The sequence below is a fragment of the Panthera tigris genome, chromosome C1, assembly GCF_018350195.1.
Source record: "Panthera tigris isolate Pti1 chromosome C1, P.tigris_Pti1_mat1.1, whole genome shotgun sequence".
NCBI lineage: Eukaryota > Metazoa > Chordata > Mammalia > Carnivora > Felidae > Panthera > Panthera tigris.
The window spans coordinates 30,830,291-31,060,897 of NC_056667.1; the positions used below are offsets into that span (position 1 = coordinate 30,830,291).

The following is a 230,607-nucleotide window of genomic DNA, read 5'->3' on the forward strand; positions in this document are numbered from 1 at the left end:
GCTCGAACCCACAAACCGCGGGATCATGACCTGAGCCGAAGTCGGACGCTTAACCGACTGAGCCACCCAGGCGCCCCCAGAATTTTCATCTATACCTAATCTAACAAGTTTTTAGCAATTTGCTTTCAACCAGCCTTTCCAAAGTATTCAACTTAGTTTCCATAGAAACATCTCTTTTTACACCCATATATCATAACGGTTTCAACATGTTAATTAAATCACTGTAGCAAATTTTCCTGATATAAGTAAGTGGAATAAACCCAACAGACATTCGGTAGTCAGGTAGCTCAACTGGCAGGAACAGAACTACCCAAAAACTCTCAAATGTAGCTTCCTGGCCATGTTTACCGCACTGTAGGCATCGGTAAGTACATTCTAGAATTGGGAGAATAAGTTAAGTAGGAATGAAGAAAGTAACTACGTCGTTTTGCAAAAAGTATATATGTTGTGGTGATGGTTCCACCAGTCTGTATTTACTAAAAATCACTGTATCCTACACATGAAATGGGTGAATTTTATAGGATGTAAAACGTAACCATAATCAAGCTGTTTTTTAAAAAAAAAAAATCTATGTATTCACGTATTCGTGTATTTCTAGATTTTCATGAATTTTTGATTTTCATTGAACAGCTAAAGTACTGAAAAGAAAACAGTTTTCACCATTCACTTTTTACTTTTTTTTAAACGCTTCATGAATTTGCTTGTCCTTCTTTCGCAGGGGCCATGCTAATCTTCTCTGGATTGTGCCAATTTCAGTATCTGAGCTGCTAAAGCAAGCCCCACTTTCTACTTTTTATACTTCTGTATGGTTTGAATTCGTAAGGCAAAGATACATAAGTGGTTTTTTAAATTTTTTTTTTTAACGTTTATTTATTTTCTTGAGACAGAGAGAGAGACAGAGCATGAGCAGGGGAGGTCAGAGAGACAGGGAGACACAGAATCTGAAACAGGCTCCAGGCTCTGAGGTGTCAGCACAGAGCCCGACGCAGGGCTCGAACTCATGGACCGCGAGATCATGACCTGAGCTGAAGTTGGACGCTTAACCAACTGAGCCACCCAGGCGCTCCTTTTTTAAAATTTTTTAATGTTTATTTATTTTTGAGAGAAAACAGAGTGTGAGCCAGGCAGGGGGCAGAGAGAGAGGTAGACACAGAATTTATTTATTTTTTAAAATTCATTTATTTATTTTTAAACTTACATCCAAGTTAGTTAGCATATAGTACAACAACGATTTCAGGAGTAGATTCCCTAATGCCCCTTACCCATTTAGCCTATCCCCGCTCCCACAACCCTTCCAGAAACCCTCAGTTTGTTCTCTGTATTTAAGAGTCTCTTATGTTTTGTCCCCCTCCCTGTTGTTATATTATTTTTGCTTCCCTTCCCTTATGTTCATCTGCTTTATATCTTAAAGTCCTCATATGAGTGAAGTCGTATGATATTTCTCTTTCTCTGACTAATTTTCACTTGGCATAATACCCTCCAGTTCCATCCACATAGTTGCAAATGGCAAGATTTCATTCATTTTGCTTGCTGAGTAATACTCCATTGTATATATACCACATCTTTATCCATTCATCCATCGATGGACATTTGGGCTCTTTCCATACTTTGGCTATTGTCAATAGTGCTGCTATAAACATGGGGGTGCACGTGTCCCTTCGAAACAGCACACCTGTACCCCATGGATAAATGCCTAGTAGTGCAATTGCCAGGTCATAGGATAGTTCTATTTTTAGTTTTTTGAGGAACCTCCATACTGTTTTCCAGAGTGGCTGCACCGGCTTGCATTCCCACCAACGATGCAAAAGAGATCCTGTTTCTCCGCATCCTCGTCAACATCTGTTGTTGCCTGAGTTGTTAATGTTAGCCATTCTGACAGGTGTGAGGTGGTATCTCATTGTGGGTTTGATTTGTATTTCCCGGGTGATGAGTGATGTTGAGCATTTTTTCATATGTCTGTTCGCCATCTGGATGTCTTCTTTGGAGAAGTGTCTATTCATGTCTTTTCCCCATTTCTTCACCGGATTATTTGTTTTTTGGGTGTTGAGCTAGGTAAGTTATAGATTTTGGATAGTAACCCTTTATCTGATAGGTCATTTGCAAATATCTTCTCCGATTCCCCATCAGGTGCCTTTTAGTTTTGCCGAGGGAGACACAGAATTTAAAGCAGACTCCAGGCTCTGAGCTGTCAGCACAGAGCCCGACGGAGGGCTCGAACTCTTGAACCGCGAGATCATGAGCTGAGCCGAAGTCAGACGTTTAACCAACTGAGCCACCAGGCGCCCCAATAACTTTTATTTTATTTTTCCCAGGCTTTTTCCTCTAGTTTTATTAATATAATTGACATACAACATTGTATTAGCTTAAGGTGTACAACATAATGATTTGATATATGTATAAATACATAACTTTTATAATCAGAAAAAATTAAGATATAATATACATATATCAAATGTATAATTAAAATGTATAATGTATATATACATTAAAAATTATTATACTTTAAATAAAACAAATAAAATTATTGTATCTTTTGGTTAGATAATGGAGTAAAGCTTTCTCATAGACTCTGTTTCTGCCAATACCTAAGAAAGTTAAAATTTCATCCACAGCAAAGGGCCACAACTCAGTATCTTAAATGCCAACAAGTGGCAGTCAAGGAAAGAAATAGAAAATTATGGTCTGGAGTATGCCAAGGCTTCCAACCCTGCCTCCATTCCATCAAAATTCATACTGTTAAGTTCTCAAAATCCTGAGAATTAATACATCCGTATGCACATATATTCCAAGAGAAAAGAGAACTACCTGGTTTCCTTATCTTTTATCTCTTCTCTCTGGAAAAGTGAAAATGGCCACTGGGGAGAAGGCGAAGTGAGGAGTGGAGAATGGGCTAGGCCTTTTAGGTGGCTGTGAAGAGTTTAAGAAAGCATAGTAAATTGGGGGAAGTTCCAAACATTGAGGCTCTTTCGTATAGGAATGGGATACAACAACCCCTGTTAGAGTGAAGTCTGAAATAGACTCTTAAAACTTCAGAAGACCCTGAGGAATGCAGTATTCTAACAAAGGCTGCATACCTCCTCCCCTGAGTTCTGCCCTCCTCTCTTTCAGATAAGCTTATAAATCATAGAAAATGTGCATACAGCACAAAATAACAGCCTTCAAGCTGCAGTTCATTAGGAAAAACAAATCAGTTTCAGATAAAGTGGGAAGGAATTTGGGAGGCAAGTAGAGAAATAGAAAAAATTCACCCCAAGTGATTCGAGCTCTAGAATAACCTAACAAGGAAATGAGCTCAGGGGCACCTGAGTTGCTCAGTCAGTTAAGCATCTCTTGATTTGGGGTCAGGTCATGATCTTATGGTTCATGGGTTTGAACCCTGCATCGGGTTCTGTGCTGATGGCTTTGAGCCTGCTTTGAATTCTGTGTCTCCCTTTCTCCCTGCCCCTCTCCTGCTGTCTCTGTCTCTGTCTCTTTCTCTCAAAAATAAACGTTAAAAAAAAAAAAAAAGGAGGGGGGTTGGTGCCTGGGTGGCTCAGTCGGTTAAGCGTCTGAGTTTGGCTCAGGTCATGATTTTGCAGTTCATGGTTTCGAGCCCCACATCAGGCTCTGTGCTGACAGCTTGGAGCCTGGAGCCTACTTTAGATTCTGTCTCCCTCTCTCTCTGCCTCTCTCCCACTGTGCTCTGTCTCTGTTTCTCTCACTCAAAAATAAATAAAAACATTAAAAAAAATTAAAAATAAAGAAAGAAAATGAGCTCAATAGTGTAAGAACTCAAAAATGAGACAATAAAACGACTGAAAGAGATGAATAGGGAAATTGCACATCTGATAACACAAAAACCAAAACAATATCATTATAGAGCTAATAAACACATCAAAATAGCATGGAGTAGAATAGACAAGGCTGGGAATGGAATTATTCATGTGGAAAGAAGACTTGAAATAATCACAATAAAGGCAAATGAAAACCACAAAGAGATAAAAACCATCATCACCCCCCCCCAAAGCATTTTTTAATCAAATAGTTCAAACTATCCATGTGGAGAAGTACCAACAGAGTTCTCACTTCCTCTGGATTGGTTTTAAGAGGAACCATGTAGTAAAAGACAAGTAAAGTTCTTTCCATTTAAGTCAATTCCTGTGGGACCCAAGGAATTTAACAAAAATCCCCTACCCCTGGACAAGCAGAGCAAGACTAACTCCATTTTGTGCTACACCCACCATCTCATGTATAACCCCCACCCTAGTCAAGCCGGTGAGCACCCCCTTACTGGAAACCGACTCACAAAGGAATGCGGAACCCCTAACCGCCAAAGGATGTAAACCCCACCTTTTGCCCGCCAAACTCGCGCGCCAATTCTGACCAGAGTGATAGGCTATTTCAAACAGTTACTATAGGGTAAATTGTAACTCAATTGGCCACCTGTGTGTGGCCTGACACGACTATGCAACTTTCTGTGTGTGTTACAATCTCACTGGCCACTGGCCCCTATAAAACTGCTACGCCTCTTAACCTAGGGGTCCAAGTCCCTGCTCCGCTGTGTCGGGTATACTTGGGCCCAAGCTCGAGCTTGCAAATAAACCCTCGTGCGTTTGCATCGGTATCTGCTCCTTGGTGGTCTCTCAGATTCGAAATCAGGGGCATTACAATTCCAGGTTGTTATTTTAATAATCAGCCTCTGAGACTTATTAATATTGTAACAAGAAGTAAGAACTTGTAAAGCTTCAATTTCAGTGGACTTAAAAGAGTACTGAAAGTTGGTACGATACATATCTATTCCCCAGAATAGACAAGGAACAGTGGGAACATAGAGTAGTATCTGAATGCTCATAGGTTTCAGTTGTGTGTGTGTGTGTGTGTGTGTGTGTGTGTGTGTTTATTTCACAAGAAACTGCTTTATATAAATTAAAATTTCTTAATTAAGTTGCTTGCTATTAAAAACACAGCATGCATATTAATAATCAAGATCCAGATACCTACTGGCTTTTCAATAAAATGAACAGGGATTTTGACCACATATAGCAAATACTCTCAGAATGAGAAACAATCTATTTCCGTTATCTGAGCCATGAAAAGACCATGATACCATTAGCTGGTGGCAGCAGTAGATAAAGGTAATACCAAGATTTCTTGGTTTGGGGACACTTGGTGGCTCAGTCAATACAGCATGTGACTCTTGATCTTGGGGTTGTGAGTTCGAGCCCCACGTTTGCAGTAGATATTACTTAAAAATAAAATTTCAAAACAAATTTCTTGGTTTGTTAACTGTGGGAGCTACAAAAATTATTCACAAAAATGATAAAGTTGTATTAGACATGCCATCTACATTAAAAAACTTTTTGAGAAAATGCTTTATTCTTGCCCAACGGAAAAGATAATCTCTTTTTTTTTTTGTAACATTGAGACAACTTCAAAATTTATTTATTTTTGAGAGGCAGGGGGAGGAGCAGAGAGAGAGAGAGAGAGAGAGAGAGAGAGAGAGAATCCTAAGCAGGCTCCATGCTTTCAGCTCAGAGCCCGATGTGGGACTGATACCACAAACTGTGAAATCATGACCTGAACCAAAATCGAGAGTTGGAACGCTTAACTGACTGAGCCACCCAGGCGCCCCAAGCTTTTGACATTTTTAACCATATATAGACACGTACATACACACAATGTTTAAATTCTAAGGACATGAAAAAGAAATAAGGTCTCTCTTCTCATTTCTCACTAAGTCTCACTTCCTAGAGGCAATTCTGTTAACATTTTCCACTTTTCGTTTTCCTGATATTTATCATGATTTCTTCAATCAGTATAATTATTTATTAGTTTATTGATTTTAAACTGTATCTTTCCACAGCAAAAGATAAAGAAATTAACAAAATTTCCCTTCTTTCCAGCTTTATCCACCTCTAAATTAAAAAAAATTTTTTTTAACGTTTATTTATTTTTGAGACAGAGAGAGACAGAGCATGAACGGGGGAGGGTCAGAGAGAGAGGGAGACACAGAATCTGAAACAGGCTCCAGGCTCTGAGCTGTCAGCACAGAGCCCGATGCAGGGCCCGAACTCCTCGACCACGAGATCATGACCTGAGCCGAAGTCGGACGCTCAACCGACTGAGCCACCCAGGCGCCCCCCACCTCTAAATTTTTAATTTTAAAAATTAATTTGTATACAGATTGACTAAAAATTAAAAACCAAAACCTAATACCTACCATATTATAATTCTACAAATATTAACTGTAGAATCAAGTAGTATGATTAGACCTTTAGCAATGAAAATATATTCCTATGTCAGGACACCTGGGTGGTTCAGTCTGTTAAGTGTCTGACTCTTAATTCCAGCTCAGATCTGCATCTCAGGGTCATGAGTTCAAGGCCTGTGTTGGGCTCCTGCCTACTTAAAAAGAAAAAGAAAAAGAAAGGGTGCCTGGGTGACTCAGTCAGTTAAGCATCGGACTTCAGCTCAGGTCATGATCTTGCGGTTCATGGGATCGAGCCCCATGTTGGGCTCTGTGCTGACAACTCAGAGCCTGGAGCCTACTTTGGATTCTGTGTCTCCCTTGCTTTCTGCCCCTCCCCCACTCATGCTCTGTCTTTGTCTCTCTCTCAAAAATAAACATTAAAAAAAAACTAAAAAAAAAGAAAGACAGAAAATATAGTTCTATGTCATTAATATAGCAGGATTCTCCCACAAAGAGTAGTGATACTGAAGCATTTTTTTCCAGGAAGCAACTTTATTCATGCTGGCACTGCTCAGTTGGGTTTGCATGTGAAGAACTGAGCCCCGAACATCATGTGGCATACTTTTTTATACATTTTCTATTTCTCCGTCTCCCATATATGGTAACACACAAACATGGAGTCTGATTAAGTGGTCTCATGTTACAAGGTCGTGAGGGATTTTATCACATACTTATGTACTTACGCACATAGCCATGTTGCCTTGAGTTTTTTTGTTTTCTCTTTTTTCTCTCCTTAGAGAGGGGACCCTACCACATTAAAACTTTACAACTCAAAAGGGAGCCTTCCACATATCAGGGGCTCATAGATCTTTTAATTTTTCCCAAGCTTTTTTAACTTTGTCCGGTCTTATACCTCTGTTATTTAAATCCCATATGGTCCTCTTTGTTAGATTCTATTTTCATTTCATTTCACTCTATTTCATTTCATTCATATCTATGAGTAATTTTTTCACATAGGATATGTGATATTAAACATTCTGAGTTCCCACACGTTTCTTGTTTTCTCTCATACTCAATTGGCAGTTTGGCTAGGTATAGAATTCGGTTTCTTTGTAGCAGGATTCTTGCACAGAGTTGTGACACTGAGGCCTTTCTTCTTCTTCTTTTTTTTTTTTTCACGTTTATTTATTTTTGAGACAGAGAGAGACAGAGCATGAATGGGGTAGGGGCAGAGAGAGAGGGAGACACAGAATCGAAGCAGGCTCCAGGCTCTGAGCCATCAGCCCAGAGCCCGACGCGGGGCTCGAACTCACGGACCACGAGATCGTGACCTGAGCCAATGTCGGACGCTTAACCGACTGAGCCACCCAGGTGCCCCATTCTTACCACATTCTTTAGGGAGAGGACTCTACCACACTGTCCTTGACCAGACTTTAGGCAGACTCCTTTGAGCCCTGTTTTTGATTATGCCTCATTCTTGGTCTCTGTCCTCAGCCTGCCTAGTCCAATTTCACCAAGAATCCTGCTAAGTTAGGGGCACCTGGGTGGCTCAGTTGGTTAAGTGTCCAACTCTCTCTCTGCCCCTCCCCAACTTCCACTCTGTCTCTCTCAAAAATAAATAAACATTAAAAAAATAAAAATAAATAAAGAGAATCCTGCTAAGTTAGTTTAGCAAGTATTCCATTGATACCTGATTACCATTGATATCTAATTAAGTTCCTCATTCCATACACTTGATGTCTAAATCCTTGGCCTAATTTTAGCAAGAATCTCATTAGACAAGTTCATCAAGAATCCCCCTACCCTTGAGGTCTCCTCTTAGTAATTTTCCATCCTCCAACCCCCTCACTCTGCTCCTTGCATATAAATGCCCAGCCATCTTTGCTGTATGTGGAGTTGAGCTCAGTTTTACCGAAGCCTCTCTGCCCTATTGCAATAGTACTGAATAAAATCTGTCTTTGATGTCTTTGACTAGTGTCTGGCTCTATTTCTGCTTAACAATTCTGGGTTCCAATAATTTTTCCCTCACAACTTTGAAGACATTCAGTGCTAATGATGACAAGTCTCATTCCTTTATAGAGAACTTGCTTTGTTTGCTTTTTTTTTTCTTTTTGGGTGCCCCGTTGCCTATTCATATTCCTACAGAGTTAGCCCAAGTTTCCTCTGCATGTGTGTTTTTTCAATAGACCTATCCCTTAACTTGAATTCTATGTGAACAGAAGGTGTGTATCATATCAACAGGCAGGCTTATCTGTAGGGTGCGTGTAGGCAGGCAGTCCAGTGACCTCTATGACTGACTCCATTAAGAGGGTGGAATACAGTCCATGAATCATCCCTGAATAAAGCAATCGTTCCCCCACTCACTCTACCTTTTAGGCAGATCTGATCTGTTTTTTGTCAGACTAAGTATTTTCCCCAGGAGCCTGCTCCAGGCAAATCCTCACTGTCTTCAGAAAGCATCTATGCTGTGATTAGCAGACAAACCCTTAAAAGAAAGCAATTGGAAAGAAATCCCTTCTTTCGTGGCTTGTCTTCCTTTGCTAGATGGTCTGTTGGAAATTCATCCCCTTCTATACTCCCCCATATCATAAGGACTGGAAATTTGGGAGCTACATTTTCCAAAACCCCTTACCGGTGGTGTTCAGGTTAGTGCCAGCTGATGAAAGGCATTCAGAAGAGATAGGGAGAGAAAATGAGAAGCAGAAGCCATGCATTATTATTCCTCAGGCAGCTGCAGGAAGATAAGAGGCTTTGCAGTGGCCTCTCGGTATTTTCCCACAGATTGCCCACATAAAAATTTTGATTCTGAAATTTAGTGGCAAGGCTGAGAGCAAAGGATAACTTTCCCTTAATTTCGATCCTCCAGCTATTCTGATGGTTTGGTAAAACAGCTACTTTCCTGAAATAAATTCCTCTCTGCTTGAAATATCTAGAGTAGTTTCTGTTTCCTTGACTGATCCCCAACTGACACAGTGACAAAGACAAGGAGAGCTGGGGAGAGAAACATGGGATGAAAAATGCCTGGAAAAAGTCTCATGTGAAGACAGGAGCTGGTAGCTCTGAGAAGAGAGAAGAGCTGAATCACTGGAGCTCACAAAAGAACAAAGGGCCAACAGCCCTTCAAGGAAGAGGTGACCGGGAGGGTGGGGGCTATTGGACTGTGAGGACACAATCTTCTTTGTTTGCTACTGTGTCCTTAGCACATGGCACATGCTTGACGCAAAACTGGTGTATGATAAACATGTTTAATAAGTGAATAACCCAGAAGAGCACCGTGCCTTTCTTTGTGCTTCAGTTGGGATGCTTTCCGGTTGCAAGTAATGGAAAATCCAACTTGAGCTAGCTTAAGCTAAAAGGGAATTTATTATTCCACGTATCTGAAAAATTTTTAGAGCTATGCTGAAACTTGATATTTGAACTTCAGGCGAGGTTATCTCCAACAGCTCAACAAGGATCTGATTTCATTTCACCCACTAGTCTCTGCCTTCTAAAATGTTGGCTTCATCAAAACTGACTGCTTTTGGAGGTGCCTGGCTGGCTAAGTCAGTAGAGCGTGCGACCCTTGATCTCATGAGTTCGAGCCCCTCATTGGGTATAGAGAATATTTAAAAAATAAAAAGTAAATATCTTAAAAAAAAAAAAAAAAAAAAAACCTGGGGAGCCTGGCTGGCTCAGTTGGTGGAACGTGTGACTCTTGATCTCAAGGTTATGGGTTCAAGGTCTGTGCTGCGTGTACAGATTACTTAAAAATAAAATCTTTAAAAAAAAAAAAACTTAAAAAAAAAAAACAACCAACCCTCACTTCTTTTGTTATCCCAAAAGCGATGCCCATACTTCCAGGGTTACACCCTTTCTCTTTCACATCGTATAGAAAACAGGGAGTCCTTGGTCTAGCATTCCCAAAAAGGATCTGACTGGATTATATTAGATCACATGTCCACCCCTGGACCTATCCGTGTGGCCAAATACGTACTGATAATGCTCCACCCCTGAGTCAGTCAGCTTCCTTGGGCAAAATAAATGCTATGAGGGGGGACAAAAAAAGTTTTCTATTCTTAGTATCTCTTCTACTGTATTGACAACTCTTTGGGAGACCCTCATCTCTGTATCGCTGGGACTGGGCACAGTAACTACTCTGCACTGGATTCACTGGATAAACGTAGACTCCACAACAAATGACTCCACTTAGTGAGAGAAAATCCTATCTGTCTCAACAACAAGCCCCAGCCATTTTCCAGGCAAAGATGTTCATTCTCTGGAACCAGTGTCAATAAGGAAGAGAGTATGCCTGTATCTAGGACCCGACCCACAAGAGGCAAGGCCTGCGGTCTTAAGAACTTACTATAGCTACTGAAATGAATGATCTAACACCCTAGATCCTACTTCTCCTATCTACTCCATGACTTAGCTCGTTAATTTATTCCTTCCCACTAGTCCATCATCAGAATGTCCCTCCCTACTTGATTGTTGCCCTGAGGTGTACAAATATGCTGTAATTTCTCCTATTTAAAAAATATACCTCGTTTGGGGAGCCTGGATGGCTTAGTTGGTTAAGCTTCCAAATCTTGATTTCGTCTCAGGTCATCGTCTCATTATCTGAACCATGATCTCATGGTTCAAGAGTTCAAGCCCTGTGTCCAACTCAAGGCTGACGGTGTGGAGCCTGCTTGGATTCTCTCTACCTCTTGCCCCTCCCCCCCTCTCATAAATAAATAAATAAATAAATAAATAAACATTTTAAAAATGTACCTCCTTTAAACTTTGCACCTTCCTCTGGTTATTATCTTGTTTTCCAGCTCCTCTTTACAGAAAAAAAAAAAAAAAAAACTCTTGTAAAGTTGTATCTACTTGAAGTCTCTATTGCCTCTCCTCTCATTTTCTCCTGAATAGATTTTAATCAAGCTCCTATGCTTATAACTCCACTAAACTGTTCTCATAAAGGTCACTGATAATCATCACTTCACTAAATCCAAGGGTTATTTTTCAGTCCTCATCTCTCTCGGCTTCTCAATAGCATTTGACACAATTGATCACACCCTCCTTCTTGAGACCCATTTTTCACTTGGCTTCCAAGACACCATGCTCCCCACGTTTCCTGCATCTTGCCTGCGGCTCCTTCTCAGTCCCCTTGGCTCATTCCTCCTAACCTCTAAATTTTTTTCAAAAAATTTTAATGTTTACTCATTTTTGAGAGAGAGAGAGAGTGCAAACAGGGGAGGGGCAGAGAGAGAGGGAGACACAGAAACCAAAGCAGGCTCCAGGCTCTGAGCTGTCAGCACAGAGCCCAGCGTGGGACTTGAACTCATGAACTGGGAGACATAACCTGAGCTGAGTCAGGCTCTTAACCAACTGAACCACCCCAGACGCCCCTCGAAAATTTTTTTTAATGTTTATTTCTGAGAGAGAGAGAGAGAGAGAGAGAGAGACAGAGTGCAAGTGGGAGAGGGGCAGAGAGAGAGGGAGACACAGAATCTGAAGCAGGCTCCAGGCTCTGAGCTGTCAGCACAGAGCCTAACATGGAGCTCAAACTCACAAACTGACCTGAACTGAAGTTCATGACCTGAGCTGAAGTTGGACGCTCAACCGACTGAGCCACCCAGGCGCCCCTCATTCCTCCTAACCTCTAAAGGTGGAGGGTCATGAATCAGTCCTGAGACATTTTCTCTATTTATATACATTCCCTGGGTAATATCATTTGGCCCCATGACTCTATTTATTTTTTATTTCTATTTTTTAATTAATTATTTATTTTTTCACACAGTGAGGCATTTTTTTAAAAAAATATATTTATTTTGAGAAACACAGCATGAGACAGGGACGGGTAGAGAGGGAATGAGAGAGAGAATCCCAAGCAGGCTCCGCAATGCCAGTGCAGAACCGGATGCCGGGCTCAAACCCATGAACCATGAGATCATGACCTAAGCCAAAGCCAGAAGCTCAACCTACTGAGCCACCTAGGCACCCTGGCTCCATGACTTTAAGAACAGTCTATTGCATCCTGAAGTATTTACAGGGAGAACTTTAAATATCCAGAAGTTGCTTCAAAATACTTCAGCCCAGAAAGGAATGAGGAGGAGACTAACAGAATATTCATCATTGAAAAAGCTAGGTGATAGGTACACAGATATTCATCATATTATTCTCTCTACTTTTGTATATGCTTAAAAATTTTTCCATAATAAAAATGAATGAATAAACACAATCTGTATACTGAACACTTCTATATTCATGCTTCCAGGCCTTTTCTCCTAAACTCCAAAGATATATTTTCTACCACCCACTCAACATTTCTACTTGACTGCTCAACAATCATCACAGGGGCATCTGGGTGGCTCAGTTGGTTAAGCATCAGACTTTGGCTCGAGTCGTGATCTCGCGGTTCATGGGTTAGAGCCCTGTGTCGGGCTCTGTGCTGACAGCTCAGAGCCTGGAACCTGCTTCGGATTCTGTGTCTCCCTCTCTCTCTGTCCCTCCCCTACTTGCACTCTGTCCCTCTCTGTCTCAAAAATAAATAAACATAGAAAAAAAAATGTGCATCAGAACATGTTTCGCCTTCTCCTCAATTTCCCGGCAAGGTCCCATCATACTTGGCATACCTTTTGGTGGCCTGCAACACTTTGTTATCTGTTCCCCAGCCTCCAGCCTCACATCCGGGGCTGCAGCTCTCCCAGCTCTCTCTATCTTCACTGGGATCCAGCACACTGGCCTCCTGCTATTCCATGAGTCCATGAAAAAGACTTCCACCTCCAGAGATCTGCCATTCCTTCTACCCAGAATGCTGCCCACCCCCCCCACCCCCCCCGCCAAGCATTTGCCTGGCTTAAACTCTCACTTCATTCCAAACACCATTCAATCATTACCTAGGTAGAGCTTTCCCCAAATGACATGTGTAGAACAAAGGCTGCTTTCACTCTGTCCCCTCTCCTGCTTAATTTTCCACCTATTATTTTATATATCCATTTGTTTGTTACCTGCTTTGTCAGCAACATGAGAACAAGCACTTTGTCTTGTTTGCTGCTATATCCCTAACACCCCAAACAATCCATAGCATAAATAGTATAGGTAGAGAGTATTTGGAGGGGAAATGAATGATTGGATGAATGGGTCTCAGAGAAGGGTAGAAGACAGCTCTTCATTTGAATGTTCCAGGATGAGGGGACGTGACTCTTTCCTTCCCCACTTCAAGCTTCTCTGGGGTTCACCTGAACTCTGTGCCTCTAGCATCCAAAAGATTTTTTTCCTAGGGTAGAACCAACTAAGTGGGTAGAACCTTCGATCTACTGTCCTTTTAGGCAGCAGGCAAGGAGGACCACTCTGCAGCCCTTGTGAAAGCACCAACTTGCCCAAGTGCCTCAATCACCTGATCCAGTAATGGGATTGTGAATGCTGCTAAGGAGTTCCTCATCTCCTCCTATTTTTCCCAGCAAGCCCAACTTTTCTGACACCACCTTCTGCTCATCTCTAAAACGGTTGTCAGCCTCTACAACTCTGCTCTGCTCCAAGATCTCAGGTGCCTGGATACACAGCTCATAGCCTCAAAAACCTAGCAAAATGTCTAGGCTTCTCTGGAGACCTCAAGACCGGCCACCCTCTAAAGATGGGCAGAGGGTAAATGCAAGCGCTTCATCGTGACCTCGAAAGCCCTACAGATTCTGCGCCCACCTATCTCTTCAAACTCATCCTGAACCATTTTTCTTCTTGCTCATAAAGTTCTAGCCAAAATGATTTTTCTGTTTCTCAAATACTCCAAGCTCGTTCTTGCTTCATGGCATTTGCTCTTGCCTCTCCCTTCTCCCGGAACATTCTATCCCCAGATCTTTGCATGACTGGCTCCTTACTTTTATTAGTTTTCAGCTCAAATGTCAGCTCTTCAGAGATGCTTTCCCGAAGAACATCCATCTGTACGGCATCATTTTCTTTTATTTCCTTCAGAGTAATTTTTACTCTTGTCCATTTTTGTTTACTTGCTTATTGTCAGACTCCTCTCTCTAAAATAGTGCTGACCAATAGAACTTTCTGCAGTGAAGGAAATGGTCTTTTTAAATGTTTATTTATTTATTTTTGAGAGAGTGCAAGCAGGGGAGGGGCAGAGAGAGAGGGGAGACACAGAATCCCAAGCAGGCTCTGCACTGTCAGCACAGAGCCTAATGCAGGGCTCACACTCACAAACTGCAAGATCATGACCTGAGCCAAAATCAAGGGTTGGAAACTTAACTGACTGAGTCACCCAGGTGCCCCAGTGTAGGAAATGTTTTTATATCTGTGCTGTCTACTATAGTGGCCACTAGTTGCCATAAGAGTCTTCAGCCGTTGAAATGTGGCTGGTGCAACCAAGAAAATAAATTTTAAATTTTATTGTGTTTTAACTAATTTAAATTTAAATAGCCTCATGTAGCCAGAGGCAATGAAGTTCTAGAATATAAACTCTTAGAGAATAGGGACTTTTGTTCATCTTATGTTTTGCCCTACCCCCCAGAAATGAGAACAATTAAGTAGTCCTAACCAAGATATTCTCTAGAGGATGAATTCTTGCCAAGGCCTAAGGTTTGGGTTGGATACAGATAGCACTAAACCCTCAACTGATTTGACTTTCGTCTTAGGAACATTAAGGTGAAGGTCAGGATCCCCTTTCTTAATAACGAAATGTTGTTGAAAAGTCAGCACAACAACATTGAAAAAAAATCTTAACCAAGTAATTTTATAATTCTCCCAGCAAACATTGCAACTATTTTCATTTTTGCATACCACCTTCCAGAGTCTGTCCACGGGCAGATGTCTTTTCAACCTCTCGCAAACATGGAAGACACCATCATAATTCTGTCCGTGGGGAACGACTCCAAGGCCAACGTCTGCAGCTCAGATGGAGGAGCCTGATTCTAGAGCCATTTGCCTATGGCTCCCCCCAGGCAGGAGGCTTGACTTCCCACAGGCACTGGGAAAGCCCTGTGAGTGGAGACATAGGGCTTGGCCCTGGGTATGCAGCAACTGATGATCGTTTGGGGCCAGAAATTGACTATGGCAGGGGTTCTGCTGGCTTATCCATTCATCCAGTAACCACCATACTCTGATATAGAATCTCGTAAATATTTTCTTTGATTCTACAGGCTCTACGTTTTTTCCTTTTTGTGGCTGGGTGGTAGACATACCACAATTTATTAAACCTATTATGTATTCATTTTTGGACCTCACAGAATTCTGCAATTGACTTTTCCTACATGGAGCTTTTTACTTTCATTGTGTCATTACCTTATAGTGTAGTAGTTAAGAGTGCAGGTTCTGGAAAGATTACCTTATAGTGTAGTAGTTAAGAGTGCAGGTTCTGGAAAGATTACCTTATAGTGCAGTAGTTAAGAGTGCAGGTTCTGGAAAGAGAATGTCTCTTTTTAAAAAAAAAATTTTTTTAATGTTTATTCATTTTTGAGACAGAGAGAGACAGAGCATGAGCAGGGGAGGGGCAGAGAGAGAGGGAGACACAGAATCTGAAGCAGGCTCCAGGCTCTGAGCTGTCAGCACAGAGCCCGACGCGGGGCTCGAACTCACGGACCGCGAGATCATGACCTGAGCCGAAGTCGGACGCTAAATCTACTGAGCCACCCAGGAGCCCCTAAATACAGTTTCCTTTATTTGAGAAGGGTCAGATGGACTCCTAAATATGCTTTCTTTGGAATTTTTTTTTCCTGATTACTAGCAAGGAAGAATATTATTACATGTATTATTTACCACTTGTTCCTCTTCTTCAAACTCTTTGCCCACTTAATTACTGCAGTGGAATCCCTTTTTAACAATCTATCCCTTAAGACATCTAATTCAGTTGCAGGAGTGGGTTGGTCTCTAACAGGGTGAGCTTCGAAAAGGCCCATTGCCTCTCTGCAGAGGACTCGTCAGTGTTCCACTAGACCCACTTTCCTCATTAACTAAGGATCTTCCCATTAACTAGAACTTTTCCCAGCATGGTCTTTCTGTCATGAAGTACCTGCGGCATTTTATCTGGGGCATGGACTCCAAAGACAGAACAAGAAAATTATTTGAATACAGGCTCCTTTCTTCTTGATCTTGGCAACTGCTGATTGGGGCTGGGAATTCTGCCAAGGCAAACATGTCCTGTATTTCAGACAAGTGCAAGGTTCTCAACGATCTTGGAGGGGCCTACTCAGATGACAATTCCACAGGATGGCTTTGGGTTGAGAAGACCCTCAGTTTAGAGACAATAAAACTCCAACTGGAGAAAAACCATCACTATCTTTTCCTAGAAGGGTACTGTTTATTAAAACGTATGGAATGTTGGGGGTGCCTGGATGGTTCAGTCGGTTAAGTGTCCGACTTCGGCTCAGGTCATGATCTCTTGGTTCATGAGTTGGAGCCCCGCGTCGGGCTCTGTGCTGACAGCTCAGAGCCTGGAGCCTGCTTCAGATTCTGCGTCTCCCTCTCTCTCTGTCCCTCCCCCACTCACACTTTGTCTCACTCTCTCCGAAATAAATAAACATTAAAAAAAATAAAATATGTGGAATATTGTAATTGTTAATGGTTGCATCTAAATAAACTGAGGACAACGTGCAGAGAAGTTGGTAACATGCCCAAATAGAGGCCTCCTGGTCCAGAGTCTGAACTCTGTCAGTGTACCAAAGACCATCAGGATCAGAGAGTTGACTCACAATAACCAAGTTCACAAGAGTCTGAGTCTTCATCAAGGAATTCTGAAAGTTCGGTTTGTGATAGTCATGCCCTGAGAGGTGAGAAAGGGAGTACAGGTGTTTGTTTATGTGGGAAAGGGGGATGGTTCAGTGGCAGAGAAGACTGGAAACCCTCTGAGGGGACTGGGTGCTTTGGGGGTGGACTCTTGCTGGTGCGTCCTGCTTGTTCAGAGGATATCCAGAGACCATAGAGGACTCAGTGACTTTATTCTTCCTAAAAATTGCCCAGGAGGGGTGCCTGGGTGGCTTAGTCAGTTGAGCGTCCAACTCTTGATTTAGGACTCTTGATTTAGGCTCAGGTCATGATCTCACTCTCAGGTTTGTGAATTTCAGCCCCACATCGGTCTCCATGCTGACAGCGCACGGAGCCTGCTTGGGATTCTCTCTTCCCTCTCTCTCTCTCTGTGCCCCTCCCATGCCTGCACACTCTCTCTCTCTCTCTCTCTCTCTCTCTCTCAAAAATAAATAAATAAATAAATAAATAAATAAATAAATAAAGCAAGCCCAGGAATACCAGGAATAGTCTGTAGTTCAGGGGGGGCCACTGGCAATAGTCCTGGTCACCCCCATCTTGAGGGAGAACAAAGTTGGAAGAAGCATGAGCAATCAGGCAGAATGAAGTTATTGCCTTTGTCTACTGGTACCCAATACATAAGGGCCCTTCCCCTCTTATTAATAGCTTCATGTTAGATCCATTCAATTGTCTCTTGTGGGTGAATTAGAAAGAACTGGAAGTTCTTCTATCCTTTATTCTCCCGGCTCAGTCGGGAGTAATTTAGCACAATACAAATGCCAATTTATTAATAAATATTCTCTTTGATGAGACGCTCTTGTCGGCTGAGAAGCAAAATAAAAGGCTGGCCATTTAGCCCTGAAAAGCATTGGGATGCTTAAGGCTCTGTTTTATTGGAGATCAGCCAGAAACACGAGGTCATCAGAGTAAACAGAGCTTACTGAAGTGGATACAGTTCTTTTCTTAGAACAAATAAAAATCCTTAGTTCTAAGTGAAATAGAAAACGCACGCAAGATTAACACCTCAGGCAACAACTGATGTTGGTGAGGATGTGGAGAAAGAGGAACGCTTTTGCACTGCTGGTGGGAACGCAAACTGGTGCAGCCACTCTGGAAAACGATATGGAGGTTCCTCAAAAAAATCAAAAATAGAACCACCCTGCGACCCAGCAATTGCACTTAGGCATTTATCCAAGGGATACAGGTGTGCTGTTTCGAAGGGGCACATGCACCCCCACATTTGTAGCAGCACTATCAACAATAGCAAAAGTATGGAAACAGCCCAGATGTCCATCGATGGATGAATGGATAAAGAAGATGTGGTATATATCTACAACGGAGTATTACTCGGCAATCAAAAAGAATGAAATCTTGCCATTTGCAACTAAGTGGATGGAACCGGAGGGTATCATGCTAAGTGAAATTAGCCAGTCAGAGAAAGACAAATATCATATGACTTCACTCATAGGAGGAATTTAAGATACAAAACGGAAGGGAAGCAAAAATAATATAAAAACAGGGAGGGGAACAAAACATAAGAGACTCTTAAATACAAAGGACAAACTGAGGGTTGCTGGAGGGGTAGGGAGTGAGGGGATGGGCCAGAAGGACAAGGGGCAGTAAGGAAAACACTTGTTGGCACGAGCACTGGGTGTTATACCTAGGGGATGAATCACAGGAATCTCCTCCTGAGATCCTTATTGCACTCCATGCTAACCAACTAGGACGTAAATTAAAAATAAATAAATAAATTAAATAAATAAATAAATAAGAAAATGCACACCAGATGATTTCACCATAAGAGAAGTTAATCCAAATCTGCAGACTACACAAGGTAATTAAACTCTGCAGAGGTCAGCAGCCCCCAATGGCTTGCTAGTTGCCCTCAGAGGCATCACAGTAGGAAACTTGGAGAATGTAGCTTGTCTCAAGTACACCTTTTATTTGGGACTCACTCTTTTTGAGATCACCTTTGCCAGCCGATCGGAAGGTCAGCCTGCTAGGATTTTACCAGAGAACACAAGCTTCAACTCTGTGCTGCCAACACCCGTTACAAGTCTGCTATAATCAATCAGCGTAAAGCATAATTTTCAACCACAAAACTATGTTTGAAAATATTAAAGGCTAACGAAAAGGAGTTATACCTATGGATGATTCCATGAGGGGTATTCCGCTTCAAAACTTGGTTTTTGGATTCCTACCATATGCCAGGCACTATGCTGGGTCCTGGGGATACAGAGGTGAGCAAAAAGGTGTAGTAGGCCTTGTCCTCCTGGGACCCGCAATTTAGCAGGGAAGTAGATACAAATGGAGTAACTATGTAAAAAAAATTAGAAAATTACACTTCTGGGGGCGCCTGGGTAGCTCAGTCAGTTAAGCATCCGACTCTTGATCGGCTCAGGTCATGATCTCACTGTTTGTGATTTCGAGCCCCTCATCAGGTTCTGTGCTGACAATGTGAAGCCTGCTTGGGATGCTCTCTCTCTCCCTCGCTCTCTGCCCTTCCCCTGCCCATGCTCGCTCTCAAAAATAAATAAATAAACATTAAAAAAAAAAAAATCACACCTCTGGTCAGTTCTATAAAGAAAAGGCGTAAGGGGCGCCTGGGTGGCCCAGTCGGTTGAGCGTCCGACTTCAGCTCAGGTCATGATCTCGAGGTTTGTGAGTTTAAGCCCCGCGTCGGGCTCTGTGCTGACAGGTCAGGACCTGCAGCCTGCTTCGGATTCTGTGTCTCCCTCTCTCTCTGCTCCTCCCCTATTCATGTCTTGTCTGTCTGTCTCTCTCTCAAAAACAAATAAACATAAAAAAAGAAGAAAGAAAGAGAGAAAGAAGAAAGAAAAGAAAAGAAAAGAAAAGAAAAGAAAAGAAAAAAAAAAAAAAGAAAAGAAAAGAAAAGAAAAGAAAAAAGAAAAGAAAAGGTGTAGGAAGGGGATTTGACCTAGACTGGGAGGTCAGTGAACATTGTTTTACGGGAGACACCTTTGGGCTGTGATCTGAAAGGTATATTTACTTTGCAAAACTTGAGCTGGAGATGAACAGGGGAGCATTTTAGGCAGAAGGAGGTCCTGTGGAAGGAGGAAGTATAGAATCTGCCCCTCATGCTGGTATTTTTTTTTAATTTTTTTTTGTAATGTTTATTTATTTTTGAGACAGAGAGAGACAGAGCATGAACGGGGGAGGGTCAGAGAGAGGGAGACACAGAGTCCGAAACAGGCTCCAGGCTCTAAGACGTCAGCACAGAGCCCGATGCGGGGCTCGAACTCACGGACCGCGAGATCATGACCTGAGCCGAAGTCGGCCGCTTAACCGACTGAGCCACCCAGGCGCCCCATCATGCTGGTATTCTTAACACCATCTATAGATCACGTCAAAGCCACCAGAAGGCTATATATATTTTTTTAAGTTTATTTATTTATTTTAGAGAGACACATAGAGAGGGCACAAGTTGGGGAGAGGCAGAGAGAGAAAGGTAGACACAGGATCCAGGCTCTGAGCTGTCAGCACAGAGCCCTGCATGGGGCTTGAACCCAAGAACTATGAGATCATGACCTGAGTCAAAGTTGGACACTTAATTGAACCACCCAGGTGCCCCAGTTATATATTATTTATTCACAACCATACCCTTCCTGGAGACCCAGGGGGAAGACAGAGCCCAGCGATTATCATTAACATTTATTGAGCATTTACTGTAAGCCAGGAACTTTGTTAGACGTTGTAAACGAAAATCTACTTTTCTCTGTGTCTTTCTCCTTTACTCTCACACGACAACTACCACACTTCACTTCACTTCTGACAGCAGATGTGTGGGTTTTCCACATATCAAGCAACTGTCTGACACCAGCTGGGTGACCTACGATTTAACTCAATTCTGACCCGGTAGCATTAGATCCCACAAGTTAAGGGCTCAGTCCCACAAGACTGCCCCCCACTTTCAGATACTAATCACAAATTTCAGGTTGTCGCCTGTATGTCTGACCAACCGACTATAAATCTAGGTCCTTGCGACCCCCTCCTCGGGTTCAATAATTTGTTACAATGACTCACAGAACTCAGGGAAACACTTATGTTTAATGGTTGATTATAAAGGTTTATTATAAAGGTTATATAATAAAGAATGACCAGCCAGATAAAGAGACATAGGGTGAGGTCCATGGTTTTGGGGTGCACCACTGTCCTGGCTTACAAACACGTTCACTAACCCAGAATCTCCCTGAACCCCGTACGTTTAGGATTTATACGTATGGAGGCTTCATTGCATAGACATGATTGATCATTAACTCAATCTCCAGCCCCTTTCCTCTTCCCAATGGAGAAGGGTGGGGCTGAAAGTTCCAAGTACCTAATCATGGCTTGGTTTTTCTGGTGACCAGCCCCATCCTGAAGCTATCCAGGAGTCCACCAAAAGTTACTCAAAAAGACATTCCTATTGCCCGGGGAAATTCTAAGAGATTTAGGAGCTCTGTGTTAGGAATCAGAATTGGAGATTATCTAATTTAAGCCAACAACAACCTTATGAAGTGAGCTCAATCGTCCCCGATTTGCAGATGAAGAAACTGAGGCATGAAGTTAAGGCCAAGGTGGGACAGCAAGCAAGAAATAGAATTTGAAGCCACCAGTTCTGACTCCAGAGTCCAAGTAACCAACCTCACTGCCACCTACGACTTGCAAGTTCTCATGAGACTTAAGGACTCACGGGGCACAGTGACATCCTGGAGTTACAGTTCTGAGGAATCAACTTTTACGAAGACTTTTGTATGATCTAGGTCTGCACGTGCTAAACCATTTCCTGCAGTCCAGCGCTCATCCTCCCTCACCATCAAGCCCTGTAAACCAGTAACATATAAACAGTGGTGGGTGGAGTTTTTTGACCAGAAGACATAGAAAGGAGAAGCTATATGACCCAGATAAAGAGATGTTTTCCTGGGGAGGTATTGGGTTCTTGGCTGCCTTGATCTTCTTGCGGCATCTTGGAATGTTGCAACATATAACACCTTCCCATAAGCGTTGGTAAATGTCTCACACGTAACCCCTGAGAATGCCTGATACCTTCCAAACAAGGCTATTCCTTCCCCAGTGTCTAGCAATACATCAAGAGAAGATAAACTCTGAGAACATTCCCTAACTTTTCTCCATAAGCCAAAGGAGATTGCAAAATGCACTATTGAAAGAGAAACAAAGAAACAAAAGAGAAACAGAAAAACAAAGAAAACAAAGGAGAAATCAGGTCAGGGAATCCAAGAGCTGCAGGTCCCTGCAGCCAAAGCTCTGGGTGCTTGGTCTTCTCAGGGAATATGGTCTCCCTCTCACTTTCTAGTTTATTGCCTGTGTTCTTGCTGTAAGTTGCTTCAAACATTTTTATTTTTAAAATTTTTTTTAACGTTTATTTTTGAGACAGAGAGAGACAGAGCATGAACGGGGGAGGGTCAGAGAGAGGGAGACACAGAATCTGAAACAGGCTCCAGGCTCTGAGCTGTCAGCACAGAGCCTGACGCGGGGCTCGAACTCACGGACCACGAGATCATGACCTGAGCCAAAGTCGGATGCTTAACCGACTGAGCCACCCAGGCGCCCCCAAACATTTTTATTTTTTATGAGTTTGGACACAAATAATCTGTTCAATAAGCCGTACGTTGTTGACACAGAAAGTTCTTTTTCACCAAAAGAGCAAGAGCAGGAGCCAGGTCATTCTAGAACATCTCTTACCAGAATGTTTCACTTATAAAACTGGAGTGGGGAATGATGGACTAATCTCTCTTTTAATTGTTTCAACTGCAAGACTCTGTGCTTCGATGGTATCAGATTTATCAGGAAAACTTAATTTAATAGTTTCCTGTTTATTTTTTTAAGGCGTACCAATAAAGAGGAGAGCAAAAAAACCTAAAACATGGGGTGCTTGGGTGGCTCAGTCAGTTAAGTGTCTGACTTCTGCTCAGGTCAAGTCTCATGGTTTGTGAGTTCGAGCCCTGCATAAGGCTTTGTGCTGACAGCATGGAGCCTGCTTCAGATTCTCTGTCTCCCTCTCTCTCAGCCCTTCCCTGCTCTCTCTCTCTAAATAAATTAATTAACATTAAAAAAAATAAAAACGTCTCTAAGGATTCAAATCGAATTCTGTTTTAGGCAACATCTCCGTATTTAGAAACTGAAAGTAAGATACTCTTAAATATCCGTTCAAAACAATACAGACCTATGAAGCTAGGTTATTAACTATGAGCCATGTACTAAGCAAAACAGTAGAATAAAATAATCTTAAATATTTTAAAATACCCATGCTAGAGACCAATATTTAACACAGTTTTTACATTTTTTAACCCCTTTCAATGTAACCTATACACTTGTTAATTACCTGAGTAATCAACTCATCAACTTTGCACATATGATAACAAAGAGGTTTTAGTAATATGTTTAGTAAAACATATTTTATTTTAGGTAACCATATTTCTAAATATGTTATTACAAAGTTCATTTTTTTTATGTTTATTTATTTTTGAGAGAGAGAGAGAGAGCACACAAGCAGGGGAGGGGCAGAGAGAGAGGGAAACAGATGATCCGAAGGAAGCTCCTGTGCTGTCAGCAGAGGGCCCGATGTGGGGCTCGAACCCACGAACCGCGGGATCGTGACCTGGGCTGAAGTCAGACATTTAACTGCAGAGTTCTTTGTTTTTTTAAGTTTATTTATTTTGAGAGAAAGAAAGAGAGAGAGCAGTACTCACTCATATCATCCAGGAAAAAGGCACGTGCTCAGTCATTTTTGTGCTTTAGATAACATTGTTGGTTTTTGTCTACTCAGACGTGATTGTGGACCGGTCTTGTTTTGTCTGCCTCTGTCATAGTCAGATAAACATATCTGATGTTTCTGTTCTGCGAAATGTTGTTTCGCTCCCAGCTGTGCTAAGGCCCAGGCGTGAGTACCAGGCCAGCTCCAGATGAAAACGGCTGCTTTTCTCTTTCCCATGATATTAAGAATGTGTATGAGGGGCGACTGGGTGGCTCAGTCGGTTAAGCGTCCGACTTCAGCTCAGGTCATGATCTCGCGGTCCGTGAGTTCGAGCCCCGCATCGGGCTCTGGGCTGATGGCTCAGAGCCTGGAGCCTGCTTCCGATTCTGTGTCTCCCTCTCTCTCTGCCCCTCTCCCGTTCATGGTCTGTCTCTCTCTGTCTCAAAAATAAATAAACGTTAACAAAAATTAAAAAAAAAAAAAAAAGAATGCGTATGATATGGGGGCGCCAGTCTGGCTCAGTCAGAAAAGCACACCACTCTTGATCTGGGGGTCATGAGTTGAAGCCCCACATTGGATGTAGAGATTGCTTTAAAAAAAAGTTGGGGCACCTACATGGCTGTCGGTTAAGCATCCAACTCTTGATCTTGGCTCAGGTCATGATCTCGCGGTTTGCGAATTGAGACCTGACTCACACTGACAGCACAGAGCCTGCTTGGGATTCTCTCTCCCTTTCTCTGCTCCTCCCCCTGCTCACTCTCTCCCTGTCTCTCTCAAAATAAATAAATACATTAAAAAAAAATTTTTTTTAACGTTTATTTATTTTTGAGACAGAGAGAGACAGAGCATGAACAGGGGAGGGGCAGAGAGAGAGGGAGACACAGAATCTGAAACAGGCTCCAGGCTCTGAGCTGTTAGCACAGAGCCCGATGCGGGGCTCGAACTCACGGACCGTGAGATCATGACCTGAGCCGAAGTTGGACGCTTAACCGACCAAGACACCCAGGCGCTCCTAAATACATTTTTTAAAAAAAGGGACATAAAATTTTTAAAAAGAATGTATATGGTATGAATATATCATGTATAAAAGTTAAAAAGCTGATAATTCGGGGCGGGGGGCTGTGTGGCTCAGTTGGTTGAGCGTCTGATTCTTGATTTGGGCTCAGGTCATGATCTCACAGTGAGTGAGATCCAGCCGCTCATCGGGCTCAGCCCTGATGGCATGGAACCTGCTTGGGATTCTCTGTCTCTCTCTCTCTCTCTCTCTCTCTGCCCCTCTCCTGCACTTTCTCCCTCTCAAAAATAATAATAAATATAACTTCCAAAAAGAAAAAGAAAAGAAGAAAAAGCTGACAATTCAGTTAAGTAATTCAATGAAAATTGAGAGAGGTATATTGAAAATTTTAAGTACCATGGTAAAAATAGAGCAGGATAAGAGACAATGTTATAGAGGGAGAATTGTACTGTTAAATGATCCAAATTGTGTAGAATTTTAAGTTTTATTTAAATTATAATGTGTATTAGACTAAGATAACAATAATGAGGTGAGGGTGAAATTAAACTTGTCACTCTGAAAGGCTTCCATTCAGTCTGCAAAATGGTTAATGTTTCCTTTGTTTTGAGCTATTTGACACCCAATAGTCATGGAGCATAATAATACAAATGCAGCCTCAGGTCCTAAATCCTTCAAATTATCCTTCAAGAAAAGAAACCAGGGTTCTTGGAGGGCAGCCAGTGCCAAATCTCCAGGCAGAGAAACTCCCGGTACATCTTGTTACTGACAGGAAATAGCAATTCTTTGGGGATTTCATGTATGGCGTTGGAGGAGGCAAACAGGCCAATTTGAGAAGAAAATGTTCACATTCAGGGACAGTTGTGCCACCACAAGCTGAATATTGAAATCAATGACTGTAATCAACTGGAATAAGTTTTTGTTGTTTTTTTTTTTCTTTTAAGTGGGTTCTACACCCAATGTGGGGCTTGAACTCACGCCACTGAAATCAAGAGTCACTTGCTCCACTGACTGAGCCAGCCAGGCGCCCCCATGAAACAAGTTAAATCTATAAAAAATGCCTCGAATCCAGGATAATACGAAGAAAAGAGGTATTAACATGAAGTACGTTTAAAATATAATTTCAGTGTAGAGGTAAATGATCAATGTATATTTATAACATTCAGAAATATTATTTACTGATTAAGCCAAATCATGAGAAGTTCATCTTAAAGCTGTGGTCATGACTTGAGTAAATGATCACAAATCATTACCCAACAAGGCAGCACTGCCCAATAGAAATAAATTGTAAGCCCCATATGTAACTTTAAATTTTCTAGAAGCCACATTTATTTTTTTTTATTTTTTTTAACATTTATTTTTGAGACAGGGAGAGACAGAGCATGAACAGGGGAGGGTCAGAGAGAGGGAGACACAGAATCTGAAACAGGCTCCAGGCTCTGAGCTGTCAGCACAGAGCCTGACGCGGGGCTCGAACTCACGGACCGCGAGATCATGACCTGAGCCGAAGTCAGACGCTTAACCGACTGAGCCACCCAGGCACCCCAAGAAGCCACATTTAAAAAGTAAAAAGAAACAGGTGAAATTAATTGAAATAATATATTTATTTAATCCAATTATTCAAAATATTATAATTTACACATGTGATCGATGTAAAATTATTAACGAGACTTTTCTCATCCTTTTTTTCATACTAAGACTTTGAAATGTGGTGTGTATTTTATTTTTTAGATTTTTTAAAAGCTTTTTTTTCATGTTTATTTTTGAGAGAGAGAGAGAGAGAGAGTGGGGTAGGAGCAGAGAGAGAAGGGGACGAGGATCTGAAGCAGGCTCTGCACTGACAGCACAGAGCCCAATGTAGGGCTCAAACTCACGAACCATGAAATCAGGACCTGAGCCGAAGTCCTATGCTTAAACAACTGAGCGACCCAGGCACCCCAGATTTTTCTTTTTAAGTAGGCTCCACATCCAATGTGAGGCTTAAACTCACAACCCTAAGATCAAGAATCACACGCTCTACCCACTGAGCCAGCCAGGCACTCCTGGTGTGTATTTTATAATGAGAGTTTATCACAATCTGGACCAGCCACAGTTCAAGTGTTCAATAGCCATATATGTCCACAGGCTCCCATGTTAGACAACATAGCCAAAGGCCTCAGAAATGAATTGCTTGGCTGAAGGATAACTGTGAAAAAAACCCAATGCTTTTACAGTAACAAATTCCTCATAGGTCCAAGTTGCAAAGAGAGGCAAGATGTACCTAATAAAGAGGTGGGCATCGTAGGAAATCACAAAAACATCTGTTTATAATGATAATCAACATTTATTTAGCATTTTCCATGTACCAGACTCCGTACTAAGAGCTTCACAAGGGTTATTTCATTTACCTTAATCCTCACAATGCCTAATAAGGTAATAATAATGGCTGACATTGATGTAACATATTTCTAAATATTTGCATCTATTAATGCATTTGACCTTATCTAACCCCACGATGTGGTTTCTGTTAATATTCCATTTTAAAGATCTAAGACAAGGAGATTAAGAGCCTTACCTAGTAAGTGCAGAACTAGAAGCTGGGCAAGCCTATTTGTAAAATATACATTATTTATTATTTTCTTCGCAGAAAGAGAAGGGTCATGGTGAATGGTTTTGTTTCAAATGCATTGCTGGCAGAAATTAAGCTGAGATCATTTATTTTAAAGTTTATTTATTTTGAGAGAGAGAGAGAGAGAGAGAGAGAGGGAGAGAGAGAATGTGCTTGCTTGAGCAGGAGAGGGGAAGAGAGAGAGTGGGAGAGAAAGCATCCCAAACCGGCTCCATGCTGTCAGGGAGAGCCCACCCAACGTGGGGCTCCATCTCATGAACCCAGAGATCACGACTTGAGCCAAAGTCAAGAGTCAGATGCTTAACCGACTGAGCCACCCAGGTGTCCCAAATCTGAGATCCTTTTATTTTATTTATTTTTATTTTTTAAAGTTTATGTATTTATTTGAGAGAGAGAGAGAGCATGGGCAGGGAGGGGAAGAGAGAGAGGGAGAATCTCAAGAAGGCTCCACACTGTCAGCACTGAGCCTGATTTGGGGCTCAAACTCATGAACTGTGAGATCATGTCCTGAGCCAAAATCAAGAATTGGATGCTAAACTGACTGAGCCACCCAGGCGCCCCTCTGAGACCCTTTTATACTGCTAAGTGATACCAGGCCATAAAAGATGTGATTTTGTAGTATTTGTAAATTTTTTTCTTCAGAGGTAAGATTAAGCAATCCTATCAAGAACCACTAAATTCCTCATACCTCTGAAAAGGCCTTTGAGACAAACAAACCAATGAGAGGTAAACTTTCTTTTCTGTTGTAATAACCTTGGGGAAACGTGCACCCAGGGTGTTACTGAGCCTACTTTCTTACTGGTAGAAACCAAGGAAAGGAGATCTCATAAAATGCTGTCCCAGGCTTTTCGACTATCTCCGTACAGGGATCCAGTACCATTAAGACAGGTCTCAAAAGGGTCCCTAATTTCACTACCATTTTTTTTTAAGATTTTATTTTTAAGTAATCTCTATACCCAACGTGGGGCTCAAACCCTGAGATCAAGAGTCACATGCTCTACTGACTGAGACAGCCAGGCACCCCAGTTCATGACCATTTTAGGGAGGACTTCGAAGTATAAGAATGTGTACCATTTCCTTCTATTGAAAAATATTTTTTTAACTTATTTGGTTTTATAGAAAAATCCATCCTAAAACTCATATCAAATCTCAAGGGACCCCAAGTAGCCCAAACCATCTTAAAAAGAACTATATTGTTCTTGATTTCAAAACCTAATCCAAAACTACGGTAGTCAAAACAGTTTGGTACTAGCATAAATGCGGACATAGACCAAAGGAAAAGAATAGAGCGTCTGGGAAAAAACCCTCATATATACAATCCAATTACTTTTTTAACCTTTGTTTTAATTAAAGTATAATTGACACACAATTTTATATTGGCTTCAGGTATACAACATGATGAGTCCACATTTATATACATTACCAATAATAAGTATAGTTACCACTTGTCACCACACAAAGTTGTTACAATATTATTGACTATAGTCTCTGTGCTATACTCTCATCCCCATGACATACTTATTTTGTAACTGGAAGCTTGTACTTCTTAACCCCTTCACCTATTTTGCCCATCTCCCCAACCCCTTCCCCGCTGGCAACCACCCATCTGTCCTCTGTATTTCTGAGTCTATTTCTGTTTCTTTAATTTGTTCATTCGTTGTGTTTTTCAGATGCCCCATATATTTTTTAAATGTTTATTTATTTATTTTTATTTATTTATTTATTTATTTAAAAAAATTTTTTTTAACGTTTATTTATTTTTGAGACAGAGAGAGACAAAGCATGAACAGGGGAGGGTCAGAGAGAGGGAGACACAGAATCCGAAACAGGCTCCAGGCTCTGAGCCGTCAGCACAGAGCCCGACGCGGGGCTCGAACTCACGGACTGCGAGATCATGACCTGAGCCGAAGTCGGCCGCTTAACCGACTGAGCCACCCAGGCACCCCAATGTTTATTTATTTTTGAGAGAGAGAGAGAGAGAGAGAGAGAGAGCAGGGGAGGGGCAGAGAGAAAGGGAGAATCCGAAGCAGGCTCCAGGCTCTGAGCTGTCAGCACAGAACCTGATGTGGGGCTTGAACTCACAAACTGCGATATCATGACCTGAGCTGAAGTCAGATGCTTAAATGACTGAGCTACCCGGGTGCCCCTAGATGCCCCATATTCTTGCAGGCCCTTTCAGTAGGACTAGAAAATAGTATATCAGCTAGGAAATATACTTATGGATACACATCCACACACAAAAATAGATATCATGCACCTTCTAAGATGTTGGGCTGGAGTCAGTTCATATGGGCTTGAAAAAGCTCAATGTTGAAAATTCAGGAATTCTTTGAGCAGCTGTTAAACTGATGGTAGTTTGAAATCAACCATAGTGGGGCGCCTGGGTGGCTCAGTCGGTTAAGCATCCGACTTCAGCTCAGGTCACGATCTCGCGGTCCGTGAGTTCAAGCCCCGCGTCGGGCTCTGGGCTGATGGCTCAGAGCCTGGAGCCTGCTTCCGATTCTGTGTCTCCCTCTCTCTCTGCCCCTCCCCCATTCATGCTCTGTCTCTCTCTGTCTCAAAAATAAATAAATGTTAAAAAAAAAAAAAGAAATCAACCATAGTAGGAGTATTTATACCACAGAAGTCAGTAAATGCTACATATCAGTGTGGGCTTTTTAAATGTTTACCTATTATTTTTGAGAGAGAGAGCATGGGGGAGGGGCAGAGAGAAAGGGAGACAGAGGACCTGAAGTGGGCTCTCGGCTGAGAGCAGAGAGCCTGATGCAGAGCTCGAACTCATGTGAAATCATGACCTGAGCCGAAGTCAGATGCTCAACCAACTGAGCCACCCAGGTGCCCTATCAGTGTGTTTTGGTTTTATTTTAATTTTTTTTTTAACGTTTATTTATTTTTGAGACAGAGAGAGACAGAGCATGAACAGGGGAGGGTCAGAGAGAGGGAGACACAGAATCCGAAACAGGGTCCAGGCTCCAGGCTCCGAGCTGTCAGCACAGAGCCCGACGCGGGGCTCGAACTCACGGACCGCGAGATCATGACCTGAGCCGAAGTCAGCCGCTCAACCGACTGAGCCACCCAGGCGCCCCTCAGTGTGTTTTTTTAATCAGAAAGCCATTTACCAGTACAACCACATATATATCACACACATATATCTACTCTTCTCTATATATACGATAGTTAATACTATCTCTATCTCTTATACATACAGACATGCACATATATGCATCTATATACACCATGGGCTCACGCTTCTACCTTTAATTCTATTTCAACATGTTTGGTCTACTCTTTTCCATTTCCATATTTGTAGCTGTCTTCTCCAACAGTAACTCGGCTCCCATTATTCTCCATATATTCACTTATTTACTCAATCTCCTGACCACAGGAGCCATCTGCTTGGCCCCATCCCCATAGACTCTGCCGGAGAGCACAGCCTCCTCTGCCCTGAGGGCCTACCAATCCTGACCTTTCAAACCACACTTCAGCCCTAGCCCTGGCCGCCCAGACCACCGGAGTTGCCTTCTTGGCCTGGGCCCCATCAGCTCTAAACTCATCAGCCAAATCTTAACTTTAGTCTTCACATTTCCCATGAAACAAGCCTGTTTCCCTATTGTTTATGAGCTCATGGTTTTGAGTGGCTAATTTAATTCATTCATATGGATTGCCAGATAAAATACAGGAAGCCGGTTCAGTTTGAACCCGGGAAAATACTTAGGCCAAAAAAGTATTTGTTATTTATCTGAATTAGAAATTGAACTAGATGTGCTGCATTTTAATTTGCCGAATCTGGCAATCCTAGTTAGAACTACAAACAAGCTTCCTTTAATCCTCAACAATCCCTGGGTCATTTGAAACGTGGGCTGTGACTCCAGACTTCTGGCACACATTGGGCTCCTAGCTCTTCCTGCACTGAGTCCTATCCACCTCCTACCTCTGCTTGGAAGGCACAGGTAAGTGCCCCGCCCCAGTCTCACTTTCTATACATCTTTTCTCCGTCCTTGTTCTGCACACACGGCTTTTGCTCTCCACCAAACAACTATCAGAGTTATAGACAGTAGTACACAGTCTAGTATACAGCTAGAGATTTTGGTTTACTAATTAGTTTGTGTGTTTTTATCCTTGAATACTCATAAAGGAGAGGAGGCAGCCTCATCAATCCTCTGGGGAGCTTTACCTAGTTAGCCAGTCGTCCGTAGTATTTGCACAGAACCCACTGTATTCTTTTCATTCCTCCACCATGATTTTTACCTCCTTACATTGACAATGATCTGCGGCCCTCCCTGTCTGTCAGCCCGTGGACTTGTCAGGGAGCTGACGGCCAAACATCAGGGTCACATGGGGGCCAGACTGCGATGCACTCTGAGGGGAGGGGCCTCCTACTTGCACTTAACCTGATAGTTCTAGGTCCCCGGGGGCTGACATTTGTCTCCTGTTTGTGAAGCTCAGGGGTCTCGAGTCTGGGCTGCACCAGGCTAGGAGAAAAATTAAAGATTTGTTGTTTTTTTTTTATTAAAAAAAATGTTTTTTTTGGTTTACATTTATTTTTGAGAAACAGAGTGAGACAAAGCGTGAGCAGGGGAGAGGCAGAGAGAGAAGGAGACACAGAATCTGAAGCAGGCTCCAGGCTCTAAGCAAGCAGTAAGCACAGAGCCTGATGCGGGGCTCGAACCCACAAACTGTGAGATCATGACCTGAGCTGAAGTCGGATGCTTAACTGACTGACCCACCCAGGTGCCCCAAGGATTGGATTTTTCTAAAGAATTAGCTCTATTGGGGCGCCTGGGTGGCTCAGTCGGTTGAGCGTCCGACTTCGGCTCAGGTCATGATCTCGCAGTCTGTGGGTTCGAGCCCCGCGTTGGGCTCTGTGCTGACAGCTCAGAGCCCGGAGCCTGTTTCGGATTCTGTGTCTCCCTCTCTCTCTGACCCTCCCCCGTTCATGCTCGGTCTCTCTGTGTCTCAAAAATAAATAAATGTTAAAAAAAAAAAAAGAATTAGCTCTATTGAGATGGAATTAGCATACAATAAAATACCCACATAAATGTACAATTCAGTGAACTTTGACAAATGTATATACACATGTAACAGGAACCACAATCAAGATATAGAACATTTCTCACCCTGAAAGTTTCTGTTTGCCCCTTCTCAATCAATTTCTATTCCCAACTCCTGGCCACTGACAATCACTTAATAATTATATTACACTTATTAATGGATCTTAATATATATTTAACTACACACACTTAAATAACAGAACGTCTGCGTTTTCTTATTAAACCAAAAAGCAAAAGACTGCCTACAAAAAAGTACATGGTTTGACCATGTTCTTGTTTTACCCATTTTTTTCCAATTCTCCCCTTTTTTAGAGAATAAATTTGTCATTTGGCAAAAGAAAGAAAAGTGGAAAGCCTGCCTAATTTTCAAGAACAATAGTGGCAGTTGCCATTTATTGAGTAGCTACTGTGTACCAGGCACCATATTCACACTTTACATGAATCCATTTTCTCATTTGATCCTCACAACATCCCTGAAAGGTGGGTATTTATTATTATCTTCATTTAATGTGTGACTCAGAAACACCCTGACCCCACCTAAGCATGGTTAACACAAATGTACCGAACAGTATCATTAACCCAAACTTCTGGAGTGCCTGGATGGCTCAGTCGGTTAAGCGTCCACTACTGATTTTGGCTCAGGTCAGGATCTCAGTGTGTGGGAGTGAGACCTGTGTTGGGCTCTCCCCTGACAGTGCAGAGCCTGCTTGGGATTCTCTCTCCCTCCCTCTCTCTCTGCCCCTCTCCTGCTCACGCTCTCTCTCAAAATAAAATAAACATTAAAAAAATAAACCAAATTTCTAAACTTTAAGCAACCCACCAAGAGCTTAAGTGATAGCAAATCCAGTCTTTCAATCAGGTCCCCTCCCCAGTTCTCAAAAATAACTAGACTTACCATTGTTACTCTGCAGCTCAAGGATTGCTGCCCTCTTCCAGGCCACTGGACTTTCCATCTGTGGCACACCATCTATGCTGGGCCCAACTCCGGCAAAGCTGTGCTGGGGCCCCTCCTCTCTTTCCAGGGCGTCAGAGTAGCTGGCAAAGATCTTCAGACATTCCTGGGATTCTGAAAACACTATCCCAGAAACAAAGGCCCTCTAGGGGGCAGTGTAGATTAACACGTTGGCCCAACCTAACAACCTACCTCTGCCCACGTTAAAATTCTGTTAACACATGAAAGTGAAAGCTTGAGGCTCAGAGAAGTTAAATAATGTGGTCACGATTGCCCGCTAGTCAATTGCAAGAATGGGATTCAATTTCAGTCTGTCTGACTTCAGAACAGTAACCACTTTTCACTCTGTTGGGCTATCTTTCTTGACCATTCATTAGACTGAAGGGAAAAGGTCATAACAAAAAGCAAATAAATAAATATATGTGGAGCAATTACTCTGTGCCAGGCCCCAATTATGATGTGAACAAAAGAGGAAAGATAGCACTTGAGGGAAGAAGTGTTCTTTGGGGAGATTCATGTGTAAGTTAAAGCAGAGAAGAGTTTGAGAAGAGAGGTGGTTTTGCTAATAACAGAGCATGCATTATAACCCAGACGGTCACTCAGGCGTCCAACAAATATTCATGCTTATGATAGCCTCTGTGTGAGGTACTGAAATAGAGTGGGGAACTTATGATCTAGTGAGGTGTTAGTAGGAGATATCAAATGAATAAATGCATACTTAAATGTGTCATTACAGGTTGTGGTAAGTGCTATGAAAGAAACAAAGAACAGGCTGGGAGAAGAGAGAAAAGCAAGGGACCCACTTCAAGAGAAGAACTCTGAAGATTGAGAAGGAGCTGGAGATGTAAAGAACATTCCAGACAGAGAGCACAACAAGTACAAAAAGCCCTTGAGGTAAGAAAAAGATTAGGGTTTGCGGGGCTGAAGGAAGGGACAGTCTACCATGACAGGATGATACTGTATTTTCATACCGTTTAATATCAATGGCAAGGAGTTCCAAGAAAAGGTGACGAATTGAGCAAAGACACAAAAGTAGGAAAACTGTGTATAAGGGGGGTGGTGACATGTTTGGAGAGCTAGCAAACAACTCTGTGCTCTTAGGAATAGCAAGTAGTTAAGTGGTTGGATTTAAAACCCAGGCTGAGGATTTTGATTCTATTTGAAGCAAGATGGGGCTGAACATTTTTAAGCAGTGGAGGTGAATTTAGGAAGATGAATTTCAGAGAGCAAGTGGGATGGTCTAGAAGCAGGGATAACTGTTGGGACACTTTTGCAATAGTCCAAGCAAGAGAGAAGTAGGACATGTCTAATGGTGGTGGTACAGGGAAGGAATCAGTCCTTCCATAAATCCAACAAATGTAAAATCCCTGAAAAGGAAGAGCAAAGAATAGTTCTCCAGGGGGAATCTCTGGCAGGGAGGAAGACTGCAACAGCATCTGTGGGGGTTTTTGAGTTTCCATCTCCTTTGAGGGTTCTCTGCCTTGGGACCACCGACCCTTCATCAAAACACAGTAGCAAAGTCTCCCAGGAAGGAACACTAGACTCCTGGGATCCCAAGGACATGATGAGTCCAAGGGAGAGAGACTGGGAGGTTGTGGTGACAGTCATGGGGGCTAAGCATTCAAAGGAAGTTCTGGAATATAGACATTGGTCCCTCACCTTGCAGCTACTCTCACCCTCCCTGCTCTTCTGTGACCTTTAGAGGACATCATGCTGTGTTCTGTATATGTTCCCATTTGCTGGGCGGGGGTAAATGGAAATGGGTCAGAGGAAAGACAGACGGAAGAAGGTTTCCTGAGGACAAATGGATTGGATTTGGAATCTAACCTGATTAGATCTTGAGGAAAGGAAAGAGAAAAACAGAAAGTCATTATAAATAAGGCTGGGTATGGAAGGGGGTGATTTAAAATCTTCTATCTCCCTTTACACAGATCCTACCCTCCCTAAGCAACCTTCCGATGCTAATTTTGTTTCCAAAGTTGACTTTTCTATAGGGATGCCATTATATTTCTTAGGGTGAATTAGTAAGTTGGGCTCTTGTGACTTAATCACCACCTAGATGAAATGATAGAGTGAGTCAGTCCACAATGTTTTTTGAATCTGAATAGATGAATCTGCACAATGAAACTACCCTAAATCATCACTTATAAATGTGTCGCTGATGGTGTATTGAGAAATATCCAGCTTCATCAAGGAGAACCAGGAGTATCTGTAGAACTAGAGTATGACTAAGGAAAGTTGCAAATAAGTTAACTATATTATAATCTGGGAAAAAATACAAAAGTAGGGACATCTTTTATTTATGAGATATATATATATTTATTAAAACATTTTTTCAGTTTATTTATTTTGAGAGAGAGAGTGCACAAGCAGGGGAGAGGCAGAAAAAGAGAGAGAGAGAGAGTCCCAGACAGGCTCCGAGCTGTCAGTGCAAAGCCTGATACACGGCTTCATCTCAAGAACCATGAGATCATGACCTGAGCTGAAATCAAGAGTTGGACGCTTAATTGACTGAGCCATTCCACGCCTGTATTTGTGACATATTTCTGGCCTTAGGACAGTACCTGAAACATAGCAGACCATCAATGAATATTTGTTAAACAAATGAAGAATGCCACTCAACACTGCCCTTCAATTTTCCTGCACACATTTAGTAAGTATTCTTTCCTGTCTCACTCTGAAACAATTCTTTTTTTTTTAATTTTTTAATTTTTTAAAATTTACATCCAAATTAGTTAGCATACAGTGCAACAATGATTTCAGGAATAGATTCCTTAGTGCCCCTTACCCATTTAGCCCATCCCCCCTCCCACAACCCCTCCTGTAACCCTCAGTTCGTTCTCCATATTTATGAGTCTCTTCTGTTTTGTCTCCCTCCTTGTTTTTATTTTTGTTTCCCTTCCCTTATGTTCATCTGTTTTGTCTCTTAAAGTCCTCGTATGAGTGAAGTCATATGATTTTTGTCTTTCTCTGACTGGCTAATTTCACTTAGCATAATACCCTCCAGTTCCATCCACATAGTTGCAAATGGCAAGATTTCATTCGTTTTGATTGCCGAGTAATACTCCATTGTAGATATATACCACGTCTTCTGTATCCATTCATCCATCGATGGACATTTGGGCTCTTTCCGTACTTTGGCTATTGTTGATAGTGCTGCTATAAACATTGGGATGCATGTGTCCCTTCAAAACAGCATACCTGTATCCCTTGGATAAAAACCTAAGTGCAGTTGCTGGGTCGTAGGGTAGTTCTATTTTTAGTTTTTTGAGGAACCTCCGTACTGTTTTCCAGAGTGGCTGTACCAGCTTGCATTCCCAGAGAGCACATTTTCAATCAAGAGCTTAGAATAGATATGGAATGTGAGAGAGAGAGAATGGGGATGAGCACGACTCCAAATCTTTGGCTTAAGCAGCCAAATGAACCCACTGTCATTTACTGACAAAGGAAAGGCTTTGGATAAGTTTTGTGTGAGCTGCCTGCTAGATATGTAGAGGAGACAGTTAGGAGGCAGAGTCTGGACATCAGTACAGTGTAATGGTTAGCAGGTTCACTCTTAGTATTTGCAGGGTCAGGACCAAGAGCACAAATGGTGGTCCATATACCACATGTCTAACTATATAAAGTTATAACTAACTTAACATCACACTGTTAGATAAAACATGTTCTGTCCTTCTGTCTTGATAAATATACCTTTACAACAATAAAACCTAAAAGGACACATAATGAAATTGTGATTTTTGTGGCCAAATTTTGGCTAAATATCACAAAAAAACCTGAATTTAATTACTATCATGCCTGACTGTTCCATTGATGGATCAGGGATGTTTAGACAAATTATAAAATACGTGATAGGGGCGCCTGGGTGGCGCAGTCGGTTAAGCGTCCGACTTCAGCCAGGTCACGATCTCGCGGTCCGTGAGTTCGAGCCCCGCGTCGGGCTCTGGGCTGATGGCTCAGAGCCTGGAGCCTGTTTCCGATTCTGTGTCTCCCTTTCTCTGCCCCTCCCCCGTTCATGCTCTGTCTGTCTCTCTCTGTCCCAAAAATAAATAAAAAACGTTGAAAAAAAAATTTAAAAAAAATAAAAAATAAAAAAAAAATACGTGATAAATGATTACATATTTATTCCATACAATTAACTTTTCTTGCCTTAGCAAAATCACTAATCATATTGTTATAATAAAATTTTTCAAATAGTTTGTATCTGTGGGAATAATGAGCTAAAAAAGGATTGAGAATAAAAGATAATTGTATTCAAAATGTACAAAGTGTAAATATATTTTGATAAGTTTAAAATGAAACTGTTGGGGCGCCTCACTGGCACAGTCAGTAGAGCATCTGACTCTTTTTTTTTTCTTAATTAAAAAAAATTTTTTTAAATGTTTACTTATTTTTGAGACAGAGACAGAATGCGAATGGGTTGGGGCAGAGAGAGAGGGCGGCACAGAATCCGAAGCAGGTTCCAGGCTCCGAGCTGTCAGCACAGAGCCTGATGTGGGGCTCGAACCCACAAGCTGTGAGATCATGACCCGAGCTGAAGTCGGACGCTCAACCGACTAAGCCACCCAGGCGCCCCTTCTTAATTTTTTTAAATGTTTATTTATTTTTGAGAGAGAGAGTGACAGAGCACCAGCAGGGGAGGGACAGAGAAAGAGGGAGACACAGAATCCAAAGGAGGCTCCAGGCTCTGAGCTGTCAGCACAGATAGCTGGGATCAAACCCAGGAACCATGAGTTCGTGACCTGATTTGAAATCAGATGCTTAACTGACTGAACCACCCAGGCGCCCCTAGAGCATCTGACTCTTGATCTCAGGGTCGTGACTTCAAGCCCCACGTTGGGTGTGGAGCTTATTTTTAAAAATAAATAAATAAATGAAAAATAAAATCTTTAAAAAAAGGAAAAGAAGAAAATAGAAACTGTCAAAAATTGCTTTTTGTGTTTTAAATGTTATTTTTGCTTTAAAACATTCAGAAAATAATTCAGATTATTAAAATTCAAAATAACAAAGTACAAAAACATCAGAATTTTATTATATTAAAAAAAGGTTTTTTTAAACATTTATTTATTATTGAGAGACACAGAGAGACAGAGCATGAGCATGGGAGGGGCAGAGAGAGGAGTAGACACAGAATCTGAAGCAGGCTCCAGGCTCTGAGCTGTTAGCACAGAGCCCAACGCAGGTCTCGAACTCAGAAACCATGAGATCATGGCCTCAGCCAAAGTCAGACGGTTAACCGACTGAGCCACCCAGGCACTCCCCAAAATATCAGAATTTTAAATCAAAACTGTAGAAACAATGCAGGAAATACAAAGTTAGCCTTTAAAAACCAAATTGTCTTATTAAATATTTTTATACAAATAAAGTTATTCCCAATGCATTCCCAATTCATTGAGTATTGACAATGTAAAGAACCAGTTTTTCCATTCATTACACCTAGACAAATACACACATGATATAAAATTTCACGGTCAAAAGAATTGTTTAGCATTGCGGAATTTTTTTTCGGCCACTATGGGAAATTGTACTAAATCACCAATTGTTTCCACACCTTGAATCAGAACAGGTAAAGAGGCAATTAAAAAAAAAACACCAAAAACATTCCTGCATGGTGCACCTGGGTGGCTCAGTTGGTTAAGTGTTTGACTCTTGATTTTGGCTCAGGTCAGGATCTCAGGGTTCATGCAGTTGGGCTCTGTGCGGACAGCACGGACCCTGCTTGGGATTCTCTCTCCCCTTCCCTCTGCCACTCCCTCTCCTTTTCTCTCCCGCTCAAAGTAAGTAAATAAACTTTAACAACAACAACAACAACAGTAAAAAGGAACATTCACTACTACTGGGAAATAATACTTGGTTATGCAAGAATATGTTGCACCTGTGCTAAAGAACTGAGCCACCCAGGTACCCCAAAACTCAGTAAGTATGTAATACTAACTCCCCGTTCTCCTTTGCCCCAACCCCTTGCAACAGCTCTTCTACTTTTTGTCTCTGATTTTAAATCCTTTAGGTACCTCAGATAGGTGGTATCACACAGTATTTATCTCTGTGATTTATGTATTTCAGTTAGTATAATGTCTTTGAGGCTTATCTATTGTGTAGCATGTGTCAGATTTTCCTTCCTTTTTAAGACTGAGCAATATTCCATTGTATGTATATGCCACATTTTGTTTGTCCATCCATCCTTCAATGAATGCTTGGGTTTTTCCCATCTCTTGGTGATTATGAATAATATTGCTGTGACTATGCATATGCAAATATCTGCTCAAATCCTTGCTTTCAATTCTTTTGGTGCCTTTCCGTTTGAGGACACAGAGCAAAAGATATGGAGTTTGAATAATGCTAGTTATAAAAGTAAATAGAGTTGTACTTAAAATTTTTTTTTAATGTTTTATTTTATTTTTGAGACAGAGAGAGACAGAGCATGAGCGGGGGAGGGTTAGAGAGAGAGGGAGACACAGAATCCGAAGCAGGCTCCAGGCTCTGAGCTGTCAGCACGGAGCCCGACGTGGGGCTCGAACTCACAGACGGTAAGATCATGACCTGAGCCGAAGTCGGAAGCTCAACCGACTGAACCACCCAAGCGCCTCAGGGTTGTACTTTTTTAAAGTTTATTTATTTATTCTATTTAGAGAGAGAGAGCGAGCAAGCAGGGAAGGAGCAGAGAGAGAGGGAGAATCCCAAGCAGACTCCTCACCATCAGCACAGAGCATGACAAGACACGAACCCACAAACTGCAAGATCATGACCTGAGCTGAAATCAAGAGTTGAATGCTCAATCAACTGAGCCACACAGGCACCCCTAGGGTTGTACTCTGTGATGAGGGCTGGATCTTGAAAGATAGAGAAATCTATGTGTTCTTTAATATATAGTGTGTGTGTGTGTGTGTGTGTGTGTGTGTGTGTGTGTGTGTGTGGAGAGAGAGAGAGAGAGAGAGAGAGAGAGAGAGAGAGAGAGAGATTTTCGCCAGGGCAGGACCCTTCTTGGATGGTTTTAATGGGCCTAAATATGTAAATGGTATTAGAACTGGGTGGGTACAGGGGCGCCTGGGTGGTTCAGTCCGTTGAACGTCTGACTTTGGCTCAGGTCATGATCTCACCGTCTGTGAGTTCGAGCCCTGTGTTGGGCTCTGTGCTGATAGCTCAGAGCCTGGAGCCTGCTTCTGATTCTGTGTCTCCCTCTTTCTCTGTCCCTCCCCTGCTCATGCTCTGTCTCTGTCTGTCAAAGATAAATAAACGTTAAAAAAAAAAAAAAGAACTGGATGGGTACAGCAATGAGTGTAGATAGAAAAGAGGTTGAAGGGCTGTGCCTGGGACAGCTAGAAATCGGAAAGAGAAGGGAGAGCAAGAAAAGAAACCACGAAGAAACACCAGGAAAGTATGGAGACTTGGAAGCCAAGTGAAATCCAATACCGGGGAATGATCAACAAGGCCAAATACTGCCAAGGGACTAAATAAAGGACTGAGAATTTGCCACTTGAGACAACAAAAGTAGAAATTACTGGTAACATTAAAAAAAAAAAAGGCAGTTTCAGCGAGGACTGGGGATGAAAGCCTGGCTGTAAAGGGTTCAAGAGAGAATGAGAAGAAAGGGCAAATAGAGGATTTGGCCAGCTCTTTACAAGAGTTTTTCTACAAAAGAGAGCAGAGATGTGGGACGGAAACTAGGGGAGGATGTGGTGGAGTGAAAGAAGTCTTGTGGTTTTTGTCTGTTGTTGTCTTGTAACAGTGGCATGACCACTGATGGTTCTGCATCTCCAACCCTGCCCACAGACATATATCCAAGCGCATCCATTTGGATGTCTCATAGGGAAATTAAAATTAACCCGTCCCAAACAGAACTTTCGGTTCTCTCTCCCTCTTTTCCCAATCTGTTTCTTTCCTTAGTCTCCATCTTTCTCAGTAAGCATCTTTGCCAACCATTCAAACTGAAGGCCATTCCAGATTCCTCTCTTTCCCTCACTCCTCATAAACAAAGCATCGCCCTGTTGGTTCTGCTTCCAAAATGTATCCTTAATCTGTTCACCTTTACTACTGGGACTGCTGCAATAGCTTCTCTGTCTTCCTTCTTGCCTCCCACCACCTTTTCTCTACGTGGTGGCAGCAGGAGTGTAAATCAGATGATATCATATGACCACTTAACGCTTTTCGGTGGTTACCTGTCACACTTTAAATCCCCACTGCTTGCCTTGAGCTATAAAGTCCTATATTATCTGGCCCTTTTCTCCTTCTCCAACCTCATCTCCACCACCTGCCCTGCCTTGCACCACATTACAGAAACACTGACCTTCTTCCCACCCCACCGCATCCTGCCTTTTTTTTTAGGCCTAATTATTTTGTATGCCAAAGATACAAAAAAGTACAGAGAATTTTATAGAAAACCATGTGCCTATTACCTACATCTAACACATTAATGTTTAGCCACATCTGTCCATTAAAATATGTTGTTCTCTGAATCTCTGTTTGCTGGGAAAGTGCCCAGCACATAATAGGTGCTAATCAATCAATGTTGATGTATGCAGCTTACTATGCTGATGTATGAAGTTTTAATTCATTCATTTACTGGCTGTATATTTTTTGTGTGTGACTATACCGTAATTTGTTTATCCATCTTTCTACTGTTGAACATTTAGGCTGTTTCTGATATTTTATCATTATAATAGTGTTGCAATGAACATTGGCAACATAGTGTTTAAGAGGTCAGATTTGGTGGCTAGGGTGGGTTAAGCGTCTGACTTCAGCTCAGGTCTTGATCTCACGGTTTGTGAGTTCGAGCCTTGCGTCGGGCTCTGTGCTGACAGCTCAGAGCCTGGAGCCTGTTTCGGATTCTGTATCTCCCTCTCTCTCTCTGTTGCTCCCCTGCTTGTGCTCTGTCACTCAAAAATAAATAAACATTAACAAATTTTTTTAAGAGGTCAGATTCTATGGTAGTTTTAAAGTTTATTTATTTATTTTGAGAGAGAGCACTTAAGCTTGGGCGGGAGAGGGGCAGAGACAGAATCCCAAGCAGTCTCTATGCTGTCAGTGCAGAGCCCAATGCAGAGTCCAACGCCTGGCAATCTCATGAACCATGAGATCATGACCTGAGCCAAAATCAAGAGCCAGTTGCTTAACCAGCTGAGCCACCCAGGCACCTCTAAGAGATCCGTTTCTGGAGCAGACTACTTGGGATTGAATTCCGGGCACCATAATTTCCAAGTTGTGTCACTTTGGTCAAGTTACTTAAAGTCTCCATGTCTGTTTCCTGAATTATAAAATGAGGGTAAAAATAGTAACTTTTCATGGTATTGTTAGTAGGATTAAATGGGTTAAAATATACAAAAAACCTTATCTCAATGAATATCAACTATTATTATTGTGAGGAATTGCTGAGTCACAGGACATGTGTATATTCAATTTTATTAAGTGATTACCAATTAATGCCTCCACCAGCAATATATAAGTTCCATATTTCTAAATCCTAAAACATGGTACTAATGGGTATAAAATTATGTGTGTGTATATATATATTATATTATATTATATATATTATATGTGTGTATATATATATTATATGCATGTATGCACGTATATTATATATGCATATATAATATATATGCATATATAATATATATGTTATATGTAATATGTATATAATATATATATAAGTTTATTTAATCTCTACACCCAATATGGGGCTGGAACTCATGCCCCTGAGATCAAAAGTCAAATGCTCTTCTGACTCATCCAGCCAGGTGCCCCATATATTGTTTTAACTTGTACCTTGCACAGTGAAGTTAAACATCTTTTCACGGGTTTATTGGCCATTCTTATTGATGTTTTGGTGAACTAGCTCTGTATATCCTTTATTTACTTTCCTACTGGATTGTTTGCTTTTTTTCCTTTTGATTTGGGGAACTTTTCGGATATTAATCTTTTGGCGGTTTTATATATTTGAATACCATCTAGTTTTTGGCTTGTCTTTGTGTTGCATCTTCTTAAACTTCTGTTGTTAAAGAATTAACTAATTTTAATGCAGTCAAATCTAACAATATTTTCTCACACGGTTTGTGCTTTCTGGGTCTTATTTAAGAAATTCGTCCCTATTTTGATATCCTAAAGAAACATTTCCTGAAAAATATTTCGGGGCCTGTAATCCACCTGGGATTTATTTTTGGATATGGTTTAAAGTAGAAATCTAAATCTTTTTCCCTATTGAAAAAGTTGCCTCAGCCCCATTTCCTGTAGAGGTCATCCTTTCCCTACTGACTTGTAGTGCCCATTCTTATAAACCACCTTCCCACGGACCTGGTCTTCATAACCTTTGCTTATTTTCTTTCCACCGGGGGATCTTTATTCTCTCTTCCTTCCGATCGCAGCTTAAGCGTCAGGCCGCTCCTATCTAGGTTATGTCTACATGTATGTCCGGCTCGGTGACCCCGTGACTCCAGAGAGTCTGGAAAGGCTGAGAGAAGTAGGTGTTTGGCCAGCTGCCGCCAGGCTGTTGCCAGGGCGGCTGTCGGTGAGGCCGCGGAGAGGAGGAGCACCCAGAAACCCAGTGACGGAATCCGGCCCGCGCCCGCGTCGCCAAGGAGTGCGTCACCACGTGTGGTCGAACGGGGGCGGGGCCAGGGCTGAATCACGTGGCTTGGTTGCCTACGCGCTGCTGGGCCGTGGGAAGATGGCGGACGGAAAGGGAGAAGCCGCCGCCGCCGCCGGGGCCGGGGCTGAGGCTCCGGCAGGAGACGGAGCCGGGGACGGAACCGAGACTGAGTCCATGGCTCGGGGTCATCGCCCTGCATCTCCGGCTCTGGGAGCCCCGGGACTGCGACCGTGTCTGTGGCAGCTGGAGACAGAGCTGAGGGAGCAGGAGGTGTCGGAGGTCTCATCTTTGAACTACTGCCGGAGCTTCTGCCAGGTGAGGGGCTGACTGGCTGGCTGAAGGCGGCGGGGTGGGGAGGCCAGGGGAAGAGGCCTCGGATCGGTTGCCGCAGCCGGGGCTGGACTGAGAGGCGCCACCTCCGTGTCTCGCCGCGCCCCCAGGCCGGGAAGGCCCAGCTCGGGAAGCTCGACCGCTGGCCCCCCTTCACCACTGCCCGACTTTGGTCACCGCCAGGGCGGGTTGCGCTGGGCCAGACTGAGAGCCCGGAGGGCGCCGGCGGCTCCCTGGAAGGGCCGTGCCCTGTCGCCGTTGCCTGTCCCCCTGCCGGGTGGTTGGTTGGAGCGCCATTGCCTCCAGAGAGATTGATTGCTCGTTCCTGCTGGGAGATCCTTTTTTGAGTGCAGATCTCCAAACTGGAAAACCTGAGTTTTCCTGAATAATCCGGAGATATGTGTTGGGGCCAGAGACTTCTCTTTGGAGTCAACGTCATCTGGGCCCCTAAAAGGTCTGACAGTTGGCTTTGAAAGGCGTCTTGGGCTTTCTCATTAGTGATTGCGGAGCCCATTGGTTGGTTGTGTTTTTTTTTTTTTTTTTTTCTTATTTTATTTATTTATTTTTGAGAGGCGGGGTGGGGAGACTTTTAAGCTGTTCTTTCTCTTCTTCTGGATTCCTTTGAGGATTGTGCTATCAGCAGTGAGGCTAGTGAGCTAGTGGTGGCTATTTAGGGTCTTTGAGTGGAAGAGGATTGAGAAAGATGTGGAGTGTGGTGTCTTGGCAGTGGTATGACCATTTCTGTGCTATAGTGGGTCCTAACCTGTGGTTACGTACATATTTATTGGTATGTTTATAGTCTCCATGGTCACTTCCAGATTTTTGTCTATAAATTTAAAGATATGCCATTATTATTTCTACTTCTGCTATTCTATCGGGTTTCAGGACCAACCCTCTGCTCCTCACCTGGTGTATCTGAGAGAAGGCAAAATAATGGTAGTATGTTGGTACTTGGACTCTTGATGAGTAGTTGAGTGTGCCGAATACATTGCGCTGTTGCAAAGTTGTAATTGGGGGGAACAATTTGCTCTCTTAGTCCAGTGGAAAATAAAAAATTGGCTTGCTTTCTTGCTTTTCTCCTTCCTCTTTGCTGAGCAAGAGACACCTCATCTCTTTGAATGGAATTTTGTCCATGCTCATCTTTTCTATACATTGTATCATTAGCAGTTTTTATGTCTACAACCTGCAGCATTTGTCTGCACTAGGAAGTGTCCTGGTGTAATTCTTCTTTGCTTCTATGCTAGTAATGAGCATTGGTGCTTAATACATTTATTCTGCGAACTTTTACTGACTGCATTGGATGATGCCAGGCACTTCCTCGAGTGCTGAGGAAACGTAAGACAGCACTTACCCTTGATGAGCTTACAGTTGGAAGGAGGTGGTAGACGTAACAGTATTTCCAGAACAGTTTTGGTAATGATGGAAAAGGAGGTGTTGTAGAGACAGTGGTAAGGGGATAGCCATCATGGCACATCCTAATGGAATGGAATGACAATTAACTAGTAAAAACAAATTGAAAGTTTAACTGTGGACCGTACTGTGTACTTAGAAGTAACTGGGAGAGGCCTCTTTAGATAGGGTGGTCCAGGAAGGCCCTAAGGCTGAAAGGTAAAAAATGAGTCTTGGGACTGTTGGGGGAGGGGAAGGGAGCATTTGAATGCCAAAGGTAGAGATGAGAAGGAAAATTGAAGCTTTGGGAGAATGGGAAGCTGATTGGACAGGAGTAGTGGGGAGGACGACAGGAGAAGAAATCTGGGTTTGGGGAAGTCTTCTAAGCTTGTGGTATTATCTTAGAAAGATAACAAGAATGGATGTAACTACTTAAGTTGAAGCTTGTCAGAGGATACCATGTATATATCTACATATCTATATATTTTGCTTTATGCCTAGTGCTTGCAGCCCTCATCTCATTTTAACTGAATGTTTTAATGTCTTGAGTCTTGGTGACACCTAGAAATGTAAGGGCACAGAGGAATTTAAAAAGCAAAGTACTTCTGCAATTTGTCTTTTCTGTGAAGATTTCCTTTGGCCTGAGGTTTTTCCCCAAACACTTTTTTGGACGAATAAATGTAATAAGATGTTCCTGTAATCATGATGTGTTATAATAGGAAGCACATTGGATTGGGAGCTAGTTGGGTCCCATTTGTGACTCTACCGCTTATTAGTTAATAACCTTGGACACACTGTGCCTATGGAATTTATTTTGTTTCCTGGCCTTTATCTCCTTATAATGCTTTATACAAACAGTAGAAGAGAAAGTTTATATACAACTCTTCACGATATTTGTCAGAATATTTTGGTCACATTTTTTCCCAGTAGTCCAGATAAAATCAACTCATGGTGCCCTTGTTCACCAAATACAGGAAAAAAATTCAACATTTTATGATGAGGGAGGAACAATTTCACCATTCAGATTTGGTTGGATAGCTCTTGGTTTCACATTTGAAAGGCAGAATAAGATTTATTCATCCACTCTTTGTGGTGTGCCTGACATTGCACTGAGTGCTGGATATAGGAACATGCCCTCTAGGAGCACTTAATGTGTAAAGATAGGTAGTAGCATCATAAAGGCCTGATTTGTGCTCTCCGGGATACTTAACTGCCACAAAAGTATTGTCATCAGGTATTTAGTTTAGAAATCTAGAGATTTAGATGTACCAAGCACATCCCTCCTGCAACAGGCTGGGACCATATTCTCTCCAGCTCTTGCAGTACTTAAAAGAAATGGGTCTATCTTTGGAATTGCACCAAATCAAGAAATAAACCAACATATGAAAGGATAGAGTAGCTTGTCTCATTCTGGGCATGTTTTCAATTTTCAGAAGTTTGTGAAGATGATAAAAATGAAACTTGAAAAGTAATAGTTACTAAGAAAATGATACTTAGATCAACTTGTGTTCAGTGAGCATTTGTATTCAATGACAATGGGATGTGGCTTTTCCCTCTTTTCCCTCAATTTCTTTTCTGAAAACACTGTCTGCCAAACAGTGTGGATGAGATTAACTCCAGAAAATAGTCTTTCTTTGTTTTGTTGAAAAATTGATGGCTATCCTCTCAAGTTTTTGCTATATTTGGGGAATCAAGATTCCTAAAGTTTTACAACTGGTAGTTCTATTTGTAATACAAATTTTGAAAGCTTTTTAAGTAACATTAACAGACTTGAAATTATTGGGTGAATGATTATACTTTGAGAATACCAGGCAAAGTAGTTTTATGAATAAATCTTGTTGATATGAAACTTTTAGGTTCTAGACTAATAGTGACTTTATAGATTTTTAAGTGTTAAAGTAAGTAAGTACTGCATATATTTCAGTTTCTCCTGGATTTGTGATTGAATGCAAAGGGTCTGCTGGCTTCACCATTTAAACTAGCTATGTGACCTTGGGTACGTTATTTTCTTTAACCCTTAGTTTTCTCATTGGTAAATGGAACAATAATAGTACTTACTATTATCTATGTAAACATATTGTTTATGGACTAAATAAGACCATCTAAAAAACAGTGTTCCCGGAATTGTCCTAGTTTTCCAGATTTCTTAGCCTTCGAATAGAAAGTCTTCACCCCCTTACCTCCAGTTTACTTTTCAGCTCTTACCTAGCCAATCCCATCACCATAATCCTACTCTTATTCAGAGGTATTTTACTTGGAGTCCTTGGACCAAAATTTCTCCAAGTGCATTATTTTGGGAAAGCTGACTTTAATTTTCATTTGATGCCTCAAGATCCAAGGTACATATTAGGCTTCGGTAAATATTTACCAATTGATTGATCTCCAAAAGGATACTTTAGCAAGATCTCAGGTCAGGTAGTCTGCCTTTGCCTTTCATTGTGCTGTTCTCTCCTTTTTTCTCTCATTTTCTTTATGGCGAATTTTCCTTGTTTAGGGCCCAGTGCAAACACCGTCTCCTCTGTGAAGCTTTCTCTAATTTCTCTAGACTTCCTCTTAGATGTTTGTCTTCTTTTGATGCTTTGTACATACTTTTAACTCTTGCTTTTCTTGCTGTCACTGGCTTAGTCCAGGTTTCATAAATAATGTCCTGTTGCAACAATCTCTTCACCAAGCTCCCTTGCTTTCTGACTGACTTTGTCTACACTCCATTCTGGTATTCTTTCTAAATTGTAAATATAATCTCATTAGTCACTTTGTTCCCTGAAATTCTTCAATGGTTTCTTACCCCAAAGACAAGATAGAATTCAGACTTACCAGCCTCACCTGGCAGACAAAGCCTTTTAGAATTTGGACACTGCCCCCACTCCCCTTCCCCAGCTCCCACCTTTCCAACCTTTTTTCTTTTTTTTTTTTTTTAAATACCTTTACTACAGTATCCATCTCTAAGTCTGCCTGATTAACCTAGGGTCCTCCCTTCTCCATCTGCTTATTTATCCTTTAAGACCAGCTCAAACATTAAGTCTTTGAGAAGTGTTTTATGATTGCAGCAGACAGAATGAGGTGATTCTTCGTGTACTCCGGTAGCATCTTGTACATAATTGTGGTACCTGAATAGTTGTTTCCATGTTTGTCTCTTGTATTGGCTAGCAAACCAACAAGAGTAGAGGTCTTAGTCTTTTTTTGTATACTTGGCACCTAGCAGTTAATACAATGCCTGGCACACAAAGCTAATTTGTTGAATGAGTTATATTGTAGAACTTCATGATATACTGAAGAGGTTAGTACTTCAAAAGAAACACTTGATGTAAAATCTGATGTAAAAAGCAACTTTATCATAAGAAACAGGATAAAGGAACAGGATAGACACTCTTTGCTCATTTCTTGGAGGCGTACTTGTGAACTTAGCCTACATTCATACAATGTACACATTTACATGTGTGGAATGAGGAGTAGTGTTGTTGGAGGGAGAAAATTAGAGGCATTATAGCATTGAAGAAGAGTTAGCAGCCTAATAAGGCAACAGTTTGGAAATGTTGAGATGGGGAGGATCAGTTAATTCCTTGAGATTGGTGACCATGAAAACTCTTGAGATTTACTTCTTATTTTAAAGGATTTTTAATACATTACCTTTCTTTTTGTGCATTTTAAATAGAAACTAGATGACAGGTGGTTATAATGGCATAAACTAGCTTTGTACTGCATATGACCAAAACATAATTATAAATGTGACTATGAAGCAGTGGGAATTTTGGATGCTGTCATTTACTTGGTACCACCCAGTCTCTTTCATACTAGTGATTTTTGTGTCTACCTGTGCTTCATGCTCTTCTGAACAATTTTAATAAAAAATCTAAGTAGAAAGCACCACTTATTTCAAGCCTGCAAAGGCATTGGTCAACTAAAGTGTGCTTTGTTTTCACTTAGTTCTAGACACCTGTCACCTCTCCCAGAGGCCTTCCTTGACTGACTTGTCTAAAACAACACCTCCCCATCATCTTCAACTCCTGAACACTGCTTTATATTTCTCTAAATCACCGACTGCTATCTGATGTCTATGACAAATATGTCTATTTATCTGTCTCTGCACCTGGAATGTAAGCATCAAGAGGGTGTTGACTGTTTTGTTTACCCAGTGCCTAGAATTGTCCCTGGCGCTTAATGGGTACTCAGTCAATATTTGTTGATCTTTTATCTCCTTCCTTCCTTAAATCTCTGACTAGACTTCTTAAGAGTAACAAGTCTTACCTTTCTTTATTAAGAAATAGGGACGTGTTTTGGTCAGCCAGTTTATGCTGCTTCCGAACAGGGATCAGGTCTTACTGTTCTTTGTATCCTAATTACTAAAGAGTAGAACTAACTTTTACTTATGGTTTCTTTTTTTTTTTTTTTTTAATGTTTATTTTTGAGAGGGGGAGGGGCAGAGAGAGAAGGAGACAGAGAATCTGAAACAGGCTCCAGGCTCTGAGCTGTCAGCACAGAGCCTGACATGGGGCGCGAATTATGGACAGGACATTATGCCCTGAGCTGAAGTCGGAGCTTAACCGACTGAGCCACCCAGGTGCCCCTTATTTATGTTTTCTAAGAATTTCCCATGGTTGCTTGTATTCCACAAATATTTAAAGAGATTTTCAACAGGGTTTGCTTAGCCAGGTTGAAACATTTATTTTGGATATGGTTGATATCATACTGGAAAATTTGAACATAGATAAGGGATTGAGCAAGATTGTATACAAAAAAATAGATTCCTAAAACTTTTGTTGATCCCTAAAGCCAACATATAAACCATTACATGAAAAATTAGAGGGGTTATTTATTTATCTGTCAATCTTTCTATCTATCTATCAACTAATCAATCATCTTTTATGTGCCAGGCACTCAGGTAGATGGTGTTGTTTTTTATTTTCATTTTACAGATAGAAAACTGAGGCTCAGGGAAATAAACTTTCCCGGGGTCACACAGCGAGTAAGCTGTGACAGAGTCTTCAGATTCCAAAGTCCATGCTCTTTTTCCTATATCAGCATTTCCTAAACTGTTTTGTTCCATGAGTTATATGTATTAGTAAGTACTTACTGAATTAAGGATTCTGTGTTCATGTAAGTTAGGATAATGTTGGGATAAATATTTTTTTATGTGTCATATATGTTAAGATGCATTGTGAACCTCCTAGAGAGACATAGTTATGCAGCATTTGCCAAACTTAGCAGGTCTGGGACATTTAATATTTTGCTGTGTTCTAAACCTGATATCATCCCCAAATTACATGTTTTTCTTTCATTATAGTAAAGCAAAACACTATGTGGAAGAGTGGATTGCTTTATGTTTCTATATACCACTGAATTTTGATTCCCTACTTTCAGCCTAAAACATGACTGTGAGCTTTTTATGAAAGAAATTTCCCTCCAAGTTTTTGCAGGTTTTGAATTATACTTATTGTCACATATGAAAAGTATTTCAATGTATTATAACTTTTGTAAATTGGAAATGAATACTATTTAGACATATCTTGAGGTCAAGGTTATTCATCTGGGTTTACCTTTATCTCTGCAGCATAGCTAGCTTGGGAACTAATGTATTTGTCTATTTCTTCTCGCTTTTGTGCTATGTCTGAATTCTTTAATTTTTTTTTTTTTAAATGCCTTTCTTGTCCTTTTTGGGAGGGATCTATTAGTTCAGCATGCTGACATTTGATTTCATAGTATTTTTACTCCCAAGGAAATAGTCGGAGTGTGTCACATTAGCCAGCACAATAATGCTTTATTAATATGGACACGTGTTAAGAATTATTACTGGGTATATTGAAATGAATGGCCTAGCTTGGGAATTGCATTTTTGTGATACATGGTTATATAAAATAGGTGTATTTTTATTCATAATTTCATTTACTTTAATTTGCTTTTTTAACATATATGCTTAGAATACATAAAGTATCTTAAAATAATAAAACTGAATATATATGTATATATAGATAGATATGTATTTAAAGTTTTGTGACTCCTGCCTAGTATGTGCTCATTCTAAAAGCTTAAGACAAGATGTCTAAGTGCAGAAAGTGAAACCGCCATGTAATCTCACTGTGAATAGCTTGGTGTATTGTTCTGATTTTTGGGAAAATATGTATATAGTATACGTGTATATATAAGGATTAAACCTAAAAAAACTATTTGACTATAGTTGACACACAGTGTTACATTAGTTTCAGATGTACAACATAGTAATTCAGCTTCTCTATATGTTATGCTATGCTTACTCCAAGTGTAGCTACCATCTGTCACCATACAATGCTATTATAGTGTCACTGAGTATATTCCCTTTACTGTGCCTTTTATTCTCATGACTTATTCATTCTGTAACTGGAAGTCTGTATCTCCCATCCCCTCACCCTTTTTTTCCTTTGCCCTACCTCCCTTCCCCCTGGCAACCATCTATTTGTTCTTTGTATTTATAGGTCCAGTTCTGCTTTTTGTTTGTTCATTTGTTTTGTTTTTTAGAATCCACATATGAGTGAAATCATAAGTTAGTTTTCTTTCTCAATCTGCCCTATTTTAATTAACATAATACCCTCTAGGTCTGTCCATGTTGCACATGGCAAGGTCTTATCCTTTTTTATGGCTGTGTAGTATTCCATTGTGTGTATGTGTATGCATTTGTCTGTTAATGGCCACTTAAGTTGCTTCTATATCTTTTTTTTTAAATATTTATTTTTGAGAGAGAGACAGAGCATGAACAGGGGAGGGGCAGAGAGAGAGGGAGACACAAAATGTGAAGCAAGCTCTAGGCTCTGAGCTGTCAGCACAGGGCCTGATGTGGGGCTCAGACCCACGAACTGTGAGATCAAGACCTGAGCCCAAGTCGGTTGCTAAATCGACTGAGCTACCCAGGCGTCCCTGTGTCTTGGTTATTGTAAATAATGCTGCAGTAAACTTAGGAGTGTCTATCTTTTTGAGTTAATGTTTTTTCCTTAGGTAAATACCCAGAAGTGGAATTATTGGATCAAATGGTATGTCATTTTTTTTAAGATTTTTTTTTTTTAAGTTTATTTATCTTTGCGGCGGGGGGGGGGGGTGTTGAGGGAGAGAGAGGGAATTCCATGAGAGATCATGAACTGAGCTGAAATCAAGAGTCAGATGCTTAACCAACTGAGCCACCCAGGTGCCCACTGCATCAAATGGTACTTCTAATTTTAGTTTTTGAGGAGCCTCCATACTGTTTTCCACAGCGGCTCTACCAATTTACATTCCCATGGTGTACAAGGGTTCCTTTTTCTCCAGCATTTATTATATCTTGTCTTTTTGGTTCTAGCCAATCTGACAGATGTAAGGTGATATCTCATTGTGGTTTTGATTAGCATTTCCCTGATGATTAGAGATGTTGAGCAATTTTTCATGTGTCTGTTGACCATCTGTAGGTTTTCTTTGGAGAAATGTCTGTTCAGGTCCTCTACCCATTTTTTATTTGGATTTGTTTGTTTTTTGGTGTTGAATTGTATAAGTTGTTTATATATTTGAGATATTAACCCCTTATCAGATATGTCATTTGCAAATATCTTCTCCCATTCAGTAGGTTGCCTCTTTGTTTTGTTGACTTATTCCTTCGAAATGCAAAAGGATGTAGTCCCAGGAGTTTACTTTTGCTTTTGTTTCCCTTGCCTTAGGAGATATATCTAGAAAAATGGTGGGGCTGACGTTAGAGAAATTAATGTCTGTATTCTTTTCTAGGATTCTAGGATATTTAGGTCCTTAATCCATTTTGAGTTTATTTTTGTGTATGTTAGAGAGTGGTCCAGTTTCATTCTTTTGCATGTAGTTGTCCAGTTTTCCCAGCACCATTTACTGAAGAGACTGTCTTTTCTCCGTTGCATATTCTTGCCTCCTTTGTTATAGATTAATTGACCATATAAGCGTGCATGTATTTCTGGACTCTTTATATTGTTCCGTTGATCTGTGTGTCTGTATTTATGCCAGTATCATACTGTTTTGATCACTTCAGCTTTGTAGTATATGTTGAAATCTGGAATTATGATACCTCCACCTTTGTTTTTCTTTCTCAAGATTGCTTAAATATTGGATTTTTTAATTGTCCAAGAAATGCATGTAAAAAAAATTAGAATAATGTAAAAGAAGAGAGTAAAGGATGAAAACTGTCACATACACCCTAATACTTCAGTACTACATTTTTCTAGGTTAATAGTTTTCTTAGGTTAACAGTTTGGGAATATATACTTAGAGAATTTTTCTATATATGTATATATTTTTAGAAAAATAATGTTGAGCTTATATATTAAAATTTAATATATTGATATTGTAGATAATCTCTCTTGTGGAATACACACGTTTGTTACTTTAAAAAATTGTATAATATTTTACTGTAAACTGCCTTGATTTTAAATATTTTTAAAAATGTTTTTCATGTTTATTTTTAAGAGAGAGAGACAGTGTGAGTAGGGAAGGGTCAGGGAGAGGGAGACACAGAATCTGAAGCAGGCTCCAGGCTCTGAGCCAACAGCACAGAGTCTGACGCGGGGTTCGAATTCTCGGACTGCGAGATCATGACCTGAGCCGAAGTTGGACGCTTAACTGACTGAGCCACTCAGGTGCCCCGAAAACTGCCTTGATTTTAAATTCTGCAGGTAGCAAAACCTTCAACACTCTTAATTGAAAAAAAATTTTTTTTTACCTAGAAAAATACATATTGCTACAGAAAGGAAAAAATAAAAGCCCTTTTCTGCCTTCAGTCCCTCCAGTCACTCCCCAAAAGAGTTAAGTCTCTTGTGTATTCTTAAAATCTCAAATACTCTTCTGTGATTTATATTTTAATTTAATGAGAACAATTTTCTATATTGACACACATTGAGCATGTACCATAATTAAACCGTTGTGTTCTTTTTTATTGTTATCATAAGTAAGGTTGCAGTGAATATCCTTAAACATCAAACACTAGTTATTTATACCTATAGCATAAATTCTTGGAATTGAAATTACTGTATTAAAGAGAATGTTTATTTTAAATTTTGGTGGATACTAGCCTACAAAAAGTTGAGTAGCATTTGTATGTTTTTCATGTGTATTAGATATTTGAATTTTTTTTTCTGTGAGGTTTGTCTTTACTATTTTTTACATAACTGTATTTTAAAGTATTCCCGGCTAAAAGTCATTAAAATTTGATTGTGTTTAATCATTGAGTATGATCCTGTAATCTTAAGATCCCATGCTGCTTTGAGGTTCTCAAGAATCTGAAGCCATTGGAATGTATGATACAAATTAGTGATTGTTGCTGTGAGAAATTTGTCGGTCTACTCATTTCCAACAGACATTTATTGATGTTTATATATCAATGCTATTAAACTCTAGGAAGACTTAAGTCATAGCTGAATAACTGGAAAGGCCCTAGTGCTTTCCATTAGCTAAATTTTTCTTATATTGTTATTTTTATGTTACCAAATAAGGTGTCACTGAATGTATGTATGACCTTGGGCCAAATCAGTTTGTTTTGGGGACTTCAGATTGCTGCTCAAATCAGATGATCTTTAAGGTTTGATTCTCCTTAGAAATTATATAATTCGTTTGAAAAATGTTTGCTAAGGATTATTTTCTAAGTCATCTCCAGACTTTGGTCTTATGTATCCTTATTGAAATAAATGAATAATGTTTTATTTATGCAGTACCTATATGTTATAAGCAACCACAGAAAAACATAAAAGTGGTAAGATTTTTGAAAGTCATTTAAATAAGTGTTAGTATTATGTTTCTGCCCCCAGTGGGTTATTACTTCTCTCTGTAGGGTAAATGCCTATCCCAGTGGAAACCACTCTACTGATTTGAACTGAAGTTATTTGTTTACATTAGTTATGTTTACTATCCTTATTTGGCTTCTTTCTTCAAAGTGAAATCTTGATTATAGTCTTTAAGGGTCTTGGAAAATGAAAATGTTAAATCTAGAACAAATGGTCCCATAAAGTTCTAACAGTAAGTGTGGATACGACATCAAATTTGGGCAGTCTTAATGTTTTACTATCTTATGACATGAAGAACATATCTAATAGAAAGTAGATTTGAAGTTAGGAGATTTCATTCTAACATTCTTGTGACTTTAAACTTTGCCTTGGATCTCTATTCTTGTCTCTAAAATTGGGGGTAATAGAAAGCTCCCTGATAGGTGGTTGTGAATATCAGGTGGGACAGTATAACACTGCTCTTAGCATAACTTTTGGTAGCAGATAGGTACCTAGTGTATCAATTTCTTTATATCCATTTCATCACGAATAATGTTTTAAAGAAATATTTCATGTAGAGCAGCTTTCCACCATTTTCCTGTCAATGTACAGCCCATTGGGGAAAAAAAAAGGGTTTCCTAGATGTTTATAGAGCATTTGCTAATATAGTTTTAGAGAGCCTATGATGAGCTTTGTAGATTGGAAGTGTAATTTACAGTAAATTTCTTTTATGTTGAAACAATATGGATGTCCTTTGGGATCCACATATAGTGGATATAATGGATTTGACCTGTTGTAACTAACAAATCATTCTATATAAAAATTTCTTTGATTCATTTGACTACTGGTTTTAACTTGGCTTATTATTTGCCATTTAAATTATGTATTTCATTTTATTGAAATCTGTGCATATCAAAAGTGATTTGAGGGGTGCCTGGGTAGCTCCTCAGTTGGTTAAGCATCCAGCTCTTGATTTGGGCTCAGGTTGTGATCTCATGATTCTTGAGATAGAGCCCCAGGTCAGGCTCTGCACTGGCAGCACGGAACGTGCTTGGAATTCTCTCTCTCCCTCTGCCCCCTGCCCCCACTCGCAATCCCTCTGTGTCTGTCTGTTTCTCTCTTTCAAAATAAATAATTAAACTTTTTTAAAAAGTGATTTGAATTTATAACACGTTGGATTTGAGTCCCTGAAAAAAGGTGGCCATGTTTTTATAAACATGTTTGAGGGAAGAATAGAAGTTATTTAGTTCAGTCCCCTTTCAGCTTAAAACTTTTAAGGGGGAAACTCCCTCTCAGTGTAGGATGTTAGCTGAGGATAAGAATAGGTGATAATATCAATAAAATTCTGAACGTTGACATATCTATTTACCACCAAACAAAATTCATGACTAGTGTGTCATTAATCTGATGTGAACACCCTTGTAAAAAATAAGGTTTAAGCATTTTCTTTTATTTATTTATTTATTTATTTATTTATTTATTTATTTATTTATTTATAACCATTTTCTTTTAAAAACTCCCAGAAGTGCAGTTTGGTCAACATTATGCTGCTCTCCTCCTTTACAAGGATTTGAATGAAGCAGTAAGAATTTGGAACCAAATCTACTTAGTTGAATCTGTTTTGTTTTGTTTTGTTTTTTTACTTTTTTTTTAATGTTTATTTTTGAGAGAGAGAGAGAGACAGAGCATGAGCAGGAGAGGGAAAGAGAAAGAGGGAGACACAGAATCCGAAGCAGGCTCCAGGCTCTGAGCTGTCAGCACAGAGCCAGACGCAGGGCTTGAACTCATGAACTATGAGATCATAACCTGAGCAGAAGTTGGACACTCAACCAACTGAGCCACCCAGGTACCCCAAATCTGTTTTAATGTACAATTGTTTCACTCTCTTCAAAGATATGTATCTGAGAAACTATCTTAATCAAACTTCAAAAATAATTTAGCATATCCTTTAATAATAGTGCGAAGCCTCAAAAGCAAGTAATTATAAGAATACTTGCTATATACTACTCAGTATGCTGGATTCTGATCTGCACTGATGACAAAACAGATGTGGTTCTTGCCCTCTGGGTTTATTATCTAGTGGAGAAGATAAACGTTAAACAATTTTTGTATTATGTTTGCTTATTGATACAGTAGAGCAGTAGTCAGTGTTTGATCATATATATTTATCCACCTTCCAATTAGTTTGTCCTTAGGTAAGAGGAACATAAGTGAAACAGGAACTGTTATTATTGCATAATAATTTTGAGGTCTAATATAAGTGGTTTTAAATATTTGAACATTGAATATTTGAATATTGAACATGATTTCTCTTTTCCAATTAGTATAGATTATAAAGAAACAATTTTTCATGCCACTTTTCTATAATCAGTTTCATTGATCTTGGTTGCCAAATTGAAAATTTGAAGCAAGTATATTTTTAAGAAGGGAAGACCTGGGGCGCCTGGGTGGCTCAGTCGGTTGAGCGTCTGACTTCGGCTCAGGTCATGATCTCACAGTTCGTGGGTTCGAGCCCCGCATCAGGCTCTGTGCTGACCGCTTGCTCAGAGCCTGAAGCTTGCTTCAGATTCTGTGTCTCCTACTCTCCCTGCCCCTCCCCCGTTCACGCTTTGTCTCACTCTGTTTCTCAAAAATAAATGTAAAAAAAAAAATTAAAAAAAGAAGGGAAGACCTTACTAATTTAAGGGGGAATAGAATGCCAGAAATCTTTTTTATTTTAGGTTTGGAAATGCCAAAAAATAAATACCCTTTGAACGTCCCAAAACCATAAGACATCTGAGCCCAGGAGATTATTATAAAGAATTAGAAAGCTTTTGTTTATGTTTATAAAGCATTTGTACCAAATTATTTATAGGGGTTATTTGGATGTGGGGAATGGGAGTAAAATTAGATGGAATACAGTTGTGATTTTTCACTTCTTTATTGCGTACAAAATTTTAATGTGGTGGGATTGTAGGTGAATTTTACCTTTTTGCTGTATTTCAGTATTTTTTCAAATAAAATTTAAACAGATGATAAGGTAGTGCTATATGTATTGATAGGAAAGGATACCCAAGATGTTCTTTTTTTAAAGAAAAGAAAATTATCTCATTATATAAAGCAGTGGTATATAGAAAAAGTTTTGAATTACTAAAATGTTATGTGTTGCATTTCAGTCAAGATTTAGTGGAACATCCATTTTTCTTGTGTTTTTATACAGTTTTTACTTAGAACCTGTTACCCTTTTATATCATTTTTCAAAATATTTTTTAAATGTGTATTTATTCTGAGAGAGAGAGAGCACGAGCACATGAGCAGGGTAGGGACCGAGAGAGAGGGAGAGAGAATTCCAAGCCACTTCCATACTGTCAGCATAGACCCCAGTGTGGGGCGCAATCCCACAATCCTGGGATCATGGATTGAGCTGAAACCAAGAGTTGGGTGCTTAACCAACTGAGCTGCCCAGGTGCCCCTCTAAAATATTTTAATTTTAAGCAATTTTTACATCCAACTTGGGACCCAAACTTAACCTGGAGATCAGCTCACCAACTGAGCCAGCCAGGTGCCCCTATCTGTTACCCTTTCAAATTAATTTTCATTTTATCCTCTGTTGTTGTTGTTGTTGTTGTTGTTGTTGTTTGTTGTTGTTTTTGTTTTGTGTGTGTGTGTGTGTTTTTAAGTATTTGTCTTTGTTTCTCTCCCTTCTGTTTCCTAGCCCTTGTGTCTTTTTCTTGTTTTACTTGCTTGCTTTGGATCTGAAGGAATACCACCCTCTGGTAGCTTTCTGAGATCTCTCCTGTCTCTTGTTTGTGTTAGACTGGGTGTAGGAATCTAGGTTGAAAATCAGTTTTGCTCAGAATTTTGCAGCATATGTTAAAAACAAAATATCTCCAACATACAAAGTAGTAAAGAGTATATTAAAATGAACATGACCTAAGAAATAAAATGATAGAGACTACCTATGTACCCTTTCATAGATTCATTTGCCTCCTACCACCATCCTGATTTTGGTATTTAATCATTGTCCTGAATCTCTTTACTTAGTATTTGTGCATCTTAACACATTTATGTGTTTTCTGCTTTACTTAAATGGTGTACTATATTCTGAAGCTTTTCTTTCTTTCTTTTTTTCTTTTTTTTTCTTTCTTTCTTTCTTTCTTTCTTTCTTTCTTTCTTTCTTTCCTTCTTTCCTTCTTTCCTTCTTTCTTTCGAGAGAGAAAGAAAAAGAGAGAGGGCACAAGTGAGTGAGGGCAGAAAGAGAGAAGTGGGGCTCACCCAAAGTGGGGCTCTAGTTCACCTGAAGCAGGACTCAAACTCATGAACCGTGAGACCCAGGCCGAAGTCAGGTGCTTAACCAACTAGGCCACCCAGGTACCCTCTTCTGAAGCTTTTTAAATTCAACATAATGGAAAAATAAAATACATGTAAGAGAATGTTTCTAAGATATATCTGTATTGGCATGGATAGCTTTGGTACCTTCATTTTTCAGTGATGTATAGTATTTTATTATATAAATATAACTCATTTGTCCATTCTTTTATTAATGGACTTAGAGGCATTTGTTTTTATTTATTTATTTTTATTTTTTAATGCCTTTTTTTTTTTTTGAGAGAGAGAGCGAGCGAGCAAGCATGATTGGGGGAGGGGCAGAGAGAGAGGGAGACACAGAATCCAAGGCAGGCTCCAGGCTCTGAGCTGTCAGCACAGAGCTCAGCATAGTGCTGGAACTCAACAAACTGTGAGATCATGACCTGAGCCAAAGTTGGACACTTAACCAACTGAGCCACCCAGGCACCCTGAGGCATTTGTTTACATTGACTTTTGGGGTTGACATTTTCCCAATGTATCTTGATACATTGGTACAAGAATTTCTTTAGGGTATATGCTTAAAGTAGAGTTGCTGAGTTCATATATAGACCTGCCTTCAACTATAATACTGCCAAGTTATTCTCTAAAGTATTTGTAGCAATTTATGCCAGTTATTCATGTATGAAAGTTAACATTGCCCCACATTCTTGCCAGTAATTGGTGTAGTTCATTTAATTTTAGCCATTCTGGTGGGTGGACTGTGGTATCTCATTGTGGTTTTAATTTGTTTCTTTTTTCTGTTTACTTGTAAGGAGTTACCTGTTTAGTTATATTTATTGCTATTCATATTTCCTCTTCTGTGAATTGCCTTTTCTTGTTTTTTGCTCATTTTTTAGTTGCGTTATTTGCCTTAAAATTTTTTTTTAATGTTTATTTTTGACAGAGACAGAGACAGAGACAGAGCCTGAGTAGGGGAGAGGCAGAGAGTGAGGGAGACACAGAATCTGAAGCATGCTCCAGGCTCCAAGCTGACAGCACATAGCCAGAGGCGGGGCTCAAACCCACGAACAAGGGAGACCACGACCTGAGCCAAAAAATTTTTTTAAGATTTTATATTTAAGTAATCTCCACACCCAATATGGGGCTCAAACTCACAACCCCAAGATCAAGAGTCACATGCTCTACCGACTGAGCTGACTGTCTTTTACTTTATAGTTTTTATGAAATTTTGTATTATGAAATATGAATCTTTTGCTGGCCATATACCTTGGAATTATCTTCTCTCCAATTTATCTTTTCATTTTTTTTTTATATTTATGCACAGAGGTTTTACATTTTTTACAGTAAAAATTATAAATCTGACAACTGAAACGTAAAATTTATTTAAATTATTTTTATGATTTTGTGTACTTCTTGGCCCATGTCTTTTTTTTAAATTTATTTTATTTTTGGGGTGCCTAGGTGGCTCAGTTGGTTAAGCATCCAGCTCTTTTTTTTAATGTTTAGTGCACATGCTAAACACACACACACACACACACACACACACACACACACACACACACACACAGTGGGAGAGGGGCAGAGAGAGAGGGAGACACAGAATCTGAAGCAGGCTCCAGGCTCTAGGCTCCAAGCTCCTGAGTTGTCAGCACAGAGCCTGATGTTGGGCTTGAACCCACAAACTGTGAGATCATGATCTAAGCTGAAGTCTTGATGCTTAACTGACAGAGCCGCCCAAGTGCCCTAGCATCCAGCTCTTGAGTTTGGCTCAGGTTATGAGCTCACAGTTGTGAGATCAAGCCCCATGTTGGGCTCTGCACTGAGTGTGGAGCCTGCTTAAGATTCTCTCTCTCCCTCTGCCCTTCTCCCCTGCTTGCACTGTCTCTGTCAAAGAAATAAAAATAAGTTTTAAAAAAGATTTTTAAGTACTCTCTACACCCAACATGGGACTTGAACTCACAAACCTGAGATCAAGAGTTACATGCTCCACCGATTGAGCCAGCCAGATGCCTCCTGGGCCATATGTCTTTTTAAAAACAACTTTATTGAGGGGCACCTGGATGGCTCAGTTGGGTAAGCATCTGACTTTTTTTTTTTTTTTAATGTTTTTATTTATTTTTGAGACAGAGAGAGACAGAGCATGAGCAGGAGAGGGGCAGAGAAAGAGGGAGACACAGAATCTGAAGCAGGCTCCAGGCTCTGTGCTGTCAGCACAGAGCCCGACGTGGGGCTTGAACTCACGGACCATGAGATCATGACCTGAGCTGAAGTTGGATGCCCAACCAACTGAGCCACCCAGGCGCCCGCATCTGACTCTTAATTTGGGGTCAGGTCATGATCTCATAGTTTGTGGGTTCGAGCCTCATGTTGGTCTCCATGCTATTAACGCAGAGCACACTTGGGATTCTTTTCTCCCTGTCTCTCTGCCCATTCCCTACTCACGCTCTTTCTCTCCCTCTCAAAAATAAATAAACTTAAGAAAAACTACAATCTTTATTGAGATATAATTGATATACAGTAAATTGCTTGTTTTTAAAATGTGCAGTTTTATAAGCTTTGCCATATCTAATGACAAAACACTGGTGAAACCATTACTGTAATCAAGATAATATATCCATCACCCCTAAAAGTTCCTTCCCACCCCGTTGCATTTGTCTGTCTTTTCCTACTATCTTTCATCTTCACCCAACGATTGATCTGCCTTCTCTAGAGATTAGATTCCATTTTTAAGAATTTTATATCATTATTTTATAAACTATGCTGTGCCTTTGGCTTCTTTTACACAATAATTATTTTGAAATTCATGTTGTATGGAATTAATATATTGTATTGCTGGGTATTCATTGTATGGTTCTATTATGCTTTGCTCATTCACCTGTTGATAGACATTTAGCATGTTTCTACTTTTTGGCTGTTACAAATAAAGTTGCTGTGAACATTTGTATTTATAAGTCTTTGTGTGGACAAATGCTTTCTCTTTCGACTCTTAAAAAATGAGAACAAACTGAGGGCTGATGGGGGATGGGAGGGAGGGGAGGGTGGGTGATGGGTATTGAAGAGGGCATCTTTTGGGATGAGCACTGGGTGTTGTATGGAAACCAATTTGACAATAAATTTCATATATTTAAAAAAAAAAACGCTTTCTCTTTTCTCTTAGGTAAATATGTAGGTGGAATGGTTGTATCACATGACAAGTTTTTCAGAGTAGTTGTATCATTTTACATTCCCACCAACAATGTATGAGAGTTCTAGCTTTCTATCTCCTGATCAACATTTGGTGTGATCAGTCTTTTTAATTTTAGCCATTCTAAAATTAGTGGTGCTCTCTGTGGTTCTAATTTACATTTCCCTAATGACTTATTATGTTGAGTATCTTTTCATGTGCTTATTTGCCATTCTTATATCTTTCTTGGTGAAATAGTTTTTCAAATCTTTTGCCCATTAAAAAAAGTGGATTGTTTTTTATTGTTGAGTTTTGAGAAGGGTGTGTGTGTGTGTGTGTGTCTGTCTGTCTGTCTGTCTTTTTTCTGGACATAAACCCTTCATGAAATTATTTTTCTTCTTTTTTTAAATGTTTATTTTTGAGAGAGAGAGTGGGGAGGGGCATAGAGGGGGGACAGAGGATCCAAAGTGTAGACTGTGCTGAGAGCAGAGAGCCCAATGTGGGGCTCGAACTTAACAACTGCGAGATCATGACCTGTACTGAAGTCAGACACTTAACCGACCGAGCCCCTCAGGCACCCCTATTCTTTATTTTAATGTTGAAGCTTAGATGGCAGAGAGTGGGCAGAATGGTAGTGGTGATTTTCACTTCCAAGGTATACACATTCAGACCCTGGATCACTTGGGACTCTCTGGAGGGAACATCCTTGGCCATGACACAGATTCCATTGTGGTAATGTGGCCATGGGGAAAGCCTAAGGTACTGTCTACCTGCTTATAGGGAGCAAATCACAAGGATGAACTAAGGCAGAACAGCATCGTGGATGTCACACATTCTGGAATAACTGTTGAACTCATGTGAGATACCATCAAGAATTACTAGGATACTGGGTAAGACAGGAATGAGAAGTCCTACATAACTAATGGTGGGCACACAAGCCAGCCAAGCCATGGTTAATTTCTATTAAGTTGAACCCTTCTATAAACACACAGGCTTTTTTTCTTAGGCTTTTCCTTTTATTCTCTTACCAGTATCTCTTGAAGAACACACATTCTTAATTTTGATAAAGTTCAGTTTGTCAGCTTTCTCTTTTATCTTTTAACATGCTTTTCATGTTACATACAAAGATTTTCCCTATGTTGTCTTCTGTAAGTTTATTTTAGGTTTTACATTTAGATCTATGATCCATTTGTAGCTTATTTTTATATATCCTATGATGGGTGGATGGAAGTTTTTTGTGTTTTTAAATGAATATCTGAATGTTCCGTATTGTTAGTTGAAAAGACTGCTTTCTCTGGGGTGCCTGGGTGGCTCACTTGGTTAAGTGTCTAACTTTGGCTTAGGTTATGATCTCATGTTTTATGAGTTCAAGCCCCATATCAGCCTCTGCACTCACAGCATGGAACCTGCTTGGGATTCTCTGTCTCCTCTCTCTGCCCCTCCCCTGCTTGCAAGCGTGCATACATGCTCTCCTTCTCTCTGAAAATTTAATATATAAACTTCAGAAAAAGAAAAGACTCCTTTCTCATTGAATTAAAAAATTGCCTTTGCACCTTGTTGAAAATCATTTAGCCATATGTATATAGGTGTATTTCTGGACTGTGTTCTGTTCATTGATCTATTTGTCTACCCTAATGCCATTATTATTATTATCCTGTGTTGCTTTTTCAAACAGAAAATAGAATATGAAAGCAATATTGCACATAGAGACAGGAAGTAGGTGGTTGTCAGGGGGCTGAAGGGAGGTAGTAATAATGGGGAGTTATTTAATGGGTTCAGTTTCAGTTTTGCAATGTGAAAAGTGTTCGATGCATGGATGTTGGTGATGGTTGCACAATACCATAAATATACTTAATGCCACAGAACTGTATTTTTTTAAATGGCTGAGATGATAAATTTTTTTTATCATCTAATGGCTAAGATTTTTTTTTTTTTTTTTTTTGGCCATGATTTATTACAAGCTATATTGCACAGTGTCTGGGGCAGAATGAATACTCAGTTTCAGTTGACTGATTTAAAAAAAAAAAAAAAAAGACCCAAAGAGGTTAGCTAGCAAATGTTGAGGGTAAGAAGTTTGAATCCACTTCATTCTATTACATAGCTACATCTGAATTGTAATACTTTTCCCCAACATGATAAAGCTTGGATTTTAAAATCTCCAGACTTAACTAGGTATTCTAGGTCAATGCTTGTATCAGTAATGACTCACTAAAGTAGAAATGGAGGATATGTGAGTTTATCCTCTTCTTTCTCCCTGTCTTCCTGTTGCATTTATGTTTCTTGAAAGTTGCTAATCTAAAATCTCAAGACATAAAGTTGACTCTCTTTTTTGGTATTTTTTAAATTGTAGTGAAGTATGCATCATATAAAATTTACCATTTTAACCATTTTTAAGTATGCATTCAGTGGCATTAAGTATATTCCATTGATCTGAAACCATCACCATGATTTGTCTTCAGAATATTTTCATCTTCCCAAACCAAAACTCTGAACCCTTTAGACACTAACTCCCCATTTCTCCCTCTCCCTAGCCTCTAACCACCACCCTTCTATTTTCTGTCTCTAAGAATTTGACTATGGTACCATGTATGAGTGGAAACATACATTATTTTCTCTTTGTGATTTGCTTATTTCACTTAGCATAATGGCTTCAAAATTTATCCATGTTGTGGCATGTGTCAAATTCCCTTACTTTTAAGGCTGAATAATCTTCCACTATGTGTTCATACTACAATTTGTTTATTCATTCATCACTTGATGGGTTTGGCTTTTATAAATATGCTGTTATGAACATGGGCACAAATACCTTGTCAAGTCCTTGCTTTTGACTCCTTTGGGTATATATCTAGAAGTGGAACACTGGGTCATATGATAGTTGTTTATTTTTAAAATAATTATTTATTTTGGGGAGCCTGGGTGGCTTACTTGGTTAAGTGTCCGACTTTGGCTCATGTCATGATCTCATGGTTCGTAAGTTCAAGCCCTGCGTCGAGCTCTGTGCTGACAGCTCAGAGCCTGGAGCCTGCTTCAGATTCTATGTCTCCTGCTCTCTGTGCCCTTCTCCAACTTACACTCTCTCTCTCTTTTGAAAATAAACAGACATTTTAAAAAGTTAAAAATAAAATAATTATTTTGAGAGAAAGAAAGAGTGAGAGTGAGAGCCTGCATGTGGGTGCAGTAGGGAGGAGGGGCACAGAGAGAAAGGAGAGAGAATTCCAAGTAGGCTCTGCACTGTCAGCACAGAGCCTGATGTCAGGGACTTGATCCCACAAATCATGAGATCATGATCTGAGCCGAAATCAGGAGTCACATGCTTAACCGCCTGAACCACTCAAGTGCCCCAGGTAGCTGTTTAATTTTTGAGGGACCACCATGCCATTTTCCACAGTGGCTGCACCATTTACATTCCCAGCAGCAATGCACAGGGGGTCCAAATTCTCCATATCCTTGTCAACACTTGGTATTTTCTGGTTTGGTTTGGTTTGGTAATAGCCATCCTAATGGGAATGAAGTGGTTATGTCATTGTGATTTTGATTTACATTTCTTAATTAGTGATGTTAAGCATCTTTTAATGTGCTTTTTGGCCATCTGTGTATCTTTGGAGAAATGCCTGTTCAAGTCCTTTGCCCATTTTTAATTAGGTTGTTTGGGTTTCGTTGTTGAATTAAAAAAAAATTTTTTTTAATGTTTATTCATTTTTGAGAGAGACAAAGTGTGAGTGGGGGAGGGGCAGAGAGAGAGGGAGACACAGGATCTAAAGCAGGCTTCAGGCTCTGAGCTGTCAGCACAGAGCCCAGTGTGGGGCTTGAACCCACCAACTGTGAGATCATGACCTGAGCCAAAGTTGGACACTTAACCTACTGAGCCACCTAGGTGCCCTTTGTTGTTGAATTTTAAGGCTTCTTTATATATTCTGTATATCAGTCTTAACAGATATATGATGTGCAAATATTTTCTCCTGTTCTGTGAGTTGCCTTTTTACCATACTGGTAGTGTCTTTTGGTGTACAAAAGTTTTAAATTTTGATATAGTCCAATTTGTCTGTTTTTACTTTTGTTACCTGTGCTTTTGGTATCATATTCAAGAAATCATCTTAGATCTGTATTGAGTTCATTTTTGGATATGGTATAGAGTGAGTCTAATTCTTTTGTATATGGTTACCTAATTTTCCCAACACTGTTAAGAAGACTGCCCTTTCCCCCATTGAATGGTCTTGGCACCCTTGTGGAAACTCATTGACCGGATATGTATAGTGTTTATTTCTGGGCTTTCTGTCTCATTGGTCTGTATATCTTGTTTTCATGCCAATATACACTGCTTTGATTACTGTAACTTTGTAGTAAATTTTGAAATCAGGAAATGTGAGATTTGCAACTTTATTCTTTTCAAGATTGTTTTGGCAATTCTTGGTCCCTTGAGATTCCATAATTTTAGTATGGATTCTTCTATTTCTGGGGAAAAAAAGTAATTGGGATTTTGATAGGGATTGCATAGAATCTGTAGATTGCTTTGGGTAGTATTGATATCTTAACAATAGTAAGTCTTCCAATTTATGAACGTTTCCATGTTATGTCTTTCCATTTATTTGTGTCTTCTGTCATTTCTTTCAGCAGAGTTTTATAATTTTCAGTGTGCTTGTCTTTCCCTTCCTTGGTTAAGTTTATTCCTATTTCTTTGATGTTATTGTAAATGGACTAGTTAACTTCTTTTTCAGATATGTCATTGTTAGTGTATAAAATCAACTGATTTTTGTGTGTTGATTTTGTATCCTGCAAGTTTGCTCAATTTGATTATTCAAATTTATTATTATTTTTTTAATATGGAATCTTTAGCACTTTCTACATGTACAATCATGTTGTTTACAAAACATTGAAACTTTTACTTTCTCTCCAATTTGGTTGCTTTTTGTTTCTTTTTCTTGCCTAATTGCTCTTACTAGGACTTCCAGTACTATGTTGAATAGAAGTGGTGACAATAGGCATCTTTTTTTCCTGATCTTAAAGGAAACGCTTTCAGTCTTTCACCATTGAGTATAATGTTAGCTGTGGGTTTTCTTTTTTTTTTTTTTAATTTTTTTAACGTTTATTTATTTTTGAGACAGAGAGAGACACAGCATGAACGGGGGAGGGGCAGAGAGAGAGGGAGACACAGAATCGAAAGCAAGCTCCAGGCTCTGAGCCATCAGCCCAGAGCCCAACGCGGCGCTCGAACTCGCGGACCGCGAGATCGTGACCTGAGCTGAAGTCGGACGCTTAACCGACTGAGCCACCCAGGTGCCCCAATGTGGGTTTTCATCTATTATTGGTGTATATTATGTTGAGATAGTTTTTTCTTTTTTATTCAAACATTTTTTTAATGTTTACTTATTTTTGAGAGAGAGACAGAGTGTGAATGGGGGAGGAGCAGAGAGAGGGGGAGATACAGAATTCAAAGCAGGCTCCAGGCTCCAAGCTTTCAGCCCAGAGACCAATGCGGGGCTTGAATTCATGAACCTTGAGTTCATGACCTGAGCTGAAGTCAGATGTTCAACTGACTGAGCCAGCCAGGCGCACCGAGATAGTTTTCTTCTGTTCCTTGTTGATTATTTTTTATCATGAAAAGTTCTTGAATTTTTCAAACACCTTTCTGCATCAGTTGAAATGATCTTGTGAAGTTTTTTCCCCTTTATTCTATTAATGTAGTTTTTACATTGATTGATTTTCATATGCTGAACCATCCTTGCATTCCAGGAATAAATCCCATTTGGTCATGGTATCTAATCCATTTTAATATGCCATTGAATTTATATTGGTAGTATTTCGCTGATTTTTTTTTTTTTTTTTTTTTATAATTTAAGAGAGAGCCTGCATGCAAGGGTAGGAGAGGGGCAGAGAGATAGAATCCCAAGCAGGATCCACACAGTCAGCTCAGAGCCTGACATGGGGTTCAATCTCATGACCCTGGGTTCATGACAAGAGTCGGACACTTAACCAACTGAGCCACCCTGGTGCCCCAATGAATTTTTTATCAGTGCTTATAAGGGATATTGATCTGTAGTTTTCCTACTTGTAGTCTTTCTTTGGCTTTGGTATCAGAATAGTGCTGGCCATATAGAATGAGTTAGAAGTATTTTGTCCTCTTTGATTTTTTGAAAGATTGAAGTTAACTGTTGGAGCTATTCCCATCCAAGCTCACTTCCTTACTGTTATTGATAATTCAGATGAAGATACCTTATAAGATGCTGTAGTAACTTAAGATTACCTCATAAAAGAAACATGAAAATTTTATTCAACTTCACCAGTAATGAAAGGATTGTTAAATTGAATAAACAAAATAATTGTATTTCCCCTATCCAGTTGACCCTCAAAAAATCATATTTAGATTGTAATATACAATAATTGTGACAGCTCCCAATCTGTCACTGTCTAACACTAATAATAGGAATGTAAATTGGAACAAATTTTCTGGAGCAGAATTTGGCACAATGTAAAGCTTTAAAAATTATGCGTCTTTTGACCTAGCAATTCCATTTATAGGATATTATCCTAAGAAAATTGTCATGAAGAATACATGCAAGAAGTTAGAGGAATGCCTTCAACATTATGTGTAACAATACAAAGTTAAAAACTATAATGTCCAGAAAAAGAGAATTGGGTAATAAATTGTGATACATACACAAGCCTGTGCAACTATAACATACTGATGTTGGAGAAAATGTCACAAAATAACGTATAGTATGATTCCATTAAAATGTTTCTATTTAGGCATTAAAACCCCCTCAGATTTAATATTACTTGTTAACAGTGGTCTGTTTCTGGGTGGTGGTAGTGTGGATTCTTGATATTATTTCTACTTCTCCATCTCTCTATTTTTTAAACAGTAAATGATACTAGTTTTAGGACAACACAGGAAAAGGTATTCTGTTACAATTGAAAATGGTGCTTGCCTCAGCAGCACATACACACTACAATTGAAAATGAAATGAAGCAAGAAACCATAGTTAAATCTTATGACAGAATCAGTATCTAAAAATAATCTGGGTAGGCTGGGATGATGGACTGAATCCAATGAAATTTAATCAGCATGGATGAATTAGGTAGATAAGATAGAGTAATAAGTAAGTCATATTTCTGGGTTTAAAAAACCAACTATACTCAATATGGAAAGTGTGAAGTGGAGCCTGATAGCAACGTACGTAAAAGACTTAAAGGTTTTAGTTGACTCTGCCCACTTTTTCTGTGTGAGCAGCCAGCCATTTTCCTCCCCTTCCATTTCATCTCACACCCAGCTTAGTCTCTTCGTGGGAAACCTCCAGTGTTTCCTCACCAAGTGACGTTAAGTCTTGTCACCATTTGCCCCCATCTGTTCTAGTCATCTTTTCTGACTGTTCAAGTTGCTGTCTATTTGGAGTCCTCCTGTTCCTCTCCCTTTTGCTTTTTCAAACTTGAGCCATACTTCAGAAATCAGACTTAGTCTTGTTGGAAGCCTGTCTGTCATAGTGCGATCACATTTTACTCAAATTTATTTTAATTCTGGGAATTTCATATATTGAGAAATTAAAATCAATAAGGTTTCTCGCTTTATGTGCAAAATTTGAAATAATGCAAATCTCTTCTGTTAAAAGTGACATAATTTCCTTTTGCCTTGGGACATGCAGCCTTAACAGTAAATACCTTTTTTCATTTCTTTGTGAGCCACCAGCATTCTAAAGTGTGGGGCATTAATTAGCATCACTGCCGCAAAACCTTCCCAGAAGCAGTCACTTTAATGATACTACAAAATATTAAAGACAGTGCTTAGGGGAAAAAAGGAATTTAAAAGCAACTTAAAGGGGCACCTGGGTGGCTCAGTTGGCTAATAAGCATTTGACTCTTGGTTTGGGCTCAGTTTATGATCTCACGGTTCATGAGTTTGAGCTCCAGGTCATGCTCTGTGCCCACAGCACATAACCTGCTTGGGATTCCCTCCCTCTCTCCCTCCCTGTCTTTCTCAAAAATAAATAAACTTAAAAAAATAAAAGCACACTTAAAATAGTTGTAGAATTGTGCATTCTGAGAAGACATGCAGCAAAGTGATGAAGTGTGGGCTCTGGAGCCAGGTACCTCTGAATTCAAATTTAAATTCTGAATCCTGCACTTAGCTAGTGGGTGACTTTGGGCAAACAACTTAATCTGTGTCTCTGCTTTCTTATGTGTGTATGTACGTACGTTTATTTATTCGTTTTGAGAGAGAGAGACTGAGCGAGCAGAGGAGGAACAGGCAGAAAGAGGGAATGAGAGAATCCCAAGCAGGCTCCGCACTGTCAGTGCAGAGCCTGATGTGGGGCTCAGACCCATAAACAAGATCATGACCTGAGCCGAAATCAAGAGTCAGATGCTTAACTGACTGAGCCACCCAGGTGCCCCTCTTTGTTTCCTCACTTTTAAAAAAAAAAAAAAAAAAAAAGGAAAAGATTTTATTTTTAAGTAATCTCTATACCCATTGTGGGGCTCAGACTTAACAGCCCTGAGATCAGGACTTGCATGCTCTATCAACTGAGTCAACAAGGCACCCTTTTGTTTCTTCAGTTTTAAAATGGGCTGGGGACACCTGGGTGGCTCAGTTGGTTAAGCATCTGACTTTGGCTCAGGTCATGATCTTGCAGTTCATGAGTTTGAGCCCCACATCAGGCTCTCTGCTGTCAGCACAGATCCTCTGTCCCCCACTCTCTCTACCCCAACCCCATGTGCACACGCTGTCAATAAATAAATAAAAATAAAAATAAAATAAAGCTTAAAAAAGAATAAATAAAATGGGCTGATGATAGGGGCACCTGGGGGACTAAGTCGTTTAAGTGTCTGACTTTGGCTCAGGTCATGATCTCATGGTTCATGAGTTTGAGCCCCGCATCAAGTTCTGCACTGGTGGTGCAGAGCCTGCTTGCAGTTCTCTCTCCTCCCTCTCTCTCTCTCTGCCTCTTCCCCACTTGCATGTGTGCTGTCTCTCTCCTCTCTCTCTCTCTCAAAAGGAATAAATAAACTTAAAAAAAAAAAAAAGGGCTGTTGTAAATTGTGTTAGTAGCATGGAAAGCTCCTAGGAGAATACATAACTAATACTGTGTGCTCAAAAATACTATGAGAATTCCATTGGGAATATTTCTATTAAAGAAAATAGTCTTAAACCACTTGAGTTTTAAATTGCAGTACATCCCTGCATAAAATATGACTATTTTGTAAGAAATGCTCCCTCTTTGGGGCATCTGACTGGCTTAATTGCAAGAGCATGTGACTCTTGATCTCGGGGTCGTGAATTTGAGCATGTTGGGCGTAGAGATTACTTTAAATAAATAAACTTGAGAAAATGCTCCCTTTTAGATAGTTTCTCGGAAAATAGGATGTGCCAGTCTCTTTGAAACCATGTAGTGAGGAATGTAGATAGAATTCAGATGAAGGGAGATTTCTTCCCCCTTCATTGTAAGCATAATAATTGTTCACTAAAGAAAATTTGAGCGTGGCTGGGTGACTCGGTTGAGCATCCAACTCTTGATTTCACCTTAGGTCATGATCCCAGAGTCATGGGATCAAGCCCCAGTCAGGCTTTGTGTTGAGCATGGAGCCTTCTTGAGATTCTCCTTTTCTCTGTCTTCCCTCTCCCCTGCTTGTGTCTGCACTCTTTCCAAAATAAAAATTTAAAAAAAAAAAAAAAAAGTTAAAAAAAAAAAAGAAACTTGGGGGTGCCTGTGTGGTTCAGTTGGTTAAGCATCCCACTCTTGGTTTTGACTCAGGTCATGATCTCCCAGCTTTGTGGGTTTGAGCCCCTCATCCCTCGTAGAATTCTCTCTCTCCCTCTTTCTCTGCCCACCCCCAATTTGTACTGTGTCTCTCAAAATAAATAAATAAACTTTAAAAATAAAATAAAATAATTTTAAAAAGAAATTTGGGAAGTTCAGAAAAATATGAAAACAAAAAAATTGTTCATAATGCTACTACTGTCCCAGTGCTAACCATATTAGCATTTTAGTTAAGTTCCTTCTAAGTTTTCCCCTGTGCGTTATTATTTTTTTTTAATATACATATATGTTGTGATTATAGCATACAGAACTGGAGGGTATTTAGCCTGGAGAAGTAAACTATTGTAGAAGTCCAGATGAGTCCATAGTAAACTATGTTGGGGGCCTGGTTAGGGTCACTAGCTATAGAAGTAAAGCATAGGGGTAGGAAACAAAAGTATTTCTGAGGTTGAATCAACAAACTGTGGGGTGGTGATTTAGTTTTTTAGCTGTGGCTCCTGAAAAGAGGCAGATGGAACATAGGAGGAAGAGCATATCTGCTGGGGAAGATGTTTGTTTTGGACATGTTGAGTTTGAGATTTGAGTAGGACATTCAGATGGAAATGTCTAATAGGCAGTTGAGGTTTTTAACAGACTTGAGAGGTAATCTGCCTGGGATATGCATGAGAGCACCCCAGTAAGAGTGTTTAAAATCATCAAAGATGGCGCCTATAGAGATGCACTTGTATCTGACCTCTCAGTATACCTTTCTATTTAAGGGCAGGAGTAGAATTTCCATCCTTACTACTCAGCACAGTATTACCACATAGTAGGTGTTTGTGGAATAAATGAGTTTATTGAAACAGAGAGGGGACATTAATTTGGTCTCTGTAGAATCCTAATGAGCTTGAGGAAGTGATATTTATTATTTATCTTCCCTTTCTCTTTCAGTTTTCTTGGTGTCTAAAATTTAAATTTCTAAGGAGAAATGAGACCTATTTTTCTTTACTGCTTCTGATGGAATTTTGTTTACATGAGATACTTAAATATTATTTGGATGGCTGTAATTCAGCTTAATCTTGAATTTTTTTTAAAAGGTGATTGTGAGAAAGATTGTTTCAGTGAATCTTCAAATGCTTGGAGTATGTCATAGTGCATATGTTAAGAAGATCTATTTAATTGGACTAACACATAAGGATGAAAAGATTTAGGAATATAAAAATATATAGATCAGTATAGGGCAAGCTATAAACATAAATATCCATGGGGTATTGAATCTTTGAAATTGTGTAGCTTGTGGAAGTCTTCATGAAATGTGTCAGAAGATACTAGATTGGTGGCAGGAGCATTCTTAGTGGGAAGGTGGACTGGAAAGACCCACCTCATCTGTATGCATTCAACCTTTCCCTTTGTATACTTTAGGCAGCAGTTGGTTAATTTGCATGTGTGGTTTCAACTGTCACACTGTTGACTCATTCTGAAAGCTCCATGAGGATAGGCCCCCATGTCTTTTTCCCCCAGTACCTAACAGTGTAGGTTAGAGTAAGCTATCGGTAAATATTTGTCCAGTGAATAAAATGATGAATGGATTAGCAAACATTTAGTGAGACTTGAGAATGTTCTATGGGGGTGGGAGTGGGTGGAGAATTGTTAGTCCTGTAAAGATTGAAAACACATAATATCTGACCTCAGGGAGCATAAAATCTGGTATTGAGTATAAATTTATCAAGCTCTCTGGTTTAACCAACGCAGACAATTAAGTAATTTGCTGACCTGAAACAGTTTATAACATAGATTTTAATAAATTTCTTAAGAGAGATTATGGGAATTTTTATTTATATAACAGATAATCACATAATCTCCATTCCTTTTGTGTACTCATTTAGCTGCAAAAAGGGTTGTTGTGGGCTCAGTTTTATGAACCTTTGATATTATGAAGTTTTTATTTTATTAAAATTTGGGATTTCTTTTAAATATATATTTTTAATGTTTATTTATTTTTGAGAGACAGAGAGTAAACAGGGGAGAGGTGGAGAGAGAGGGAGACACCGAATCCGAAGCAGGCTCCAGGCTCCAGGCTCCGGGCTGTCACCACACAGCCTGATGCAGGGCTCGAACCCATGAACTGTGAGATCATGACCTGAGCTGAAGTTGGACGCTCAGGTGACTGAGCCACCCAGGCGCCCCTAAAATTTGGGATTTGATTAAATGAGGACATAATGCTCCTCTGAAAATACAGAAGGAGCTCATATCTAAACTGTGATAAAGAAGCAAGATACCTAATTGAATTGGTATACTAAAACAACTGGCTTGATCACTCAAGTATGCAAAGACCAGATAATCCAATGTGTTAGCTAAGAGTTTTACTATATATGGTATAATTGTTTATGATGTATTTCCTTGTAAGTTTTTTTTTTTTTTTTAAGCAATCAAGACTAGTCAGTTCTTAATTATCAGAACTGATATAAGGCCTTTTTGGAAACTAAAACTGCAAAAAATCCAGTGGAATCCTGTAGTGCTACTATAACTATTTGTGGTTCTTCACACAGAAAAATTAAAGTGAAGACAGGAAGTTAGGACTTTTTGAAGAAATTATACTGGGGGTAATGAATTCAAATCATATGTAATTCACTCAAGATAAAGCTACCCTTTGAAAATAAGACACTGGTCCAGTCAGAATGTGTATTCTGAGGGAAAAAACTTGTATGCTGCCTATGCATAATTCAAGTGGTAACCTAACTAGATATATCAGTTGAGCATAAGCAAAACCTAAGCAGTTGTTGGAAGGAAGATATATATTAATAGAAGAGAGCACAACCCTGTGGAACTTAGAGTCCCCAAGCAAGAATTTTGCAGTGATTTTCTAGCATTGTCCAGAGAGAACATAAGCCAGCTTTCCACCATCATTTTAACAAATTCTTAGTGTTGGACACATGTAATTTATTAGGCTTGATTGTAGTTCCATTTTCCTTTGTTTTAGATTTCATACTCACCAGATACACCCTCTTAGGTAACCACGCTATGGGTAAGGTATTACTCTGGGTGGTAATATGACTGTCTCCTATTATAAACAAATAAATCGGCATTTGGCCTATATGTGAATTTTTAAAAAATAAACTTCATTGAAAATAAAAATATAACATCATTCTTTCATAAATTGGTTGGTGTAAATTAAGCCTAATCAGTTCTATGTGTGCAGAGAAAAATGGATTTTATAGAGCTATAGAGCTGAGGGCCATACTCAGGAATAAAATGTCTTCTTGTAGAAGGCAGGAACCATAGTCCTATTCTCATATACCCAGTGCTTACTACTGGCTGGTGCTCAATTTAATCTATTAATGAAACTCATTATTGAATCTCAGAGATCATAACTCCAGACTTCTAGTGAGAACAACTATAGAGATTTTATGGCTCTACCTTTAGATTTATTCTCATGTCAAAAGAGCAGTTCTGGCTTTTCTTTAATTCAGCAAAAACAATTCATTAAATGATGAAAATAGAGTCTTCTCGGGGTGCCTGGGTGGCTCAGTCAGTTGAACATCCAACTCTTGATTTTAGCTCAGGTCATGATCTCACAGTTCATGGGATCGAGCCCTGCATCATGCATGCACTTTGTTGACAGTGCGGAGCCTGTTTGGGATTCTCTTTCTCCCTTTCTGTCTGCCCCTTCCTTGCTCATGCTCTGTTTCTCTCAGAGTAAGTAAGCAAACATTAAAAAAAAAGAGAGAGAATAGAATCCTGTAAACAAATGAGAGGCTAAAAAGGCAAATAAAAGGTGTGTGCATTTGTTAGAAAAAAGGGGAGTGACAGTATTTGAGAACAAAGACAGTCTCTTTGTTTCATTGTTTTTATTTCTTAAATAATTAATACTCTAATTTTATTTTTTAGACCTTATTGCAGTACGCAAGCAACAAGAATGCCTCAGAACATATGGTGTATCTTCTGGAGGTATATCGACTTGCCATCCAAAGCTTTGCCAGTGCACGCCCATATTTAACTACTGAATGTGAAGATGTCCTGTTAGTGCTTGGCAGATTAGTACTGTAAGTTTAAGTACTTGAGTCACTGTTAAATTGAGTACTTCTGGTTGTAATGTTTGCTTGACTTTTCTTTACTATGAAATCACATTATTCAGAGCACCATTAAAGCCATACCTTTGAATGAAATTTCCTTTGCTCTGAGCCTTCATACTCTGGTTCCCAGGAAATAAAGTGCAAGCAAAGCTCCAGCCAAACAACGTAATCTTTAAATGCCTCCAGAGTCTCTTCTACTCAGGCTTAGCATCCAAGAATAATACATTTTCTCTCTGTTCTTAGGTATAGATCAATTTAAGTGACAGTATCTGGAAACTGTAGTGGTCTTTGAGGATCACTTTGTGGAGAAATACTCTGAAATTCTACAATTCAATTACATTATTTGAACTAAGAATAATTTTATTAGCAGACAATATCAGGATATAGTATAAGATTACTACCCTGAGTCCATGATAATTTAGCTGTTGTTTTAATATTTGGCTGTTGTAGTAACAGATAAAATTACACCTTTAATGTAATTTTCATCTGCAAATTGAAAAGGTACAACTATTCAGTTTTTAGATTGGTTTAGCTTACAGATTGTTTGGGAGGATTCTAGTCTGGGTAGTCTTGATTTGTTAAAGACAAAGAATTGGCCTTGTCAATATTTCTGCTTCCTCTGCAAGTGACAAGAATCTATATAGATGACAGTTACAATATTTATCTCTTTATCAGCTGCATTGGCAATATTTTGCTCCTATTTTTGTCTTCAGGAATCAGAATGGTTCCTATTTGTGTGCCCTCCCCACACCCTAGTAAAACTAAATAAAACTGCTTGCAATATGGTTTCTAAAAGGAATATATTATTAGCGACTTCTAAAGCCACAATGTAATTATAAAGATGCCTGGTTTTTATTCTCTTTTTTAAAGTTGAAAAGCCAATATAACAGTGTTGAAGAAAATTTTGAAGAGTAAGAAACAAATTTCAAATAATCTAAACAAATGTAAAATGTATATTCAGTATCACTGTTGTACTGTATTTGATTATGCTTATAACTACTATAACACCTTTGTATATTGACTTCATTATTTTATATTATAGGAGTTGTTTTGAATTATTGCTTTCAGTGTCTGAAAGTGAACTGCCATGTGAAGTCTGGGTACTCTTCCTTCAGTCTCTACAGGTGAGTTGATTTGGGCTCAAAAAAGTTCTCTGTTTAGATATCCAAGACACTTAGTTAATTCCTCCCAGCAAATAAAATTGAAAACTTGGAAGAAAAACAAGCATACTGTATATTAATTTCATGAAATTTTGAGAAAGATGCCTTCCAAATGAAGGGGGTGTGTTAAAAATTGTTTTATTCTTTCATTTGGTTTTGTTAGCCATTATATAGCTTAGGAATCAACATAGAAGTTTTCATTATTCAAAAACAAAGTTTTAGACAGAAAAAAAGCTATTAAAAATGTAAAGTTGTATATGGTTGGTTATAAGGTAGCAGTATTTGGATAATTCTTCGTACACTTATCTAGTAATTTCCCTCTAACATTAGGGATTATGTCTAGCAGTATAAGTCTCTCAAACAGCCAAAATAGTCATCATAGATTCTATTCATGCATTTTGTTTGCAGAAGAGCTCCATTGGCTCTCATATTGGCTTGATTATCCACTTTCGTAAAAGGTGAGCACATCAGAAAGTAACGAGTTGTGGAGGAGGTAATAGGATAGGAGGAAAAGCAAGTAAAATGCCAGTAACAGGAGGCAAATTTGCCTGTTACTGACAGAGACAGAAAAAACTATTTAAAAAAAAATAGTTTGTTATCACTATGTACTAAATACTGCTCTACATTGTTTTGTGTGTTTTGTGTCTTTTAATGTGTTTTGTGTCTTTTAATCAAATTACAAGCCTATAATGTAATGATCATTTGAATCCCCATTTACAAATAGGAAGACTAGGCATGGAGAGTGTTGATTAGCTTACCCAAAGTTACACCCAGATTTATATCCAGAGCTTGTTTTGCTAACTGCTTCCTCGAGGACATAACTCTGTAGTAGCCCAGACCTGTTTCATGTAGGCACAAGTAAATATTTAGATGTTAACAGACACACTTCTTTATCTGGCCGTTTCTTTCTTCTGGGGTGTGTAACTCAAAATGAAATGATGACAGTGTTAATCTTTTTCTTTTTGGGGAAAAGAGGATTTTTTTTTCTCATGTCTTTGGCCTGTTTTAATCCCTATAACATGGTCCTAATTCCTCAAATATTCATATGGGTGCTAAAATCATCTCTCATACATAACACACTGATTTTGTTATGCTGTGTTTTGAGGCTTGCCAGTAGTTTTGTCCTGGCATACAACAGTCTAGAAGGGCAACTCTCCCTATTCTTGTTAAGGCTATTACTATTATTTACATTAGTATCCTTTGCAGAGAGAATACTGTCCTGTTTCTTCATTCTTTTCTTAGATTGTATGCCTGCACAAAATATTTGCCTTTCCCCTACACCTGTGTAACTTTTTCCAGTATTTATCATACAGGATATATTTTTGAATATATGTTCAATAAAATAAATGTAGTAGATGTACAGATAAATGTAAGACGTGGTCCCTGTTGAACACTAAAAGGTAAAACCCTGAAGTTTTCTTATTTTAGTGATAACTGAACAAGGCAGTAGATGGTTTTGAGGAAACTTTTGGTAAGAGAACAGTTGTTATCAGAGCAGGCCACAAATAGAACATGCTCATTCCCTATTTTCAGCTTGTGTAACCCTTCCACGTCTTTTGCCTATGAATATGAAAATACATCCTGAAATGAATTTTCTAATAAAACCGCAATCCTGTTTTTTGCAACTTTTTTTTTTTTAAGTTTATTTATTTTGAGGGAGAGAATGAGCAGGGGAGGGGCAGAGATGAAGGGAGACAATGAATAAGAGCAAACACATTAAAATTTCAGAATATGGGAACAACCAATAATCCTCACTAGTAATAGTGGACATTGGAGACATATACTTAATCATTTATGTCAAGTTAAATTTCTGACTCCTTTCTCCTGACCCTTTGTGTACATAAATATTTTAAAGAACAAACTATTGGCAATTATATTTTGTTTTCCGAGGAGATAGAATGATAGCTGATAACCTAGACTTTCCATGACATTTTATATAGAGCCACTTTTCATTTAAAAAGTCTTTTGATAGGGGCGCCTGGGTGGCTCAGTCGGTTAAGCGTCCGACTTCGGCTCAGGTCATGATCTCACAGTCCATGGGTTCGAGCCCCACTTCGGGCTCTGTGCTGACAGCTCAGAGCCTGGAGCCTGCTTCAGATTCTGTCTCTCTGCCCCTCCCCCATTCATGCTCTGTCTCTCTCTGTCTCAAAAATAAATAAACATTAAAAATAATAATAATAATAAATAAAGTCTTTTGATAGAAGAATTTAAACAATGAAAAAAATTTATCAGCATCATTAAATTAATATTTCTATTAGAAGGAATACATTGCCTTTTGAATACCATGGAATCCTTTATTTATTAAAGTTTTTTTTAATGTTTACTTTTGAGAGAGAGAGTGTGCAAGGCAGGGCAGGGGCAGGAAGAGAGGGAGATAGAGGATCTGAAGCAGGCTGTTTGCTGACAGAAGAGAATCCGATTGTGGGGCTCGAATTCACAAACCACGAGATCATGACCTGAGCTGAAGTCTGACGCTTAACCAACTGAGCCATCAAAGTGCCTTGTGAATACTGTGGAATCCTTTAAAAGAAAGCTATATAAATAGCCTTAAAATAATTTAGTAATTGGACAATTGGGTGGCTCAGTCTGTTAAGCCTCCAACTTCAGGTCATGATCTCATGGTTCATGAGTCTCATAGTTTGTGAGTTCAAGCCCTGCATCAGGCTCTGTGCTGAAAGCTCAGCCTGCTTCAGATTCTGTGTCTCCCTCTCTCTTTGCCCCTTCCTGGCTCCCGCTTGTCTGTCTCTCTCTCAAAAATAAATAAACATTAAAAAAAAAAATTTTAAATAAAATTATTAATGTGAGGTTGTAAATTGAATTATGGTCATAATTTTACCTAAGGAGAATTTAGGAAAACATTTTATTTTATTTTATTTTTAAGTTTATTTTGAGAGAGAGAGTGTATGTGAACATGGGAGGGAAAGAGAAGGAGAGAGAATCTCAAGCAGGCTCTGTGCTGTCAGCACAGAGCCCGACACGGGGCTTGAACCCATAAACCATGAGATCATGACCTGAGCTGAAACGTAGAGTCAGACACTTAACCAACCAAGCCACCCAGGCGCCCGTAGGAAAACATTTTAAAGGTGCTCTTTAACTTAGTGAAAATACCCTAGTTTTTTGTTTTGTTTTTTTTTTTTAAGTTTATTTTGAGAGAGAGAGAAGGGGGGGGCAGAGAGAGGGAGGGAGAGAGAGAGAATTCCAAGCAGGCTCTACTGTCAGCAAGGAACCTGACACAGGGCTCGAATTCACCAACTGTGAGATTATGATCTGAGCTGAAACCAAGAGCCAGACTTCAACTGACTGAGCCACCCAGGCGCCCCTCTAGTTTCACTTTTAAAAATAAACAGAGCTTTGAGGATGGTTTTTTTTTCCTGCTTATTTCTCTTTTGGAAATCTAAGTTCCTTTCATAGACATTCAGATACACTGAAAAGGCAAAAAATACATTTTATATTGCTTATTAGTCTGTTTTCTGGATATGTGTTTTTGTTTTAGGAGTCACATGATGCATTATTGGAATTTGGGAATAATAACCTACAAATATTGGTTCATGTTACCAAGGAAGGAGTGTGGAAAAACCCAGTTCTTCTTAAAATTCTGTCTCAACAGCCAGTAGAAACAGAAGAAGGTAAGCCATAAAACTTTACTGACTATATTGAAGGAAGACTTAGATCTAAGAGAATTAGAATTCATTTATGGCTTAAAATTTTGTGAATATCACCTGTGTATCCCTACCCAGTCTGTTCTCCTTTGAATAGTAAAAACTAACCATTAGCATTTAACGTCTTCCTAGTCTTTAGTATATGGTAGAGCTTTGCTCGTGTTTTGTTCTCTGGTTACTACAACTAAGGACCATGGAAAAGTTGCTTTTTTATTTTAAACTTATGAAATAATTGGAATTTAGCATTTTGTAGAGAAATGCAAAGAATGAAAATTTTATTTACAAAATTGTCAGTTTAAGACCAGAAGATTTATGGAATTGAGTTGATATTTGCATTTTAGACACAAAAAGTTATTTCATTTGGTACCACGACCAATTGTGATTTCATTTGCTTTAAGTTAGTAGAAAATTAAAAGGATCACATTCTGTTAAGTATGTTTCAGGAATAAAAATGAGCTTCAGAAGAGTTTTTATTTATACTTTTGGTATATCTTTAACTTAGGTCTTGAACAGACCATTTGAATGCTGATGCCTTAAAATATCCTAGTTAGCTTATTCATTCACCAAGTTTGACAGCCTACTGTAGACATGCTGTTTGGGTTTTCCGTATAGTGAGAAGATTGGCAAGGAGGGTACTTAGAGTTTTCTCTTGTTCCCTTTCCTCTGCTAATTCTCCTGCTTATTAGCCACATCGACAAAAGAGGAAAAGAATAAAGGAAAGAGCTGTTAAATAGAAAAGAGGTTGGTTTTATTGTTTTCTGTTCAGGTTCCCAGTATATGTCATCCCATTTGTGGATATAGGCAGATGGAGGCTAAAATATCACCTTTCTTATTAATATAAATTGCTTAGAGGATAGAGCCAAATAGTTTCAGAAGAATCCCAGAATTAGGCAGATCCCAGTCCAGATAAAGTCTGACTAGGGCAGAGAAGAGCACTTATTCTGTTACTCTCTAGAGGCAGGCCTAAGCTCAACAGGAAGAAGGCTAGAGTAGCATTAAATGTCCCCACTTTATTTTCCCTTGATGTATGAGTCAAATACATCACCCCACCTCAGGAGTTAACAGTACTTAATTTCTTTTCACATAGAAAAAAATCAAGAAATGGAGAGAAGCACTGTTCACCTAACATCTTGTGGTATCCTATCTATTCAGTAAAGATGAAGTGCCCACTATCTGTAAGACTGTGCACAGAACAGCGACATGTCTAAGGAATTATTCTGTGAACTAGCATGTAAATGGTGGGCAGCCTATATAGTCTGCCTGCTTTCTCAGTTGGCCCTGACTCTAATTTCAGGTCAGAAGATTAGAAAGCTTCCTTTAGGGGAGCCTGGGTGGCTCAGTCAGTTAAGCAGACGACTCTTAGTTTTGGTTAAGGTCATGCTCTCACGGTTTGTGAGTTTGAGCCCCACATCGGCCTCTGCGCTGACAGTGTGGATGGAGCCTGCTGGATCCTCTATCTCCCTCTCTCTGCCCCTCCCCTGCTCATGTGCACACGTGCATGTGCTCAAAAATAAACATTACAGAAATTAAAGAAAGCTTCTTTTATAGCCCCACTGCCCTTTGTAGCCCAGGTATTAACATATATTTGAAATTAGAAAGCAGTGATTATCCTCTCGTTGATTGTCTTCTGTTCAATGATGTAGTCATCAGAAGCATAAAAGTACACATTTTAAGCCTCCAGGGAACTCAATAAATGCTTTTCAGTTTATTTTTGTGGATTTACAAAAATATCTGTCAGGGTTTTATTTTTCCTGCCTTGAATTCTTGAATTTTGTGACACCCCCCCCCCCGCAAAGTTTATTACTGAAGTATGTAATGAGTATCAGTTGTTGGCACTTCTGCCTGGCATAATCAGCAGGGAAATAGCAGGTTCTCCCACCCAGATTCCAGCCCAGGTACTGAAGGCCTTTCCACCCCAGGCTACCCCAGCAGCCTGCCACAGATGATGGGGATGGCAAGACCAAGCCCAGCTAAGGTCTCACTCGTAGTTTCCATCCTGAGCTCAAGGAGTCACAAAACTACCCCTCCTCACAGTGGCAATGGCAGCAGCCACCTGGATCCAGGTAACCTACAGACTAGGAGACCTCAGCTACCATCAGTGGGGAGCCCCCACTACCATAATGGAGAGATTCCAACTACAACTCAAAGGACACCCAGAGCCACCATCTGGTATCTGCCAGTTTTGCCAACTGACCTGTACCCTACCCACCTACCCAGCCCCCCACCCCCACCCTTTCCCATAACTTATACCAGTAGGAGACTCAGGAGGGCCAAAGCCACAGTCTTTTCCTTTTTTTCTGTCTCCCCTCCCAAAGGTTGAAGGAAGGGACACATCCTTGTTCAGAGTCACCAACTCCTTTCCCAAATCAGGCTGATAAGGAACCAGCTCTTATACCTCCTCTTGGTTGTTTTTCTTTCCCACCCCAGTTTATTTTTTGTGTCCCTTCTGCCCCCTACCTCGGAAGCCATTTTATGAATTGTCAGGTGCCACTTGAGCCTTCCAGTAAAATAAAAACAGGCTTTCCTGTTAAAAAAGAAAAAAACGGCTGTTTTTAATTGGACCTTAAATGTTAACCATTTTTGACGTGATGAAGTATCGTTATGTTTACAGTTTACTTTTAAATGGTTCAGGAAAAGAAAAGCGAAGTAAAGAAATGACAAAACGGTTCATTTGTTGAATCTAGATGGAAGAAAGGATATATGATTAAAAATTATTTTATACTAAAATGACCAAAAAAATACAGAAAGACTCCCAATTAGGAAGGGGATTTCTATACTTTATTATATCATTTTTAAATATTGAATGTATGGATGGATTTCGTTTTAAAAAACAAAGTTAAGATACATGACTTGAAATGAATTTATCTATAAAGCTTATTTATTTATAAAGTTTATCCATCCTGAGAGAGAGATCACAACTGAGGGAGGAACAGAGAGAGAGAATCCCAAGTAGGCTCTGTGCTGTGAGTGCAGAGCCGGATGCAGGGCCTGAATTCCTGAACCATGAGATCATGACCTGAGCCAAAGTCATCCGCTTAACCACCTGAGCCACCCAGGTGCCCCTGGTTTTTTTTTTTTTTTTTTTTTTAAATGTTTATTTTTTGAGAACATGCAAGTGCCTGGGCAGGGGAGGGGCAGAGAGGGAGAGAGAAATCCCAAGCAGGCCCTGAGTTGTCAGCGTAGAGCCTGACGCAGTGCTTGAACTCATGAACTGTGAGATTATGATCTGAGGCAAAACCAAGAGTCTGGATGCTTAACTGACTGCACCACCTGGGCACGCCTGAAATGAATTTTAAAATGCAAGATTGGTCTGTATGTTCAAAGTCGATATGGTGGTTTAACTATAGTACATTGAGTAAATTAGTTTTACCTCTATAATTTAGAGTGTTTGTTATGTGATAAGTATCATATTAGTGCTTTCCATATTTCATTTAGTCCATAAACCAGGTAAGACATTACACATGTCTAAGGCCACGTGGTTAAAATTGGGAGGCAGAATTTGAACACAGGTGAGGAGATATTGAAAGTTTTTGATTGAAGCATGATAACCACTCAGTTGCTAAATATATGGTTTTGTAAAACCTCTCTAATATGTAAGGCATTGTGTTTAGTGCTGCAGGGAATACAGAAGTTAACAAGACACGGTATTCACAAATTGCTGATGGTGTAGTAAGGGAGAAGACAGAAACAGATAATAGCAACTAGTATTGAGCATTTACTCTGTGCCTGGCCCTGTGCCAAGTGTCTTATCTGTGTTACGGTATTTCATCTATGATTCATTCAGCTCTGTGAGGTGGATATTACTAATTTTTTTTAACAGATGAAGAAACTTGAGGCTCAGAGAGGTCAGTTAATTGTCCAAGGGTCTCACAGCTAGTATGTGTCAGAGTCCTGATTCAGCCTCACATTGGTGATTCCAAAACATGAGGTAGTAATCTCTGTACACTGTAATCCTTTATTCCTGTAGTTAAAGAGAAAAGTTAAGTACAGTGAAGGAAGTAAAATACTGTGGGGATTGTTTTTTTTAATGCTGTAAGAATTTAGAAGAGGGTGGGTTGTATAGCTCTTCAGGGTGAGATTTGTGAAAATGCTTATAGCCTTATAGGGCAGATACACAGAGCAGAATCTGATGATAGGCAGAATAGGATATTGGGGTGACAGATGTGGCAGGGAATAATATGAAAGAATTAGATTGGGAGGTTTTTTTAAATATTTATTTTAATTTTTTTGAATGTTTATTATTTTTGAGACAAAGAGACAAAGCATGAGTGGGGAAGGGGCAGAGAGAGAGAGGGAGACACAGAATCTGAAGCAAGCTCCAGGCTCTGAGCTGTCAGCAAAGAGCCTGATGCGGGGCCATGAACTGTGAACTCATGAACCGTGAGATCATGACCTGAGCTGAAGTCAGATACGTAACTGACTGAGCCACCCAGGTGCCCCTAATATATATATATATATAGAGAGAGAGAGAGAGAGAGAGAGAGAGAGAGATCTATCAGTTACTGTTTTGGGGGGAAGAAGGCAGAAGGACTGGAGTTAGGGCAGAAAGGAGATAACTTTATAAACATTTTTTTGTGTTTTTGAATTTTATGTCATGTGCATATATGGTATTACTTAACTTTTTAAAAGAATTTAAGAAACTGTACAGATATCTATATGTATATAGATATATAGATATAGATCTATTTATTTATTTACACACAAGAGAACATGAGTGGGGGAGGGGCAGAGAGAGAGGGACAGAGAATCCCAAGCAGTCCAGAGCCCAATGTGGGGCTCAATCCCATGAACTGGGAGATCATGACCTGAGCCAAAATCAAGAGTCAGATCCTCAACTGACCAAGACACCCAGGTGCCCCTGATTGGGGAGTTTTAAAAAGAATTGCTAGCATACAATAAGGATATAATAATAATTGAGGGATGGAATTGGCAAGGAGGGATAATGCTAAACTTTCTGTATGATTGAGAGAATACCATTACTGAAAATAGAAGTAAGGAATGAGGAGCTATTTGAGAGGGAGATGTGATTATGAGTTCGTTTTGTGGAATTTAGTGCCTATGGGACTAAAATGGAAAAATCCAAGTGAAAGTGATCTGTTTTCCAGCCATACTTTTTGACCTTGACTACATTATTAGAGTATCTGTGGAATTTAAAACCAACACACACAGACACACATTCTCTATCCCCCTCTCTCCCTCCCCAGGCTTCACCTGCTAAATCAGAATCTGCAGTTAGAGCTCTAGAATCTAGACCTTTTTGAGCTACCACAGGAAATAGGCACCTTCCACCTATATAGAATGACCTATATGATATATTTAGTGGGAAAAGAAATAGGTCCTCTGTACTCAGAATATTTCTGGAAGAATTGGAAATTTGAGGGGAAGGAGACTGGGGGACTGGAGTTAGGGCAGAAAGGAGACAACTTTATAAACTTTTTTTGTGTTTTTGAATTTTATGTCATGTGCATATATGGTATTACTTGTTTTTTTAAAAGAATTTCAGAAACTGTGCAGTTGGTTCGGATGTAAAGACTGGGCCAGTAGTTTATCCCTGTCCCCACAGTGGTTTATCATTAATACAGTGATTTCCACTCCATAGATCTCATGCTTGTAGACATAGCAGCATGGGTATCATCTGAGAAGCTTGTTGGAAAAACAAAATCTCAGGTCCCATCCCAGACCCACTGAATTAGAATCTGCATTTTACTAAGATACCCCAGGTGATTCAGAAGGCACTTTCAAGTTTGAGAAACACTATTTTAGATGGAACATCTAAAGCAGTTTGTTTACTCATGACTTGTCTTGACCTACGATATCCTCACCTCTATTCTTTAAATAATAGTAACGATGCCACACACTTGTTGAGTGTATGCTGTTCGTAAGTTGTGGGATTGTCTAGAACACTGTAAAAATCAGTGCTCAGATGCTTAATATTTAGTACTGCCCAGAACAGCATTTTCCAAAGTGTGTACTGAACCAGGAACATATATTTTACATTATGCTAATAATATGTGTAAAAGGGTTCTCTGGTCAAATCAGTTTGGGAGACATTGGGTTAAATAAAAGTGAACAGTTTTCTTTATTGCAGGACTGTTCAGAGATTTGACCAAGGAATCCTTTTTTTTTCTAGGACTATCTCTCAGGTCTTTTGGTCGGTGGAACACACTTTGAGAAATTCCTGGTTTAGAGGAAAGAACACCACTGGCTTTGGAATCCTTGGCAAGTTACCTAATTTCTCTGAATATTAATTTTCCTAACCTTAAACTGGGGATAATAATACTTGCCTTGGTGGTGGTGTGAAGAATAAGTGAGAGGTATATAGAAACACTCAGCCTAAAGCTTGGTACCTCATAAAAGTGTTCGAGTGGTAGTTGTTAATATTACATAGGCTACTTCTCTTTCTTGCATTTATGCTTGTTGTTCATATCCATATTCCTTAATATCCTTATCAGAAAGTGAGGGAGGAGAAAGTCAAATAATTAATTTTAATAAAGTGTTAGTAGTTTTATTAAGAGGTTTGGTGTTTAGAATAAAACTACAAATAATGTGGGAATCATTAGCAAAATTAATTTATCTTGCTATCTGCTCTATCAGATGAGTATCGAGATCAGAATATACTTCCCAAGTTATATCAACCGAATTTTTATTCACTAAAAACAAACCAACAACAAAAGATATCAAACTATCGTCTTAACCTTGACATGTTATGAGGTATGTTATCAGACTTTTATTTTTCCTTTCTCCTAGTCAATAAATTGATTGCACAAGAAGGACCTTCCTTTCTGCAAATGCGAATAAAACATTTGTTGAAATCTAACTGCATCCCTCAGGCCACTGCTTTATCAAAACTGTGTGCAGAATCTAAGGAAATTTCAAATGTGTCATCTTTTCAGCAAGCCTATATCACATGCTTATGTTCCATTCTCCCGAATGAAGATGCTATTAAGGAGGTGAGTAAAGCAAATAAGTGCTGTTGTCACTCACGCTTACTATGAATTTAATAGATTTTGATAAATGTTGCATGGCAGGATGAAAACCAAGAATTATTTTTTTCTGGCTACTGAAAAGTGCCATATTAATTGTATATAACTGTTCAACAGAGTGAATATAAAGTTATGTCTTATAGGTGGATTTGAAAGTAGATAATTAGAGAATATGCAGGTGGGTATTTATGTGTTAGGGCATTGGTTTGCTTTGAAATTTTCAAATGTAAAAGGTGTTTTTCTTTTTTTTAAAGTAATGATTTCTATATGTTTGGGAAATACAGAAATTATTAATACTAACATCAAGGGATAAACTAAAGTAGGAATGTCACTTAGCTTTCATTTAAGGTACTTTACACATGTAACTGTAAGAGAAATATGGGACTTTAGAACCTGTGAATATGTTTTGAACTATAATTAAATGCACAAGCTGGGTACCGTGGAAAATAATAAAATAATTGAATCTTTTTTAAAAATTATTTTATCAGTCACATTGCATTTTTTAACCCGAACCCTTTTCTTTAAAATGTTGGAATTCGTTTTCTCTAATAGTTTTTGATAAATTACATAGGAAAAGATGAATAATTTCTAGCTATATTCTGTCATCTACCTGTAATTCTCCTAGATCTGGTACATGGATTCTCATTTTACTTCTCTGTTAAACCTTTCCTATTAAAGGTAATAATCCCAAGGATCTGATTTTATGCTGTAGTAATTCTTAAACTTTAATGATAGTTTCAACTTACAGTTTTATTTATAATATCCTACTCCAAATGCAACTTTCTCTTTCCAGCTCACTCACTCCAGGACCAAAAGTCTATTGATCCTGCTTGCCTTCATCCTTTCCCTCCTTAAACTCTGCTTTTCCATAGTCAATCAATATTATCACTCCCTAAGTTTCTCAACTGGTCTCTCCCTTAATTGTACTTATTTGACTAACCACCATCTTGATTATCTCTAAATCTTGACCTACTCTCTATCTTTACCTGCACCAGTGGGGTCAAACGAGTTGGGAAAACTAGCCTACTGGTTTTACCAGTAATCAGTCACACTATATTTTTTTAGGCTATTTGCTCTCCCACTTTCATAAAGTACTATTTCATACTGTGTCCTTTCTTTTCAAATGTATACTGTAATGCCTTTTGCCCCATCACACTTTGCGTTGATGAACTTTCTCCCTATTTCTCTGAGGAAATTGAGGCAGTTGGAAGGGGGTTTCTGTAAGCTGCTTCCATGACATCTATTCACCTACCTGTATCAGTGCGTGCGTACCTTCTCTTCCATTACTAAAGATAACTGTATCTGTTCTCCTGCCTAAGGCCAGTCCCCCCCGACTTCAATATCATATCCCACCTGCTGTTGCCCCCTCAAGGATAATGCTTCCAGGACTTTTCTCTACTGTATCATCAGTTCCTCCTCTACTGCAACCATCCTGTCAGCATTTATGCTATTACTTCTTTCATCTTTAAAAAAGAAATCTTTAGATTCCACTTCCCCATCCAACGACCACCCCATTCTTCTCCTGGCCTTTCAGCATAATTTCTTGAATGAATTGTGTGAATTTACTGTTCTAACATCATTCTCCTCGAACACATTATAATATGGCATTCACCCCTGCCAGTCTATCACATCACTAAATCCAATGATGATTTCTCAGCTTTCATCTTATTCAATCTGACTTCTTAACTTTGTCTTTTAAGCATTTTTTTTAGGTTTATTTATTTATTTATTTTGAGAGAGAGCACAAGGAGGGAAGGGATAGAGAGAGAAGGGGAGAGAGAAAAATCCTAAGCAGGCTCCAAGCTGTCAGTGCAGAGCCTGACACGGGGCTCAGTCTCCCGAACCCATGAGATCCTGATCTGAGCCAAAGTCAAGAGTCGGCTGCTTAATTGACTGACCACCCAGGCACTTGCATTCTAGGGTGTTGCGTTCTCCTGGTTTTCTATGCACCTAACTGATGAGTCAGTCTTTCTTAGTTCTAACCTGCTCTTCCTCCTCATCTCTCTGTTGAGTAAATGTTACAGTACTCTAGGACTCTGTCCTTGTGTGTCCTCTCTTTTCTACCTACAAGCATGCCCTTGGTGACTTCTTTTAGATTCCTGTTTTTAAATACCAACTGTTGTCTGAATCTCAAATGTTTTATCTCCAGCCCAGTCCTCTCCTCTGAACTCCAGACTCACATATCCAGCTACCTAAATCACTGTCTCTACTGGTATGGCTAATAGCATCTCAGACTTCATATGTCCATAACTAAGCTCCTGATCTACCTGATATTCGGGCTTTGTTTTTATGCGCTTTCTTCCAAATGAAGTCAGTTGCTGTCCAGTCTCAGTGTTGCAGGTGAAGGGGGGAAGGTAGTGAATAACCAGCTACCATTTTTTTTTGAGTCCTTACTGTATGTTAAATGCTATGCCTAATGCTTTATATATATTTTGTCACATTTAATTCTCACAACTCTTAACTCTGTTTTTATTGGTGAGGAAAATGAGGCTCAGATCAAGTAATATGTTCATGCTTACAAAGCTTAAAGTGGTTAAGGTGAGATGCAAACCTGAGTTTGGTATACTACTACTAGTATTAAAAATGCAGGATAATATATATCATCCTAGGTGATAAATACCGAAGGGTTTATATGCCGAATGCTGTGTTAGGCATTGTGTTACAAAAATTAATTCAGAAACTTCTGAACTGACCTACTTGCTTTTTACTCTCACTCTCTACATTTTATTGTTACCAAAATTAACTAGAATAATATCTTTAAAACTTAAAGTGGGGTCATGTCACTCCCTGACTAACAGCTTTCCATCTTCTTCATAATAAATCCAGAAGGCTTTATTCTATGTGTCATGGCTCCTGGAGACTTCTCTAAACATCTCTGACAGTATCTTCTACCATGTAATGCTCATTGCTCCGTAGCAATTTGCTGTTGTTTGAACAAACCAAACACATTCCTGCCTTAGATCTTTGTGGTTGCCATTTCTTTTGCCTAGAATGCCCGTCCACAAGATACTTGGGATGGCTCGTTCACTTAACAGCATTCACATCTCACTGCAAGATTGCCTTATCAGAGACCTTCTTCACTGTCCCATCTAAAATAGTGTCCTATCAGGGTGCCTGGGTGACTTAGTGGGTTAAGCATCCGGTTCTTGATTTCATCTTAGGTCATGATCTCACCATCGTGAGATCGAGCTCTGGGTTGTGCTCCATGCTGCTGTGGAGCCCGCTTGGGATTCTTTCTCTCCCTCTGCTCCTCCCCTGCTTGTGTGCATGCACACTGTCTCAAGTAAATAAAAGAAAAGAAAATTTATACTATCCCCCTTCTCTGCCCTTTTTTTCTTAATACCTGTTACCGTTATTATAAATATATAGACGTCCATCTAAAATGGCCTCTGTCACTCTCTGTCCCCTTACTTACCTGTTTCTTCTTTATGTTTATATTACTACTTCTGCTAGACATCATATTTGCTTCTTTTCTGTTTCCTCCCACTAGGTTGAAAACATTGTAAGGATGAAGACATTGGTTTATTTACCACTATATCTCTACATTCTGGAAGAATAGTTAGCAGCATAATAGGCATTTATTCATAAGCGACTAACTATAAGCCCATATGCTAATTTTTTTATTTGCAGTGTTGGGAAGGATAAGGAGATGGGAGACTGCTTATCTCTAATAACAGTTGTAGTATTTTGTGTTTGGGAAACCTAATCAGAGTTAAGTTGTAGTAAGGGTTACATTCAGCACCTGATACATGCCAGAAAATTTCAGAAGAAGCAAAAATGCTAGATCATGGACTTGATTCCTCTTCATTCTATAATAACAACAACAACAACTTTTCCTTTAATGTCTCAGCCTTTGTTTATTTAAAGCTTTTGTTTGTAGCATTGTATGAGGTACTGGCAAAAACAGAAGGGTGTGTATGGCTTACTTTGGTTGCCAGAAACAGATACAGGAAGATAAGTACTAAGCCGTATGATACTGCCCCTGAATTCAATAGAAGTGGGGAGAATCTTTGTTGACTGGCATATAAGGCTTTATAAAAATTGATCCTTGATTTGGACCTTGAAATAATGTTAGGGTTTGGATGGGTAGAAAGAATGGTTTGGGGATAGCTGACTTTGGTAGTGAAGGCGGAGAAATGAATGTGTATGTTGCTGAGGCCCACTGGAGAACACCTTGCCATGGCAGAGTGGGTGTTGAGGTCTTGTGAGAAATAAGACCTGTTGGGTGGGGAGAAGGGGGAGGCCTTGGAAACTCTAGTGAGTTAAAACTGATTTGATGCAGTAGAAATTAGAAAGATTTTGAAGGTGGGGATTGAAATGACAAACAATATTTTAGGAAGCTTAGAAAGAAGATATATTAGGCTTAGAAGAGATTGATTGGAGTTAGCAAGAGGACTTAATGTCAAGAGACTCATGAGGCCTGGGAGACTGGAAGAATGACAGTGTTCCGCTAACTGATCAGAATGGCAAAGAAGAAAGATATGGACAACAAGGAGGGCTTGGGAGAATAATCAGCTTTGTTTTGTCCATGACTTTCCTGGTTTATTAATAACAAGACAACAAAACAGGATTTCTTCCTGAAGTTACATAATTAATTCCTTTCAATAAATTTGTTGAGTTTGTAAGGAACAAAGTTAGAGGAAATGTGATTTGATTCTCTACAACAGAGGTTGGCAAACCTCTGGCATGTGGGCCAGATCCACCCAACTACCTTTTTTTGTAAATAAAGTTTTACCGGAACACAGTCATGCCCATTTGTTTATTGTTTATGGCTGTGTTTACAGTGGTAGAGTTGAGTAGCTGTAACAGACTACCTGGCCCACGAAGCTGAAAATATTTTTTACCTGGCACTTTATAAAAAATGTTTGCTAGTCCTTGCTCTACAAGAATCAGATTTTCCAGTGTATAGTAAACATTGACTATCATTTAGTCTACTCCTGCATGGTTTACCAGTGATGAAACTGAAGCCAAGATGATAATGTTTCCAAGGCCCTACCTGCATTAAGCTAATTAGAGAGTCCAAGCCCAGGCTAGAACACAGATCTCCTTGCTTTCTGGCCAGCCTTTTTTTCCACTGTACAACTTATTTCCAGTTGGTAAATACAACGAGCCATGTTATAATAGGAAACATCTTAGTGGTATGTCATCCATTCATATTTATACATTTATGTATAGGTGTGATTTAAAACATTTTATAATGATTGAGATTAATTACTTAAATATATCAATGCAAAAACATTTAGCACACATCATAAAATTTTAAAAGGAACACTGATACCATCATAATTAGTCTCACCCAGTTGTGCTTTCTTTTGCAACTGACAATAGAATTAAAGAGAATCTTTAAAATTTGCTTTGGAAAAGTATAATGAATCACTAGACGTTCATTAATCAGGTTTAAAATCAGCATGTGTTCTAAAGTAGCAGAGTTCTATACACATTTGCCATCTACTTCAACTGAGTTCAGAAGAGTCAAATTAACTTGAGCAACAGCTGGGAATAAGAGTATTTGTATGTTGGCTCCTGTGGGTATCACCATAATGGGTGTGTGTAATAGGAAACCTCTGCTGGGGAAGATTTAGCCAGACACATACAATTAAGATTACTTGAGGGGATCACCTTGAAAGCCAAAATTCACAACCCCAAACTCAGAACCTCAGTGGAATCCTCAAGTTTCAGTTTCATTTAGAATTGAATGATATGATATTACTATTAGTTCTGCACATGAAAGATTTTTAATGAAAGTTACAGACTTGGTCATGGCCTAGTGTCCCAAGTGGATGTTTCCTATATGTTTTTCATTACTGAAGGAGGAAATCTTTGCAAAGATCAAGTTTTCCACATATAATATGAAGGATAATGAGATTGTAAACATGAAGCCCTTCTATTATTACGAAGAGCCAAGGAATCTGTCAGTAGAACTCTTGGCACAGTTAAGGCAGGAGTCCATTTCTGTTTTAATCCCTGAATGAACTATTTCTTCAGTGTCTAATGTTAATAGACACAACAGGAGAAGCTTCTTTTCTTTTCTTGATGTGGGAAGAAAAAGACAAACAGTACCTAATTTACTCACTAGTCTAGCACTGTTGGGAATTGACATAATCACTAGGTATAGATGATAAACAGCAAATACATTTAAGCAGGATCCATTGGGAATTCAGTTTGGGAGTAGAAGAAAAAGTAAACAGGAGCATAGAAATTTCAGGTGTAGCTTAAATAAGAATCAAGATTAAGATCGATCCTGAACAAGGAATAATAACAAAGTGTATAATTACATTTAAAATTGAAGTGTAAATAATTTTACTTTATTGTATGGGGGATGAAACGTACTCTCAAAAAGTACATTAAAGGGATGCCTGGGTGGCTCAGTTGGTTAAACTTCTGACTCACTCTTGATCTCGGCTCAGGTCATGGTCTCACAATTTGTGAGACTGAGCCCCATGTTGAGCTGTGTGCTGACAGCATGGAGCCTGCTTGGGATTCCCTTTCCCTCTCTCTCTGTTCCTCCCCTGCTTGTGCTCATTCTCTTTCTCTCTCTCTTTCTTTTTCTCTCTCTCTCTCTTGCTTGCTCTCAAAATAAACTTAAATACATTAAAGGTAGAAAGGCTGTATGAGGAAGTTGAGGATTTGAGTATTTAAATATTTTCTCTCCTAATGCAGAGGTCTTTCAAATAGCTTTGAAGAGACATCTTCCCAGGGCAGTTTACATCTGGATCTTGCATCTAGTCTTGCTTTCGTGGGTTATGTGTGGGTATTTTGGTTGATGTAAGATTATACTAGTGAGTCATGGAGAGTTAGATGTATAATTTTCAAGAATTTAGTAGGGCATTTCAGGCTTACATACACACAGCGATAGGGTTTAATTAGAAGCATCAATGAGGGGCGCCTGGGTGGCGCAGTCGCGGTTAAGCGTCCGACTTCAGCCAGGTCACGGTCTCGCGGTCCGTGAGTTCGAGCCCCGAGTCAGGCTCTGGGCTGATGGCTCGGAGCCTGGAGCCTGGAGCCTGTTTCTGATTCTGTGTCTCCCTCTCTCTCTGCCCCTCCCCCGTTCATGCTCTGTCTCTCTCTGTCCCAAAAATAAATAAAAAACGTTGAAAAAAAATTAAAAAAAAAAAAAAGCATCAATGACCATTACATGCAAGTAACCACTGTTGTTAACCTAGTGCTGGTCTGTGGTATTATTGCAGTTTAAAAGAAGTCTGATTTTTAGAAGCATGGCCTTTTTTCCATGTTGTGTCTCTGAACCTAACAGGGATGATTCTCCCAAAGGTAGACCCAGGTTTATGTGAAATGTAGACTTGCTAACTGTAACTCCTACCTTTTTCCTGTTGGAGGATACACGTGACAAGAGTCTTAATTATCTGGATAACCTGAAATCCACTTTGATTCCCTTTTGAAAAACATCAGCTTCAGTTTAAAGAGTCTATTATGAGGAACAAATGATTTGCATTGTGCCTCAGAACTGATCAGGGGAAAAAAAAGGAAAAAGATCAGGAAAATACTAAATTCAAAACCAGTAATCTAGAGAAAGATAAATGATAAAATATTCCAGTAATGGCACTGGCCAGAATACTGGTTTACCTTGGTAGCCTAATAGTGAAAATAAGAAGGCAGATATGCTGCCTCTACTCCCCTTCTCTTATGCCAGTTGGCTACCTGTTAGACCATTGGTATTTAATTACCAGATTATTATGAAAGTCTTCTAATTGCATTCTTGTCCCTACAGTTCACTTTCTACAATACCCAAGATGATCTTTTTTCTTTCCTTTTTAAAATAAAAGTATATATTTTGTTTATTTATTTTTGAGAGAGAGCGCATACACATGTATGAGCGAGGAAGGGGCAGAGAGAGAGGGAGATGGGATCTGAAGCAGGCTCCTCACTGTCCTCACAGAGCCCCATGTGGGGCTCAAACTCACAAACTGAGATCATGATCTGAACCAAAGTCGGACACTTAACTGACTGAGCCACTCAAGCGCCCCTTGAGATAATTTTAGATTCACATATTATCGTAAGAAACAATATAGACATACTTTCCAGTCATTTAACATATATTCATTGGAGGACTCTGTTAGGCAGTGGGGCTACAAGGATGAACAAGACACGAGGGAGAGGAACAGCAAACAGTATTCATACACTGTGAGACTGAGGGGAGAGTTCTGAGTTGGAAATGAGGCGTTCAAGTCATCAGCATTTGAAACCACAGGGCGAATAAGATTAACTATTTCAGAACCCTGGAAATTAACTAAAGGCTTACTACAATCCAAAGAGGTTTTATTCAAGGAAAACAGATGAATCTCCCTAAGAACAACTTGATGCCATTTTAACTTGTCCTACTTCCTGTCTCTTCCCCAGCTTCACAGTAACCTTGAAAACAAACAGCCTCAAAGCTATAGTAGTAGTAGCCTATGAAAACCAGCAGCCTAGCAACCAGCTGAGGAAGCAGAATGAGCTTTGGAACTCTGCAAAAGCCCATACCTAGCATTGTCACTATTTGATCTTTGTGGCAACTTCTGAAAAGTTCCATTCTCAAGACTTGTCTTTATTTGACTCAGAGCTCACAATGACAAAAGCTGTGTCCTCAGTATGTATTTGTCAGAAACAATCAGTGGTAATTGTTCAATGTGACAGTGGTCAGAGGAGGCATTACGAGTCAGGCTAACAAGAGACTGCCCAAAAAGATTAAAAAAGAAAAACTGGGATATGGGACGTCATACGGGACTTTGAAAACTTTTGATGTATTGCTAGGATTCTGGAAGGTAACAGGGCTCTGTGTCTGGTGAGGAATGACCTAAAATGGCCCTAATCTCGAGGCTCTGCACAGGTAGGAAATGAAAGGCAAGGCAGAGTTTTAAACTGCCTACTGAAATATTGAAAGTATGCCCCAATACACAGAGCTGCTTGGCAAAAGCAGAGGCTTATTCAGGCATTTAAGTAAATGTCTTCAATACATTGAACATGTAGCTGACCATTAAGCGAACCAAGCAGAGGCTATAGTGGCCACACATGACAAAGAATGTAGACTTTACAGAATTAATTCTAGGAAAGTCACTAAACCATCAGGCAAAAAGATCGATGGACTAGAATCCAGAATCTAGAAATAAGCCCTTCACACTTAACCACCAGTTGATTATCTATGTGAATTCCAAGACAGTTCAATGGGGAAAAGAATAATCTTTTCAATGAACGGGTCTTTAACAACTGGATATCAGTTGCAAAAGAATGAAGCTTGATCCTTAATACTGTATGCAAAAAAATAACTCCAAATGGATTGTAGATATAAATCTATAAATATAATACAAATATATATTATAAATACATAATTTATATAAAAATATATTATCTATAAAATGTATAATAGATATAATCCATATTAAAATATAAACATATAATATGTAAATATTATGCTATAATATATAAATGTTAAATATAAAGTATGACATCTTAAAATACAGGAATAATTATTTAAGGCTTTGGATTTGGCAGTTGTTTCATATTTGACACCAAAAGCACAAGTGACAAAAGAAGAATAAGACTTCATCCAACTTTGTGAAAGGACATCAAGGAACAGCAAAGTTAATCCACAGAATGAGAGAAAATATTTGCAAACCATATATCTTATAAAGGATTTGAATCTAGAATTAATGAAGAACTCTTACAAGTCACCAGTAAAGAGACAAATAATCTAATATTAAAAATAGTTAAAGGTTTTTTTGTTAAATTAATAGACTTTTTAAAAAAATTAATACATTTTTAAAAGCAGAAACAGTTTACAGAAAGTTTGAGTGGCAAGTACACAAAGCCCTTACCCCACATTTTACCTATTAACATCTTGCCATGAGTGTGTTACATTTGTTAGAATTGTTGAACTAGTATATTATTAATTAAAATCTATAGTTTACATTAAGGCTCACTATCAGTGTTACACATTCTGTGAGTTGTGACAAACATATAATTGTGTGTATTTGTCATCACAGTAACATGCAGAATAGTTCCACTCTTCTGAAAATGTCCTGTACTCTGTTTATTTATCCTTCCCTCTTTTTCCCCAGGCCCCTGGCATCCACTGATCTTTTTACTGCCCCCACAGTTTTGCCTTTTCCAGAATGTCATATAGTTGGAATTATGTAGTATGTAGCCTTTTCAAATTGGCTTCTTTCACTGAGCAGTATGCGTTTAAGGTTCACCATATCATTTTATGACTTTATGCTTCCTTCTTTCCTCTCTTTCCTCCCTTTCCTCCCTCCTTTTCTTCCTTCCTTCCTTCACCAAACTCATATTCCTCTCTGCCTTTCTTTTTTCTTTTTCTTTTCTTTTCTTTTTTTAAAACAAACCAAAGTCCATCGTTAGGGTTGCATTTCTGGAATGGCTGGTTTAGTTGTACTTTTTATAGTTTGGGATTGTGAGCTCAGTTTTGATGGAAGTGGGTGGAAGCAAGGAGTGCTTTATTTCTGAGAATTCTAATAGGGCTTAGTTAGCATATGTCTCTATAAATCAGTTTCAGTTTTCCTTCTGCCAGGTGATTCAGAGATGTTACCAGCCAGAACCTTCTTTTTATTTTATATCATTTTTCTCAGTTTGGCGTTATTGGACAACGGAGTAGTGTTAGGGCAAATTCCAAGTTTGAAGGACAGGTTATAAATTCTCAAGTATTTTTTTTTATCCCACCAGAACCCAGGTTGAGATTGCTATACAAGTTTTCCTGCTGTGTGCCTTATTTTGGTCCACCCGTTCTCTGAGTTTGTAGCTCTATTGGGGTTCCAATTGTATGCAGAAGTCTCATTGCCAACTTCCTGTCTCCAGGTCCAAGCTTTATCACCTATCCATGAGTTGTAAAACACAAGCCTCTTAGTGAGATTAGCAGTGATCCAGCAAGTTAGGGCGGTTGTCCAGTCACACTTGAACACTTTTTTCCCCCTTCATGATTTCTTTTACTTCTTTAATGTTCGGCTGTATGTTCTATAAAAGACATTTCTGTTTTACCCAGGATTTCTAAGTGCTTTGCCACAGGAGAATTTTCAGGCATTACTCTTGTTCAGGACTGGCAGGAAGGTATGTAACCATTATATATTAAATTCACAGGGTAAGGTGGTATGTTTCATCTTTGCCACCAGAATTTCCAGCATTAGCCAGTTTTTGCCTTATGCTGTAAGTTGTGATACTTTGTAAATACACATAGCATTGATAGTGCTTATGCATGATTTATAATTTTGTATTAAGTGTATCAGACTTTGTTATGAAGTAGATTTTAGTAAGGAAAGATCTGGAGGAACTAGTTAGGATTTTGAAGAGGTTGAAGGTGAGAACATGGTATGGAATGAATGTTCCTGACTAATCTTTCAGGTCCTTTTAAGTTCCTAGCTGGTTCTGCTCACTGTCCTTCCATTCCAGTTCAATAAATGTTTATTGACAGCCCTTAGAAACAAAACGATCAACGTGTCCTCCAGTCTCCTGCTATCATTAGCCTATATCCTTTATGGAAATTGGCAAAAAGGACCATGTTCCACTATGTCCTCCTTCATACGATTGCTTCCAAAGGTCTCCCTTCTGTGAGGAAGAGCCTTATGCCAAAACTTAGGGCTTGGCAAGCTGACTGAATTTCAGCCTCCATTAATATATTAGCTGGTTACCTCTGTGTAGTATGAAACTGTACCCTGATATCCCCCCAAGAGCTATTTTCTTTGAAGCCTTCTTTGCTTACTCTAGTCTGCATTATTCTTATCTCCAGTCGGTCCCATTTATATATTCTGTGGCCACTATGTTATTTATCTTGTGGTTCTCTTTTATTCCAACAAATATTTATTGATGTTCCCCCAAGTGCCTGGTACCATTGTAGGCACTGAAGATACAGTGGTGAATAAAAACAAAGTTTTGCCCAAATGGAACTTATATTCTCATAGGCAAGATGGATAGTAAAAAAAAGTATTGGGGCACCTGGCTGGCTCAGTCGGTAGAGCATCTGACTCTTGATCTTGGGGTTGTGAGTTTAAACCCCACATTGGGTGTAGAGATGTTTAAATAAATTAAGGGGAAAAAAACTTTAAAACAATTTTTAAAAAAGAACTAAAAAATTATTTCAGTACCTATCCAGGAATTTCCTAGACACTCACTGAAATTCTCAGAAGTTTGTCAGTGACCTCATTTTAATTTACTGTAGCTGAAAAGTATTTTGTGGCATATATTTGGTTTTTAATGTGGTCTTAAGCTATTCTATTAGAAAAGGTTGGGGACCATACTGTGTCTTATTAGTGAAGTGTTAAAAAATATGTCATTTTAATTTACCTGGATTTTTCTATTTTTAAAATTTTTTATTTACTTTTGTTACTTTATCATAACTCTTTCTCCTCTGTATTCAAGAAAATACAGGTATTTGGGGCAAAATACTGATATCCTCTTCAATTAAAAATATTATCTGAGTGCTTGCTTATTTGTCACGTAAAGATCCTAAAGCAGGCACTAAGTAGGTTAAAAGCATGAGATAAGATACCAGCTTTCAAAGGACTTAGAATCAGGCAGAGTAGGTAACAGACCGAAGGAACTCTGGCTTCAGTTTCTTCACTTGGAAGAATGATGAAGAATGATGAGTTTTTTTTCATTACTTAAATGAGAGTGTAAAAAAAAAAAGTCTAGATGGATGCCCCTGTGTTATTAGCATAGATGAGTATGTGTGAGGCAAATGAGTTCTTGAATTGGAAGGTTGTACAGAAACCCCACTGTAAACTAGTCCTATTTTGTCAGTAGAAACCTTGATGGAAGTAAAACAATGAAGGTAATGGATAATAAAAAAAATATATGTAAGTTACCATTCTTATTAGGTGTTACGGACCTCTTAGAAACTTCTTTGTCAGGCATATATTCTAAAATGTCAGGTAAACAACAATATTAAGCATGAACTAAAAGCATGCTAGTACTTAAAATTTACTAGGAAATGGGTAACATTTGGAGAAAGTTGAGGTTAAGTTTGAGAAGTTGCTGGAGGTTAGATTGGTACAGGAGCAGGCAAGGTCACCAGCAATCTTTGTGGTAGTCTCCGAAAAGGCACTAAGATACTGGAAGAGCAGAAGGCGTCTACTCTTAGGGAACCACTAGAGTTGATACTCCAACACTATTGCTAAATTACCATTAGCTGAATAGAAATAATTTATTTCTGTTTCTCCAGTTCCTTGTTCATTCTTACCTGTTGGCCCTTGCGATGTGTTTTTCTTCCTCTTTGGAACAGTTTTCTTATTTCACTCTACCCTTTCCCATGGCTTATCTCTACTCATTCTTTAATTCTCATTTTAAATGTGACTTCATCCAGGAAGTTGTTTTTGATCCCCCAAATTTGGGTTAGATCTCTTTTTATCAAAGGTAGGAAAAATACTCTGTACATCCCCATTGTAACAGTTAATATACACTGTAATTCTTAGCAGTTGCTGCTGCCTCATTTGTTATCTGTGGCTGGACTGTGACTTCCATGAAGGCAAAAATCAGGTTGGCTTGTATCCCTAGTACTTAGCACAGCACAGGTACTTAGTAATACACAGCACGGCTTTGAAAGACATGTGCATTTTAATTTTAACATGTTTTTTTCCTGTGGCATTTTGTGAACAGAGGATTTTGGATATCATATAAGACCGTCTTTAGAAATTCATAGTCTAGTTAGAAAGCCAAAGTTCAAAGCACATGTAAAAAAAGTAAAATAATAAAAGGTAAAGGCCACTGTGAGTCACTAGTTCAGAATTTGGCCCAGAATGGAATAAAAAATAGCCCAATTAAAAATGTTGATAAGATGCTGTGAATTCAGAGTAAGGCAAGAGATCATTGGATGCTAGAGTAGTCTATGAAGGAAGTTTCAGCTGAATGTTGAAGGATGGGGAGGATCGGTTCATGAGGCAAGAAGAGGAGGGCTGTTTGTTTAGGCTTATACACTAACTGGTAGTGTTCATCTTTGTAATAAATCATTTTTGTAATAAATGTTTCGTGTTTGTAATAAATAGAAATAATAGAACTACGTATACCTTCTAAACAACTAGTCTGGAGTTTTCATATCATTTCCTCCTCCCCCGTCATTTTAGGTTAATGATTTTTGACTTGAAATCTACATTTCTAATTTATTTCAGTTTTGTCCCTTTTTCTTAATACTTTGGTTCCAAGGTGAAAGCTCATATCTCTCTGAAGTATACCCTTTTAAAATGAGCTTCCCTGTAGGAATAAAATGACGCGAGATTAGTTTTTCATTTTATATACTGTTACTTTTTATTATTAGCCACAGTTGACTAGAGACAAGAAACAGTCTCTTCTCAGGCTCATCTTTTACTTGTGAAGTAGAAATAATAATTGCCTGCATTGCTAACCTTACAGATTTATCATGCTGATAAAGTGAGATGATATCTCATTCAAGGTATTTGAAAAGGATAAAAAATGTTCTAGAAATGCAAGTTGTATATTATTTCCATTCTAATTTATATGTCTGGCTTAGAGAGTTTCTCATGCTATTTCTCAGCTTGGAAATGTTATATATTGCTGTTACATTGCAAAATCAAATTTTAGAATTCTGGGTTTTTGACAGGAGCTTTAACATGGCGTGGATAGTAGGTGGTTGCCCTGGAATAAATAGCTGTTTTCATTTGCTGAGGAATTTTCATTTCAGTCCTTCGGTCACTTCAGTTCTGAATACCCTGTGGTGGGCCTTTTGTCTCTGGATGACCCTTCTAATTCATTCAGCTATGGATGAGGACATGGTTGTTGAGGGCATCATTAAAATTCCATCCTCATTAAGGCTGATACGGTCTTTTTTTTTTTTTAACCTGAAAACTGAATTTAAATTATGTTCTAGGCTTTACCAACGTAACTTTGCCTCCCAGTGCTCTTTAGATATAAATTTAAATCAGGTGTGATCTTGCATCTGAGCGTGATCTTTTGAAATGCTTTCTACTATTCTTAAGGTTGATTTTCTTTTTTTCTTTTTCTTATTTTTAAAATTTATATATTTCATGAAAAATTCTTAAGAGCTCTTCTGATGTGCTCCCTATTTGTCAATCCCTGTTAGAATATATATTTTTTAAACCTTAACTGTAACTTTAATAGGCACACATACCACATTTTTAATTGATGCATAATTGACGTATTATTTTAGGTATACAACATAATATTCAATATTTATATAGGTTGTGAAATGATATCCAGATAAGTCTAGTTGATGTCTGTCACTATACAGAGTCACAAAAGTTTTTTTTCTTATGATGAGAACATTTAAGATCTATTCTAATAACTTTCCAATATGCAATACAGTATTAATTATAGTCACCATGATGTACTAAAACATATTAAATTCTTAAAATAACTCCATGAGGGAGGTTCTGTTATTTCCATTTTACACATGAGGAAACTGAGACACTAAGTCACTGAGAAGTTACATGACTTACCCAGAGTCACACAGCTAGTAGCTATAGAGCTGGGAAAAGAATATACACAATCTGGTTTTAGAATAATTGCTTTTGGGGCACCTGGGTGGCTCAGTGGGTTAAGCAACCGACTCTTGGTTTGGCTCAGGTCATGATCTCACAGTTCTTGAGTTTGTCAAGCCCTGCGTCAGGCTCTGTGCTGACACTGCAGAGCCTGCTTGGAATTCTCTCTCCTCTCTCTGCCCCTCCCCTGCCCGCTCTCTCTCCCCCCCCCCCCCACACACACACTAAATAAACTTAATAAAAATATCTAAAAGGAAAAAAAAGAATAATTGCTTTTAACCACTATATCATACTGCTTATTGTGTCATCGCATTGTCTTTAAAAGACTAGAAAACAGACTTGTATGAGGTTCACTTTGTAAATGTGAACATTTTACCCTCATTAAACTTGATTTGTTTATCCCACTCATCACCTTAGTTTACTGTGTTTTTTTTAATGTGTTCCAGACAATGCTATGTGCTGAGTTTTGAACAAGATATACAAAGTCCCTGACCTCATTAATTTTACATTCTAGCAGAGAAGACAGATACTAAGTTCTTTGCCTAATGATTGAATTGTAGTTGTGATAGATGTTACAAAGGAGGAATTAAGAGTAGAGTTTTTGTATGTGGGGGTGTTTTTTAATTGAAGTACAGTTGACTTTTGGAGGAGTTGTTTTTTGTTTTCAATGGATGAGAATCGAGTTTTTGTTGGAGATTCTGACCTAGTCTTAGAAGTGAAAGGATTGTATGAGAAAATAGCATGTGAGCTAAGCTTTGAAAAAAGTCTTTCTGTGCCTACTTGAGGGTATGACTAAAATTAGATGTTTCGACCACCTGTTGGAACTGAATAGCACTTTGGAAAAGATGAACTAAACTCTTTTGTACCTCATTCACCCTGATATTCACTTCATTTATCCTGAAATTTATCACTGTTTTGTACATTTGGTGTCTGGTATAATTCACATTTATATGGCTGACATATGAGAAAGAGATTAATCATATTCTTTGTTAAGACAGGGAAGTGAGGGGCGCCTGGGTGGCGCAGTCGGTTAAGCGTCCGACTTCAGCCAGGTCACGATCTCGCGGTCCGTGAGTTCGAGCCCCGCGTCAGGCTCTGGGCTGATGGCTCGGAGCCTGGAGCCTGTTTCCGATTCTGTGTCTCCCTCTCTCTCTGCCCCTCCCCCGTTCATGCTCTGTCTCTCTCTCTGTCCCAAAAATAAAAAAAAATAAAAAAAATAAAATAAAAAAAAAAAAGACAGGGAAGTGATAGAGTTGAGAAAGGATCTCTTTAGAGGTCTTAATCTCTTGTTTCATTAGTATGTAAAAAGAGCCCCAGAAAATTCTGATTTGCCCAGAGGTGGTTTTAAGATTTCTATAATTAGTGTCAATGAGGGGCACCTGGCTGGCTCATTTGGTACTGCATGTGACTCTTGACCTTGGGGTTGAGGGTTTGAGCCTCACATTCGGTGTAGAGATTGCTTTAAAAAAATTGAATCCTTAAAAAAAATAGCGTTAATGAAAAAGATGTATTTCTGAGTGTTTTAGTTGCTTGAACGCACTTATACCAAGTATTATTTTTTCTCCTTAACTCTGAGAAAGTGATACAAGTTTCTCAACTGGCCTCGTTTAGCCCTACTGGCTGTGAGGATAAGCCTTGTGTTTTCCTTTCCGTAACTAGAGTGACTTGAATAAAACTGTCAAGGAAATAAAGAAAGAAAAAACAAAAAAAATTATACTTCAAGTGAAAATAATCTGAAGTTATTATGCATAATTTGACTTATTTATATGGTAGCAAAGTTCATGAATAATTTAACTGTACAAAAATGCTTTTGTCTGTGTTGGGACTGCAGTGGAACTTCAGTCTATTCACTTCTCTTTAATATTTTCTAATATGATATAGTCCAGGAGATTCAGTCATAAGTTAATAGAAGGAAATTGTGTCCCTCTAATTGCCTCATGAATTGTCAAAGATAGAAAACCTTAAAAGAGGCTTCTTGTTACATAACAAAATATACAGGAAAGTCACCATTTTTATTTTGACTCCATCTTCTCATTTTTGATAGATTGCAAAGGTCGACTGTAAGGAAATACTAGACATCATATGTAATCTGGAATCCGAGGGTCAGGATAACACGGCATTTGTTCTTTGTACGACTTACCTCACTCAGCAGCTCCAAACTGCAAGTGTATATTGTTCTTGGTAAGTATATTTACTTTTTTTCACTTTATTTGTTTAGTACATAGTATGGCATTTAGAGTTTATGTAAAACATTGGCTTCTTTCAAATTTAAAGCCTAAGCAAATTAATTGATGACATGTGAATTACATCTTGCTTAGAAGCTAAACCACTTAATAAAAAATGTTACTGGTTTAATCTTTTCCAGAAGAGTCCAGAAATAAAGAGAGGGTAAAGAATTTGAGCTCCTCTTGATCATCTTATATAGAGGGTTGTCTGTTAACTTTAATATAGGTCTTCTTTGGAAATAAAATTATGGCAACATGAGACAAATTGGTGTTAGGTCATTTTCCTTTACACTTACTATATCTTTTGGTAGTCGTTTTCCCCTCTTATTTGGAAACCCATTAATTATCTAGGTTTCTAGGTCAGTCTTGCACTAGAGAAGGAAATCCATTTGAATAGGTAATCTCTTTTGAAACTTTGGTACTATATAGCAGAATTATATTAATTTGGTTTTAATTCAGTTTATATTTTGTTTGCCTACAGAGTACTTAGTTGCTAAAAAGAAAACAGTAAGTGTAACCTACGGTTCTTTCATTCCAACTGTGCAGAATCTGTTTAGGCCAAAAGGACAGACTTGATACACAGGAGAATTCTAAAATGTAAGACTGCCAGTAAGTATCAGATTAGTGATAGGGATAATGCCATAGGATATTAGTGGAAGGTGCTCACTGTTTAAGAAAGGTGTCAAGGGAGAGGTAATATCAGAGCTTTAATTCAAAGAATGGATTGGATTTGCATGATCTTGATTAGAGGAACATGGAGAGATTTAGAACCTAAGGATGGCTTGAAGTTGGAAACGAACATTTTGATTGTAGGAAAACCCAGTAAAGCCCTTCGTGTGCTTTAGCCTTCATTGATCTCCTTTTGGAGCATCTATGTGTATTTGTAGTTTTATTATTAACATTGTATGCTACTATATTTCTTCCTGTTTACTATTTTAGATAGAAATATTATTTGCGTGCTATAAATTATCTCATAATAATCCTCATAATTATCTTTGTGCAGATGAGGCAGTGGATGACCAGAGGAATCAGAGAAGTCTTGTGATTGCCCAGGGTCTTAAGGCTAAAGTGATAGAGCTGAGATTCACATCCAGGGTTTTTGACTCCTAATCCAGTGCTTTTCTTCTCCTGTGGTGGTTTTCTTGGTGCAGGGCCAGAATGCAGATGGCAGTCTTCTACCACTGAGTCCACTATGCCAGAGTTATATCTCCTGTGAGAAGGGAGATAGTGGAACAGGGAGTTAAATATATTTTGTAATAATCACTATGGGCATTTTGTTAGGAAACCAAAAAAGCGGTGCTAAAAATGAAAAGAATTAAGTAGCAGTGAGGGTTTTGATCATTAAATTAAGTAGAAGAGGTTCCCCCCCCCCCATGCATTAGAGATTAGAGATTTTAGCCTCAGTAAAACAGATGTATTTACTTGAGGAACAAACCCCAATTTATCTTGTTACAGTTAATTTCTTTGCCTACAATGAAAAAAATATCTGCTAGTGATAGCTAGATTTTCAGGGCAAAGAAATACACTAAATCACATATGAGATTTGTTATACATTACAGAGGGTTATGGGGGTTTTTTTGGATTTTTTTTAAGTTTTAGATGTACACTATAATGATGCAACAATTCTATACATTATTCAGTGTTCATCACAATAAGTGTACTCTTAATCCCCTTCACCTATTTCATCCATCTCCCCTCTGGTGACAACCAGTTTGTCCTTATATAATGAGTATATTTTCATTTGTCTCTTTTTTCTTTGTTCATTTATTTTGTTTCTTAAATTCTGCATATGTTTTAAATCATATGGTATTTGTCTTTCTCTGACTATTTCACTTAGCATTGTACCCTCTAGATGCATCCATGTCATTGCAAATAGCAAGATCTTTTTTATGGCAGAGTAAATTCCATTGTATATATATACCACATCATCTTTAACCATTCATCGGGCTGCCTCTGTATCTTGGCTATTGTAAATAATGCTACAGTAAATGTAGGGGTGCATATATCTTTTCGAATTAGTGTTTTTGTGTTTTTTGGGTAAATACCCAGTAGTGGAACTACTGGATCATATGGTAATTCTATTTTTAATTTTTTTTTTTTTTAACGTTTATTTATTTTTGAGACAGAGAGAGACAGAGCATGAACGGGGGAGGGTCAGAGAGAGGGAGACACAGAATCTGAAACAGGCTCCAGGCTCTGAGCTGTCAGCACAGAGCCCGACGCAGGGCCCGAACTCACGGACCGCGAGATCACGACCTGGGCCGAAGTCGGCCGCCCAACCGACTGAGCCACCCAGGCGCCCCTCTATTTTTAATTTTTTGAGGAACCTCCATACTGTTGTCCACAGTGGTTGCACCAGCCTGCATTCCCACCAGTGGTGCATGAGGATTCCTTTTTCTCTAAATCCTGGCCAATACTTTTTATTTCTTGTGTTTTTTGTTTTGGCCATTCTGACAGGTGTGCCGTGATATCTTATTGTGGTTTTGATTTGCATTTCCCTGGTGATTAGTGATGTTGAACATCTTTTCATGTGTTTGTTTGGTTATCTGTGTGTCATCTTTGGAAAAATGCCTGTGTCCTCTGCCCGTTTTTAAATTGGATTATTTGGGGGCCCCTGGGTGGCTCAGTTGGTTAAGCCGCCAACTTCGGCTCAGGTCATGATCTCGCGGTACGTGAGTTCAAGCCCCGCGTTGGGCTCTGTGCTGACAGCTCAGAGCCTGGAGCCTGTTTCAGATTCTGTGTCTCCCTCTCTCTGGCCCTCGCCCATTCATGCTCTGTCTCTCTCTGTCTCAAAAATAAATAAACGTTAAAAAAATAAAATAAAATAAAAAATAAAAAAAAATAAATTGGATTATTTGCTTTTGGGTGTGTTCCATTGTGTAATTTCTTTGTATATTTTTGGATATTAACCCCTTTTCAGATATATCATTTACCAATATCTTCTTTCATTCAGTAGTTTGTCTTTTTGTTTTGTTGATGGTTTCCTTTGCTGTGTGAAAGCTTTGTATTTTGGTGTAGTCTCAGTAGTTTAATTTTGCTTTTGTTTCCCTTGCCAAAAGAGACCTATCTAGAAAAATGTTTCCATGGCTGATATTGAAGTGATTACTGCCTGTGTTTACTTCTAGGAATTTTATGGCTTCACGTCTCACATTTTGGTCTTTCTCAATTTTGAATTTATTTTTGTGTATGGTCTAAGAAAGTGGTCTAACTTCATTCTTTTGCATGTAGCTGCCTTGTTTTCCCAACAGCATTTGTTGAAAAGCTTGTCTTTTTCCTGTTGTATATTCTTGTATATTCCTTTGTCATATAATGACCATAAAAGTGTGGGTTTATTTCCAGCTTCTTTATTCTGTTCCATTGATCTGTGTGTCGGTTTTTGTGCCAGTACCATACTGTTTTGATTACTGTAGTTTTGTAGTATATCTTGAAATCTGGGGTTGTGATACCTCCAGCTTTGTTCTTCTTTGTCAAGATTGCTATTTTGAGGTCTTTTTTTTTTTTTTTTTTTTTTTTAATGTTTGTTTGTTTGTTTATTAGAGTGAGAGAGCAGGCGAACACAAGCAGGGGAGAGGCAGAGAGAGAGGGAGACACAGAATCCAAAGCAGGCTCCAGAGCCCTGTGTGGGGCTCAAACTCCGGAACCTTGAGATCATGACCTGAGCTGAAGTCAGATGCTTAGCCGACTGAGCCACCCAGGCGTCCGTGGCTATTTGAGGTCTCTTTTCATTCCATGTAAATTTTAGGATTATTGTTCTAGTTCTGTGAAAAGCTGTTGGTATTTTAATAGGGATTGCATTGAATGTGTAGATTGCTTTGGGTAGTGTGGACAATTTAATAATAATTGGTTTTCCCAATCCATGAGCATGGAATCTTTCCATTGTGTCATCTTCAGTTTCTTTTACCCGTGTTTTACAGCTTTCAGAGTACAAGTCTTTCACTTCCTGGTTTAGTTTATTCCTAGGAATTTTATTCTTTTCGGTGTAATTGTAAATGGGACTATTTTCTTAATTTTTATTTTACTACTTTATTAGTATATAGAAATGCAACAGGGGGTGCCTGGCTCAGTCGGTTAAGCTTCGGATTCTTGATTTTGGCTCAGGTCATGAACTCATGTTGGCGTGAGATCAAGCCTTGCTTCGAGCTCTGTGCTGACAGTCAGGAGCCTGCTTGGAATTTTCTCCCTCTCCCCCCCTCCCCCCCCCCCCCACTTGTGCGTGCATGCATGCGTGCACTTACTCACTCTCTCTCTCTCTAAATTAGTAAACATTTAAAAAAAATAGAAATGCAACAGATTTCTGTATATTAATTTTGTATCCTGTGACTTTATTGAATTCATGTATCAGTTCTAGTAGTTTTTTGGTAGAGTCTTCAGGGTTTCTGTATATAGTATCAGGTCATCTATAAATAGTGAAAATTTTACTTCTTCCGTACCAATTTGGATGCTGTTATTTCTTTTTGTTATCTGACTGCTGTGACTAGGATGTCCAAACTATGCTGAATGAAAATGGTAAGAGTGGACATCCCTGTCTTCTTCCTGAACTTAGAGGAAAAGCTCTGATTTTCACCGTTGAGTATGATGTTTGCTGTAGGTTTGTCATATATGGCCTTAATTAATGTTGAGGTGTGTTCCTGCTAAACCTACTTCGTTGAAAAGTTTTTATCATGAGTGGATGTAGTACTTTGTCAGATGCTTTTTCTGCTTCTGTTGAGATGATTACATGGTTTTTATCCTTCTCTTGTTAATGTGACCTATCATATTGATTGATTTGTGAATAGTGAATCACGTTGCATCCTTGGAATAAATCACACTTGATCATGGTGACTGATTTTTGTAAGTATTGTTGGATTTGGTTTGCTAATATTTTGTTGAGGATATTTGCATCTATGTTCATCAGATATTCGCTTATAGTTTTCTTTTTGTGTAGTGTCTACCTGGTTTTGGAAGCAGGGTAATGCTGACCTTGTAGAATGGATTTGTAATCTTTCCTTCCTCTTTTTTTTTTTTTTTTTTTTTTGAAATAGTTTGAGAAGAATAGGTGTTAACTCTTCTTTAAATGTTTGACAGAATTCACCTGTGAAGCCATTTAGTCCTGGACTTTTGTTTGTTGGGAATTTTTTGATTTCTGATTCGGCTTCACTGCTAGTAGTTGGTCTGTTCAAATGCTCTTATTTCTTTCTGATTCAGTTTAGAAGGTTATATGTTTCTAGGAATTTATCCATTTCTTCCAGGTTATCAAGTTTGTTGACATACAATTTTTCATAATCTTGTATAATCCTTTGTATTTCTGTGGTGTAGGTTGTTATTTTTCCTCTTTTATTTCTGATTTATTTGCATCCTCCTTTTTTTTCTAATGATTCTGGCTAAAGGTTTATCTATTTTGTTGCATTTTTTAAAGAACCACCTCCTGGTTTCTTTAGTTTTATTTCACTTATTTCTCCTCTAATCTTTTTCATTTCCTTCCTTCTGTTGGCTTTGGGCTTTTTTCTTTTTCTAGCTCCTCGAGGAGTAAGTTTAGGTCATTTGAGATTTTTCTTGATTATAAAGTAATTTTAAAACTATAATCACACGGTTCTTTTAATATTCCTAATAGAGCTTCCCTTCTAGAGTGACCTATAGCTTTATTCTTCCTTTCTTTACTCTGCCACATTAGCCCTTCCAAGGATGTTAGCAGCTGTAGGATTAATGCTGCTCCACGCAGCAGGAAGGGATTAACAAGGATTTCCCTCTTGTTGGCCTCCTGAGGAGCTAGAATGAGTAAAGGAAAGAAAATATTTAGTCACTTCACACTTGGGTAAAAGTAAGCTTCTTCCAAGCAGTTTAAAGAGAAATAGAATCTAAAATTTTGAAATTTGGAATCTTTTTTTTTTTTAACCCCTTCTGTTGTTTTCATAGGTGTGTGTTTGTTTTGCTAATGGGATATTGGAGTGGGATATTTGAAACTTAGGAATTCTGTAAAACATGTGACAAAGTTGGAATCTGATAAAAGCAGTCACTTATTTTTAAACACATATACTAGAATTTATTTATCGGAAGTATCATTCTTGAATGTGGTCATCACAGAAGATAGTATTTGAAGTGTTAACTATGTAACTATTACCCAAAACAGTTTTTTTTTTAATTTTCTTAGAAATTTCCTTTAGAGATACTTACAAACCACAATAAAATATATCCTATTACTTTAAATCAGCCACCGTATATATGCTTGATCTCAAAAGGTATATTACTCAGCTTATTAATTAACCATGGCCCCAAAAGAATTTTGGCTCTGCAAAAATCAAAGATGTGCTGGAGGAATGAGTTTCCTATAGATGTCTGCAGTGATAATACCATTAGAGTAGCCAAGCAAATAAGAAAGATAACCATTTTTGAATGGGACAGTGTACGTATAGATGTGTAATTACTACTGCTGCTTTTAAAATAAAGTTCAGGGTGCCTGGAGAGCTCAGTTGGATAAGCGTCCGACTTTGGCTCAGGTCATGATCTCATGGTACGTGGGTTCGAGCCCCTCGTCGAGCTCTACCGACAGCTCAGAGTCTGGATCCTGCTTCCGATTCTGTGTCTCCCCCTCTGTCTCTCTCGCTCTCTGTCCCTCTCCTTCTTGTAGTCTCTCTCTCTCTCTTCTCTCTCTCTCAAAAATAAACATTAAAAACATTAAAATAAAATTCATGGGGCACCTGGGTAGCTCAGTCAGTTAAACGTTTGACTTAGGCTCAGGTCATGATCTCAAGGTTTGTGAGTTCGAGCCCTGCGTTGGGCTCTGTGCTGACAGCTTGGAGACTGGAGCCTGCTTCGGATTTTGTTTCTCCCTCTCTCTCTCTCTCTGCCCCTCCCTCGCTAATGCTGTGTCTCAAAAATAAATATAAAAAAAATTAAAGGTCATACAGGGGTGCCTCTCTCTCTCAAAAGTAAATAAACATTTAAACAAATAAAGTTCATACAGGTGAGCCTTAAACCTCCACACAAAGCTTTCAGCAAGTATTTGATAGGTTGACCTTTGCTTTCTTAGATCTGAGTTTAATGTATGTTGGGGCACCTGGGTGGCTCAGTCAGTTATACATCTGACTTCAGCTCAAGTCATGATCTCATGGTTCGTGAGTTTGAGCCCCACCTGCTCGCTGCTGTCAGGAAGAGCCCTCTTCCAATCCTCTGTCCCTCTCTCTCTGCCCCTCCCCACTGCACTCGCTTACATGCTCTCTCTCTCAAAATATATGTATAAAAAAATCTTGTACATTTGTGTTTCTTTGATGTAATCTCATGCCTGTTCTCTCCCAGGCTAGACTGTGATATGCCAGGGTCAATGTGTGTGTTGTCCTTAGTACCTGACGAAGACCACATATCCATATATGTTTTATTTAACCGAATTTTGTTGAAAGTAAAAAGTGGTCATGAGAATCACATACTGTATCTGCAGGAGCCACCTTTAAAGATGGTCATCCCTTAATGCCACAAAGTTTTCTTTGACTCATTTCCACAATGCCTGAATTCTAGATAACCGTGTGACATACTGACTGGACTTTGGGCTTCCTGATATGCAGAAACCCAGTGTAGTTTAAAGTTCTTGCATGGTAGGTAGATCTCTGCTGAAGTATGTTTCCTACCATTAATAGAACTAAATTTCCTTGCCAGTTTTTATGAATTTGTATATAATTTGTTGACTTGAAGTAGGCAGTGTGCTAATTGGAAGCATCTATACAGTGGAATCATTTTCAGTATATTCTTTAATGGTTGTCCATTTAAAAAAATCGTACCATTATAGTAATTGATATTCGTCCCAGTGCACGTATGATCCAACAGGTTCTGAGTTACTATTTTTTTGGTGGTTTCCGTTTTCCAGTGTACAGATTTGAATGGATGACATGGTAGCATTTTCATGAGCTGGTTGTTTTGCTTTCAGGCAAATTTGTATATTTGGTTGGGTAATGAGTGGTAGTTTTAAATTGTTGGATCATAATTGTGTAAGTATGTTTAAAAACAAAATACCCTTTTTTGATCATGGTTATTTGGAATTAAAATAACTATAGCTTGAAATATTTAATTTGGAGTAAATCGGGCCATAGACATTCTGATACATATTTTAAAAGTTATTTGAGGGGCTCCTGAGTGGCTCACCGGTTAAGTGGCCAACTTTTGGTTTCAGCTCAGGTCATGATCTCACGGTTCGTGAGTTCAAGCCCTGCATTGGGCTTTGTGCTGGTAGTACAGAGCCTGCTTGGGATTCTCTCTCTGCCCCTCCTGCACTCCTTCTCTTTCTCTCTCTCTCTCTCTCTCCCTCAAAATAAATAGATAAACTTAAAAAAATATATATTTAAGAGGCTTTAATACTCAACTTGCCTCTTACCACTTTATCAGATTTGCCTAACTTTAAACTAATAGCTAGTTGACGTATTTTAGATAGTAGATATTCCTGATGCAGGGCTCAAACTCAGGAACCATGAGATCATATATGACCTGAGCCGAAACCAAGAGTCGGATACTTAACTGACTGAGCCATCCAGGTGCCCAGCAATCTTGTGAGTTAAGAAAATGAACAGTCACCCCAATTACTTGCCTAACCAGTAGCTATTTTCAAAGCTGACCTGTCTCAATTTTTTACTTTTCCTGGTTAGGAAAGCAACACTAGTCACCAAAGACAAACACTTAAAGACATTTTAAGTTAATTTTATTTATCATAGCTCAAATTTGTCATCATTAAATATTAAAAGCTTTAATCATGTATCTTTTAAGGAGTATATTCATTTAGATCTTTGAGGCAAGTTTTGTATATATATAAGAATTTCACCATATGAGAATCCTAGTTACTTCTTTAAAAATACAATAGGGGTGCCTGGGTGGATCAGTTGGTTGAACAACTAACTCTTGATTTCAGTTGAGGTCATGATATCAGGGTCATGGGATCAAGCCCTGCATTGGGCTTTGTGCTGAACACAGAGCCTGCTTGAGATTATCTGTCTTCCTCTGCCCCTCTCCTGCTCACACACATGCTCTCTAAATTAATTAATTAATTAAATTAAATAAAGTATAATAAAATAAGTTCTGTTAAATATGTTTATTTTCAATCTGTTGGGGTATGATCATTTGTTAAGCTTTGTATTTGTACCCAGCTTCCTAGAATAGTCTGTTAATAGCAGTAAGATATTAGTGTTCTAAAACTGGCTTGTGAAAATAATACTTTTTTATGAAAATTGTTTAAGAAATAATTACAGTATGTATTGCAGTGTACAGAAAAGAGTCACTTTTTTAAAGTGGTAACATTCTCTTTAGTTTTACTAAGTAACTTCCCTTGCATTCATATTAGTATTTTTATCCTGGACATTTTTGAGTTACTAGTGCTTTTCCTTGAGAATTTTCTCTTGGGGCTCCTGGGTGGCTCAATCGGTTCAGCGTCAGACTCTTGATTTCGGCTCAGGTCATGATCTCACACGGTTGGTGAGTTCAAGCCTCATGTTGGGCTCTGTGCTGACAGCGTGAAACCTACTTGGGATTGTCTCTGCCACTCCCTGCTCGTGCATTCTGTCTTTTTCTCTCAAAATAGGGGCGCCTGGGTGGCGCAGTCGGTTAAGCGTCCGACTTCAGCCAGGTCACGATCTCGCGGTCCGTGAGTTTGAGCCCCGCGTCAGGCTCTGGGCTGATGGCTCGGAGCCTGGAGCCTGTTTCCGATTCTGTGTCTCCCTCTCTCTCTGCCCCTCCCCCGTTCATGCTCTGTCTCTCTCTGTCCCAAAAATAAAATAAAAAATAAATAAATAAATAAATAAATAAACTTTAAAAAAAAAAGTTTTTTCTCTTAACCCATTCAGTGCCTTTAATTAACTTGTTCTTTTCAAGCTTTCTTTGTTTCCATAATGAATATTTGTAAGATTCTTGTATTTTAGCTGTTTCTAAAAGTGCCATTTTGCTAATTGTATTAGTAATATTTAAACATTCCAAAATGCATGCCTAAGTAGCTTCATGACGTTTTAGAGCTAGAAAGGGCCAGGTAAGTGGAGAAGTGTACTGTTAGAATATTTATTAGTTGTATACATTTTGTTAGCAGTGTCGGGATGTCTCATGATCTCTGCCCACTAGGATAGAGTTTAACGATTTTACCAGTTTGAGAGGACCCAATAGGGAATGTAGACAGTTTTTTTTTTTTTCTTCTAGTTTCTGTTTACTATCAATTTATCTTTACAAACCAAAGTGGGGTGGGGAGGTGGAAAGCAAATACCAGTTGCTTTAAATGTTTTACCTTAATCTTTCTTTTTATAGGGAATTGACTCTCTTTTGGAGTAAACTGCAGAGAAGAATTGACCCATCTTTAGACACTTTTTTGGAGCGCTGTCGTCAGTTTGGTGTCATAGCTAAAACACAGCAGCATTTGTTTTGCCTGATTAGAGTTATACAAACAGAAGTGAGTAATTTTGCTTTTTATGATGATTGTCCTAGAACTGAAGAAATGAGTGGGGAGATTACTTCTCAGACAACTCCTTTTAGATGAGGAGATTATGGAATTGGACGTACCTAGGTGTTTCTGCAGATTGACCTTTTAGAATCCACAGTTTTCTTAATGGAAGATAGTGATTTAAAGTGACTGGAGGAAGGGAAGATTATATTTCTGGGCTATATCTACTACCCTGTATCTACTTTTCCTAGGACAGTTTTCTATATTTTATGCAAGCATGTTTGTTTGCATATTAATATAATTATTAAAAATGAAGAAAATATAACTATATTTTCCTTAAGAATAGAGTAATACATTTTCTAGGGTTTGGAATAATAGAACAGTTCCAGAATTAGCTATACAAAAATTATAATCTGTGCACAACAGGAAACAAGTTAGATATTTTTAGGAAGTAAATATTTCCTAAAATGAAATGAAGTGCTATATATAAAGCCTTGTTTTTTGAGTTGAGCCCTATAGATATAGAAGACTATTAGCTTAGAGATTCAGCACAAATCTTATACTGTTCCCTGTTTTTGTTTTGTTTTTAGTATCTGCTCATGACTGAGCTCTCCATATACCCATATCTGTAATGGCTCATGGGTATGTTTCATGGGTTACTTCTTTGACAACATCCAAGGATTGTTTATACTAAAGCCAAGGCACAGTTGTATCTTTGATACATCCTTTCTCCTTTAATGTAAACATCTATGTCCTATACTTTATTTGAAATATGTTGGTCTGGTCTTCTCCAGTGAAGATAGGAAAAGGTAAAACAGTTATTAAAAAGTAAATTCACGGTCAGATATGTTAGGTGATAATTATTTCTAATCACTGTGAATGAAGTTGTATCTCCTGTCACAGAAAGAACATGTTCAAGTAATTACCGAACTTGTGTTATTTTTAAAAATTAGTTTTAGGGGCATCTGGGTGGCTCAGTCGGTTAAGCATCTGACGGGCTCAGGTAATGATCTCGTGGTCTGTGGGTTCGCACCCCACATCGGGCTCTGTGCTGACAGCTCAGAGCCTGGAGCCTACTCTGGATTCTGTGTCTCCCTCTCTGCCCCTCCCTGACTCACACTCTGTCTCTGTCTCTCAAAAATGAATAAACGTGCCGGGCGCCTAGGTGGGTCAGTTGGTTAAGCATCCGACTTCAGCTCAGGTCATGATACCGCATTCTGTGAGTTCGAGCCCCACATCGGGCTGTGTGCTGACAGCTCAGAGCCTGGAGCCTGCTTCGGATTTTGTGTCTCAGTCTCTCTCTTCCCCTCCCCCACTCGCACTCTGTCTCTCTGTCTCTGTCTCTCTCTCTCTCTCTCAAAAATAAACATTATGGAAAGAGCCTAAATGTCCATCAATTGATGAATGGATAAAGAAGTTGTGGTTTATACATACAATGGAATACTACTTGGCAATGAGAAAGAATGAAATCTGGCCTTTTGTAGCAACATGGATGGAACTGGAGAGTGTTATGCTAAGTGAAATAAGTCATACAGAGACCGACAGATACCATATGTTTTCACTCTTATTTGGATCCTGAGAAACTTAACAGAAGACCATGGGGGGGGGGGGGAAGTTACAGAGAGGGAAGGAGGCAAACCATAAGAGACTCTTAAAAACTGAGAATAAACTGAGGGTTGATGGGGGTGGGAGGGAGGGGAAAGTAGGTGATGGGCATTGAGGAGGCCACCTGTTGGGGTGAACACTGGGTGTTGTATGGAAACCAATTTGACAATAAATTTCATATTTAAAAAAAATAAACATTAAAACATTTTTTCATTAGTTTTAGAATTGGCCTTTAAAAAGTTTTATTTTGGGGGCACCTGGGTGGCTCAGTCGGTTGAGTGTCCAACTTCGGCTCAGATCATGATCTCATGGTCCGTGAGTTCGAGCCCTGCATCGGGCTCCGTGCTGACAGCTCAGAGCCTGGAGCCTGCTTCAGATTCTGTGTCTCCCTCTCTCTCTGACCCTCCCCTGTTCATGCTCTGTCTCTCCCTGTCTCAAAAATAAATAAACACTAAAAAAAAATTTTTTTTTTAAGTTTTATTTTGTAAGTTTTAAGGAGAGTATTAGTTTTCTATTGCTGCATAACAAATTACCACAAACCTAGCACTTAAAACAACACCCAATTGTTAGCTCAGTTTTGTAGGACACAATGTAGCACAGTGTGGCCAAGTTTGTTGCTCAGAGTATCAAGAAGGTGGAATCAAAGTTTTTGCCAGCTTGTGTTCTTACCTGGAAGCTCTGTGGAAAATCCACTTCTAAGCTCATTCTTGTTGACAGAATTCTCTTCCTTTCAGTTGTAAGACTAAAGCCCTCATTTTTTGCTGGCTGCCAGCTGCAGCCTGTTTTCAGCTACTAGAAGCCATCTTCATTCCATACCTGCATTTTTAAGCCAGGAGACATTTAAGAAATTCTCCTAATTTGAATCTGACCTTCTCTAAATCTGATTTCCAGACACCTAGATGTAGAGGGCTTGAATGATTAGGTCAGGCCCACCTAGGTAATCCACCTGTTTTAAGATCAACTGATTTGGGGCCTTTATTATATATTATATATTACACCCACAAAGTCCTTTTTCCCATATGACATAATCATAGGAATTATATTTACAGGATCCACTTACCCTTGAATGGAGGAGATTATACAAAAGTGAGGGTCATTTTGGAATTCTGCTTACCTCAAGGAACCACAGAAAATGGGAAAGCTGCTAGAGGACTAGGGAAAGTGGGTTTCTGAGGCCCTTGGCTGGCTCACTTGGTGGAGCATGTGACTTGTTCTTGGAGTTGTAAGTTCAAGTAAATAGAGATTACTTTAAAAAAAAAAAAAAAAGTGGGTTTCTGACACAGACCAAGGAATTTGCTGTCCACCTACATAACCAGACCCATTCCTCTTTAATCCTCATTTCAGGTACTTTCCACTATAATCATTCATGATAACTGGCCTAAAGGCTAGAAAAGATGTGGACTGGTAGGTGGAAGGCAGTGAGTGGAGAATTCCCTTCAAATTGAGAGACTCACCTCTGGGTTTTTAAAGAGGGATGGATCTAACCTGTATCAGTTAGGATCTAGTTCTGCCACGAGTAGTAGATATCCCACAATAGTAGTGCTCTAAAGAAAGTGGAAATTTTTCCTTTTCTCATGTAGGTAGATAATCCAGGCAGACAGGCCAAGGTCGCTGTTAGTGGTTCCACGTATCAGAAACCCAGGTTCCTTTTTGTCTGCCATCAACACATAGTTTCCGTCTCATGTTCTAAAAGCTAACTATTCCAATCATAGCTATCATGTCCATTCCCGATAGCAGGGCACTGGGGGTGGGGAGGCAAACCACACCATGATAACACCTTTTCCTCATCCCCTCTAATACACACAGCCCCATCTAGCTACAAGGGAGACAGGAGATATATTTATTATTTCAGGTTATTCTGTAACCAGATAGAAACCAGGCATTCTGTTTTTGTAGCAGAAGAGGCAAAGGATATTGGGAGACAGCTTATAACCAATGACTTAGTCCTTGGGCTGGAACAGGTTAATGATGCTAAAAAGCTTGTGTGGGCATTAGGTCTTTTGCAGAAGGCAACAGTGTATAATGGAGAGGGTCTTGTGATAGTACCTCTTTATTTTCTGGGCTTCCATTTTCTATAAATGAAGAGCTTAAACCAGATCATTTAAAGGTGCTTCGGGGCATCTGGGTGGCTCAGTTGGTTGTGTCTGATCTTGATTTCAGCTCAGGTCATGATCCCAGGGTCATGAGATTGAGCCCCACATCGGGGTCTGTGCTGTACGTGGAGCCTGCTTGGGATTCTCTCTCTCTCCCTCTCTCCTCTCCCCCACTCCTTTACGTGCATGCTGTCTCTCTAATTAATTACTTAATTGATTAAAAAATAAAGGTGCTTAGAGTTGTTAGACTTTAAAAATAGTATGAATGAAGGTAGATGAGGTTATATTTTGAAGTGCAAGTTAAAGAAGAGGGCAACATTCAAGAAACTTGAATCCGGTTTATTTGGCCATATGGCCCTTTTTGGTGGAACATCTAGTGCTTACTGTTTTGCAAAACATGACTTTGTCTATTTTAATTCCTTCTCTTTAGTAATAGAGAAGCTGAAAATTAGAGGTGTATGACTTGTAAAGATTGTAAACCTAGTTGCAGCAGAGTCAGGACTGGACCATGGGTATCTTGACAAATTGCGTAATGTGATACGATTATCATTTGTAAATCAGAGCACAGAGGTCTTGGAGGGTCAGGTAAGTTTTAAAATAATTCATAGGTTCTCAACAAGTTATTATTCTTTTTGGAAGAGTGAGATAAACTGCAAAGAATATTCTTTTTTTTTTATGTTTATTTTGAGAGAAAGTGCATTAGCAGGGGAGGGAGGGAGACAGAGAGACAGAGAGGGAATCTTAATCAGGCTCCACCCTCAGCGTGGAGCCAGACGCAGGACTTGATCCCACAAACCGTGAGATCATGACCTGAGCTGAAATCAAGAGTCGGATGCTTAACCAACTGAGCTACCCAGGCTCCGTCCATTCTTTCTTAAATAGCCCAATCTGGATGAAATGGTAAAATCTACAAAATCACTAAGAGCACTTTTCAAAAAAACAGACTTTATACCATTATGCATTCTAAACAGATATACCAAGAAGTTACTTGTTAAAAGAGTAGTGAATAAATTATAGGATATGAAATGTGGAACTGAATTTTGAAGATAAGACTAAATTGATTTTAAACCAGGTAGCTGGAACAAAGAGTGGCAGACATAGTGTATGAAGAGCACATAGGATATAGCCATGTCAAGCTTTGGAATTCCTAAAGGTTGTAAACTGGTTAAGAACTCAGGTTATGCACAAAGATAGCTTTAAGTTTAAATCCTTGTTCCTTTGCTCACTAGCTGGTGACATTGGGCAGTTAACCTTCCGAGCCTTGGTTTCTTATCTATAAAATGAGGATAATGTGGGAAAATAGTATTTGGAGTAGTGCCTAGACTGTAGTAAGGTTTCAGGGGTGCCTGGGTGGCTCAGTCAGTTAAGCATCTGACTTCTGCTCAGGTCATGATCTTGTGGTTCATGGGTTTGAGCCCCATGTCGGGCTCTGTGCTGACAGCTCAGAGCTTGGAGCCTGCTTTGGATTCTGTCTCCCTGTCTCTCTGCCCCTCCCCCCCTCAAAAATAAACAAACATTAAAAAACATTTTTTTAATAAAAAAAAATGTAGTAAGGGTAGGGTTCTGTAAATTGATGATAGTTGTTTCTCTGTGTTCCTAGAACTTAGAATGTATGATGCTCAACACAGTATAATTGCTTAACAAATTGATTATCAATTTGAAGAGTAGAGTTTATCCTGTTATTTTACATGGTATTCTGTTGAATACTAACTATGTGCCAGCAATGTAGTAATCACGTTATATTGCTTATTTCATTTTTATAACAATGTTAGGAAAATCTAATGTTACCACTACTGTTTCCATTTTATAGATGAGGCAGCTACAGCTTAGGAATTAAGAACTTGTCACTGCAGTGAAGCTGGGTTCAAAAGCAGTAAAAGTCTGACTCAAAAATCTATGCCATTGGGGCACCTGGCTGGCTCAGTCTATAGAGCATACAATTCTTGATCTCGGGGTCATCAGTTTGAGCCCCATTTTAGGCATAGAAATTACTTTTAAAAAACTTTTATGTTTTGCATTTTAAGCCACTCTGCCATACAATCCTACTTTTCTTTGCTCATAGTATTTTCATATTCCATTTCAGCCTCTCACGTAAGTCATCTTGTATGCCTTGTATCATATATGACCAGATCTTTTTCCTGATTTTTTTTTTTTTAATGTTTACTTATTTTTGAGAGAGAGCTCAAGCCAGGGAGGGGCAGGTGGAGGGGGAGGAGGCAGAGGATCTGAAGCAAGCTCTGCTCTGACAGTGAGCCCATCGTAGGGCTCGAATTCACAAACTGTGAGATCATCACCTGAGCCAGAGTCAGACACCCAACCGAGTGCCCAGGCACTATAGAAAGAATTTTAAGTTTTTGTTGTTTTTTCCCATGGGAAGCTTGAGATTGAGTATACCTATAGCTATAAAGTACTAATTCTTTTAGGAGAAAAGAGGGAGAATCATTTCAGCCTTGAGATTTTGAAAACACTCAGCTGTTCATGACAGTTGAATTTCTTAAATCGAATTCAGTCTTAGACTCACTTTTATACAGCTGTTTCCTTTTTCACCCATTTATTTAAGCCCTGTCCTTCTTAACCAGCTTAAGACAATTCTTTTTTTGAATCCTTCAGTGACCTTATTTATCCTGATTTCCTTTGAATTCATGTACCTGTATTATTTATACATTTGGCATATAAATAAATTCCTTGAGGGTTAGACAGTGCTTTAATAGGCAGTGTCTTGTAAAGTTGGACACTATAAATGTACATTGTAACATCTAATCCAGTCCTTTCTTTGCTTGTTGAGGCAAAAAGAATTGGAGCACCTGAGTGGCTCAGTCGGTTAAGTGTTCATCTTCGACTCAGATCATCATCTCAAGGCTCGTGGGTCTAAGCCCCAGGTTGGGCTTTTAAGCTGACTGCTCAGAGCCTGGAGCCTGCTTTGGATTCTGTGTCTTCCTCTGTCTCTGCCTGCCCCTCCCCCACTCATGCTCGCTCTCACTCTTTCTCAAAAATAAATCATTTTAAAAATTAAAAAGGAGAAGGATCTAAATGTAACTTGGAGGAAGAAAGTTTAAAGGTAAATTTAAGAACACTAAAAGGTTCGAGAAGTATGTATCTTACCAGTGAAAGTTAGGTAATACTTCATAATGAAAAAGTAATAACTCCCCCCCCCCCCCCCCCCCCGTTTGTCTTACAGGCACAAGACGCTGGTCTCGGAGTGTCAATTTTACTATGTGTCAGAGCTCTTCAACTCAGATCAAGCGAGGATGAGGAAATGAAGGCATCAGTTTGCAAAACAATTGCTTGTCTTTTACCAGAAGATTTAGAGGTCAGACGAGCCTGTCAGCTTACAGAATTCTTAATTGAACCTAGTTTGGATGGATTTAATATGTTGGAAGAACTGTATCTGCAGCCAGATCAAAAATTTGATGAAGAAAATGCACCAGTTCCAAATTCTCTCCGATGTGAGCTCTTACTAGCTTTAAAGGCCCACTGGCCTTTTGATCCTGAATTTTGGGACTGGAAAACTTTAAAACGACACTGCCACCAACTGCTTGGACAAGAGGCCTCAGATTCTGATGATGATCTAAGTGGCTATGAAATGTCTATTAATGACACAGACGTTTTAGAGTCATTTCTCAGTGACTATGAGGAAGGTAAAGAAGATAAACAATATAGAAGAAGAGATTTGACAGATCAGCATAAGGAGAAAAGAGACAAAAAACCCATTGGTTCTTCTGAAAGATACCAGAGGTGGCTTCAGTATAAATTTTTCTGTTTGTTATGTAAGCGGGAATGTATAGAGGCCAGGATTCTTCATCATTCTAAGATGCATATGGAAGATGGGGTTTACACCTGTCCAGTTTGTATTAAAAAATTCAAGAGAAAAGAAATTTTTGTTCCTCATGTGATGGAGCATGTTAAAATGCCACCAAGCAGAAGGGACCGTTCTAGAAAGAAATTACTGTTGAAAGGCTCTCAGAAGGGAATTTGTCCCAAGAGCCCCTCTGCAACCCTGGAGCAAAACCAATCATTGGATGAACAAGCCAAAGGAGAGTCTCATGAATACGTCACATTCAGCAAATTAGAAGATTGCCACCTGCAAGACAGAGATTTGTACCCATGTCCTGGCACAGACTGTTCCCGAGTATTTAAGCAGTTTAAATACTTAAGTGTGCATCTTAAAGCTGAACACCAAAATAATGATGAAAATGCCAAGCACTACTTGGATATGAAAAATAGAAGAGAGAAGTGTACTTATTGTCGACGACATTTCATGTCTGCTTTTCACCTGCGGGAGCATGAACAAGTGCATTGTGGTCCTCAACCTTATATGTGTGTATCTATAGATTGCTATGCAAGGTTCGGATCAGTGAATGAACTACTTAACCATAAACAAAAACATGATGATCTGCGTTATAAATGTGAATTAAATGGCTGTAACATTGTTTTCAGTGACTTGGGACAGCTTTACCACCATGAAGCACAACACTTTAGGGATGCATCTTACACATGCAACTTTGTTGGCTGTAAAAAATTCTATTATTCTAAAATTGAATACCAGGATCACCTCTCAATGCATAATGTTGAAAGTTCAAATGGAGATGTGAAGAAATCGGTGAAACTTGAGGAGGCTGCACCGGGTGAAAAGCAAGATTGTATTGATCAGCCCCATCTACTTGACCAAACTGATAAATCACATTTACCCGAGGATCTTCTTTTCTGTGCCGGATCAGCTAGTTCTCAAATAGAAACTGCAGAAAATCTGAAAGAAAACAGTGACAGTAATTCTAGTGATCAGTTAAGTCATAGCTCTTCAGCTTCCATGAATGAAGAGTTAATTGATACACTGGATCACTCGGAAATGCAGGATATATTATTATCTCATGAGAAAGTCTTTGTGCCCTCCAATTTAAAAGAGAAATGTTCCAATGTGGCAGTTTGCTTTGATGGGACTAAGTTCACCTGTGGTTTTGATGGCTGTGGTTCCACGTACAAAAATGCAAGAGGGATGCAAAAGCATCTCCGCAAGGTCCATCCGTACCACTTCAAACCCAAAAAGATAAAGACAAAAGATCTCTTTCCCTGTGGGGGTAATGAACACAATCAAGCAACTGAAAAGTTTGATGCAGAACCTAAACCCAGTTCAGATACAAACAGTGACTCCCCAGATGAAGGTCTAGACCACAATATTCATACTAAGTGCAAACGAGAATATCAAGGTTATTCCTCAGAAGCTTCTATCTGTGCTTCTAAGAGGCCGTGTACAGAGGATACCATGTTGGAACTTCTGTTACGCTTGAAACATTTAAGCTTGAAAAACTCAATAACGCATGGATCATTCTCAGGGTCATTGCAGGGGTACCCATCCAGTGGTGCTAAGTCTCTTCAGTCGGTTTCACCTACTATCTCCGACCTTAATTTTCAGAATCAAGACGAGAATATGCCAAGTCAGTACCTTGCACAGTTGGCAGCTAAGCCTTTTTTCTGTGAGCTTCAAGGATGCAAATATGAATTTGTGACCAGAGAGGCTTTGTTAATGCATTATCTTAAAAAACACAATTACTCAAAAGAAAAAGTCCTTCAGTTAACCATGTTTCAACATCGGTATTCCCCATTCCAGTGTCATATTTGCCAAAGGTCATTTACAAGAAAAACACACCTTAGGATTCATTATAAAAATAAACATCAAATTGGCAGTGACAGAGTCACTCACAAACTACTAGATAATGAAAAATGTGATCATGAAGGCCCATGCTCAGTAGACAGATTGAAAGGTGATTGCTCTACAGAACTTGGTGGTGACCCCAGCAGTAACTCTGAGAAGCCACACTGTCACTCTAAAAAGGATGAATGCAGTTCAGAAACAGATTTGGAGTCGTCTTGTGAAGAAACAGAAAGTAAAACATCTGATATTTCATCACCCATGGGTAGCCATAGAGAAGAACGAGAAGGACGAGAGGGAAGAGGTAGCAGGAGGACTGTTGCTAAAGGAAACCTCTGCTATATTTTGAATAAGTACCACAAACCATTCCATTGTATCCATAAAACTTGCAACTCCTCCTTCACTAATCTAAAAGGCTTGATTCGTCATTACAGAACTGTACATCAGTACAACAAAGAACAATTATGTTTAGAAAAAGACAAAGCAAGAACCAAAAGGGAACTTGTCAAATGTAAAAAGATATTTGCTTGCAAATACAAGGAATGTAACAAACGCTTCCTGTGTTCCAAAGCTCTTGCTAAGCACTGTAGTGACTCTCATAACCTAGATCATATTGAAGAGCCTAAAGTGCTTTCTGAAGCTGAATCTGCAGCAAGGTTTTCCTGTAACCAGCCTCAGTGCCCTGCTGTTTTTTATACATTCAGCAAGTTGAAGCACCACTTGATGGAACAGCATAATATTGAAGGAGAAATACATTCAGAATATGAAATTCATTGTGATCTTAATGGCTGTGGCCAGATTTTCACCCATCGCAGTAATTATTCTCAACATGTATATTACCGACATAAGGACTATTACGATGATCTATTTAGAAGTCAGAAAGTGGCAAATGAAAGGCTACTGAGGAGTGAAAAGGTGTGTCCGACAGCTCTCACTCAGGAGCATGAACATCAGACTACCAGGAGATCATTTAATGCTAAGGCTAAAAAATGTAGTTTAATCAAAGAAAAGAAGGCTCCGATTAGTTTTAAAACAAGAGCTGAAGCCCTCCATATGTGTGTGGAACAGTCTGAGCACACACAGTACCCCTGCATGGTTCAAGGATGCTTATCTGTGGTGAAGTTGGAAAGCAGCATAGTGAGGCATTATAAACGCACCCATCAGATGAGTAGTGCCTACTTAGAGCAACAGATGGAAAACCTGGTCGTTTGTGTGAAGTATGGTACCAAAATTAAGGAGGAGCCCCCTTCTGAAGCAGAGCCCTATATAAAGAAAGAAGAAAATAGCTGTGAATCAGAGCACACAAAGCACGGCCATTCCCCAGGTGACAGCGTGCCTGTCCAGAACACAGATTCCCTTCATCCAGGCGAAAGGGATGGAGGTCAGAAAGGATGTACAGAAAGCAAACCAGTTTTTGATGCAGATACTCTCCTCTACAGAGGAACTTTGAAATGTAACCATAGTTCAGAAACCACTTCTTTGGAACAATGTAATATAGTTCAGCCTCCTCCTTGTAAAATAGAAAATTCCATACCTAATCCTAGTGGGACTGAAAGTGGGACTTACTTCACGAGTTTCCAGCTGCCTTTACCAAGGATCAAAGACTCAGAAACTGGGCAGCCAAGTTCAGGGCAAGAAAACACTGTAAAAAATTCAACCCCTGTTCCAAAAGAGAATTTTAGGAAACATCCACAGCCCAGGTCATTTGATTTGAAGACTTATAAACCTATGGGATTTGAATCTTCATTTCTGAAATTTATTCAGGAAAGTGAAGAGAAAGAAGACGATTTTGATGATTGGGAACCTTCGGAGCACTTAACATTAAATAATTCTTCACAGCCCAGTAATGACTTAACAGGGAGTGTTATGGCAAATAATATGGTGAATGACAATGACCCTGAAGTTGACATACCTCATTCTTCCAGTGACTCTGCAATTCATGAGAACCTGACTGCAATCCCACCTTTGATAGTAGCTGAGACAACAACAGTTCCTTCCTTGGAAAACCTGAGGGTTGTATTGGACAAAGCATTAACAGACTGTGGAGAGCTTGCCTTAAAACAGCTTCATTATCTTCGGCCAGTGGTTGTCCTTGAAAGATCTAAGTTTTCCACACCAATTTTAGACTTGTTTCCAACAAAAAAGACAGATGAGCTTTGTGTAGGAAGTTCCTAAATAGCAATTTTGTTTTAGAAACAGACTGGCTCCAACACTGCAACATGGGGACAATTGCCAATTTGAACAAAGGCTGCGAACCAGCCACACCATTGTTTAGGGTAGAATAGGCTGTGTATTTACATGAATGTATAATATCTATGTCAGCAGTATTGGCTGAGTCCATTAGCTCTCCAGTTGGTTTATTGATTGGGGTTTTTTGTTTTTGTTTTTGTTTATTAAAAAAAAGAAATGGAACTGTACTCTTGTTTGGTGCTAATTAATACATCAAAATATATTGGGGCTTCCTTTTTCAAATTAAGTGTGCATGATTGTATATGGAACAAATACTAAGATCCCAGGGTGGGAGGGCTAGGGAAAGGGATATGGAGTTCTTACTTGACTTGAATGTGCACCTGAGGGTGCTTTGTGTAATATATTGTACACTACAGCATCTTATATTTTTTGAGTTGAGTTTCAATAAATTACAATTTTTCACCCATTTCTTGTTTACTCATAATGAGTTTTCATACCATACACTAACTGAAACTGCACTGGGCATTTTCTGGAATGTGCACTTATATTTTACCCCAGTAGTTTCTCGTTTCTTATTAACCAAACCATTCAGATCAAGTTTCTTTCTGAATGTTGTCATAAAATTTTTGTGTAGAGAAAATTCTGAAATTGAGTAATTAGCTCTGAGGGTCAAGATAGCTCCCAAAAGAGGATGCCCGGCAGCTGTCCAGATAGAAAGAATACCAAGGAGAACATGAAGGGCATAGATGGATGCAGTCATGTTTCCAGGGACCTACAAAGAATGTGGTAGGCTGCAATGAAAGGGAAGCACTGGGATGAGAGGACTGTAGAGATCGATGGGCAAGGACCCAACCATGAATGCTATTGAGTTTGGACTCGAGTCCTTAGGCAGCTGAGAGGCTTTAAAGGATTTGAACAAAATAACATGACGTTAATTGCAATGTTAAATTAATAACAATTTGTAGATGTCTTGAAATGATTGTGATTTGAGAGGCTGAGAATGGAAACAGTAGATATTAAGACTGTTGAAGTAACTGAGGCAAACCTGATGAGAGTTTATACTATCAGTTGGAGCACAAGGAAGAGGAGATGAAATTTAAAGAGAGGGTTGAATGGTGAAAAAAACGTTTTGAGCAAAACCGATTTAGTAGTGATGCATCCAGTTGAGGTTGGAATACAAAAGGAAGAAATGAATTTTGGGGAAGAGGATGGAAAGCCAAGGTGAGCTTGGTCTTTGGATGTGTTGAACCTCAGTGGACTATGAGCCCTGTATGTCTAATGACAAAGCAGTGTGTTCTTATAAATACAGCAGCTTTATTCTCTGTTCTTGTGAAGTTCTCAGTGAGTTTCATCAGCTAGCAATGAAGTGACTCAGACACTCCTAATATCCCTTTCTTATGTCTGTCGTTAGGATTTTAAGACCTTTTCTCTGACCCCTAAAACCCACGCACACAAACATGGACACACAATGCCTAAGTGCTTTCTTGGTTCAGATCCTAGTAGGTAACCATAGGGTTCTCAAATAAGCATCTGTTGAAAGAAAAAATGGCAGAAACAGTGGACAGTGGAACATCTCAGAGGCTGAGGCTACTACTGACTCCTTGGGACCTTTAGCTAATTTCTGTGGGCTTCAGTTTCCTCACCTATAAAGTGAAGAGGTATGGGATATTTTGATAGGTCACTTTCTGTGATCTGAGCATGAGAAATAGCTGGCAGCTTCATTTTTAGCCCAGAACAAGAGAAGATTGCTAATTTGCTTAAGACTGAACTACATCCATTCGACCACTCCTAACTTCTACCCCCAGAAAGGGCCAAGTAGGTCCATTTGTAGTGGAACCAAACCCTAGTTGAACGCTATTGAAAGTTTGCTTCAAGTACAAGCCTAAATGGTTCATCCTAAGATTATTTTCTATTCCAGTTGGAGCATCTTTATTTGACTTTTTAATAAGACCACGTTTTATGTCAAACCCAGCATGTGTAGTTCTATGATAATACAGAAGGTTGGACAGTTATTTTTCTAGCTTTCCATACTGTCATTTTTACTTGATGTGTTTTTGGGATTTGTCCCAATGCTAGCACAAACCTGGAAGCATTGACTTTGTTTTCAAAGCCCTTTTAAAGTCAAGAATGCCCCCTAAATAATGGGTAGAAGTTCAGAGTACCAGACACTTTCATTCTGTCCTTTTACCCAGAATTCTCTTACTTCAGTGTTTCCCCATGTTGATGAACACGTGTGAGAGAGTGGGGTGGGAAATGAAGGAAAAGAAAGTTTTTGATTAGTATTCACAGTGTTCCAACCCAAACCTATCGTCTCTTAGTCCCAGGTTGCCTATTTCTGCCCTGCACTGCCAAGGACATAGTCATAGTTATTAACCAAATATTTAAGTGCACACATATTTAGTGATGGTTTCAGATGCTTTAAAAGATAAAAATGTAAAGTAAATTTATCAAGGTATCTGGCGGTGTGGAGCTTTCGTGTGAGGGCTGGGGTAGCTTTAAACGTTGTAAAGTGTGGTAAGTGGACCAGCAGCGTGGGCATCACCTGGAGCTTGTTAGAAATGGAGAATGTCAGGTCCCACTCCAGAGCTTCTGGACCCAAATCGCATTTTAGTAAGATCGATCTCCAGATGATTCATAGGCACAGAAAAATTTGAGAAGCAATGGCCTAGAATACAAAGTGGAAAGCACTGTGAGAATTCAGGGTAATTGCACGTTTTTAAAGCACTTTACATAAAATTATCTTGTTGAATTTTCATAAGTTCATGAAGTAGGTACAGTTACCCTTATTTGGCAGCTAAAAAGATAGAAATTAAGTGTTTTGCCTAGCTGATAAAAGCTAGGAATAGGTGGAGCCTAGTTTCCAATCTCATCTGACGGAAGGTATCAGGGAGGGGAAGTTAATGTGAAGGAAGAATATTAGAAGATTGCAGGTGGTATTTAAAGTCCCAAAAACACCCTAGCTCTGTAATTAAACTAAGTATATGGTTTGTAAAAGTGAATAATGGAGAATAAAGTTTGAAATGTAAGTAAAAGCCAGGTCACGCGAATCCAATGCCAATCATACATCTATTGTTGACAGTTTCTCATTTGAGGAAAAAGGAAAACTGGTTCATATGGTTTCTGTGAGTAATTTATAAACTGTTAAAAAGTCCATGTTTCTCTCAGAGAGAAACTTCTAAAAGTCTGAAAGGTTGCCCAATCCCTTCTCCCCACCTGCCACCCCACAATAGACTGTGATACCCCTGGTTTTATATGCTGACTCAGAGGCAAAGCCTCCTATTATGTAGAGCTGAGTCTGGAAAGAGGGGCCTGCCTTAGTCTGACTTGCTTGGTCTATACCTGCAGGAATAGATTCTGTGACAGACTGCTTTTGGAGGTCTGAACCACTTTGAGGAAGGGAAGCAGGATAGGAGATTTAAAAACCTGTTCACCTGTATTCGACAGGTTTAGCCTGGAAAAGAGAAGACTGGAGGTACGGGAAAGCTATAGCCAAGTATTCACTAAGCACATACTATCTGCTAGCTCCTGAGCGATGAACATGAGGCAGTGAGTTTCCTGCATCATGGTGATTAGAGTCTAGTAAAGAAGAGACAATAAACAAAACACTACATAAAGTGCTACAAAAGAATCTGTGGCTGCGTTAGCCTCCTCCCCCCTCCCCCCCCCCCCCCCCCCCCCCCCCCCCGCCAAAAACCAAAAAGGCCAGGAAGAGCTTCCTTGAGGAAGCCATGTTTGAACTGAAACCTGAAGAATCAATAATCCAGAGAGGATAATCCTGTTGTGCGGAAAGGCTTTGTGGTGTGTTCATGACCTTGACAAGTCTGGTATAGCTCATGCTGAGAGAAAAAATGGGAAAGGGAAAGGAGAGAAGGTTGGATAGATAGGTAAGCAGCAACCATATTTTAGTGCCAAGTAACTAGCTTCTAGATTTCAGATTTTGTTTGAAAGTCAATGAAGAACCTTTTGAAGGTTTAAAAGTAGGCACTGCGTGATTCATAAATTGCAGCATGTAAGTCAAAAAGTCTTAATACAGTCTGATGTGGAAGTGACTGATGGCTGGCCCAGTAGATAGATGGACGGATGACACTATCTAAAGGTGGGCTGAGGGGTGACTGGTGGATCAGTCGGTTGAGTGTCTGACTTCAGCTCAGGTCATGATCTCACAGCTGGTGACTTCAAGCCCCGCGTCGGACTCTGTGCTGACAGCTCAGCTGGCATGCTCTGTCCCTCTGTCTCTCAAAAGTAAATAAACATTTAAAATTAAGAAATTAAATGTGGGGGGCGCCTGGGTGGCTCAGTCGGTTAAGCGGCCGACTTCGGCTCAGGTCATGATCTCTCGGTCCGTGAGTTCGAGCCCCGCGTCAGGCTCTGTGCTGACAGCTCAGAGCCTGGAGCCTGTTTCAGATTCTGTGTCTCCCTCTCTCTGACCCTCCCCCGTTCATGCTCTGTCTCTCTCTGTCTCAAAAATAAATAAACATTTAAAAAATTAAAAAAATAAATAAATAAAAAATGTGGGCTGAGATGTCTTGCATAGTGATAATTCATCTTTGGATATGTTCAGGTGTCTAAGAAGGAAGTCAAACTATAAATGGGTTTTTGGACTAGGTTCTTTTTAATTTTTTTTTAACATTTATTATTCATTTTTGAGAGACAGAGACAGAGCATGAGCGGGGAAGGGGCAGAGAGAGAAGGAGACACTGAATCCGAAGCAGGCTCCAGGCTCCGAGCTGTCAGCACAGAGCCCGACGCGGGGCTTGAACTCACGAACTGCAAGATCATGACCTGAACCGGAGTCGGACGCTCAACCGACTGAGCCACCCAGGTGCCCCTGGACTAGGTTCTTTTAAGGTATGTTATAGTATGGAGATTTACAATACCTTGCATTTGTTTGTAAATGTCACTACAAATAATAGTTGCACTTACCTCTATGGGTAGCTTATTCTTTTACACAAATTTTCAACTTCTCACTACAGGCCTACAAGGTAGAAGTTACCCCACGTCACAAGGTATTAAGGCTTGAGTTAAGTAATTTGCTCAAGGTAACAAGGTTAGTGAATAGGAGAGCCAAAAGTTTTAACCCAGATCCACTGTATTCCCAAAGGCCTATCCTCTTAACAGTTACTCTATAAAGATTCTATCCAGGGGCACCCGGGTGGCTCAGTCAGTTAAGCATCCAACTCAAGTCCGACTCAGGTCATTATCTATGGTTTGTGAGTTCCAGCCCTGCAGCGGGCTGTAAGCTAACAGTGTGGAGCCTGCTTGGGATTCTCTCTCTCTTCCTCTCCCTCTGCCCCTCCCCCACTTTCTCTCTCTCCTTCCCTCTCTCTCTCTCAAATAAACTTAAAAAAAAAATAAAAATAAAAGGATTCTACCCAAACAAGTGCACAGATATGGTAATAGGCACTTGATGAATGAACAGTGTAGGACATAAAGATATTTTGAATTCTTCCAGGGGACTTTGCATTCATCTAATATTTTATTTTAAAAAGTTTTTAATGTTTATTTTTGAGAAAGAAAGAGTGTGAGCAAGGGAAGGGCAGAGAGAGAAGGAGACAATGAATCTGAAGCAGGGTCCAGGCTCTGAGCTGTCAGCACAGAGCCCAATGCGGGGCTTGAACTCATGAACCGTGCGATCATGACCTGAGCTAAAGTTGGACACTTAACAGACTGAGCCACCCAGGCACCCCTCACTTAATATTTAGACTTCTCCTATGTGCCAAGCCCTAGAGATACAGTAGTCAATAAAAGGGACATGGTCCCTGTCTTCAAGTTGATAATAGGAAAGACAGATGTTAAACCAAAAATTTCACAAATAACTATAATTGTGTTAAGTGCTTTGAAAGTAAAGTGAGAGGTGCCATGTAACAGGGGGTCTAATCTAGTATAGAGATTCTCAAGCAATGATTTAGTTGTCACAGCCCTATCTTTCTCCAAAAAGTTTCTGGTTGGCATTCTTTAATAGTTTCTGACCTATTTTAACCTTTAATAGCCAAATCCAAAGTCTTATCTGAGTCCCTTTTATGCCTTGCTAGAAAAGATTTTGCGTTCAGTCACTAGGAGACTGTGGGTTTAACATCAATAGCAGTCACTCCTGAACCAGTAGGTCATTTCACCCTGACGCAAGTACATTTCCAACGGCACTCTGGACTCCATATTCTGGATGTGTCTCTGGCACCTCAAGCAACTTGCCTTACCTCCCCTTCTTGCAAGAACAAAACAGTTCTTGCCTCTACCAGGCCTCCCTCTTGCTGTCCTTTCAACCAGAATGAGCAGATTGGAATAGCATCACACAATATTTTTCCAAAAATTGTCATAACTGACCCCTTTTCTTCCTTTTTCTGCCTCTCCCTCTTCTTGGTGCAAACCCACTTTTGGATTCTTGGCTGTCTTCACAATTGATCTCACAGTTCATACGCTTGTGTGTGAACTCTTTTCATGTAAGTTTTTTAGGTACAGACTATACATTTTGTATTTTCATACCTCCTTGTTGAAAGTACATAGGTAGTAGCCAGTAAATAATTGTTTTGATAACATGTGATTTAAGTTATTGTACAGCACGCTACTGTTTACCAAGTGTTTAGAAAATGATATCATTTGTTTCCAACATAAACCTTGCAAAAGATGTGGCATTCCCATCTGTAAAGAGATGAGCAAAATGAGGCTCAAATATGTTTAAAGTCTTCCCAAAGATCACAATTTCTAAACAATAGTGACATGTGAAAAAAAGGGAATGCGACAAAATGATCCAATAATATCCCCCCTCCACATTTGCCTAATCCCTAAAGAGCAAACTATTCAGTCTTCAGGAAAACTTTCTTTAAATCCTCAAATCTCCACTTAACCTCAGTTAATAATTGCTGTCTCTCAGTGTATTGTTGGAAGTGTTTTATATCTACACTCCCCAAGAAAGTGACCGCTAGCCACATTGGCTAAATAATTAAATTTATCTAATTATAATTAAATAAAATGTAAAATCCAATTCTTTGGCCACACTGTTCACATCGGACAGAGCAGATATAGAATATTCCCATCATTGCAGAAAGTTCGATTGGACAGTGCTGGGCTAGAGCTAGAACTTGCCAAAGATCAGAGAAAGCAGTATGACTGAACCGAAAATCCAGGCCCGTAGCTGGTTGGTTCTGAGTGAGAAAGTTCACTGGGTGAGTGGGAAGCAAGCTGACCTTTGAAACAGTGACATCACAATGTACAGTTCACAATGGCTCCAGAACACCTCGGCTCCAAGGCCACGCTCCCTAGCCCATATCTAGGTTCCTGAAGCCTCTGCACATGTAATTCCAGGAGCTGCTGTCTTACTAAAATGTCAACATCTTTGTCCTCATCTTCTGTCTGGGACAACCTCGTAGAATATCTCTCTCTGAGCTCAATATGGAAGTGGCTACAAGCAACTCTTCTGGGAGAGACTAGTCCACCTCAGCAAACAAATTTTGGAGTACTAGATACCCTTGCTCCAATTGTGCAAGTTATCCTGGGGATTTCTTTTTTGCTTTTGTTGGGAGTAGGAGTATATATCTTATGGAAACGAAGTGTTCGGTCAATTCAGGTCATACTCTTTTGTTTCAGAGGAATTTAAATAGTTAGAAATTGAAACTTGGTTAGTTCTCTCCCGCATTGCTGCCATACCCATATTTTAAGACCATGCAGATGAGGAAAGGATGAACCCTAATCTCTGAAATTGGTTGAAACTAGGTTATCCTTAAAAACTTTTGCCAGTTAGGTTTCGAGCATAAAACGCTCTCTCTCTCACAGTGGTTTTTGGCCTGTTTTAGAATAAAACAGATGAAACAAGCTTATAAACTGAGAAGGCAGCTTAACCTCAAACTTATTTGATCACATATTCATCTTTGAGTTTTTACTATGTGCCTGACACCATTAGGGGCACCTTTTCATAGAATAGGCATTGCAAGGATAATTGGGATCTTGGGTTTGGCTTTGCGTTCTTACTGTGACATTGCTCTGTACCTGATGTCAAGGCATGTATATTCATTAGGCACCGATATTTTCATTATTTCTTTGTTTTCACAATATCAGGCTTGGGCACCTGACTGGCTCAGTCAGTTAAGCATCTGACATCGGCTCGGGTCATGATCTTGCTGTTCATGAGTCTGAGCCTCACGTCAGGCTCTCCGCTGAGAGCACAGAGCCTGCTTCAGATCCTGTCTCCCTCTCTCTATGCCCCCCACCCCCGCCTGCTCATGCTCTCTCTCTCTCTCTCTCTCTCTCTCACACACACACACACACACACACACACACACGCACACACATAAATAAATAAATAAATAAACAAACAAATAAATAAATAAATAAAACATTGAAAAAAAACCCAACAGGGGCGCCTGGGTGGCTCAGTCGGTTAAGCGGCCGACTTCACCTCAGGTCATGATCTCGTACTCCGTTGAGTTCGAGCCCCGCGTCGGGCTCTGTGCTGACAGCTCGGAGCCTGGAGCCTGTTTCGGATTCTGTGTCTCCCTCTCTCTGACCCTCCCCCGTTCATGCTCTGTCTCTCTCTGTCTCAAAAATAAAATAAATGTTAAAAAAAATTTTTTTTAATAAAAAAAAGAAAAAAAACCCAACAATATCAGACTCAATAAATAGGGATTCTTCTAGGGAATAGGAGCATAATTGGCTGGGATTGTAAGAAACGAGGATTTTACATACTTCTAATCACCAATAATAATAACTTCATAGTTTTATCACCAGCAATAATAGCTATATTTACAATGTAGTCAAATGCTTTCTTTTTTTTTTTTTAATGTTTATTTGTTTCTGAGAGAGAGAGGGAGAGAGAGAATCCTAAGCAGACTCTGCCTGTCAGCAGAGCCCAATGGGGGACTCTAACCCATAAACCATGAGATCATGACCTGAACTGAAATCAGGAGTCTGACACTTAACCAACTGAGCCAGCCAGGATCCCCCCAATTTTTTTTAAGTTTATATGAGAGAGAGAATGTATGTGCGAAAGTATGCTCGGGGGAGGGGCAGAGAGAGAAGGAGAGAGGATCCCAAGCAGAACCCACGAACTGTGAGATCATGACTTGAGCCACAGCCAAGAGTCAGACACTTAACTGACTGAGCCACCCAGAAGCCCCTAGTCAAAATGTTTTTAGAATCCCAACAATAACATGAAGCGGATAGAGGTTGTTTTCATATAGAGGTTTCATTTTCATTATCATCTCCATTTTGTAGGCAAGAGAACTTGGTTATCACTGAACCAAGTTGACATAGACTGTAAAAACTGGCAAATCTGAGATTTGAACCCAACTTTTAGGATGCCAAATTCAAATCTCCAAAATCTCATTTAATGTAATCTAACTAATGTAAATCCCCAACAGAGATATGCGTGTATACATGCACTTCAGTTAGCTAATAGAAGAATATAAGGCCAAAAACCCAAACTGTTTTCTATAATTCTGGGTTCTGCTCTTGTCTGGTTAATGTTCAGCTCAATTAGATGAACCCACAGCCCTCTGGACACCTCAGCCAAGAAAAAGAGTTGGTATAACAAGTGGTTAACAGCAAGGGCTTTGGAGTCGGACTGCGGGTGCTCAAACCTTGGTTCTGTAGCTTGCTGTGTTGACTGACAGCAACCAGCCTCCAAAACCCCACTTTCCTTTATCTGTAGGATGGGTTTGCTAACAGTGCCTCTCTTAGAGTTGTAGTGAGGGTTAAAGGAGATATTGTGTATGTAAAGCTCAGCACGCACTAAGTACTCAATAAACAGGGCCAGTTATCATAACAAGGAAGAAAGATGATTGGTTGTTTTTTTTTTTTTATCCTGACAGGAATCTATCCTAGATCATTAAAAATTTTCCCCCAGGGGCACCTGGGTGGCTCAGCCAGTTAAGCGGCCGACATCGGCTCAGGTCATGATCTCGTGGTCCGTGGGTTTGAGCCCCGCGTCGGGCTCTGTGCTGACAGCTCAGAGCCTGGAGCCTGTTTCAGATTCTGTGTCTCCCTCTCTCTGACCCTCCCCCGTTCATGCTCTGTCTCTCTCTGTCTCAAAAATAAATAAACATTAAAAAAAAAAAGTAAAAAAAAAAAAAAGTAAGGTAGGCTAAACTGAAAAAAAAAAAAAAAAAAAATTCCCCAGGACCAGGAAACCTAGTTTTTCAGACCACTGTGTCCTGAGGGAACCTACACAGAAGTCAGAATTTCTGGGTTTCAGTCCTGGCTCTACCATTCCCAAGTATACGACCTTGGACAATGGCAGGGTCCAAACTGGAAGGTATTTAAATGGCTACCCAGTTCTGGTTTTTTTCTACATAAACAGGTCATGCATAGGCAAAACGCCCTCTAGCACAGATCCCTGCCTGTGACAAATTTTTAGTAAATGGTATCTATTATTATCATCTTCACTAATTAAATGCAAATAATAATCCCTGACCTGCGTATCACTGTGTTTTGTGGTGAAGATCAAAAGACGAAAAGGATGTGAAGGTGTTTTGTTAAACAGAAGCCTTGGTGTAGGGATGAGGGATTATTGTTACTGTTAGGTTTTTGTTTTGATTCTGTTAGTAAACTGAGGCATTCGTGCGAATAAACAAGTAACGTTCAACTTCTGTTGTTTTATTTTAGAAAATATTGTTGTTTGTCATCACACTCTACAAACTTTACAAGAAGAGCGCAGATTTTTTTCAGGCTTTGCTGGTCAACCCAGAAGGGAACACTCTCCCGGGTCAAGACAATAACTTCTTCCTGTCCTTGGGTCTGCAAGAGAGAATTTTGAAAAAACTTCAGATGGTGGAAAACAAAGTGAAGGACCTGGAGGGGATGATCATTTCCCACAAACCTGCCACGAAGAGGGATTGCTCCTCTGAGCCCTACTGCAGCTGCTCTGACTGCCAGAGTCCCTTGCCCGCATCAGGATTTACTTCCACATCTGAAATGTGACGGACTCCAATCTCTTCCAGAAAAGCACTGTTTTTTCCCTCATGTGTGTGGTGGTGTATCAATAAAGATAGAGAACTATATTGAAATTACCCTGCAAGGACGGGCTCTCTATTCACTAGGGCCCAGCTTCTACTGACGTGTGCGGTGGGGTAATGTGGGGTATAGTCGTCGTTAAAAATGTCTCTGAGATACTGATGTCACTTGGTAGGCTGGAGACCATAAACAGGCATATTGCAACAAGGATGACCAAACCGGAATATGTGGGATGGGAAAAGAAGGGAAAGTGGGTCAGGGATGCAACCTTGGGCTCCACGCTGAAGAGGTTGGATTGGATACAATAAAAACAGCAAGAAAGTGCTGTTGAAGGGCAATGGTGTGGACTGTCCTGTAGAGGTAGGCTGGCTCTTGTGCTGGTCTTTGGTCTGAAGGTAAATAATGTGGCCTGGGAATCTGTGTTCATTAATTACTGAGGTGGACAAGGGTGGGGTGGACATAAAGGACACTATAATTTTATCCAACTTTTATTGATACTTAATCTGGGCTAAGCATTATAACCCTTGGGAATCTGTCCTGAGTGCTTCAGGAGCACCCAGTTTGGCTGGTTGGGCAGTTAATTTCAGAACAAGGAGTTATATGTGATACAGTGGGGTTATACCAACTTGAACTTAGCTGAATTCTCCTATGTGAATCCCAGCTAGGCAGGGAGGGAAGGAGGCACCTACCTGCCATTTCACTTGATGGGTGTGCCCCCCCTGATAGGAAGGAGGGCCCACGGAGGGAGGGATGGTAGTAAATCATCCCTTCAGTGGGTGGGTCTCAGATTCCCCAAGCCTTATAGTGTGTGCATTTTGCCACAATAAATGTGATTATAGTCATTGAAATACTTTGCAACTCTCTGCCACCCAAATGAAATACTTGGGCAAAGAAAGCAGCAGTGATTTATGGCCATCCTGGAGAAAAACTGGCTGTGCTGTTCAACAGGATACGATATAACAATCTCCCAAGCTGGCATCTTCCTAAGGGATTTCCAAGGGTAATTTTGATCATAAGTTTTTTCCAGTGCACTGGCATTAAAATGCAACCTCTGTAAGATGAGACCTCACGGTATAGTGTACTCAGTGTAAAAACAGGTTAGTAAATACAAGGTAGGGCCAGGAAAGGCTTTGCAGAAGTGACACCTGAGTAGTCCCATAAAGGGTTACATAGGCAGACAATGAAATGGAAGGTATTTCTGCTGGTGAATCACCACAGAGCCATATAAAAAAGAGGGTGGCTTGGCTGGAGAAGGAGAGTTTCAGGGTGGCTAAAGCACTGGCTATTTTCTAAGCTACAATGAAGGATTTGGGCTTCAGGGTAAGACACACTACATCCTCAGATCAGCTTTAATTGATGATGTGGTGGGGCGCCTGGGTGGCTCAATGGGTGAATCATCCAACTTCGGCTCAGGTCATGATCTCATGGTTCGTGAGTTCATGTCAGTGCATGCTGACAGCTCAGAGCCTAGAGCTTGCTTCAGATCCTGTGTCTCCCTCTCTCCCTGCCCCTCCCCTGCTCATACACTGTCTCTCTCTGTCTCCCTCTCTCTCTCTCTCAAAATAAGTAAACATTACATTTTTTTTTTTTTTAATTCATGATGTGGTGAGGGCGCCTGGGTGGCTCAGTCAGTTGGGCGTCCAACTTCGGCTCAGGTCATGATCTCGCGGTCTGTGAGTTCGAGCCCCGCGTCAGGCTCTGTGCTAACAGCTCAGAGCCTGGAGCCTGTTTCAGATTCTGTGTCTCCCTCTCTCTCTGACCCTCCCCCGTTTATGCTCTGTCTCAAAAATAAATAAACATTTAAAAAAAATTCATGATGTGGTGAACAGAACAGACGGAATTTACCAAGTATGCATTATCTGTTAGTGCAGGTGAGGAGTTTGTTCACTATGCTGCTTAAAGAGTGCCATGCAATCTTTTAAATAAAGTCAAAGTCTCAAGGCACCTGGCTGACTCTGTCAGTGGAGAATGTGACTCTTGATATCGGGGTCCTGAGTTTGAGCCCCATGTTGGATAGGAGACTGCTTTAAAAAAAATTTTTTTTTAATTGAAGTCATTATCTCCATTTTTGCACAGTCCACATTTAAGTGTCTTCCTACATAGTTCTAGTCATCTTGTTTCAGTTACTTTTCTGGGGTATTTCAAAGAAAGTGTCAGAAGAAGGGCCCAGAAGAGTAGACTGATGTCATGTAATGAAGGGCCTTAAAGGTCATACCATATTGTTGGAAATGGGTCATTATAGGTTTTTAGACAGGAGAGTGACATAGATTTGGTAGTCCGTATGGGAGACAGAATAGAATGATCTAGATGTAAAAGATAAAACAGGCTGGCTGCTTGTATGAGGATGCACGGTGTGGTAGAAACTGATGGAGTCACCTTGTTTCTGGCTCTCAGCTATCCAGAAAGGGTGTGTGGGTCACACCACAGTCACAAGAGACTGATACCAAGTGTTCGTTCCCAGTGTGGGGAGTGGGTCATTCTTGAGACCAGAGTACTTATGTCCAGGGCATCAATTAAGGAAACTTGGATGTGTGGCGAGCAGAAAATCAAGGCAAAATGGGGAAAGGGCTTGAGAGCTACTCTGTCGTTCAGGTCAGTTGGGCTAGACCAACTATCCTCCACCACTCCATAGGGAGGAGAATCCTTCCCCTCCACATTCAGTCTGCCTCCTTTGGGAAAACCCTGATGACAGCCTGTTGGGAGGCTCCCGTTTCAGTCTTCACACACACCAACCCTTCTATTTACAAACACTATCTCTCTGCACAGGGTAGGAAAGGATTCACTTTCCACAATTCACTTCTCCCTTTACTGCTACCACCCTAGTCAAAGCCCCCATCATTTCTCACCTGGATTCTCAAAATGGCCTTCTAACTGGACTCCCTGCTTCCATCTGTGTCCCCATTCAATTTATTCTCCACACAGAGGGCAAAGATACATTACTCCTCTGCTTAAAACCTTCCAATGGCTTCTTAGTTCACCCTGAGTAGAAGAAGTCAAGTTCTTGTCTAAAGGACTGTGCTTGATGACATGATCTGCCTCACCCTCCTTCTTACTCTCTCCTCTTTCCACACCCTCTTATTCCTTACATACTAAGCATTATCTGACCTTAGGGTCTCTGCACTTTCCCCAGATACCTATGTGGCTTCTTCTCTTACTTTCTTTTGGGTGTATGCTCAACTGTCAATCTGAGAGGTCTTCCTTGCTTATTTTATATAAAGAAGGTGCCCCTCATGCCAACATAGTATAGCCCCCTTTTCCTGCTTTTTCTTCACAGTACCTATCACCTCCTCCACTTCTGTCATGCATTTGCTTATAATCTGTCTTCCCCTCTATCTACCCCAGCCTACTAAGAACGTAAGCTTCAGTAGAGAAAGGGGTTTTGTCTAGTTCACTGTTATATCCCAGGCACTCAAAACAATGCCTAATACTTAGCAGATATTCAATATTCATTGAATGAATGAGCGAATTCCAGTCTTGACTTTTAGCAACCTCTTACCAGCTTCCTGTTCCTCCATTTCTTTTTCTTTTTTCTTTTTTTTTATTTTTAAAGATTTTTTAAAAAAATTTTTACATTGATTTATTTTTGAGAAACAGAGTGAGACAAAGCGTGAGCAGGGGAGGGGCAGAGAGAGAAGGAGACACAGAATCTGAAGCAGGCTCCAGGCTCTGAGCAAGCAGTTAGCACAGAGCCTGATGCGGGGCTCGAACTCACAAACTGTGAGGTCATGACCTGAGCCGAAGTTGGACGCTCAACCAACTGAGCCACCCAGGCGCCCCTGTTCCTCCATTTCTTCAGATACATGGTGACAGATAACACTGTGATGTTATCTGTCACAGTGATAGATGAGAGAACTGTGATGCAGTTCTCTCGAGCTGGGGGAGCCTGTAGCTAGTCCTTTTTGTTTGTTTTGTTTTGAGAGAGAGGGAACAAGCTGGGGAGGGGCAGAGAGAGAGAGGGAGAGAGAAAGAATCCAAAGCAGGCTCCATACTGTCAGCACGGAGCCAGACGCAGGACTTGATCCCACAAACCGTGAGATCATGACCTGGGCCAAAATCAAGAGTTGGACGCTTAACTGACTGAGCCATCCAGGTGCCCCTGCTTTGTTTTTGTTTTTTTTTTTTTTTTTAAAGTAGGTTTCACGCCAGTGCAGAGCCCGACGTGGGGCTTGAACTCATGATCCTGAGATCAAGACCCGAGCTGGGATCAAGAATCAGACACGTAACTGATGGAACGACCCAGGGACCCAGGTGCCCGAGTAGCTAGTCTTTATAAGGCACTTGTTCAGAGCCATATACATTGCTGAAAGCTTTACATGATTTTTCTCATTTGATCTTCACAATAGGAGGCGGTAAGTACTATTATTCTCATTTCACTGATGAGCAACCAATGCACAGAGAGGTTAAGTAACTTGCTAATATGTGGTGCAACTGTGGCTGGCAATCAAGCAGCCTGATTCTAAACCTGTGCTCGCTTTAGTCACAGCATTTGGTTGGCGGGAGTTTCTGTGAGGCTTTTGGACAAACTGCAGCAGGATGGAGCTAGATGAACCCAGACAGGTGAAGGCAAGAAAAACAAAGAGGGCGTGGCAATGATAGCCCAAGGGACAGGGAATTTTGAAAAAGTGTTTATCCCCTCATATTTTTAAGTTGATAGCTAAAGTTTTCATCACAAATGTATTAATTTTTTTAATGTTTTTATTTTATTTTTGAGAGAGAGACAGAGTGTGAGTGGGGGAGGGGTAGAGAGAGAGGGAGACAGAACCTGAAGTAGGCTCCAGGCTCTGAGCTGTCAGCGCAGAGCCTTGACGTGGGGCTTGAACTCACAGACCACGAGATCATGACCTGAGCCAAAGGGATGCCCAACCGACTGAGCCACCCAGGGACCCCCGATCACAAATTTCAATAGTTGCAATGAATGTAAACTCTGGCAAACTGTAAATAATGACAATTTAAGATAACACTGTCAAATCACTTTTTATAATGTATCCAACAGACTCTATGTTACAATTCAGTGACCACCATCATCCATTTAAAATTACACACAAGCTCTTTAACATTTGGTAATTCTATATTGTTCTTTCATCTCTAAATTATATTTACTCCATAAAATGTTATCCAAAGACAATAATTTTTACATTTCAAAAACCTTTTACTGATCACTTATTCGTGATAAAAATATGTATCAAGGGAAATTAAAAACATTTTTTCCCTGTAATTGTATGGCTTTATGTATTTGAGTTATTCTGAGCTGAGTAATATTACAATTATCTTTAATATACAGCTGCTCAAAATGACATGATTATAAATTTTGATAGTACATAAATATAAAAGGTAAAATTCTACTGGAAACACATCTCTCAGTGAGATAGATGAGGGTTCCCCAGAAATTAATTCATGTATCTAAATGACTGTTTCTTACTGCTAGATTAACAGGGTTTTTGCTTCAATTTTCTTTTTTGTTTTCATAGATACAGTGCCAAGAAATATGACTCACGAGGGAATGCTGGTAATTCTGTTACAGAATTGTCGATCAATTCTTTGGTTTTCTTCTGAGTGATAGCCAAAAGTCAAAGAGTGCTCCTTCCTCAGTGGGCAGTTCAAATAGACCTACTACCAATTCTGTTAAAAGCAAAGCAAACCAAGCAAAAACCCGGAAACAATCTAACAAAAGAACTTGTTATCCAGTCATTAGAGTCCTTCACTTTCTCAAGTGATTTTTAATTATACTGATTACTTTTCTCTTCGAGGCATTTAGGAAGAGTTGGGAAATTCGAGATATTGTTAATTTCAACACATCTTTAGCATTACAATATTACTGTAATTTAAATATATTTTAGTTGCAGCTGCAGATTTAGCTCAACTTATTGTAAATAATAATTATGCAAATTAGCAACGCCAGCCTCTTTGACAAACCAACTAACCAAATTAGGCTTCTCTTTGGGGAGAAAAACATTTCCCTTTTCAAGTCAAATAAATGTGTTAACAGGCGCCCCCGTGACCACATGTCACTTCTCAATCCCAAAATAAACATGGCACTGAGCTTTGACAGGGGTTGGTCCCTAAGGAAAGTAAGGCTCTTTCAGTTCAGGTGTTTTTAACCCACGCCTTCCTTGCTTTGTTCCAGGACACACTCTCTTAGGCAAGATGCCACCCCGCCTTCACGTGGGGTGGCAGAGGCGACATCTTTAAACGCAAATCTCATCACTACCGCCCACTGTCTAACAGGTCTGCACTCGGAACACCCCAATATGGGCCCAAATCCCGCACTAAGAATGCCTAGTCTCGCTCTCCGCTCTCCCTTTCAGCCCTAAGGTGTCCCGGGCACGCCAAGCCACAGTTTGATCTGCGCCAGGTCAGAAGCACGGTTTCCAGAGCCGGCGAAGTCGGCCCCTCTGCGGCTCTTCCCCGCTTCCTCACGGCGGGAGTGGCGGCCCCCTCTGAGTCAGCCCCAGCTCAGTCCCGACCACCAGTGGGCTTGCGCTGGCCGGGAAGGTCCCGCGCAGGCCGCAGCCCTGCCAGGGCAAGCCAGGGACCGAACGACGCCATCTCCCCCTCGGGGGAAAGCGACAGCTCTGCTGCGTTGCCGGGCCCAGGAGGGAGGCCGGAACCCTCGGCGAGAGGGCGGCGTGGGAGGGAGGGAGGGGGAAGAATGTTGGTGCAACGCAGCTCCGAGTGATCTGACCTGGCGGTCGAGCCGCAGCGGCCGCAGGCCGGAACTCGGCGTGTGGACTTCGGCCCGCCTTGGGCCGGAAGTGGGGAAGGCGGGATTGTCCTTTTCCTGCAGAAAGTAGGAGGAACCGGGGGCGTCGCCGTGGGGAAGAGTGTTGGTGTAACACTGCCGGCTGCGCCGAGGGGTAGGATGGAGGCGGGTGTCGGTGTAGGGGCGCTCGGAAGGGACGGATATCGCTGTGGCACTGCGGGGACGCTCTGAGGGGACTGGTGTCGGTGTGGCACCGGTGCACGCTGAAGGAGCTGGCGGAACCGGGTGGCCATGGGGATGTGGGCGTCGCTGGACGCGATGTGGGAGATGCCGGCCGAGAAGCGTATTTTCGGGGCCGTGCTGCTCTTCTCCTGGACAGTGTATCTTTGGGAGACCTTCCTAGCGCAGCGACAGGTGAGCCTAGACGGGGCCCACCTGACCCCGACACCTGACCTGCCCGGGCCAGCGTCGGTCTCGACCCGCAAGTCCCTGGATGATTGCTGCGGCTCCAGCATCAGCCTCGACCCTATGTGTCCCTACTAGGCCTCCTAACTTGGCCCGATGGCGGGCTTGGCCTTGAGGGTATCTGGTGCCTCTGGGAGGTTTTCCGCGACGTGATCCTGGGACCCAGGCCGGTTAGGGCCTGGTGAAAGGGAAGTCAGGGCCGACTTGAGTTGACTTGAGTCGTGCCTGGCCCACAGCTTTCTTAGGATCCTCAGGCCCAGACTTACCTCCTTTACCTTTGGCAGAGACCCATGAGCCTTTAAAAGGAAGATGCAACATTTTTACCAGTCACAGCTTCCCGGTGATGCTCAACCATTGGATTAGGACACCATTTTCTGAAAATAAAGACTTAACAAATCCTTCTAAGGACCTGAACTTTTTTCCCTTAAAAAACAAACAAACAAACAAACATGTATACAGTATGTTGTTTTGCCCAAAGAACAATATGTTCTTTTGTTTAAACAATTAGAGCTGTAAAATAGAAACTGGAAGTTACTTAATAACAGTTTCCTGGAGGTAATCATAATGAACGGCCTGCTGTTGGAGATGCAAACTTTTAAATGAGATAGATCTTAAGTTTGTCTGCTTTATTGTCTCTGATTGCTGATTTGTTTTATCTACATTCTTCTATGTTGTCATTGTGTCAACCTGATGGCTATGAGAACCTTTTTTTTAACTGCCAGAACTCTTTCTTGAGCATTACCTTCCTCTACAGTACACATTTCTTCTCTCGGGTTACTTTCTGCATGAATCTTTAAATTGGAATTTTTAGTTTTTCATCAGTGGCTGAGTTGTGTCTTGATCTCTTCTTTTAGCCCAGGATCTTTTTTTGTTTACTTATTTTTTAGTCTTTTGAGTCTTTTTTTTTTTTTTTTGTCTTTTTAAAAAGTAATCTCTATGCCCAATGTGGGGCTCAAACTCATGACCCCAGGATCAAGAGTCACATGCTCTACCAACTGAGCCAGCTGGGTGCCCCCTAGTTCAGGATCTTTAAAGAGGTATTAAGCTGTATAGCACTAAGTTCTCTGACATAGATATCTTTGGATAACTTTATTAGTACAGAATCTTGAGATCCTAAAGAAGATCCTTTGGATAAGGTAAACACAGTATATAGTGTCTAAATTGAGGGGCTTATTGAACATCCGTCTGTCTTACTTTAACGATAAGCCCAGTTACAGTAACTGCTTTTTGAGAATGTCTCCTTTACTCAATTATGCTTTAATTTTTTAAATGTTTTTTATTTATTTTTGAGAGAGCGACAGAGAATGACTGGGGGTGGGGCAGAGAGAGGCTCCAGGCTCTTAACTGTCAGCACAGAGCCTGACGTGGGGCTTGATCCCAAACTGTGAGATCATGATCTGAGCCGAAGTCAGATACTTAACCGACTGAGCCATCCAGGCGCCTCCTCAGTTATGCTTTAATGTAATGCCTTTTATTGAGGGTTTGGTAAGGTGCCCAACAACGTATAGGGAAGCCATGTGTCATAAAACCATTGTAGGAGATACTGTCCATTATATTGCTTAGTTTCTGTGCCCTGTATTATGTCCCGTGGTCTGAAATTTACCATTTCGAATTTGGCATAATGATAAAGTTTGTCTTTTATTTTTTTAATTTTAGAGATAAGAGTGTGTGAGCAGGGGGAGGGGTAAAGGGGAGAGATAGAGAACCTTAAGCAGGCTCCATGCTCAGTGCCAAGCTCCACCCTGGGCTCGATCCCACTACCCTGGAATCATGATCTGAGCCAAAATCTAGAGTTGGGTGTTCAACTGACTGAGCCACCCAGGTGCCCCAAGTCTGTCTCTCTTGAAGACCTGATCTGTTTCCATTTGTCCTTCCTCAGATTTCTCTGAATTTAGCTTCCAGGACCAAGTTTAGTAATTAGCTACAATATCTGTTAATACTTATGGCTAGCATGGCTTCCTTCTCCTTTCCATGAATTTGTTTTCTATATTATATAGGATGTATGTTTTTCTTGGAGTGAGTGGTACCCTTTGTGATGTACAGTTTTGGTTTACATGTGCAGACTGAAGTGTGATGACAGCCCTGATTTTAATTTTCCCTCGTCAGCTAGCCTCCGAGTCTCTTGTTCTGCTTTTACTTTGCTGTGTCAGTTGTCTTCGCGGTCAATGCACTTGATCAAACGTAATATTTGTGTACCTGTAAAGCAAATTCAGTAGGCTTAAGTGACAGGTTAAGGCTGTAACTACTCAGTGTTTGATCATAAATGACTGTTGTAATAAAGCGTTGGCTTGACTGTCTCAAAGTGTTTTCTTCAAAATATTTCAGAGACGGATATATAAAACAACAACTCATGTACCACTGGAGTTAGGACAGATCATGGATTCAGAAACCTTTGAGAAATCCCGACTGTATCAGCTGGATAAAAGTACTTTCAGCTTCTGGTCAGGACTCTATTCAGAGATTGAAGGCACTGTGAGTAAATTACATTCTGGAGAGACAACTTATCGAAATGTTTAGTACTCTGTAATGTTGGTTTTCATTTTGTATTCTTGTGACACAAAAGAGGGTACCATATCTACACATCCTAGAATGCTTTTTTAACCTTTGTTACCAGTAATAATGGGTGTGGAGCAAAAGAGGCTCATACATAATTGTTAGTGAGTTGAAAACTGTGGCATATGATAACTATCGTAGGTCAGGTGTGAAAAAGAACCTTCTATTATAAGATGTTAAGATCTTCTTCTTCTTTTTTTTTTTTTTTTTTTAGTTTATTTATTTATTTTGAGAGAGAGAGTATCCCAAGCAGACTCTGCACATGAGGTCAGTGCGCAGGGCCTGACACAGGGCTCGAACCCACGAAACCGTGAGATCGTGACCTGAGCCAAAATTCAAGAGTTGGATGTTAAACCAACTGAAGCACCCAGGCGCCCCTCTGAGATATTCAGCAGTCTTTACAGGCCTTCCTGCCTCCGTCTTAACTTTTCTACTGCCCTTCACACTGCAGCCAGAGGAACCCTGAAGGATAATTCTGATCATGCTGTTCTCCTACATAAAACCCATCACTGGCTCACTGTTTCCTTCTGGGTGCAGTCCAGATTTTTTGGCATGAGTTTTGGGGGTACTTTTGACCTGGCCGTTGCTTACTTCAGCTTCATCTTTTTATTCGTTCCCCCAAATTCTTTCTCCTTTTTTGTCCAGCTTGGTTTCTTGTAACTTTGAGTTTTTTCACATGCTAGTATCTATCAGGGGTGCTCACCTCTACAAGTCCACTCTCTTGCTGGAGGCTGATTAATCTCCACTCTTCCATTAGGTTCCAGCTGAGACATCATCTCTTCTAAGAAACAGTTTGAGGGGCGCCTGGGTGGCTTAGTCAGTTAAGCCTCTGATTTCACTCATGTCATGATCTCACGTTTCGTGAGTTTGAGCCCCACATCAGGCTCTCTGCTATCAGCACGGAGCCCACTTTGGATCCTCTCTCTGCCCCTCCCCAGCTCACGTGTGTGCAACGTGCTCTCTCTCTCAAAAATAAACATTTAGAAAAATTATTAAAAAAAATAAAAGAAACCATTTGAATCTTCCCCTGTCCCTCGAGACTGGTTAAGGCAGCATTCTTTCATTATTCCTGTCAGTACTTATCACATGGTGAGACTGATAGTTCTTTATTTTTATTTTTTTAAAGTTTATTTCTTTATCTTGAGAGAGAGAGAGGAAGGGAGAGGATCCCAAGCAGGCTCCGCATCAGGAGCATGGAGCCTGACATGGGGGCTTAAACTCACAAACTGTGAGATCATGACCTGAGCTGAAACTAAGAGTCAGATGCTCAACCAACTGAGCCACCCAGGCACTCCAGACTGATAATTCCTTAAAGAAAGGATACTTTAAGGTCTTGTAATCATTTGGCATCTAGTGACTGGCATAAAATAAGCATATAATCCATATTTCTTCAATGAAACAAGTGATGGGTCATTTTTTACTTAGTAAAACAGACCCAGTCTTCCCCCCATGCTAAAAGAAGAGAGGCTGTATAGTGTAGAGCAGTGTTTCTCGGTCTTTTTCTCATGATCACCCCTGGCCCTGTATCTTTTTAGACATTTTTTTCTTTTATTAAAAAAAAATTTTGAAAAGTATCTATTTTTGAGAGAGAGACAGAGCGTGAGTGGGGGAGGGGCAGAGAGAGAGGGAGACACAGAATCTGAAGCAGGCTCCAGGCTCTTGGCTGTCAGCACAGAGCCCAACGTGGAGCTCGAACTCATGGACCGTGAGATCATGACCTGAGCCGAAGTTGGATGCTTAACCGTCTGAGCCACCCAGGTGCCCCTAGACATTTTTTTTCTTAATCACCCCTCCATGAAATTTTAATACCACAGATATACCGTATATCTGTTTCTGTACTGTGTGTATGTATATCTGTGCTTTATAAATAAAATGAGTAAGGTTTCTTTTCATTCCCAAACACCAGTTGTTGGTTTTCCACCTCCAAGAACAATTGAAGGTACATGGTGTGGAGGTTAAGAACCCAGGTGGCTTGAGTCTGAATCTCAGTTCTGCCATACCAGCTCTGGAGCCTCAAGCAAGCCACCACTTCTGAGCCTCAGTTTTCTCGTCTGTTGAAATTGTGTAGTGATATTTCCTCATTTGTAGTGTTGTTGAGAGGATTAAATGAGTTAATATGTGTGAGAAGATTCGAACAGTGCCTGATCCATTATCAATGCTCTGTAAGTGTTGGCCATTATTATTTTTATCATCATGATCGTGATTATCATCACTATTCCTCTAGACCTCTTTTAAATCTCCAGTACCACTAAGAGAAAGATTCCTAAATTGAAAATCAATGAGGTCAGCTACCATAATTGTTTCCTCAGTTATAGAGAAGAAACCAGCTGTTCAGAGCTTTGTTAAATGATGAAAACATTTCCAGCTAGTCACAAAATTTTCCTTGACAGTTACGGACTAGTGTGATTAGAACCAAATTATTACAAGTCTTTCCTATTTCCTCAGGATGATGCAAAGTAGCGAAAAGTTAAGGAGAAGAGTTAAATCTTATCTGAAAAACAAAATTCATTTGGCTTTTAGGATATGTTGCAATTACTAGTAATTAGTCTTCTCAATGTTGATTTTTTAAATTATATTTTTTACAAGTCCAAGCCTGGTTTAGTTACAGAGATATTGAAGATTAGTATCGAAACTTGATGCTTTCCAACCAAGCCAGGCTTTATTGTGGTTTATATTTGGCTTTGATTAGTTTATCTGAAGCATTTCTTTTGTTAAGGTCCAACTGTGAAATCATCCTTCAGAGGGAGAGATGGAAGCAGAGGTGGTGAATTTAGACACCATTCTCTTTCCTCACTGATGTTTGATTCTGTGAAGTTCTTTGGCTTACCCCTCACAGGGCCATTATAAAAAGACAGGCAAAACATTTTCAGTCTCTTTCGTTGTCACTAGTAAACAGTTCCAGGAAAGATGGGCAGTAGCTTGGTTGTTACAGTTGGTGAGCATGGGGGTGGTCTAGTTTGTTCCAGGAGATGACAGAGACAGGGAAAACACATATAGAAAGAGAGCTTTGTAATGTGCCTGTTTGATGTTACAACAGTGCTTTGAGGTAGAAAGGGTAGGCATTGTTATTCCCTTTTTGTGGATGAGAAGGTGGAGGCTCAGAGAAATTAAATGGCTTGTCCATTTAACGGCCAAGTGACGATAATAAGTGGGAGAAGTGGGTTTCAAACTCTGCTCTTCTGAGTCTTTAAAATTGCATTGAAGAAACCATTCTTAAAACTCTAGGGACCACATCATAAATGTGCTGAATTTATCCTTGAGGAATTAGTAGCTCTATTTACCATTCGATGGGAAGCATTTTGTGTTACTTTGAAATCCTGTTCTGTTTGAAGACAGGTTCATTAATTCCTATTTTGTGTTGATTAAAATTAATAAGTTTTTATATTTTGGTCACAAAGAGCAAGTGCAAAGATTGATTTAAACTTTTTGTTGCCTCTTTTTTTCTATCCGAAGGAACATAAGCAGAGGCCTTGTGTGACCAATTACAGGTGCCACTGTTCACGCAAATGTTGACAGAGCACCCAGAGAGAAGGTGTCCAGCCTTTCTGAGACAGACTTTCCTGGTGTCTCACAAATGTCAGTGAAGAGCCTGATCAGGAAGTGGAAGGGCTGCACAGTCGAGGAGGGCAGTGTAGAAACATTGAAATTGTTGCTTTTCCAGTTTCTGTGGGTTTCTGAGTGAGCACCTTGGCCTTCTGGAGCCTCGTTTTTTCCCCTCTTTGTGATGAGAAGCCGATACATATTATACCATATCTCACATGGTTTGTGGCAAGGACTGAATGAGTGAGATAATGTCGATGAAGCCATTAGTACACTGCTCAATACATAGCAGTCACTTCGTCACTGGGTTTCTTTGGGCAAGTAACTTTAACCTCTGATTTTCAGGTGTCTCATCTATAATGTGGTAATGACTATATGTCTTGCCTGCTTTGCAAGAGTCTAGTGGGATCTTATGTTTAAGAGTGATGGAGTTGTGGGGCGCCTGGGTGGCTCAGTCGGTTAAGCGTCCGACTTTGGCTCAGGTCATGATCTCACGGTCCGTGAGTTCAAGCCCCGCATCAGGCTCTGTGCTGACGGCTCAGAGCCTGGAGCCTGTTTCAGATTCTGTGTCTCCCTCTGTCTCTGACCCTCCCCCGTTCATGCTCTCTGTTTCAAAAATAAATAAACGTTAAAAAAATATTATAAAAAAAAAGTGCTGGAGTTGTTTTTGTTGGGCTCATTAGTTCTTGTTATAAGACATCCCAGCAGCCTGCTCAGTGAGATTATCAATAGAGGGAAACTTTACTGTTCACTGGGTTTTATATTTCATTTCCCAAAGTATACTAAACAAGGTTTGCGACAGCAGTTTCTAAAAGCATTCTGAGATGCATTTGAAGTTCATATTAAAACTACCCTTGATACGTACTTAAAAGCTGGACTTTTAATAATAGGTGTTTTAACGTTTCACCAGAAGGCTTATAAATCCTTAATTTTGCATTATTTATTAGGATTAAGAACAGGATGAAAGAAGTGCCGTCTCAAGTCGATTAGTTCAACAGGCGGTGCATATACCAGACAGTGGTGCCAAAGCATATCTTTTGGGAAGACGGGGTTTACATTCAAGATTGGGTTAGGTGAAATAGCTGGACGAAGAGTTAAGGGAGCCTTTAAGACAGCAATTTATTAAACCCAAGATTTTCAGACTTTGGTGACTGGGCCTGGAGACTGCTGGGCTCCACTTCCAGTTCCTGACTCAGTGGTTCTGAGGTGGAGCCCGAGTATTTGCATTTCTAACACATTCCCAGGTGATGCTGCTGCTGCTGCTGCTGTACAGAAACTATATTTGAGGTCCATGGTATTAAACCAACCCAGCATACAGGGAAACATCTAAAAGATGGATGGCACCAAGTGTGGGTGAGATTGTAGGGAACAGGAGCCCCCAAGTACTGCCGATGAGGGTGTAATTTGGCGTAAACACTGCAGAGAACAAGCTGATAATAATAACAAATACATTTACCAATCATCGTGGATGGATCTAAAAATACGTAGAGTGTAAAAAGCAAGTTGTAGAATAAGTACAATATGATGTTATTTATATATAGTCTCAAAAAGCATATATAAATCACTATATTATTTATGGATACATATATAAAAATGGAAAGTAGATTGGAAGGCTTCCCGTGAAATATACGATAGTGCCAAAACCTGTCAAAACCACAATGAACCGTGTGTGAACCAATGAGAATATTGTGCTTCTAACCAAGGAGTGTGATGGATCGTTGAGTTCCTGAGACTCCAGGGAAAGGAAAACTAAACCGATTCCTCTTTAGTTCCATAAACTTAGTATCTGTTGTGGCAGGTTGTGTTTTGTAAGCATGCATTCTTTTCAGATTTTAAGAGCAGCTTGCTCATTCGAATGTCATGGTGATTTGGTGAATATCTTTGTTCACTTTATCTGCCCAAGACAAAGGGTGGTGCTGAGAAGGGGGCCTCCTCCTATGAAACCCTGACTCCTACCTCAAGATTCACCTTTTCCTTACCTGGGGAAAGCACAGATATCCCATTCTGTCCCTCAGTTTGGTAAGTGGACCTGACTCTCCACTTACACTGATACTAATACTTTGTCCTGACGGATGGGGGCTGTTTCCTTTTAGGCGAAAGCCACTTAGGGAGCCACATAGCCTTGGTCAGATCCCATTTATGTGACTCATTAGCCGTGAGATTCTGGATAAATTGCTTACCTTTTCTAAGTTTAGTCCCTGATCCATAAAACTTTTGTTGTGGTCTTTTGTCAAATTTATTGATTTATTTATTTATTCATTCATTCATTCATTCATTCATTTATTTATTTTACAGCTTCACTTTATAGAGACATAATTCACATACCATGCTAATTTATCCGTATAAAATGTACAGGCATAAATACTTTACCAGGCTAAACTTAGTATCTCAATTGGTTTGTATCCACATAAATGCATATTTTAGCCTAAATAAGATAGGTCTCTTTTTTCTTCAGAGATAATTATTTTGTCGTTTTTTTCTTTTCTTTTTTATGTTTTATTTATATTTTGAGAGAGTACGAGTGGGGGAGGGGCAGAAAGAGAGGGGGACAGAGGATCTGAAGCAGGTTCTGCACTGATAGGCTGACAACAGAGAACCCAATGCAGGGCTTGAAGTCACGGACCACAAGATCATGACCTGAGCTGAAGCAGGATGATCAACCAACTGAGCTACCCAGGCGCCCCCTGTCCCTTTTTCTTTATGAAATGTTCTCATCTGATAATTTCTAGTCTTCAAATTTAACCAAAGTATGTCTTGTTTTATAGCTTATTCTTCTTTTTGGAGGAATTCCTTATCTCTGGAGACTTTCTGGACGGTTCTGTGGCTATGCTGGCTTTGGACCAGAATATGAGGTATGTGATTCATTAGCATATATTTTTTAGAGTCTTACTTTTTGCTTGGCCAGCTATATATGGAAGTTAATTTTTGCTCTGTCTTAGGCTTGCTTCTCCGTTTGTACAATCCTTGTCCACACATGCTATGTTAGGATAATGCTAGTTATTGTAGCACACTCCAGAATTTCAATAGCTTATCACAATACTTTATTTCTCAATCACAGAATAGGCTCGCATGAGTATTTTTGGCCAACAGGTGACATTCTTCCACATGGGGAGCCAGGGACCCAGTCTCTTTTCATCTTATGGCTGTGCCGTCTCCTGAGTGCCCCAGAGTTCTCTGCGTCCAACAGGCAGGTGGAATGAGGGGGTGGAGAAAGTACACCCTCTTCTTAATTCCCTTGGCTCTGTAGTATCCTTTGCATTCACATCCTGCTGGTGAACCAGTCATTTAGTCTCAGATGTAAGGGAACTGGGGAATGTGCGTTTCAGTTAGGCAAGCTATTTCTCAGGGACAACCCCTTCCAGTGAAAGGGGAAACAAGAATTTCGTTGAACCCACTCAACAGACGCTCTGTACCATACGCAGTTAGCAGATACTTCAAACAAGGACAGAGAATGTATCTTTGAGAGTCTCCTTGGAGCTCTTTGAGTCGACTACCCATTCTTACAGAAGTTCCATTCCCTGGGCAAAGCCCTAAGCCTGAGACTCCCTGACCTGTGGTGGATGCTAGGACACTGCCTCCTGACTTCTTGTTGGAAATTGCCAACTCTCTTCCCTCTTTCCTGATTGTTTATTTGAAATGATGGCTCTCTTCTACATGTATAGGTACCTTGGGTTTTAATTCAGCTCATCCTGTGTCCCTTTTCTGTATACCTTTTTCTAAATCAGCCAAACTCTTTAATTTTTTTTTTTTTTAACATTTATTCATCTTTGAGATGACAGAGAGAGACAGAGCATGAGCGGGGAAGGGGAAGAGAGAGAGGGAGACACAGAATCCGAAGCAGGCTCCAGGCTCTGAGCTGTCAACACAGAGCCCGACGTGGACTCAAACTCACACACCGCGAGATCATGACCTGAGCCGAAGTCGGACGCTCAACCGACTGAGCCACCCAGGCGCCCCTCAGCCAAACTCTTTAAAGACGTGATCTAGTATAAGTTTCTCTGCCTTGTCCCAACCAGGCTTGCCATCTTGTCCTCTTCCACTTACAGGGTGCTCTTTTCTCTCTCCATGCTTTTGTAAATTCCAAGGAATTCTTCCTTTCCTTGTCTCTCCTGTCCCTTTAGTTTACCTCTTCAGAGTGGCATCCTGAGTCTCCTCAGCTTTGTAAGCCTTGCAAGCCTTGCTTGAATTCACCAGCATATGTAGCTGTCTCTCATTTTTTCGTTCTTTTAACCATTTTGTCTATATGGCTTCAGGTGACTTTCACATAGTGCCTATGTAATAAAAGAAACATTGTTTTATTGCCTCCTCTGGCAAGTAAACTCTGAGGTACAGATGTTGTTTCAGACTTTGTAACCCATAGAATCAAGCACATTGCTTGAAATCCTGTAAGTACTCAGCAACTACCTATTGATTTGTTCACTGGTCATTCATTTGAAGAAGGAATTAATATTACAGTATAAAAACCGCCACTGTTTTCTTCTTGTGTTTAGATCACTCAGTCCTTGGTGTTTCTCCTGTTGGCTACGCTTTTCAGTGCATTGACTGGTTTGCCATGGAGTCTTTATAACACTTTTGTGATAGAAGAAAAACATGGTTTCAATCAACAGGTAAACTAGAGAATACAAATATTCTCTTTTATTTATTTTTTTATTAAAAATTGTTTTTAATGTTTATTTATTTTTGAGAGAGAGGGAGAGAGAGTGCGAGCAGGGAAGGGGAGGAGAGAAAGGGAGAGAAAGGGAAGGGAGAGAGAAAGGAGACACATGACCTGAGCCAAAGTCGGACGACCAACTGACTGAGCCACCCAGGCGCCCCTCAGATATTCTCCTGTAAATATAAAGACTTCTTTGTGCTTTTTTTCCCCTCTGCTGGTAATAATTGAAGCATAATTTGCTATTTTAGAGCATGAATTCAGTGAAGGAAAAGGAACTGCAGATCATAGGTTAAAGTCTTGCCATAAACTTTTCTAGTACTAAAGTCTAGTATCCTTTTGCTAACATTTAAATGGGTTGATTTTGAACTGTAAAATGCCAGACATTTACTTGTCGTCTTAGACTACCTAGTGTCATATAATATAGACTCACTGCCTTTTAACTGTTAAAATTGCTTTAATAGGGGCGCCTGGGTGGCTCAGTTGGTAAAGCATCTGACTTCGGCTCAGGTCATGATCTCATGGCTCGTGAGTTCGAGCCCCGTGTTGGGCTCTGTGCTGACAGCTCAGAGCCTGGAGCCTGCTTCAGGTTCTGTGTCTCCCTCTCTCTGCCCCTCCCCGACTTGTGCTCTGTCTCACTCTCTCTCTCTCAAAAATAAACAAACATTAAAAAAAATTAAAAATAAAATTATGTATCCTTTATATTCACTTATTTACTTTAAAAGCAGTTTCTCATTTTCTTGTGATGATCTTTTCTTTTTTCAGACTTTGGGCTTCTTCATGAAAGATGCAGTCAAGAAATTTATCGTGACTCAGTGCATTTTATTGCCTGTGTCTTCACTTCTACTTTATATTATTAAAATTGGGGGAGACTATTTTTTTATATATGCCTGGCTGTTCACATTAGTTGTTTCTCTGGTGAGTAAAATCTTTGTTTCATTTTCTTTTACAAAATTTTCTTGGCAAGATAACTATGATTTAATCTTCATTAGCATGTAAACAGTTCTTGAGAAGCAAATGAAATATAAATAAGTGGTCATCTAAATTTCCCCCTTGGTTTCTGCTTTTGGGTATAGAAATAGGAGAACTGACCCTGACCGTAGATTTTTTTCTCCTTATGCTGACTCGGATCCTAGAAGCTGGTTATTAGTTACCGTTAATAGTTGTCAGGCAGTTTTGGGCTGTGCATTTGTGAGTTGTCACCAGAATGGGTGACTAGGTTTGATCATTCAGTCATTCTTTACTGAGCTCCAGTGCCTAAACATCATGGATGTTTTGAAGGGAGACTAGATTTAAGAGCGATAAGAAAAAGAAACCCTAAACCTGCCTGATTTTTTTCTGCCCTCTTTCCCCTGCTTTTTCCCTCCTCCATTCTTGCTTTTTTATCCCTTCTTCTCTGTTCCCTTCCCTTTGCTCCTCACTTCTCTTCTCCCTTTTCTCCCCTCCCCTCTTTTCATTCTCCCTCCCTTCCCTCTCACCCCGCATCTTCCCTTCCTCACATCTTTGCTTCTTCTCTCTACCATATTCTAAACCACTTCACAACGCACACACTACAACACAATGAAAACAGTCTGTTCACAGCTCCCAGAAAATAGCGTCTATCGGCTCTTCAACTCCTCTGGTGATGAGGTGTATTTTAGTCTGAATTGCCATGGTGCTCACTGCTTCACTTTCCACTGGTGGGATCAAGCTCCAAGAACAGGTGCTAGTTGGATTTGCACATATCTGTGTATGGCCAATGAAGTGAGAGGAAAGAGCAGACGGAATGTTCCAGAAATGCTTAAGGAAGTGCCATTTCAACCTCAGTGTACACTGTGGGTAATTAATTTTGTACACTACAGGTAATTAATTTTAGTAGACCACCCAAATAACAGCACACAATCAAGGTCTAGTAATTAATTTTTAGCAAAGAATGCAGGTCTCTCGTGATTACTCTGAAAGGCAGAATTCCAAGTTATGATGGGCTTATGAAGTAGCAGAAAGTCCCAAGATAGTTTTTGAATGGACCATTTGACTTTTCAATTATTACCACATAGAGACTACTCACTTTGATTTAATTTAACAGATACTGAGCACTTATTATCTGGTAGTATTTGGGGTTGGGAATACCAGAACAAATGAAAAGATCCATGTTCTCAAGGCTAAATCGTGTAGTTGTTTCAATGATTGAATCTGTATAAATAGCAGTGTTTCTTCAAGAACATATTCATAGGGCCGCCTAGGTGGCTTACCCCGGTGGGGCTCTACTGACAGTTCGGAGCCTGCTTAGGATTCTCTGTCTCCCCTTCTCTCTTTGTCTGTCTCTCCATCCTCCCCTGTGCATTCTCTTTCTCTCTCTCTCTCTCTCAGAAATAAACATTTAAAAAAATGATGGAAAATCAGATTTCTAAAAAAAAAAAAGCATACTCATAGGTTGTTCTGACATTTATTTTTCAGGTGCTTGTCACAATCTATGCTGATTATATTGCCCCTTTATTTGACAAGTTCACACCTCTGCCTGAGGGAAAGCTTAAACAAGAAATTGAAGTAATGGCAAAGAGTATTGACTTTCCTTTGACTAAGGTGTATGTTGTTGAAGGTAAGGCTATCCGGGGGTAAGGAGGTTTTACTCAAGTGTTTTGATTTGTTAGGATTTTACATTTTGGCTTCTGAAGATTTCTAGGACTTGGTGGCAGAGTCCAGGGATAGAAACTGGTAGCCTGATACCAAGCCTGCTCTTACCTGCCGCTGTGTTGGGTTGGCTTTACCGTGTTGGTTTTAAGTTTTGGCCAAGGCCTTTTTCACTGCTAGTTGTATCGTGTATATGACACTGGTTTATATACTTCTGTTACCTTCCTGGCTCCCTCAGGGAATGGAGTTGGACTTTCGCATAGTCCAGTTCCACTTAGCTCTAGTTGGGGGCTTATAAAATAAAACCAGTGATGCTGGCTTTGTCTCATCCAACAAAACTTCCAGTGTTCTGGAGGAGTCCGATTTCACTTGCACGTACACCAGAAACTGTAGTACCATTGGATACTTCAGATTAGTAGTTCTCTGCTTTTTTGATGATTGCTTTTGAGAGTTAAGCTATGTATTAGCTTACATAAGACTACTAAAGTCTCAAGCCCAAAAAGACATAGAGTAAAACTGTTGTATGATACCATGACTTTCAGAATCTATAATTAAAAGCCATGTAAATGTGTGAGGCACTGGTTCTGCCTCTGCCAGTGGGATCTTGGACGAATCCCTTCACGCCTCTCGGTTTCGCTTTTGCTTCTCCTAAACCATAGTTTGGCAAACGTTTTCTGTAAAGGGCTAGTCAATAGATATTTGAGGCTTTGTGGGCCACATGGTCTCTGTTGCAGCTGTTGAACCCTGCCATTAATTAGTACAGAAGCAGTCACAGATAATGCATAAGCAAATGAGCATGGCTATGTTCTAATAAAATTTTATTTATAAAACCAGGTGGGAAATTAAATTTGTCCTGCAAACCATACTTTGCCCATCACTCCTTTAAATAAAAAAAGAAAAAAAAAATCAGTGAGAAACAGCCGTACTGAATGAAGGACTAGAACCTGAGAAGTAACTGCAGGGCCAGGGAGAAGAGATGACTGCGATGGGAAAGAATGAATTAACAGCAACTAGAAGAGCATAGAAATCTCAGACTTGTAGTGGCTTCTGAGGTTATACAGCCTGGCTGACTGCACAACTGGGACATTTCCATGGGGGAAATGGTAGAAGAATGACAATTCACACTACTTTTTTAGCCTCTGGGATCACTATTTTAGTGAATAGTAAACTGGAAGTGCAGTAATCAGTGCAGAAGCATGGTCTCTGAGGGGTTTTTATTGAAGGGGGCGGCCTGAGTTGCTTATCACTTAAGTTATAATCAGAGAATATGAAATGACAGCTAATGATATCAGAATAGAGGTAATCGATGTGTAAATATATACTGTCAGTGCCATACGGTTTTAGATGAAATAAGGACGGCTTTATGGAGAATTACAACATGAGCTGGGACTTTATGGAAAATAAGGATTTGGCCTTTTTTTTTTTTTTTTTTTTTCTTTTTTCTCACTCCCTGGCCATCTTGTGGGGCCAGCCCACACCTAAGGCAGGAAGACGGTGGCCGCAAAGATGAAAAAGCCACCGGAGTTGATTAACTCTGGGCTGCAAATCAATATGAAAAGTGGAAAGTATGTGCTGGGATACAGGCAGACTCTGAAAATGGTCATCCTGGCCAACAGCTGCCTAGCCTTGAGGAAATCTGAACTAGAGTATTATGCCATCCTGGCTAAAACTGGTGTCTGTCCCTACGGTGTCAATAGTATTGAACCGGGCATAGAACGTGGAAAATACTGTGGCGTATGCACACTGGCTATCATTGATCCAGGTGATCCTGATACAATCAAAGCATTCCAGAACAGACCAGTGAAAAGTAAATCATGCAACTTTTTTTTTTTTTAATATAACTGGCCAGAGCGTGTTTAAAAAAAAAAAAAAAAAAAGATTTGAGTAGGTGGAGGGTAGCATATGAGAGGTCAGGTCAGGACATCAATAAGCTTGGGTTTGAATCCTGTTTTGTTCTGTTTTTTATAGTTTATTTTTTAATTTACATCCAGGTCAGTTAGCATATAGTGCAACAATGATTTCAGGAGTAGATTCCTTAATGCCCCTTCCCCATTTAGCCCATCCCCCCTGAATCCTGTTTTTATCACAAATTACCTGTGTGACTTTGGCAACTTACCTTTGCTAAATGGAAGTTTACTGATCTGTAATGTATGTTTTTGTTCTTAATAATGATCACAGTCCTCAGAAATACTTTGAATGACTAAGTGTTGTTACTACTAATAACAATACACATTATGGATTTGTAACTTGACAGGGATATTGTAGTGAAAAGTCAACAACATTCTGTTCTCAGAAGGTACCAGACAGCAGGTGCTGGGCAGAGAATCTAGTGTGATGTGATGCAGGATGACTGAGTAGATACTTTAGATTGGGTCATCAGGCAGGACCTCTCTGAGCAGATGAGTGTTAGCTGACACCTGAAGGAAGGAGCCATCCATGCTGAGATTAGTAGGAAGACCTTCTAGAGCTTTGTGTCTTCAAGAAACAGAAGAAAGTCCAGTGTGACTCAGCACCGCAGAAGGGTGTTGTGACATGAACAGTGTGAGATATACACAGTCAGTCCACACAGGCCTTTGTAAATCACAGTAGGACCTTGGGTTTTATGTTAAGTTCAAGGGGGGAAAATCCATTAAAGGTTTTAGTGACATGGTCTGGTTTGTAGTTTTTAAATATTGTGGGTTGCTGTGTGGAGAAAAGGTTGTAGTGGGAGGGCAAGAGTAGCAGCAGGACGAGCAGTTAGGAGACTGTGGTAGGGGTCAGCGAGGAGGTAGGGCAGCTTAAACTAGGACAGTAATTTCCAGAGTGAAGTGGATGCATTGGAGATATGTTTCAGAGGTAGAGTTGATGGAATTTATTCAGAGATTACCTGTGAAGGAATTGGGGAAAGGGAGACACTTAGGGTAATGACCTAGATTTTTGGCCTGAGCAGCTGAAAAATGATAGTTTACTGAGATGGGAAAACTGAGCAAAGAGCAGGTTTGTGGGGGATTAAGTTCTACTGGATTAAGTTCTACATTTTGAGGTATCTGTTGAACACTGTATTAGAGTTCCTCAAGCAATGATTAGCTCTGAGTGAGCAGTAGAACCAACTGTGGCTAAGTGAAGCAGGAAAATTCCTTATTGAATCAATGTTTGATAACTCACAAAGTCACCGGGAAAGTTAAGTTTACAAGCTTGGAAAATGGACTGTTCCCAGGGAGATGAGGAGGTTAGAATCACATTGTAGAACCAGTCTGGTGTGGACCCTGCTCTTGCCTCCTGCTGTTGAATTCAGTAGTTTGCTCCCTTATATCATCCCTACCACTGGTATCCATAGCATTAATTCCTCACTGCCCTGGTTCTTTGCATAATTAGCTAAATCTTGAGAGTCCCCAGTAGGTGCATCTGATTGAACCAGGGCACGGGCTAACTGCCAGAAGTGCTGGGGATGCGAATATCTGGCCTTTTAGATTTCTCAAATGAGAAGCAGTCTCCCACAAGACTTACATGGTGAGAAATTTCCTAAACTCTGAAAGGAGAATTCAGCATGGAGCAGGAAAACACACACACACACACACACACACACACACACACACACACACACGAATATAAATAACAAATCTGCATTAAAGACCTCCTTGTGGAGATATGCAGATGTCAGATAGGCAGCTGGATATATGAGTCTGGAGTTCTAGGGAGAGGTCAGGGCCAGAATATTGATAGGGAAGTATCTGGCACATAGATGGTGTTTAATGCCATGAAGAGGGCACTTAGAGAAGAGAAAGGGGCTCAGGTTGAAGTCAGTAGGAGAGGAAGAGCCAGCAATGGAGGCTGAGGAGGAGAGACCATTGAGGTAGCAATAAAGCCAGGAGAAAGTGGTGTTTCTTTTAAGACAGGAAAAGAAAGTCTTTCAGGGAAGGAGTGGTCAGCTGTGTCAAATGCTGCCGAGGGGGTGCCTGGCCGGCTGAGTTGGAAGAGCAAGTGACCATTGATCTCAGGGCTGTGAATTTGAGCTCCCATGGGGTGTGGAGATTACATAAATAGATAAACAAAAAATGCTGCTGGTAGGTGAAGGTGAGACATCATAAGACATGAAGACACAAATGGCAGTGCCTTACATTGGTTTTTCAGAATTCTCAAGTATATTACTTCGTATCTCAAGTGGTATCATTAACCCATTCAGTCAACAAGCATTATTGAATATACTACATGCCAGTACAGTGATACAAAAAGCTTATGGTCTAGAGCAGGGACCCTTAAACTTTAGTGACTATAAGAATATTCTGGAAGTTTTGCTAAAAGACAGATTCTTGGGCTCCATTCCCAGGTGTTTTATTATCTACTTTTAACAAGCTCCTCTTGGTGATTTTGGTATAGGTATTCCTTGAGCTACACTTTAAGATATTAATTTTATTTTATTTTATTTATAAGCGTACAATTTGCCTACTTCCATAAATAAGGCAGCTTCTAAGAAGTATTTTTAATTTAAAAATTAGAATCGAAGGAGACATAAATGAGATAGAAGTGTAAGACCTCTGAATTACACATAACTTTCCAGATGCTGAGGTCCTGAACTACTGACAAAATTGGACCACGTGTTTGACTCTTAATTTCTAGGCAACAAAACCAAAAGATGAAAAAATAAACACATAAATAGGCTAATATTTATCAAAGTCTTACTATATTCTAAACATGTATACTTCTATATATGTAAATATACTGTATTCTAAATATATTGTTGGGGCGCCTGGGTGGCTCAGTTGGTTAAGCATCCAACTCCGGCTCAGGTCATGATCTCACCGTTTGTGAGTTTGAGCCCATGTCAGGCTCTGTGCTGACAGCTTGCTCAGAGCCTGGAGCCTGCTCCAGATTCTGTCTCCCTTTCTCTCTGCCCCTGCCCCACTCACAGTCTGTCTCTGTCTCTCTCAAAAATAAACAAACATTCAAAAAAATAAAAATATAAATAAATAAATGTATATATATATATATATTAAGCATATTTTATACTAGAAGTGTGAATAGATACAAAATACACATTTTCTGTGAGACATCTCAAATTCTCAGGAGAAACAAATGTTTTATCATTTCTTTTTAAGAAATGTATATAAGTAATAGTAGTAGTTTATGGATCAGGTGGTATACAATTGATTTACTTAGAATTTCTCATGTAATCTTTAATCCAGTTCAATGAGCTAGAGATTAGCTTTTACCATGAACAGGTAAATGAAGCTTAAAGAGATTAAGGAAGTTTCTTACATTTACACAACTAGTACATGGCAGAGCCAAGATTTGAACCCAAAGTCTGCTTTTAACCACTAATGTCTCTATACAGTGTAGAACACTTAGAAAATAAAGAAAAATATAAAGAATCAAATAAAAAAATCAACCATAGTTCAGCTCCTGTTAGCCACATACTGTTAAGTATGTTCTTTTTTTTTTCCAGTCTTTTTAAAAATAGCTTTAATTTTCTTCTGATTCTAGAAGTAAGTATACTTATTTTAAAAAGCCTTGAAAAGTATAAAGGATGGAACAAAAGTCTATAGTTCTAGCAGCCAATGGTAAACACTTCAATATTTTGATATATGTCTTCATAGGCTTGTGTTTATGCTTTTCTATTTACATGTATTTTTTTTTTTCATGACAACAATGGAACCTTATATACATGAAGTTTTGTATCCTTCACAGTATATTGGTGAACTTTTTTTCTATCTTGTTAAGATTCTTTCAAAAGTATTGCTTTTTTCTGGCTGTTTAAATTCCATTTCGCAGCTTTACCGTAATTCAGTCATTCCACTACTGTTGGATATTTAGACTTTCCTTATTGCTGTAAAGCTGAGCTGAGCACAAATATTTGTTGGCAGTATGGCAGGAAAACAGACAGTCTCCACTGCTGGTGGTGATTTATGTTGATACATTTTTCTTCAGGTATTAAACAGTTTGAAAATGTTAATGTCCTTTGCAGTAATGCAATTTCTAGGAGTCTCACCAGAGGACCCCAGACTTTTTAATTCTTTTCCATGCTTTGAACTGTCTTTTCCTTAGGATCTAAACGCTCTTCCCACAGCAATGCTTATTTTTATGGCTTCTTCAAGAACAAGCGCATAGTTTTGTTTGACACTCTACTAGAAGAGTATTCTGTACTAAACAAAGCCATCCTGGAGGAGTCTGGCATGGAAGCCCGCAAAGATGGAGAAGGGGACAGTGAAGAAATAAAAGCTAACGTTAAAGTGAGTTTTTCTTTTCCTAAGAGGCCCTGGGCTCAGTTTTTATAAACAGTTACTATGACAGCTCAGAATAATATCAGTTTCTGTGCAGTGAGTGGTGAATTAAAGGAGACTACCAAATAAGAACACCGTGGCACCTTTATAATTCTGGTATTTGGGAGAGACTATCACTATTATTACATGCTAACTACCTCTCAAGCTTTTATAGAATGTACACATGGAAATCGGAAGTGTAAGACAGGAAAATTCTTACGATTATAAGCTGTCTTTAAAACAGGACGTCATATATATTCTTGATATGTTTATGATCAAAGACTTCCCACAGGTAGGCCAAAGAGGAGATAAACATTTGATTTTTACCTCATTGAGATGCAGAAATGATAGGCTTGGCAATGGAGAGACTTGGATTTGAATCCTGGTTCTGTCATTTAGTAGCTGTGTGTCCTTGGGTACACTATATAATGTGGTCGGCTTTCTTTTGTTTGTTTGACAAATATTTATGAAACCTATATTCTGTGCTGAGACACTTTGCCTGGCACTAGAAATGCAAAAATAAAGAGGGAAGATCTCAAGAAGCTTGTGATCTGAAGGGGAGAGATATAATTGTAACAGTGAAGCTATGTATACTGAATGCAGGGGGAGCACAGGAGAAGACATGTCTTAAATCTGACTTGAGTCTCAGAAAGCTTTTTCGGGGGGCTCCTGACTGGCTCAGTCAGTAGAGCATATGACTCTTGATCTAAAGTACCAAGACTAACTGGGGGAAGAAGGGACAATGATAAGAAACAGCACAGTTTTAATCAGGAACAGCCAGCAGTATTTCTATATGTATTGGAATATGCTATTGGCCTTGGTGTCATTCAGAGATGATTTCGGTTCTGTATAACTCTAGGCAATATGTTAAGTTCTCTAAATCATTGATCATTGATCTGTCTCTCTCTTTTTTTTTTTTATTAAGTTTATTTATTTATTTTGAGAGAAAGAGTTGGGAGGAGGGGCAGAGAGAGAGGGAGAGAATCTCCAGCAGGCTCTGACATGGGGTTCAAACTCACAAACCATGAGATCATGACCTGAACCAAAATCAAGAGTTGGACCCTTAACCAACTGAGCCACGCAGGCGACCCTAGATCATTAATTTCTTTTTTTTTAAGTTGATATATTTTGAGAGAGTGAGCATGCACGTGTGTCATGTGCACACGACGGTGAGGGGCAGAGAGAAGGAGAAACAGAATCCCAAGCAGGCTCTGAGCCGTCAGTACAGAGCCTGGTGCGGGGTTTGAACTCATGAACTGTGAATTCTTAACCTGAGCTGAGATCAAGAGTCAGATGCTTAACCGACTGAGCCACCCAGGCACCCCTGAATCATTGATTTCCTAATTAAAAGATGCTGCTGCAGGGTTTCTCACCTTGGCACTATTGACATTTTGGGCCAGGTGATTTTTATTGTGGGAGGGTATCTTGTGCATCATAGGATATTTAGCAGCATCCCTGGCCTTTCCCCACTACATGCCAGTATCAACCTTCCCTACCACCAACACCTGTTACAACTGAAAATCTCTCCAGACATTGCCAGATAGCCCTTGGGGGCAGGGCTTGGGGGGCAAGAACTAGGTAACTAGTTGGGAAACTAGTTCCTAGGAGAACTAGGAAACTAGTTGAGAAACACTGGGCTGAAGCTGCCTGCCTTTAGGGCTCTGAGGATTAAATGAAATAATATAGGTGAGATACTTTGTACTCCATTTTATACATTCTAACTACTAGGAAATATTATCATTTGAACATACATTTTGATCCTGAAAAGATAGTCCAATAAAGTGGCCTTGCCTGTTATAAAATGTACACGGGGCAAGATTCTGTGAAGGGATTAAATAGCATTGGGAGAGGGTTAACTCCTGTAATTTAGCTTATTTTTGAAGTAGGGTTATCCTGCCAGTTAGGACGTTGGAATAAAAGTCACTTTGGTTTGACCAAGAGTCAGGATTTTAAGCTAAGAAGAGATCTTAAGGTCATGTCATCAGTAGGAACACTGAAGTCCAGAAGGGGTAACTCGGGGACAGCACGAGGGAATCATGCAAGGTCAGCAGGTCACTCTGCTTAAGAGGTACCCACATCCAGGGATGAGGAACAGGGGTAACATTATAGCCAAACCATGATGTTAGATAGTGGCCCACTGATTTCAAACAGTGTGTTGAAATTACTGATCTTGAGTATCTAGGAGAACAGTATTCTTTCTTTCTCCTGTTTCTAGTATTTCTCCTGTTTCTAGGAGAACAGATTCTTTCAGTAAATCTTAAAAAAGATTAGTCTTTTGAAATGTGTTGAGTGGAGTCTCTGAGTTATTTTGCTGGCTTTTTTGCTGTATTTCATTGGTAACTACAAATATTTTAGCACCTGTGTATAAGTTACATGATTAAAATACTTTAGACATAGTCCTGAAGAACCTTTAGTGGAAGAGATGAGCCCTGTACACAAATAGCCCATAAATTAAAGCAGAGTGTGGTAAACATCATGAATGGCTGGAATAGTGTGGCTTTGAGAAATTAAGAGGTTAATGAGGATTCTAATAGATAGTTTTCTTCTTTTTTTAAAAATTTTTAACGTTTATTTATTTTTGAGAAAGAAAGACAGAACATTAGTGGGGATGAGCAGAGAGAGAGGAAGACACAGAATCTGAAGCCGGCTCAGACTTTGAGCTGTCAGCACAGAGCCTGACGTGAGGCTTGAACTCAGGAACCATGAGATCATGACCTGAGCCAAAGTCAGACGCTCAACCAACTGAGCTACCCAGGCGCCCCCTAGTAGACCATTTTCTTAAACGAGAAGATATTTGAACTAAGCAGAATTTTGACTTGGGAATGGGGCTTTTCAGGTCAAAGTTATGAAATGAATAAAATGATACAGACATAAAAACTACACACTGGCTCTTCTAAGACTAATGATTAAATGTATTCTTATAGATGGGGATGGAAAGGTACACTGGGACCAGTTTGTAAAATTCTTCCTGAAGATGTTGAGTGGTTGTCTCCAATGGCCAGGAAGGTTATTGATTTGGGTAGAAGCCAAAGCTTGCTTTAGGAAGATTACAATTTGGTGGCAGCATATAGGATAGAACAGATTGGAGGCAGAGAGACTTCTGGGGCCTAGTGCATCAAGGTAAGCATGAAATAAAGAGAGTCTGCATAGAGTGAGAGGTCAGAATAAGTTCAAGAGTCACAATAAAAGATGGATTTAAAGTACCTGGTGATTGTGCTTGTGGGGAGTGAAGGAAGTCAAAGATTGACTCAACACAGAGAAAGACAAATACCTTATGATTTCACTCATATGTGGAATTTAACAAACAAAGCAAATAAGCAAAGGGGAAAAAAGAGAGACCGACAAACAGACTCTTAAGTATAGAGAACAGACTGATGGTTCCCAGAGGGGAGGTGGCGTGGGGATGAGAGAAATAGGTTAAGGGGATTAAGAGCACACTCATCATGATGAGCACTGAGTAGTGTATAGAATTGTTGAATCGCCATATTGTGCACGTGCAACTAATATAACACTCTGTGTTAACTATACTGGAATTAAAATAAAAAACTCAGTAAAGAAAAGAACAAAGATTGACTCAACACTCATTAACTGCAGTGCTTTCCAGTGTATGTGCCGTATTATTTTAGGGAGTATATTAGTATTTTAAATTTGAATAGCTATATCTTTATTAATGTATATTAGGACAATGATAAAACTAGCATATAGTGATTTCATAAATATTGTCATTTAGGACAAGGCTAAGTTTTAAAAAGTGAATTGGTTTAGAGAAAGCTATTGAGTAAATAGTCACATAGAGAGTACACAGATGTAGCAGAAGTTTAGGAAACAGTGGTTTAGTCAGGACCTGCTACTGAACACCTACTATGTACAACACATCGGGGGGTGGGGCGCGTTCAATCTGGATGAGGTGGAGAAAATGAAGCATTTCATTTTCAACAGAAGTTTAAAGGAGAAAACTAAGTTATCTGAAATCCCTTCTCTCAGGGAGAGCTAGTACATTTTGATGAATGTTTCCATACTGGTTATTAACATTTAAAAAGATGTCTAGGAAACTTGACTCTAGGATTTTACCCTTCAGCACACAAAGAGAATATTTGGAACAACCTGTCTCAAAAGTAGTTTAAAAAGAAAAGTAAAACTATAGAAAAGCTGCCCCTTTGTAGAAGAAAGTATTTCCCAGCAAGGGCTAGGGTTATGTTAAGTCTTCCCAGTTAGTAAGAGTAAATGGAAAGTGCACAGGCTACAGAGATGTGGGTTCAGGTTTTACCCACAACATACTATCGAGATGATCTTAAGACATTTAAAAAAAAATTTTTTTTTTTAATGTTTACTTTGGACGCAGAGAGAGATAGAGCATGAGTAGGGGAGGGGCCAAAAGAGAGGGAGACACAGAATCCACAGCAGGCTCCAGGCTCTGAGCCGAAGTCAGACGCTCAACCGACTGAGCCACCCAGGCACCCTGATCTTAAGACATTTTTAATTTCTCAGCTTCCTCTTCTTTATCTCTAAAATGAAGATAATATTCCTCTCCTGCCCAGTTTGGTGGTGTTGGGATCAAACGAGTCAGTGTATGAATCCTGTGAAAAAGCAAGTGCTATAGAAAGTGGTGCTTCTTTCTGTTCTGTTCTGTGAAATTAGTGTGGGAAGAAAAGAAAATTCAGTTTTGTCTAAGAATCTGTCACAAAAAAACAAGAGTCCGTTAGTGGACCCTGTTTAAGCTCTTTTCATTCCGTATCTTTGAATGTGACTCTGTGCACTTCTAAGTAGCTTCCTAGTAGTACGTGAGTGACTCGGCTGGTTAAGCGTCCTACTCTTGATTTCGGCTCAGGTCATGATCTCACCTTACGTGAGTTCGAGCCCTCTGTTGGGCTCCATGCTGGCAGTGGAGGGGCCTGCTTGGGATTCCCTGTCTCCCTCCCTTGCTGTCCCTCTGGCACTTGCGCTGTCTCTGTCTCTCTCAAATGAATGAACTTAAAAAAAAAAATATATATATATATATATAGCTTCCTAAACCTAGACACAGGAACCTAGCTTCCTAAACCTAGACACAGGAACCTGCACCATCTAGTAGAGAGCTGGTTGTTTAATGAAAGAATTCATAGTTCATACTGGGAAGCTGGGAACTAGTGAAAACAGAAGCCTGAGGACCAAGTTACTTTATATAAAATGAGGCAAATGATAGCTGCCTTCTAGCAGTGGAGATTAATGAGCTGCATGTAAAATGTCTGATCCACACATAGGCCATTAATGGGTGGGAGCTATTATTTTTATTATTAAACAAAACAGCCATATTTTTGCTTATGAAAGCAATAGAAAACTTAGAAAACATGACTAATCTGCCTGACCATAAACATCTTACTATATGTATTTCTAGTCTTTATAAACTCATTTTTTCCATCTTTCTCCTCCTATTGGATATATGGAGTATTGCCAGTGTTTTGTTGTTAAAAATATTCTTGCAGCAAATATCTTCATATGTGGATCTTCAGTCTTAATTTCCCCCTTAGAATAGATGTCTACTAATTGGTGCTTTAAATTGTGATTCTTTCTTAATGGCCCTGAAGGTACAGGTGCACGAATGTCTCTCTGTCTTTTAAAGAACTAGGCCAGTTTTCTTATCGGCTCTTGCTCTGGCCTAAATTCTAATACTTGAAAGGAAAAGAGATAATAAATGTCAATACTATCTTGCAAATCTCTTCATCCTCTTTCTCATGTATCTACCCAGCCTCACTTTAAATGGACATCTCCTTAAAAAGGAGGAATTGGGGAAGGAGGGGAAAGGTGGTAGAATATCTAGATCTAGAATATCTAGATAACCTAATGCATTAGGTTGCATTTTTCTAAACTGCATAAAACAAAATCAATTCCACAATTCATCTGGGTTTTTTTGTACCTCACCCTTTTAAGTATCTGGAGTATATTTCAAAACCCTTGGCCTTTACTTTCTAGGATATAAGTTCTCTAATTGTTGCAGGATATTGTGTGTGTCAGTAGGTCAAGCTTATTTAGCTTATTTGGCTCACATCTTTATATCTTTTTGATATTTTATTTGCTTGGTGTTTCAGTTATTGAGAGAAGTATGTTAACATCCTCTATTATGATAGATTTGTCAGAATAAATGTATTCTGAGGAAATAATATTAGATACATGTAAATTTAGAATTAATGCATCCAAAGGTAGATTGAACCTTTGGCGAATTCTGTAGTGACCTTCTTTAGTAATGCCTTTAAGTTTCTTTTCTTTTCTTTTTTTTTAATTTTTAAGTAATCTCTACACCCAACATGGGTTGGGTCTCGAACTCACCGTTCTGAGGTCAAGAGTCCTATATTCCACCTATTGAGCCATCCGGGCGCCCCTTAAGTTGCCGTTTAAGTTGATTTTGTCTGATGTTAATACAGCTACACCAGTGTTCTTTTGGTTAATGTTTGCTAGATGTCATCCATTTTTTAAAAAATTTCTTGAGCTAAAATTTACCATTTCTACCATTTTTGAATGTATAATTCAGTGGTTTTTATTTATTTTTATCACGTTGTGCAGTGAGCCACCACTAACTCAATCATCCTTTTACTTCTCAACTTACCATCCTGTCTTAGATGCCTTATACATAGCATGTAGGTAGATTTATGATTGAGAGTCACTATTTTTTTTTGACCAGCTTAGTTTATTTATATATGTTGTGATTACTGATACTTGGAATTGTTTCTGCCATATTACTTTATGCCTTTTTCTTCTGTCCTTCCTGTATCCCCACCCCACCCCTGAACATACACATGTACATCTTCATGCCTTTTTTTTAAACAACTGACTGAGGGTTTTAAAAAATTCTATTTGAGGGGCGCCTGGGTGGCTCAGTCGGTTAAGCGTCCGACTTCAGCTCAGGTCACGATCTCGTGGTCCGTGAGTTCAAGCCCCGCGTCGGGCTCTGGGCTGATGGCTCAGAGCCTGGAGCCTGCTTCCGATTCTGTGTCTCCCTCTCTCTCTGCCCCTCCCCCGTTCATGCTCTGTCTCTCTCTGTCTCAAAAATAAATAAAACGTTAAAAAAAAAATTAAAAAAAAAATTCTATTTGAGTTTTAATTCAGGTTGGAAGGTTCTTGTATGATTGTGCTTTCAGTGACTGCTGTTAAAAATTAGGATTGCCCGGGGGTGCCTGGGTGGCTCAGTCGGTTAAGTGTCTTACTTCAGCTCCGGTCATGATCTCACAGTCTGTGAGTTCGAGCCCCGCGTCGGGCTCTGTGCTGACAACTCAGAGCCTGGATCCTGCTTCAGATTCTGTGTCTCCCTCTCTTTCTGCCCCTGCCCCGCTCACACTCTGTCTCTCTGTCTCTCACAAATAAATAAACATTAAAAAAAAAATTAGGATTGCCCATATAACTTAAAATCTTAAAATATATAGTATGTTCATTGCTTCCTGAACAATCCAGGGACCATATACACTTTGATCCAATTCCTCCTTTCATCTTGTGTTTTATTTTTATTTTATTTTATTTTTATCCCCCAAATTAGGATTATAATTATTATTTCATACAGTCATTTTTTAGATTTACTCATATGCTTACCTGTTTCTTTGCTTACCATTCCCTATTCATCTTATACCTTCCTTTCAGAAATAACTTTCCTTTTTCCAGAAGTATATGTCTTAGCAACTTCTTAAGAAATTTTTGGATTTTGTTTTTATTTCATTCTCATGCTTAGATGTCAATTTAAGACTATCTTTTTTTTTTTTTTTTTTTTTTTAGTTTATTTTGAGAGAAACAGAGAAAACATAAGCAGGGGAGGGGCAGAGAGAGAGGGAGAGAGAGAGAATCCTAAGCAACCCATGAGATCATGACCGTAGCCAAAATCAAGAGTTGGATGCTCAACCCACTGAGCCAGCCAGGCGACCCAGGACTGACTGTCTCATTGAGCTATTTATATTAGCACTTTAAAGATGCCATTCCATTGTGTTGTGGCTTTTGTTCCTGTTGAAAAAGTCTACTCTGAGCTTGTGTCATTTCTTTATAGTTCTCTTTGGTGGTTCTTAAGATTTCTCTTTGATTTTCATGTTCTGCAGGTATGGACTTCTTTATCTCAGTCCTACTTGGGATATATTGTGATTCCTAAATCTAACAACTTAGATCTTTCCTGAAGTTTTGAAAATTCTTGGCCAGTTGTATCTGTGAGTGTTGCTTCTCTCCCATTCTCTCCAGTCTGTCTTTCTGGAATTCCAGTTAGATGAATGTCACACTATCTCATTCTGTCTTCCACAAGTGGTAAACACTATTTCATATTTTCCCTCTCTTTATTCTTTTCTCTAGGTATATTTAATCCATTTATTCTTTAGCCAGCCTGTTGTGTTTCAGTTTTAAAGCTCTGTTTGTTTCTTTTTCAAACCAGCTTGGTTGTTTCTGGAATTCTCTAGTTCCTTCCTCAGTGTTTTTAGATCTCTTCTTTGTGTAAAGCATGCTGTTTTTTTTGTTTTTTGTTTTTTTTGTAGCTAATAGTTCCATTATCTGAAGTCTCATGGAGCTAATGGTGCTCTTTATTGTTTCTGCTAACTTACTCATTGTTCCATTGTCTTCTGAAGTCTTTGGTAATTTTTATTGTGACCTCATAATGCATCACTGATTTTAATCTTTAGGAATCCTGAGGGGTCTGGGTTTAGGGTACAATCCTCAATAGAAGATTTACATTTGCTTGGGTCATCTGTCCCCAGTGCCAACAAACCAGAAGTATTTTAATCGGTCAGCTTGGGATTTTTCTGGACCATATTATACAGATAATGATTTTGAATTTTAGTAAGAAATATTTTTTTTCCACTTTAGGTGAGACTTGACAAATTTGGGTTATTTTGTCACTGTAGTTTTTCCTAGCTCACTCTTTGACTCAGAGTGTAGCCCTTCGTGGATTTGTGCGAGGGATCTCAATTTCACCTCCTCACCTTTGGCTTTTCCTTTTTTTTCTGACGTACTAAATAAACTATATATTTAAAAGGATATTTATAACTTAGTATTTTTAGATGTCTGAGGGTTTTTCAGACTATCTAGTTAGTAACATTGCCAGACTCAGGTGTCTAGGGGTGTGTGTGTGTGTGTGTGTGTTCGTGAGTGAATATGTGTGTGTACATGTGTGAGTGTGTGTAAGATTAAATTGTTCATTGTGTCTTGGCACTATTTACATTGAATCTGGGAAATTTATGGACAGAATTTTATTTGGCTTAGTAAACATTATATATCATTATCCGTATGACCACCTGCCATTTATGTTTAATTTTGTAATATTGTAATAATACGCAAATGATTACATATGTGTCAACTAAAGTTATTTATCTTATTTGATTGATGAATATTGAATACTTTTACATTCATAGTTTGTAAAAGTTGAAAGTACAGGTCTCTGGCATCAGACCACTTGGCTTCAAATTCTAGAGTTTGGCTTTGTGGTTAGAGGAAAATTAGTTAACTTCTGTGCCTAAATTTTCTCATCTATAAAGTGGTATGGTAAGAATACTTTTGTCATGGTGATTTTGATGTATAAATGAGATAATTAAGTATTTAGCACAGAGGGCCTATGTATGTAGTCACTGTTTAATAAATGTTAGCAATTTTTGTAGTTATTTTTTTTTAATCTTTCCCGGCCCGGTCTTCATATGTGTTGAAGGGAAAAAAATTCAAATATTTTCCTTATATAATTTCTATGTCATCCATACTGCTTTTTTTCAGGTTCTAGTGTTCTATCTTAACAGCTTCCTTCATATATCTGGTAATTCTTGGTTGTCTACTCCTTAGTAAGAGAATGGGGGCTAAAAACTTGATTGGAATCTCTGAGCCTGTAGCTAAGGCTTGTCCACTTTGAGCTTCACTGTAGGGTGACCTGGGTGGGCTTCTTGCTGGAGAACACCTGGGTGTTAGTATCCTCAGGTGTTTCCTGGTAGAGTGGTCAGAGTTCCCAGGGAGTACTCATCTGATCCTCTGCCTGGGGGGTAGTGTTCTGGGAGCCCAGTGTGGGGAGAGGGCTTGGTGGGGGAGAGTCCTCAGTGTTCAGCATACCCTTACAATAGCTAACCTAACACAGACACATAGTCTGTGTACGCAGACCATGCTCGTGTGCCCTGGCCCTCCACTAGGCCCACTTGCTAGTTGAAAGGTCCTCTTTTACCCAGAGAGAATGAATGTTTAGGCTCCTTCCAGGGACAGGGGCAGTTGCTTTTTTGTGTAGAGTTGGAGAAGGAATCTATAGCTTTAACCACTGCTGAAACCACTCTCACTCAATTCTTATTTTAGCTGCCTTCCCCCTTCCCCCAGTTCCAGAAGTACCTAGTGCTGTTAGTTCCCAAGCCCTGTGAAGACTGTGTGGGATAAATCAGGCTGCTTCTGCTTGCTGCACTGCTGGCTTGTGAGTCAGCTTTCTTTAGTCTGCTAAGTCCATATCACTTGTCCATCTGCTTTCCTGCTTCCAAAATGTTGCTGTTGTCACCTCTCCTGTTTTCCCCTTCCTTGTGGGTTTAATATCTTAAAAATCTCTTGATCGTAGTTTTATGGGGAATTTTGTTCTTTCTGCTACCTTAACTTGGAAGTCTTGATTTTTTAAATGGCAATTCATGGTGTATTTGTGATCATAAATGATATGTGCTTATTTGTAGATAATTTGGAAAATAGGAAAGATATAAGCTAGTTACATATCACTATAATTTCTATCACATAGAAAAAACTACTGTTGACATTTGATGTACATCATTTGTTTCTGTGTTGTTCATTTTTATATGCACATTCACATTTTTTCATCATTGGGATCACTATTTTTAGCTTTGTATCATGCTTTCTTCACCTAGTAAACTGTTTTCCCATGTCAGAACATAATTTTTGAAACGTTTCTAATGGGTTTATAATATAGCTGTCATATAAATTTGTCATGATTTATTTAAATGTTGTCCTACTGATAAAGATTTATATTTTTAACATTTGTTTTTGTTTTTGTTTTTGTTTTTTTTCAAATCCAAGTTAGACTATAAGTTTCATGAAGTCAGGGAATGTCTATCTTGTTCATGATTCTCTCTCCAGTGGTTAACCCAATGTCTACCATGGAGTGATTCAGAGAATGTTTTGTTAAATGAATGAACAGTTTTGCACAAAAGTCTAATTGTTTTTTTTTTAAGTTAGAATCTAAGAAGGGCTCTTACTGGGTTAAAAGGGATAAACTTTGTGAAGGTTGTTAATAATTTGTTTGCAACGTGTTCTTTGATTTAGAATAAGAAACAAGGATGTAAAAATGAGGAAGTGCTTGCTGTACTGGGCCATGAACTGGGACACTGGAAGTTGGGACACACAGTCAAAAATATCATTATCAGCCAGGTAAGTTGGGGGTGACAGTTCCCTTTTTATGGCAAGGTAGTCAGAGGAGAAGTATGGCAGGCAGGAGAGGTGGTCTAGTAGAGAGGTTAAGACGGACTCTGTAGCCAGGATACCTGGCTTCATATCACGGCTCCTTGACTTCATCCCTGTGCCCTCAGGCAAGTTCCTTAACCTCTCTCTGCCTCCATCCCTTATTGAATGATAATACTTCCTAGGATTGATGTAAGAATTCACTGAGTTAATACATGTAAAGACTGTGGAGTAGTACGTGGAATGTGGTTAGGACTGTGTCAGTGTTGATCGTTACCACCACCATCACTGCCTGCAGAGTCACTCAGCTGTGAAGATCAAGAAGCATGAGGCTTGATAAGCTGGATTTTTTGGTAAACTTTTTTCTCCTTTAAAAGTCATTATACATCTATTGAAAAGAAGTTGGAAAAATGTAGTAAAGATAAAGAAGAAAATAACTATTCCTATAACATTCCTCCTCTGGGACCTAAATCAACTCTCTAAACCAACTGTTACCATAGTTGTCAGGCTCCAGGTGAAATAGCAGTATATCTTGTTGACTGGTTTGGAGCAGGTGTGGCCTTCACTGAGTCTAAAGTAGGTCTTTGTACCTTTCTAAAGGGCCGCTGGTTCTGGAGGACGGTGTGTGTGAGGATTTGTAAGCCCCCATGGGCCCTTCCTGTTGCCTTGCATCTTTCAGCAGAAAATGAGTTCCTTGGCTTGAGGCTAGTTGTATGGATACATGGCAGTAGATAAGAAGATAAGTCCAAATCCAAGTTCAGAGTATTCAGTCTGAAGAGGAAAGTCTCAGCTGCCTTCATGGAGAAAGGGGTCCAATGGAATTAGGCTACCCTGAGGTGGTCGGCTGGTCCCTGAGGTGTGGTACCTGCCGTGGGTGGGGTTGACTGCCCCTTCTAATAGATTGGGCACTCATCAAAAGCCAGTGGGGGGAATGTCTGGGTTGTTGACCAATGCACTGACTCCATTTCTGGCACCTTGGCCACTTTGTTCAAGAGTCCCTTGACCAAGTCCTAGAGTGTCTAGGGAAAGAGGCTGACTGACATCCACAGAGCAGGTATCTTCTCCACCTTATCGACAGCCTCCTTTACCATGGACTCCTTTGGTGAACATTCACATTGGGCCAATATATCATCGTACTCTGGGCTAATTTTGGAAGTTTTTCCACATACCTCTTTTCCAGATCTTCTTGTTAGCCATCCTTGAGTTTGTTCCGAGGCCCTGATCATCCAGCCAAACCAATATTTACCCACTGCCAATGATTTTATCCTCAGCTCAGGCCTTCTCTTCTTCCAGACTGAGTGGGCAATGAGGTATACTACTGAAGTTTCCTTCACTGAGAGTATTTCCTTCACCACTGTTTGCCAGGAACAGCCCTGAGTGGTTCTGTAATCCCATAGCAGTTCATTTCAGCTGGTGCCAGCAAATTGTATTAAGTTATTTGTAAAATGGGCTCGGATTTTTCCTCCTCAATCAAATGATTATAGGGAGCTCCCCATGAATAGGGTTGGTTGAGGGATGGCAGAGGGTCAGGAGTTGGCATACTAGGTGTTTGGGCTACCTGCTCTTTTAACTTCTGCCTTCATGACATCCTTCATTCCCGCTCACATATATGCCACTTAGGCGTGATATTGGGGCGCTTCAGGACATTCCAGTTTCCTGGCTAGGTGAGCCAGCATAGCATCCAGTGTAGGAGAGGCAGCTCGGTTTGCAGGGTCCTGCCGTCCCAGTCAGGAATCAGTCTCTAGTAGGGTACAGTAGCAAACCCAGAGTTGTTTTTCAGAAGGACAGTAGTTACTTGACAAAAATGATATGCATAGCTCATAATTCTAGGACCTTCATAATTCTAGGAGCTTGTCATGTGGATCCACGGGGTTACAAGGGCTGAATGGCGAGCTGCTTGCACTTCATCCTGGGGCTGGCGAACCTTATGCTGAGCCCCACTCTAGGCTGGTAGTGTTTGAGTTCTCTGGCAAATGATTTGGAGCAACACCCTCAAATATGGTACCTATGGTCTCCCAAGATCCTGACCTGCCAAGGGAAAGAATGGTATTTGTTCTCTACCTTACTCCAGTACCCCTTTACTCATATTTTGGTACAGACTTTTGACTCTTTTTCTCTCATTTATTGTTAAAGATACACCATTTTTCTCTTGGACCTAACTGCTCAGTACAGCTCCAGTGGTCCTAAAAAGTATTCAAGGGAAGCTTGTTTCTTGGAGCTTCCACATCAAAGTCAGGTGGAAGGCCTTGTATCTGATTATGATTTAATGCAAACAAAGCCAGAATCCATTCTAGCCATTTAACTTTTTACAGAAAGAAAATATCTCATTGCTGTTGGCCACTTTATTATCATTATTTTTTTAAATGTTTTTATTTTTTTGAGAGAGAGAGAGAGAGAGAGAGAGAGAGAGAGAGAGAGTGAGACTGAGCACGAGCAGGGGAGGGGCAGGGAGAGAGGGAGACACTGAATCCTAAGCAGGCTCCAGGCTCCGAGCTGTCAGCACAGAGCCTGACGTGGGGCTCAAACCATGAACCACAAGATCATGACCTGAGCTGAAGTCAGAAGCCCAACCGACTGAGCCACCCAGGTGCCCCTGCTGTTGGCCACTTCAAACCCTCAGTTATTAGAGCCTCCATTTAAACCTGTCCTTCTAAAAAAACTGTACAGCTTATACATTTGGGGAAATTTTATTTTTCTTTCTAGAATAAAACTATAAAATTACCTAAATAACTTGTTTCTCTGATTACACTAACACTATTGTTAAAATCGCACTGTGATGTCTGATTCTAGTTTTTTTTGGTATTTCTGATTCCACAGTGAGATAAATCACCTTAGTAATAACTTAGATTTTGTATCTTTCTTTCCAGATGAATTCCTTCCTGTGTTTCTTCTTGTTTGCTGTATTAATTGGTCGAAAGGAGCTTTTTTCTGCATTTGGTTTCTATAATAGCCAACCCACTCTAATTGGATTATTGATCATCTTCCAATTTATTTTTTCACCTTACAATGAGGTAATGTATAATCTTTATAATTATCTTACATATGCCCTTGTATTTCAAATCTAGAACCTTTAGGATAGTGAAAAAAGAAATAAACAAAACTGTAGTTTTAACAAGTAGATGAAACAAAACCTTTTAGTCCCTTGATTTACTGGCCAGTAGAAGAAAGTAGCAGAAAAACCCAAGCCCAAATGAACAAATGCTTGCATGCTGTTAATGGGGGAATAGTCGAGGACTAGACTTTGGTGGTGAAAACTTAGATCCTAACGTACCTCAGAGGCGTGGTAGGTGGAGATTAACTAGGAGAATGCTAAGTCCTAGATGACATATTCACCAGTGTTTGGCTGAAAATCTTCTGTGTGTGAGGGGACGAAACAATGATAGTTGAGTGCCTGTATGGCTGGATAAGGGAGGCAGTGTGACAGTGTTCCCCTGATCGTGTCCTCCGCCCATCCCCTTCAGAATGGCCTTAGGGTCCCACCACAGGCCCTCTAAGTCAGAACTGGGCGGGGTGTTATGGTAAGTGAGGCTTAAGAATCACTGCTCGGATTGCCCAGTAGGGAGACTGCATACAGGTGATATGGCATGGATTAATGAGACTGTATATTAACAAATATGATGGCAGCATGTCATGATATTTGATAAATTAAGCCAGGAAATAATATTGGGGATCTTGAGTGATCTCCATTGACAAAAATTCTCTTTGAGACAGGTTGTAGAGTTAAGATTTTTAGATAAACTAAATGAATCCTATTTCTCCATTAAAAAGGGGGAGGAGGTTTGGAAGAGAAATAGGAATAGATCATATTTGCATAGCATTGTCCGCATAAACTAACAAAGTTTTCCAGAACACTGAGATTTATTACCTTTAAATTCTTTTTTATTTTAACTGAGAATATTTATAAAATGCCTTATGTAGTTTGTTACTGCTTAAAGAGGTTAAAGAAGACTTTTTTTTTTTTTTAAGATTTTAAGTAATCTCCACACCCAGTGTGGGGCTTGAACTAACAACTCCGAGATCAAGAGTCCCATGCTCCACTGACTGAGCCAGCCAGGCACCTCTAGAGAACTTCACAGTTCAGGAGTGCCTTAAGGACACTGAGCTATGTATACTGAGTGACTCCCGCTGCTCTGCTTTTGAAGCAGTTGTGCTATTTATTTAACAAATTTTTTTGTTTCTTCCCTCACTGTCAGGCTGATGATCCTGTCAGTGTGACTTTCTTGTATGTCATTATCCCTTTCTAGTTGGTATCCTTAACCTACCCTAGACGAGAAAATCAGATCATCAAACTCATTGGGTCGCGGTTACTAGATTGACTGATTTGAAGGGTCCTATTCTAAGTACAGGCATGCACGGTGTTAGTGGTTATTCTTTGCCGCAGCTAATTTGACTGCTCAGAGATTTTTGTTTTGCTTGTTTGCTCTCTCATATTGAGTGGTTGAGTTCATTTCAAAAACCACCCAAATAAATGTGGGGTATTAGAGTAATTTGAAACGTGATTAATCCACAGAGATATTAGCAACTGTTTAAAAAATCTTGAAGAGCCCACGAGATTTGTTTCAAAAGAACTAGGTATTTAAACAAAAAGACTTATGTTTAATTGTCAGCGTTTAAGAGGGCCTGATAGGATGGGGCGCCTGCCTGGGTGGCTTAGTCGTTAAGCGTCCCACTTTGGCTCAGGTCATGATCTCACAGTTCGTGGGTTCAAGCCCCACATCGGACTCTGTGCTGACAGCTCACAGCCTGGAGCCTGCTTTAGATTCTGTGTCTCCCTCTCTCTCTCTGCCCCTCCCCCTCCCCCACTTGTGCTCTGTCTCTTTCTCTCAAAGATAAATAAACATTAAAAAAAATTTTTTTAATAAAATTTAAAAAGAGGGCATGATAAGAAAGAGCTATTTTCCTGGGAAAGATGGGGAAATTGCCCTTAATATTAAGAAAAGTTTGGCAGTGTACAGCAGAGCCAGCAAGTGCAGGTTAGTAAAGAATGCTTTGCTGGGACACTTATAATCAGGAGAAAAATTGATCCATCGATAGCTTGACGAGGACCACTTAATGATTCTGTCCCAAAAAGTCTATTCAAGATTTGGAGAGAAATTTCAGGCAGAATTCAGATATTAGCTTTGAATATGTCTAAGAAGGGATTAGGAACTCCCAGACTTCATTTTGAAACTCTCTATTTGCTAGTAGCAGTGAGAGGTACAAATGAGAGACTTTTTTTAAACTTATGTTTTGTCTTAATGCTGAAGTATTTTAAGGTAAGAACTAGAACTCATGTCATTCAACCTGAAGTACTCCAGTATACAAATAAATTATTTTTCCCTCAGAAATGTGTATTTTCAAATGAAGTTTGTCCCCTTTGTAATGGTCCGTTCAGAGACTGGATATTTATTCTGGCAATGTTGTCATAGCTCAGAACATTTTAGAAAATTCTGTTTTGAGGTTGTAGACTATAGCCTCTTATATGGAATTAGTGAGCAAGAATTTTTTTTTTAAGTTTTTTAAAATGTTTATTTACTTTTGAGAGAGACAGAGAGAGAGAGGATCTGAAGCGGGCTCTGTGCTGACAGCGGGCAGCCCGATGGTGGGGCTCAAACTCGCAAACTGTGAGATCATGACCTGAGCTGAAGTTGGACACTTAGCCGACTGAGCCACCCAGGTGCCCCAAGAATATATATATACATTTTTTAATTTTTGAGAGAGACAGAGAGAGAGAGGAGGAGGGGCAGAGAGAGAAGGAGACACAGAATCTGAAGCAGGCGCCATGCTCTGAGCTGTCAGCACAGAGCTGGATGTGGGGCTCGAACTCACAAACTGTGAGATCATGATGTGAGCTGAAGTTGGACACTTTAACCAACTGAGCCACCCAGGTGCCTCCCAAGAATGAACACACACACACACACACACATTTATTTATTTATTTTAATGTTTATTTATTTTTGTGAGAGACAGAGACAGAATGCAAGTGGGTTGGGGCAGAGAGAGAGGGAGGCACAGAATCCGAAGCAGCCTCCAGGCTCCAAGCTGTCAGCACAGAGCCTGACGTGGGGCTCGAACTCACGAGCCATGAGATCATGACCTGAGCCAAAGTTGGACGCTCAACTGATTGAGCCACCCTGGCGCTCCAAGAATATATTTTAATAGAGAAAGAAAGGGTCTGTATAGAAATCACTGCGACTTAACTCTGACCCCGAGGAAGGTGGTGTGTGTGGGCTATGGAGGTACCAAGAATCTCAGCGCCACAACCTCCTAGCTGTGTGACTTCCACCAGGTTAGTTCACCTCTCTGAACATGACCTTCCTCATCTGTGAAACAACAGTAAGACTAATGACCATGTAGGATTGTTGGGGAATACATAAAGTGCCTACAGCAGTGGCTGGCACCTGGCAGATGCTTAAAAATTAGTATTTTTTTGGTAAGAAGAACATTGATTTGGGTATATATCTGTTTCTGGTCTGTTTGCTTGGGGGAAAAGTCTCAATTTATAACAATTCCCCACCTTCGTTCCCTAAATACTAGTGATCTTCCTTTGGACCTGTTGTTTCTCTTATCCTGAGCTGGACTATGCCCGCACACCTTGCTCATGCGCCCGCCAGTGGCCGCAGAGGCAGGCAGTGGTCAAACCCCTTCTGTTTACTTTTTCAGGTTCTTTCTTTCTGCCTAACAGTCCTAAGCCGCAGATTTGAGTTTCAAGCCGATGCGTTTGCCAAGAAACTTGGAAAAGCTAAAGACTTATATTCTGCTTTAATCAAACTAAACAAAGATAACTTGGGATTCCCTGTTTCGGACTGGCTGTTTTCAATGTGGCATTATTCTCACCCTCCACTACTGGAGAGGCTTCAAGCTTTGGAAAGTTCAAAACAAGACTGAGGTGCCCAGGGTCTGCGACTGAAGACATTTCCGATTATTTCTGTCCTGGCAGCATGTTCCAGCTCTTGATGTTTTTAAACCTTTTTTTTTTTTTTTTTTTTTTTTTTTTAAGAAAAATTATTAAGTACAGAAAAACCCAGATTTAAATACATTTAATATCTCATTTCAAAAATGATTTTAATAATCCATTTCTTAAAACACTGGATGAAATTTTGAGGCTTAATGTTTTTAAAAGCATGGTTTTATCTCTAGCATCTAATTTTACCATCAACTTTTAAAATTATTTGAGAAAATACAGAACTTGTTTTATTTACACACTTATATGGAACCTGCATATAAGGTGTTTGGGGGCCTGTGTTTAAAAGAGGAACACCACCCAGAGTTTTGTCTGTGAGGGAGTGAGACAGTGGTCCCAAATCACTGTGCTCGGACCTGAGTTGAGATTTGTTTTTACTTCCATGTTCTTGTGATCTAACCTGGTGAATCAGTGTTTTACGTAAGGAAGAAAGGTAATAATTGGTACGGCCGATGTGATTTAAATGAAACCAATTAGAAATATGTTCTGTTCTACCAAATGTCTCTGTTCCCTCTCTTGCATCACACCGATCAGGAGCTTCTAAATAGTGCTTTGAAATTAGAAATTATGTTTAGAAGGTTTTAAATCACTGGGTTTTGTTTTTGTTTTTAGGAAAATCTCCGTCTTTATCTTTCTTTCTACCTGGTGGATATGATCTCATTACGGCATAAACTAGTATTTTTCAGAACATTTCAGCTTTTTCCTCATTTATACTCTGACTCAATAAACAGTACATCCTTTCACTTAGCAGCAATCGCCATATTGAAAAGGTTTTGCTATTTTTAAAGTGGCAGAATGTGGAAAGAAGAACAAAAGGACATTTTAAGAGACATAGGGTGAAATACTGATGGTTCTTTTATGGTATTTCAGGAAAAAATATAGTTTTATATCTCTTTCAAGAACAGAAGAGTTTCAGTTTTTATTTTTGTAATTTTTATCGGGAAGTCGTAAGTACTAATCAGGCCTGATTCCATTTTTGAAAATTACAGTTCTTGATGTGCAGCTAATTTTTATTTTCAAAACAAGTGTCACGAAAGATTACTTTTCCAGTTTTCAAAGCTGTGTGTTTGACTGCTTCGAATCTCTGTCCATTTTCTGAATGAGAGCTTACTTTGTGCCTGGAGCTCGCACCCTCTGGTAATGTTTCCTTTCTGGGCATTCATCCCAAAGCAGATCAGCTGTGCACCTTTGGTATCTGGCCAGAAAGTCTTTTACTCAGCTGATATTTGGGTACTGCCTTTACATGGAAATATAATAAAAATAAAGCTAGTTTAGTACTGCATTATTTATTTTCCTAAGGCTAAAGAGGAGCAGTCTGATGATTTTATCCAGCACCCTTTGTCTGTGAATTCACGCTGTGATAACTGCCTTTCCTTCCTTCTGTGCCTTTGAATACAAATTTCAGTTCTGCACAAGTGAAACATTAAAAATTGCCAATGCGGATTGATGGACTTTGTGCTTAATTTGACAAAATCGTGTGTCATTTGTTACCTAGACGTATGTTTGTTATCCCAGAGGGACCGAGGGCTGGTCGTGACGAGTGGGAAGAAGCGGCCCTACTGCTGAGCGACGCCACTGCCGCCCTGTGCCTGATGCGCACAGCCGTCTCTGTGCCTTCCTCCTGCTCCCCTCCGGAGGGCCACCGCTTCTTGAGGTTTCCTCAGAAGCTTCCTTCGGAACCACTCCTCCACTTCCATCAGCTCAGGTTGTCTTGGGTCTGTCTGGTCTGCTCCAGCTGCCTCTTTGGGCTCCCTTACCTGTGACAGCAATAGCTAGCTTTTTGATACGTGATTGTTTGACCTAGTCACCTCCAGTTTATGGATGGCAGAGGCATAGGGATGGCTGGCTAGTACTGATGGGTTCCCTGGATTCTGACCTGTCAGGGGCAAGAGTAGAGAGGCCAGCTAAGGAAGGAGGTGGCACTCTGTACCCTAATTCTCCCCCTAATATACAGGGGACAGGATAAAGCAGATTAAGGCCTCGGGTAAAATGGCAGGGCCTCGGCAGTGTTGATCTCTGAATAAGGTCGAGTCTGCTGAGGTAGAGTATATACTGTCTTTTTAGTTTTTTTATTTTTTAATGTTTATTTCTGAGAGAGTGTGTGAGCGGGAGAGGGGCAGAGAGAGTGAGGGATATACAGAATCTGAAGCAAGCTCCAGGCTCGAGCTTCAGCACAGAGCCCGATGTGGGGCTCAAACCCACGAACCGCAACACGAGATCACGACCTGAGCTGAAGTCAGATGCTTAACCAACTGAGCCACTCAGGCTCCCCAAGTATATATTGTCTTTGTATCAAACTTGGCGCTTTGCAGAAGTCTGAGAGCTACTAGTAAATTTTCCCTCTGTTGAGGATGGGAGCAGAATTCCTAGGATTAATTCAATAATGTTAGTTCCAGTGATGGTGCCAGCTTGCCTGTGGCCTTTATGTTCTCCCCATCATCCTTAATCCTGTAGGTAGCATTCCCCTCCCTGAGGAAGCCTTCTTCCATTTGGTCTTCATCAATCCTTTGGATTCTTCTGCACATATGTTTTATGTAGCTTTGACTGTTTTGAGTGTTTTATCATTATTAGCAGAAAGCTTAATGAGTACTACCTGAGGGTTTTTAAGTTCTGTCCTAGGTGCTATACAAAGAAAATTACAAGGAACTTCTATCTCAAAGCGTACATTTCAAGACCACAATGATGTGAGCAAGTAACTTGTGTAGCAGGCTATATATAGTTTGGTGGGAAGGCAGGTACGGCCCGTAGTGGAACGGTACCATCCTGTTCAGACAACACAGATAGGAAAGCCTCTGGGTCTTCTTATCCAGGATGGGTTCCAGGGAGGAGGATTTCCCAGTTTGACCAGAGACAGATAGGAAGGTACATATTTTCTAAAAATCTGTGAAACCAGGACTGCCCACACCCAGTAAGCAGGATGAAGCTTGCAGTTGGCAGTTGGAGAGGAGAGGATGGCTAGAGGACCTGAGCAAGTTTTGAAATAGGAGTAGGAATCAGCTGAAGAAGGGTGGGGGTGGTATTCCAGGGATCAGCAGGTATAAAAACAAGAGAACTGGGGCATTTTAGGAACTGCAAGAAGTTAGGAGTGAGAAATGAGCCTGAAGAGGAAGATGGGCCAGGCCCAAGGGGCTTGTGTGCCATAATGAGGCTTATGGATATTATCCCAAATAATACTCATTTAGCTAATATAAAGTTCCTGTTAAATACTGTATATTGTTGGAGGCTGAGAATACAGCAGTGAAGAGAACAGCAACAACAAAAAAAACTGCCTTCGTAGAGCTTACATTCTAACTGGGGAGACAACGGTATTTGTGGAATGAATGAATATTTGCTGAATGAGTGAAAAGGAGAGATCGACAGGGTTGGAAATGAATTAGCGTTGGAGGTGAAGGCAGGAGTTAAAGATGATGTGGGTTTCAGGCCTGGGCACCTGGTAGATGGTAGAACTAGTCACTGAGGTAGGGTGCGCTGAAGAAGCAGTTTGGGGGAGGGGAATGACTTCAGTTTTGGACAGGTTGAGTTTGAGGTGCTTATCACATAGGGTAGGCGAAGGGGCAGAGGACACATTTCTCCTCATCCACCTGGAGCTAGATCCACTAGCTTTGGTTCAAGGTGACCTCGTGAGCAGCATGACACAGGCCCAGTAACTAAGGCAACTGGCTGTGGGTCCTATCACCAACAAAACCCTTGTTCTGTGGCTAAGAAACAAGCCCACCATTTATCCTGGGAATATTTCTGCTCCCACCCGATCTTTTAGAGCAGCCTCTGGGCTGCTGCTACACCGTTCCTGTGCACGCTTACCTGGCAGAGGGCCTCCTCAGCTTCTAAGCCCGCCCAGTGCCCCGGTCTCAACACCCCCTTTGGAAAGCGCCAGAGTACCCAGCAGACAACTGGAGACCCTGTTTGTCGGTAAAACACCAGAGCTCTGGCTGAAAGCCCTTGTCACTGTTGATTTTAGCAGCGTGGGTTGGACACTGGCCATCTGGGTTGAAAGATTAGTGACTTACTAAATTACTTGAAACAAAAATCCCATCATCCGGACTCCTGGAGTTCTGCCAGGGGCAGGTTTGAGACCTGAGTCTCCGCAGGCCGCATGGAGGAGAGACTGCTCGGCCTCTGAGAGGGAGCTGGGCTGTCTCGATGCAATACTGGCTTGCTGCAGTTCGGGCTTCCTGAATCCCCCTTTTCCTGACTGCAAACCGGGAGGGGTGGGGGTTGAGTTCCTACTGCCTTTTTGTTGCACTAGACTTTTGTCTCTCAAGGTCCACTGGTGGCTATCCATTCTTTTTTTTGTTTTTTAAAGTTTGTTTTGCGAGAGCATGAGTGGAGGAGGGGCAGAGAATCCCAAGCAGGCTCCCTGCCATCAGCGCGGAGCCCGATGTGAGGCTCAAACTCAGGAAATGGTGAGATCGAGATCAGTACCTGAGCTGAAAACAAGAGTCAGACGTTCAACGGACTGAGCCACCCAGGCATACCTGGAGGTTCATTCTCGATGGGAAGGGAGGAACCTGGATGCTCTGGGCCATCTGGGAACGTGCCTCAATCACACACAAGCTGAGACCAAGTCCTTCCTGGCTTGATGATTGGTGGCGCCTTCCTTCCAGCATCCTGAACATACTAGTCATTTATTTAATAACTATTTATCGAGTACTTATCATGTGCCAGGAATGTTTCTTGTTTGGTTTTTGGTTTTGTTTTTCAAACTTTTCTCTTTTCAAGTGTGTGTGTGTGTGTGTGTGTGTGTGTGTGTGTGTGTGTGTGTGAACATTTAAGTTCTATTCTTAGTTTTAATTATACAGGGCAGTGTTATCAGCTGTAGTCACCATGTTACTAGATGCTCACACCCGGCACTGTTTTATGCGCTGGGGAATGGAGCAGCAAATGAGAGACCAAAGTTGCTGCCCTACGGAGCTTATATGATGTTGTTGAATAGCAATAAATGCAAAGGAGAGATAATAAAGGGGTGTCTGGAATATTGGTGGGGGCGGTGAGAAGGTCACTTTGAGTAAAGACTAGAAACAAGGGCACTGGTTGTGATGGTATTTTGGGAAAAAGCAATCTTTTGGGGAAGAGCAGGGGGCACAACACTTGTGTGACACAGCATGTTCAAGGAGCAGCGTGGGGGCTGGCATGACTGGAGTGGAATATACTGGGGTCCCAGCGTCAACATGAGGTCAGAGAGGCTTAGGAGAGTCATATGGATCATAAGAACATGGGTTTTTCCTTAGTGAAATTCACCCTCCAGGCTGGTGCCTAGGAATCAGCCCCCCTTTCAGCCCCTTCAGATGCCTGAGTCCTAAGGAAGGAGGTGTAACACTTGCATAAGATTTGAAATCTTCCAGTGGACCCGGTCTCTGGAAAGTTGCAGAGAGGGACATGGAAAGAGCCCCAGCCGGCGCATGAGGAAACCTCCAGGAGGCATACACTGGCTAAGCCCAAGGCTTCAGGCACTAGGACAAGTACAGTGACTTGGCTTAGGGAAGGGGGCACCCCCTCCTACTCCCACTCTCTTCCCCTCACCCACTGAGCCTGTTCCAGCAGCCACAGCAGCAGTGGGGGCTCCTGGGGGAGGGACAGGGGAGCTGGGAAGCTGGGATACAGGATTTGCTAAAGTATTGAGGGCGAGGTCACCCCTGTGGTCCTTGGGGCTACCTCACCTTGTCTCCTTGTCTGTCCTGTTTGTCATTTGGGATAAGGGGGCTGAGATGTCACTGGTGTGTGTGTGTGTGCGCACACGTGTGTTGAGGCAGGGGAGGGAGGACCGGGGGTGGACTAGTGAGAGGAGTTCTCTGCCCTGCTCTTCGGAGGAAAAGGGTGCCCCGGCTTGTGTGGGGACCTAGTGCCAAGTTTAGGGTGAGGTGTAGGAGGGTCCAGGCTTCAGCAAATGCTTGGACCTCAGGCTGGAGTCCTGTACCTTCAGGAGGGGCTGAGGCCAGTAGAATGCTTCATTTGGGGGAACAAATACCCAAATCAATAATGGAGCACTGGGATCGGTCACTCCCTGAAAATCAAAGGCTCCCATCCTTGCACGGGTCCGAGGTACCCACCATGCCCTTTCCTGCTGCTTGGGGTGGGCTTGCTGGCCTACAAAGCTGTGAGGCTGGGAGTGCCCAGGGGTACTCAGATCAGATCAGATCTGAGCCAGTCTCCCCTAGACGTCCCGAGTGAAAGTGGCATGAGTGAATGTCACTTCTGCTCTAGTGATCCAGGTCCCACAGACCTGGGAACCCCTGAAGGCAAGAACCAAGTCTTTCAATCTTTCATTACCAGTTCCTGCCCCAGGCTAGCCCACCGTGGGTAGCAGGTCTCACAGAGGACCTTCTGTGCTCTGGGCCTTGGCAAGACGCTGGGTGTCCCCAGCTGGGACATGGCTGAAGGGATCTGCCCAAAGTTACACAGCAGGTCACCATCCGGTCTTCCCACAGATGTTCCTCAAACGTGCCTCCCCTTCAGGAGCCCCTGCCCACCCTGCCCCGACAGTGGCAGCAGGGAAACTCCCATCCTAGTTCGTATCCAAGTCGGGGGCTTTTATTTACAGAAAGGCCTGGATGGATCTCGGGGAAGGGGTGAGGATGGGAGGGGATAATGCCAGGAAGAGAGGGGAGATGGGTGTTTAAATACTCAGATGGGAGGGAGGCAGGGAGGAAGTAGTGGGCTGGCTTAAGGATGGCCACCTCTGGGGAGTCACCCACCAGCCATCACCCAGCAAGTCCAGGGGAGGAAGATGGGATCAGGGATGGGCAGAGACCTCAGTCCACCTGCCCCAAAGAAGATGGCCCCTGGAAGATGGCACAGATTAAGGAGACATTTGTTTTGGTAACTTCCGAGTCGTGCTCCAGGAAGGAAAGCCACCCATCTGCTTTGGAGCTGGGACTTTTGGGTGACCCTTGCCCTGTCGGTCTCACCTTTTCATTCCAATGCCCTCCCTTTCCTTCCCCCATATTTTAGAATTTCCTTTTTCTCAGGACTCCTGGGTCCCAGATGGAAGGTCCTGGGAAAACTGGCTTCCTGGGCTGAGGGATGGGGTATGTGTCCATCCAGAGGGAACCCAGTCCTTTCCCCCCAGGGTGCCCACCGGGCTCTGTCCCAGCCTCATGCTCATGGCCCTTTGATGGATCCAGGTTCTGTGAGGCGTGCAGAGGCATAGGCCGAGGCTCCAAGGCAGGCCGCAGGCTCACAGAAGCCTGGCAGCCCCATGGGGCCTGGCAGGCCTGGTCGGCCTGCTTCTCCCGGGGCCCCTGGGGATCCTCGAGCTCCATCTTTGCCGTTGATTGCTTGGCCGGGCCGGCCAGGGAGTCCTGTGAAAGGGAGAAGACCGGGACATCAGGGCCGCCTCCTGTCTCGGCTGGCTGTAGGATTCTCAGTCCCGTTTTTCACGGAAGTGGTGGGGGTGGGATGAGGTTAAGGATGAGGCCAGGAAAAAGGGACTGCCCCAGACGGGTTCTGAGAGAGTCGCATTATCCATTACTCCCACCTCCCAATTAGTGAATCTTGGGAGCAAATGCCTTTTCATTTTCCTACATGAAGCAGATTTTGGTACAAGCCAGGATGTCCTCAGAATCTCAGCTGTCTGGTTCCCAGCCAGACCCCACCCAGCAGCTCCCGGGTGCTCCAAAGGGATGCAAAAGCCCAAGTGTCTGCGGGTCCTGAATCCCAGAGCTGAGGGACAGAACTGCCGCTCGGCAGGGCCAAGGTCTTACCTGGGATCCCCGGGGGCCCGGGCATCCCAGGATGCCCACGTCCCATCTCTCCCCGGTCACCCTTCTCGCCGCGTTTTCCTGCGGAGAAAGAAAGAAGCCTTCACTTTTCACAATTGGAGGATGTTTTTTCTACTTTGGTTGCTATTTCATTTCTATTTCACACACAGCAATTATTCCTGTTTTATGCTAGTTTATAATAGGGGAAAGTTGGAAATGTCTGCAGAACTGGTTAAATAAGGGAAGGTCCAGACAGGATGGAAGGCTACAGCCAATCAAGTTCATTACAGGAAAGCATCTAATAATAATAATAATAGCTAATATTTACTATGTGCCAACTCTACGTAAATTACCTCCACATGTAATCCTCAGGACAATGCTATGAGGTGGGTGTTATTAACATCCCCCATTTTACAGATGATAAATCTAAGGCCCAGGGAGATTATCAGGTAACTTGTCCAAGGTCTATAAGGAGAAAGTGGCAGAGTCTGGACAGACACCTGTCTTGTGACTCTCAAGTTTGCATGCTTTACTACTTTGCTAACTTACCTCCCCGCTTCTAGAGACATGGAAGGATGTTTATGGAGTACCACTAAGCAAATTTATAACAACACCCCCCCCCCAAATACCCAAGTTATAAAATAGTACATTCATCTCCATCAATTTTCTACTGAGAAAGCAAGCCCAGGAGTCACATACGACTTCTGGAAAACTTTGCTGAGGGAGTGGGGGAAAGTGTACCTCATCCGGAGAGGGGGAATGATGAAAGAGAAAACAGGAGGCTGAGCCATCAGACCACACAACCCATAACCCAATTGGGGTCTGGCCTTGGCCAAGTCCATACCTGCCCAGTCCCCACCCCCACCATAGAACAGCACTCACCCTTGGGCCCTGTATTGCCAATCTGACCCACGGCTCCCACGATGCCAGGAACACCCCGAGGGCCAGGATGCCCGTGGGGTCCCTGCTTGCCTGGGTACCCAGGAGGCCCAGGGGGTCCTGGGGGACCCATCATCCCGACCGCACCCAGGGCCTCCCTCTTGGCACTCACAGCGACCTCTGCCAGTTGCTCTGGAAGGGAGGGAGGGAGAGGAGAGGTCTGTGAGATGGGGGTGGGCTCGGTGAAATGGGAAGGCAGAGCGTCCCCCATGAGCCGGGCCCCTAGGTGTGCAGAGGAGAAAGCCCGGTGTTTAATGTCCCATTCCCCCCCACCCCGGTTTGCGGAAGTCAGAGATCCAGCGTGGACAGATGTACATAGGTCCCCAGCCTCTTGGAAGCAGAGCTGGAATGAGCACCCAGGCTTGCAGACCCTCGGGCAGGGCCAAGTGGAGCAGCTCCTGAGGGGTGGCGCCGCGCCGGCTTGGACTGGGAGGAGGAGGGGGTGCTGCCCCCGCCCTCACCTTGCATCATCTTCATCATCACCGCCACGATGTGCTGGTCACTGGCATCTCGGCCCTGCGAGCAGAGAAGGCCTTCCAGGAAGAAGCCCCTGGCCGGCTCCCATTCTCCCACGGAAGTCTGTGCGGCATCGGACAGAAATCCGCCCTCCCGCCGCACCCACCCCCAAGCCGTCCGAGGTGGGGCCTCAGGGAAGCCAGCTGGCTCCGGGGACTCCCAGCCTTTGAGGGGTCAGCCGCGCCCGCAAAGGGATTTCCTACCGGGAGACTCCCCGCTCCTGGGGGCCGACTCACCGCCACGCCCTGTCTCCCCGGCAGTCCCGGCACGCCTCGGTCTCCAGCTAGTCCTCGAGGGCCGGGGGGCCCGGGGTAGCCCTGCACCCCCGGGGCGCCCGCATCCCCGCTGGGGCCCGGGTAGCCGGGTTCTCCGCGGACTCCTTGCTGCCGGGGCGGGGGTGGGGGTGGTGCGGAACGGCGGTGAGAGTTCGCACGCGCCAGGGAGGGAGGGGGAGAGTGGGGGGTGGGAGGAGGAGTGGGTGGACAGGGAGGAGAAGGGGAGGGGAAGGTGCGGGAGGAGAGGGAGGAGGCCGGGACAGCAGCCGTCGCCGGGCAGCGGGGCGCGGCATCGTGCGGGCTGGACTCACCTGTCCCTTGGGCCCCGGCTCGCCAGACTCGCCCTGCAGGCACAGGGAAGTCGGGTCACGGGCGCCGAAGCCCCAGAGCCCGCCCCCCTCTTCCCCCCCCCCCCCCACCCGCCCCGGCCGCCCCCGCGCGGCCAGCTCACCTTCTCGCCTTTCTCTCCCGGGAGACCGGCCACCCCCCGGTCGCCCTGCAAATTGAGCACAGCGAGTCAGAGCGGCGACGGACCCCCACCCGCCGCCGCCGCCGCCGCCCGGAACGCGGGGGGAGGGGAGACGCTGGTACTCACCACGCCGCCGCGGGGTCCGGTCTTCCCTGGGGAGCCCTGCAGCAAGCGGGCAGTCAGGACTTGGTGAGTTCCCCTCTCCCGGGACGTCTGGGTCCCCCCCCCTCCCCCGCAATCCCCGGTCCTGGCCACACCCCTCTGCAGCTCCTCCCGGTCCCCCAGGACCGCCTGGGACCCGCCGGCCATATTTTTCCGCGAAGATCTGGAGCGCTGAGGAAGGACCTAACTGAGCTCCAGCCACCCCCCCCCCCCCCCCCCCAGGTCCTGAAGCCTCTTGCCCAGGTATTTTCCAGCCCCATTTGGTACCTTGTCTCCCTTGATGCCTGGCAAGCCTTGAGGCCCTGGAATTCCGGGAGGCCCCTGCTCCCCCTTGGGTCCCTGAGGAGAAAAGAACCCAGAGTAGTGTATCAAATGAGGTGTCCAGACATGCTCCCCACTGCCCATCACAGCTGGCCGCCTCCACTAACCTGCCGTCCTTGAGGGCCTGGCTGCCCCACCGGCCCCCTCTCACCCTGGTCACCCTGAAATGGAAAGAGAGGATGACACACAGGCCAATGACACACAGGCCAGAGGATGACACACACCCCCTCCTCGGTCTCCCCCTCCAGACCCCAGACCCTGCTGGTCAGGATGCCCTCCATTCCTCCACACCAGCACTGAGGTCCTTTGCTCCACTTTACAGACCAGCAAACTGGGGCCCTTGCCGGGAAGGCCTCACAAGGCTGGGCAGGACTAGGCAGGTGCTGGAGCCGTGGATAGGACCCAGATCCTGGGTCCAGTGGTGCCAGCTGCTGCAAAGGCCCCCAGGGAGGGACCACTGTGCCAGGCACTTACCTTCTGCCCCATGATGCCTCCGGGTCCGATTTCTCCTTGAGGTCCTGGCTCTCCCTGGGGGACAGAAACTGGGAGTGAGGCAATGGGCCTGGTGCATCCCTCCCTTCCATGGCTGGCTAACCCCTACCCTCCCTGGGTCTCAGCTAATTCACTTCATCATTTATCCCCTGTTCTTTGGGTCCCTGTCCTTTTCTTTCAATAGGACCCCACATGGTTGTAGTCAGTCATCATGTGGTCATTTATTTAATATCTGCCTTTTCCACTAAACTGTAAACTCCATCTGAGTACGAGACTATCTCAGCATCTAACACAGTTGCAGGTAATGGTGAATGTTTATGGAATGAATGAATGAATGAATGACTCTGCTGGATTCTTAGCCCCAGTCAATTTGGCCATCTGAGGATGTCATACCCATATAGAACAGAACCAATCCCGCCATCACCACACTGTACATAGAGAAACAAGGACCCAGAGTGGAAAAGGGGTGTCTCCCTGGGTCAGTGGGTCAGTGGCATAGCCCAGACTGGCATTCAGGCCCCCCTAAACTAGGGCTTCACCCCACACTCTCACCCAGGCTGCATATGCTGAGTGCAGGGTCTTCAGACCTGGGAAGGGGACTAATGCAAGAGCCCTGTGTCAGGGAAGGGACACTTACCTCCTTCCCAGGAGGACCAGAGAATCCAGGGAGGCCCTGCTGGCCTGGCTCCCCCTGCAGGAAAACAGTTTTCAGGTCAGTCTGGGGGGTCTAGTCAAGCTCTTGATCTTGCAGAAACCTGATGAACCCTAAACAGAATCTAGAACCAAATGAGTTGGGGAAAAGGTGTTCTTGGTCAGGTCTTTTGGAGTCCATTTATTTTCCTGTTTGTTTCTCCTCTGGTTGGGAGCCATGCCATCCTGTTTCCACAGAGGGCTGAGGGGGTAGCGGCAGGAAGGAGGTGCTTGGGCACTGTTGTTGAGCCGGGGGTGAGGCCTGGGCCTTAGGGTCTTTTAGCCATGCCCCTGGACCCTGCCCCCCAGGCTCCCTTGCTCAGACGAAGCCAATCCTGTCCCCAGCTTGAGGTCACCTTACCTTGTCTCCAGGGCCTCCTTTTGTCCCAGGCTGGCCCGGCACACCCTGGAGAAAGAAGATGACATCAGTTTCTATCCTGGCATTGGGGAGCCCCAAGCACCTCCTGCTTTACCTCCCATCCCCATTCCAGATCCCCTCCCTTCCTCAGCCCTGGGTTGTGGGAGCTGAACAACAGAAGGCCCGGCCATGGCATCACAAAGTTGACTGTACCCTGAGCCCTCGTGGGAGAGGACGGGGGTACAGAGGGGCCTATAGTCTATGGGGAGAAGAGAAGCACCCTGTGTTCACAGGCACATGTAAATGACTACAGGAACACAATCTGCACACAGGCATGTTATCAGGCTTTGGCCTCAGCACCTCCAGCAGGGAGGCAGGGGGCGTCCCATGGACTGGGCTTCCAGAAGGTGTGCGATGGAGGTGGCCCTGAATGGTGAGAAGGCACAGAGAGGTAGGGAAGGGCATTCCAAGCAGAAGCGCCTGCAAAGGCCTGAAGGTGTAGGGGTAGAAGAGGCAAGGCAGGGTTCCCTGAGAAAGGAGAGGACACGGAGGGGCCGTGGCTGGTAAGGATGGAAGGGTATGGTGGGGTCAGATTATGGTGGCCTTGAATGCTAAAATGAGCTGTGAGGACAAGCCTTGTAGCTGTCCTGTTCACAACTTTCTCTGCCTCTCAGTGCACCCTGGGGACTCAGTAACCATGTCTTGAATGACTGGATGGAATGACTTTCCTGGAGGCAGTGAGGGCCATGAAAAGTGCCTTAGCGGGAAATAACCAACATGGAGAATTGGAATGATCAAAGAGAAGGCTAGAGCAACTGTCCAAATGATGAGGCCTAAGCCAGGCCGGGGCCACAGAGGTGGTGATGAGGTCTGGGCTGGGTGGGGACAAGGACTAGAGCAAGATCCCCGGGTGTGTGGATTTCCACCTCATCAACCACTCATGCCACCATGGGGAAGTGGGCAACACTGAGCAGGAGAAGCAATTTGCCCCTGGGGCCGCCCCTGGGACTCCACCCGTACTCACCGCCAGGCCCTGGTGCCCTTGGTTTCCTGGCCGCCCCGCCTGTCCTGCACTGCCCTGGGAGAGACAGAGAACCAGGGGCACAAGTGAAAGCTCCAGCTAGAGGTTCCATGGCTTCTGCCCCCATGCAAGTAAGGAAACTGAGGCCCAGAGGCAAGCAGGGATGCATCAGTGGCACACTTGAGGATCCCAGGCTCCTACGCCTCCAGGATCAGTGTGATGAGACTCAGGGCCTGAGCTGGGAGGGACCCTGACCACTCCCCAACTCTACCGGCAATCCCCACTCATACCTTCATGCCAGGTGTGCCTGGGGTCCCATCCTTGCCGTCGATGCCTGGGGGGCCCTGCTCAGAAGGAAAGTGGGGAGATGCCTGGGGTCAGGCCACCCACCCATGTCTCTCTGTGACAGCTGCAGTCAGTGCGTAGGTAGGAAGTGGGTCTGGTTATCTCAGGAACCCCCACCAGCCAACTGAGTGGGGGGGGCAGAAATGGGAAAAGGATTTGGGGTGATGGGCCACAGTCCTTCCTCAGTGGATGACAAGTGTCCCAGATTGCTGCAAGCTTCCCCAAACCTCTGCTACATCACCACCCCATTTACAGGTGAAAGAACTAAGGCACAGAAAGAGGGCCTCTCCCAAGGTCACAGAGCCAACCCGCCAGCAACAGAGCTCAATCCAGAATCTCAGGCTCCTCGTCCTCTGAAGCTTGGACAGAGTTGACCCCGCTCTCTGTCTGGGTAAGCCTGGGCCACTTACGGTTGCTCCCTTCGGGCCTGTTATTCCCTGGGGTCCTCGAACACCTTGGCTGCCCTGCAAAGTAGATAGCAATGAGGTCACCTTCGAGATGCTGAACCCCTGTCGGGCTGATCAGAGAGGGGAGCGCTGAGAACAGGGACCTCCAGCTCTCAGGGTCCCTCTTGGCACAGGCCACATTGTGCAGGGGCTGGAGAAGAGGGGCCTGAGGCCCAGAGGGGAGGGAGTAGAGGTCAGCGCCAAGCTGATGGGACTGGGCTGGGCTGGGCTGGGCAAGTGCAGGGATAGGAACTGGCACTCACTACCTCACCTGGGCTCTGAGCTCCACTTATATGAAGGAACACAACCAAATACAATGTGTGGGCTTTGGGTCTTGATTTGAACAAGAACCCTGAAGAGACATTTTTGAGACAATTGGGAAACACTGAACATAGACTGATATTAAGGAATAACTGATATTTGCTGATATTAAGGAATAATTGATAATCTTGTTGGTATGAAAGTGAATGATATAATTATGTGAGAAAAAGTCCTTATTTTTAAGATATACAGACAGAAGTATTTAGGAGTGAAATGACATGCTGTTGAGGCAAAGATTTGCTTGAAAATATCAACAACAGGGGACCTGGGTGGCTCAGTCAGTTGGTGCCCGGTTCTTGGTTTTGGCTCAGGTCATGATCTCACAGTTCGTGGGATCGAGCCCCGTGTCAGGCTCTGCTCTGAGCATGAAGCCTGCTTGGGATTCTCTCTCTCCGTCTCTCTCTGCCCCTCCCCCACTAGAGCTATCTCTCTCTCCCTCTCTCTCTCAAAGTAAATAATATTTTTTTAAAAAAGGAAGGATATAAAATATCAGCAACAAAGTGGTGGATAGAATAGGGCAAAGTGTCAATTTGGGGAGACAGGTATATAGAAATTCAGCGTATAATTCTCTCTACTTTTATATGTGTTTAAAAACTTAACATAAAAAACTTTTAAGAAAGTTTAGTTACTGCTCGGTTTTTCTATAAACTCAGAACTGCTCGAAAGAAATAGTCTATTAATTTTTTTAAAAAGTTAGGAGAACTGGGATATAGACCAAATCCCATTAGCCCCATGGCTGATTTGCTGGAATTTCATTGTCTGGCCACAGCGAGCGTGGGACTGGATCCTATGCCCTCTCCCAAATTGAATGTGATCAGCACAGGCTGGGCTTGCAGGAGTGGGGGCTGGTGGGGTGCCTGGGCTCCCAGCACAGAGGCTCCTGCCCTGCACGGATCACTCGCCTGCACAGACACACAGGGTAACGCACACACACAGGCACGCACTTGCAGACACACAAAGTACAGACGCAGAGTAACTCACGCACACACCCCCATGCATTCGCACAGACACTCAGAGTAACACACACACGCGCACCTGCAAAGACACACACAAAGCAACACGTCCGTGCGCACCCATACAAACACAGAGTGACGCACGCACACACAACCATGCATCCGCATGGAAAGAGTAACACACACACAACACACACACACACACACTCGTATAGACACACAGAGTAATGCACACGCACACACACACACTTGCACACGAGCCGTGGGTGGCCCCCCCAGTACTCTCCAGGGACCCTGGCTGGACAAAGGGTGGCCGAGGACTCACCACATCGCCCTTCTCCCCGGCTCGGCCTGGCGGCCCCCGTGGACCTTCCTCACCCTGGCAAGAAGGACAAACAGGCATCCAGATCACATGGGCTCAGCGGGGGCCCCACTCCCTTTGCAGCCCCAGGAGCTCCAGCCTGGAGGAGGTATGTGTGCAGGAGCAAGAGGACACTTACTGGTGACCCAGCAGCACCAATGGAGCCCACCATGCCTTTGTACCCACGAGGACCCTGGGGAGAGAAAAGAGTTACAGTCAGTTCTGGCTGGACCCCAGAGGCCAGGGGGCTGTTCATGACAGCTCTTGCAGGACACCTCCGACTTACTTACCGTCTCTCCTTTGGGTCCCTCCATGCCTGGGTAGCCCCTGATGCCCTGGGGACCCTGTCAAGACACAAGAATGACAGCAATGGCGATTTCAAGGCTCCTCTGAGGCGGGCAGCATAGTCCCTATCTCAGAGAGGGGACACTGAGGCTCAGAGATGGGGAGGGACTCACCAGGGTCACTCAAGGGGTCAGAGGCAAAACCTGGGCCTTAGCTGAGTCTTCTGGCTGACAGCTTTGGTGTCTGTCCCTCAATTTCTGACAGTCAGCCTCCCTCTCTCCACCCAGAGACTGGACACAGGTGTTTCTTTTACAGGTTAAAGGCCAGAGCAAGGGAATGGCGCCACTAAGATCCCTTAGGATGAGGAGAGGGGGGTCCCGGGAGGAGCATTCCTTACCGGTGGTCCAGGGATGCCTTGCTCTCCAGAGGCACCCACGTCTCCCTTGGGACCCTGTGGGGCAGGAATGAGTGATCAGACAGGCAGGCAGATCGAGGGAAAAACATACAGACATCCAAAGATACCATCCCTTTCCCAGAAAAAGCAGACAGGAAGGACCCTAGAACCCGTGGGAAAATGGAGGCCCAGCAAAGAGAAGGTACTTGTCCAGAGACACGCTGACCTGGAATATAGGCCTCTTGCTTCTCAGCTCAGTGCCCAGAGACCCACAGGGAAAGGAGAAGGGATGAAGAAGGGGCGGTCCCTGTAAGACCCTCTTCACACACACCTCTGTAGCCCTCTGTTCCTCATACTCACGGGCCTCCCCTGGCGGCCAGAATCTCCCAGAACCCCACGTTTGCCAGGATGCCCCTGAAGGGAAGGAGGGAACTCAGTGTGAGGTCACCTCCCAACCACCTGCTCTGCCCTCCAAGGACTTGGGCCAGTAGCTCACCTTCACTCCCTGCAGCCCTGGGGGGCCTTTCACACCCGCCGGACAGTTGGTTGGACACTGGAAAGAAAATCCCGCCAGGTTCTGTGGTCACTGGCCTGCCCTGTCTTGCCAACTCCCAGAACCTCCTCTCACCCCACTTGGCTGAACCTCCGTGGGGCAACCCCTCGCCATCCCACTGACTCTACCTCCAAGGCCGACCCACCCCTTCCCCACATTAGACCCGCCCCAGGGCCTCCTCTCACCAAGAAATCCGCACTGCCTTCCAGACCCTGGATGGTTCCTGGGCGGCCCTGAGAGGAGATATATGGAGATGAAGCCTGACCTGAGCCTTTCCCACCTCAGGCTTGTGCCAAAGACCCTCATCCTTCCCCATGCGGGAAGTCTGGGGACACTTACCGGTTTGCCAGGTGGCCCCGGGGGCCCTGGTGGCCCCTCTGGTCCAGGATCCCCCTGGAAACAAGATGGGCCAAGATCATACTCCTGTCCAGCTCTTCCAGGGTCACTCTGCCCCCTCCTCCAGTCCCCGATACTATCCTGTCCACCCTGTCCTCCAGGTCACCTTCTGAGATCTGAGATCTTGGGGAGATAAGAGGCCTAATTGCAGGGAGTGGCCCCAGCCCTTGGCTTTCCTGAACCACCTACAGCAAGGTGGGCTCAGCGGGAGAGGCTTCTGCCCCAGACCTGAAGGAGCTCCTGCTGGCCAGAAGCAGGCCCAGGAGCTGCTGCAGAGACACTCCAGCTTGCCAGCTTGGAGGTTAGAGGGCAGGAGGCAGAGTGAGCAGAGGGGTGGCTGGGGCTCACCTTGGGGCCTGTGATTCCAATCTCACCAGGGAGGCCAACAGGTCCAGGTGGTCCCTAGGAGGAAAGCTGTCACTGGCTAGGATGCCTTGGAGGTTTAGCCCACCCTGATACCAAGGTAGGGATAGGCACCTAGAAGCCCCTTCTCCACTTTTACTTTGGAACCAAGCCCAGAGAGACTGACAACTTAGGGCTTTAAGGGCCATAGAATCCCAGAGGCAGCAGGTAGGCCCAGAGTGAGCTGGCCCAGAGTTCTCTGGGAAGTCTGCCTGTTCTGGACACCATCACAGGATGCTGGCCCCTCCCCTTGATGGCCCGTCCTTCTGTATCCTCCATCCCCAAGAGTCCCAGGGACCCTGTCCCATCCAGAAGGACTTACAGGAGGTCCAGCAAAGCCAGGGCCCTGGAACAGAAGGAAAGGAAATTGGGTTCATGGCTCCTTCTGCAAGTCCCCCCCTCTACCCACAAAGGGTCCCTTGAAGCCCTTGCAGGTTATTATACTCACTGGCAGGCCAGGGGGACCTGGGAGGCCGGGCTGGCCCTGCAAGAGCAATGGGAGAGGTTCAGAGGCTGGGGTCTCCTAGGTCTCTGCTCCTCTCTACCACAGCCCCTTCCTTGGATGGCCCAAGCTGAGTCCCCAGCAGGCCACTTACCTTGACTCCAGGGATCCCCATGGGGCCAGGCTCCCCCTTGGCTCCAGTTAGACCCTGGGGAAGAAACAGAAGGTAGATCAGTGAAGGGCAAACTTGTTCCCTGAACCACGGGAGAGGGCAGGGCCTGAAGTCTCTCCTGGGCAGGCCCCAGCTGCTTCCCACCTCACTCCATGAAGGTTAAGTGACTGCAACACTGCTTTCCCCTCCCCCAGTTCTCACAGCAACCCTGGGAGACGGGAAGGCAGAAGGAATACTCTTTTATGAAAGATGAGAAACCAAGGCCCCAAGATTTGTCTGCATAGGCCTCACACCTCCCAGCTGAGGAGCCTAGAAGACCTAAATGTAGGTCTGGATTGGCCATTTTCTTGACATCTGTCTGCCCTTGGCAACTTTTTCCAAGCCTTAGTGTTCACATCTCCAAAATGGGTTAATCATGTTTACCTCTCTGGATGGATGTGAGAACCAATATGCCAGTGGAAGGCAATGTGCTTCTTAATCTTTGCAGGTTGTGGAAAATTTGGAGGGGTCCTGGTGGCAGTTCATAGCCATGATGACCCTCTTGAGCCAACAGGGCAAAGGCAACTCATGGGACCTCTTTCTCCTCCCATCTTTTAGTGACTGACCCAGGTGTATTCCTCAATCAGATGACTGTCTCAATGGTTCTGGCTGTGTCCAGGAGCCTGTGACCTTGGGGCTCCTGGGAATTCTGTGGTATCGACGAATAATGTTCCTCTCCTGCATTGCTCCTGGGGCCGCGAGGGGGTAGTAGGGAAGGGAATGGGGAAGAAAAGGACAGCTCCATGCACAGTGTTCAATCTGCTACTTGGAGGCTGGAAATGTGAGACTAAATCCTGGCTGCTACAGATGAAAAGAACCCCTGTTTGGACCCCCATGTGCCTGTGATTCATGCTCCTGGGGTGGCTGTGGGGTCACAAGTCATATGGAGGTGAAGGGAACTCATAGCTATAGTCTCCACCTTGCTGCCCTGCTCTGAACAGAAGAGAGAGAAGATGTCAGAATTGGACTCTGGAAGTCAGTGAGTGGAGCCCTAACTGGCTTTACCAGACACTCAGGTACTCACATCAATCCCAGGCTTCCCGTCCGGCCCATCTGGCCCCGCTTTGCCAGGTTCTCCCTTAGGTCCCTTAACAACAGAGGTGGGGCAAATATTAGCCAGAGGAGGGCAAGAACTAGAAAGGTCAAAGGTCAAAGAAGAAAAAAAGCACTCACCGGAGGCCCAGCTTTCCCAGGGGGCCCCTTGTCACCCTGTAAGATAGAAGTCGGTTAGACAGCACCCTGTGGCTCATGCTACCCCAAATGGGCAGCTGGCTGGCCCCACATCCCCTCTCCTCACTTTCTTCTCTTCTGTCCTGCATCCCCTCAGCCTTGCTTTTTTTTTTTTTTTTGAAAATAGCTCCCTTTCCCTCAAAAAAAAAAAAAAAAATCATAGATGGATTGAGACCAACCCCAGCCAGGTTGGAGAGCTGCTGTTAACGTGCAAGCGGGTTATAGACACACAGATGTTGGTAAGGTGCCAGTTAGAAGACCCGCAGACAAGGTTGTGGGCTCCAAGTTACCTCAGAGAGCGGGTGTCTCTTGGATTTGGGCAAGTGTGGGAGAAACTGGGACTTTCAGAAAAACATGGAAGGGAGGTGAACTGGGTGGGGAGCAGCTCTTTTCTGGACTGGGGTCAGGAAAAGAAGAGACTGGGGCAAGAGCAAGGACCAAGACGGCCTATGAAGAGGGTCGATTCATTCTGTTCCTAAGGCAGAAAGGATCTCCTTCCCCGGTGACAAAGGACCCATGGTGGAGGACAGCCAGGGCCTGTGGAGTTATATGCAGGCCGAGAGGACTTCAGGCAGTTCAGGGCCTGCAGCCGCCAGAGAGTCTGGCAGGGACCCAGCGCCCAGTGTTTGGAGGGTGGGGGCGCCAGGTTGAATAGAAGTCTGTCCAGATGGGTAAACATGGAGCTGACCTCCTGGGGGAGCCTCCTGAATGAGGCATTTAACCCTCACCATGCTAGGGAGAGCAGGGAACAAACCCTGCTGATTCTAAATCGGGGAGGAAAATGCAAAGGAAGAGACAGGAGTCTGGCTCAGCTGGTCAGCGGTCTGACCAAGGCTCCCAAGCCACCCTGAAGAAGAATGCAGACGTGCCAGGGGGCAGGGCAAGGCGTCTCCCACCCCCCCCCCCAAAAAAGGGAGAGTAGGGGTGGGGGATAAGGAATCGCTTTGAGCTTCGGCCGGCAGACGGAACAGCAGCTCCTTGTCCGCCGGCGGCTATAACGGGCTTTGCATCTCAGCGCTAGTTTTGAGGTTTCCCAGAACAAACGGGCTCCTTGTGGCGCAGGCCGGCGCCGCTTACTGACAACAGGGGGCGCTGCATCTCCAGGCACCCACCCCACCGCCGCCGCCGCTCACAAAGTTCGCCTTTGTCCGCGGCCTCCCCCCCAACTCCGCCCCCCCACCCGCCCAGGTTGGAGACTTACGTCGATGCCGTCGGATCCAGGCACTCCCGGCGGCCCTGGGGGGCCCGGGGGCCCAGGTTCTCCGGGCGGGCCTCTCTGAAAACACACAGAGGGGCGCAGCCCTCAGACTGTGCAGGGAGCCGGGCGTCCCAGCGGCGAGCCTCCCCGGGAAACGCAGGCGCCCTTGCGTTTATTGAGAACCTAGTGTGCACCGCACTGTGTACCACTACATGTACCGTCTTTTGGAACGCTCAGAACTGTCAGGCGGATACTATTACGAGCCCCAGTTTGCAGTTGAGGATGCAGGCTCAGAAGGATTATGAATGATCACAGAGAGTAAGTGGTGGAGCTGGGGCCGCCGGTCTCCTTCCACCGGACCGCGCTGCCTTGGGCTGTCGCGGTGGGGAAGAGATGGAGATGCCGACGGCGCAAGTGAATCACAGATGGTAGGCGAGGCGGTGCCCAGCAGTCTGCTGGCTCCAGTGAACGGTTGCTCGTATTATTCTTTTTAGATGAACAACAGGTATACATGGTGAGTAGGTACCCCTCCCTCTCGCTCGAAAGGAAAGTGGCGGAGGCGCAAGGAGAGGGGGCGTAGGGGAGGGAGGCCCGTTCTCCCTTCCCCTCAGAGCAACCCTCTCCCAGCGCCGTTCCTCCCTCGGGTTGCCCTCGTTTGGGGGCCAGCCCCGACCCAGGCAGGGGTCGCGCGCCTGCCTGGTGCCCGCGCCCTCCCCTGGCCGAGAAGTGCCAGGCTGGTGCCCGGGCCCGGCCCCATCGCGCCCCTGTCCCGTTAGGCCCCCAGCACCCCCACCCCCGGCGGCCCTCCGCAGCGCGACGGGGGCGCGGGAGTGGGAGCCGGGCCGAGGGGCAGCGGCCGGGCCCGAGCGGCGTCTGGCTGGAGCCGGGGCCCCCGGGGAGGAGGCGGGGCGGAGGCTCCGGAGCCCTGTGAATGGGCACCATTGTCTCCCCCGCCACCTGGGCTCTCGGGGCTGCCAGGACCGGGCGCCAGCTCCTGGCCACGCTGCCGGTCCCAGGCCGGGCCGAGCGTCCCCGGACAGGGTCCCTCTGGCTCCCCGGCTCGTCCGCCTCCCTTCGCGGCGCCTGGACGCGCCCCCGTGCGCACCCACCGAGGGGACGCGCGCCACGGGGCCGTACGAACCCGAGGGGGGCGCCAGGGGGGCGCCAGGGTAGCGGGCAGACAGGCCGAGCCCTTCACCAGCCTCCTGGGTCCCGCACCCCGGACCCCCCCGCCCCGCACCCTGGCCCCGGCGTGGCGGCGGCCGCGGGACTTACGATCTGCGCCAGGGCGAGCACGAGCACCTGGAGGAGCACCAGGAGGCTGCGGGGGGCGGCCGCGGCGGCCATGGCGGGCGGCGGGGTCGCGGAGGACGGGTGCCCGGGTCCACGCTCGCACCGGCCCGCAGAGGCTCCGGGCGCGGCGGCGCTGGCTGCTCTCGGACGGGCCGGGCCGGGCCGCCTGGATATGCGGCGGGGCGGGGCGGGGACCCGCGGGGTCTGTCACCTGAGAGGGCCGGGGGAGGGAGGCCGGCGCCCTGCGCCCAGCTCCGCCCCGCTCCGTCCGGCAGCCAGTGCCCACCCTCTGCCCTCCGAGGAGCGGCCGGGGTGCAGGACCGAGACCGTCGTCCCATTTCTCCGGGAGGCCGTCCGAGGTCCCCCTCCAGCCTGACCTTCAAGGCCCAGCAACTTCCCCCGGACCCGCAGCCCGCGCCCCATCGCTGGCCGGGTGGTCAGCCACTTCTGCCTGCGAGCCCTGGCCTGGGTCCTTCCTCTCTCCTCCAGGAACCGGACCCAGAGTGAGTTTTAGGTTCTGCAGATCCTGTCTGTAACATAGGCACCACTTTGTTCAACTTCACACACAGTCAGGCCTCTTCTCTATGAGAACCTACCAAACCCTTCCTGGATCAGCCATCCCGTGAATACCCCCTGTCCACCTTTTCCTTCTTGCTTCCCTCCCCCCTCCCCCAACTCTATAGTGGAGTTGACTGTGCATCACCTCCAAACTCCTTCATTTCCCTCTCATCTCCCTGCTTCCGCCCCAGCAGGGAGATACGTCTCTTGGAGGTCACCAGTGGGGCCCAGCCCCTCTTTAGTAACCCTCTCTCCGCTCCCCCCACCCCCCACCGCCCAGGAGGCTGTTGGCTCCTGGAGCTGCCCTTGGCCATTCTCTCCTTGAAGCTTCCACCGTCCAGCCCTCCTCCTTCTATTGCCTTCTTCTATTGCCTTTTCTTCACTGCAGCTTTATCTTTAAGCACCGCAGTCTCTAGCTCTGGGCCGTCTTTCTCATTCGGGGTGATCTCCACCTTCATGGAAACAGCCACCACCTTATTTACCAGTTTCCAAAGCCTACCTACCCAGCATCACCTCTCTCCCAGTCTTAGCTTCCTTTCCATTCACTTAAGTAATATTGGTAGGGTGATTTGGAATCAGACTGTCACTAACCATGACCACAGGCACCTGACACTATATGATGTCTCAGTTGCCTCATCTGTAAAAGGGGATGATGATAGTCCCTGTCTTACAGGGTTTTTGTGAAGATTGGATGAGATGATGTATATGAGGTACTTAACCTAGCAGACACACATACTAGGTGCTTGATACGTTTTTGCTTTTATTGTGATTTATGGAGGACACTTTCTTTACCATCCTGTACCCAGTATGAGGGAGAGGACCACAAGATCAGCTAAAACAGTCAACTCTCTGGAACTTAGGAAAGTCCAACCCCATGGGGCACGTGGGCAAAGGGCCCTGAGCTTTGAGACGTGCTCCTGGAGCTTAGTTTGGGAGAGAAGGCTTGAGAGAATTTAGTTGATCTGCCTAACAGAGTGGGAAGGAATTTGGAGTTTAGAGGAGGTAAGAAGAGAGGAGGAGGAAGTGAGGGAAGGATGATGGCATTGCCCAAGGTAGGAGGGTAATATTTGTAACAGACATCTCAGAAATGGGATGGCCAAAGTTGTTGTTGTTTAATTAAAAAAAAAAATTTTTTTTTTTTGAAGAGAAGACAAGTGAGGGAGGGGTGGGGTGGGGGCGGGGGGGGGGGGGAAACACAGGATGCAAGCCCCATGCAAGGCTCTTTGGAACTCACAAACCTCAAGATCATGACCTGAGCTGAAGTAGGACCCTCAAGTGACTGAGCCACCCAGTTGCCCCTGTTGTGGATATATTTTTTAAAAATTTTTAAAATGTTTATTTATTTTTGAGACAGAGACAGAGTGTGAACAGGGGAGGGGCAGAGAGAGAGGGAGACACAGAATCTGAAACAGGCTCCAGGCTCTGAGCCGTCAGTACAGAGCCGGACGCGGGGCTCGAACCCACAGACCGCGAGATCATGACCTGAGCCGAAGTCGGACGCTTAACCGACTAAGCCACCCAGGTGCCCCTGTTGTTGATATTCTTAATATTTGTTTATTTATTTTTGAAAGAAAGGAAGAAGGGGAGGGGCAGAGAGAGAGAGAGAGAGGGAGAGAGAGAGTCCCAGGAAGGCTCCACACTGTCATCGTAGATCCCACGAACTGTGAGATCATAACTTGAGATGAAATCAAGAGTCAGATGCTCAACCGATGAGCCACCATGGTTTTTTGCTATTCAAGTAATCTCTACACCCAACGTGAGGCTCGAACTCATGACCCTGAGATCGAGAGTCACATGTTCTTCTGACTGAGCCAGCCAGGTGCCCCCAAAGCTGTTGGTTTTTACGTTGCTCATTTCTTCATCTCTTTGTGAGCTAAATACACATGGGCCTCGTGTAAGTTTTCTTTTGTGGGTGGAAATTACAGAAAGGGGATGCGCTTCACATCTGGATAGCACATATTAGTGTATTAGTTGTCTTTTGCTGTATAGCAAGTCACCTAAAAATGTGATGGTTTAAAGCAACAATTTCTTGGATCAGGAATTCAGGAGTGGCTCTGTTGGTTGGCTCTGACTCCGGGTCTGTCATGAGGTTACAGTCAGATGTGCCTGGGCTCGGCCCGTCTAGAACGCTTCTTTACTCAATGCATCTGGTGTCTGTACTAGGAAGCCTCCGAGAGCTGGGGCGGGAACAGCTGGAATTTCTCGGGAAGCTCTCTCCTTTATCTATTTGTGGGCTTTCCACAGGGTCTCTCCAGCACAGCAGCTTCAAGGTAGCCGAACTTCAAACATAGCAGCTCAAAGAGAGAGGGACAACACCAGACCGAAGCAGAATTGCCTCTCAGGATCTAGCCTCAGAAGTCATACAGCATCAATGTCACTGCAGGCTCTTGATCCAGGCAATTTCAAAGGTTTTCCCAGTTTCAGGGGAGGGAACAGAGACTCCACCTCCTGATGAACGAATGTCAATGTAACATTTTAAGAAGAGCATGGAGCGTATGTGTGTGGGGGTGTGGAACCAATGTGGGTGCGGCCATCTTTGGAAAATGCAACCTACCATACTTGGGCTTATAACCTGAACCAATTCAGTGGAAACTGAAGCTCAAAGCAGGCGCTGAGCAAGAGAAATTGTCCCACAAGACATGGACTAGAGGTTCAGGCCAGTCACATACAAATCTTAAGGAGCAGGGAAACTCTGAGTAAGTGGAGAGTTGTATATCCACATTCCTGGATAGGAAGACTCATTGTTGCAAAGATGTCAAATTAATTTAAGGGTACCTGGCTGGCTCAGTCAGTGGAGCACATGACTCTTGATCTTGGGGCTGTGAGTTCAAGCCCCATGTTGGGTGTAGAGATTTTTAAATTTTTATTTTAAAAATAAAATCTTAGGGGCACCTGGGTGGCTCAGTCAGTTAAGTGTCTGACTTTGGCTCAGGTCATGATCTCACGGTTTGTGAGTTCGAGCCCCACATTGGGCTTTCTGCTGTCAGCACAGAGCCCGCTTCAGGTCCTCTGACTACCTCTCTCTCTGCCCCTCCCCTACTGGTTCTCTCTCTCTCTCTTTCTCAAGATAAATAAATAAATAAACGTTAAAAAAATTTTTTTTAACGTTTATTTATTTTTGAGACAGAGAGAGACAGAGCATGAACAGGGGAGGGTCAGAGAGAGGGAGACACAGAATCTGAAACAGGCTCCAGGCTCTGAACTGTCAGCACAGAGCCCGACACGGGGCTCGAACTCACGGACCACGAGATCATGACCTGAGCCAAAGTCGGCCGCTTAACTGACTGAGCCACCCAGGCGCCCCAATAAATAAACTTTTAAAAAAAGTACTAACTTCTAAAAATAAAATAAAATAAATCTTAAAAATTGATCTATGAATTCCATGCAATATCAGGCAAAATCGGAATGTAGGTTTCATGAAAGTTGACAAACTGATTCTAAAGATATTCTACTAGAGAAATTACATGAAAATAGCCAAGAAAATTTGAAAAAGCAAATGAGAAAGGTCTTTCCCCACCACAGATCAAAACATACTGTAAGGGAGTTGTTCAAATAGTGTTCTATTAGCCCAAGAATAGATTTTTTTGAAAAGAGAAAGACAAAACACACACACACACACACACACACACATTTATCACATCTGTTTAATTTATGGGAAAGGTCTTTATATTTAGTTTATGATAAAGGTTAAATTTAAAGTCATTGAGGAAAGAGTAGCCTAGTCAATACATATTGAGGCAACTGGATACATATTTAGAGAAAAATTCAAGTTAGATTTCTATATTAGTATACAAAAATATATTCCTGGACTAATTAATTGAGGACCTAAATATAATAATAACAACAAACTATTAAAACCTAAAGGAAAATGGAAAATGTTTCTTTAAAAAAAATTAAAAAACCCTTTTTTAACATTTATTTTTGAGAGAGAGGGAAAGAGAGAGCGTGAGTGGGGTAGGGGCAGAAAGAGAGAGACAGAGGATCAGAAGCAGGGTCCATGCTGTGAGCGCAAAGCCTGATTCCGGCTCGAACTCACGACCGTGAGACCATGTCCTGAGCCAAAATCAAGAATCAGGCGCTTAACGGACAGAGCCACCCAGGCGTCCCTACAAAAAATTTTTTTAGTTTATTTATTTTGAGAGAGAGAGAGCAAGCAAGCAAGGAAGGGGCAGAGAGAGAGGGAAGGAGAGAGAGAGAGAGAGAGAGAGAGAGAGAATCCCAAGCAGGCTCCTCACTGTCAGCACGGAGCCCGATGCGGGGCTTGAACCCACAAACTATGAGATCATGACCTGAGCTGAAACCAAGAGCCAGATGCTTAACAGACTGAGTCACCCAGGTGCCCCTGGAAAGTGTTTCTTTTAAAAATAATTTTGTGGTAAAAACATTTTTTTAAATAAAAATAATTTTGTGGTGGGGAAAACTTTCCTGAGCAATACACAAAACCATGGAAAGATGCCTAAGTTTGACTTCATAACACTTTAACATGTCTTTACAATAAAAATGTATGGAGAAAGTTGAAAGACAGAAAAATATTTATAATATATATTAACAGACAAAGAACTAATATGGATAACACACAAAGAGGTCTTACAGATCAATAAGGCAAGCTCTATCAAACATTTAATGGAATATCTCATTTGAATCTCCTACAAGCTTTTAGAGGACAGAAAAACAAAGAACACTGAAACTCATTTTATGGGGTTAATAATAACTTTGAGTTTCAAACCAGTGATGGGCAGTACGAGAAAGGAATATTAGCAGCCGATCTGTCTTATGAACACAGATGGAAAAATCCCGTTTAAAGTATTAGCAGATTGAATATAGTGAACTATTGAATGATACATCATGACCAAGTTGGTTTCATAGCAGGAAAATAAGGATTATTTAAAGGTAGAAAATCTTGAGGTGCCTGGGTGGCTCAGTCAGCTAAGCATCCAACTCTTGATTTCAGCTCGGGTCATGATCTCACAGTTTGTGAGTTTGAGTCCTGCATTGGGATGTGTGCTGACAGCTCGGAGCCTGGAGCCTGCTTTGGATTCTGTGTCTCCCTCTCTCTCTGCCTCTCCCCTGCTTGTGCTCTGTCTCTCTTTAAAAATAAATATATAAAAAAAAGAAAATTAAAAAAAAAAAGTGGAAACAGGGCGACTAATGTAGTAGATGCTGTCCACGAAGTCAGCATGGAGCCCACTCCGGGGTCTCTCTCTCTCCCTCTCTCTCTGCCCCTCCCCCCCTTGCTCACTCACACACTCTCTCTCTCAAAATATACAAACTTTTTTTTAAAAAATAGAAAATTTATGGGGCGCCTGGGTGGCTCAGTCGGTTAAGTGTCCAAATTTGGCTCAGGTCATGATCTCACAGTTCGTGGGTTCGAGCCCCGTGTCGGGCTCTGTGCTGACAGCTCGGAACCTGGAGCCTGCTTCAGATTCTGTGTCTCCCTCTCTCTCTGCCCCTCCCAGTCGTGCTCTGTCTCACTCTGTCTCTCAAAAATAAATAAGTGTAATTAAAAAGAAAAGAAAAGAAAAGAAAAGAAAATCTCAGGGCACCTGGGTGGCTCAGTCGTTTGGGTATCCGACTTCGGCTCAGGTCGTGATCTCCTGGCCTGTGGGTTCGAGCCTGGCATTGGGCTGTGTGCTGACAACTTGGAGCCACGAACCTGTTTCCGATTCTGTGTCTCCCTCTGTTTCTGCCCCTCCCCCGCTCATGCTCTTTCTTGCTCTCAAAAATTTTTTTTAAATAGAAACTCTACTGGGGCATCTGGGTGGCTCAGTCGGTTAAGCGTCTGACTTCGGCTCAGGTCATGATCTCACGGTCTGTGAGTTCGAGCCCCGCGTCAGGCTCTGTGCTGACAGCTCAGAGCTTGGAGCCTGTTTCAGATTCTGTGTCTCCCTCTCTCTCTGCCCCTCCCCTGTTCACGCTCTGTCTCTCTCTGTCTCAAAAATAAATAAACGTTAAAAAAAAAATAGAAACTCTACTAATCTAATTTACCACATTATTAGATTAAAGAAGAAAAGTTTAAGATCATCTCAAAGATGAGGGGAAAAAAAAAAAGAAACTCTGTTTTTGTCTTCCCACCTACCATAGTAATTTACTCTGCACGAACAAACCTGAAAATAGGAGCCCAAGAATCCCAGGTCCTGGACCAGAGGGAGCATTGACACCCCAGCCCCCACATCAACCTCATCTCTCCCAAAGAGTGCCTTTTCATCTGAAGGAGCTCAAGATTTCTTTTCCTTTTTTCAATAAAATTTTGTTTTAATCATAGAGATATTTTATATTTGATCAGAGACTGAGTCTGATTCATCCTCTGTTATCAAGCTGCAGGTGTCCACAGATTTTTGGAGAAAGTGACTGATCACTGAATCACCCCCAAGTTGGATCCATGGACTGAAGTTTTCCTCAGGACCTTCCCTAACCATGCCCTTCTCTCTCAGGGGCAGGTTCTCAGGACTCAGTTTGGAGTAAATGACTAAATTCTCTTACACCTGACCAAACCCACTTTGTTTCCTCAGTCATTTTCCGAAATACTTACCTCCTTGCTTCTCCGTTTCCCCTCCCCCAACCCCACGTCAAGTTCTCAGCCAATCTCCCATCCCAACCTTTCCACTGCGTCTTCTGGAACATTGGTTCAATGATTAGCAAATTATCTGACTGTTCTCAGTTTCTCAGGGCACATTGTCCACCTCCAAGCCTGGACCTCCACATGATGCTCCCTGACAACCTGCTGTCCTGCAGCTGTCACAGATGGAGACGTCACATCCCTCAGGGTCAGAATGTGGGATCAGCATCCACATTATTTCTTTGAGTGCTTCTCCAGAAATGTGCTTGTAGGAGACTCTACTCCCTCAGGTGCCAACTGGTTCCATCACCCCTCCTCTTTTCTCTGGGTCCTTTCCCTCACTCACTAATGATTTGGGCACCTGGGTCACATCTTCCCCTCCTCTCAGGGTCCTGCCATCTGGGGCGCCTCACCATCTTCTTGGATGACCCTTTCAACATCCCAGATCCCATTGCCTTAACCACCTCATTTCTAGTGATCATCTCCTCAACTCCACTTCAGCCATATTCTCAAGGCCATACCTGGGGCGTTGGCTTCATTCAGAGTGCCTCAGCTCTGAAATATTAAAACCAATCAACCCTGGGATCCCTGAGCCACCGTGCAGGAAGTCTGACCATCCTGCTGGGGAGACTACACGGAGAGAGATGCCCAGCCGAGCCCAGCCTTCCAGCTGTCCACACCAAAGCCCCAGGCATTTTGAACCTTCCAGACCTGCCTGATCATCTGCTAAACGCCACTGAGGGCCTGAGGAAACTCCACATGGAACAGAAGAATTGCCCAGCTAAGCCTCAATTACAGTTGTGAGTTTTTTAAAAAGGATTTTAAAATCTTTTTTAAATTTTGAAATAATCATAAATTCACAAGGAGCTTCAAAAATAGTATAGAAAAGTCCCATGTTCCCTGTATCCAATGTATCTCAATCATAGTGTCTTACATAGCTATAGAACAATAACAAAACCAGGAAATTTGCAGTATAATTCAAGCACATTGTAATTTTCAGCAAACCTGTACTGGATGGGTTTTGGTAGTAGTTTTGTTAGTTATATGTTATAAATATATAATTTCTAAGTGATTGTGAATGGTATTTTATTTTATTTTTAAAGTTTATTATTTATTTTGAGTGAGAGAGAGAGCACACATGCAAGTGGGGGTGGAGCAGAGAGAGAGAGAGAGAGAATCCCAAGGAGGCTCCCCACCATCAGTGGGGAGCCTGATGCAGGGCTTGAACCCACAAACTGCGGGACCATGACCTGAGATCAAGTCTGATGCCTAACCAACTGAGCCACCCAGGCACCCTCTTATTGTATTTTAAATTTCTCCTCCACGTGTTCACTGCTATCATATGTAAATACAATTGATCTTTGTATATTTATATCCCAATACCTTGTTGAACTCAATTCTAGCAGGTTTTGTTTGGGGGTAGATTTAAACATTTTTCTATGTAAACAGCCATCTGCAAATAGACAGTTGTATATTTCCTATCCATATGTCTTTCATTCTCATTTCTTACCTTATTGCACTGGTCAGAACTTGCAATACTATGTTGAACAAGAGTGATGGAGGTGATTGGGGCGCCTGGGTGGCTCAGTTGGTTAGGCATCCAACTTCGGCTCAGGTCATGATCTCACAGTTTGTGAGTTTGAGCCCCGCATAGCGCTCTGTGCTAACAGCTCAGAGCCTGGAGCCTGCTTTGGATTCTGTGTCTCCCTTTCTCTCTGTCCCTCCCCTGCTTGTGCTCTGTCTCTCATAAATAAATAAAAATTAAAAAAAAAAAAAAAAAAAGAGTCGTGGAGGTAGACATATTTGCCTTGTTCCTGGTCTTAAGAGGTGTGATAGACAGTTTTGTGTCAACTTGGCCAGGCTACAGTCCTCTGTTATTGAAACACTAATCTAGCTGTTGCTGTGGGAAAAAAAAATTTTTTTTTAGATTTTATTTCTAAGTAATCTCTACATCTAATGTGGGGCTCGAACGTCCAGCCCTAAGATCAAGAGTCACATGCTCTACCGACTGAGCCAGCCAGGTGCCCCTATGAGAATAATTTGTAGATATGATTCAAGTCCATTATTAGTTGGTTTTAAGTAAAGGAGATTATCCTAGGTAATCTGGATGGGCCTGCTTCAATCATTTGAAAGGCAGAACTGAGGGCTCCCTGAAGAGGAAGAAATTTGGCCTCTCTTGCAGAGAGAGAGAGAGAGAGAGAGAGAGAGAGAGCAGGGGAGGGGCAGAGAGAAAGCGGGACAAAGGATCCGAAGCAGGCTCTGCTCTGACAGCAGAGAGCCCAACGTGGGGCTCAAACCCACAAACCATAAGATCATGGCCTGAGCTGAAGTTGGATGCCTAACCAACTGAGCCACCCAAGCACCCCTACATTGACTGATTTTTGAATATTGAACCACCCTTGCATCCTTGGAATAAATCCCACTTGGTCATGACATAGAATTTGTAAATATATTGGTGTATTTTATTTGCGAACATTTTGTTAAAGATTTTGCGTCTGTAGTCATGAGGGAATTGGTCTATAGTTTTTTAATTTTTGTGTCATCTTTAGTTTTGCTATCAGAATAATTCTAGCCTCATAAAATGAATTGAAACGTATTCTCTCCTCTTCTATTTTCTGGAACAGATCATATAAAATTGGTGTTAACTCCTATTTAAAGATTTGATAGAATTCTCCAGTGAAACCATCTGAGCCTGGAGGGGTGCCTGACTGGCTCAGTTGGTGAGAGCATGCAACTCTTCATCTCAAGGTTATAAGCGGGAGCCCCACATTGGGTGTAGAGATTACTTAGAAATAAAATCTTTAAAAAAAAAATTTTTTTTAATGTTTATTTATTTTAGAGAGAGAGAGAGACAGAGTGTGAACAGGCAAGGGGAAGAGAGAGAGAGGGAGACACAGAATCCGAAGCAGGCTCCAGGCTCCGAGCTGTCAGCACAGAGTCCGTCGCAGGCCTTGAACTCACAAACCTCGTTTGTCAATATTATTGGTCTTTTCGAAGAACGAGTTCTTTATTTTATTGATTTTCTCTATTGTTTTCTGTTTCAATTTTATTTCTCTTGTTATCTTTGTTAATTACTTCATTCTTCTTGCTTTGGATTTTGCTCTGTTTCTACATTCTATGGTGGGAGCTCTCTGAGAGAGTCTGAAACATATTTTTCACAGTTATTTTTAAGTCCCTGGCTGTGAATTCCAATATCTGGGTTGTCTATGGCTCTGTTTCTATTGACTTACTTTTCTATTTGAATATGGATCATATTTTCCTGGGGTTTTTTTTGTTTGTTGTTTGTTATTTTTGTTGTTGTTGTTTTGCATGTCTATTAGTTTTTATTGTATACGGGGCATGAATGATGTGTTACAAAGACTCTGAATTGGGTTATATTCCTTTGAAGAGTGTCAACTGTTTTTTTCAGCCATTTGGATCTTCTGGTGGATGGTCTTGAACTTGTGTATGCTTAGTTTTATTCATTGTTAGGGTAATTCTACTTCTGGCTTTGCTCCTAATCCTAGGGGATACCTCTTAGTTACATGATATAAGAATTTCTCCTCAGGTGAGACCCTTCTGGGACTTTAATAGAATGTCCCGGGTGTTAACCAAGCACTTCTAACTTGGCATAATTTCAGCTCCAAACTGTCTTCTTGCAGTGGGCAGCAGCTGAAATCTTTGCTCAATTTCATCCTTCCAGCCACTAATCTTCACATGGGTTATTTGGAGTCTCGTTTGTGCACGTGCGGTTAGGAGGTTAGCCACGAATTTTGAGGGAGTTGACATACAGATTTTTGGCCATCCCTCCTTGTGGCTCTTTTGTTTTTGTGGTTTCCCCTCAAATTTTTAGCCAGCGGCAGCCCTGAACTCCGTCTTCTGATTCACCAAACCCAGAGGATTCTGGATTTTTACTTGAATTTTAGCTTGTCTTTGCTATGGAGACTAAGGGGTCCCCTTGGCAGAAAATCCATATAAATGTGGACCATGTCTCGTGTGGTTCTCTTCATGTAAATGCTGAGTCCTCCTCCAGTTTGTGCCTGCTTTTGGTTACTTTACCGTGCCCTAATTCAATTTTGTGACTTATTTTGGCAATTTGCTGCACCATTCCCAGAACTGGAACTCAGCCCAATGTAGCAATGAAACAACTGTTTGGTGAACATCTGCTATGTACCTTTGAATAATACAGACACAGTTCCTGTCTTCACAGAGCTCACACTGGGGGGATAGGGGCTCAAATAGGAAAGACGTGTGCTGAGGGCTGTATTAGTGGAAATTTGGGGGACTGTGGGGACCCAGCATATATTGCTATCAACTCTCTACTAATTGTTTTGCTGGGGATCCTGTTTGCAGTCCCTTCTCAGAGATCCTTAGCTCAGCTAAAACACCTCCTTCAACTTTTCTTTCTTTCCTTTTCTTCCTTTCTCTCTTCCTCCCCCATTTCCTCCTTTCCTTCCTTCCTTCCTTCCTCATTCCCTCTCTTCTTTCTGAAGTATTTAGTGAGCATTTTCTCTGTCCCCAGGCACTGTAACCCAAGAGGGTGTGGTTATCCTTATTTGGTCCTTAAAGACTCCACTTCCAGAAGGTCTTTCCAGACTCTATAAGCTGGATCAACCCACAGAACATGGCTGAAATTCATTTTTTCAATGTTTTATCCCACTAATATTTCCCCAGGACTTGCTATGTATCAGGCCTGTAGTGTGAGGAAAGAATTAAATTGACATCATCAGAGAAAGGGTAGCTAGGAATTACTAATTATTGTAAAGATTTTATTTTATTTAGAAAAGTATTTATTTGCTCATTTTGAGAGAGGGAGTGTGTAGGGGAGGGGCAGAGAGAGAGGATGAAAGAGAGAGAATCCCAAGCGGCCTCCATGCTATTAGTGCACAGCCTGCGGGGCTCAATCCCATGGAACTGTGAGATCATGACCTGAGCGTGAGTTCGTGGCCTGAACAGAGATTAAGAGTCACACGCTCCACTGAGCCAGCCAGGTGCCCCTAGGGACTACGAAATATTAATATTAAAATTTATCATTTACATATTTATATTATTATGATTATCATTTACTTATAATCATACTTCTTGAGCACCGGCTATATGACAGACACTGAACTGGTCTGTTCTGTGCATTTTGTGGTTAAGTCCTCACAACTTCTCAGTGAAGTAGGTCCTGTGATTATCCCCATTTTATGTAAGCCTCGGTAAAGACTGAGGCTTAGAGGAGTAAGTGGTTTTCCCAAGGGCACGCAGCCGTATTCCCACCGTTTCCGGCTCATGGTAAGTACCAATAACGTGCATTTCCTCCCTTTTCCACAAAGATCACAGCATATGGTTGTGCAGCTGGGATTCTGCACAAACAAGGATGATAGCGAGGAGAGTGGGGCTGAAATCCAGCCTCTCAGCCACCAGCTTGTCACAAGCTTTTATTTTGCTGGTCTTTGCCCTTCTTAGAGACTTAGAATCTTCTGTTTGACTGGAGGTCTGGGGCACTGCAGTTTACAATCCTCAGACCTCTAATCTCTAACCTTCCAATCTCCTGCTCTTTTCTCCTCAGCTCTGATGGGGAGGAGGGGTGGGCGTGGAAGGTAGGAAGAAAAGTCCAGCCTCCCTCGTCCCCCCCTCCCTCCCTCCCCCGCCCTCACCCATCTGTTCTGTTCTTCAGGGAGTCCAACTCCTGGTCAGCAGGGTATCAGGCTGTCTGGGGCTTTGGCGCCACCTAGTGGTTCTCTGCCGCAGCGCAGAATGCCTACAACTTGACAAGTTGAATAAAAGCCCTTTTCTCCAGGAGGAAAATCCTTCTGGAGATGAAATGCAGAGAGAAGAAGATAATAGATGGTGGGAACCCAATGAGAGAGAGATCATGGCTTTGGGGGGAGTTTGAGGTTAGAGCCTGTATTCAGCTAGACTTGGGTCCAGATTCTACTGCATATTAGTTGTGTGACGACGGGCAAGTCACTTCACCTCTTAGAGCTTTGGTTCCTTCATTTGTAACATGGGGAAAACACCAGTGCCTCTTGGTGTCCAGGAAGTGCTTATCACAGTGCTAAGCAAGCTTTGGATATTTATTTTAGGCAGAAGGAACTTTGTCAGCAAAGGCAGGGCACAGGGCTAGTTTCTCGGAACACAGAAGAGGTGACATGATCCCCTTCTCTGCTAGAACCCCTTCCTGGAAGAGAACCAGCTGCCTGTTCCAGGCTGAGCTCCAGTCCCAAGCAGGTTTGCTTACCTGGACTCTGGCTGCCCTCAAATGCCTAGGCAGAAAATGCCAACCACTGCACCTCCTTCTCCTCTGAGCTGCCCAGTCCTGCTCCTGCCTTCATCTGACCCCCTATTTCTTCCAGCTGATTCTTTCCCAGTGCTGGTGCAACACTGATAACATTGCAACTATGGTGCTGGCTTTCATTGAGCTGTTTTCTCCTGGTTTCCCTCCTACCTCTCTAGCAGTTCCTTCTGAGGCTTCTCGTGGGTTTCTTTTCTCTGCACGCCTTTACTTACCACTCCACAGGGTTCTGTCCTGTCCTTCTCTTCTTACTCCCCGTGTTCTTCCTGGACCATCTTACCCCCTCCTCTGACTTTAACTATCACCTGAATGTTTTCCACAGAGCCTCAGACCTGCTTATCCAACTGCCTCTTGGATGTTCCACAGGCAGTTGATAAGTCCAAAATGAAAGTATCTACAGACCCCCCCCAAACCTGCTCTCCTCCTGTGTGGCTTATGCAGTCAGCCAATAGTTTCACCCTCTGCCCTATTGCTTAAGCCAAAGATATGAGTGTCAGCCTTGACTCTCCCCTCACCCCTCCCCCAGTTTTATCACCACGTTCCAGCTGCTATACCTCATATATGTTTATCTAGTCCTTCCACCTCTCTCTATTCCTAATGCAACTGCCTCACCCTGGACACCATCCTCTTTTGCTTGGATTATTACACCCGCCTCTGAATTGGACTCTTTGCCTCAGTTTTACCCATCTTTGCTCCTAGTGTTCCCTTCTGGAGGCTGTAGGGGAAAGTCCATTTCCTAACATTTTCTACCTTCTAGAGGCTTCCCACATTCCTGGATTTTGGGCACCCTCCCTCCGTCTTCAAAGGCAGAAACATCACACCTCTTGGACGTCTGGACTGTTCTTCCATAGTCAGATGGAAGGGTTCTTTCTTCTTTCTTCCGTTTTCCTCTTCCATTTTTAAGGACCCTTGTGGTTGCCTCGAACCCACTCAGATAATCTAGGATAATCTCTATTGCAAGATCCTTTATTATATCTGCAAAGACCCTCTTGCCATATAGTATAACAGATTCACGGGTTCTGGGGATTAAGACATGGACATCTTTGGAGGGCTCTTATTCTGCCCGCCACAGTCCTCTCTCTGATCCCAAAATATTCATGTCCGTCCTACATGCAAAATACATTTACCTCGTTCCAAACGATTCCCCAAAGTGCCCCAAAGTCTCAGCCCATTGAAGTATCAATTCCAAGTCCAAAATCTAAATCTCATCATCAATATCATCTCTATTAGGTATCAGATGAGACTCTGTGTCATCTCTCCTGGGGTGGAGCTCCTCCCCATCTGTGGTCCCGGAAATCTAGAAAACAAGTTCTCTGCTCCCAGAATAGAATGTCAGGACTGGCATATGGTAACAGTTAAAGGCATTCCTGTGCAAACAGAGAGAAGATGGAAGAAATAAAGGAGTCACAGGTCCCAGGTAATTTCAAAATTAAGTTGGACAAGCTTTATTAGGCTTCAAGGCCTAAGGATAATCCTCTGTAGCTCAAGGCTTAGCCCTCTGAGTTGTTTGTTCTTTTTCATGAGAGACAGCACCTGTTTCCAGCTGGGCCATTGTATCAGCCTGCTTCCTGCTTGTAGCCTTCTTTCATTTCTGGCCCTCTCTGTCCCTTCCAGTCCAGGTTCCACTGTTTCTCCTGAGATATAAGACTCAAGAACCTTGTGGGCCTCTCACGTATGTCTCAGAGATTCACTCCATTACACCAGAGGCTCCTTCACAGATGTTCCCTGGATAATTCCATTTCTGGTTTTGGCTTCGTTGAGACAGCTGATGTGATCTATGAGTCACACACTCTCTTCAAAAATCCCTTCACGTGACCAAATGCTTGGACCTTTGGATCTTTCAGGGATGTTAACGAAAGGTTGTCCAGGCGCACCATCGGCTTTTTCTCAAGTGCACTTTCCCTGACAGTGAATCTCTCCATTTTAATATCATTTGCAATCTAGATAAGCTGAGAATTCCCCCAGGTCATCAAGCCCCGGTTTGTTTTTGTTTGATAGTTCTTTCCTCCGTGTGTCTGTGTCCCCTCCCGGTTGGTTACGGCAAGTGGCAAGAAGCCTCGAGGCCACACCTTTCAACGCTTTGCTTGGAAATCTCGGCGAAACATCCAAGTTCATCCTTTGTAAGTTCTGCTTTCCACACGACTGCAGGGCGTGTGATTCGAGGCTTCTTGCCACCGAGGAACGAGTTTCCAGTAAGGCGTTCCTCATTTCCTTCTTAGCTCTTATGGGCAGCACCTGTAACAGCCATATTCCTACCAAGTCTGTGCACGATGACGTGGGCCTGCTCAAAGTTGGTCTATGTTTTCTCCTCCGCGCCCCTCACTTCTGAGTCCTCAGCGGCAGAGTCGTCGTTAGCTCCCTTGTTGCCACCGAGTCTGTTCAAGGTCATCTAAGCTTTTTCTATGATGCTCCCTACTGTCCCTACTCCCTACTGTCCTCTCCCTACTGTCCAGTTCCACTGCCTCTTCCACGTGTTGAGATGCTTGGTCCAGCACCACCAAAATCTGTATTTGTTTTCTACAGCTGCTGTAACAAATAACCACGGACTGAGAGGCTTAACGCAATACAGATGTGGTGTCTAAGAGTTCCGCAAGTCAGTAGTTGGACCCTGGGATGAAATCAAAATGTGGGCAGCTCTGCCTTCCTTTCTGGAGACTGCAGGAGTCTATTTGCTTTCTTTTTCTACCTTCTTTTCTTTTTTTAACCTTTATTTATTTTTGAGAGACAGAGCACAAGTGGGGGAGGAGCAGAGAGAGAGAGAGAGAGAGAGACAGAATCCAAAGCAGGCTCCAGGCTCTTGGCTGTCAGCACAGAGCCCAATGTGGGGCTCGAACCCGTGAATGGTGTCATGACCCGAGCTGAAATCAGAAGCTTAACTGACGGAGCTACCCAGGAGCCCCTCTTCTTCTCCCTTCTAAAGGCTTCCCACATCCCTTGGCTTGTGGCCCCCTTCTTCTGTCTCCACAGCCAGCAATGATGTATCTTTCTGGAGATTCTTCCATCACAAAATCTCCTCTGCTTCTCTCTTCTTCCTCCCTCTTCCACTTGCACAGATGCTCGTGGTTATAGGCGAGTCTCCTCTTCTAAAGAGCCTTAATTTAATCACACCTTCAGAACCCCTTTTGTCATGTAATGTAACATAATCACAGGTTCCAGGGATCAGGATGTGGACATCTGAAGGGGGGATTGATTATTCTGTCTCCACACCCTCCAGAAGTTAGCCAGGGTGGTCTCTCTGAACAAACTCAGTCATGTTCCTCTCCTGCTTAAAACTCTTAAATGGCTCCTGGCAGACTTCAGAATACAGACCAAATTCCTACCTCGGCTGGTGGAGAACAGCTTTGTGATGTGGTCGTTCTTGCTGTTAAACACCACCTCTCACCTTCCCCTCCCTCCTGCCTCAAGCACCCTGCATTACAGCCACACTGCCTGCTGGCAGCCTCACAGCTTCCATGATCACATCAAGGTCACTGTTCAGCTAGCTCACTCTTACCGTACCTTGGGTCTAGGTTAGGCATCATCCGCTTCCAGAAGCCTTCCCTGGGTTATGTGTCTCCCCCTCCTCCCCACAACATGCTCCAGTGCTTCCCCCATCAGGGTGTATCGTATGGCCCTGGCATGACCATGGACTTCTCAGCCTCCTCTGGTAGACTCTAAATGCCCGAGGGCAGGGACTGTGTCTGCCTCTTTGTTGTGTCCTCATTGCCCAGCCAGGGTCCACTATGCAATGGGCCCGTCATGACTGTTTGCTCTGAGAAGTAATGGTCACAGTTCCTTCCAGCTCACGCCTTCTGTTCTGTGAGCTGTCGTTGCAAGACTTGCTTGAGGATTTTGGCAGAGGTGTCCAAGGCCATCATCATGCTAGTGGGAGCCATCTGAGCTGTGAATGGGAGCAGCAGAAGCGAGAGGGCTGAGCACGGGGCCAGACCACTAATGACTGCTGGTTTCAGCTGTTTCCCAGCTCAGGAGGCAACACAACCAGCTACTACTGTCACTCTCCAGACTAGTCAAGGAGTTTCCTTTCCATTGATGGAAAAGAGACTCCGCAGCTTGAAAGGTTTACATTTATTCGCTTTAATTTTTATTGTCTCTGTGAAAAACAAAATAGTAAATAGCATTCAGACTCCCACCTCTTAAAAATGCCCCCCCTCCTCTCAAGTGCTTTCTATAAACACACAAGCACGCACACACACGCATGCATGCACACACATATAATTTACTTTTCTTCAACGTATCAACGTATCATGGATTTCTTTCCTAATCAGCACATAAAAATTTCCCTCCTTTTAAAATACCTGCGTCTATTGTGTATAACAACATCATAGTAAAGCCACCTCCCACTAATGAAGGACACTGATACTGCTTCCATTTTTTTTTTTTTTTTTTTGCAGTTACTAACGCGCTGTCTCTGATCTAAACCTTAGCAACACTCCCTCCGCAACCAAATTCAGGTTCATTTTTGCTTAGCTTCTCCCCTCACCCTGCCACTATCTTGCCTCCTACTCAAAGTTCTGTCTTTTCCGGGCTTTGTGCTTCAGGATCAGGAACAGGTAGAGAGATGGGGCAGGAGAGGCAGGAGGAAAGGAGGAGGGGAACAGAAAGTTAGAGCTTTGCGTTTGGTGGTGTGGCCAGGGAGAGGACTGGTCTCCCTGGAAGTTAGGGAGAAGTGTGGCCACAGCTTATGAAAAAACTTATCACTCTGAGAGACACAAGACTGCAATTCCTCTCTACTGGCGCTTACTTTTGATGACTGGACATCTTCAAATGTGACTCCATGTAGAGAGTGGGCTACCTGGAGTCCCAGGATGTGTTAGGATTACACAAGCAATGCTACAGTGAATGCCATTGGAGATGCATATTCTGGTGCCCCTGTTATTGTTTCTGGAGGATCAATCCCCACAAGAGGAGTCACTTGTCCCGCAGTGTGTGCGTTGAAACACCACTCCAAAAGTGTTTCAAACTACTTGCCAAAAAGCTTGGAACCAGTTTCTACTCCTGCTACAGTTTGTGAACTTGGCCATTTCTCTACACCCTCACTAACACTAGTCTTTATTTATCGTTGATGAGTTTGCTACTATGATAGGAAAAACATGCAAGAGCCAAGGAATTTCTTTTCCTTTCGTTATCAGGGAGGTTGTGCAAGGCATTTTGATCACACCGTTTTGATCTCGCTGATATTTTCACCCTGTGTTTATGAATACAAATGTTTTAATCAGAATCACACTAAGGGCTTTATAGACCTCATGACTTCAACACATCTAGTGTCCAGTGAGTTGCCTAGAGCTGCACCACAAGCAGCAGAGGGAGGTTTAGAAATCAGCTTTCTGGATAAATTTAATCAAAGAGGTGAAAGACCTGGACTCTGAAAATGATAAAACACGGATGAAAGAAATTGAACATGACACAAACAAATGGAGAGGTATCCCATGCTCATGGATCGGGAGAACGAGTATTGTTAAAATGTCCACACTACCCAAAGCAAACTACACATGTAGCACAATCCCTATCAGAATACCAACAACATTTTTCACAGAGCTAGAACAAATAGTTGTAACATTTGTATGGAATGACAGAAGACTCCAAGTAGCCAAAGCGATCTTGAAAAATAACAAAACTGGAGATATCACTGTCCTGGATTTCAAGACACACTACAAAGCTGTAGTAATCAAAACAGAATGGTGCTGGCACAAAAAATAGATGAATAGATCAATAGAACAGAATAAAAGGCCCAGAAATAAACTACGATTATATGGTTGATTAATCTTTGACAAAGGAGGAAAGATTATGAAATGGGAAAAAGATGGTCTGATTACTGGTTTTCTGTCTCCCAGCCCAAATGAGGGTATTATAATTTTAAAACCTTTGCCAACATGACAGATGAAACCAATTTTATTATTCCATTAATTTGTAGTTTCTAGTGAGAGTGAAATCTTTTCATGTTTATTGATCATTTTGTTTGTCTTTAATCAAAGTTCCTGCTCCTATCACCTACTGTATTTCCTACTGGGACTTTTAATTTATTAAGTTCTCTCACAATTGCATTACTGTGAATTTTTTTGAGATTGCTATTTTTGCTTTTTGTTGTTGATGCTGTTGCTATGTTATTTAATGCACATACTTCAGTGATAAAGTAGAGGTCAAAAATAGATCTACTGTTCATAGTTAATAATAAGGATAAGGGGCGCCTGGGTGGCTCAGTCGGTTGAGCGCCGACTTCGGCTCGGGTCACGATCTCGCGGTCTGTGAGTTCGAGCCCCGCATCGGGCCCCTGTGCTGACAGCTCAGAGCCCGGAGCCTGTTTCAGATTCTGTGTCTCCCTCTCTCTGACCCTCCCCCATTCATGCTCTGTCTCTCTCTGTCTCAAAAATAAATAAACGTTAAAAAAAAATTTAAAAAAAATAATAATAAGGATAAGCCCCACTTGTTAAACACCTACAATATCCCAGAATCTTCTCATACATTGTTTCTAACTTTCATAGCCCTTCTTTTTTTAATAAAATTTTAAAAATTTTTACGTGAGAGAGAGAGAGAGACTGAACAGAAGAGAGGGGCAGAGGGAGAGAGGGAATCCTAAGGAGGTCTCATGCTCAGCACAGAACCCAATGTGGTGCTTGATCCCACAACCCTGGGATCATGCCCTAGGCTGAAATCAAGAGTTGGACGCTCAACCAACTGAGCCACTCAGGTGCCCCATAGCCATTCTTTTAATCCCATGTTAAAGATGAGGACACTGAGGCACATAGAGGTTAAGTATCTTGCCTGGGGTCACACAGAAAATAAATGAACAGTTCTTTTATTATTTCTAATCCTCATGTTATTTTCTCTGCAGTCCAAGTACCCTTTCCCCCTCCTTTCTAAGGTTACTTACAGGAGTACCTTTCCCAACATGGTAGCTTGTAGGCAGTTGTTGGAATGGCAGAGGGCTGTTGAGTCAGAAGAGAAGCATTGTCTCAAACCTTTCCACCGAGACAAGGTTGGTGGGGTGGACTCTCCAGCCCTATAAGAAGCTAAGGGGTGAATTTCCCTCTAGTGAGGATCAGTGGGTATATGGCCAGGGGATCCCTGTCTCAAAAAGTCATGGAATGGTAGCCTGGTTAGGTGCTCTGAATTCACTGAATGAGCCACATGATGAAGCCAATAGTATACATCATCAGTACCAGAGGCCAGAACAGGCAAGCCAGCAGAGAAATCACTGGTTTCCTCAGTCATGACCTTCAGCAGGGATCAGCAGTGTACCTGAACAGAACCAGCTGTATCTTGGGGTGCATTAGCACCAAATACATAAGACTCAGATCAGACTCATCACACTGTGTTGGAGATCAGCAAAGGATACGAAGGGCAGTGTACAAACTTGAGGTCCCTACCCCATGACACTGTAAGAACTTGGCCAGAAGAGGTCCAGGAATCAATGAGGCCTTCAGGAGTAGAGGAAAGTGGGCAAGCAAGAATGGGTGGCATGTTTGTTTCCTGGTAAGAGACAAAACCAAAAGGAAGACTGTATTATTGGTGCAAAGCTGAATTTGTGTGGTGGTTTGCAAATCTGGGCCACTTCCTGTTCAGGCACTAGTTGTATCCTATGTTTGCATAAGCAGGGCCCCAACTAGCTGGGTCAAGGGACATCCCCCCCTAATCAAGGGCACTAAGGAAGTTACTTGGAGGCCTGTTGAGTCTGCTTGGATGAATATTTCTGGTGTGTGGCACATAAAGGGCTAAGAACCTAAAAGGATCCTTCTACTCAGGAATTAATCAAAAAGAACCAAAATAACACCATTGGTGAGCAGGTTTAGTCACGTGAAGGACATTTCTGTGTCTTCTTCTAAAACAAATGTTTTTAAGGGGGCCTGGGTGGCTCAGTTGATTAAGCATCCAACTCCTGATTTTGGCTCAGGTCATGATCTCATGGTTCATGAGTTCGAGCCCTATGTTGGTCTCTGTGCTGACAGCTCGCAGCCTGGAACCTGCTTCGGATTCTGTCTCCCCCTCTCTCTCTGTCCCTCCCCTGCTTGTGCTCTGTCTGTCTGTCTGTCTCTCTCTCTCAAAAATAAACGTTACAAAATTTTTAAACAAATGTTTTTAAAGTTCTGTTGTTCCTTGTGATATTTGTAAAGCAATTTCTTTTTGAGTTAAGAAAAATAGGTGATAATCTTCTGCCCCACCGTGCTTGCCCACTTGTTGCAATTAATGATTGCAAGCTTCCAGAGTTGAGGCTTCTGAAGACTCAAGGTTGGGAGCAGAGCCAAATGACCCTATTCTTTACCAGGAGTCACCGGGGCAAATCACAGACAAATGCCCATGCACTCATCCCACTCCCTTGGATAAATCCCCTCCTGTTCCACTTTCCGGTGTCTTCCTGGGGTGCCATTCTGGAGTGCCCCAGCTTTGATGGAAAGCTGGTGGATCTCTCTTTGCAGATGTCTCATCCCTTCCTTTCTCATTGTTTGAGAATGGTGTCAGAGACAAGACTGAGAGGTTTTGGAGCGAGGAGGAACTTTGTGACCTGACAAATACTGGAGGAGAACCTGTCCCTCTCTTGGCACTTGTTGGAGATTGTCTGCTGTGGAAATTGCCCAGGAAAGGGCGCTGGATGGAAAAATGGAATCCTGGTTCTAGTCTGGGCTCTGTCCCTTTCTAGTTAACCTGGATCTAGAATCTAGAGTCTGAATTAATTCCAGTGATGAAAAGATTTAATGACTAATCCCTTGAATCCTCAAAGAAGTAATTCCTAAATTAATCTAGGTTATACACGTCTTTGCAAATCTAGCACCCACTCCTCAGAAAAGTACACATACCCACACAGCCATGAAATTGTCATATAATTGCAGGGCATTGACAAAGAGCCAAAGTCCATTTGTATACCATGTTTCCATGCTTTAGTGATATTAGGAAAGATCCTTTCCATGCTTTAATGATATTAGTAAAAGTGTGAAGTCCAACCTCGTCAGCACAACCCACAATACCCTTTGTGATCTGACCTCTGCTCCTTCTCTGGCTTCTCCTGATGCTGGTCACATGCATCCTGTCCAACAACTTGCAGTTGTCCTTTGTCACTAATGCATGCTTATCTTTCTGCCTGGAATGTTCTCCTTGATTACCTGGAAACTGTGATTAATTCTATTAAGGCAGAGTTAAGCCCTTCTTTTTTGTGTGTGATGTGAACCTAAATAGGGCATTTTGATGGGCTGTTTGGTTGATGGTGGCAAAGTAGCCACAATGTCAAATCTCTATGTTAAAATGTAAAAAGTTTTCTTTAAGCCAGTGTGGCAGGACAGGGTTTCTATTCTCTCTTCCCCCTTCTTCTTTCCCCTAGCCATTTCTTTTTTCAAAAAAAATTTTTTTAACGTTTATTTATTTTTGAGACAGAGACAGAGCATGAACGGGGGAGGGGCAGAGAGAGAGGGAGACACAGAATCGGAAGCAGGCTCCAGGCTCTGAGCTGTCAGCACAGAGCCCGACGCGGGGCTCGAACTCACGGATCGTGAGATCGTGACCTGAGCTGAAGTCGGACGCTTAACCGACTGAGCCACCCAGGCGCCCCTCCCCTAGCCATTTCTGATGGAAAAGGATTATTTTAACGTAATGAATTATGATCAGAACGACTGTTCCGTGAGAGGCAGATAACATCAATAAGAATAAGATTTCTATGTCCCTGATTCTTCCATCTGAGGAATTTGGAAGTAAGAAGCCTACTTTCGCAGATGAGTTTTAAGATCTTCTGCTTCTTTTCCAGATTGGAATCAGGAATGATGTGATCTGTGGCCCTGACCACCATAGACCCTGTGGGAGACATTGTCTTCTAGCTGACCACAGCCATTCCCAGCCCTTTCTCTCTTGCTGCCTCCCCCTATAGGGGCTGGAGGGCCAGATACACGCTTTTTTGACTGCCTTTGTAGTTAGGTGTTGAGCTATGAAGTCTAGTTCTGGCCCAGGAGTCGTGAGGGAAAGTCTATTGGGAGTTTCCAAGAAAATGTTTTCTTTCCTGATAAAAAAAAAAAAAAAAAAAAGAAGGAACAGTCAGATTGGAGACACTCCTTTTCTCCTCTTCCTGCCTTCAACGATGTTGTGATGTTTGGAGCTTTGACAACTATTTTGTGACCACAAGATGATTCGCAGGCACCATGGTTCTCAAATCTGAATGTGCATCAGAATCGCCCAGAAGGCTTCTTAATATATAGACTGCTGTTATTTGCCCCCAGAGTTTCTGATTCCCAGGTCTGGAGTAGGCCTGGGAATTTGCATTTCTAACAAATTTCCAAGTGATGCTGATGCTGTTGGGCTGGGAACACACTCTGAGACCCACTGAACATGAGGATAAAAATTCCATAGGCTGCTGATAGCAAAACAGAATGGTAGAGTCTGGATGCTGATGGTCTTGTCAGGTAGCTGAATACATGTTAATAACTCCTGTGTCTGGAATTCTCACTCTGTCAGAAAACCACTATTTGCTGAAGCTTTGGTTAGTTGGGTTTCTCATGATCTACATTCAAAAGCATTCTGAACTTACAGAGAGCTGGACACTGTGGAGCGGGCCAGAGAGAAAAATCCAGAGGGATGCTCATCCAAGGCTAACTTAGCATGAAGTAAAAATGGCCACAACAGCAAATATTTTTTTTTTAAGTTTATTTATTTATTTTGAGAGAGAGAGAACACGAGCAGGGGAGAGGCAGGGAGAACCTCAAGCAGGCTCCACACTATGGGTGCCGAGCCTGCGATGCAGGGCTGGATCTCATGAACTGTGAGATCAGGACCTGAGCCGAAATCAAAAGCTGGCCGCTTAACTGACTGAGCCACCCAGGCACCCAAACAGGAAATATTTTGAAACATCTCTTAATGTCAATGACTGTTGATAATAGTAAGATTGTGGGAGTTTTAAAATATTAAGTTAATTAAAAATTTTAAAATCAAAGTAAAACTTAATGACACATGATAGTGCCCTGCCCCGCCCTTACCCACCCTGATGCCCACTCCTCCCAAGTAAGCATTCTCAACCCATTGATTGATTGATTGATTTAGAGACAGAGAGAGCACGAGCAGGAGAGAGACACACACAGAGAGAGAGGGAGAATGCCGAGCAGGCTCCGTGAATGGTCAGCGTAGAGTCTGACATGGGGCTTGAACCTAGGAAACTGTGAGACCGTGACCTGAGCCGAAAACAAGAGTCAGACGCTCAACCGACTGAGTCACCCAGGAGCTCCACATTCTCAACTCTTGTAATGTTTCTTCCGGAATTTACAAATTTACCTAAATGACATGCTTATGCTAGTATTATATACCTTTTAGTCTTTGTTTATTCACTTCCTGCTACGGAAGATAAGAATTTAGATTTCTTTTTGTATTTCTGCCCCCCCTTCCGTGCCATAAACTTCCTCTCCCACCTTTTCCCCATATAGTTAAATAACAAAATTTTGTTAAATTAATGCTCGATGTCTGTGATAGCATGGCTAAATAGTATTGATAGATGAACCTTGCTTACACTTCTTTTCTGGTTAAACTTTTTTTTCCCTTGGAGTCCATAATTGCCCCATTTAAATTTTTTTAAAATTTCCTGTGAATCTATGATTAATTCGTCCGCTCATCCTCTGACAGAAGAGAACTTCCTCTTAGTTCCAACACA

The 230,607-nt window shown here is 41.7% G+C and overlaps 4 protein-coding genes and 1 non-coding gene across 9 annotated transcripts; 3 read left to right on the top strand and 2 right to left on the bottom strand.

Annotated features, from left to right (window-relative positions):
- Positions 1–673: 673 nt before the first annotated feature.
- On the bottom strand, positions 674–780 carry LOC122241680. The gene has a single exon (XR_006221918.1). It is a non-coding gene; the product is annotated as a U6 spliceosomal RNA (small nuclear RNA).
- Positions 781–43,868: 43,088 nt separating this feature from the next.
- On the top strand, positions 43,869–128,318 carry RLF (RLF zinc finger). 2 transcript variants are annotated; one of them, XM_042996736.1, is made up of 8 exons: positions 43,869–44,105; positions 76,286–76,440; positions 77,513–77,594; positions 81,124–81,256; positions 88,037–88,239; positions 105,766–105,902; positions 116,189–116,330; positions 123,198–128,318. In XM_042996736.1, exons 1-8 carry the CDS (start codon positions 43,869–43,871, stop codon positions 127,839–127,841), a joined length of 5,733 nt encoding a protein of 1,910 aa, XP_042852670.1. In that variant the 3' UTR covers positions 127,842–128,318. The 2 variants fall into 2 exon arrangements, with proteins under 2 accessions (XP_042852670.1, XP_042852671.1); XM_042996737.1 differs by lacking the exons at positions 43,869–44,105; positions 76,286–76,440; positions 77,513–77,594 and adding an exon at positions 87,420–87,508 and having other exon boundaries at positions 81,171–81,256.
- Positions 128,319–135,072: 6,754 nt separating this feature from the next.
- On the top strand, positions 135,073–138,853 carry TMCO2 (transmembrane and coiled-coil domains 2). The gene is made up of 2 exons (XM_007077397.2): positions 135,073–135,417; positions 138,450–138,853. The coding sequence occupies exons 1-2, from the start codon at positions 135,175–135,177 to the stop codon at positions 138,762–138,764; spliced, it is 558 nt and encodes a 185-aa protein (XP_007077459.1). The 5' UTR covers positions 135,073–135,174; the 3' UTR covers positions 138,765–138,853.
- A 6,690-nt stretch (positions 138,854–145,543) lies between these two features.
- On the top strand, positions 145,544–185,296 carry ZMPSTE24 (zinc metallopeptidase STE24). 4 transcript variants are annotated; one of them, XM_042996751.1, is made up of 10 exons: positions 145,544–145,651; positions 148,288–148,434; positions 154,821–154,907; positions 156,546–156,662; positions 157,472–157,624; positions 159,143–159,284; positions 165,338–165,522; positions 176,776–176,880; positions 179,778–179,921; positions 183,553–183,883. In XM_042996751.1, exons 2-10 carry the CDS (start codon positions 148,339–148,341, stop codon positions 183,775–183,777), a joined length of 1,254 nt encoding a protein of 417 aa, XP_042852685.1. In that variant the 5' UTR covers positions 145,544–145,651; positions 148,288–148,338; the 3' UTR covers positions 183,778–183,883. The 4 variants fall into 4 exon arrangements, with proteins under 4 accessions (XP_042852685.1, XP_042852683.1, XP_007077458.2 ...); XM_042996749.1 differs by lacking the exons at positions 145,544–145,651; positions 183,553–183,883 and adding exons at positions 145,663–145,911; positions 184,466–185,296; XM_007077396.3 differs by lacking the exon at positions 145,544–145,651 and adding an exon at positions 145,663–145,911.
- Positions 185,297–190,377: 5,081 nt separating this feature from the next.
- COL9A2 (collagen type IX alpha 2 chain) lies at positions 190,378–205,677 on the bottom strand. The gene is made up of 32 exons (XM_042996116.1): positions 205,606–205,677; positions 204,334–204,408; positions 203,076–203,111; positions 202,927–202,989; positions 201,846–201,899; positions 201,698–201,733; positions 201,572–201,595; positions 201,196–201,249; positions 200,791–200,844; positions 200,637–200,684; positions 200,395–200,451; positions 200,259–200,312; positions 199,902–199,955; positions 199,510–199,563; positions 199,359–199,412; positions 199,184–199,237; positions 197,549–197,602; positions 197,084–197,137; positions 196,797–196,850; positions 195,776–195,820; positions 195,362–195,415; positions 194,707–194,760; positions 194,340–194,393; positions 194,179–194,250; positions 193,876–193,911; positions 193,732–193,776; positions 193,592–193,624; positions 193,242–193,388; positions 192,951–193,005; positions 192,433–192,621; positions 191,554–191,631; positions 190,378–191,151 (listed from the first exon to the last, which is right to left on the bottom strand). Exons 1-32 carry the CDS (start codon positions 205,675–205,677, stop codon positions 190,952–190,954), a joined length of 2,067 nt encoding a protein of 688 aa, XP_042852050.1. The 3' UTR covers positions 190,378–190,951.
- Positions 205,678–230,607: the final 24,930 nt, after the last annotated feature.

What these genes read in the sequence shown, in the direction of transcription:
- COL9A2 (XM_042996116.1), bottom strand. Translation starts at nt 205,677, where the DNA reads ATGGCCGCCGCGGCCGCCCCCCGCAGCCTCCTGGTGCTCCTCCAGGTG. An exon ending in AGGGACCCAAAGGAGAGACG is followed by an intron (nt 199,413 to 199,509) that starts GTAAGTAAGTCG and finishes TTCTCTCCCCAG; the next exon opens with GGTCCTCGTGGGTACAAAGG. An exon ending in GATGATGAAGATGATGCAAG is followed by an intron (nt 192,622 to 192,950) that starts GTGAGGGCGGGG and finishes CCTCCCTTCCAG; the next exon opens with AGCAACTGGCAGAGGTCGCT.
- ZMPSTE24 (XM_007077396.3), top strand. Translation starts at nt 145,789, where the DNA reads ATGGGGATGTGGGCGTCGCTGGACGCGATGTGGGAGATGCCGGCCGAG. An exon ending in AAAATATCATTATCAGCCAG is followed by an intron (nt 176,881 to 179,777) that starts GTAAGTTGGGGG and finishes CTTTCTTTCCAG; the next exon opens with ATGAATTCCTTCCTGTGTTT. An exon ending in TTTTTTCACCTTACAATGAG is followed by an intron (nt 179,922 to 183,552) that starts GTAATGTATAAT and finishes TTACTTTTTCAG; the next exon opens with GTTCTTTCTTTCTGCCTAAC.
- TMCO2 (XM_007077397.2), top strand. Translation starts at nt 135,175, where the DNA reads ATGTCAACATCTTTGTCCTCATCTTCTGTCTGGGACAACCTCGTAGAA. An exon ending in GAAGTGTTCGGTCAATTCAG is followed by an intron (nt 135,418 to 138,449) that starts GTCATACTCTTT and finishes GTTTTATTTTAG; the next exon opens with AAAATATTGTTGTTTGTCAT.
- RLF (XM_042996736.1), top strand. Translation starts at nt 43,869, where the DNA reads ATGGCGGACGGAAAGGGAGAAGCCGCCGCCGCCGCCGGGGCCGGGGCT. An exon ending in ATGAAGATGCTATTAAGGAG is followed by an intron (nt 88,240 to 105,765) that starts GTGAGTAAAGCA and finishes CATTTTTGATAG; the next exon opens with ATTGCAAAGGTCGACTGTAA. An exon ending in TTAGAGTTATACAAACAGAA is followed by an intron (nt 116,331 to 123,197) that starts GTGAGTAATTTT and finishes TTTGTCTTACAG; the next exon opens with GCACAAGACGCTGGTCTCGG.